Source organism: Bos indicus x Bos taurus, chromosome 22, assembly GCF_003369695.1.
Source record: "Bos indicus x Bos taurus breed Angus x Brahman F1 hybrid chromosome 22, Bos_hybrid_MaternalHap_v2.0, whole genome shotgun sequence".
In the NCBI taxonomy this organism is placed as follows: domain Eukaryota; kingdom Metazoa; phylum Chordata; class Mammalia; order Artiodactyla; family Bovidae; genus Bos; species Bos indicus x Bos taurus.
In genome coordinates this window covers 51,014,977-51,303,334 of record NC_040097.1, presented here as the reverse complement: position 1 = coordinate 51,303,334, position 288,358 = coordinate 51,014,977, and the positions used below count along the sequence as shown (strand labels likewise).

The following is a 288,358-nucleotide window of genomic DNA, read 5'->3' as shown; positions in this document are numbered from 1 at the left end:
ATCACATTGACAGTGAGGAGGAGCAATATTTAGGAGGCCTCTTGTCTCAGATTTGGAGAAAGATGATGATGGAAGAAAGTTCTTCTTAAAATAATATGGAAAGGTCTCAAAGGCATATTGTAGATTTTTTTTTTAAAGCAAAACATTTCTAACGTGTGGTCTTAGTTATGTAAAAATAGCAAAATTAGTACTTTCAGACCCCACCAATATAAGCTGTGTATGTGTGACAATGCGTAAATGCTTATTTAGAAAGCTCTCAGAAGAATCTTAGAAGGCAACACAGCAGACAGGAGAAATAATTCTGGGAACAGAGTGGGTTTGGCTGTGGGTGGGGATGAACCACTTTTGAATGATTTATTTTTATTTTTTGCAACAATAATGTATTCATTTGTTGATTGCCTATCTCATATACAAATTATAAGAATGATATAGCTGAATCAAGTGCTTGGGATATGGCTAAAATAAAAATTATAAAGATTTTTAACAGCTGCCTTCAAAAAGATAAATACTTTAGAGAATTGGTGATTCTGGAAGCATGAGCTAAATCTCATAATTTTACATTTACAAATTTGCTGTCAAATTATTTTCCCACAACATTAATTTCAGAAAAGATTAGATATACATTTACATGAAAGATGAGTAGGATGTTGAGAAAGTGTGAGAACAGGTACAGATTTATGACAGTTCATGCAAAAATTTTGATCTCGAAACTGCTGATGGAGGATAAACAGAAAGGAAAGCTAGTTTTAAGAGCACTGGATTTGGAAATTTTTGTTATAAAAATAGACAATTTAAACCTTTATTTTCTGAGCATGGAGTTAATGGGAATACTTTGAGAACAAGAGATGGAGAGAAAGATTCCGTTCATAGAAGGGCAAGTCACTTAACCTTTCTGAACTTCCATCTCTTCTCTGCTTAAAGGTAGCTGTTCCTACCTGATCAGTTTACAAAAAGCATAGCTGAAGGAAGAAAGAAGCAGAGGGAGAGAGAAAGAGAAAGACTGTTACTGAAAATCACAGGTGATGGCAGCTTCTACCCCCTACAGGGGTGTCATTTCTCTTTAGGGCAGGTAACCTTTTGTTGAGCAAAACGAGATGCTGGGACATTTGGCTGTGACAGTATCATCCTCAAGGCATGCTAAGAAAGAAAGCTTTTGAAAGAAAGAGGATGAAACTGCCCTACACAATAAATAAGAATTTCCAAGTTTCTAGAACTGGAGAGAAGCCCACTAGGATGAGGAGGGTGGGGGCCTGGGACTCTCACCTGGAAAGAGTCACTCGGGGCCTTCTTAAGATACCATCTGCCTAACAGTGACCCGTTGTGATCTGTGTTCGGCTTGTATGGCAATGTGACACCCTCATGTCCATCAGCCACCAGGCTCAGTAAATGACTACCCCAGAAAAAGGCTTCTCCGCTTGGGACTCTGAATGAGTGAGGGGAAGGTGTCTGTCTGGGGAGATTAAATAGTTACCAACATGTAGGATCCCAGAAGAAACTTCAGAAGAGTTAGGAGTTTCCTATCACAAGGAAGGTGAAAGTATTAGTCCAACTCTTTGCAACCGCATGGACTGTAACCCACCAGGTTCCTCTGTCCATGGGATCCTCCAGGTAAGAATACTGGGTTACCATTCCCTTCTCCAGGGGATCTTCCCAACCCAGGGGTCAAACCCAGGTCTCCTGCATTGCAGGTGGATTCTTTACTGTCTGAGCCACCAGGGAAGCCCCTTCCCATCACAGGTGCATTAGAATTTGTCACCAGTGACAGTGTGTCTCCAGGTGACATTCGGGTTGATTAAAATAGTGCAGAGAAAGAGTGGTTCACAACATACTTTATAAAATAAATGCTCTTTATTTAAGTCTTTAATTTCAGTTTATTTTTGTGTATGGTGTAAGAGAATGTTAATTTTCAAAATAGACAATGAGCTTCAGGCAGCTCAATAACAACAATAGCAACAAAAAATAACTCAATTATAATCCTAGTTTAAATAAGTGTCGATGCTGGGTCTTACCATTAAGCAATATATGGAACTCTCTAGGCCTTGATTTCCTTATCTCAGGGCTTCCCAGGATGCTCAGTGGTAAAGAACCTGCCTGCCAATGCAGGAGATGTAAGTTCGATCCCTAGGTCAGGAAGATCTGCTTGAGAAGGGAATGGCAACCCGCTCCAGTATTCTTGCCTGGAGAATCCCATGGACAGAGGAGCCTGGTGGGCTACAGTCCATGGATGACAAAGAGTCAGGCATGACTGAGCGTGCATTCACACGCACACACAATCTGGAAAGTAATTTTAACTTAGATATTTTGGGTTTTTTGGCAAGAATTTAAAAGTTAACGTAAATAAAGTGCCTAGAACTATGCCTTGAATGTTGATGGAAACAATCAATATTTTTACTAAATATTTATTTCCTTTACCTACTATACTACAAAGTAATCTCATAATGTTACTTGCAATGGAGGCAGCAAGACATTCTGGAAAGAGCAGTAACCCCAGTAGTCCCTCCATCCCTACCATCCCATTTATTCACTGTGGGACTCTGAGTCCTTAGTCCCTGAGTTAAGTTGTTTCATTTCTAAATCATGACCTTTGAACCAGATGATCACAAAGATGGATTTCCATTCAAACTAGCAAACTGTGAATCTCAAATCCTATATGAATGCATCTGTGGCACAGTTCCCATGCATCATCCGACATACAGAAGTGGTTAAGCTTGTTTACCATCTCCTTTATTCCCTTGAAAAGGTTCATAAAAGTAAAAAGTAACTTCCTCTCCAAGCCATATAGTTTCATGGAGATGACTTTGTCTTTCTGAAATCTTGAGTTGCCCAGGTATAAAAATGTTTTTGTTTTTGTTTTTAAGAATGAAATCAGTTCAGTTCAGTCACTCAGTCATATCTGACTCTTTGTGACCTCATGGACTTCTGCACACCAGGCTTCCCTGTCCATCACCAACTCCCAGAGCCTGCTCAAACTCATGTCCATAGAGTTAGTGATGCCATCCAACCATCTCTTCCTCTGTCATCCCCTTTTCCTCCTGCCTTCAATCTTTCTCAGCATCAGTGTCTTTTCCAGTGAGTCATTTCTTCATATCAGGTGGCCAAAATATTGAAGCTTCAGCTTCAGCTTCATCATCAGTCCTTCCAATGAATATTTGGGACTGAATATTTAGGACTGATTTGACCCCCTTGCAGTCCAAAGGACTCTCAAGAGTCTTCTCCAGCACTACAGTTCAAAAGCATCAGTTCTTCAGCACTCAGGTTTCTTTATGGTCCAACTCTCACATCCATACATGACTACTGGAAAAGCTATAGCTTTCACTAGACAGACCCTTATTGGCAAGCAAAGTAACCTCTCTGCTTTTTAATATGCTTTCTATATTGGCCATAGCTTTTCTTCTAAGGAGCAAGTGTCTTTTAATTTCATGGCTGCAGTCACTATCTGTAGTGATTTTGGAGCCCAAGAAAATAAAGTCTGTCACTGTTTCCATTATTTCCCCATCTATTTGCCATGAGGTTATGGGACCGGATGCCATGATCTTTGTTTTTTGAATGTTGAGTTTTAAGCCAGCTTTTTCACTCTCCTCTTTCACTTTCATCAAGAGGCTCTTTAGTTCCTCTTTGCTTTCTGCCATAAGGGAGGGAGGGAACACAGCCCCGCCCATCTGCCATGAGTCAGACTTGCCTATGAGTGTCTAGGAGTCTCTGGTGGAGATATGGCTTGACAGTTTGACCTCAGGCCAAATAACAGGGAGGGAACACAGCCCTGCCCATCAACAGAAAATTGGATTAAAGAATGAAATAGTCCTTTTCAATGTGGGATTTGACTCAACATTAGAAGATGAGTATGGCCAAAAATAAATAAGAAAATAGCCCATTTCCAAGCTCTCTTAAAAAAAAATTTTTTTTTCAAAGAAGAAAACTAGTAGAAAAGTGACTAGTAAGAGACTAGTAGTAAGTGACTAGGTAAGAGAAAAATTGTCCTCTTCACACTTCATGACCAGGAAAGAGATGAGTATGTCTTGGACTAATATAATGGAATTAAAAGTGAAGAGAAATTGATATATTTGAGATAGTTTTGCAAGTAAAATTGATATCGATAGGATTTCCTGATGCAATAGACTGGGGAGTTGGAAAAAGGAAGAATCAGATTGATGCTATTTCTGATTTAAGCAAATGACTTGATTGATGCCATTTAATTAGGTGGGAAAGGTTAGAAAACTAGCATGAGGAAGAAAGGAAGATTCAGATTTCCATCTTGTGCCAGGTTGTTTGAGATGTACCTCTGACTTCCAAATGGAAAAGTCACCTATCTATTTGATGAATAACGCTGGCATACAGAGAACAGGTTTGAGGCAGAAACAGCCCTCTTGTTGTGGTCCACGCACACACATGACCTTTAAAAGCGCCAGAAATGGATGAAATCACTAAAGCTACAAGGACCTAGCATCAAACCCTGGGGGGCAGATGCAGAGTGGGAAAGGAAAGGGAACCTATTAAGGTCAGGGCTACCCTGGTGGCTCAGTCAGTAAAGAATCCACCTGCAACGTAGGAGACCTGGGTTCGATCCGTGAATTTGGAAGATCCCTTGGAGGAGGGCATGGCAACCCACTCCAGTATTCTTGCATGGAGAATCCCCAAGGACAATGGAGCCTGGCAGGCCACAGTGCTTAGGGTCACAAAGAGGCGGACATGACTGAGCATGAGGGAGGAAGAGGGACTAAAGTAAGAGGCTGACCACTTCAAAAAAGTGGAGCATTCATCTCTGAATTGCAACTAAGAAGAGAATGAAGAAGAACCAATTGGATTTTGAACACGGAAGTTATTGTTTGTCTTTTTTTTTTAATTTTTATTTTATTTAACTTTACAATATTGTACTGGTTTTGCCATATATCAAAATGAATCTGCCACAGGTATACATGTGTTCCCCATCCTGAACCCTCCTCCCTCCTCCCTCCCCATACCCTCCCTCTGGGTCGTCCCAGTACACCAGCACCAAGCATCCAGTATCGTGCATCGAACCTGGACTGGTGACTCGTTTCATACATGATATTATACATGCTTCAATGCCCTTCTCCCAAATCTTCCCACCCTCTCCCTCTCCAACAGAGTCCATAAGACTGTTCTATACATCAGTGTCTCTTTTGCTATCTCGTACACAGGGTTATTGTTACCATCTTTCTAAATTCCACATATATGCGTTAGTATACTGTATTGGTGTTTTTCTTTCTGGCTTACTTCACTCTGTATAATAGGCTCCAGTTTCATCCGCCTCATTAGAATCGATTCAAATGTATTCTTTTTAATGGCTGAGTAATACTCCATTGTGTATATGTACCACAGCTTTCTTATCCATTCATCTGCTGATGGACATCTAGGTTGCTCCCATGTCCTGGCTATTATAAACAGTGCTGCGATGAACATTGGGGTACACGTGTCTCTTTCCCTTCTGGTTTCCTCAGTGTGTATGCCCAGCAGTGGGATTGCTGGGTCATAAGGCAGTTCTATTTCCAGTTTTTGAAGGAATCTCCACACTGTTCTCCATAGTGGCCGTACTAACTTGCATTCCCACCAACAGTGTAAGAGGGTTCCCTTTTCTCCACACCCTCTCCAGCATTTATTGCTTGTAGACTTTTGGATCGCAGCCATTCTGACTGGCGTGAAATGGTACCTCATAGTGGTTTTGATTTGCATTTCTCTGATAATGAGTGATGTTGAGCATCTTTTCATGTGTTTGTTAGCCATCTGTATGTCTTCTTTGGAGAAATGTCTGTTTAGTTCTTTGGCCCATTTTTTGATTGGGTCATTTATTTTTCTGGAATTGAGCTGTAGGAGTTGCTTGTATATTTTTAAGATTAGTTGTTTGTCTGTTGCTTCATTTGCTAAATAAAAGCAAAAATAAACAAATGGGACCTAATTAAATGTAAAAGCTTCTGCACAACAAAGGAAACTATAAGCAAGGTGAAAAGACAGCCTTCAGAAAGGGAGAAAATATTGTTTGTCTTATAAGAGCAGCTTTGGTGGCACCTTAGGAGCGGAACTCCAATTGAACATTTTCAAAAATGAATTTGAGGTCTGACTGAGAGGAAGCTACACATAGTAAATTGTTTTTTCGAAAATTTGTCTTTAAGAAAAGCAGAAACTGTATTTTGTTACACCAAAAAAAAGAAAAAGAACTACAGAAGGGAGTTTGATCAGCTTGAATTTAAGAATGTCTCCAGCGTTTTCAGGTGTTTCTGTCTCATTGCGTGATGTCTCAGTACTTTTTTAAAATTTTAGTTTGTTTTTGGCTGTGCTGAGTCTTTGTTGCAGTGTGCAGGCTTCTCATTAGTGGAGCACGGGCTCTAAGGCGTGTGGGCCTTAGTATTTGTGGCATGCAAGCTTAGCCTCTCCATGGCAAGTGGGATCTTCCAGGATCAGGGATCGAACCTGTGTTGCCTGCATTGGGAGGTGGATTCCTAACCCCTGGACCACCAGAAATCCTCTCATCCCAACACTAACACAGTCTGACTAAAGCAGGTTTAGTTAGTAGTGGTGGACTCTGGACTCACCATGCCTTGAAAGTGAAAGTGAAAGTGAAGTCGCTCAGTCATGTCTGACTCTGTGCCACCCCGTGGACTGTAGCCCACCAGGCTCCTCCGTCCATGGGATTCTCCAGGCAAGAGTACTGGAGTGGGTTGCCGTTTCCTTCTCCAGGGGATCTTCCCGACCCAGGGATTGAACCCAGGTCTCCTGCATTGCAGGCAGGCACTTTAACCTCTGAGCCACCAGGCTTAGTACAACCATGCCTTAGCTTTTATATAATGTTGATTTAGCTGAAAGTGGTGGAGACTTCTAATCCATCATGGGTTTACGGACTTCCCTCTGGAGCCCAAAGACTAAGAAGATATGAGGGCATCCTAGTAGAAATACCTCATTCAGGTTAGGAATGTGGTGGGGCTCCTCAGGTGGTGCTAGTGGTAAAGAATCCGCCTGCCAGTGCAGGAAATATAAGAGATGCCAGTTTGATCCCTGGGTCAGGAAGATCCCCTAGAGGAGGAAATGGCAACCTACTCCAGTATTCTTGCCTGGAGGATCTTGGATAGAGGAGCCTGGAGGGCTATAGTCCATGGGGTCATAAAGAGTCAGACACAACTGAAGTAACAGCACACATGCAGGGCTAAGTTACTGGAGAAGGGACATGGCTCATTCACACAGGGCAGTGTAGGTGAAGGGGAAGAACCAAGAACCAAGAACCCCCAAGTGCCAACCCTTAGGGGAAGTTGACTGTGGAAGTAGTTGAATATGCGGTCATCAACTCAAACTATTCACCAGTCTTTCCAATGCCTGACCTATATGCAGTCAACTTTTTTCTAAACATCAGCTCCTGAATATTCTGGCCTTGGCACAGCCTCACAGACCCCAGGGACAGTGTACCTTTATACTTGACTCAGACACAAGTGTCCTTGTCCCAAAGAGAGACCGTAGGGTGGATATCTAGTGAGCTGGAATCTGAGAGGTGGAGAAAACCGTGGGGCCCGTAGAGAGTGAAGATTTCCCTACTCCAGTGCACTACCTCCACCAGAGGCTACACAGAACTTTCTCACACAATTCAGAACCTAGAAGGTTCCAAGAAAAGATGGCATTCAAGTGAATTGAGATAGCATTAATATTTAGTGTATTATTTCAGGATAATACTTATAAATATATAAACATATTTAGTGTATATTTATATAATATAATTAGATATATAATTTATAATTATTTCATAATTATACCGTGTTATGTCTTTTGCCTGCGTTGTCTAGCTTTATTATTTTAACAGTCTTGGGCTTCCCTGGTATCTCAGTTGGTAAAGAATCCGACTGTAATGTAGGAGACCCCGGTTTGATTCCTGGGTCAGGAAGATCACCTGGAGAAGGGATAGGCTACCCACTCCAATATTCTTGGGCTTCCCTTGTGCCTCAGCTGGTAAACAATCTGCCTGTGATGCAGAAGACCTGGATTTGATCCCTGGGTTGGGAAGATCCCCTGGAGAAGGGAAAGGCCACCCACTCCAGTGTTCTGCCCTGGAGAATTCCATGGACTGTACAGTCCATGGGGTCAGAAGGAGTCAGACATGACTGAGCGACTTTCACTTTCACTTTTTCAGGATACAGAACATTGAACATGATGAGAAGAGTACGTAACTCTGAGATTATGCCACGTCTAGAGGATAGGAAGAGAAGAGCAGTGAAACCGACATGTGGTGGTGGACAGCAGGCCTGGTGGGGGGTGGGGATGGACAGTGTAGGAAGACTGGTAGCCGGCAGTGAAGCAAAGCCACGGAGATGCCCTGCAGAGGTCTTCTCTTTAACTCAATTCAGTTCAGTCGTTCAGTCGTGTCCGATTCTTTGTGACCCCGTGAATCGCAGCACGCCAGGCCTCCCTGTCCATCACCATCTCCTGGATTTCACTGAAACTCACGTCCATTGAGTCGGTGATGCCATCCAGCCATCTCATCCTCTGTCGTCCCCTTCTCCTCCTGCCCCCAACCCCTCCCAGCATCAGAGTCTTTTCCAGTGTGTCAACTCTTTGCATGAGGTGGCCAAAGTATTGAAGCTTCAGCTTCAGCATCAGTCCTTCCAATGGACACCCAGGACTGGTCTCCTTCAGGATGGACTGCTTGGATCTCCTCACAGTCCAAGGGACTCTCAAGAGTCTTCTCCAACACCACAGTTCAAAAGCATCAATTCTTTGGTGCTCAGCCTTCTTCACAGTCCAACTCTCACATCCATACATGACCACTGGAAAAACCATAGCCTTGATTAGATTTCTCTTTCCAAACAACACCCTGACTTCAATTTGAAGAAATATTTCTAATGTACTAGAATCAGCCTGGAAGCCTCATCATAGCTAAAACGTGATCATTTCACTCAAGTTAGGCCACTTGGGGGGTTCTTCTCTGGGATTTGAAACTTAGAGGAACAAAAAGACTGAAATGCCCAGTATAGACTTTGTCTCTGTGAATGAGCCCTGAACATTTGGGACCATCTTTCTGCTTCTTACTTCTGCAGCTGCCTTGCTTCCTGTCTCACTTCTCTCACCCCTTATCAATTCACTGAGCCCCTGGCATCCTTTGTGTTGGGAGGTTATTTTGCTTAAATGCATCTGGGTTGAATTTCTGTTGCGGGCAATCCGGGAGCCCTGACTGGGTCAGCAGACAAAGTCCACCAAAAGCTAGATGAGCACTATTAGAAACTGCAAGGATTTTCAAAGATGAACAAAGAAGAGTGACTGGAAGAGGTTTCCTTTATCCAAACCCCAAGTGCAAGAGAAATCAATGTCTCTCTTTTTTTCCTTCCAGTCATACATAACGTGCTCAGAAGCCCCCTTCTATCTGAAGGACAGATTAATTAATCTAGTTATCAGGGAACCTTCCCACTCCAACCATGAGGTATACAAGAGACTGCAGCTGATTTGTTGGCAGGAAAAGCCATGCTCCTGGCCTCGTGTGGTCTCCACCATCTGTCCCTCGGGCACCTCTCATCGGTCTACAACGCTGACCACAGATGCCACATCACAGCTACCCTTCTGTCATCCTATCACCTAAGGCACTCAAGGCCAGAGGCACCCTTGTCTGCACTTCCTTCCTTAGTGCCCAAGGCCTGTAAGAAGCTCAGATTTGGTGTCCAGCCTTTTTTACGTTTCCCATTCAAAAATGTGGCTCCATTTCATCCCTCTTCCTGGTCAGTCCAAATCTAGCGTTATTGTTGTTCAGTTGCTCACTCGTTTCCAATTCTCTCCGACCCCATGGACTACAGCATATCAGACGTCCCTGTCCTTCACTATCTCCCGGAGCTTGCTCAAACTCATGTCCATTGAGTCAGTGATGCCATCCAATGATCTCATCCTCTGTTACCCGCTTCTCCTGCCTTCAATCTTTCCCAGCATCAAGCTCTTTTTGAATCAGTTGGCTCTTCGTATCAGGTGGCCAAAGTATTGGAGCTTCAGCTTCAGCATCATTCCTTCCAATGAATATTCAGGGTTGATTTCCTTTAGGACAGACTGGTTGGATGTCCTTTTCCAAGGGACTCTCAAGATTCTTCTCTTTCACTACAATTTGAAAGCATCAACTCTTTGGCCCTCAGCATGAATCCCCTTCAATTCACCTTTGAGACCCACAACAATGACTTCTTTCTTGTAGGACAGGAAATGCTAACACCAGGGTTGGTTTTCTTTTTTCCTTAATATCATCCTCTGTTGAATAACTAATGTAGTACATACCTGATTGTGTCATAATTATTTTGTTTGTTGCTGTGTGAAACAAGTTAATCAAAAAGATTCATCTCTGTATTTCCCGTTCCCAGTTCCTGGACCTACTGAACACTCAATGAATGTTTGTAAAATAGAACACCACAAAAACCTACTGTGTAGACTCATCTTACGTCTTTGCACAGTTCCTGAGAATAGCTTTTGTGGAAAGTCATAAAAATGCATCGATGGGTAGATAGCATCCCCCAAACCAAGATTTTCAAGTGCTTTTCAATAATTAAATTCTGAGGAACAATTTAAAGCTTGCATAGTTTTCTCTCAAATGCTCTCTAGAGACAGCTGGTGCGCGCTGGGGTTCATGGACTTCATTACGAGTTCATTTTCCTCTTTTCTGCATTGGGTATACTGACTGAAATGAGAAGGCGGGAACCAGGAACACAAATTAAACAGGTGGAATCTGGAAGGTGGCAGAGCCTGCACACAGATTATTAAACAGTCGGCTTTGCACTTGATCTTGACAAAGCCAGGCTTCACCATTCTGAATGAACTCAAACAAATAGTTGCATGAGCATAACATGATATTCAGTGTCTAAGGGTCTAAGATCATTGAACAAGAATCTGCCCACAACGTGGGAGATTCCGCTTCTATCCTTAAGTCGGGAAGATCCCCTGGAGAAGGGAATGGCAACCCACCCCAGTATTCTTGCCTGGAGAATTCCATGGGCAGAGGAATTTGACGGGCAAGCCACAGACAAGACAGGTCACAGAGTCAGACACGACTCAATGACTTTCAGTTTCCAGGGTCTGAGATCAGTTAATGAGGGGCCTTCAACAAGTCTACTGTATAGTTTGCACACCATGTCTCTCTTTGGATAACAGGATTTATAAGCTGCTGTCTCAGTGAGAAAGGGTGAGAAACATCTTCTGACTTCCCATGTGCTTCAGAGTATAGAGACCATGCTAGAAGTTTAATACAAAGGAGCATGTGACTTGCCCAAGTTAGAGTTTTAATAAAAGTCATCCTGGAGGCTTTTCAGGTTTTATCCACTCAGATCCCTGAGGTTTTGTCAGCCTGTTAGAGCTGTTCAGAACTAACTCTCCACCCCTGTCTGCAACCCATCACAGGAACTCTGTTCAATCCTTAACTCTCCAGGCACATCTTCTTTCTCCTCCTCTAAGAAATCTTTCCTTTCTTAAATTACTTCCCCCCAACCACCCACCAAACCCTCTTTAGGGTTTAGCTGGCAATACCTATCACAGTTGCAATAGCAGTGATGATGCTGACTGTAGAATAAAATTGGTGCGCTTCTCTGATGATAGCTTCTAAACTCTAAGAGTGATCCCTGATGTAAATTTCAGCCTATGCATCACGGGTGATGGAGCAAGCACACGGGACCAGAATGGACATTTGGGAGACAGTAGCAAGAAGGGTTATTGTCTAACTCTAGAAAGCATTTCCATGTCCTACTGCTTGAGTTGGAAATGTTTAAAACCATACTTTGATTTGAATAAAAGGCACTGCATACTTATGGAAATGTAAAAGATTGACTCTCCCACAGATTACTTTTCAGAAGACATTGTAGGGACTTCCCTGGTGGATCAGTGGTTAAGACTTTACCTTTCAATGCAGAGAGTGTGGGTTCAATCCCTGGTCAGGGAGCTAAGATCACACATGCTTCATGGCCAAAAAAACCATAAAACAGAAGCAGTATTGTAACAAATTCAATAAAGACTTTAAAAATGGTCTACATCAAGAAAATGGTCTATCAAGTTTTAAAGTGGATTTTCACTAAAAAAACAGTTTATAAATTAGACAGGACTTCAAAGTGTCGGACACGACTGAGTGACTGAACTGAACTGAATCATTAAATAGGATTTTATAAGCTAAGAAAACCACATCATAGACAGAAAAAAGAGGTATTACGTTCCATTCTGTCATTGCCTTATTTGGGGATTTTTGCTTTTGTGCTCAGATGCTCAATCATGTCCAACTCTTTGTGACCCCATGGGCTGTAGCCCACCAGGCTTCTCTGTTGTTGGGATTCTCCCGGCACAAATACTGGAGTGAGTTGCCATTTCTTCCTCCAGGAGATCTTCCTGACCCAGGGATTGAACCCAGGTCTCCTGCTTGCAGGTAAATTCTTTACCACTAGCTCCACCTGGAAAGCCCATTATGGGGTTTAAAACCTACCTAATGCATGTGAAGGCCACAGACTGGAAAGTGAAAGTGAAAGTTGCTCAGTCATGTCTGACTCTTTGTGACCCCACAGACTATACAGGCCTTGGAATTCTTCAGGCCGGAATACTGGAGTGGGTAACCCTTCCCTTCTCCAGGGGATCTTCCCAACTCAGGGACTGAACCCAGGTTTCCCACGTTGCAGATGATTCTTTACCAGCAGACAGGAAGATTAGCATAATCACTGTACCCACCCCACCATGGGACTCTGTGCTAAACCTAAATATGAATAGTTTGAGATTTAGGGTGTATCTCATATAAATGCTTAGAAAAATGGTTAGTATCATGTTATAACATAGGATTCTTAACTTTGTTAAAGTCTTTATCCCAGATGAACTCAGGCAGTAAGTCAAAAACAGAAACTCCATGGTCATCAAACTTACCTTTGCAGTTACATACTTCCTTTCAATGCAATTGATCCATGAGATCGACTCGAGTGTCCCTGAGGACAGGCTTACAATTATGTCCCCTAGGATGACTCTCCTCAACCCTCATAATAGTGCCCAGGATTGAAATCCAGACCCAGTTGCCATGGTCATGCTGTTGAACCTGTAGAAGCAGCATTTATATTTGCATTTCAGATAAATGACTTTTTGAAATTCAGGTCTCAACAAAGTACCGGACCTGCTGCAAAGGGCTAGATGATTTGGGGTCAGAGTAATCCTGTTCACTGTCCACTCCAGTCATTGCAAGGTTCCAAATATTTAGTGCTGCAGTGAGCACAGACACACATGATTATTTTGTATTAACCTGGGTAAACAATTTGAGATTTATGTTTACACACTGTTAATGCTGGATTTTTAAACAGGAAAGCAGTATACTAATAAATGTCCTCTGCTTCTGCTGATCTGTGCAGCCCATGAATATGGAATCCCCTCCCCTTCACTGTCCGCTTGGCCTTACCATGTTGCTGCTTTGAGAGGCTGAAGGACATCAGATTAAAATATGTGTGGGGGAATCCAAGAGACAGCTGATGGAGTTGGCAGCAGTTTAGAATGGCTTCATTGAGTATGACATTTTTTAGCAATGCCTTGTGAAAGCTGGACCTAACAGAAGCAGTAGGCATTAAGAAGAGGTGGCAGGAATACACAGAAGAACTGTACAAAAAAGATCTTCACGACCCAGATAATCACGATGGTGTGATCACTCACCTAGAGCCAGACATCCTGGAATGTGAAGTCAAGTGGGCCTTAGAAAGCATCACTACGAACAAAGCTAGTGGAGGTGATGGAATTCCAGTTGAGCTATTTCAAATCCTGAAAGATGATGCTATGAAAGTGCTGCACTCAATATGCCAGCAAATTTGGAAAACTCAACAGTGGCCACAGGATTGGAAAAGGTCAGTTTTCATTCCAATCCCAAAGAAAGGCAATGCCAAAGAATGCTCAAACTACCACACAATTTCACTCATCTCACACACTAGGAAAGTAATGCTCAAAATTCTCCAAGCCAGGCTTCAGCAATACGTGAACCGTGAACTTCCAGATGTTTAAGCTGGTTTTAGGAAAGGCAGAGGAACCAGAGATCAAATTGCCAACATCTGCTGGATCATGGAAAAAGCAAGAGAGTTCCAGAAAAACATGTATTTCTGCTTTATTGACTATGCCAAAGCCTTTGACTGTGTGGATCACAATAAACTATGGAAAATTCTGAAAGAGGTGGGAATACCAGACCACCTGACCTGCCTCTGAGAAACCTATGTGCAGGACAGGGAGCCACAGTTAGAACTGGACACGGAACAACAGACTGGTTCCAAATAGGAAAAGGAGTACATCAAGGCTGTATATTGTCACCCTGTTTATTTAACTTCTATGCAGAGTACATCATGAGAAACGCTGGGCTGGAAGAAACACGAGCTGGAATCAAGATTGCTGGGAGAAATATCAATAACCTCAGATATGCAGATGACACCACCTTTATGGCAGAAAGTGAAGAGGAACTGAAAAGCCTCAAGTGAAAGTGTAGAGTGAAAAAGTTGGCTTAAAGCTCAACATTCAGAAAACGAAGATCATGGCATCTGGTCCCATCACTTCATGGGAAATAGATGGAAACAGTGGAAACAGTGTCAGACTTTATTTTTCTGGGCTCCAAAATCACTGCAGATGGTGATTGCAGCCATGAAATTAAAAGACGCTTACTCCTTGGAAGGAAAGTTATGACCAACCTAGATAGCATATTCAAAAGCAGAGACATTACTTTGCCAACAAAGGTTCGTCTAGTCAAGGCTATGGTTTTTCCAGTGCTCATGTATGGATGTGAGAGTTGGACTGTGAAGAAGGCTGAGCACCGAAGAATGGATGCTTTTGAACTGTGGTGTTGGAGAAGACTCTTGAGAGTCCCTTGGACTGCAAGGACATCCAACCAGTCCATTCTGAAGGAGATCAGCCCTGGGATTTCTTTGGAAGGAATGATGCTAAAGCTGAAACTCCAGTACTTTGGCCACCTCATGCGAAGAGTTGACTCATTGGAAAAGACTCTAATGCTGGGAGGGGTTGGGGGCAGGAGGAGAAGGGGATGACAGAGGATGAGATGGCTGGATGGCATCACCGACTCAATGGACGTGAGTTTGAGTGAACTCCGGGAGTTAGTGATGGACAGGGAGGCCTGGCGTGCTGCGATTCATGGGGTTGCAAAGAGTCGGACACGACTGAGCGACTGAACTGAACTGAACTGAACTGTGAAAGCTGTAATGTAATTAGGGTAGATACACAGGCCATTCATCAATATCTCCCTGAAACCTGTATATATAGCTTCACATTAATGATTTGATGTGTTGGGCAGAGTTTTTGCCTGCTTGGATATATCAGTTAGATTTTGTGCTGTAAGATTTTCATCTGCTCACTTAGAAGCATAATGGCATCGCTCAGTCCAGACTGAAGTCAATGTTTCATGGGGTATTCAGGAACTTATTCTGTTTTATTATTTATTACAGGCAGATGTGCTTATAGAGTGTCCTTGAACATGGTAGAAATAAGTCCTGAGTTCTGAAGTCTTGCGTCACAACTGCTAAGGTGTGAGGAGGGTGAGGTACAAAAGCCAAAACAAACAAGATGAACACTTGTCTTCACTGAGTGGGTCAGGAGGAGTTCATTCACTGTTAGACTTTCTTCTTGGTCATGTGGGAGAGCTTTCTAGATTAAAAGACCTGCCACCTTGCCAAATTGTTTTTTTGTTTGTTCGTTTGTTTTCATTAGTTCAGCAAAATCAAGTCACAGATGGGCAATAAACTGAAAACTATATAAACTTTTTTTTTAACACACCACATTTGTAAAAGCAATTGTCTTCAGGGACGCTAAACAACAGGTTTTAAATAATTTTTTTATTTCACATGGTTCCCCAGAGAAAACAAAACAAAACACAATACCAGCCATCTTTAATACAAAGACCCTGTGTTAATATGATCAGAGAAGTTTAGATGATTCTGTGGGACAATTTTTTTCTTCAGCTTAGTCTTGTTAAGGGCCTTCCCTGTGTTCTTTTTCTGTTGTGGCTGTTCAGTCACTAAGTAATCTCTGACCCTGTGACTCCATGAACTGCAGCACACCAGGCTTCCCTATCCTTCAGTGTCTCCTGGAGTGTACTCAGACTCATGTCTATTGAGTCAGTATGACGCCATCCCTGACATCTAACCTGGCATATTCTAATTTCAGAGCCAGGTTGTTTTGTGCTCCTTCTTTTCATAGTTCTTCTGTTTTATGGTCCTTCAGAGCCAACATTCTTTATGGTCCTTCTTTATGGACCTTGGGGAGAGCTCAACAGACAGCCTTGAAATCAGATTATCACAGTCATGTCATCTCATCCTCTGTCACCCCCTTCTCCTCTTGCCCTCAGTCTTTCCCAGCTCCTCACATCAGGTGACCAAAGTATTGGAGCCTAAGCATCAGTCCTTCCAATGAATGTCCAGGGTTGATTTCCTCTAGGATTGACTGGTTTGATCCCCTTGCTGTCTAAGGGACTCTCAGGAGTCTTCTCCAGCATCACAGTTCAAATGCATCAATTCTTTGGTGCTCAACCTTCTTTATGGCCCACCTCTCACATCCATACATGACTACTGGAGAAACCATAGCTTTGACTATACAGACCTTTGTCAGCAAAGTAATGTCTCTGCTTTTTAATATGCTCTCTAAGTTTGTCATAGCTTTTCTTCCAAGGAGCAAGCATCTTTTAATTTCATGGCTGCAGTCACCATCGACAGTGATTTTGGAGCCCAATAAAATAAAATCTGTCACTATTTCCACTTTCTCCTCATCTATTTTCCATGAAATGATGAGACTGAATGCCATGATCTTTGTTTTTTGAATGCTGAGTTTTAAGCCAGCTTTTACATGCTTCTGTTTCACCCTCATCAGAAGGCTCTTTAGTTCCTCTTTCTTCTGTTATCATGTTGCAATACCCTTCTAAACTGGGATCAATCTTCCCACTTAATTTCTGTGTAATAAGGGCAAGGCCTCTTTTTGGGTTGCCTGAGCCTTGCAGAGGGAGAGCTTTGCCTCAAAGGGTAACTGAAAACAAAGTATATTTGGTTCAACTGAAATATTTAGTCAGGGCTTACCTGGTAGTCCAGTGGCTAAGACTCCAAGCTCCCAATGCAAAGGGCCGGGGTTCAATCCCTGGTCAGGAAACTAGATCCTGTGTGCCAGAACTAAGACCTGGTGCAGCCAGATAAGTTTTAAAAAGAAAGGAAAGACATATTCATTTCACTCAACTGATGAAAGTGATGATTCTTTTATGAACAAGGTCCCAGTAGTTGGTACGAAGGACAGAAAGCCATTAAGAATATCCAAGGCCAAAGGCTCTGAAATTAGAAGGTGGCACGTTAGATGCCAAGAATGAGCCCTGGTTGGAGGGAAGGAAACTGGATATTTGAAGCTCTCTGTTCACCCTTCCAGTTTGCACTCAGTTTCCTGTTTGTTAGAATTTTAAGGTCATTTATTTTTAGACTTGACAAAGACCTAAGAAAGTCACTGGCCTTGGGGAGAGCTTAACAAGATAGCCTTAAAATCAGGTTGTTAGAGTCATGTCACACTTCCCAGTATAGAGCGACTGTACATACACAGAAACATACTAGTCATGTAACTCTTACTAAGAAATAGATCATAAATATCAGAAATAGTTTAGGTAATATTAATCATGCAGCTTGGGAATCAGGTCTGGATTACTTTAAACAAGAATTTGCAGTTATGTAGGTTAAATAAGTATAGAGATCTAATGTACAGCATGATGGCTATACTTAATAATACTGTAATGGGGTGGGATGAAGAGTGGAAGAGAGGTTCAAGAAGGAGGGGATATATGTATACTTATGGCTGATTCACTTTATAGTACGGCAGAAACCAACACAACGTTGTAAAGCAATTATCCTCCAATTAAAATTAAAAATAAAATGAAAAAAACAAAATAATAATGCTGCAGTGAATACTGGACATTTGCTAAAAGAGTAGATTTCAATTGTTCTCAAATCATATATACATACATACACACACACACATACACACATGAAATGTTACTTAATCTGACTGTAGTCATCATTTCCCTAGGAATATGTATATCAAATAATCTTGTTATAAACCTTAAATACATAAAAATCATATTTAAAATGATTAAAATAAATAAAATTTTTAAATACCAAGAATTTGTGATTCATGTTGATAGAATGACATTATAAAAGAAGCACCTCTCATAATCAACAAATTTAGATTATTTTCTTGAAAAGAGGAATGTATGAGGAAACCAGAAGGGAAAGAGACACGTGTACCCCAATGTTCATCGCAGCACTGTTTATAATAGCCAGGACATGGAAGCAACCTAGATGTCCATCAGCAGATGAATGGATAAGAAAACTATGGTACATATACACAATGGAGTATTACTCAGCCATTAAACAGAATACATTTGAATCAGTTCTAATGAGGTGGATGAAACTGGAGCCTATTATACAAAGTGAAGTAAGCCAGAAAGAAAAACACCAATACAGTATACTAACGCATATATATGGAATTTAGAAAGATGGTAACAATAACCCTGTGTACGAGATAGCAAAAGAGACACTGATGTATAGAACAGTCTTATGGACTCTGTTGGAGAGGGAGAGGGTGGGAAGATTTGGGAGAAGGGCATTGAAACATGTATAATATCATGTATGAAACGAGTTGCCAGTCCAGGTTCGATGCACGATACTGGATGCTTGGGGCTGGTGCACTGGGACGACCCAGAGGGATGGTATGGGGAGGGAGGAGGGAGGAGGGTTCAGGATGGGGAACACATGTATACCTGTGGCGGATTCATTTTGATATTTGGCAAAACTAATACAATTTTGTAAAGTTTAAAAATAAAATAAAATTTAAAATAAAAAAAAGAAAAATGTGAAACTATAAATAATTCACAAAGCATAAATGTCTTAGCCCTTGGTGTCTATTAAACTCAAATTTACTATTTTTTAGGAAAAAGAAGGCACATAATGTGGATAGTGAGTGAGTGAAGTCTCTCAGTCGTGTCTGACTCTTTGCGACCCCATGGAGTGTAGCCTACCAGGCTCCTCTGTCCATGGGATTTTCCAGGCAATAGTCCTGGAGTGGATTGCCATTTCCTTCTCCAGGGGATCTTCCCAACCCAGGGATCAAACCCGGGTCTCCTGCATTGTAGACAGACGCTTTACCGTCTGAGCCACCAGGGAAGTCTAGGTAAGTAGGAGTGGATAGTAGGAGTCAGTAATTTTGACTTTTTCTCTAACTTTTCCATATTTCCAGAGTTATTGACAATATCCATTAATTTCTGATCTAATTAGGAAAAAATCCATCAAAATCTTCTTTGGTGAGATTTCTTGAAAGCTGTCTCTTCTCACAGAGATCTTCCCTGTGATTCTACTGTAAATCATTCCAGTTGCCTAAGTGTCTTTATGCTCATGTAATAACAAAAAGATTTTTATTTTTAACATTCAGCTGTACATTCCTGACTTGTACAGTTAATATTTTGATGGGATTGGCTCTCTAGGTAGCCAATCCCAGGTAGATTCTGGGAGCCTCAGATAGATTCTTTTGTTGAATCAGGAGGTTTGAATAAATTGCCATGAATCTGAAAATCCCTCTTCATAGCATGATTGATTTGATCTCTTTGATTAAGTCAAAAATAACCCATAATTCCAGACATGACTTTTTGAAAACTTTTCTAGTGTATTTTTAAAATTATTATTTTATTAACTCTGTTAATCCCATCACAAGTGACATCTCTGAAAACAACATGCATTGGAAAACTTTATGTCTTGAAAGCACAGCTGTAAAAATCAAGGCAAGATAGGATCAGAGAAAGTAGTTAAGCTACCATCTGCTTGCTTCCACCGGCCTTACGTATTTGTATCATCAGCCTGCTCAAGGCCAAGTTGTAAAGCAGTTTAGCCTGAAGATTAGTGGCCCTCCGCCTTTCCACTCAGTAATGCCAGTGTGTCTCCGGAAGCCCAGAACTCCCTGAGCAAGTCGGCACCTTTCACCTTTATTCCCTGCGCAGTGCCTCAAAATCTGTATCTTACTTCCTCTAACTTCCATTTATAAAGTCACTTCTGAAATCTCAGGGGAACCCCGTTCCCTACATTCCCTGTTGGCTGCCAGGTATGTATCTAGTCCCATAGTGCAAGCCACCTGCATCATCGTCATGGCAGCTGGACCCACGGTGGCAGGGACAGGCTGGTGTGGCCTCCCGCACATTCTTGGTGCTTCCGGTGTGTTCTTCTCACAGCCACTTCATGTCTATCTCCCAGTGGAGTGCTGGTGCCCACTCACCGATGATTTAACAAAATTCCTGAGTATTTAACAATTAGTGTTACCAGCCCAGCTCACTTGAGACCCTGCACCTATAACAAATCTCCTATTTTGGAGGTTAGACAGAAGATAAACATAGATATAGACCCTACTAGTTCTGCTTTTCTGGTAAAGCCCTAATTGTTATACTACTCAAAGAGAACAAATGTAGGGGTACCAAGTGGGGAAAGATAGGGGTGGGATGGACTGGGAGATTGGGATTGGTGTACATGCACTGCTATGTATGAAATGGATAACTAGAAGAACCTACTAGATAACATAGGGAACTCTACCCAGTGCTCTGTGGTGACTAATGGGAAGGAAATCCAAGAAAAAGGGGATATGCGTATACATATGGCTGATTCACTTTGCCATACAGCAGAAACAGACAACATTGTAAAGCAACTATACTCTAATAAAAATAATTTTTAATAAAAATAAAAATTTTAAAGGATTAAAGACCACAGTCCTTAAAAGTTGAGGTCAAGTTTCTCAAGGAAATTCAGCAAATTAAGAAATCTCTAATTTGATAAAATTTTTGAGATAAAATTCACTTGGGTCCATGGGGCTTCCCAGGTGGCGCTAGTGGTAAAGAACCCACCTGCTGGTGCAGGAGACTTAAGAGATGTGGGTTTGATCCCTGGGTCCAGAAGATCCCCCGGAGAAGGAAATCTAACCCACTCCAGTGTTCTTGTCTGAAGAATCCCATGGACAGAGGAGCCTGGCCAGCTATAGTCCACAGGTTCGCAAAGAGTCAGACACTACTGAGCAACTAACACTTTGACGTTCAGAGATGGTCATTACAAGATAGTGGTTAGCAAAGGCTGACAGTTACACATGGATAACTTCTGGAGAACGTTTCAATTTTAACTAATTCATTGGAAATAGTATAATGAATGGTGTTAACAATTCAAGATGGCGAATGTTCTAAATTCTGAAAAACCCATGTCAGTCACAGGCCCACACAAGGTGAAATTATCCTCCTTATTGCTGAGATTTGTTTGTACTTCTGTGGTCTCTTAGCTGATCATGCCAAACCTGCCCCTGCGGTTCACCTTGAGCAACAAATGTAAGGTGTACCTGGAAGACACACAAAACTAACAAACCGAAAGTCCCTGCACTCTCGGCCCCCAAGCATGTTTCACTGGAGATATATGCCCCACCCTGGCTGGACCGCTGCCGCATGGCCCTGTCGTTGGGCCACCTGGGTGTGTGTCCACCGCAGCAACCACAGAGTACTCAGATGACCTAGCTATTCTCAACTGGAATGGATTTTTGGTTTGTGGATCAGACTTCGAGGTTCTGGTTTTGATAGAGTCTAGAAAATCCAATTTGGGTCTCTTGACCTTGGAATAAATTCTGTTCAGATGATGCTTTCCTATATAAATGTTGTTACTCTCAACTCCTCTTCCTGCATAGTGCTTAGCATGCCTCGCCGAGGGCTTTGGCATAACTAGGTGGTGTTTATTCTGACAAAATATTACTGGGTAAATAAATATTTCAGAACATATTTGTATACCATGTTAGTGATACCCTAAATTGTAGACCCAGCTAAGATAATGGGCATACTCTAACTGCATAGTTGTGTTTATTTGTTTCAACTAATTTAGCATGGGCCTAGACAGATGCTGTCTTAATTACTCCAAAAGAGTTTTTTCGCAGTTTGAATGTTTACTGGAAATATCTCTGAGTGCTTAAGCTGCTGTCTCTGGTGAGATAAATGTCTATAACGGAAAGCGCTGGTGTTTTTTGATAACCCCCAAGCCAGCGTCTCTTGGCTTCTGTGGATGTGTGGACAGCATGCCATGTAATCTGTGGGCTTCAAGCACTGGCCCGTCACCACTTTGTGGTTGAGTATAAACATAATATAAAAGACTGCTGGACAGGAGCTGCACGAGGGCACTGATGGGGCCAGCCCACACACACTCAGTGACTGCTGAGGAAGATGGATGGTCAAATAAGCTACCCGGTGCTCGGACAAGCTACCTTGGCATGATAATCTTGTTTAAGATCTTGCTACATTATTCATTGCTTTTCTCCACTACTAATCTTTGCAACATGCTTCTGTAATGTTTCTGCGTGCATTCTCAGAGCTATAGAGACTATTGTTTTATGATAGAGATAAAGCTTTTCATTAATTTGCCCATGCTTTGCAGGGAGAGCAGGGAAGACAATGATCTCTGGTACTGCTGTTCACAGACCACTTCCTACAACTCATAATTTCCACTGGCTAGAGGAGAATTAATCGTACATGCATAGAGATGATGGCAGGCTTAGGCACGGTCTCTGTCAAATATCCATGGAAAAGGGGATTAATTAAAAGACTTTGGAACAGTCACTTCCTTATTATAGCACCAACCTGGTTCTACCATTAATATGTTTGTTTATGAACATTTGGATATATGGGCATAGATGTGAATACTGCTCCCTTGCAAGCATCCATATTCCATTGCCTGGGTTTTTTGTCTTTTTGTTTTGGGCACCCTGGTTCTTGGTTGCTGTGTGCGGGCTTTGAGTAGTCACAGTGAGCAGGGGCTCCTCTCTAGTTGTGGTGCGCAGGCTTCTCAGTGCAGTGGCTCCTTTTGCTGTGGAGCACAGGCTCTAGGGCTTGACACAGCAGTTGTGGCGCATGGGCTTACTTTCCCTGAAGCATGTGGGATCTTAGGTTCCTGGACCAGGCATCAAACTTGTGTCCCCTGCATTGTAAAGCATACTCCTAACCACCGGACCACCACAGAAATCCCTCCATTGCCTCTTAATGTTGACAGCATTGCAGGGATAAGGTGAGTTAGCACATAGATGTGCTTACAGAATCACAAAACAAAAGCTAAGGAGTTTCACAAGAATTTATTAGAATACTGAAGGCCGTGGTGGAAGCTGAGCAGTTGGTTGCTGACAAGCTCAGAAAAAGACACGAACATCGAGCACGGGAGGCTCATGTGGTGAAAGTGTCAGGAGCTGGTCCCCAGGATGGGCCACAGTCGGGACGCCTGTAGTGCCTGCTCCTCCTCCAGAGGGCAGGTTGGGGAGGGGAGTGGTGAACACTGAGGCCAGCAAAAGGCCTTCGGGGAAGAGAGAAGCCAGGCCCTGCCTCCGGTAACATAAGAAGCTTAATTTTTGTCCCTAAACTGTTCCTTTGTAAAAAAAAAAAAAAAAAAAAAAACAACAGTAATGACAAAATCCTATGAAAAACAAAATATCTTTGGATTTTGAACAAATTAAAGAATTTATCAGAATAAATCCTGGAAAATAAGACACTAACTCAAAATAATAGTGACCAAATTACTGACGGAATTAACATGCTATAGTCGGATAATTCACTCGTCCAGAAGAAAACAGTAACAGAAGAATAGAGAAATTTAAAGGATAGGAGATACAAAGAAAACAAATAGTAAAATGGTAGACATAAATCCAATTTTATTGATAATAATGTTGAGTGTGACCAGATTAATCAATCCAACCAAAAGGCAGAGATTATCAGACTTGATTAAAAAGGAAAAATCCAACTATTTGATATCTATAGAGCATACACTTCAGGTTCAAAGATACAAATAGGTTGAAAGTAAATGAGTGGAAAAAATACATAAGGCAAATAGAAGCGATAAGAAAGCTGGAGTGATTATAGTAATATCAGACAAAATAGACTCTACAATAAAATTAAAATGTTGCTAGGGGTCGCACAGAGTCAGACATGACTGAAGCAACTTAGCAGCAGCAGCAGCAGCAGGAATAATAAAGAGCATTTTATCATGATAAAAGGGTCAATTCATCAGTAACAGTAATAATTATAAATATGTATGCATATAATATGCATGCACCAGGGCTTCCCTTGTGGCTCAAACAGTAAAGAATCTGCCTGCAGTGCGGAAGACCTGGGTTCGATCCCTGAGTTGGAAAGATCCCCTGGAGAAGGGAACAGCTACCCATTCCAATATTCTGGCCTGGAGAATCCCATAGACAGAGGAGCCTGGGGGGCTACAGTCCACAGGGTCGCAAAGAATCAGACACAACTGAGTGACTTTCACTTTCATGCATCTAATAACAGATCCCCCAAAACACGTGAAGTGAAAATAGGCAATTTAACAGTTATGGTTTGATACTTCAATACTCTACTTTTAATAATGGCTAGAACAACTTTACAGAAGATCAGCACAGAAATAGAAAACTTGAACAACACTAGAAATCAACCTGACCTAAAAGACTCTTGAGAATCTTTGACTCATCAGCAACAAGATACACAGTCTTGTTAAGTGCACATAGAACATTCTCCAGATTATGTCACATACTCCAAAACAAACCTCAGTAAATTAGAGATTGAAAACATGCACAGTAAATTCTTCCACTGCAGTGGGAGGGAGAAACAGAAAATGAGAAGCTCAATAACAGAAACCAAGTTGGAAATTAAAAGTGAAATAATATCCTCTAAATAACCAATGACTCAAAGAAGAATCTCAAGGGAGTTAGAAAATACTTCGAGATGAATGACAATAAAAATGCACTCTAGCAAAATGTATGGGAGACAGCAATGCTTAGAGGAAAACTTGTGGCTCTAAACACTTCTGTGAAAAGAAGAAGAAAGATCACAATGCAGTAACCTAGCATTCCATCTTACTATGTTGGATAAAGAGATTGAGGTGCATCTAATGAAAGAAGAAGAAAGAAAACGATAAAGATTCAAGTAGAAATTATTAAAACAGATAATGAAGAAAAGAACAACCAGTAGCTGATACCTTTAAAAAGCCAACAAAATTGACAACTTTGAAGAGTCAACAAAACCTGACTGGACTGGCCAAGAGAAAACCAGGTGGTTCAAATTACTGACATCAAAAATTAAAGAGGAGGCATTAATACTGACCATACAGAAAGTTAAAGCATCATAAGGAAAGTAATTGTATGCCAACAAATCAGACGGCATGAGTAAAACGCACACACTTCTAGAAAGACACAAGCTGCAAAGTGAATCAGTTAGAAGCAGGAATCTGAAGAGACTTATAACAAGTAAAGAGATTTATAAGGCTTATTGTTATATGTTTTAATAAGGTATTCAACTTTAAAATATTTGTAACCAGGAGCTGAAAGACTTCCAGAACTCTGTCTCTCCTTTACACCAAGAGCAATCTTAGCTTTAAACTTTGTAGCTGTTAAGACCTCAGAATCCTCTACTGCATTTTAAAAAAGAAGCTGTCATTGAATTGTGTATCTCTCTGAAATACTAATAGAAAAATCAGAATTACTTTATACTAGTATGCTATCTGATGAGCCAGAATGAAAGCTGGTAAGTATTCTGGTAAGTTAGGAAGCAGGTAATTATATATTTTAACCAAAGGAGTAATGATATTACAGGTGGGACTTAAAAGCATCAGTTCTCGCTTTGGGTAAGATAATTAAAAAACAAAAAGAGTGGTGTTGGGAATTCCCTGGTGGTCCAATTGTTGGGACTCTGCACTCTCACTGCTAAGGGCCCAGGTTCAATACCTGGTCAAGGAACTAATATTCCACAACCCATGCAGCATGGCCAAAAAATAAAATAGAAAACATTTTTTTTAAATGGTGTCTGAAAACAAGCAGGGAAAATGGGAGTGGCTGGTCCATGACATGGCACCTACCTACCTTTCTTTAGTTAGCGAGTAGCAAATTGATCACACTGCAAACTCTAATGGGCCAGACTCCGCATGTTAAAGGAAGTTAGCTTTGCTTGAACATTTGAGCCCAATCAATATAGGAGGAAGCAGAGTGGAAAGGCCCTGGGTGGGAATTGTGGTGTCATGACAGGGGTGACAACTTTAATATACTGAGCCCCAGACTGCCTCTAATTATAGCAGTAGCCGAAGCAAGGTATAGTAATAGCTACTTGACGTTTACTCTATGCCAGGCACTGTGCTGAGAACTTCACACACAGTAACTCAGAAGAGATACATCATTCTATTTGGAAGATGGGAAAGCAGGTTACATAACACATATAACTTACCCAAGGTCACAGATAGCCAGTCCTCTATTGCATGTACACCACTCTAAAGCTTAGGTTCTTTAATGCTACCCTTCACTCAGAAATGAGAAACTCAGGACTTCCCTGGTAGCCCAGCGGATAACAGTCCACCTGCCACTGCCCAGGACATGGGTTCCATCCCTGACCCGGGATGTTCCACAGGCTTCAGAGCAACTAAGCCTGTGCATCACAACTGCTGATCTCTAGAGCCCGTGCTCCCCATCAAGAGAAGCCACCCCAATGAGAAGCCCACTCACTGCCATGAAGAGTAGCCCCTGCTCACCACAGCTAGAGAAAGCCCGCACACAGCAACAAAGAGTCAGTGCAGCCAAAAAAATAAAAGAAAGAAATGAGAGACTCAGATGTTCGGTGGAGCCAGGAAATGATGTGAGTGAGCGATGACAGTGGGTGCGAAGCACCAGGAGGATGGGGCCAGCAGAGGAGAGACCATCTCGCGCATGTTCCTTAGAAAGGCTTTGTTCTAATTTGCTTTGTTTTATTCTTTTTTCACTTTAAAAACATGTACTCATCAAGGACCAATTCAGCAGTCTGCCAGTTGACAGCCTCCCAGTGAGTAGATGAACGTCGAGGGCTTTGTGAAAAGTCTGACCCAGAAAACCAGCCTTTTTAATTTTTTTTTTTCTTCTGAGGAATAAGTGGATCCTTTCCAATTAGCACTTTGCATCATCTGTGGACAAGGAAGTGGGTGATAAAGCTCACAGAGCACACAGTCCTCTGCTCACACTTTTCCATTTCCACATGCCTCCTACAAAAAACAAATAACCAAATTCAAGAATCCACTTTAATTGGTGGGATGTCAGCCTTCCAAGCCTATGCATTAAGACTGTAAAATTCAAGAATACAGAGGTGGTCCCCTCAGTTTCCCCTTTTAACCTGCCAGGAGCTTCTGAAGCAGCTGGTCCCTTAATCAAGCCTCACTGAATGTAACAGAATGAGCAGAGCAGGAGAGGCTGAAGGGACTATGTTTCCTCATAAGCACACACTAATACGTGAAACATTGCTTCCCCCAACTGTGCTCTGTACTTACCTTCACAAGCAACTCCGTGCCTACTCTTCCCCTTGGGGACCTGTCCTCACAGGGGACAGCGAGGAGGACTAGCTATAAACCTAAGCTTTACGAACCAAGGTTTCATTTCCGACTCTCCTTTTGAAGGCTACCTGTGTACAAGTCATTCCATTTGTGAGAACTTTGGCTTCCTTAACTGCAAAATGAATGGTGCCCCTTCAAGATTTGCTGTAAAGTTTAAATGAGTTGATGCCTGGGACATGTTCATTGTTCAGTAAATGATTCTTGTTATGACTTTCTCCAGCTTTCAACCTGTCCAGCATTGGACACCCAGCTCCACTGTTATATTCCCCATCAAGTCTTTTCTATTCTTTTCATTTATTTCATTGAGTATAGTTGGTTTACAATGTTGTGTTAATTTCTGCTATACACTGATGCAGATATATATGTGTATATGTATATATATTCTTTTCCATATTCTTTTCCATTATGGTTTATTACAGGATAGCAAATATAGTTCCATGTGCTATACAATAGGACCTTGTTCTTTATCCTCCTCCATCAAATCTTAAATGATCTCAATAGACAGAAGACTTCTTTGATTTTCCTGTGTCTATAAGTCCCATATTTTTCTTGTTATGACATGTATTTCAATAGGTGAGATAGTTATATAACTTCTATCTAATGAAAATAGTTGTACAATTTCTTTTTTTCTAAGTTTTGATGTTCTAAAGGTAAAAGCCATGTCTTGTTCACCACTTATACCTGCTGATAATATAGTATAGTATCTTGCTGATAGAAATCACTCAGAAACATTTATTGAATAAATTCAACACTCTTTCTAGCCTTTGACTGAAGTATACCTTATAAAACATTAAATTGCATGAATTGAAATTGTACATGATGATGACTAGGTGCAAAATGAACATATCAGTGTAAACCACCACTAAGGCTTAATAACAGATGTTACTAGCAGATCGCTGGCATGCTGGAGGCTACCTGTTGAACCCTGCCAGTCACAGCTGCCACCTCCCACACTGACGACCACTCGCCTGGCAATTAACACCCTATAGTATTTTATCATTGTCTGTGATTTAAATGTGTGCATCTATTTATGTATAATCCATATGCATAGATAACAGTGTTTTTTTGTTTTATTTGTTTTCTGATCAACAGCACTAGCATAACAGGGACTAAAGCACTGCTTATTAGTTTTAAAATCCCTTTTAATTCGAAAGCACAAGTCCCTCAGTGATGACAGGCACCACTCGAGTAAAACGGTGTCTCTACATTTTCACAGTCTCTCTCTTCCCACTGACAGTTTATAACCTTCAAGAAGCAACTTTTATTTTCCAGTGACGATGACTGAGGCTCACTTTGCAAGGTGCTTTATGGAACAAGGGTGAGAAGTCCATGTCCTCAGAGAGCTGAAAGCCTTCAAAGTCTTTTTTTTTTTTTTTTAATTTTATTTTATTTTTAAACTTTACATAATTGTATTAGTTTTGCCAAATATCAAAATGAATCCATCACAGGTATACATGTGCTCCCCATCCTGAAAATTCCTTGCGAACAAAAACACCTAGAAAATTTAATAAAGGACAAGAATGAGGCTTGTACCGTGGGTTTTAGAGGAGACAAGATCTTACAGTGGATGCAGGAAGCAAGAAAGTTTGTCTCTAAAACATTTCATCTGTGCTTGCACCAGTTAGAGATTAGGGAACCTACCCTGTCTATCTTTGGGGAAGTAAGTATCTGATGAGTTAGCCCACTGGTCTGGCATATTTCCCATGCCTTTTGTTTTGATTATCTGTCAAGTCTGCCCCTCCTACCCATCTTGTTGTGGTTGCTTCATTTTGTTTTTAGTTGTAGAAGACCTGTTCTGATAAGTTTCAGTCTTCTTCATAGGTGGTTGTTCTGCATGTACTGTGGTTTGGGTGTGCTCATGAGAGGGAATGAGTTTGGGGGCGGAGGGGTCTTTCTATTCCACCATCTGGTTATCCTTCAGTGCCTTTGGTTTTCATTGAGAATAGCCTAGCTGAGTACCTGAGTCAGAACTTGCAGTCTTGAGTTGGAGCCAAGAGAGTTTGTGAGGATGGGAAGAATAAGAATGTAGAAGATATAAAGAAAGCATCCTTTCATTTACTTATTTATTCATCAACTCAGAAGATTCCCAAACTCCACTCAGCACACAGTCTAGTGGTTTGGAAGGACAGATTAAAATGACAACGATTATGTACTAGATTTTTATTTGGGTAAAACATAGGTAGTTCTTGAGATTAAAAAGAAGAAGAAAGAAGAAGGTAAGAGATTATTTTCGTTATTTTAGTTTTAATTTACCGTTCACATTAGATGCTGAGAAAACTCAGGTTTATGAATCTTCCGTCCTTTCCTGAGTGGCAATATGGTTTCCTTGGGAAGATGGCATTTGAGCAGGATCTTGAAGAATGAGTTGGGGTGTAGCAAAGACTCTAGGCTCCTTCTCTGAATGCTGAGGATGTGCTGTGAGGTGTTATGATGTAGAAGTCATTGCTAGTGCTCCACCATGTGTAACAAGCATGAAAACTAAAAGGATCACCGTTATTCAGCTCTAATCGTGATTGCCAGACATGGTACTTTAGAGAGCTAGTTCTAATAGCTACAGAAATCAATGGGAGACCATGCTTTGCTGTAAGTCTTTCAGACAGAGCTGCTACTAATTGCTCTGTAACTATGGGTCTGACTGTGTTATCAACCTTACTTCACAAGTGATCCTGTTCTGGTGTAATTCTCCTTTTAATAGCTGTTTGTACAGAACAGCAGAGTCACAATGGCCCTTGGAGACATCTTGTCCAGACTTTTATCATTGGAGCCCTTTCTCCAGACACAATTCTCTTTAACGTTGTAAATAAATCAAAGAGGAGTGTTCAACTTAAGGAGCCCTTGTGTGTGGCCTGGTCTGTTTAACCCCTGCTCAGACTAAGAGCTCCACTGACCCTGCAGGAGGCTTCAGGGTGCCCTGTCACCTGAGAGAGATTGGTCACTGTCTTTTCTAACACCTTGTTCTTACAGGTGAGGTAATTGATATCCAGAGAAGTTAAGTGATGACTCAAAGTTATACAGCAAGGAGATGTCATAGCAACTACAAATTCTTGGTGCCTTTCACTCTAACATAGTTAATCTACCAAGTCTCTTTAGTAACAAATAGCCAGAGCTGGGTACAAAGTGTAGAGTAAGATTTTGGCCACATAGACTAAAACTCATTGAATCTCTTCATTTTGGAAACTTCTCTGGAAGTCCACTGGTTCAGAATCTGCTTTCTCATGTAAGGGGTGCAGGTTTGATCATGCCTCGTGGCCAAAAAACCAAAACATAAAACAGAAATAATATTGTAACAGATGCAATACAGACTTTAAAAATGGTTCACATCACTAAAAACACTTATTTTTTTTAAAAAAAACCCTCAATTTTCTCACATTAGTTTGCAGTACAGTGGATCTCAAAACCTCAAGGACTCATGAACAACACAGAATTCTTGACCCCATTCCAGAATTAATAAAGTCTCCTGGATCAGAATGAGAGAACAGGTATGTTATAAGACCATCCAGATGATTCTGAGGTAGCCTGTCAGTCAGTGGGATTAAGATTTGTCACTGGACTTACTGTTCTAGGGGAGTTGGGACTCATTAAACTTTGGAACTCAGAACTTCATGTGTAGAATATGTGACTGGTATTTCACTTTCTATGATGGCAAAATGACATCAGCTGGGGAAGAAGTACATGGAGTTCATGAACAACTGTAGTTTGGGTGAGTAGTGGGCCTTCCCATTCTGTCTTGTGAGACTTGTGCGTAAAACTGATGGGCCCAAAACCATCCCTCCAAGTCCACTGGGAAAGACTATGGAGCCTCATCAATTGTCTCCTTCAGTTTTCTCTCTGGATGTGACCATCTGATGGTAAGAATCGGTTCCAGTAAGATTTTGGCCTCCAAAGTTAAGACTACTAAAGATCTCTTGGAAAAATTCAATGTAAAAATGTTTGAATTAGAAAATCCAAATTCATCCTAAGTGGGTAGAGGTAGCTTTCTTTATAAAAAGGATGAGTTTTTCAGACTTCAGAAGGATCTCAGAAATCACACAGTTTATCTCCATTTTTTTTTTTAATAGAGATTGCTTAAGGCTGAGGGCTACCATGCCTAGATAGAGGCAGGGCTGGGCCTTGAGTTAAAGCCAGGGAAGTCAGTAAATTTTTTTTAAGTGAGTAAATATTTTGAATAATTTATTGCATGGTATACAAACTAAAGTTTCCTCCACAATTTTATATACTGAGTTGGCCACAAAGTTCATTCAAGTTTTTCCGACTTATGGAAAAAACCAAATAAACTTTCATGGTCAGTTCAATACATGAAATTTTAAATAGGGAAACCCGGCATGATGCAGTTCATGGGGCCCGCAAAGAGTTGGACTCTGAACTGAACGGCAGAGTAAGGAGAAACAAAATGGGCCAAGGAGGACATTTAATTCAAATTAGGTTACAGATTACTTGAGCACTTTGCTAAATCATCACTGTTATTTTTCAGCTTTGTCTATTGTAAATCAAGATTGGCACACAGTGGTTTAGGAAAAAGGATTCAGCCTCATTAGTTTCTCAGCAAAGGAGGGAAAAAGCAACGAGATAGAACTTGGTTTTTAAGACACTGTGATTTTAGATGGAAAATTTCCTACAAAGAAAGAGCAAAGGTCCAGCATACTAATGGCAATGAATATCTAGGGGCTGTTCTGAAAACTGCTTGGTCCTTTAAGCAGACATGCAGACTTTCCAAGCATAACTCACACTTCGCAGCAAATTCATTTTACACACTGAAATGCAGCTTTTGACAAAATTCATGATTCTGCCTGCATGTGCCTTTGGCGGTGGCTTAAGGAGCTGCCTCTGACTCCTCTCAAGTCCATCAGCTTATGAAAGAGATTTAAAGGGGCCAACTCTGCCTTCCAGTGAGGACAGAATTGAGAGACTTTGCTGTCCTCCCTGCCCCAGCTACCTCTTTATCTTTTCTTAGGGTTTTTGTGATATTTTTATTTCTTCGTTTTTTATGTTTGGCTGTGCTGGGTCTTCATTACTGCACACGGGCTTTCTCTTGTTGCAACTATTTTCTAGTTGCGGCATGCAGGCTTCTCACTGCAGTGGCTTCTCTTATCGCAGAGCATGGGCTCCAAGGCATGAGGCTTCAGTAGTTACAACGCCTGGGCTCAGTACCTGCAGTTCACCGGCTCTAAAACCTGGGCTCAGTAGTGGTGGCACACAGGCTTAGTTGCTCCACAGCAAGTGAGATCTTCCTGGACCAGGGTTCAAACCCATGTACCTGCGTTGACAGGCAGATTCTTAACCACTGGGCCAGCAGGGAAGTCACCCAGAAGCCTCTTCCTGCAAGTTCGCACTGGGAAAGGCAAAGACGGTGCAGGAAAGGTTGCTTCCAGTGATGAGGTAGTTTCAGCATGTGTCAGCAGGTGTGGCACATGGCCACGTATTGACTTTGGAGCCAGACAGGACTAGCTTTGGTCCTTGCTTGCTTTTCTGAGATCTTGTGCAAATTATTTCCTCAATCTGATCTTGTTCCATCTCTGGGCCTCAGTTTTCTCATTCAGAAAGTGAGAAAGATAAGAATGCTAGTTCCCACTCAGATTGGTTGTGTTCATTTTTTTTTTTTTGTACCCAGAGCAAAAATGAGTTCTCCTTCAGTTCAGTTCAGTCGCTCAGTTGTGTCCAACTCTTTGTGACCCCATGAATTGCAGCACGCCAGGCCTCCCTGTCCATCACCAACTCCTGGAGTTCATTCAAACTCATGTCCATAGAGTTGGTGATGCCATCCAGCCATCTCACCCTCTGTCGTCCCCTTCTCCTTCTGCTCCCAATCCCTCCCAGCATCAGAGTCTTTTCCAATGAGTCAACTCTTCGCATGAGGTGGCCAAAGTACTGGAGTTTCAACTTTAGCATCAGTCCTTCCAAAGAACACCCAGGACTGATCTGCTTTAGGATGGACTGGTTGGACCTCTTGCACTCCAAGGGACTCTCAAGAGTCTTCTCCAACACCACAGTTCAAAAGCATCAATTCTTCGGCACTCAGCTTTCTTCACAGTCCAACTCTTACATCCATACATGACCACTGGAAAAACCATAGCCTTGACTAGACAGACCTTTGTTGGCAAAGTAATATCTCTGCTTTTGAATATGCTATCTAGGTTGGTCATAACTTTCTTTCCAAGGAGTAAGCATCTTTTAATTTCATGGCTGTAGTCACCATCTGCAGTGATTTTGGAGCCCCCCAAAAAATAGTCTGACACAGTTTCCACTGTTTCCCCATCTATTTCCCATGAAGTGATGGGACCAGATGCCATGATCTTCGTTTTCTGAATGTTGAGCTTTAAGCCAACTTTTTCACTCTCCTCTTTCACTTTTATCAAGAGGCTTTTGAGTTCCTCTTTACTTTCTGCCATAAGGGTGGTGTCATCTGCATATCTGAGGTTATCGATATTTCTCCCCGAAATCTTGATTCCAGCTTGTGCTTCTTCCAGCCCAGCATTTCTCATGATGTACCCTGCATAGAAGTTAAATAAGCAGGGTGACAATATGCAGCCTTGACGTACTCCTTTCCCAATTTAGAACCAGTCTGTTGTTCCATGTCCAGTTCTAACTGTTGCTTCCTGACCTGCATACAAATTTCTCAAGAGGCAGATCAGGTGGTCTGGTATTCCCATCTCTTTCAGAATTTTCCACAGTTTCTTGTGATCCACACAGTCAAAGCTTTTGGCATAGTCAATAAAGCAGAAGTAGATGTTTTTCTGGAACTCTCTTGCTTTTTCCATGATCCAGCAGATGTTGGCAATTTGATCTCTGGTTCCTCTGCCTTTCCTAAAACCAGCTTGAACATCTGGAAGTTCATCATGGTTCACGTTTTGCTGAAGCCCGGCTTGGAGAATTTTGAGCATTACTTTGCCAGTGTGTGAGATGAGTGCAATTGTGCGGTAGTTTGAGCATTCTTTGGCATTGCCTTTCTTTGGGATTGGAATGAAAACTGACCTTTTCCAATCCTGTGGCCACTGCTGAGTTTTCCAAATTTGCTGGCATATTGAGTGCAGCACTTTCATGACATCATCTTTCAGGATTTGAAATAGCTCAACTGGAATTCCATCACCTCCACTAGCTTTGTTCGTAGTGATGCTTTCTAAGGCCCACTTGACTTCACATTCCAGGATGTCTGGCTCTAGGTCAGTGATCACACCATCATGATTATCTGGGTCATGAAGCTCTTTTTTGCACAGTTCTCCTGTGTATTCTTGCCACCTCTTCTTAATATCTTCTACTTCTGTTAGGTCCATACCATTTCTGTCCTTTTTCAAGCCCATCTTTACATGAAATGTTCCCTTGGTATCTCTAATTTTCTTGAAGAGATCTCTAGTCTTTCCCATTCTGTTGTTTTCCTCTATTTCTTTTCATTGATCGCTGAGGAAGGCTTTCTTATCTCTCCTTGCTATTCTTTAGAACTCTGCATTCACATGCTTATATCTTTCCTTTTCTCCTTTGCTTTTCGCTTCTCTTCTTTTCACAGCTATTTGTAAGGCCTCCCCAGACAGCCATTTTGCTTTTTTGCATTTCTTTTCCATGGGGATTCAACCTCCATCATAGATTCCATTCCAGATGTCCTTCTTTTGACAGGTATACTAGTTAGCTTATGCTGACTAATGGACTACCCTAAACCATTTTAAACAAGACCATTTCGTGAGCTCAGGGTTCCCCCAATTGGCAATTTGAACTGGATTTAGCTGGATGGTGTGTTACGGATTTGGCTGATCTTGGCTGGGCTTGCTCTTGTAACTGCACTTAGCTGGTAAGGCACCCAAGGCTGCCTGTGACAGGGCCCGGGGGGCACCTTTTCGAAGAGGCTAGGTTTGTTCCCATGGAAGTAGCAAAGGTACCAGGAGAGCAAAGTGGAAGCTCTAAGACCTCTTGTGTCCCAGGTGTGAAATAAACACATTTCCTCTGCCACATTCTTTTGGCTCATCAACTCATAAACCCAGCCCAGATTTAAGAAGCATAAAATACATTCCTTTTCTCAATGGAGGAGCTGAAAGAATTGACACAATGTTTGCTGTCTGCCAGGTAAGCTCCTTCTAGATGTAATTTTAATTGACAGAAGGAACACTGTACCGCATGGCAGGATGCTCAACTCTTAGTCATTTCACTGAGTCTATCATCATCTGCAAGAGGGCATTCATAGCAAAAACTTTGTTGTTTTAATTTATAATTATATCTCCTTGTGATTCATCCCAGAGCTAAGACAAGTATGGATGCTGTGCATTTATTTATTGGAGGGTTGGGGACACTTCCTCCTTTTTTTATTTTTCTCTTTCTGACAGGTGTCCTGGGAAATCCTTCTGGAGTAGCAATCTGGCCCTTCGTCTCATTTTGCCAATCCGATCACCCTAGGGTAGGGCGATTTAACAGGAGTAATTAATCATTGTGTTTTCTGAAATTGGAAGCCAAGGCACATTAGCCTCATACCAGAGAGCATGTATGCGAGTGAGGGGGTTATGAAGGAGTGTGTGTAATGAGAGAGGTGAGAGTCTTATAATTAAGGAGGAGCATAAATAATAATGAAAGTCATTAGTGCCACTCGGTTGAAAGAATGTCATCAATGTAATTGGGGCATTAAAGTGAAATCCATTATGACAAACATTAACACATACAAAGGAGGGGAAAATGTGGTTATCTTGAGTTTGACAGATAGTGTCAGCTTCCAGTGGGGCCCAGATGGCATTCAGGAAAATGTTATGAGCAGTTTTATTTTAATATTTTTGGTTATGTGATATTTGGGAATCGAATGACATAAACACATAAGGAATTCTCACATGCCTGGCCTTGAAGCGGCTGGCAAAGAGGGGAGGTCACCAGAGGCAGCAGAAGCTGGAGGACTTCCATCTCCATGCACGACGTTTTTTCTTAGGTGTTGCAATGTAACTCAAGGCGTATGATGCAGCCTGGCATTTTTCCCTCTGTGAAATTCCCCGTTGAACCACACATGCAGTTTGGATGCTTTCTGTAAAAAATAGCAAAGTGTGGGGAGAGCGACAGGGATGAGAATGAGGACATTTAAACAATTATGCAGGAAATTATATGATGCTAAAATTGAACACGGACAGACTGTGCAATGGCAGGATTCCCACTCGTGCTGAGCTTTGCAAAGGAGAGGGTGTTTGGTTTTTTTTTTTCCCCTTTCTCTCTGGGACTGTAATTTTTGAGCATAAAATAATTCAGAATATAAAACAAAAGGGAAAAATTTAAATATGTCTAGAGATGGAGGCAAAGAGAAATAAAGAAGAAGGCAATTGTGAAAAATAAAGAGAGAGAATTGAGATGAAGTATATGTGTGTGTGTGTGTGTGTTCAAAAGGAGGAAATGATAAATGATGGCAGTGGCTTGCAAAGAGATATGTTCTCTGGGGTTTCTTTCCAGGGTAGGAAAGGCTCAAGGGGATGGAGTCTCTGCCAGCAGGGGTATCATGAGGATTCAATGAGTCTATGTATGTAAAAGACTTAGCACATGACTAATGGTAAACCCTCGATAAGTGGGAGCTATAATTACTATTATTATAATGTTATTGTTTGTCAAGGCTGGTAGAGCAGTCCATATACAGGGGGTCTAGATTATTCATGCATGATGGGGAAGAGGAGGAATACACTGACATCCATGTCAAACCCACTGTATGCAAAGAGATTTAGATAATATGTTAGCTCATTTAATCCACATAGCAAGTCTGCTCAGCAGGTATTATTGCCTATAATCAAGGAGACAAAGGCTCAGATAGTTTAACGCATGTAAAGCAGTTAAAACAGTGACTGGCACATAATAAAGGCTCAATAAATGTTAGCTCTTATGATTGCCATAAAAGCTGTGTGACTCGAAGTCACACAGTCAGCCACTGGAAGAGTCAAGATTGAAATCCTTCTCTCTTTTATTCCAGTCACACTGAACTGTCTCTCACTTGACTCACCTGGAACAAACTGCACCCCCACAGATGAACATTCTAGTGTGAGAAGGCCACGGAGACAGCTGGGATGTGATGGAAAGTCCTTGAAGCTTGGAGCCAGATATTTAAGTTGAGATCCCTGCTACTGCGCCCGAGATGCATGGTTCATGTAGACTACATGCAGTCATGGTGCCCAGTTACTGGGAAAACTGTTAGTGGACCTCATACAAAGTCATGGCCCTTTGTGAGACAGTCCATACTTGATCCTGATGACTGATGGCTGTGGGAATGTAAAGGTATAGACATCCCAACTTGGAACAACTCAGAGGAGCCATTATAGCTCTAGGGCTCCTTGCGTGCAGGGGTGTCTATGTGTGTGTGGAATGAATGTTGGCTGAAGCTGTCAAATGTCCTGCAAGACATCTCTGCTCCTCCTTTATTCCCCTGTCTTTTCCATCCCTTCCACAAGAACAGATCCCAAGCACTCTTTTTAATCAACATTTTGCAGATCAAACTCTAGTTCAGAATCTGCTTCCTGGGGAACCTGAGTGGAGACAGTTTTGAATCTGCAAAGGGAGGTGGTATGGTAGCTACCAAAGATATTTCTGTGAGGAGCTGAGGGGAACTAGTCAGCCTATTCAGGCAAGAACACAGTGGTGAGAGCATAAGAGAGTTTCAGAAAATACTGATTAAAGAAAAGATGGTGAGCACTCATCCTAACATAAGCTCTGAGCAGGATCATTCGGAAGACTGAAGAATTTCAGTCAGCATCTCCATCCTACCTTGAGAAGATGCCGTCATGCATTTAGTTCATCCCTAGGGGGTCTTGCCAGGAGGCAAAAGATATTGTTTGGGTGACAATGTCTTGTTGAACTTCCCCCACTTATGTGCTCCAATGTGGGGGGAAAACTGTTTAAAATGAATATCATAGGTATTAGAGAAGAACAAAAGAAAGTCATAAAACAGCAGTGTTTAACCCTAGGAGGAAATGTAGAGAATAGGCTTGTGTCTTCATTTAGGAAGCCTGACTTAAGAGGCTAAATAGTAAGTAATAATAATAAATAATAGTGAGTGGATCTAAGGGGGAATAATAGAAGCTAGTTTGAGAGACTGGGTTAATTTTGTCTGTTTCCTCATTTGTTTTTAAATTCCATTATTTACTTTAAAATAGATGAATAACATATAAATATGACCTCATTCTTTGGCATTGCCTTTCTTTGGGATTGGAATGAAAACTGACCTTTTCCAGTCCTGTGGCCACTGCTGAGTTTTCCAAATTTGCTGGCATATTGAGTGCAGCTTTTTAACAGCATCATCTTTTAGGACTTGAAATAGCTCAACTGGAATTTCATCACTTCCACTAGCTTTATTCAGAGTGATGTTTCTTAAGGCCCACTTGACTTCGCATTCCAGGATGTCTGGCTCTAGGTGAGTGAATACAGCATCGTGGTTATCTGGGTCATGAAGATCTTTTTTGTATAGTTCTTCTGTGTATTCTTGCCACCTCTTCTTAATCTGAGAAATCAGTATGCAGGTCAAGAAGGAACAGTTAGAATTAGACATGGAACAACAGACTGATTCCAAATTGGGAAAGGAAAGGAGTACATCAAGGCTGTATATTGTCACCCGCTTATTTAACTTATATGCAGAGTACATCATGAGAAACGCTGGGCTGGAGGAAGCACAAGCTGGAATCAAGATTGCCAGGAGAAATATCAATAACCTCAGATATGCAGATGACACCACCCTTATGGCAGAAAGTGAAGAACTAAAGAGCCTCTTGATGAAAGAGGAGAGTGAAAAAGTTGGCTTAAAGCTCAACATTCAGAAAACTAAGATCATGGCAACTGGTCCCATCACTTCATGGCAAATAGATGGGGAAACAGTGGAAACAGTGTCAGACTTTATTTTGGGGGGGCTCCAAAATCATTGCAGATGGTAACTGCAGCCATGAAATTAAAAGACGCTTGCTCCTTGGAAGAAAAGCTATGACAAACCTAGACAACATATTAAAAAGCAGACATTACTTTGCCAACTAAGGTCCACCGACTCTGTGCGACCCCTTAGACGGCAGCCCACCAGGATCCTCCGTCCCTGGGATTCTCCAGGCAAGAACACTGGAGCGGGTTGCCATGTCCTTCTCCAATGCATGAAAGTGAAGAGTGAAAGTGAAGTCACTAAGTCATGTCTGACTCTTAGCGACCCCATGGACTGCAGCCTACCAGGCTCCTCCGCCCATGGGATTTTCCAGGCAAGAGTACTGGAATGGGTCGCCATTGCCTTCTCCACCATCTAGTCAAGGCTACGGTTTTTCCAGTGGTCATGTATAGATGTGAGACTATAAAGAAAGCTGAGTGCCAAAGAATTGATGCTTTTGAACTGTGGTGTTGGAGAAGACTCTTGAGAGTTCCTTGAACTGCAAGGAGATCCATCCAGTCCATCTAAAGGAAATCAGTCCTGAATATTCATTGGAAGGACTGATGCTAAAGCTGAAACTCCGATACTTTGGCCGCCTGATCCGAAGAACTGACTCATTTGAAAAACCCTGATGCTGGGAAAGATTGAAGGCAGGAGGAGAAGGGGATGATAGAGGAGGAGATGGTTGGATAGCATCACCAACTCGATGGACATGAGTTTGAGTAAGCTCTGGGAGTTGGTGATGGACAGGGAAGCCTGGTGTGCTGCAGTCTTTGGAGTTGAAAAGAGTCAGATATGACTGAGTGACTGAACTGAACTGAATGATTACCTCATAGTCAAAAATAAGCAAGTTAGTGGCTTAAGGATCTAATCCTAAAGGATTTGATCCTGCTCACCATAGAGGTTTCCTTTTGGGAATAGGAAAATTTGGGGGTTAGAGATTCTGTTAGTGAATATAATATTTGCTTTTTTATTTTTAAAAATAATTTTCAGTAGCTTTTTATGTCTCTTTTTAACTTACACTATTCTTTGATATATCATTTTTTTCAAGCTTTTAAAAATTTTTTGTAGAAAAATGTTTCTAGCTTATTTTGGAATCAAAAGAAGTCTCTCATTTGTAGCAATATTACTCTTATATGTCCTGTAAGTGTGTTTATTTCTATATTTTTTTCTTTATTTTCTTAGAGAATTACCTGATTTTCAAGGAATGAACTATTTTTGGAAAAATGATCTTTCTTATAATTAAAATAAAAAATAATTTTATCATTATCCTTTTATATTGCTTTCATTTCTGGTTGAACTATACTTGTCTTTCTTTTTCAGTTGGGTATTTAGGTAATCACATCAATTATTTTTCCATTTATCTATCTCTTTGCCTACCTAACTATCTCTATCCATTATTTGTAGGGATACGAAATCCCCTCTAACCACAGCTTTAGCTACTTCCCAATGGCTTGAAAAACAGGTCATTTATTTTAAATAGTTTTATTGGTATTTTATCTAGTTTATTATTTCAAAGTAGAAAATGTAATTTCTCAACATGTTTCGGAGTGCATTCAGTTCAGTTCAGTTCCGTCACTCAGTTGTGTCTGACTCTTTGCAACCCCATGAATCGCAGCACGCCAGGCCTCCCTGTCCATCACCAACTCCCGGAGTTCACCCAGACTCACATCCATCGAGTCAGTGATGCCATCCAGCCATCTCATCCTCTGTCGTCCCCTTCTCCTCCTGCCCCCAATCCCTCCCAGCATCAGAGTCTTTTCCAATGAGTCAACTCTTCGCATGAGGTGGCCAAAGTACTGGAGTTTCAGCTTTAGCATCATTCCTTCCATAGAAATCCCAGGGCTGATCTCCTTCAGAATGAACTGGTTGGATCTCCTTGCAGTCCAAGGGACTCGAAAGAGTCTTCTCCAACACCACAGTTCAAAAGCACCAATTCTTCGGCACTCAGCCTTCTTCACAGTCCAACTCTCACATCCATACATGACCACAGGAAAAACCATAGCCTTGACTAGATGAACCTTTGTTGGCAAAGTAATGTCTCTGCTTTTGAATATGCTATCCAGGTTGGTCATAACTTTCCTTCCAAGGAGTAAGCGTCTTTTAATTTCATGGCTGCAGTCACCATCTGCAGTGATTTTGGAGGCCAAAAATATGAAGTCTGACACTGTTTCCCCATCTATTTCCCATGAAGTGATGGGACCAGATGCCATGATCTTCATTTTCTGAATGTTGAACTTTAAGCCAACTTTTTCACTCTCCACTTTCACTTTCATCAAGAGGCTTTTGAGTTCCTCTTCACTTTTTGCCATAAGGGTGGTGTCATCTGCATATCTGAGGTTATTGATATTTCTCCCAGCAATCTTGATTCCAGCTTGTGCTTCTTCCAGCCCAATGTTTCTCATAATGTACTCTGAATAGAAGTTAAATAAGCAGGGTGATAATATATAGCCTTAACGAACTCCTTTTCCTATTTGGAACCAGTCTGTCGTTCCATGTCCAGTTTTAACTGTTGCTTCCTGGCCCGCTTACAAATTTCTCAAGAGGCAGATCAGGTGGTCTGGTATTCCCATCTCTTTCAGAATTTTCCACAGTTTATTGTGATCCACACAGTCAAAGGTTTTGGCATAGTCAATAAAGCAAAAATAGATGTTTTTCTGGAACTCTCTTGCTTTTTCCCATTAATATATCATTGATTTATGCTTTGATTTCATCAGGGTCAGAAAATATGTTCTCCACATTTTTAAAAATTAGAGATAATTGCCTGTTGCCTAGCATACAATCTGTTTTTATAATGTTTCGTTGGTTTGGGTTTGTAAAAAAAAGTCTAATTTTTTCTTTGAAAGGTATGAGCTGCTTTTGAGAGTTTTTTGATCCTACTTATTAATAGTACAATCATATCTTTACTATTTTTCCCTTTTTTTAGGAAAAAAGTTCCAAAGTCTCTCCTATGGATCCTCCCACTTTAGCTTTACATATTTGTAAAGCTACTGCAAAATCTCTGTTTACATTTTCAAAATTCCATAATGAGAAATGGATTCCTTCCCATCCAGATGGATTTTTATTTTCAAAAATTTTGAAAGAAATGCCACCAGCCCTAGAAAAGGTGATACTTCCAGCTGGCCTGGCAATCGCCAGGTATTGATGGCATCTCTCTTCCCTCCTGGGCCTTTGCCAGACTTGGCTAATTGATCAAGGTCTTCCTTCCTGCAGAGTCCAGATGCTACCTTGGAATATGGTGCTCTAGTCAGTTCCTACCAACCAGTCACCGTCTGCCCTTCATTTAAAACCTATTTGCCTTCTCTGTTCAAAACATTATTAGTCAAGGTAAGAAAATAAAGTTGACCAATGCCTGCTAGGTTTGGAGAGATGCCTCAGATTAATATTACCTGTCAAGCTATTATTCAAAGCAGTTGGCCAACACTGTTTAACATGGGAAATCTCAAGGTAAAAAAGTATCCTTGAGACCTTCTCAAAATACTTATTTGACTAGATCCAGACACACACAAGATGAATTAAAATAAACATTAAAAAACTATGGTCATGGAATCCATCAAAATAAGGTGAAACAATTATAGTTACAGGACAGAATATACATAGTTTATTCTCTGACCATGGAAATAAAGACTGTTACTGGCTGAAAATAAGTTAAAATAGCTAATCTGTAATTATTGGGAGAATATTGTTGGGGAAGGAAAAAAAGCTGTTGATCTCACCTAATCTTTTTTAAAATGGTAACTAATGATGACATTTGGTAGGAGGCAGGGTTCTTATCTATAGAAATACCTTAACAGAACACTCATGGGTTAGAATTGCCTGTGATGAACAAGACCAGTACAAATGGATGCATGAAACCTGTGTGTGTGTGTGTGTGTGTGTCTGTTCAGCTGTGTCCGACTCTGCAACCCCATGGACTATAGCCCCACCCCCCACCCCAGGCTCCTCTGTCCATGAGATTTTCTCCAGGCAAGAATACTGGAGTGGGTTGCTATTCCTACTCCAGGGATCTTCCCAACCCAGGGATCAAACCTACATCTCCTGCATTTTCTGCAGTGGCAGGCGGATTCTGGCAAGCCCCATTATAAAACATAACCCAAGAGATATTATATAAGACATATGACTGTCTGGAATATCAAATGAAAATGTTTCATGACCAAAATGTTTTCCGCTGTGTAAGACTGGCAGATTTCAATTAGAGGCCTCATTTATTGCTCTGGTCCAAAGACCTCTCACCTTGGCAAAGGAATGAAGAACCTGAGGAATCATGAATGGTCTTTGGAACCTCTGTTTGCTTTGGTTGAGCTTCTCAATTCTTGCATATTAAATTATTATTAATAGTAAAGCTTGATTGGTAAGAATATTCATTTGCTTGACTCGTATTTTACAATCAGCTCTTCATATTTGTTGAGAAATTGGGGAGACATATAGATAGAAGTGGCACGTCCCAGGTGACTCAGTGGTAAAGAATCCACCTGCCAATGTAGGAGACATGGGTTCAATCCCTGGGTTGGGAAGATCCCTTGGAGAAAGGAATGGTAACCCACTCCAGTATTTTTGCCTGGGAAATCTCAGACAGAGGAGCCTGGCAGGCTACAGTCCTTAGGATCGCAAAGACTTGAATACAACCGACTGACCAAGCATGCACAGAGACAGAGTGCAAAACTGCATATTTCTTCTTCTTTCTAAGCATGAGATCCACCGAAACTGAAACACTGGACTCACAAAATGTTTTACGCTCAACCTGTTACTGTTTTTCATAGTATTTTTTACATACTTACAGGACTTTGGGGCAATCCCACCACTTAAAGTGTAAAATGTTTGCCTATTATTTAACAAACCATTTTGTTTTGCTTCTGTTTCTCCTTACTCTATACCCAAGTAAGTTATTATTATTAAAAGTAGCATGTACTATAAAATTCCTCTGAAAGGTTTTGTTTATATCTACCTACTTACCTACTGGCTACCTACCTATATATATTTTTTTGTTTAAGGAGAACACACACATTATAAAGATTATTTAACCTTGAATTCTTTATAATGTATGTAACTAATTTTCAAATGATAAATTGTTATTTAGTTAAGAACTACTTGCAAGATACTTAGGATTGATTTGACAAGCATCAGAGCCTCTGGTATGCTAGAGGATGGGAAAGAAAATGAATAAAATGTGGTACACAGCATTCCCAATCCTAACATTTTTGTCTCCAGTATGGTACTTTATGCAAACTTCTAAAATGTTCATTCTGCTTTATATTTTCTACATGCAAAGCTAATTACAGTGTCCTAAGCTAATGGAGGTGACGGAATTCCAGTTGAGCTATTTCAAACCCTGGAAGATGATGCTGTGAAAGTGCTACACTCAATATGCCAGCAAATTTGGAAAACTCAGCAGTGGCCACAGGACTGGAAAAGGTCAGTGTTCATTCCAATCCCAAAGAAAGGCAATGCCAAAGAATGCTCAAACTACCGCACAATTGCACTCATGTCACATGCTAGTAAAGTAATGCTCAAAATTCTCCAAGCCAGGCTTCAGCAATATGTGAACCGTGAACTTCCTGATGTTCAAGCTGGTTTTAGAAAAGGGAGAGGAACCAGAGATCAAATTGCCAACATCCGCTGGATCATGGAAAAAGTAAGAGAGTACCAGAAAAACATCTATTTCTGCTTTATTGACTATGCCAAAGCGTTTGACTGTGTGGATCACAGTAAACTGTGGAAAATTCTGAAAGAGAAGGGAATACCAGACCACCTGACCTGCCTCTTGAGAAACCTGTAGGCAGGTCAGGAAGCAACAGTTAGAACTGGACATGGAGCAACAGCCTGGTTCCAAATAGGAAAAGGCGTACGTCAAGTCTGTATATTGTCACCCTGCTTATTTAACTTCTATGCAGAGTACATCGTGAGAAACGCTGGGCTGGAAGAAGCACAGGCTGGAAGAAGTACAAGCTGGAATCAAGCTTACTGGGAGAAATATCAATAACCTCAGATATGCAGATGACACCACCCTTATGGCAGAAAGTGAAGAGGAACTAAAAAGCCTCTTGATGAAAGTGAAAGTGGAGAGTGAAAAAGTTGGCTTAAAGCTCAACATTCAGAAAACGAAGATCATGGCATCTGGTCCCATGACTTCATGGGAAATAGATGGAGAAACAGTGGAAGCAGTGTCAGACTTTATTTTGGGGGGCTCCAAAATCACTTTATTTTTTGGGGTGATTGCAGTCATGAAATTAAAAGACACTTACTTCTTGGAAGGAAAGTTATGATCAACCTAGATAGCATATTCAAAAGCAGAGACATTACTTTGCCAAGAAAGGTCCGTCTAGTCAAGGCTATGGTTTTTCCAGTGGTCATGTATGGATGTGAGAGTTGGACTGTGAAGAAAGCTGAGCGCCGAAGAATTGGTGCTTTTGAACTGTCGTGTTGGAGAAGACTCTTGAGAGTCCCATGGACTGCAAGGAGATCCAACCTCCATTCTAAAGGAGATCAGTCCTGGGTGTTCTTTGGAAGGAATGATGCTAAAGCTGAAACTCCAATACTTCGGCCACCTCATGCGAAGAGTTGACTCATTGGAGAAGACTCTGATGCTGGGAGGGATTGGGGGCAGGAGGAGAAGGGGACGACAGAGGATGAGATGGCTGGATGGCATCACCGACTCGATGGACATGAGTTTGAGTGAACTCCAGGAGCTGTGATGGACAGGGAGGCCTGGCGTGCTGCAATTCATGGGGATGGACAGAGAGGCCTGGCGTGCTGCAATTCATGGGGTTGCAAAGAGTCGGACACGACTGAGCAACTGAACTGAACTGAACTGAAGCACTCTTTTAAGTGATGATAAGAAGAAAAAGGACAGAAAATCTTACCTCAAAACATCGGAAGTAAAAGTAACAATGTGGGGCATTGTTAAAGGTAACAAACTCTGTATAAATTGCCACTTGGGGACTTGGAAGAGGAGGCAGTAACTCTGCTTAGAGCAGCTAAGGAAGGTCTTGCATGAAGAGGAGACCAATATACAAACAGGGACCTCTAATTCATGGTTTGTAGGGAAGTTTTAGGAGAAGGCAATGGCGACCCACTCCAGTACTCTTGCCTGGAAAATCCCAGGGGCGGAGGAGCCTGGTAGACTGCAGTCCATGGGGTTGCTAAGAGTCGGACACGACTGAGCAACTTCACTTTCACTCTTCACTTTCATGCATTGGAGAAGGAAATGGCAACCCACTCCAGTGTTCTTGCTTGGAGAATCCCAGGGACGTGGGAGCCTGGTGGGCTGCCGTCTATGGGGTCGCACAGAGTCAGACATGACTGAAGCAACTTAGCAGCAGCAGCAGCAGGGAAGTTTTAAGACTTTGACATTTCGTTATTCAAAATAACACCTTGAATGGAGTGCAGAAAACCATATCACACCTGATTGAAACAGTCCTGAAGAAGAACCGCAGTTTCCTAGGTAGTTACACAATAGAATTCAAAGAACACAAAGTACCAAATGGAGATGTGTGGATCACAGTCCTGACCCCAACACTGTAGACCTTAACAGAACACTGTAAATACGTGAATTTGCAGTGACATAAACTCTTTGGGTTTCATTTTCTTCTTCAGATAAGAAGTGGGGTTGAATTGAATTATCCAGTATTTTTTGAAGACAGGAATCTGAAGCATAGTTCAATGTTACCAAGACTAAGAAAAAATTTATACCAAAAGACAGACTGTAACCAAAACCTACCCTAGGAGGTATTGGCTTAGCAATCAGGCAGCAGATGTAGGAAGACTGATATAAGAGGCTGAAAAGAGCAAAATATCTGACAAAATTGTTACCTCCAGTAACTAGGAAGCAAATCACATCCCTTACATACGTGACGGCATAGGGGGAAAGTTATGAAGATAGAACATGTTATTAACGTGTGCAGAATATTATTGGATGCTTTGGCAAAGTGTTTAAAAAGGGGATTAACTCCAGATAGAATGGGCTGGTTTCCAAATAAAGATGAAAGAAAGCAAAAGTTCTGTTAGAAAAGTATACTGCTTCTAAATCCTAGTGAAGTGGCAGAGAAAGAGGCTTTGAATGGAAATATGCTTGTTAAAGCTGATCGACTGATTGAAATGATGTTAAGTAAAAAGCAACATGAGTGTCATTACATACATAAGTTAAAATTTTTCAGTGAATTATTTTGCTTCAGGGGAAAGATTGAAATAAATATGTTGATTAGTTGGTATTTGGGATTGTCCCCCAAATGACAAGTAAGTGAGTCTTGTTTGGCCTTTACATGTGTTACTGCAGATGCCTTGAAAACACCCTAGAGAGAGAATCAGAGGTTTAGGAGTGGCGGGTGGGCAGGGTGTGGAGGAGGGCTAGAAAAGTTTAGAAAACTGCCATACGTACATAGAATTTACTGAAATCATACTATAAGAAGGCAAGTTAAGTTTTGAAAGATAGTTACAAAGAAACCAAGAGCTTGAGACTTAAAGTGACCCTTTGGCTCTCAAATTTCTGCAGGAAAGAGGCAGAATAAAAAAGTTGTACGACCTTCAAGGATGGCCAAAGAGGATGATGGAAAAAGAACCACCTCCCTGAAGGCATTGTCTAGAGACGCGATGAGCAAAAACAAGGTTCTTTCTTCACAAGACCGGAATCAAGTATTCTCAGTATCCGGAGAGTGGAAGACCTTAAGAAGGTCGTCCAGAGGATTTTAAAGTTTGCTCCCAACAGGTGGTATGTATCTCCCGTTCTTTCCACTTCCCAGGGAGGTATGCTTACTGCGGTTACTCTCCCCTGTGTGATCTCTGCATTTAGGGGTGGGTTGAGAGGGTAACAGGAAATCCCTTCTAATTCACAAATTTCTGTAACATTCTAGGAAAGTCCTTGTGGACCTGATATAGTAGTTACCACACATCACTAGGAGATCCTAGACTTTGAAATAAATACGTTGATTAGTTGGAATTTGGGATTGTCTCCCATGACAAGTGAGTTTTTATTGTTGTTTGTTTTCTAAATATGCAAGAAGAAGCGAACAAAGACCTACATGGTGATCACTAGGATGAAAACTTATGGTATTTATATATTTATATGTCTGAAATTTAAAAATATCAAGGATATCTGAATTTAATAATTAGTGTTCATGTCTAGGTGTTTGATAGCTCAGCCATGCTTATAAGAGTAATAATATAAAGGTATATACACTATATAAATTAATGTGCACTGATTCTGTAGCATTTGCTTTTCTTGCCTATACTTCAGGTAAAATCAATAATTATATTTTTATATAAAGTTTCTCCCCTTTTGAACTGTCAGGATTGAACCTGGGTTTCCTGCACTGCAGGTGAATTCTTTGCTGTCTGAGCTGCCTGAGAAGCCCAACATTAGTAACAGACAAGATTAAAATATAAGATAGAAATGCATTCCAAGTGCTGACAATTTGAATATGAAACAAGCGCAAAAAATTGAAAACTGTAGAATATAGATTTTCAGGAATGTTATTTTTCTTTTAGAATATTTATTATTTTTATTAAAAATAAAAAAATAAAATCACTAATTTGAACAAAGTATAATAAATTAATTTTCATTTATATTTTTTAAATTATTTAAATCAAATTCATTACTTTTTAGACATAAAACTAATCACAATTCTAGCCTTTAATGTCCATCTAGTTTCCAACATAAACCATCAGTATTGCCCTTTAGGCATGTTATGCAATTTTATCATGTACAAATACAAGACAGCCCATTAAATTTGGATTGCAGATAAATAGCAATGATTTTTCATGCGTGTGTACTCTGATACTGCATTTAGACATACTCGACAAAAGTTACTCATTTTTTCATCTAAAATTTAAATTACACTGATTGTCCTATATTTGATCTGGAAATGTACATGTAAATTTAAGAGTAATAGAATTTGCTTATTGCAACATGTTCCAGAGTCACTAGATACAACTGTTGCAAATAGTGTGGTGATACATAAATGAATATCTGAGGAGGAATTAATTGAAAACCACAAGTAGCAGCAAAACAGACACTTGGCAATACAGAGAACATATTTCAATATATTAAAAAAAATTAAATTCACGCCCAGAGGATAGATATGACATGTTAATTAATTTGTGCTTTCTCTTACCTCAGTGCTTCCACTGCTCAAATTCTGCCTGCATTCTGAGGCCGCATCCGTCTCCATACTTAGCAATGTCAGGTATTTTCAAGGTAGTCAAACATAGGTGTCTTCTGTCTCTAGGCCATAAGGCAGAAGTCTTAGAGACGGGTTCCCCTAATACCTGGGACCTAAAATGGGGTTAGTCATGGGAGTGGAAGTTCAGTGGTATGACTTAATACTCTACTGTGCCAAGTCTTTCATCTTCAACGGCTCTGAGGCACATGTATCCCTTAATATGTGAGTGTGTTCTCATAAAATCCTGGGCTCTTGAATGCCCAGGACCCAAAGTAGACATCCTATATGCTGCTGCTGCTAAGTCACTTCAGTCGTGTCCGACTCTGTGTGACCCCAGAGACGGCAGCCCACCAGGCTCCCCTGTCCCTGGGATTCTCCAGGCAAGAACACTGGAGTGGGTTGCCATTTCCTTTTCCAATGCAAGACATCCCATATAGCCAGGTGTAAAATGAATAAATTTAGATAAATTAAATTTCTTTCCAACTATCCATGCTCTGACAGTTTTCCGGTCCTCCTGTTGGCCCCCTTGAATCCATGTGTGATGGACTGTGGGCAGAAGTATATACCATGTGTCATGTCTGTGCCATCTCAGAGCTGGTGTGATGTCCTTCAGCTCTCTCCAATCATAGCTATGTTGAGATGGAGCACCAGACAGAACTAGAGGGCCTCCATTTCTGATCAACTACAAAAGAGCACAGCACCAACACACATTAAATATGTAGACCCCCAAAAAAGTCTTTTAGGAAAAAACAAAAGGATTTTGGAGGTTTATTCCTTTCCTCAAAGCATAGCCTGGCATAATCTGAATAATATCAGTTCTATAATTTAAAAGAGTTTTACACATTCCCAGACTATGCACCCACTTGAGTTTGTTTTTTGTTTTTTGAATTGTAGTTTGTGCTTTTAAAATTTACATTTAGTAGAGCCTGAAGTCAGGTAGGTTGATTCCTCCAGTTCCATTTTTCTTTCTCAAGATTGCTTTGGCTATTCGAGGTTTTTTGTATTTCCATACAAATTGTGAAATTATTTGTTCTAGCTCTGTGAAGAATACTGTTGGTAGCTTGATAGGGATTGCATTGAATCTATAAATTGCTTTGGGTAGTATACTCATTTTCACTATATTGATTCTTCCAATCCATGAACATGGTATATTTCTCCATCTATTAGTGTCCTCTTTGATTTCTTTCACCAGTGTTTTATAGTTTTCTATATATAGGTCTTTAGTTTCTTTAGGTAGATATATTCCTAAGTATTTTATTCTTTTCGTTGCAATGGTGAATGGAATTGTTTCCTTAATTTCTCTTTCTGTTTTCTCATTATTAGTGTATAGGAATGCAAGGGATTTCTGTGTGTTGATTTTATATCCTGCAACTTTACTATAATCATTGATTAGTTCTAGTAATTTTCTGGTGGAGTCTTTAGAGTTTTCTATATAGAGGATCATGTCATCTGCAAATAGTGAGAGTTTTACTTCTTCTTTTCCAATTTGGATTCCTTTTATTTCTTTTTCTGCTCTGATTGCTGTGGCCAAAACTTCCAAAACTATGTTGAATAGTAATGGTGAAAGTGGGCACCCTTGTCTTGTTCCTGACTTTAGAGGAAATGCTTTCAATTTTTCACCATTGAGGATAATGTTTGCTGTGGGTTTGTCATATATAGCTTTTATTATGTTGAGGTATGTTCCTTCTATTCCTGCTTTCTGGAGAGTTTTTATCATAAATGGGTGTTGAATTTTGTCAAAGGCTTTCTCTGCATCTACTGAGATAATCATATGGTTTTTATTTTTCAATTTGTTAATGTGGTGTATTACATTGATTGATTTGTGGATATTGAAGAATCCCTGCATCCCTGGGATAAAGCCCACTTGGTCATGGTGTATGATCTTTTTAATGTGTTGTTGGATTCTGATTGCTAGAATTTTGTTTAGGATTTTTGCATCTATGTTCATCAGTGATATTGGCCTGTAGTTTTCTTTTTTTGTGGGATCTTTGTCAGGTTTTGGTATTAGGGTTATCAAGGTTTGGTATTAGCCACAGTTTGGTATTAGCCACAGTTGTCAGGTTTTGGTATTAGGGTTATCAAGGTTTGGTATTAGCCACAGTTATCAAGACAGTATGGTACTGGCACAAAGACAGAAATATAGATCAATGGAACAAAATAGAAAGCCCAGAGATAAATCCACGCACATATGGACACCTTATCTTTGACAAAGGAGGCAAGAATATACAATGGATTAAAGACAATCTCTTTTAACAAGTGGTGCTGGGAAATCTGGTCAACCACTTGTAAAAGAATGAAACTAGAACACTTTCTAACACCATATACAAAAATAAACTCAAAATGGATTAAAGATCTCAATGTAAGACCAGAAACTATAAAACTCCTAGAGGAGAACATAGGCAAAACACTCTCTGACATACATCACAGCAGGATCCTCTATGACCCACCTCCCAGAATATTGGAAATAAAAGCAAAAATAAACAAATGGGACCTAATTAAACTTAAAAGCTTCTGCACATAAAAGGAAACTATTAGCAAGGTGAAAAGACAGCCTTCAGAATGGGAGAAAATAATAGCAAATGAAGCAACTGACAAACAACTAATCTCAAAAATATACAAGCAACTCCTACAGCTCAACTCCAGAAAAATAAATGACCCAATCAAAAAATGGGCCAAAGATCTAAATAGACATTTCTCCAAAGAAGACATACAGATGGCTAACAAACACATGAAAAGATGCTCAACATCACTCATTATCAGAGAAATGCAAATCGAAACCACTATGAGGTACCATTTCACATCAGTCAGAATGGCTGCAATCCAAAAGTCTACAAATAATAAATGCTGGAGAGGGTGTGGAGAAAAGGGAACCCTCTTACACTGTTGGTGGGAATGCAAACTAGTACAGCCACTATGGAGAACAGTGTGGAGATTCCTTAAAAAACTGGAAATAGAACTGCCTTATGACCCAGCAATCCCACTGCTGGGCATACACACTGAGGAAACCAGAAGGGAAAGAGACACGTGTACCCCAATGTTCATCGCAGCACTGTTTATAATAGCCAGGACATGGAAGCAACCTAGATGTCCATCAGCAGATGAATGGATAAGAAAGCTGTGGTACATATACACAATGGAGTATTACTCAGCCATTAAAAAGAATACATTTGAATCGGTTCTAATGAGGTGGATGAAACTGGAGCCTATTATACAGAGTGAAGTAAGCCAGAAGGAAAAACACCAATACAGTATACTAACGCATATATATGGAATTTAGAAAGATGGTAACGATAACCCTGTATACGAGACAGCAAAAGAGACACTGACGTATAGAACAGTCTTATGGACTTTGTGGGAGAGGGAGAGGGTGGGAAGATTTGGGGGAATGGCATTGAAACATGTAAAATATCATGTATGAAACGAGATGCCAGTCCAGGTTCGATGCACGATACTGGATGCTTGGGGCTAGTGCACTAGGATGACCCAGAGGGATGGTATGGGGAGGGAGGAGGGAGGAGGGTTCAGGATGGGGAACACATGTATACCTGTGGCGGATTCATTTTGATATTTGGCAAAACTAATACAATTATGTAAAGTTTAAAAATAAAATAAAATTTTTAAAAAAATTTACATTTAAATATTTAATCAAACTGAAATTTTATTTTAGTGTTGCATACACTATACTTGGGCTTCCTTGGTAGCTCAGCAGTAAAGAATCTGCCTGCAATGCAGGAGACCTGGGCTCAATTCCTGGGTCAGGAAGATCCCTTGGAAGAAAGTATGGCACTCCACTCCAGTATTCTTGCCTGGAGTATCCTATGGACAGGGGAGCCTGGCAGGCTGCAGTCTATGGGGTTGCAAAGACTCAGACACAACTGAGCCACCGAGCACCCTCACATTCATGAACTATTGGGTCTCTTACATCAATAACACTGTTTCAGGTTAAGCTGGGTGGTGAGTAAAAATACAGGTTAAATGTGGTATAGTTTTTTTTTTTTCCATTATTCTTTTCCTTAACTGTGGTATGTATCATAAACATCTTATAAAAGTCAACACAAAAGAATCCCAAGATCTAGCAACTTGCCGGCCACAGTCAAGTCAAAATGACCGAGGCTCTAATGTGGAAATGACTCACTGAAATCTCATAGTGATTTGATAGCTGATTCAGGACCAAAACTCTGGTCTCCTAAAATCTATTCTTGGTGTTTTTACTCCAGTATATGTTGCTGTCTCACAGAATAACTAGCAGAGGGTTTATAAATCAGAGAATCTAGGTTGTGCTTTGGTAACACAAAATCTGTAAGAGTCAGTGGCTTAGAACAATTTTTCTTGCTCTGTTTATTTGTGTGACATAGGTCAGCGTTGACATCTACTCCACTTCAGGGATGCCGTCTGACGCAGGCTCCATCACCATGGAGCTGGACTGTCTGACCTCTGACCCCCTCTGTGTCTGTGTGGAGGCCAGGAGAACCCAGAGGATTTCACAGAGGCTTCTCACTGCCCTGGCCCAGTAGCAGTATGTACAGTCACATTCCCTTGTCCTTAGTGAGAATTTGTGACATGGTCACTCTTGAATGCAAGAAGGCTAGGGCATGTGCTGTCCTCTAAAGGAAAGAAGAGATGGGTGAGGTGAGCCCTGGGTTACAACTGCATGTGATGAAATGGAAGTAACTGAATTGATAGACTGACAATTTCTTTTTTTATTTTTAATTTTATTGGAGTACAGTTGATTTACAATGTTGTATTAGTTTCAGATGTACAGCAAAGTGATCCAGTTATACTTGTACATATATTCATTCATTGTCAGACTTTTTCCCCACATGAGTTATCACAGAATATTGAGTAGAGTTCCCTGGTGCTATGCAATAGGTCCTTGTTGGTTATCTACCTTACATATAGTAGTGTGTATATGTTAATCGCAAGCTCCTGATTTATCCCTCCTCCCTTTGATAAATTTGTTTTCAATATCTGTAAGTCTGTTTGCATTTTGCAAATAAGTTCATTACATTTAAAAAAAATAGATTCCACATATTAGTGATATCATGTGATATTTATTTTTGTCTGATTTATTTCACTAAGTATGGAAATCTCTAGGCCTATCCAAGTTGCTGCAAATGGCATTATTTTGTTCTTCTTTTATAGCTGAGTAATAGCCTACTGCATGTACCACATCTTCTTTATCCATTCCTCTGTTAAGAGACACTTAGATTGCTTCCATGGTTTGGCTGTTGTAAATAATGCTGCAATGAACATTGGGGTGCATTCTTATCAAAGGATGGTTTTCTGCAGATATATGCCCAGAAGTGGGATTGCTGGATGATATGGTAGATCTATTTTTAGTTTTTTTTTTTAATATAAATTTATTTATTTTACTTGGAAGCTAATTACTTTGCAATATTGTAGTGGTTTTTGCCATACATTGGCATGAATCTGCCATGGGTGTGCATATGTCCCCTATCCTGAACCCCCCTCCCACCACCCTTCCCATCCCGTCTCTCTGGGTCATCCCAGTGCACCAGCCCTGAGCACCCTGTATAATGCATCGAACCTGGACTGGTGATCCGTTTCACATATGATAATATACATGTTTCAATGGCATTCTCCCATATCATCCTGCCCTTGCCCTCTCTCACAGAGTTCAAAAGACTGTTCAATACATCTGTGTCTCTTTTGCTGTCTCACATACAGGGTCATCATTACCAAATTTCTAGATTCCATATATATGCGTTAGTATACTGTATTGGTGTTTTTCTTTCTGGCTTACTTCACTCTGTATAATAGGCTCCAGTTTCATCCACCTCACTAGAACTGATTCAAATGTATTCTTTTAATGGCTGAGTAATACTCCATTGTGTATATGTGCCACAGCTTTCTTATCCGTTCATCTGCTGATGGACATCTGGGTTGCTTCCATGTCCTGGCTATTGTAAACAGTGCTGCGATGAACATTGGGGTACACGTGTCTCTTTCAATTCTGATTTCCTCGGTGTGTATGCCCAGCAGTGGGATTGCTGGGTCATATGGCAGTTCTATTTCCAGTTTTTTGAGGAATCTCCACACTGTTCTCCATAGTGGCTGTACTAGTTTGCATTCCCACCAACAGTGTAAGGAGGTTCCCTTTTTCCCACATTCTCTCCAGCATTAGTTGTTTGTAGACTTACTGATGATGGCCATTCTTACTGGTATGAGGTAATAGCTTATTGTAAGGTATTGTTTTGATCTGCATTTCTCTGATAGTGATTTTGAGAATCTTTCCATGTGCTCTTTGGCCATCTGTATCAGACTGGCAATTTCTTACCTGATGATTTCTCTCCCACAGAAGCTTCTGGTTTCCTAACAAATTTCTGACATCCTGTGTCTGTACCCTTATCCTGAGAATTGAATCAAAGGATAAGTATATGTCAAATCAATGATTTGGGCTCTTTGTGTTTAAAATGGTTAAAATGATAAGAAAAAAAAAGAAGATGCAAAAATGGTTTAGAGGCTTGCTCACGGCTCCTAGGGATCTGCTTTATTTCTGAGTGAAAGAGAGCAGAGTCCACCAAAACAGGGTAATTTCTTGGCCTGAAAGCGTTCACTCAGCTTTCTCAAAAATTTACCATTTTTTTTTTAATAGAAAAAGAAAATGGTGTCTGTGTTAAGGGAAAAATCTGAAGCAAAAATGTAATTGGTAAACTCACAAAATTTTAATTCTCTTTCCAAAAGGAAAATTTTGCCTTAACTTAAAAATACACACATAGCAATGTTTTGTATGTTTTTAATAGTGTATTTATTTTTGTTATTGTATATAATTTCTACCAGGGAGGCAAAGGTCAACCAGCTCTTGAATAAAGATTAGTAATCAAAACAAAAGATATTCTGAGGCTGATGTAGCATCTTTGAATCTAGAATTATGCCAAAATGTAAAATAGAGACATGGTTGATAAGCAATTCAGATTTAAAGACTTACCCTCCCAAGCGGTAACCCTCCAGTTTGGAGACCACACTCCCCAATAGCTTTCACTTGTCTGTAACACAAGTTTTGTCTTCAGCACTCCACTCTGCTGTCATTAATATATTGAAATATCCAGTGTCATGAAAATAATCCCCATGATTTATTATATAGAAAAACAAGGAGCGCTTTATGAAGTGATATGCATTTTTCAATCCATGTATGCAAAATAGACCTATATATTTATGGATATGCACAGAAATTGGCTAAGCATAAAAGTGATGGCTGTTGGTGGTGGTATTTTGGGAGATTTTATTTTGTTCCTTTTTAATTTTGATTCCCACCCTCTTTTTTTTTTTTTTGGTGATAAATCTCTATAGATTTTGCAAGTGCACATTTATTTCCAAAGTTAAAAAATTCTTCAGAGAGTCGCTTTTGAGAACGAATTGTACATCCATGTCACATTATAAATCTGTACATCATGCTTCTTTAGATGCTGGATATTGGCCTACAGCTGGGTTTCCAATAAGATCATAGTACTCTTAAAATAGTAACACTGAATATGTTTTACCTTTTAAACACATATGCGCACACACACACCCACCATTGAAAGCTATGAAGAACAGTTGAAAATGCCAAATGTGCTACATTTTATTAGAGATGAATTGTAGCTATTTTATTCTAGAGGCTAATTCACAGACCTTTAATGTTATGTCATTGTGAGGAAGCCAGATATATTATTTCAGTTCTGAATAACTTGGTAACCTTTTTGTCTTGCTTTGTGTGAAAAAAGGGAACAGTGTCCATTGCAGAAGGAAATGCTGTATCTCAGGACCAGGAATGTAGAACTAGAGACAGGATTACACAGGGCTTTGGCAGATGCTAGGTTATGTTCTGGATCATTCCTTGCATGGCAGGAGGAAACATTTTCCTCTGCCCTTCCCAAATATTCCCTTGATGCTTCTGCTTCATTGCTGCTTTCCGTTCTGGGCCCAGTTTTTAAAAATCGAAAGCATCTTCTGTGAGTTCCATAGGAAGCTGAAAACACTTCATGCTGAAGAGACCCCAGAGGGCAGTGCCCACCTCAGGGAGGTAGAGAGGCCACTGGACATCCTGCCTGAGCACATGCCTGCTCTGCAGTCAGAGTCCCTGCATCTGAGTGCCCTCCTGCCTGGAACACAGGCCTCGGCCATACAGAAGTCACGGGCCCCTCAGGGCACTAGATACAGAGAAGGAAGACGCACAGTACTCTGGAGGTGGGGCGGGGGGAGCAGGAGCCCAAACCCCCAGATATTAAGGTTGTGTCTAAATGCTGGTATTTCTATCCCAAAAGATGCTGAAAAGAAATATGCAGTTGAGCCAACAGCCTTTCTTGTCTTTCGATGCTCAGATGAAAGGTTTCCTAAGCTTCTCTTCAGCTCTTTCTTCTCATTGTCCCTCCTCTGATTCAGATGCATCTCCAAGAAAATACTACACAGGTTCATTTTTGAGGAAATTTCTGAGTTTGCCCTGTCAGCCAAGCATCACTGTTTGTGTGTGCCGGCCAGCATTCATTTCTGGTCTGCCTGTGAGAACACCAAGGGTTCGTGAAGATCATTTTCTTGTACTGTGCACAGCAGACTCCAGAAGGATCTGTGCCATCAGAACATTTGGTTTCTAGGCTCCCAAGTCCTCTTTGTTTTTGATCGTGACATTTCTTCATGCTCAGATGCATACGTGATGTAACATTCTTTGTTGATGTTCTGCAATGTGTTTTAGAGTTATTTTGGCTTAGCACTAATTAAGAATGGGGAACTAAACTTTTCTGGTTAAAATGTTACTCTCCCCCCACTCTCCCTTCTGACTCCCTTGCCTTTCCGTACCAGGCATATCTGTAGGGCGTTAAACCCAAGACTGGTGTTTAATAGACCCTAGACTGTTTTGTTGGAAACAGGGCAAATGAGAATTCTCTCTATGGGGTTTGTGGCTCTTTGTTGCGATGGGGAAGAATGCCCTAAAGGGGAGTTCCTAGAAGCCTAATTGTTGAGAAATGATGGAAGTTCAACAGCATGGAAATTCTACTTCTCGCTTCAGCTGAAAAGGTGCTTATAAAGGTAGCTGGGCTATTTTAGCAATTTGCCTTATTTTGAAAATTCAATTTGAAAGCTTCATTAAAGGGCACTAATTTGGTGTCTTAAGGGAATACGTGTAAAGGGGCTTGTCGACAGTCTAAGATGTTTGCCAGTGTGTAGGTGAGCTCAACCCCCCAAGCTGGGGTTACTTGGTTACCTATATGCCCTTTCATTTCAAATGTGATATGAAATAAATTCAAAAGCGTCCAGACCAAGAGAGTAGCAACACAGCTTTTGCAAACACCTCTGCTTGCTGCACAACAGGTCAGTAAATCAAGAGATGACTTGTTGGGACAAGGAATAGAGGCTTTATTTAGAAAGCCAAAAGACAGAAAAGATGGCAGACTAATGTCCTAGAGAACCATCTTACCCTAGTAAGAATACAGACTTTTTTTTAATACTAAAAAGGGGAGGGATATGGAAAAAGGGGAGGGATATGGTTGGTTGGTGTTACAAATTTCTTGGTGCAGGAATCCTTTGTTCTTGCAGCTGTCCAGATAGGTCAAGTCATGATGTTCCTGTAAACCTCCAACATGACAAATGTTATTTTCTGTACTGCAGAAAATTCCTTGTATCTCTATATGAATGGGAAAGTGTTATACTCTTAAAGGTCAGAGCCTTGAGAATGGGCTATCCTGTATATTTCAAGCTGTAGGCAACATTCTTAACTCAAAGCAAAAGCAACAGAATACAAAGCTTAAAGTAAAAGAAACAGACCTAATATGGAGTCAGATTTGTTCTTCCCTATGACACTTCCTTGTTCCCCCATTTCCACCACTTCTCACCCCTAAAGGTAGGATGCGGATGCTTTCAGTGCAGAAATACCTCTGCATGGACATCAGCATCATAGATATCATTCAGAAGTCCAATAAGGAAGACAAAAGTTCTACTGAGTTTAGTGGTAGTTAATATAGGATAGACCAAGGGCCATAGGTATGGTAACTGTTTCAAATTAAGGAAATACAAATACTTTCTGAATGCCTAGAAGAGTAGGAAGTACGCATGCCTACTGCTCACTGCCTGCCTAATATTCCCAGAAGGATATTTCAGTCCCACTTTGGGATGCAACAGTTAAAATTGGATAGCTGAATGTTAATTACCTAGGTGGCCTCAAATAAACTTGAACCTTCTCTAGTTCCTCCTTTGTTGACAACATATTATGAGAAAAGATAGAAAAAGTTAGCCTAATTAAATGAATGTTATTCTTCTTTGGGAAGTTTTCCTTTTTAAGTAAAGGTTAAACTCTGTGAGAAATTGCATTGTTTCATCAAGCTTGTCTATACACTGATAAGATACTGAAACACTGTGTCTTGTTCTATTACATAATCATTGACATTGTAGTAAGAATGCTGATTGAATTCCCGTTCCCCCTGTTCAGTAGTTATAATTTCTAATTCAGTTTATAGAAAGGAGTTCGTGTGTGTGTGTGTGTGTGTGTGTGTCTGTGTGTCTGTAACTTACAGTGTGAAGGCAGATCTAGAAGACTGTGTTAAGAACAAGCTCTTAAAGGTTTCCTCTTAATAGATTACTCATCCACCCATTCAGAGGATGCTTAGGTGTCATTCTGTCCAAAAGGAAAGTCAAGTACAATGACCTCTTTCCGTGCAGTCCCAACTGTGTAAATGTAATATATAGCAACTTGGCACAACAATTTCCCCCAAGGAAAGGAGATTTTTTTTTTTTCAAACATGAGATGAAAGGAGGAGAATTAGAAATACTTTTTTTTGTGAATTTTCCCTTGAATTCCATATGGCTGGAAGGAGGAGAGAAATGCCTGTCAAAATGCTTTTGGAGAGGAACATTTGAGTTGAAATGCTCAAAAAATAGATCAACATAAGGGTCTTAAATTCTTTAGGTTTCATTTGCTGAAACCTCATACAGCAGATTTATTCTTATTCCAAAACTAGCCAATTCCCAAGGGAAACAATTTCCAATATTTGGGAAATAATTATCTATTCACCAAAGACCAGTACAACTTCATTCTAATTTTTTCCATAGCATTTACTAGCAGTGCACTAATATGGTTTGTATCTTAATCAATATCTTAGCATATATAAACAGGGCTACTGCTGTTGAAATTACTTTTCTATAAAAACTGGAAGGCACATACCTTAATAAATCTGTTTATAATATCTGTTATCAGGAATGGTATCAATAAATGGAACTGAAAGGATGTGGACATCTTCATGACACAGTTTATCCTAGTTATTTATTTGTTGTCTCTTCATTGGGGTTACTAATTGCAGCTGGTAAAAGTTGATTTTCTCTTCTCCAATTTATTGTGGGATGGGGCGTTCATTGCACCAGATCCATAGTTATTCAGTGTCTACATTTCAGAAGCTGAATTGCTGGATACTGTCAGAATAAGCTTTGGCAATTCCATGCAGGCGTGTACAACTATAATTTTGCTTCCCATTAATAACAGCCTAGCAAGGAAGCCCAGAATCAAATGCCTTGCTCTCAGCTGGGGGCAGAACGCCAGAGTGATCTATCTTGGCTGGTGACCTGTGATGTTGGAAAAGTAGGCTCTACATTCACTCAGGAGGGGTGGGCGGTGTTCCGGAAATGTATTCCCATTCCTTCACTATCCCCCCCCCTCTTTTTTTTTTCTTTTGGTAGTGTGTACCTTGAAACAATGGGGGGGGGGGAATGAATTACAGATAATAAAAATAGCACCTCTCCAAACAGGAAATGCAGCCCTTTTATTTCTTGGGATGTCAACTCTGCGCCCTGCCCCACGCCCTAGCCTGCAGGGGTTTCTGGGGCACCTCTGTGATTCTCAATCAGCGCCCGGGTGGGCAGCGGGCTGGGCGGGCGCCCACGGGGAGTGGGCGCCGCACAAGAGGACTTGGGGTCCTGCTCAAAGCCGCGAATGTCTGAGAGCGCTGAGGCTTCGGCGGGATTTGGGTGGAGTGAGGTGTTATTGTTGTGGGATATTCTCTGCAGAGTTGGCCTGGAGAGTGAGCCCCGGAGGAAGGGAGTGAGCACGGCTTGGCCAGGTGTCCGCCGCCAGAGTCGGGAGGCGCCCAGGAGAGGTACTTGGGGCTCTGGCCCGGGGCGGGGAGGGATGCGCGCTGGCCGAGAGCGGGGACGCATGGTGGAGGGGCAGGGGGCAACGTGCCAGTTTTCTCTCTGATGAATGATGTTCACGCGCCGTTCGTGGCTCGGGCGCTTTGTCTCTAGCCCGGGGGCCGGTGGAGTAGACCAGCCAGGGGACGGATGGCACCACCACGCGCTCCGGGCACACCGGGCAGGTGCCCGCGCTCCGGCTCGACCAACTCCGGCTGCGCCTGGTGGCCGAGGCCCGGCCCCCGCAGGCGCCCGACCGCGGCCATCTCCCGGGTGTGGCGGGTCAGAGGCTGGAGTCTGCCGGCTGAGCAGCTGCCACGCCACATGCCACCCGCACTCTGCCGCCAGCCCGGGCGGGGACCGGACACGGCCGGGGCTACGGGGAGGAGCCGGGCGCGTGGGAGGGCAGGGGCGCGCGGAGGCGGGGAGCTGGGCGCGCGGGACCCAGGGACGCCCGAAGCTGGCTGGCTCAGGGAGGGACTGAGAGTGACAGAGCGACGGACAGGTGGGAGCAGTTAGACAACTGGAGGCGCGGAGACCGGCACGCAGAGAGAGGGAGGGAGAGGCAGGGGACGCAGACAGAGGAGGGAGAGGGAGCAGCAGCCTCGCGCGCCCTCCCTGCAGACGCCCTCCTCTGTCCGAGGGAAGCGGCCGGGGGCGCGGAGTGGCAGAACGAGAGAGATGCGGGTGCAGAAGACCGGGAGAAGGTCCCCTCGCTAGTGGGACCAAGAGGCGCGGAGGGACCGCCGCGAGGGGCAGCTCGAAGAGCGGATCGCGGGACGGCGGGAGGCCCGCGGTGGGCTGCCGGACTGAGGGACAGACGGCCAGACAGACAGACGTGCCCGGAACGGACTGGCAGCCAGGAGGCGGGAGCTCGCTCCCTCTCCGCAGCCAGGGCCGAGAAGGCGGCGGCAGCGCCCCCCGAGCGCATCTGAGCAGCGGGGAGCCGCAGGGACCTCGGGGTCACCGGCCGAAGCCGCTGCTGTGGCCGCAGCCCTGGGTGCCGCAGCCCTGCCGGGAGCCCCGCCGACGCCGCAGAAGGCTCCTTTTATTAGCAGTTAAATAAATCGACCCAAAATAATAACAATAATAAGCCAAAGCAAACAAATACAGCCAAGTCATCCGTGAGAAACAATAATACTAATAAAAGCCACAAACCAAAATCAATCAAGGAACAGAGACGCTGGGGGGACGTCCACTTTTCGGTCAAGGTAAAATAATTTTAAGGTCTTCCGACGTGAACATTGCACGCCTTTTGTCGTTTCTTTCTTTTTTTTTTTCTCTTCCTTCCTGCCTTGCATCTGTGCTTTTCTTTCGAGTTGTCTTTAAGTCTAGGTCTCTCCTTCCTGTTTGTAGAAAGCTGTTGTTATGTATGTATTGTGTTTTCATGCTTTGTCGGAGGAGGGGTAGACTCCCCCCTCCCCAGAATGAGGCAAAAATGAAAAGCAGGAAGAGAATGGAAAAGAGCAGGTCTCTTCATCAGAGAAGTATACAGTTGATCTTTAAAGGCTTCTCTGTAGAAAGTTGGGAATGTGCATATTTCTTTTGGAAGAGAGCTATGCAAGGGGCAGAAAGTTGTCATATGTTTGTTGCCCTCAGAGGACTTGAGATCCTGGCTCCCCCAGGGTTTAGAGGAAAGATGTTCAGTCTCATTTTTATGTATCTGAATTCTGTATCATTGCAAACTCCAAATTTAACATCTTCTGCCTCAGGGTTGTAGATGCAGTGGTAGTTGAATGAGACAGGTGTATAGAAAGTTTCCTAGGAAGAGAAATGGATTCTCTGGGTGTTCATGCATGGAAATGGGGCTGGAGTGGATGTGGTTGCTGTCAGTTCAGTATCCTGAAGATACAGGCAAGCACAGAATCTGGGCTGGAAAGACAAAGAAAGAATTGAAAGTTAGAGGGATGGAAGGCTGGTAAGAATCACTTTCACGAGATTGTGTTTGGAGTGCAGATACCCATTTTAATTTGACTTTTTTCAAGTCTGTTGGTATGACACTTCAGCCTCCCCAAATAAAGATGACGATCTCCAAAGTTTAGGCTGAATGTGGACAAGATTTCACTCAAATACTGAAGAAATCCAAATGATCCCCACCTCCTCTTCTTCATCCACTTTGGTGACCAAAATGGCTGTGATTGTTTTGAGAAAACGGAGAAACGGAGCTGACAGGAAATCACTTTTCATTTGGTAAAAGTTAGGAAACCTTTGCCACTTTAAAATAAATGCAGCTACTGCTCGGGTTTTGTCACCACGGGGCTTACATGTCTTCGTAAGGTTTTAGGCAATGTCATTTTCGCAGAGGGCAGTCGTTTGGAAGCCTAGAGCTCTAGCCATGTAGCCGAATAGTCTGGTTATCTTGGCAGTGATTGCCTCTGCTTTTTCCCAATAAGGATCGCATGGGAGATAATAACATTTGCCCTCATCTCAGGTTGACATGGATTTCTAAGGTATGTATGTGTGTTTGATCCTGAATTTCCTTTCTAATAACATTCTTATACTTTGTCTCTTGAACAGAATGTTTTTCAAGGCTCCAGAGAGGGAGTTTAGAATATTCTTTAAGGAATACAGTTCCTCCTTGCAAAAGGCAGTTACTACCCTTGCTTATTAATACTATCACTTGGTCTCAAGTAATCTGCTTTAAATACAGTTTTAAGACATTCAGACTGCTCTACAGAGATGTCTTAACTTATCCTCAGTGCTTGTGATTAATATTGTCCAATAAATTCTTGAAATAAGTTGCTTTGGATGAATGTCTATTCAGCAGAGTACTTTTTCAGAGAGGTGTATTTAAAGAAACTTACACACTCCAGAAATGCACCTTGAGCTTCTCTGTGACTTCATTTCACTACATGCTGATTTCTCTTTTACAGTGTTCAGCTCAGACTGAGATAGGTTTGGGTGCACTGCGCTATTAAATTAGTAAATTGCTGGTCTCCCAGTGACTTTCCTTCTTGGATACCAGCTGAGTGTGGTTACCTTGAGAACTGTGGCACTAGCCCCATTAGAGCATGCTCCACTGGGGAGTTCTGTGCGGTCTATTTTTAATGCTATTTAATGAAGGAGTGAGTGCCTCACTCAGCACTACAAGGAGCAGGATGGAAGGCAGAGCTGGGCATGGTGATGGATCCTGGGGAAGGATGTCTGGAAAGGTACAGACTGGCTACAGGAGATGGTAATTTTCATTAGTCCTAATGAATCGCACTGACAGAGGCCAGTTGATTTTAGTGGGAGAATTACCTGTGAATAGTTTGATATGTGTTTTCATCAACCTCTCCAGTAATTCTTAGAAAGAAGATTCAATAATTTGAGTGCCTTAAAACTTCAGGGAAATAGTAACCAGGGAGTTGCTGTGTATATACTATTTTTAATCCAAACTGTCAGGTACTTGGGTGGTAAGACGTGCAGAAGTAATTTCACCTTCCTAAAATATTGTACTGGGGAACGGTTTGGAGCTTGTAAAATGTTCCGGGCATAAAATAACTAAATCCTTCTAAGATAGGCTGATGACCTGAAGCTCTGCCTTGTGAATTTGCTTTTCGTTTTCTTTTATAAATGTGGAGTCTAGACCAAGTATTGTGACAATGAAGTGAAGTAGGAAGTTTTGGCTGAACTTGGTAGAATATTTAAGCTGTTTTCCCCCCTTACTTTGAGATAAGCACAACAGATGATGTTACCAAAGGTTAACTATTTCTTAAATGTAGATGGCAGAGGCAGCGCTGGTAATTTTCAGGATTTTATAATGAGGGGGGACATGTCTTAATGTTATAGTGCGTAAGATATACAAAGCCATCTGTCTGCAGTTATTTGCATATGTGCAGAACGCCTGTCTTGAGGTAGGAAGTGAGAATGTTCAATCAGAAAGGTCCCTGTCGTTCACTTTCACATTAACAAAGTACTGCAGTCGGGTTATTTCTTTGTGCAGAGTAAAGCTAATTAGAAAAATGCCTAGGTTGTTTCAAAAGTAATAAACACAAGAGAAAGTGAGACGTTTGTATTAAGTGGAGAAATGAGTCATAATTTTTATTAAATGAAGCTGTTAGAACAGTGTCCAAAGTTGTCCTGAATCTTGTCAATTTTTACAAGAAGTAAACCCCCCCCCCCAAAAAAAAGAAAAATACATTGCAGAGAGTTAGTATAATTTGCTGCAGTTGCTTCTGTTTTCCACCTTCTACTTTGAGAGAGAGAAAGTAATCTACATTGATTATAGTATTTCTCTTACCGGAGAAATATTATTTGAACCACAGTGCTGCTACTTTTCTCCAGATTCTCTAGGCAATGGGCATTCTCATCTGAATTCAATGTGGATTATATCTGTGCACAAGATCATGATAAACTGCATGAGTGGAGTGTGGAGTGAGTCAGCCGGTGAAGACACAATATACCATATAGCCAGAAGTGGATAGGACTGAAAATCCTCATTACTATGGGGAGATAGTTTGAAGTCCGTAAGCTTGAAAATCGCAAATGAACCCTTTGTATATACGTTAGTTTAATTCAGATCTGCTTCATGACAAGGTTAGGAAAGAATCTGGGGCTTAAAGGTGATGTGGACACTGAAAGCCATCTCTTCAAATGGTAAGTACTGGCATGGTCCTAACTGGTTCCCCACAGTGGTGCATGTTGAGAAATTTGTGAATCTCTAATCAGGAAAAGAATTGGCTTCCTCAAAAATGCCTTATGTCACCAGCGAAGTTCTGAACATATTTTAAGTCAGTGATGATGAACTTATCTTATCCGTACTTCCTCTCTTTAGGCAAACGACCTTCATTTTTTTTTTTTTTAAATCGGTGCTTCCAGAGTGTTTACATTTCTGACTTTGCTTTCTTTCTTTTATTTTTCATTCTAACATTGAAAGTTAAATATGCTTAATGATTTCAAACAGTTATAGAAGTCACTGCTGAAGGACTGTTGAAGGTAGAAAAAGAACATTAACAAGACTTATCTGTGACTGGATTTGTTTTTCTCAGGCTATCTTTGCTTCCGAGGTTGGTTTCATTTAATATATATTTATGCCAAGTGCTAATAAATTGATTTTTTCAGTAGATCAGAGTCTTATAATCTAAATTAATTTTGCTCATCTTGGATTAAACTTGGGTCTGGATGTTCAAAGTTATGTATTATTTGTATTTACATCACAGCCCTTTCATTTCTATGAGGATGAAATGGGAGCTGAGATACACAGTATTTAAACTGCATACATTAGTATCATCTGCTTGATCAAAAATCAAGTCCTTGAGACAGAGTTTCAAGTTTACTCTGCAGTTTTTAATGTTTGGCAGCAGTGTTAGCTTGTGGTTTCAGAATCCTCTGTAATCTGGTGATATTGTGTTTTTGTAAGTCATGAAATGCCCATCTAGCATTTTGAAGGCACCTTTCTCTAAAATTACTGGGAGGTATCTGTGCCCTGGGAAATAGCTGCGCAGGTAAAACAAAACATGTATTGAAATCATTCCATCGGGACAATGGAGGAGAAATTGAAAAAACAAAAGGAACTGACTTGCAATACACCAAACTGACTCTACCTTCAAACTGAGTCCTTAGCATCATGTTATGCTCTTCCCTTGCCGCCAGCAGCGATCTTCACATCGGCAGGTGGAAGGACTGGTAACCATGGTCTGCAGCCACAGTAGATCAATATTTTAAATTCCTCTACATACTTTTCTTGAGAAAATTTCTCCTGGCAGTTTTTTATAACCCCTACCTAATATACAATGTCCATGCCAAAGGTTATATGAGATTTTTTAAAGTTCTGTGACCAAGTGATATCTATTAGGATAAAATTGCATCTGTGACTTATTTAAAGGCCAAAGAATTCACCCAGAATTATCTCACTCAAGGTACAAGGTCATAATTCTCCCTCAGTCATAAGTTCTTACAACATTTTTAAAGTATTAATATGTTACAATTGTTTCTTTTATCTAGCAGCAGAAAATATTTCATTTTCTTCAGGTAAAGGAAAGAGGGTCCCACTAGTGATTAGCCCTTTAAGAAACAGGCCTTTAATCAATTTATTACATTTCACACCATTTTAAAATGGTGCAATTCTTACATTAAAAATGTGTTGTGGATAACACACAAAATATTAAGATTTTGTTGACAACTTCACTTCTGTGAATAGTAACATTGGTTTTAATATAAGTAAAAATGAAATTCGGTTTCAGTTGAAGGGAAGGATTTAAGATTTTTAACAGGAAAACAACTGCGTCACATTTTATTTCAAATATTTAGGCAAATTTTGTAGAGATTTCTGTGGTTACGCAGCATGTGATTCTATGCAGAATCACTTAATGTAATATACAGTCTTTTTTTTCTGCAAGTTTTTTTCACTGCGACATATTCACAAAGCTAATCTACCTAAATAAACCCAGATCAACCTCCTGATAGGAAGGACCCACACAAGATAGGAAATCAGTGTTTGTGATAAAGACTTCCAAAAGAACTCTGTGACTTTTCAACCTAAGATGGATGGATGTAGTGCTGGAATTTTTAATAATGGATACACATTCTTTTACATTTCCTTTATTGTCAGTTGCTTCTTTATCATGCACTAAACGTGATCAGAGTGAGGATCATCTCTAGGGAAATGCAAACCAGAGGAATGATCTCACATATTTTGCAGATTTTCTTCCAGTTGTCAAGATCCAATACTCACTTTAGGACCATCTAATCCACAGCATCATACCTTAAAGGGAAAACTAAAAATGCATGTTGACATAATTTGATCTGGTTGCAATGGAAAATCAGCACCAATAATTGAGGTAAACTGTTTCCACATCTTCAGAAAACAAAGGAACATCAATTTCTAAAAGTTTTACGATCTTCCAAGTTCAAATATGATATGCCTTGACATGGAAATTAGAAGGCCCAGCTGTCATCTGATTGTTCCGTCGTCTGAGTTGCTTTCAGGTGATTTCATCACCATCACATAGAAAAATCCAGCCATGGGTCGGCAGAGAATGAAGGAGGGGCATGGCAACTCTCTGAAATTCAGGGATTATGCATAACTGTTTGACTTTTTCTTGCTCATAAACTCAATGGGCAAATAAAAAGCTATTGTGTTAATTTTGCAGTTTTTTTATACCTTTCTAAAGCCACCAGCTAAAATCCCCACATGAAGTTCTAATATTTATTGTTAAGAAAATATCCACACTCTTCATTGGCAGGTTTTTCTTAGCATTTTGCTGGTTAATATGTATACCACTCTGATGGAAATCCCAGGGCTGCTGTCATCTGACTTAATTTAATCATCAAAGAGCTGTTAGAAAATAAGTAGATGCCATGTGAATATGTGACAGAATCAAGACTTCAGCATTGTTTACAGGCTTCAAACACTCGATTCTTTAAAATGCAATTTTTAAAAATGAGTGTCAAAAGATCTTTTTGTTATAAATATAGCATTTATTTTTTTAGAGAAAGAAGATTAAGGTTTATACTCAGATGACCACTCTTTTAAGTCAACGAAGCACACAGTTATGTTGAAATTGCTATTGAACTCTGCCAAATTCATTCATGGTCAGGACATTGCAGTCATATCTGTGATCCTATTTCTTTTATCCGGCTTATGGGAATAATGGCACTAACAATTTTAAGTTATACAGCTTTATATTTATTTTAAATTTACTTAGATATACTAGCACTGTAAGAATTTTAGGAAATTATCAAACAAATGGCATGGCACTAAAGACGAATTTAGAAATCCCACTGGAACCAACTAGTTGGTATTAATGGTTTGTCTTTTTATTTTCACTTCGGTGCTTATTTAACTTCGTTCAGCATTTATTTCATATTTCCTTTGTGAAGATTAAAATCTTTCTCTAACCCTGAAATTTCCACATAATCATGGGTAGAGTTTGGGAGAGATGAAATGATACAGCATGCCATCATGATGTGAGTCCATGCTGTTGCTATCTGCTTAAGCTCCGTGAAGCACCCTTAACAACTGGACTCCTTCATTTTTAATTACTATTATAATTATCAACTTCATCTGGAACTACATGTGGCTTTGTTTTTAGTGTTGTTTTTTTTTTTTCAGCATGAAGAGGTGGGAGAGTGTATTTAGTTAAGAGAGTTTATATGTGAAAAATGTATTCATATCGTAAGACATGGATGTAAATATCTGTCCAAGAGGGATATCATTTCACAATGATAATGATCGCAACGTCTGCATGATTTGTCAGATATGATGCAGGAAGCTATAGATAAGGAGACCTTTTGAACTCAGAGGAGCTTTGGATCCCTTATCAGGTTAAAATTAAAGGAGAGGTGTGGGCTAGAGGATGCTGGAACTCATCAGAGAGCAGGCGGGGAATTGCTGTGTGCTCATGATGACGGACTGTACCACTGAGATACGGGCCTCCATGGGATTCTGCAGATCAGAGAAACGTGAAAAATCTGGATTAAAAGAAAAGGTCCGGAAAACAAAGTCTAAATGTGGTGGTGCACCTAAATCTCACTTCTCCAAAGCTTAGCTCTGTAAATACGCAATTTACCACCTGAGCAACCCGTCCTAGGGTTTACCTTCTGGGTCTAAGTAAATAACTGAAAAAATGTGTCCACAGCCAAGACTCTCAACCCCTCTCTGCTTCCTAGTTTCCTCAAGACTGTAGTAACACCAGTTCAGTCACAAACAAATGCCCATCATGTGACCATAGCGATTTCGTTCATTCCTCCTTGCTTCAGTGTTTCATGTAGCATATGGGACACCTGAGGCCTGCTTGGCAAGACTGAAGCAGAAACAAAGTCCCTGGTACCTTGGTATTATTCACTAAAAGGAAATCATCACCTTTTCATATAAAAAATGTTAGAGAGATTTAACCTGATTACATGGAATGAGAAAAACTTCCTTTTAAACATTTTGTGTGTCTGTGTTTTAGTAATTTAGAGTACATCTCTTTTCTGTTTCCAATCTGTAACCATTTTTACTGGTTGAAATTGGAAACTAGCTTACTCTGTCTGTGCCTAGAGAGAGATTTTTCTAGGCGCAATATTTTCTGTGAGTCTAGAAAATATCAACAGCCAAGCAGAGGTAGTAACTAACCTAGGAGGTGGGCCTTGTATGAGGATAGGAATGCTTAGTAAGGTCATTCTCTCCTGTCAGTCTCTAGGGGCAGAGATGGACCCACTGAGAGTTGTCTGGAAAGTGAAAGGAGAAGACTTCTCTAAAACTTTTTAATTGAGTAATTTTCACCATCCAAAAGGGGTGGCCGAAGAGCCAGGTCATTATTGAATGCGAAGGAACTGAAATGGATCCAGGAAGGAGTTACCTTGCATCCTCCGCTGAGGAGTGCGACCAGGAGCAGCAACTCTGGGGTGGCAGGGGAGGTGGAAACATTTCCCAGCATCCTCTCGGAAGTTAAGGCAAGCAGAGCAGTGGGCTTGCTGCTGGGCTCTCTGGCGCCCCCTCTGGCGGCTTTGGTTTCCTGTCTCCAAGCCTTGAGAAAGCTGTTCGGAGTGCGCCGCTGATAATGGCCTCAGACTCTAAAGTATCTTCAGTTAATGTTGCTGAAATGAATCATTTCAGCCCTTACATGAAAATGGTCAGAGGGTGATGTCTGTCATAATTGGGTTTTAATCAGTTGGTCCCCATCAGAAAATGGAGAACCATGAAAGGTGTTCCGTAGAGAGGCTGAGCTGTGCAAAGCAGTTAATTCATCAGACAACCACACTTTTTAAAAATCATAATTAAATATCAGCCATTCTTCTGAGGGGACTTCCCTAGTGGCACAGTGGTAAAGAACCCACCTGCCAATGCAGGAGACACAGAAGATGCAGGTTCTATTCCTGGGTCAGGAAGATCCCCTGGATAAGGAAATGGCAACCCATTCTAGCATTCTTGCCTGGAGAATCCCATGGACAGAGGAGCCTGGTAGACTCTAGTACAAAGGGTCACAGAGTCAGACACAACTGAACACACACACACACACACTGTTCAGAGAAATAGTACCATCAGAAAAATGTTCCAATGAAATTTCTCAGAAGGTACCTGAGAATCCATTTATAAACCTTCAATATTCTAATAAGTGCTAGAACAAAAAATTAGGAAAGGTTAGAGAGTATATCGGAGAAAGCAATGGCAACCCACCCCAGTACTCTTGCCTGGAAAATCCCATGGACAGAGGAGCCTGGTAGGCTACAGTCCATGGGGTCGCGAAAAGTCGGACAGGACTGATCGACTTCACTTTCACTTTTCACTTTCACTCATTGGACAAGGAAATGGCAACCCACTCCAGTGTTCTTGCCTGGAGAATCCCAGGGACAAGGGAGCCTGGTGGGCTGCCGTCTATGGGGTCGCACAGAGTTGGACACGACTGAAGCGACTTAGCAGCAGCAGCAGCAGAGAGTATATCGGAGAAGGCAATGGGAAGCCACTCCAGTATTCTTGCCTAGAAAATCCCATGGATGGAGGAGCCTGGTAGGCTGCAGTCCATGGGGTCGCTACGAAGTCGGACGCAACTGAGCGACCTGACTTTCACTTTTCACTTTCACGCATTGAAGAAGGAAATGGCAACCCACTCCAGTGTTCCTGCCTGGAGGATCCCAGGGATGGGGAAGCCTGGTGGGCTGCCATCTATGTGGTCCCACTGAGTCAGACGCAACTGAAGGGACTTAGCAGCAGCAGCAGAGAGTATATACAGCATTATATATATATATATATATCTATATCTCTATATATATATTGCGTTGGCCAAAAAGTTTGAATTTTTCTGTAAGATATTCCAAATGAAAATTTTGGCCAACCCAATATGTATTATATATACTATATATATATATATATATATATATATATACACACACACACACACACGCACATATATGTATCTACACTAATATAGTATGTAGGTGTGTATATATATATATATATATAGTGTGTATATGTATGTTCTAGAATCAGCATAATATATATGCTTAAATGCTATCCATTTGGCATTAAGCAAAAAATGAATTTATCTCAAAAGTATACAGGTACAGGCAAACCTCAGTGATATTGGGGGTTCATTTCCAGACCACCTCAATAAAGCTACCATTGCAATAAAGCATGTCACATGAAATTTTTTTGGTTCCCAGTGTGCAGTTGTATCCTGTCTTTAAAAAAACCAATGTAAATCTTAAATGTTTTATTACTAAAAGAGACTTAACAACCCTCATCTGAGCCTTCAGCAAGTTGTCAAGCATCTTTTTAGAAGAGTTGCATCAAAGATCACTGATCACAGATCACTTTTATAACAAATATCATGATAAAGAAAATGCTGGAAATATTAGAATTACTAAAATGTGACACAGAGACAGGAAGTGAACGAACGTGCTTGGGGAAAATGGCACCAATAGACCCCCTGGATGAAGTGGTGCCATAAACCTTTAATTTGGAAAAAATAAAAAGACAATAACTACAAACAGCAATCAAGTGCCATGAAACAAGCCCTGTGTGTATCTCCCAGTGTGTTTTTTTTTCACTGTCCTTAGCTGTTCTTGTTTGCACATGTCAGCTATTTAATAGGCTTGTGGAATTAAAAATTGACCTTTATATTGTTGATGGCTTCTATTTTTCAGGATTAAAATCAGCTCTAAGTAAAGTTTTAACTGTGTTTTTCCCGTAAAAGTTTCAGCCTAAGTGGATCTGACATTCATCTTTCTGAAAAAGAGAACAAAGAGATGCCCTTATATGTAGAATTATAACTTCACTAGAAATGATTTTGGCTCTTACAAAGAAGCTTCTCCTTTAGATCTCAAGCAGTGACTCAGGCTTTTATGGAGATAGCAAGGTCCCTAAAACATCAGTCGTTTAAACCGAATACCTAGATCACTTTTCCATCTATGTGAAAGGAAATCATAGTTAACACTCAGTTAATGTGGTCTTGGGAGAGAAGATGAGGCAAGTGCACAAACAATTTCCCAATTGCTGACACACAGAGCTGGAAATAATGCCTGTTTACTGGAGATGTGCCTTTGGAGGGATTAACGTTGGTGAAGGTTATCCAGGGTGTGGGGAAGAAATTCACTCCTCTGAAGAACTGGGCAAGTAGCAGTGATGGACGAAGGCAGGGGAGGACGAATGAAGAGAATACTGAAAAGTTGGGTTTCCTTAACCTTTCTTCCTGCCTTAAGGAGAGTTGCCCTACCCTCCCTATTATATGAAAGCAGGGAACAGATTGATGAGGGTTAACTGGCAAACCGGAGAAGGCGATGGCACCCCACTCCAGTACTCTCGCCTGGAAAATCCCATGGATGGAGGAGCCTGGTAGGCTGCAGTCCATGAGGTCACTAAGAGTTGGACACGACTGAGCGACTTCACTTTCACCTTTCACTTTCATGATTGGAGAAGGAAATGGCAACCCACTCGTGTTCTTGCCTGGAGAATCCCAGGGACGGGGGAGCCTAGTGGGCTGCCGTCTATGGGGTCGCACAGAGTCAGACACGACTGATGTGACTTAGCAGCAGCAGCAGCAACTGGCAAACCAGTTAATCTGCTTGGGACCAGAGAACTGAATTCAGGTCTTACCCCTCTCTTTCCAAACAGTCTAGTCCTAAAGGGTGGGATCTGATTGAGTAAGAGTAGAGTGAATTGCTTTCTTAATTTAACCTCTACGTTTTAGGGTATGCTGAGCGTGGTTCTGATGGAAGAAACGTCTGCATACCTTTCTGACTTGACAAAACAAAGCAAAACCTGGTACCTTAATTTCGAAAGATGAGAACATTCTGTCTTCTTTGAGGCTATGGCAGGCTTTAGGAAGATGTAGAAAGCAAGAGAGTCTGCCACAACCGGCATTTTCAACAGGAAACCAGAAAAATATCTTCTGGACCACACTGTGTCAAAGTAGGGGACTTTCCATGGGAGCTGAATGGAAGAGACGGAGTTCTTGTGTGAGAGTCAGCAAGATCTGTCTGTTGCATCAGATGTCATACTCACTCATTTACTTGTTCATTTTTCGTTTTCAAATATTTATTGAAAATAAATATTTTTTGTCAGGTCTCAAGCTAAATATTTGGGAAATTTGCTCTGTAGCATTTTGTAGGCATTTAGGAGAGAGACATGCACTAGAACCCTTTAAATAATGAATTGAATGAGAGCATAAGGAAACTCCAAAATGGATAAATGGAGAATATCTTGGATGATAAACAATACGAATTAATTTGACAAATCAGAAAAATCAATTTTTAACCCATAAATTTCATTGAGGAAATTGACAAAAAGTACACCTCGAGAGTGGAGACCATATTGTTTCCAGAAAGCAAACAAGGAAGAATTAACAGCGCTAATGGGGGAAAGTTCTGTTGATGGTAATAGAGCACAGACTGAAACCATGAAAGCAGGAATTGGGAAGTTCTCTCACAAGAGAAAGACAAGCTGATTGTGACAAATGTGTATGGAACTGGAATAAGCCATTTGGTTTCCTTTGTTGAATTTATAAAAATCACACATTTACACTGTTCCTAGAGCTGCAAGCAACTCATGCAAATATCATTGTTACGAACTGCAGAGTTCAAATTCATATCAGATCAAGCTAACGTATCTGTTTAGATTTAAGAAGAAAGTTTTTCTGAAAGCAAATGATTTTTTGAATTTGTTGTTATATTCTACATTGTGTGTTTGAAAAAGGAGACTGAAATAGTTTCAGAATATTATAAATATCCTTGGTAGATTAAAAAATAATGCCTGTGATGAGATGGAGATGGGATTACAAACGGTTCTGGGAAACTTTAGGAGGAAAAGCTTTGATCTGTAAGTTACTTGAAGGATAATTTCTCTTAAGAATGTATTTTTTTCCATTGGCTGAGACAGAGTTAAAGATTCAGGTATTTGGAAGCAGAGGGACATCTGGATACATTGTCCTAAGACCTGCACCATGTGAAAAATTCTTGCCCTCAGACACTAAGAAAGAATTTACTTTTAGAAGTCACCCATAAAGCATAAAAATTACACCAGATGATTTCTAAAATCTCTTCCAGTATTCAGTGTCTATTACTGAATGATTTGGGAGAGTATAATATTTGTGAATCAATTTCATATTGAATTGCCCATAAATTTTGGTCATACTTTCTTCTCTTAGCCTTTCAAGGAAGAACTAATGCTACAGAATGGGTGAAATGATTAGAAGGTTGTCATTCTTCTAGCACGTAGCTAACTTATCATGAATAGAATAGTTAAGAGTGACAGCTTTACACTGACGTGTGTAAAATAGCTGGTGGGAAGCTGTTGTACAGCACAAGGAGCTCAGCTCGGTGCTCTGTGAAGACCTAGGGGGTGGAATGGGGGTAGGGTGGCAGGGAGGTCCAAGAGGGAGGGGATGTGTGTGTGTGTGTGAGTGTGTGTATATATATCTGTGTCTCCATCTGTCTATACACACGGCTGATTTACTTCACTGTACAGCAGAAACTAGCACAACATTGTAAAGCAATTAAGAGAATATGTGTTCCCAGAGCTGGGTTCAGATTCCCATCTGCAACTTGCTAGTAAGTCTTTCAAGCTTTCCTAAACCTCAGCTTCTTCATCTCTAAAATGGGCTTGTAGGCATTAAAGATGGTGTCTGTGCTTTTCCAATTCGTAGTATTCATTTATTCCCTGGTGGCTCATATTTTCAGTTTGCTTTGTCCTTGTCACTATCTTTGCTTGATTCCATAGGCCTCACACACACACACAAAAGCACCCCCTTGAGACCCTTCCCAGTCTTGAGCGTGTTTTCTTGACATGGCAGTTACCTCGGGTATCTTGTTCATGCATAAAGGGACTCCAGTTTCAGTCCACTCATACAGTACATGGTATGCACTTTCAAGCCAGTGGTTCGGTGATGAAAGGCCATCTGGGAACCTCTAAAATCCAGATGCTTTCTAGAAGATACTCCTTTGCACAGACAGCAGGGTTTGACATTTTAGAAGCTTAGATGGACGGTAGGCATCTTGAAAAAGAGATGTGGGCATGGGTGGTTTAGAATTCCACATATACACAGAATTTCACACAATATTTCATTCTCTGTTAATGGCATCTCACAGGGGATAAGGTTGTGGCTCGATGCTGCTTTACAAAGAATGTTAACTAGGGGTTTTTCTGTATTTGTCTAAAAGTGACATAGTTTAGTCTTAGCATCCTTCTGGGGCCATTTGGGGCTTTAAGAACCAGGGCTGATTTCAGATAATACTGTGGTTGACTTAGGATTTGTACATTTGTACACTTTGCAGATAATACCAATGGCTATACCCAGCAGAAGGCCATGTGTATAATCAGAGATGCGCCCAATGAGTCTAGCAAGAGAAGAGAGCTCTGAAATGGATTTTTCTAAAATCACTAGAAAACATTACCTCATTGTTTTGATCTGGCTGTGGAAATAGATTGGTTTGGATGTTTTAAGAAAGGATGAGGAGATATCGCTTGTTTCATTGTTTATACATCAGATCCTTGGGCTTAAGCAGGAATCAGAGGGTGTGTACTGTCAGTGATGAATTTCACAGCAGTGAGACAGACCCAGATCTGAGAACTCGAAACGACTGGTAGACGGTACTTCCTAGTAGATTGATAGGTGGTCTTCCCAGTGACCTGACCAGATGTGTTGGGGGAAAGTCAACTTCTGGGGTATTCTTGATGAAGTACATAAATACAGCAAGGAAATTTTAAATGAAAGAGAAACGATTTTTTTTTTTTTTTTTATGTTTTTAGGGAAGCTACTGAATAGCCATTTGTGGAGGAAATCTGTGCTTATTTTTGTATTGATTAGGTCATTAGCGGCATTCGTTCGGCCTTGCAGGAGTTATTTTACGTGGATAGCACCATCTGCTCTCTGTATTACTGTGTTTCTTCAGGCAGAATTTCTTTTTCATATAGAGGTACAAGATTTCCGTGGCCCTGCCTGTGGCATTTGCTGAAGCCACAGTGAGAGTGATGACGAAAAGTCAGTATAATTCTACTGATTCTGAATTTACCTTTGGATCATTTTTTTGAAACGTTTAACTTTATGTTGGAGTTGAGCCTGTAACATTAACAACGCTTTGAAAGTTTCAGGTGCGCAGCAGAAGGATTCATCCATGCATATACATGTATCCATTTCCCCCCAACTCCCCTCCCATCCAGGCTGCCACATAACAGTAAGCTGAGCTCCTGGTGCTATTCAGTAGGACCTTGTTGGTTAACCTTTGGATCATTTTTGATCAGAAGCTATTTGTGGCTTTATTATTTTGGAAAACAGTCCTCTCACGTGGCGCAGTGGTAAAGAATCTGCCTGCCAGTGCAAGAGACACAAGAGATGAGGGTTCGATCCCAGGGTCAGGAAGATCCCCTGGAGGAGAAAACAGCAACCTACTCCAGTACTCTTGCCTGGAAAATTCCATGCACAGAGAAGCCTGGTGGGATACAGTCCATGGGGTCTCAAAGAGTCAGACATTGAGCACACACCTCTACCTTTTTTAACCTTTATTTTGGAGAAAGATTTTGTTTCATTGTTTTTCAGTGTAAATGTTCAGTCAGTTCAGTCACTCGGTCGTGTCTGACTCTTTGTGACCCCACGGACTGCAGCATGCCAGGCTTCCCTGTCCATCACCAACTCCTGGAGCTTGTTCAAACTCACATCCATCAAGTTGGTGATGCCATCCAACCATCATAAATGTTATCATATATTTATGAACTACCTCTCTTGTAAAAGAGAGGGACTTGCACGACCACATGATGTCACACCCATCAGCTCTTGATCACAGCATGGGATACTTCTGTTGTATCATACTTGGGGATTCCTGTTGCAGGGGAAAAGAAAGAGGTATATTTAATTCTTTTATTTTTTTTCTTTTGTGATAAGACTCACACTGTGATATGCAATAGCCATGTGGAACACAGAGAATTCTGTCTAATCTAGGCATCAGGAATTAAGAAACGGGATATAGATGGATAATGGAAAGGTATATATGAAGCCATGACAAAGAAGGGCATAAAAATTAACTTCTGACCTGGTATAGAGTGGGTGGAACTTTATGTATCTCAAATCTGTACTTGTGGCTGCCATCTGGGCAAGAATGAGCACCTAGCTCATAAATTCACCTGTCATTGGGACAGTTTCTCCTGGTGTGATGGATAGGCAATAGGTTTGAAGTCAAGGTGACCTAAGTTTGAATTCTGTCCCCGCCTGTCACTGACCTAATCAAGTCAGTTAACTGTTGTGAACGTTCATTTTCTTAATTGGCAACAAAACTCCCTTCATGAAGGATCACATGCGAAATATTTGCCACAAAAGAGAAATGTTGTCTCTCTCTGACTTCCTCCTGCAAGGTCTGACTATTAATTCATTAAAACGTTGAAACCTCTATGAGCACATGTAATGAAGTGACACATCAATACCTGTTATAAAAATGCTATAAAGTTTGAGTCACAAATATCATCTGTCCACAGATGACTAAAAAAAAGATAAATTTATTTTGGTGGATGGTGGGATTCTTTTGTGTTGGCTTTTATAAGATGTTTACGATACATATCACACAGTTAAGGAAAAGAATAGTGGGGGGAAAAAAAAACGACACCACATCTAGCCTGTATCTTTACTCACCACCCAGCTCAATCTGAAACCATGTTATTGATGTAAGAGATGCAATGGTTCATGTATGTGGGTTGCTCAGTGGCTCAGTCACGTCTTAGTCTTTGCGACCCCACAGACTGTAGCTCACCAGGCTCCTCTGTCCATGGGATTCTCCAGACAAGAATACTGGAGTGGGCTGCCATTTCCTTCTCCAGGGGATCTTCCTGCAGGGTACAAAACCATGTCTCCTGCATCTCCTGCATTGGCAAATGAATTCTTTACCTCTGCGCCACCTGGGAAACCCAATGGTTCATACTTAAATATAAATAGATGCCCAAGGATAATTGGTTAAGGAGCAAAATATTAATTAAAACATTTTAGTAAATAGATCCTGGTTTTGAAGATAGTAAAGTGATAAGTGGAGTTTCAAGAAAAAAAAAATTGCCTTTCCACTTTCTCTTCTCATGGATTCATGAGGTTTGGGCTTTTCTTTCTTTCTTTTTCCGCCATGTGGCATGTGGGATGTTAGTTCCCCGGCCTGAGATTGAACCCATGCCCCCAGCATTGGCAGCATGGAGTCGTAATTCTGTGGACTGCCAGGGAAGTCCTGGTTTGAGCTTTCAAATGCATGTTTGATGCTACACTTGTGATTCTTTATAGTTCAGGTATATTGCCTTGTTCTTCAAATATGTGTTCTGAGCCATCCATCAGTCAGCTTGGGAAAAGGTTTAGTTATCCTCTGTGTTCTGTCCTTTGTTCTGCCTGAAGTGATACCAGGTAGATAAACCTGCTTTAAGTCTGCCGGCCAACACACACTTCTGCAGTTTCCGAATATTGAAGTGATCAGTTCTACTAGTATTTTTCCCCTGAGATTATCTTCTGGAAAACCTGTGTTGGAATGAGCCAGTGTGAGCTTTTTTCATGGATGGTTTGGCCTCAGTTTGTCTTCTAGCAAGCCAGCCCTAGACACCTGGAACACAGGCTCATCCATCCCTTCCTGAGCTTTCATGTGTCTGCGTAAAGGGTGACGGTTGTTTTTGGCAGATGTACAGGATCAAAGGGGTCCCTTTATCCTGTTACCCTTTGGGGGTCGGTTGTTCAGATACAGGAAGTGGTAAGGTTAACAGCAGTTTCAGTCCTCCCCGAAATAAAAGTTAGTGTAGTAGGTCTAATAAACCCTACTTATTAGCTATTTGTTGAAGGTAGTGGGTTTGTTAACATATTTGTACAGATGTATTTAAGGATTATGTTTACTTTTGGGGCTTCCCTGGTGGCTCAGATGGTAAAGAATCTGCCTGCAATGTAGGAGACCAGGGTTCAATCCCCGGGCCAGGAAGATCCTCTGGAGAAGGAAATGGCAACCCACTCGAGTATTTGTGCCTGGCAAGTTCCATGAACAGAGGAGCCTGGAGGCTACAGTACATGGGATTGCAAAGAGCTGGAAACACCTAAGCAACCACCAGTTCACTTTGTTACTTATGCTTTAATTTTAGTAATTAAATGCTATAATTGATTTATATGTTTATATAGATGCATATATATTAAATTTTGTAACATAATAAATTATATATTATATACACATATATATATAAATTTGGAATCCTATTATATTACAGAAACAGTAATCCCTATTTTTGTGAGATCTGTGATGAGGGGACCTAAGTTGGCTGCTTTTCCACTTCATTTCCCTTCTGAATTCATTTATCTCACTGCCGATGAACAATATCCCACTAAGGATAGGGTTACAGAACAGAGCCAGGGAAGAGAGGAAACTTGCATTTGCCCTGCTCTCTACTCATCAGAACTGATAAAATGACAAGACGGAAAGAGAAGGTAAGATGATGTGTTTATTGTTTCAACTGAGGAGTTAGGGATTTCTGCACAACTTAGGTTTTGATTCCAGAGCTCTGCCCCCGGTGACCAAAAATGAACTACACCAGCTGTCTTGTAAATGTCAGTGGGTGATCTAGGACTCATGTTTTTAACACAATGAACCATCTTATCTTTAAGTGGCTCCTGCTACAGAAGGAAGTACTTGTGAGTAAGTGAGTAAGTATGTCATCTCAAGAGGAAGTCTCAGACCGTGGCATTCTTGTCTGTACTGCACAGGCTTGTTGATCACTAAAGCAGTGCCTCTGAAACCTACATGAGCATCAGAAATCACCTGGAGAGATTCTTCAAATAGAGACCTCTGGACCCCAGTGCCAGAGTTTCTGATTCAGCAGATCTGACGTGAGGCCCTGCGTATTTGCATTTCTAACAAGCTTCCAGTTGATGCTCATGCTGCTGGCTCACGGACCACCATTTGAGAACCGCTGATCTGAAACGTAAAACTTTTTATCAGAATGTAGAACTTGTATGACTGATGTTCTCTAATCTGAAATAGTAAAGGAACACTGTAAAATTTCAAAACAAATCTCAGAATTGATTTATCCTGATTTTAAAATTATTTTTAAAACATTAAGCATCTTAAAAGAAGAGATGAGGATGACAAATTCCACTAGACAGAAACAGTTAGGAGCCTTTGTTTCAGATGGTTTTGGGAAGAGGCAGGTTTTCCCATGAGGGTGTGTTCCAAGAGTCTCCAGGATAGGATCTAAACTCCATGGAGATAGAATAATCCCAAATTCACAAGATTGGGTATTCTAAGGAGCCAGAAAAGCTTAAATTTTAAAAATTGGTGAGCACTTGATGTTAAAATTATAAACACAGAAACATGTAGATAAAGGTCTAGAGGAGCTTTATTTATAATTGTCCCAAACCAGAAGTAATCCAAACGTGTTTCAGAAAGTGACTGGATAAAATATGGTGCATCCATACGATGGAATGGAATATCACTCAGCAGTACTGCAAGAAGGAGCAGACTGGCTGGATCTCAAGGGCGTTAAGCTGAGTGGATGAATCGGGTCTCTAAGCATCAGAGACTTTATAACCCCATTTTTGTAACATCTCAACATGATCCAATTATAGTGACAGAGGAGGACAGACCAGTGAATGCAGGAGCTGTATCCATGGGGCGGGGCTGGGGGGTGTGATTGGAAAGAGAAGGCATGAGGCAGTGTTTTGGGTGATCAAACTGTTCTGTAGCCTGGTCGTGGTGGTGATTACACACACATATACAGGTGTTAAGCTTCATGGAACTACACAGCCCTCTGCTCCCAACAAGTCAAATTTATTATAATTTTTAAGTGAAGAAAACTAAAATCGTAATAGTGCTGTCTTTCATTTATACCAAGTAACTGGATTTGTGCCATTATATCAGGTAAAAGTACCAATGTATTTAAAGAAATACAAAAGCTGTATTTCAAGCAAAGCAAAAAAGAAAAGCATGATCTTCATGAAAACGGATCTTCATAAATGGTTAAGGTCATTTGCTGCAGGCAGGGATTCTAGGGAAAATTTGGAAGTAGAAAAAATTCTGCCTGACATAGTCTTGACCTGGGACCCCTCTAAGATCTTTCTCCCATTTGTACTTTTTCTTAGAATCCTTCTCTGTAAGCTGTATTGTTTTCAAAATGAATTTCAAGGGCACTTGAATTTCATCTTTACTCACTGAAAAATACAGACAACTCAGCATTGTCATCCAGGTACTTCCCATATTTATGTGTGAAGCCCCAGTCACCTTGCGCCCACACCTTGCGTAGCCCAGTGACGGCTCCCGGGAGCCTTGGAAGGCTGTCAGTAGTGTCTGGAAACAGCTGTAAGGTTGATAGACACTGAGGTCTCTCTCAGTATCTAGAAGACCTGGGTCTGCAGAAGTGTTGGCAGTTTAATACTAGCCAGGCTCTAAGCCGGTAAGATCAAGAAGGATCTGTTCAATGGGTGCCTGTGTTTGTCTCAGTGGGACATAGACTGCTAACCATGAGTGGCAGACAATGCCCTTGTGCTTCACTTCCCTTAACTGGTTTAATCCTCACAACCTTCTGTGAGGTGGGGGAGGTGTCATTATTCCCATTTTCAGGTAAGAAAAACAGAGCACAGAAACCCGAAAGGAACTTACTTGCTCAGTGAGTGGCGGGGTCAGGCTTCAAGCTCTGGATATCTGGCTTCAGAGTCCGAGCCGTTTCGCAAGTGTACATCTCTGTGATGTCTTCTGTTTTTTTTTTTCCCTACATTTTCTCCTTTCAAGACAGGCTGATCTTTGTGTTATGGTGCATCTCAGTTTCCACGTGACCCCAAAGCCCCGAGGTCATTCATTGACTCTTGTACACACCTGACCTCGTTGCACCAGCTGGGTAGGATGTACAGATTGTCGCATGTAAACCCAGTTACACAGGAAGCCACTGGTTACCTGAACCTCCTGTGTGGGTCGAGTTACAATCGTGGGCCAAGAGAGAGGGTAGCCGAAGTGCCTGCTGATGCCCTGGCACACGCCACAGAGCCATATCTTTGATCCTCAGGATGTACAGTGCTTGGAAACTCTCAGACCTGAGTGTCGCTTGGTGAAATCAGAGGTTTGTCCAGGAAGCCTGCTCCTGGCCTAGGGAATCTGCTTTTCCAACCACCTTGGGTGAGCCAAGGAGAACTTGGCTTTGGAATGGAGAGAAAAGATCCCTTCTCTTCATTAGTTCTCCGATTGAGCTCATGGAGCAGACAGAGGAGAACAAGAATCCAATCCAGACCTTAGAAATTCAGGGCTTTTCCTTAGGCTCAGTGCAAAACAGCTCCTTTTTGTGCTGGGCCCTGAGGATGTCCCCGCAGAAACCCTCCTTATTAGACATAGTCACCTCAGTCCCCAAAGACAGGTGTGGACTGAGGTTGTACCGCCTCGGGGTCGGCTCCATGTCCCAAAGGGATCTCCACTGCTGAATTTTAGCATGGGGGTCACAGGGAGACCTCAGGAACCTGAGAAACAGCCCTTCACCCCAGTGGGGTAACATGGGCATGGACCAGAGGGCACGTATTCATTGTCCAGTAGCAGGGCCTTCTGCTGGTTGTCTGCTTCTCCCTGATACAACTGTATAAAGTCAAACATTCAGTATGCTTGTTTGTATTCTACTGGGACATCCAAGGCAACTCTACTGGAAAAAAAAAGTAATTGCAGGTTTCTGGCTCAGGATAGCAGAAACAAGCCTCTGTTGCAGTAAAAAGTGTGGTTTTGCTATCGTTCTTGAATAAGCTCACATGATGTAGTCGCTCCTCGGCAAACGTGCAGTGAGGGCAGCACCGATTGAACGATGTTGTGGGAGGCGGTGGACAGCGCAGGAGTTTTTGAGACCAACATTTGAAGAATATCAGTGCCTCTGGACCTTGGACCTTCTGAACTTCAGATTTCTCTCCCTCCTCCTCAGCTCCATCCCTCCTCTTCTTCCTCCCTTCCTTCCTCCCACCATCCCACCATCTTTTCTTCCTTCCTTCCTTTTTTAAAAATATGTGTGAATGACGTTAGTAGTGGTGAAGACTAAAAGTACTCACTGTAATCTGTTTTTTGCAGCATCTGGCACATAATATGATATAGGAAGAACTTCCCTGGTGGCTCAGCCCTAAATAATCCACCTACAATGTAGGAGTCACAGGAGACGCACGTTCAGTCCCTGGGTTGAGAATATTAGCGTGAGGAAGGCATGGCAACCCACTCCAGTAGTCTTGCCTGGAGAATCTCATGGACAGAGGAGCCTGGAGGGCTGCACAGTTCATGGGGTTGCAAAGAGTCAGGCACAACTGAAGCGACTTAGCTCTCATGCACACACATGATATAGAAAAATATGGTAGCTATTATTCTTATAGTGTAAGTTCATGCATCTGTGTTCAAGTTGAATGCAGTATCAATATCAATATGAACACCTGTGGAAGTTTGTGACTACCATTGTCTGGATCACAGTTTTGTGATTTACTTTATACCAGTGAGATGGAGGATCAGTTTCCTTTGCTGACAAAGGATGTTCCCAAGACTCTTCTCTTGGTAACTTCCCAGTAAGTCTTGTGAGAAGTAAAGGAATTCAAATAGGAGTTTCATGCCAGCAGAGCCAGAGAAGCAGATATGTCTATTAAATGAAGAGGTTGACATCTTAAGTAGCTCCTTTTAGACAGCTTCTTTCTGAACTGAGCCCTCTTTGGCCCCCAGACTCTGGTGTGTGTGTGTGTCTGTGTGTGTCTGGACGTGTGTGGGGCAAACCTCAAGAGTGAGTATACAAGTGTCACGCACAGTCTGCGTGTGAGCGACGGAGCCCCAGCCAGTCTTCTGCAGCTGGGAACAGCAATTAGCTGCTTCCTGAATTAGGGTCTTGTTTGCACTGTTGTCCAAGATAATCATTTGTTTGTTGTAACTAAGACGCTCTATCTTCCTCCGAGGCATCAATCCTCATATTTAAATGATGAGGTCTTTGAATCTCACAAATCGTGTTTGGGTTTCACAGGAGGAACTCTGCCCCAGCCTGTGTTTTCTCTCTCTGACTTGGGGAATCAAGGCGTAAGTTGCATGTACATTTCAGATTATTCTTCAGACAGTTATGAAAACATTATGCAACCTATTCCAGCAACGGTTTGGACACAGGTCTATTTTTTAAATGCCTTTTACATGAGTTCCCAGCACACGTACATACTTACACGTGCGTAGACACACTCCTCACAGACACCTGCACACACACATGCAAAATATGATTTTATACAACAAGACACAGCCTTCCCCAGGGTATTGTACTCTAATTCTTAGCTAGTCTGTTCTAGTGCATTTCATTTTACTCCATTCATTTCACTCCATTCTACTGCCTTTACAAAGTTCCAAGTTACAACCAGTGATTCAACTTTCTGATTTACAAACAGATCACAACCTAAAGTTTGAAAAACATGAATCTACATATAAATTGACTTCGGATGCTGTCTTCTCTTCCAGTGTTTGCAGAAGAAGGAAGTGCCTCTGGCATTACAGTGCCTTTCTGATCTTCAGCTATGCATGATCATAATACAGTGATCCAAATATGTCTACATTTCCTCTACTGAATAAATGCCAATTTGTACCCCTTTAAAACAATAATGACCTCAGTTCACTCAATCAGGGCTTATTGCTGAGTCATACATTATTCTGGAACTCCTGAGTAGAAATCATTATCAACTATATCTGGTTTTTCCAGAAGAGGGACATCCTGAACAAGGAAGCGGTCCCTGTGTTCCTAGGACATGTTTACTGATCTGAAGTGTGTCCTTCGTATTCCCACCGCACACAGGATCAGGATTTTAAAGACATAAGTCTTAAGGACACATTTAAAATTTTTATACTATGAATATAATATAAACAGTTAATATTTTTAACCACCTGAAAAATTAATACACTTTTACCAGTTAAGATGATTAGGAGATATTCCCAGAAGCTGTTTGTCTATTTTAGAAGCCATCAGTAATGCCCTGTTATATTCCAGATGCCTTGGTGGCTCCTGGAGACTCAGAGACAAGCAAGGTGTAGTCCCCACTCCCGAGGCACTGACAGCCTGGCTCTTGGGTCACTTCAGGACCCTCTGATAAGGGCTGAGATGGAGATGCACCCTCTGATTGATGGAGGTCAGGGTGAGCGCAGAGGAGGGTTAGACCCTGGGGAGTGGACACAGAGCCAGGAGCTCGAGGGGGAAGAGGTGACTTCTGAGTCTCATCTTGTTGGTTAGTATACTGGTTGAAAGCAGTGATCGCTCACATGACATAAAGTGAGTTTCTCCTTTGGAGGATGGAGGAGGCAGGGGCATGGTCCCAACTGATGGAGGGCCTTCCTGCTTTATTTCCAAAGCGCTGTGCCTTTCCGGAGCAGCCTACCAAGAATCACACGGGAACACGGTGACCGTGAGGCTTCAGTGTGTGTGATTCATGTTAGTTCTTGTAATAAAAACATCAGAGAGCTGTTTTGTGACAAGTGTCACAGGTGTGCATTGCACCATCTGCTGGCGCCGGGAGAATATGAGACTCATTGCCAAGGGCCAGATTGAAGTTCTAGCCCCGACAGGCCTTCCTGGCATCCCTCTCGGGGTTCTCAGGTTGTGGACCTTGTCTTCTTTCCCTTTTTGACCGGGTTCAAGGCCAGACATGGTTAAATATATAATATTAAGGTGTCTCTTCTAAATTACTGAAGATGCTTTTAAACGCATACATGTAAATGGTTCTTTTCAGTCTCTCCAGTGGGACACAGCGGGGCTGGTCTGTCCACACCCTGAGAAATGAGCAAGGTGATCTGTGGACTTGCAAAGGATCTTGTGGCCATCAAAGACCACTTCCTCTGTGTCTGTTCTTGACCTCAGCTGCTTATCATAGTCTGATCCTCCTGGGTGGGAGCGGTTGAACTCTGTCCCCGCCCCTGTTCCTGCATACACACCCGAAGGGCGCATCCCACTTTGACCTTGCTCCCCTGCCCCTCTGAGCCATCCTGGCCACCAATTGTTGACCGTGTCCCCCCTTTCTGATCTCTGCTGCCCTATCCTTGGAGAGAGGTCTGGGATCTCACGGAAAATGGAAGGGAGATTGCTCCCAGCTCTTCACTGGGTGGAACCACAGGTTTACCTAGTGATAGACTTCATTCTTAGAGTTCAGAACATGGAAAATAATTGTCAGACTCCAACGGAGAATTATTAACTCTTGACTGAGGACTTGGATAAATTCTTCCTCACTGGGAGGATATTGTATTCTTCACTGTATTGATTGAGAGGGCATTTTCTTCAAATTATAGTCTAGTGCGATTGTTATCCTGGAAGCTTAATGAGAGACCAGTAAGGATTCATTTGAGATTCACTGTTTAGCATACTGCCGAAAAACAGAGAAGGCAAGTCCTTGGAAAGCCAAGTTGAGTGACTCCATGCTTTAGCAGATGGTAAATTTCTTGAAGGCAGGAGCTGGACCATATCAATCTTTGTACATCTCACTGTTCCTAGCAGACTGGCTTGTATTTCGTTGGAGCTGAGTAAATAATTGTTTATTGATTCCACTAGCATTAACAGCCTTGATTTACACACATGATCACACACACCACGGATTGTCTGGGCAATTTAAGTCTGGTCTTCCAGGAGACTGAATGTTTTACTGAGACCAATTTAAATACACATCTTCTCAGCCTTGTAAAAGATCCAATACTGAATACAACTTAATATTCTCTTATTGATTCATTGTCATAGTATGAAAATCCGTTATTGAGCTGTGATCGTGGGAATAATGATTCATGTTGTTGCAGTTTTACCTCCTCCGGCCGAGCCACAAGAGAAGTGGTGAAGGAGGCCACATGAAGAAGAAAGGAGATAAAAGGACTCTGTGGGTTCTCACCCGTAAAGTTTATAGAATGGTGCTCAGCCTATAGGACCACAGTAATACTTATTAGCTGCTATTATAAATGTTTAGGCTGCTCCTTTATCAGAATCTTTGCAGTGCTAAGGCACTCGCTCTGCATAGAGTAGCTTGGGGAAATGAGAACACTTACCAATTTCCTATAGATGGCTATAAAAAATTTTAATTCAACAGTATGCAATTAATGGACATGATGATGCCCTGCCTATTCCTCCAAAGAGTACTTTAGATAGGCAAGAATAAGTAATGTTTCTGGGGTAAAAGTGAGGCATGGTTGATAACGTTCAACTTATATGCATGCATACTCAGTTGCTTCAGGCATGTCTGACTCTTTGAGACCTCATGGGCCATAGCCCACCAGGCTCCTCTGTCCGGAATTCTCCAGGCAAGAATACTGGAGTGGGTTGCCATGCCCTCTCCTCCAGGGGAATCTTCCCAACCCAGGGATGGAAACTGCATCTCCTGCATTGCAGGCGGACTCTTTACCACTGAGCCACCAGGGATGCCCTTTAACTTATATAATCTTGGGCAATTTTCTTGGTCCCACTGAGCCTCAGTTATCCCATCTGTGTAATAGAAGCTGTGACAGCTCATTATTAGCAATTGTGAGGGCTTCCCTGGTGGCTCAGTGGTAAAGAGTCCGCCTGCAATGCAGGAAACACAGATTTGATCTCTGTGTTGGGAAGACCCCCTGGAGAAGGAAATGGCATCTCACTCCAGTCTTCTTGCCTGGAAAATCCCATGGACAGAGGAGCCTAGCGGTTTACAGTCCATGGGGTTGCAAAGCATTGGACATGACTTAGTGACTGAACAAGAAGTGAGAGAGTCACTAAGATCCTGTGTATAAGCTGCTTATGTTATCTAACGTGTTATCATGGTGTCTTTGTGCCTGCAGTGTATCAGGCATGGTATTAGCTGACTGTGGTTTTGAAATGACATCTGGAAATGTCAACTTCAGAGGTGCCTGCAAGTAGACATATATTAGATTTGAGGTCAGAAGACTATGTGGCCTCTGAGAACTAGAAGTAAAAAATAGGATCAGACTTTTGTTTTTAGGTGAGAAGTCACAACTTTGGAGAGAGTCATGGATTTCTTTTCAGTTGACCAGAATTAAATATGGGGTCCCAGAAGAAGTAGTCACCCAGAAGTCCAGGTTGATATACAAATGCACGATTTATGAATGAGTTGTATTACCTGCACAGGATTGTAAGATTTGGATCAGCAATGACGTGTCCAGGGTTAGAGAAGCTGAGTTTTGTTCCCACCACCATGTGACTTCAACCTTCCAGAGGGGAGTCCTGAGATGTGGCAGGCGAAGTCCTGGGAAGCGACCTCTGAGATGGAGTTCAGTGTGCAGGAAGTTTACTTAGGACAGTTCTTGGCACCAACACCGTGAGGGGCAGGGAAGGGCACAGGCATGGACAAAGGGAGAGGTAAGCCACAGTTCAGGCCAGAGAATGCCATCAGCCTTGGCCAACTCTGGTGATGCTCGTCAGTTTATATGACCTTGGGTGTCAGCCTACAGTGGAGATGGTTGTACCAACTTTCCCACATCAATTACTTATCGGATATGGACTTCCCTAGGGAAGGGTGCAGCGGAGAAGGCAATGGCACCCCACTCCAGTATTCTTGCCTGGAAAATCCCATGGATGGAGGAGCCTGGTAGGCTGCAGTCCATGGGATCATGAAGAGTCGGACACGACTGAGCGACTTCACTTTCACTTTTCACTTTCACGCATTGGAGAAGGAAATGGCAATCCACTCCAGTGTTCTTGCCTGGAGAATCTCAGGGATTGGGGAGCCTGGTGGGCTGCCGTCTATGGGGTCGCACAGAGTCGGACACGACGGAAGTGACTTAGCAGCAGCAGCAGCAGGAAAGGGTGTGGCCTCGGGGACTCAGACTGCAGCTGAAATAACCCCTCAAGAGACAGCAAGTCCTCCTTTGAAGAGGATTCTGTCATGACCACCAAGATGCCCTGGAACACATGTATTTTAGTGCCTGTCCCATTGTTGCATAAAAATAGTCTTGCATTACTCCTTGGGAGAAAAGTCTTAACTGGAGGTGGGTCAGTTTTGTTTTGTTTTGTTTTTTCCCAAAGAAGTTGTGGTTCTAAGAGGTTTTCACACCTCTCCCATTCTGCCTAGAGATAATCATCAGTTGTCTCCAAATCAGTCTTTCCCACCAGGACTGAAGCCCATTTTGGGTGCAGAATATTTCTGTCTGATATTATTATATTATTTAATCTCAGGGGACATGTCATACATTCAGATTTCCATTATGGAAATCTTCAAAACACGCACAGAAAATACAGATTATTGACCACCGACCCCCCCCACGGATATATCAGGGAGTGTCAGCATTTCCCCTTCTTCGTCCAGAGTGTTTTCTCACACAGAAGGCACAGCCTCCCGTGTTCATCCAAGACAGATCCGGACGGGCATGTCCTCAGAGCGGGGTGAGATTGCACAACGTTTGAAGTCACGAATGTCTCTTAATAGCACTGACGTGAGCGCACTTGGAGCTCTCAGATCCGTGGTTCCGGGAAGCGGCCCACTCACCCTCTTTGCCCCACCAGATCTTCAAAGCAGCGGCCGGCCAGCCACTCACATTTCCACTGTCCTGCGTCTGCAGCTGGGCCCTGGGCATTAGCTGGGGGCCGGGAATGTGGGCTGAAGCCCGAGGCTATCTAAACAATGTTCGTGGCACCCGAGAGGGCAACAAAGGTTGCCGGTAACTCGTGCGCTCTGTTTCCAGAACTCTGTGGTGCGGAGGGGCTTCCTGGAAACGGATGGATTCAGAAGTGACCTGCCAGCCCACCCCATTCTGGGGCAATATTTCAGCCTGGTGTCGCCTCCGAGTCAAGCTTTCTGTATAGAAAAGGAGCCTTGTAGGCAAATTCTATAGAGAATTTCTAGCGCCTGGTTGGGGATCTGATGAGAACCTGTGACCTGAACACCCAAACCACTTCTGATGCCCCAGCAAGTTTGAGGCCCCTGGGCTGTCCAGGGTGATGTCCCAGCCTTGAGGCTGTGCTGTGCCCCAAGCCGAGGAGTGAGTCAGCACTCTGCTCTGCCCCGTGGATCCAGCAGGAACTGGGCGGTGGTTTGGCCCCCAGAGCAGGTGGTGTGGGGTGGGGGTTGCGGCGGTTGCGCTTCCTCTCCGAGGTGGGGGCTCAGCTGTTTCCTTGGTCACGCGCCCCTCCTCAGTGCTCAGGAGGAGGCAGGAGGCCAAGAATACAGCTGAGACTTGAGCCACAGCCAAGTCGGGGCAGCTGCTTCTCTGTTCTCTGAGCTGGAACCAAGTCCAGGCTGCAGGGTGGCCCGAGCTGGCATCTGGGGAGGGGCCCGAGAGGAGTGTCACTGGCCCATTATGAGCGACTTACCCCACCTGCTATTTGTGTGTGCGTGCATGTGCGTGGGTGTGTACGTGTGTGTATGTGGCTTAAGTGACACCTCCCTGACCTCTGCATTTCGTGAGATAAATGGAGCTCCGTGAAAAAAAGCAGACAACTTTTCACTCCTTTGGGTCAATGGATCTGCAGATCTGAAATGAGTTATTTTAAAAGGTAAAGCTTGAGGGCACCATCCTAACTCGGAATGTACGCATTTGACACAAGCATATTTGGGTTTATCATTTCATCTCTCTACATATGCACAGAAGCAGCTTGGAAAGGATATTGTACTAGGAGCAAGAAGAACTGAATCCTAGGGGTTGTGTGGCCCTTACAAAGATAGGTCTATGATTCCAAACTCCATCACTGTTCTCAGCAGAAGGTTTTTGTTTCTTTGTTTAACTTGCTGCTGCTGCTGCTGCTAAGTCGCTTCAGTCTTGTCCAACTCTGTGCGACCCCATAGACGGCAACCCATCAGGCTCCTCTGTCCCTGGGATTCTCCAGGCAAGAACACTGGAGTGGGTTGCCGTTTCCTTCTCCAATGCATGAAAGTGAAAAGTGAAGTCGCTCAGTTGTGCCCGACTCTTCGCCACCCGATGGACTGCAGCCCACCAGCTGAACACAATTCATTTCTCAGGTCAGATGACAAGAGTTTGTTTTTGGGAGTAGCAAAAGTTAAACTAAGTAGGAAGTTTTGGACGGAATGCTGAAAAACTCCAATTTAACAGTCTGCAGAATCACAATGTGTACTTAGTCAACACACATTCTCCTATGTATCTGTTTTCTTCCCCTTTGTTTTTAATTGAAGTATTGGTTTCCCTAGTGGCTCAGATGGTAAGGAATCCACCTGCAATGCAGACCTGGGTTCAGTCCCTGGGTTGGGAAAATCCCCTGAAGAAGGGCATGGCAACCCATTTCAGTATTTTGCCTGGAGAATCCCATGGACAGAGGAGCCTGGTGGGCTCTAGTCCATGGGGTCACAAAGAGTCAAACAGGGCTGAGCGACTAAGCACATGGTTGATTTACAATGCTGTGTTAATTTCAGGTATACAGCAAAATGATTCAGTTATACATAAATGTTTTTCAGATTCTTTTTTCCCATATAGGTTATTACAAAATACTGAATAGAGTTCCCTGTGCTATACAGTAGGTCCGCGTTGGTTATCTATTTTATATACAATAGTGTGAATTTTTCTATTTCTACACAGCAAGAATTGACAGGTCTTTAAAATGGCTTAGGATAGAGTTGTGTTATATGATATAAACATATCCATTTGGAGGTAAGAGATGCTATCGAGCATTCAGGATTTTTTTATTTCCTGTATTTAAGAAACCAGAAAAAAAAAATCATCCACATAAACACTGCACGAGTTCATGAATCTATCCTACTATTTAAAAGCACTGCTGTTGACAAAGAGCCACTTCTTAAGAACTCTACCCCATTTTTTAAACAATGAATACATCCTCCTCAAGTGTGAGTTCTCCAGAGGGGAGGGCCGGTTTCTAGTCACCTTTGTACCCACTGCTTCTATCCAAGGTACTTGTTAAAAGTATGTGGAAGAAATGAAAATGTATTCAGTTTACCCTGTTTGTTATGCATTTGAAAGGTAATATGATGATGATGACGACGGTGTGGACGTGTGTTGTCATTTCAAAAATACCCAAATCGTTGCTCAGCACGCAACAGCTCCTCTGGTCTTTGCCCTTCTCCCCAGACTCTTAGCTTCAGCCTGCCCTTCCAAGAACAGTGGCTGTAGACAGAAGCCGTTTAAAAGTGTCAAACTTATAGGCGGCTGCTGAATAAAAAATAAAAAACTCCAAGCCCATCTATAGGTGGTATAGATGAAGAACACAAAAAGGTTCACATGTCACCCAGGACCCTTGCAGGAATCCAAACCTAGAAAGCAGAAGGAAAGCACATTTTAAAAAATGAGGGTACAGGGTCACCCCACAAACAGTTAATTTTCATTGAAAACTTTTGGTTGATTCCTTGTAGAAGCAAGTAAACTTAGAACCCAATATTCATATCAATGGCTCCATGCAAAAACATCCTTGAATTCTTTAGACATTTTGGCCCAGTCTGATTGTAATTGTTCTCAACTTTATTTTTAATGCATTTGAGTCATTTTGATTTTAGTGTTTATTCCAAAAACACATTTTATGATAAGTGTTTACCTATCTGGTCTTGAGATTCTTCTGGCATTATTAAAATAGTTCTTAAATTTTTATTATATAATTTGGTTTGTGTGTAGGGTATATTTGAAGTTTCATCTTTGACATTTATTTAAAACATACCTTTTCATGGATTTAATTCCTTTTACTGCACATTGGATTCGATGGACTTACTCTGTACTTTTGGTTTGGTTGACAGTTCTTTGCATCGTCTTTCTTTCCTGCTTTCTAACTGAATGGGTAACTTCATGGCAACCACAAACATACTTCACCATGCAATTAACAATGCCAGTAGCCTGTTTGAACTTATTCCATATTTTGTGGTCTGTTCTCAATCTTCACGTTTACTACTGCTAATTGTAAAACTAAAATAGCTTCATTTGAGAAAATCTAGAAGGACTAGGGTAAGCATGCACCCTCAAATGTCTCATGGTTCCATGCCATGGGTCTCCGTGGCATCAGCTTGGCTGCCTTGGTTACTTATCATCTGGCCTGTGGTCATTGTTAACCTCAGTCGTTTCACAGTATTGTTGAGGTTGAAGTCTTGGGGCCAGCCTGTCAGAATCTGAACTCCAGTCCCGGCTTTTCCTAGAGTGAGGTGTTAGCTCTGATACTCAGTGTCTCTGTGCCTCAGCTCCCTCTATTTTAAAATAGGATATTTGAGGGTGAATCTTTTTATCCTTTTTTTTTTTCATCAAAATAATGCCAGGCACTAATGAGTATCCCCTAGATATATTAAAGCCATTGTCAACTGGCTCTATTTACATTAGCATTAAACTTGCTTGTTATATAAAAGCCTCTTCTTTGTTCACAGTAAAAGTCATTTCCTTTACAATGTGATTTATGGCCAGGATGATGATAATGGGGAAATAATTGCTAGTTTGAAAGCAAGACCTCAGTGGTTTTGCGTTATGACTAGGCACTATAATCTCAAGACTTGTTAAATTGATGTATTCATTCACTAATTCATTAAATAAGTGCTTCATCAAACCCTTACTTACCACTGTATTTCAGTACCAAAAAAAAAAAAAAAGAATAGTCCCATTTTTTAAAAGAATTTACATGAGAGGAGAGAGGGAGGAGTAACTTATAGATTATTCCTGAAGAAGCAACAGTCTTTTCTGCACTGCTCATTGGAAGCTGGGCTCCATTTGGCTTACTTCTTAATAGATTTGGGAGAGGTGCTGAATTAAGAGGCAGAAGCAACGTAAGATTATTTTTAGTAGTTAATTAAAGGAAAATATAATCTGAAATGGGAGCATATAATGCACAAAAATGTAATTCAGAATGAAATTTCTCCAAAGTAATGCACTCTGAAAGCATGTACATTCTTGTGTAGACACTGCTTTTAAAAACGTAGACCTTGGGACTACCCTGGTAGCCCAGTGGTTAGGACTCCATGATTCCACACCGGGGCCTGACTTCGACCCTTGGTCTGGGAGCCATACCAAGAGTGTAGTGACTGTCAGTCATGGTGACTGGAGCATCCTTCTGCTGGTTCTGAACTTGTTTTTATCCATTTGGGGCGAGGAGTAGTCTTAAATATAGAAGTGTTCATTTTTGCCTGAGCATATCTATACTGAAAATAGAAAAGAATAAAAAAAAATGAGAACCTATGAAGCTTTTTAGGAGCAAAGCTACAAACACTGCATCTGATAAATGTTGTTATTGCATTCTTCAGGTATACAGCCCAGGTGTGAGTGAGACTGCGTTTGTGTCTGTGTGTGTATGAATGTGTATCTTTAGAGAGATTGAATTAAGATGGATAAGGACTATACATTGGCCATGGTCAGTATAATATCAATCGTTTGTTTTTGATGGTCAGAAAACGAACTTCTGCTCTAGTGTTTATTTCAAGGAAGGGGCCCAAGTATCTCAAAATCCACTAAGAAACCTACCCCGCAAATTCAGTTGTAATGTTTTAAAGGAAAACGGTGAGCAGAAAAAAAAAAAATTGCTCCTAATTTGCATATATAACTTTTGACAAAATAAAATATATGAAAATGCTGCATGACAATACATGTAAAGAGACAGCTTCCTACTTTCTACCAGTTTTTAAGAATGTTGCCAGGACACAGAATCTGCAGGAAACCCCAGGCCACCCCACTAAGTTGTGTCTAGAGAGAGCCAGGAGACAAGGCAGGTTTTGCTTATAACCAAAGCCTTTTTTTTTTAAACAAAAATCTCCCCAAGTTGACTGACTGAATTTGTGTGTGAACAGTACAGCAAGCCAGGAGTATTTAGACAGGCAGCTTTCTTTTCAGTTTTTGAGAGTCTCCTGAAGTTTGGCGTCTCAGTAAGTCAAGGGATGGCCTTTGGAGGGAACAGTATCTTCCGTCCCTGTGCCACTCTGCCCTTGCTCCTTCTGGAGTCTGTCATGTTGAGAAAGAATATGGGCTGGGCATCGTGGGCATGCCAAGTCCCCCGAAGGAATGGTGTCAGGCCACAGGATTTCCAGCAGAAACACCCCCGCCCCCGGACTGAAGACAACCTGCCAGCTGAGAAGGATACTTTTGGACCAGATGGGATGTCAGATACCTGGGAATGTACACATTACACATGTGTGTTCACTCTCTGTATATACATGTACACACACATGCACAGACACCTATGCACACCTACATGCACACACACATACACACGTATACACACACATATATAGACACATGAATACATATATATACACACATATCACACATATACATATATCTTAAATCTTAATATTTAAATACTAACAATACCTTCTGAGGCTCAAAGTCGTCATTCATGTTAATATACTTAGAATCCTTTGATTAACATACTTAGAATCCTTTGATTCTTACAGATTTAAATTACCTTTCTTGTCATCATGACTTTTGAGGCAACAGGATCCGATCATGTTCTTCACACTTTTTTTCAGTGAAAATGAGTAATCATTTGAAGTGTAAAATACATTTTTGTATATACCATACTTTAACAAACCCAGAAAATGCTTCTCCTGATATACTTTTTATCTGTAATAGTGAACCATCCTGTCTCCACTTAGATGCCAATAATAATGAGTGAATGATTCTTTTTGCCTTCCTAGTTTTAAATCTATTTGTGAAAATTAAAATTTGTCTTGGGCTTCCTCATGAATTTCTCCAAATATCTCATGTTCTACTTTCACATGTTAATTCTGGATGTTTTTTTCTGACAGCTGGCTGGTCTGCCTGCCTCATGGCTTTTGTCCCTTCTTCCCTCTCTCACTCACTTCCTTCCTTCCCTCCAAGAGTTGTTACAAGTAAAAAAAGTTATGATCTTTTCCCCACTGTATAATTTTCCCTAGGCTTACAACTTGGACATTTTATTGAAAGTCTCTGCAACTCAAGTATGCTTCAAGACTATTTTGTTCTAATCATTTGACACATGTGCAAAGCTAATAGCCCCCCATTGACCCTTAGCTTAAGCATCGTAGACCCCATGAATAGAATGACCCCAGATCTTCAACTTTGCCATTAGGAAGCCTTGAATCCTCGCACAGTGTAACTCTTTTCTCTAACAGTTCCTTTGAGCAAGAGTATTTTCTTTAAAAAAAAAAAAAAAAAAAAGAGCTTTGAGGCCTGGCTTAGGACAGGGAGCAGGGAGAGTCTATTGTGTCTAACCAAGATTTTGTAGAGAGCAGTCATGTGATTGCAACTGTGACAGTTCATGAGAGCACACAGCTAACTTTAAACAGCAGCCCCTTGGACGTCCCTGGAGGTCCAATGGCTGAGACTCAGCGCTTCTACTGCAGGGGGCACAGCTTCAATCCCTGGTCAGGGAACTGAGATCCCAGGTGCCACAAGGCATGGGCAAGAAAATAATAATGATGAAATAACATAAACAGCAGCCGCCATCTTTCAGGTGGCCAGCCACAGCTCCCTGCAGGTGTCTTTGCCGACAGGGCATCTGGGGTCTCCTTGGCACGGCCACAGATGGCCCCAGCTCTGGGGTGGTGGGGGGCAGGCAGCACCAGTGGGCACACGCACGTTCCTTTCTTAAGTAGGAAATTACCTGCTGGCCAAGCCCTGGGACACCTGGCAAATCAACCAGATTCTGCTCCACCGATGCATTGTTAAGTTTCCTGAAATTGTTTCCCTCCAGGGAATATATCCTTTTCTCCTTCCAGCAAACTGGTAGGGATTATGTTCTTGGTGTGTGTGAAAGACTGTCAGTGGTCCCGTAGACACCAATTCAAGGGACTTCTGTCCAGGGAATTTAGAGTCAGTCTCCCGCCCATGTTCATCACCTGGAATGCTTTAGATCACGTATATTTAAAGCTGCGTCCAAACCCAAGCCAGACCATTGATGGCTTAGAAAGAAAGACTTCAAGGCACTGCTTTTGCATATTCGCCTTCTTTTTCTAGAGATTTGTCCTCCCTGAGCATCTGTTAAGTCCTGACTCTGAAGCCACAGAGCTCCTCTCACTCCCTGTCTCTTCCAGAAATGGAGACGTTAGGTTTTCCCACCACTTTCTGCAGTGCTTGAGGTCTCTCATGCAGGCTTTTTTCCTCCGTTGCATTCCTGAGCACCCCATGATGGTTTTGTTGTTACTTACTCTCCCACATCTACAGTTTAAATGGTCTTTCTAGAGATTTCACTGTGGGGAGGAAAAACTCCAACACCGTGTTGCTAGCCAATACCCAAAACATGCTGATGTCAAGTGAACTCATGTATCCCGCATTCCAAGTGCATCTGCTCCCAGGAAGTCTGAGGATCAAAGGAGTCATTTATTGAACGCTTGTGTTCTTAGCGTATCTGTTCTTAGAATCTGGTTGTTGACCTCAGGACAGTGGCTTTTTAGTTTTCATGGCTGAGTCCTCAGGGGCGTCAGTGTAATTTTGTGTCCCACTGTACTAGGCAGCATAGAGAAAGAGGAAAAACAAAAAAGGGAAAAGGGTCCCTGCATTCAAGATGGAGCACAGATGGCCAGGAGTCTGTAGGTGTATTATCCTTCTCTTTGTGGGCTGAGCACCACTGCATCTTGAGGGGTGGGGGTATGTCATCTGAGAGACCTGATGACACAGGTCAGGGGCCTGATGACACAGGTCAGGGGCCCAATGAAGTGAGCACTGGATGAGAGTCCATGAAACTCGATATAATGACCAAAAAAGCAGAGTTTCCGACCAAAAAAGCAGTTTCAAAGGAATGGGACACTACTTCTCTATCTGTTTTTAGTCTGGAAATGTGAGCAAGGCCTAACTGTCTGGCCAGTTTAATTGTGATAAATCATATATTTAATGGATGCAGTCACTTTCTCAGGAAAACTCATACTGTCAAGGCCCTGAAAACACTCACCTCCGTGTGGATCTTCAGGTCAGGGGTTCACATTTTCCTTTTATCTTTCTTTTTTTCTTTTGTGGCGTATGGTTGAGCCGCAGTGTTGCGTGAGTTTCAGGTATACAGCAAAGTGATTCAGTCATACATATGTCTACTCTTTTTTAAATGATTTTCCCATAGAGGCTATCACAGAGGATTGAGTAGAGTTCCCTGTGCTATGTAGAACGTAGGTTCTTGTTAGTTATCTCTTTTATGTATGTTGTTTAGTCACTAAGCCATGTCCAACTCTTATGACCCTGACAGGCTACAGTGTATCGTTTGTGTTGTATGCATTAGTCATCTGGAGGGGATGGCTTTGCTCTCAAATCCCTCTGTCTGCTGAGCTCTCTCATTGGGTTGGTAGCTCCCCTGGGACAAGCATCATCTCTTTCCTTTCTCTAGCATCCTATCCAAAAGGCCCCCCAAAGGCAGGTGCTGTCTGTGAATGGCCTGGCCCATTATCACAGACACACACAGCTCGGTCAGACCAAAGCCCTCTTGAGAATCACCCGTCCAAAAGCATGCCATGGTTTTGCCCTTTTAGCCACTGTTGAGTGTTTTCCTTTAACCTTACACGCTGGTTAATAGGTCTCTGAGTGGGTACGTGCCCTGGCTTTTTTAGATGGAAGAAGCAGAAAAACAGTGACCCAGCCATCACTGATCAGAATTCAGGTAGAACTTGGAGCCCTTTTTCATTCACTGAGTCAGCAGGTCCTACTCTGTTTCAGGGGCTGTTCTCAGCACTGGAGTTAGTACAGAAGTAGGCTAGCCAGGCAAAAATCTCAGCCATTGTGTAGTTTATGTAACAGTAGTGGGAGAATGACTCTTACTACTTAGTTAGAACACTGAGCCTTGTTAAAGGGTGACTCATCTGAGATTCTAAGACCTGGGGATTTCAGTGATGGACGGAGCCAACAGCCAGCTGCCCTCTCACTAAAGAGACAGGGTGAGTAGGCAACCGATTGTCTTACTCACTGGAGGCTAGCAATGAATAGTGCAGTTGAGACGAGGATAAAGTGTAATAATCTATGGAAAACGCTCCAGAATCACCCATGTGGAGGTAAATAATAAACGCATTTAATGGTGTGATTGTTGGATCTTGTGGAAAGAGCTTGCTGTCAGTATGCAGTGGTGGTTTAATTGCTAAGTCATGTCTGTCTGTTGGTGACCCCATGAACTGTAGCCTGCCAGGCTCCTCTGTCCATGGGGCTTCCCAGGCAGGAATCCTGGAGTGAGTTGCCATTTGCTGTCAGTATGTTAATACTCAATTTGTAGCCCAGATCCGCCCGACAGAATTAAAACTCTTTTGTTCCTGTGTCTCTTGAAATCTCCCCTGCTCTTCTTGAGATGGCAGCAGCAGATATCCATTTCTAGTAAACCTCTCTCCTGCCTTTCTCCCTGCCTCATGGGTGTAGAAGTCACTTCCTGCACTCACAGACCTTTAGGCCCACCTTTTAGCTTTTTATTTGAGTTGAAGCATCCTTTAATTCCTTTGCTCCGGTGGAGAATCTTTCCATTCTTCTGGCGTCGTGCGGGGGTGGGCGGAGGCAGAGCTGAGGTCATGGGTGGGTAATTTAAACTTCTACGTTGATTGCTTTTGATTAGACCTACTGATGGTATTAGCTAGTAATAATTCTGAAAAAGCAACCTTAAGGCTTGAAGTACTCACAGGCGATGGCACCACACATTATCCACTGACATAAGGGAAAATAAAGACACTGTGGCCATGAAAGCCTCTTACTTTTCCCAAATTATAAATGGACAGAACACGAACCTTATCACCATTTCAAAAATCTAACAGAATAATAATTTATCCACTTATTTTTGCTTTTTCTCATTTTCCCTAAGTGTCTATTCTTTTCTTCTTTTCTGCAAGAAAGGTTTTAGTAGCCTGAACAGCTCACATTCTGGCACCTATAACTGCGTCACATTTGTTCAGTTTCTTTGTTTTTGAAATGACAGATTCTACTTCCGCTTCTTATAGAAATAAAAGACAAAAGTGTTCAGTCAGATGTGCTGAATAAAATTAATATTTATCCCTAGCCTATTTTTGAAGGGCTTTTCCTCTTCATGATGAATTTGTATAACTTTGAATTCTTTAAGCCACAGTTGAAAATCTGCATTTCGTGATATATCCTCGTCCGATTACAAGGTGTCTCCAGTATACATGTGTGTGTGCTTAGCTGCATCCAACTCTTTGCAACTCTGTGGACTGCAGCCCACCAGGCTCCTCTGTCCATGGAATTCTCCAGACAAGAATACTGAAGTGGGTTGCCACTCCAGTATTGGAGATCCTTCTCCAGGGGCTCTTCCCGACCCAGGGATCAAACCTGCATCTCTTACATTGGCAGGCGAATTCTGTACCACTTCACCACCAGTATACATAAATGGACATCAATAATGGATTATATATCTTTGGCATCTAGATCCGCTGAAAGAGGACATTTTAAAATACTTTATTGAACTAAATTGAGAATACAGAAGTTCTAACATCTGTGAGATTAATAACATTCAAGCAAACGTATCATTTCAATTCATCACCCCCCCTCCCTTCCCTAAAATAGTTTTGTTCGTCCCAGGAGATTATGGAGCAGTGATATTGAGGGAAATATTTAGGGTAAGTGTGTAATGTGGTAGAATTCCTGGAAGGTCTATTAAGAAACCAGAGTTACATGGCATTGTTAGCTATAAGATCCCAGCAGTGTCACTTATGTTCCCAGAAAATTTGCTTTAGTTACACTCAGAAGAAAAAAACAACTTCCCAAGTCTAAGATTCCGGTTCTTTGCTTAAAGATTAGGAAGACGTTCATTTCTCAATATTAAACATGTTCTGGCCCCAGTAGATTCAAATACATTATTCCACATTTTAACAAATGTGAGTACACTTTATCTGGGAATCTTGCAGGCATTTGATTCCTGTATGGCCTCTAGAAAGAAGGTACCATGAGCTGTAGAAGTGAAGGAGGAAATTGGGCAGATGGTTAGCCTATAACTTGAGGTCATTCTGATGACTGTGGCTTATAGGCTTTTGGGGGTTTCAAAGAACAATGCCAAGCATGATGTCTAGAGGTCCACGTGTCCATAAAATATTAGGGATAATATCAAGAAAGACACGTGCCATTATCAGGCAGACTATTCATGCAGACTCTTTGCAGTATATGAAGATACACTGGCTAGTGGAAGAAGATAGTGGTTCAGGGGAAGAAATGTATCTCTTGAAATACCCTGGAAATTAATGGAACAGATTAGATTCACCTTGTCTATATTTCTAATAAAGCCCCAGTCACTATAGGAACATGTGGTTTTAAGAAGAGCTCTGATCCTCAGTCTAAATGACAGTGTTTTTGACCCAGCTCTGCCACTATCTGGTTATGGATCTTCTCCAAGACAATGCATTTAGTATCAGCTAGACTGGCTGATTTCAAGGTTCTTGGCAAGGCTGTGGTTTTCTGAGTACTCGCACATTTTCTTTGAGTTTGCACATGACTGGAGGTTGGTGACACCACCTTGTATATAGATAAGTCATGCCTAGACAATTAACAGATTGAGGCAAGAAACATAAGGTGGTGATTACCCTGCATGGTTTATGAAAGTTTGAGACTATTTTAAAATCCTGGGAGTGGTCCCAGGGGTCGCCCAGTCAAACTGAAGTGACCCTCAATGCTTTCTCAGTCTAACGTGGCAGCAGGGCCACTGGCCTTGTGCTCTGTGCTATTTATTTTGGTCAGAAAACTCTCCTTATCTGCCGTTTAAAAAAAAAGTGTGCAAAATACTGAGTCATTGATGTGACAGAGTGGCTAGCTCCAGCCCTCTCATCCAGATGATTGACAGTGGGTGTTTGTATTGCAGTAAGATGCACCGGGGTTGTCTTGCAGTTAGAAGTAGTTTCTGTTGCCTTTTGTGGATGAAGACACATTGGCCAAACACACCTTGATTCTAGTAGAGATGCAGTGGAAGAGTCTGAAGATCGTCACATCCTAACCTTTCATCCCTGCAGCTTCCACTTTGGATGGTTAAATAACAAAGCTTGTCTTGCCAAAGACGAGACTGCTAAGATGACCATGAGGAGAAGGAGGATGGTCCTTATTGGGTACCTTTTTGAATCAGCACACACCAAGCAGGTTACATCCACCACACTTGTCCTTACATATATCAGTGTTATCAGTACCCCAGAAGCAGTTTTGTAAAGTAGAAGGCCACTTCCTCTGTCGTTTTCTGCCTTTGGTCTGTTTGTACGTATATTGATTTGTTTCCTTTTAAATCATATTCTAGAAGAAAAGAGTTTTTTAAGTTCTTTCCTGGTGACATATACATAATATTTTATCATTTTAGTTGCTCCTAAGTGTACAATTCAGTGGCATTAAACAGTGAAGCCATCACATCTATACTCACAACTTCTCCATCATCCCCCACAAAGCTCTGTACCAGTTAAACAGTAACCCCTTCCTTCCTTACCTCCAGCTCCTGATAGTCTCTGCTCTATTTTCTGTCTCCATGAATTTGCCTGTTCTAGGTACCTTGTGTAAGCAGAATCACACCACATTTGTTCTCCGTGTCTGACTCATTTTACTAAGAATAATATTTTCAAAGTCCATCCATATTGCAACGTCAATTTCATTCCTTTTTAAGACAGAGTAATATTCCATCGTCTGTATACCACATTAAGTTTATCCATTCATCCACTGATGGATACCTTTTGGCCATTGTGAATAATGCTGCCATGAACATTGGTGTTCTAGTCCTAGGTTTCTGGGTTGTTTTTTTTTTTTTTTTTGGATATCCATCTAGGAGTTGAATTACTGGGTCATATGGTAGTTCTGTGTTTAAAAAGGTAGGTTGTTCTTTGTGTTGGTTTTTTTTTTTTCTTTTTTTGCCTAGTGCTAACTTTTGAAGCAATACCAAGTAAGACCAATTCCTTGTTTTCTGAATGTTTTAAAATAGCATAAGAAAATAGCTATTTGTCCTCCCTAAGTCTTCTCTTGTCTAAACTAAAAATTCAAAATTATGCAACTATTTTTTTGAACCCAAATGTAGAATCTTATGCCAGTCTCTGCTACATTTTGCTTTATTAATTTTATCAACTAGTTCACTCTGTGGGGATATCCAAATATTTATTATGGGACCCAGTACATTATTTCCTTCTCCCAAGTTTATGCCTTTCTTCTTTTGAAATACACTGAGAAAACATTTAAGAATTATAAAACAGAATACATCTTTATCTTCCAGTTGATGACTAATCAAAAAGAGGATGATGAAAATAAAATTGTTTAAATTTTTTCATGTGGATCCATAAGAATTATTTAACTTTTATTATATTCTTTAAAAAAAAAAGATTTTTCTTTTTGAGATTGTATTAGCACATCCTTGTACATGGTAGAGATTCCATGAACACTTTTTAGGAAAGTAAAGAATTGAAACATTGTTTTTTTTTTCCTTGGAATGTTTTTATTGAGATCCGACCCCTCTTATTTTTAAAGGCACTTATGATTTTTGTGGTACTGTTCTTATGTCCAAAGCTTTGACATCAGTTATTTCCATTATTGGAAGCCTGATAAATGTTGATGAAGGTTATGTTTGTGTCCAGTTTGCTGTAATAAGAAAAAGTGCTGTTCTTCATATGAATTACTGTATATTTATAAACTGCTTAGCTATCCAAGTTGAAATAAGAATATTCATGTAAAATAATTCTACCCTTAAACCCCTAGTATGAAAATTCCTCTTCTTAAATCTCCTCCTAGGTTCTTCCTCCAAAACAGTTGTCTGGTTATTTTGGCATTTGCCTGGGTGGTTCAAGAATCTTACAGAATGCTTGTGCATGGAGTTGACCAAAAGGAGTTTAATGAAAGGATAGAACTCCTGGTTGAGTGTTTCTTATACATGTATATTGAAGGAAAACATTTTCTTTGGGAAAGTAAACTTATGTGAAATTTTCGTATTGACATCTTTCTGTAACCTGGGGGAATATTCAAGCTCACTGAAGGTATTAATCTGTACCTTCTGTTCATGCCTTGATGCCATGGTGGCTCTCATTTCTAAAAGGATTACATTTCAATTACTTTTCTCTCTTTTTAAGTCTTTAAACTTAAACCTTCAAACTATTTTTTTTAAAACTTTAACAGAATAACTGCTTTGAGACTAGGATGTGTCTTTGGTTGCTAAGGGGTTGCATTTAAATACCTTTTGCAGCCAATTGACAGATGACTAATATCACAGTTCGCCAGCAGCTTACATTTGCAGAACTGCGACCAGCTAAAAAAAGAAGGAATGGTGTAGAAGCGAGAACCATCTCAATTGTTCACATAAGGAAATCTTGATTATGTTGTTTCATCATAAAGGACCTATAGTGATTTGGGATGAGTCATCCTCTGCTGATTTTGAGTAGAAGGACTGTGACAAAAGTGACTAGTAACGTGGCCCTCCCAGCTTGCAAATAGAATTTGATGTCCCATTTTAGATATCCTCTGAGAAATAAATCACTGCTAGAATTGGAATCAAACCTCAAGCTTTATTTCTCCACCCAACAGCCCAGCGATTAATATATGTAACATGCACACACACATAGACAATTAGGACACACCTATTTTGTTGGTGATGATGAAAGACAGAATATTTGGTCTTTTGCATTGTACTTCTCTCTCCCTCTCTTTCTCATCCCCACAAACTCAGCTGCTACTCTGCAACCCTGCTGCTACTGCTGCTAAGTCACTTCAGTCGTGTCCGACTCTAAAGTCAGCCAAAAAAATAAGAAACAACATGAATAGAATGTGAAATGGTCACTATTGTCCTCATTGTAAATAGCTGCTAGTGTTATTGATCAGTTTCCTATAGCTTGTTCATTGCCTGCCTTTGCTCAATATCACCTCCTAATCTATGGTTAAAATCTTGTAACTGAAAGAACTGCAGTAACTTTTATTTTGTGCATTTGTTGAGTGTCTCCTCTTTTTCTCCCTCCCCCCATACCACAACCACATAACACTTGACACTTGGCCAGAATATCCATTAACCAAATGTTGGGTAAAATATATTTGTTAGACATGGTTTTGCCTCTCTGTGTAAAATGGGAGAAATCGGAACAAGTGAAGATTAAATGACAGAGGAAGAGTCGGGTTAGTTAGGGGAACAGAAAAGCTGGACTAGGGTTGATTTCCTGGCAACACTTTCTTAGCAAAGAGAACAATTTTAATCAGTTACAAAAATATTTGTGATCCATATGTTCCTCTCTGCTCGTTCCCATATGCCCATACTCCCTTTTATCTTGGTGGATGATGACTTTATGATTCAGGAATGCAAGAATAATACCTCGCTGGCTTTAGAGCACAGTGCTATTTCCAAACGTGTCCTGGTAATTACGCACACACTATATATCCAGGCTGTTCACGCTCTGAGATGGTTACGTGAATATCAGTTTGTTCTTTCTTCGTGGAAAGAATTATATCTTGCATCCACCTACTGGGGCTGGAATAAGGCATCTAAGGCTTAGATCTGAAAACCGCACGAGCACTTCACCGGCTGGATTAACCCCGCTGTGCAAATAGGAGCATCAGAAAAAGGAGATGGGAAGGCTGCAGTGATCATTGATAACTTCATTCTCTTTGACAAAAGGAAAACAGAAGCCAGAAAGCATTTGGTAAATCCATCCATCACAGGTGCCTCTATTTTAAGACATATTAGATATGTGGCCCGTTGTTTAAATATATCCTAATTTTAAGGCATGTTGACTTCTATTTAATATCAAGTGTTTAGGACGCAAAACTGGTCAAAATTGAAAAATTAAAATTACTGTCGATGACCAATGCATTTTGATTCTAACTTCTTATTTCCTTCGCCAATATGTCCTTAAAAAATAGTTATATAATTTTTAACAACACAAGAAACACTTTGTACAGCCATTTTAATAAAGCCGTCAATCAAGCTGGAAAGGATTGACTGTAGAAACGATTGAATTTTCAACAGTTGTTTTCCTCTCACACAACAAATGGAGTCATAACCCAATAGGCTGTTCATCAAGCTGCAGTAAAACCTGATGAGGAGCCAGCTGTGCTCCTGGCGGCTTGGGAGGGGGAGCGAGGGGGGGCCAGGGAGGGTTTCTAAACTTCAGAGTAAATAACTGAGATGTACTGAGCGTTTTCAAAGTCAGGTCTGTGGCGGAACACGTGTGCAGGCTGTTATACTCAGCAGATGTGCGCCAGGGTAGAGTTGCAGCGCTGGGAGAGAGATACAGCTTGGGTTGGGCAAATGGTATTAGGAATCCGTCTCTGTTTGCATTCAGGCTGTCTTCGCTGCTGCTCCTGGAGGAGCTGCGAGAAAAGGAAAGTGCACGTTCTAGCAGGGATTGTTTTCAACAGGTTCAAAAGTTTGCATGTCTGTTGAATCCCTCTGGCAGGATTGCTTCGCTGTCAAACAGAATACCCAGCTGGTGGTGGCAGTCCTCATGGGGAGGGTGGGGGACCGATTGATGGTGTTCACCCAGCGACGAGAATATTAGGAATTCTTCCTGAACTGTCAGTGGAGGAAAAAAAAGAGCACTCTCAACAATATCATTATGAAAGTTTTCTTTTTCCTTTCTTTGTATTTTTTTTTTTCACTTTTACAGCTAATGCCTCATTAAGTCAAAAATCATTCAACGTGCTTTCTTAGGATAGCTTTCCTAAAGAAAAGAGTCACCAAAAAAAAACAGTACTCTGGAGATTATATTGATCTATAATTAAGACAAAGGCTGGGGTTAAAAAAGGGAGGCAAGACTTTTTTGCTCTTAGGTGATCTGGATTGTCATAGAGGCAAACACACAAGCTTGTTGTGTGTTTTTTTTTTTAATATAAAGTGCGAGATTTCACTAAAAAAGGTTAAAAATGAAGTGAGTAATCTTCGGCGCATAATGCGATTGTTAATTTTAGCTCGTTGCGTGGGTGCCGCTCTGACTTGAACAGCCGGCTGGAGCCTTCATTAGAGAAGAAGCAGGCAGCTTGGGACAGGTGGAGTGGATCAAGCCGTGAACGTGGTTTGCTGGAGGCCGGTCATCAGTGTTAGGAACCCAGTCTTGTTTGTTTAGTCCTTTGCCCCTACCATGATTATTGCCATTATCGTTACTGTTGACTTTTCGTCTTTTTTCAGGTGGACGATGTGTCAGACCGTGTAAGGGAATCACATGGAGATGGGCGTTTTGAACTGTTAATGGGGACATGGGACTCTCGTTGTCTCTGATCCCACGTGTGGATTTTCCCAGCGAAGAAGGACAGAAGCCGCTCCTAAGTTGCCAAGACCGGCAGCCGGACTCCTGCACGAAAGGTAAAGAGTTGTCATTGGATGGCTATCACTTCATCTGTATGTTTTCCTCAGTCTGTAAATGTGCATGTTTGCATGGAGCAGTTCCTGAAAGGCCACCCAAACAGACAGCATCTGTATAAGGGATTCAGCTGGCTCAGAGTTTGTAAAATTAGAGCTCAATTTGTGCATTTCATTTTTTTAAAAAAATCTGGTCACGATCTGTTTTTGATTGAAATGCTCCAGGAAAAAAAGTTAGGGCAACAGAAGTCCTGTCTCCTCCCCCGACTCAGTACGTTGAGAAACAAACTGTTTGCTTTGAGAAACAGAACTTTTTATTTGGTTAACTGCATCTCTCCCCTGTGTCACTGAAATATGAGAGATCTGTCGGGTACACTGAAGGGAATATCCTCAAACCTCCTCAAACCTCTGAGCCTTGCTCACTGGCCCCTCGCAAACTCCATCATCCCTGATGAAAACTTTTCCTTTTCCATCCCCACAATCCTTTGCCAAGTGAGCCTGTGTTTTTTTAACAGTATCATTAAATACCATCTGTCCTATCATGGTAGGTCTTAGCATATTTGCAACAGAAATTACTGTGTTATTAGATTTTTCTCATGCTTCCTATGTCCACTTGGAAATAAAGTTACTGAATTAGTATATGGTACTTAAACACTCCCAGATAAACGTATCAAGACACTGATATGTCCATTAATAATTACTGTTGTAATGACTGGGAACAGGGCAGTCATTACTTGGGAATTTTTGTGAAAGAAGTGACTTTCTAGGCTACAAGGTCTTTCTGTCTTTTATTTTTTCTTTTTTCCTTCCTTCCTTTCTTCTTTTTTCCTGTCCTTTTTTTTTATTTCCTTCTTTCTTTCCTCTTTTTTTTCCCTTTCCTTCCTTTTTCTCCTTTTTTCTTTCTTAAAAAAAAAAACTGAGGAGGAAGTAAAAGCTGAATTATTCATGAGCCTCATTTGACAGCACATCAGAAGGGGAAGTGTCAGGGGCTTTATGGAGGTAGGGAGAAAAAAATACTAATAACAGGCTTATACTTAGAAAAGTCATTTCTAGCATCTGTGTAGTCATCTCTTATGAGCCTGGAGCATCAGAGTTCAGTTGTGATAACTTCATTGGAGCTCCCTACCTGAGAGTTACTTCCGAAGGATCTCCACAGCACCAGCCACTGACAGGGGCTGGGGGAGAGCTTCTGCTTTTAATAGTATCTCTGTCAGTTTGAAGTCTGAAGTCCCTGATGGTTTATTGCCATATTGGGATCCTGTATGTATTCTGCATTATTACCTCTTACGTTGGTTTCTCTCCCTGTAGAGTGTACTGAATCCCTTAGACCCAGGAAGGTATGTCTATGGTTGAAACTTGCAAATCATTTGTGAGTCATCTTAGAGATGCTGTAGAACAGGTACCACCTCCCAACTCGGAAGCGGAGGAAGAGTTGGGGAAATACTCTCTTTTTCTTCTGCTTCCATTTTGGAGTGGAGCATAGGAACCGGGAGGTGTGTGGGACTTGGGTGTCTCAGTTTAAGATGTATTGATCCACCCTGACAGCAAGGTGTATTGATAGGAGCGTGTGTATGTGTGTGTCAAGGGTCGTGGATTGAGTGACCAAATCTGCCTCTTGGTGTTTGTCTGGGGTCCTTGATTTGGTCTTGTTTTATTCTCTTTCGGTGCAATTGGCAGGGAGGCTGGAGTTGCTCATTTGATTTTGAGAACAAAGGGAAGAATCCAGTATCTCAACCATGATGGTCAAGACTTCACCCTGCGCTGACTTTACTTTCTGATGTCTTCACCTTATAGGGTGTCAAACCTTGTGATTTTAATTTGCATCTGGGAGAATGTCTGAGCCAGGAGACCTGAGTCAGACCATAGTGGAGGAAGGTGGGCCTGAGCAGGAGACGGCCACTCCGGAGAATGGTGTGATTAAATCTGAAAGTCTGGACGAGGAGGAGAAACTGGAATTACAGGTAAGCCTGGAGAAATCCCATTTGTCATACTGCTGTGTGCACCCCTTTCTTTCATTTTGAAGATACTCTGAAGGTTTGTTTGTCTTGCTTGTAAAGAGTTTGACTAGTAAAATGAACATGTGTAATCATGTCCAACTCTTTGAGACCCCATTGACCAGAGCCCCCCAGGTTCCTCTGTCCATGGGATCCTCCAGGCAAGAATACTGGAGTGGGTTGCCATTTCCTCCTCCAGGGGATCTTCCTGACCCAGAGATTGAACCCACATCTCCCCACTGCATTGGCAGGCAGATTCTTTATCACTGAGTCACCTGGGAATCCCAAGTTAAATGAACAGAAAATTCATAAAACAAATCTTCTCTTTTCCCATTTATTAGTCCTTTTTTTCTGACTAAACAGTACATTCTGGTCAAAATGCCCTTTGAAATAGTATGTGTATGTATATATATACATACATATATATATATATATATATATACACAAAGAACATATTTAATGACTGAATTTTCCCACAGCTTCTCCATATTAATTTCCAGACCACCTCAAGGAGTTTGTGGAGGGCTTCTGCTGAGGCAGCTTTATACTAGCTGAGTTTTAAAAATAGATTTGTATTCCATGAAAAGAGGAAGGGTCAGCTCATGACAGACCAAGAAATATCAAAGACATGAGCTCTGTTGACCTTCTTGCGCAGGCTAAGCATCAATTCTTATCAGCAGAAAAGCTTAGAATTCCCAGCCAGGAAGAGAGAATGCCCTGGAAGAGACAGGGGGCAGTTTGGGGGTGATTCAGAGTACTCAACAAGTGATATGTTTAAGTGGTCAGGATTTATGAGAGAAGGAGATTTGGTAGAAGGAAAACAAACTAGACTTGTAAATAACCTGTATTGATTTTCTGTGAACCAAACTACAAAAGTGTTAACTGTTTTTATTTCATAAATGCACAAAGGCAGATAATGGCATAATGGCCAAATGACCTCAGGGCCAGCCTTTGCCTTCCCCAACAAGCTTCTGTGGGGCTTCCCTGGTGGCTCAGATAGTAAAGAACCTGCCTGCCAGTGCAGGAGATGTAAGAGACACTGGTTCAATCCTCGGTTCGGGAAGATCCCCTGGAGAAGGAAATGGCAACCCTTTCCAGTATTCTTGCCTGGAGAATCATGTTAACAGAGGAGCCTGGCGGGCTACAGTCCATAAGGTCACAAAGAGTCAGACACAGTGGAGCGACTAAGCATGCATGAGCTTCTGTAAGGAGGGGAGGAGAAAAGCTAAATGGTCAAAAGTTTTGGGGGAGCAAGGGCAGGAGTCCTCCTCCCCCATGGTTATAATGCCTGATTGCTGTTGTTATTTATTTTTCAACTCTAGTGACATCTTTTTCTCTCTCTGTCCCCCCCACTTCCCTCTCCTGGTTGTTGGTTGACTGTTTGTTTGTCTGTTTGATTTTGTTTCTAACATACAGAGGCGGCTGGTGGCTCAGAACCAAGAGAGAAGAAAATCCAAGGTAGGGTTCTGGAGTTCTGCGTTGACCTGATATCCATATGTCACATAGGGGTAGAGGATTTGCCAAGGAGGCACAGGGTTGTATGTAGATCTTGGCTGCACCCATGCTGCCTGTGTTTAATGTGGTCGTGTTGACACTGCTCTTTCTCTCTTGCTCTGTGTGCTTTTTAATTAGAGCATTTAGGGTTCACATAGCTGCAGTGTACATATATTTGATCCTGGCAAATTTGACAGTGCTTTACAAATGAATTGCTGCTCATTTTTTTCATTTTAAATCAAATTTGGGGGAAATTTTTTTGTATGTCCAATTAGTTTCTGCCTTGAAGTAAACAGGTTCTGATGTTTAGGATACAGTCTTCAACTTTTAACATATTTTCTCAGTCAGATCACTTTCAAATCCAGTTTTAGTAGAATCCATCTGTGTTGTCTTTTCTTCCTTGCTTGTACATTCTTTGTATGTTCCCAGTGCGATGGGCAGTTTGCTAAGAGTTTTCTTTAAATATATTCTTCCATGCTCTCCTCCACCTGCATCGCCGTCAACACAGATCTGATGCTTTGAGCCAAAGTAGACGCTTTGTTCCCATCAGCCTAGGGGTCCAAGACTCAGAACCAGTGTAGACAGCCCTGAGCTATGGATTTGAAGCTAGCTTTTAAAAATTTTGATCTGGGAATGTCCAGAGAAGGTGGAGATGTTTTGACAGCCTGAGTTTATTTCCTGGTTGTTTTTTTTTTTTTTTTTTTTCCCTTTATTTTCCTTTCCTTCCCATTTCTTTCGCCTCCCCAGTCAGGAGCAGGAAAAGGTAAATTGACTCGCAGCCTTGCTGTCTGTGAAGAGTCCTCGGCCAGACCAGGAGGGGAAAGTCTTCAGGACCAGGTATACGCCCTGTCTTTATGGGTCATGGGGGAACGGGACCCACTTTGTGTGCATGAGGATTCATTTGGCATTAAACAGTGTTTTGGGGGGAGCACAAACTAGTTGAAGAAGGACAAAGTCCAGCTTCCTCCCCCGTTTCTGAGACACCCTAAATTAGTTGAACAGTCTCAAAGTATTACATTTGTTTTTTTTCCAGACCCTCTGAATACTGCACATGGAAAGGAATTCAAAAGAATTTAGATTAAAATGTAAGCACGGTCGTGCTGCTATTCCTCAAAGGCTCTCTCTTGATCAGACTGAACCAAATACAGTCCTAAGTACCACGTCTCCTCCCTTAGTGGAGAGTCTTGCACTTGCCTATAAAAACACAAATTTTGGCTCTTAGGAAGTTTCAGAAATAGTGAATAAGGTGCATTGAGCTTTGGACACATACTTTTAGGGCCTTTGGTGGAGATTTCTCACTACCGGAAAAATGGTCCAGAAATAAATCTGAGATGAATGTGAATTTAAGTTAATATTATTAATACTTTGCTGCACATCCTTACACCTAATTTTTGCTCCTTACAGCAAGGCTGTTCAGCTCTAAAAATTCAACTTCCAACAAAACTCTTCACATGGTATTTATTTTTGTTTGCCTTTCAGGCATTATATTCGCTTTTAGAAAAATGGTCTTGCTGTTAAAATTTTTCCTTGTTTTATCAGAGGCTGAGAACAGTCAGGACAAAAGTAAAATGATTGATCTGAACTCAGAGGAGGAAAAATTAAGTTAGCATTATTTTGAGGGGCTGTGTTTTGCCTTTTTCTTTATAATTTCATTAAAATTCTCAAAATTTTCCTCTTGGATACAGAGAGCGTTGAGAGCACTTTCTTTCAAAGGACCAAAAATAAATTCCTCGTAGATTTCATCCTTAGAGTATTTTTTCCCCCAGCCTCATTTCCTCAACCTGCCACCCATGTCGTACGCCAAGGGCGAGCTAGCTTTCAGTAGCCATCACTATGTTTTATACAAGTTTTATTTTCCTTGGGCTCTGAGAAACGTGTGGCTTTTGTTCAGCATTTTATTTGTGCTTCTTTTTTGTTTGGAGATTTAAAAGGGGGAATGAGGCGAATATCACAGCTTATATCATTCAGTGTGGATGGATGGCTTGTGATGTAATGCACACAATACATGTTAATTCTGCAGAATGACAGACTCTGAGAGAAATAATGCCCCAGTGGTCCCCTACTCCGAATGCCAGGCAGAAGAACACAGCCTTTATAGATTTCATCTGATTTTTTTAATCCTATTTGATGAGGTACTGGGAGGAGGTTTTTTTTCAAGTGATCATCTGTATCATTGTACCCACCCTGGACCTAAGACTAGGTTACTCCTTGCAACTGGAGCAGAGAAATAAGAGGCAAATGGTACTTTGCTCCTGCTCGCCCCATGCTGAGTAACTTGAGACTAGCTTTGTAGGAATTAGAACTTGCAAGCCTTCCTTGGGACTGGCTGAGGAGGTGGGAGCAGGGCCCGCCCCCCACACCCCCTCACACACATATAAGCAAGTGGCCATGCTGCTCTTTTAGAGAATAAAGAAGCAGACCTTTGAGCTTGTATCCAATGCCTGCATTAGGTACCACCGGCACTTAACAACATGTGGGAACTGAATCCCCGACAACACTGGCCGAAGTGTACGGCATACGGATTGTGTGGCTCCCCCAATGTGTGTGTATTCACAGTATTTGGAAAACTGCCTTCATTTTCCTGTGTGGGAAAAAACTTTTGCTACCTGTATTACTTGATCTCAGACCCATAGCAGATGGTTCAGTCTGTCCTTAAGTTAAAGGAAGTGTTTTCTTTTCTAATGTTATACTCTTTACCTATCAGTGTATTGCTGCAACTTGAATCATTCTTTTCCTGTTGTTGGAGATAACGTTATCCTGTACTGATGTATTTAACACTTGTATTTTATTATTGAGCATATCAATAAAAATATTAAAAAAGAACAGATTGTTTTTTACCAACTCTATAGCACTTCGTGTGTTCTTTCAACACCATAACGTGTAGAAAAGGCACGTGGCAGGAATTTGTACATTTTTAAAAAAAAAATAATATCCTTTAGCCTCTGCTGTCGCATTCATATTTCCAAGCCTCTTTGATTTTAGATTTAAACTTGCCGAGGCTGGATGGATCAATCAGTTTTGAAGAAGTAATGAGACCACTTCCTGACCTGGGACCCTCGCTTTCCTCTCCTGACCCACTGTCAAATCGATTCTTCCCCACTCGAAACAAAAATGTTCCAGCTTTTTCCTTAGCAAGTGGAAGCAAACTGTAACACCAAAGTCTGCCTGAATCTTTGCAGACTAAGACATTTCTGTCCCAAGTGCTGTGATAAAAGACCTTATTATCAGATTACACTCAGTTTTGTATATGGCCATCCCCGGGATAAACATGTGGATATCAGAAAACCCGGCTAAGATAACTATTTACCGTGAGAATGTGTTTTAATGCATCCTCTATATCATACAGCTTTCCACCCATGGTGACTTTTTATTCCAGCCCAGAATACACAATAGAGCCCCTCCCCAAAAAGAAACTTACCATTGGAGGACTTTGGTTTTCTGTTTGTCAGATCAGCTAGGTTTACCAAGAATCATTAAGAATCCCAGTTTGGCCATAATTTGAGGATGTAGAGACATCAGTTTAGTCACATGTAGAAAAGTCTTAGTTTAGTTTTCAGTGGGAAACACTATTAGTCATTGGGAATATTTTTTCCCCTACATCATAAATGTTAATGTCGCCAGTGGAAGAAAGTTTTCCCATTAGATGATCTCTTACATAAGAACCAGTGGGCTTAATGTTGGCTCATTTGTCATAGTTTTAATCATAGCATAGTTTTTTCATAAAACTGAAAAACATAATTTGGCTCATTCTTCTTCAAAACAGTGAACATACTATCATCCAAATGGCTGATATATGAGTTCATATGAAATGATCTGTTTCAGTACAAAATCAATAAATACAAAAGTGGATGCAGTCCAAATACTGTAAATGGTCAACCAAGCATTAGTTCAAGAGACTCTTACATCTTGAAAGGATTCACTGATACTAGAATTAAAATAATATTAAATATTTATATTTAATTGATGGAAAATAGAGTCCTATTTTCTACCTTTTCCAAAAGGCAGTGCTTATTGTAAGTTTTAATGCTTTATTAATAGCTTTTGTAAGCAACATAGGGTAACCCATATCTAGGATTCCTTCAATTCTGTATTTTTATTTTTCATAGTGATAGAAATCAGTATTTATGTGGCTCTGAAACAACATTTTAATTGTAAATGGGCTATTATAGCCTGTATTTATGTCTGTTTTTTCCTGTAATTATGATTCATGTAATATCTGTCTGTCTGTGCTTGTGCCAATTTTTTCTGTTCAAGGAATTATATAAAAGGACTTGCAGAAGCCTCTTTTTTATGTTAATTTTTAAGACATGATCGTAGCTGTGATGCAAACTTACTGATAAAGAAATTTTTCCTAAGTGTTTAAAAATAAACCTATAGAGAAAATAAGAGTTGTGATCTACAGGAATTTAGCTTGCTTGCGGTTAATAGTCATAAGGCAAAGTTTTAGTACTAGCTCCTTCTCATGACCTTCCATTGACCTCCAAAGTTAATTCATCTTAAAGAGCAATTATTTTTCTGACAGGTATAATTTTTTTACCATTTAAGAAAAAAAATCTGTACCTGGCTTTCATTTTCCTGTTCTTAATAATCTCTATGCAAAATGGAAACCAGACAGAGATTCTTAAATCTGGCCCTAAATTATTATATTTTTTCCCCAACAGGAATCAATTCATTTACAGCTTTCCAGTTTTCCCAGCCTGCAAGAGGAGGATAAATCTAGGAAAGATGACTCTGAAAGAGAAAAAGAAAAGGATAAAAACAAAGATAAAACCTCTGAAAAACCCAAGATCAGAATGTTATCAAAAGGTGAATGTGAAAAATGTTTCCTTAACTTACTCAGTTTATATATAACTAGTCACAGAATACATTCTAGACTTTACACAAATATCACCTCCCACCAAAATTTGCATAAAATTTTATATGTGTATGTATGTGTGTGTGTGTAAAAGATGATGTGAACTTGATTTTTTTCTGTTCATGGTGTCATTTTTGTGTATCTAAAAAGATTATTTTTAGGATCACATATTTCTTTGGATATTCATTTGGATCTATTTTTGAGAAGTTTGTACAAGGGAGTGAATATAAATCTGTTCCTAATTCAGATTTATTAGTACAGTTAATTTGAATTGATGAACAGTAATGGTACCCAGTTTTATATCTTTTAAGTTTCATGCTTATCTTAAAAGACAGATAGTGGATTGGCAATTCTCAGTTGATAAGTGGTAAGTGGTGTCCCCAGAGCGCAGATGTATATGTCAATGTCAGTGGAACACATATTAACATTTTATCTGAACTAAATGAATTTGGTCTCTGCAACCCATATACTGCCCCGTCATGTTTCATGTAAAATATACACACTTCTACTTCAGGAAAAATTTCTTCCCCAAAAGTCATTCCTTATAAAACCACAAAGCTACAATCCAGACTTTAAAACTTGTTGCCTTACATATAATTATACAAAAGTAAAACAAACAAACAAAAAAGAAAGCAAAAGTAAAAACAAAATTAAGTTGATATGAAGAATTCCATGAATAAACAGATTGGCAATAGACTTAATTTTTTTTAAATACCTGAGACAGTATAAGGCATTTGATCAGCTGAGAGATGACAACTACTTCACATATGCTCCATAACCACAGATCTGCTTAAAATGATTGTCTCAGCTGCTGAACATCTAAAAACCAAGGTGTATCTGAGAGTAAACAAGTACAGCTTCCTAAGATGGCTTTAGAAATTAAGCTTTAGACAGCATCAAAAGACTTGAAAGACTTGGAAATATTTAATGCCCTCCTATATTTTGTATCAGTTAATATTTAGACAGTTTTACAACAGAGCATTCAGTTTTTGCCTTCTCCATTTTAAGAGAAAGAGGGTTCCATGGTATCTCAAGCTCTTGAGAGTTCTCTCTGTGGGTTGGGAGTACCCATCACTGCCATGGAGAGGTCATGCCCTTGCTGATTGACAGCCCAAAATGAACTCATGACATCTGACTCCGCCCACCCACCCACCCAGACCGTGCCCACTTCCTCTCATATGACAGCTAGGTCTTTCCACACTGGAAATCTACTGGGTGTTCTTAATCCCCGAATCTAATTTTCATTCTGATTTAATGTTGCCAGGTTGCTAGTTTCATAACATGTGCCTCTAACACCAGTAGATTCACCTAAAGTTTGCCTGAGCGTAAGGGAAAAGGGAAAGGCTGGGAAAACCCTTTTCAGCCCACCTCCCACTGCCCTTTCTCATAACTCCATCCTGCTGTTTGTTTCAGATTGCAGCCAAGAATATACGGATTCTACAGGCATAGATTTACATGAGTTTCTGATTAACACATTAAAGAATAATTCCAGGTAAATCATTAAGTAAATCTTGTTTTTAGAGGAGTCAAGTAGAACGTTACAATAAAGTCATTCATGCAAACACTTCTAAGAGGGAAGCTGTAGAAGGCTGAGTCCATCTCTGATGTCTTAAACTGTCTCTTGTATTTTCTCTTTTCTGCTAATAGTTTTCATGTTTATGTTTTTAGCTAGTCTTAATTCCTGGGTACTTGTCCAGTGAATAAATTATAGTTTACAAGTTCTGCTTTTCTGGTCACAAAGAGATACTTATTAAGGGGGAAAATATAGAGAATGAGAAGCAATGTCAAATATGCTTCAGGGCAGCTATTGAACCAACTATTTGGGCTTAGCTTTGTTAAAGTTTCCTATTAATTTAAAATATACAATTTACTTGGTGTGTTTTATGGGCCTAATACTTTGCATGTCTTAGTTAACATTAAAAACTACAAAGCTTTCAATGGCAGAACATACTTAACAGATGAGGAATCACCTTAAGGAGAATGGAATTACAGATAGTTTGACATCACATTTCAGAGAACAGTTAGATGCCGATTTGTAGCTACATAGATTTAAACAATTTTTCCATACATGTAAGTGAAACTGTTAAGTCTTTGGGAATGGACAGTCCATAAAGCCTTTTCATTTTAACATTTATTTTGCAGAGACAGGATGATACTCCTGAAAATGGAGCAGGAAATTATTGATTTCATTGGTGACAACAAGTATGTTGAATCGCAGTGCCGGTTAATGAATCTAATGTGTCTTGGTTTGCTGTATGGGTTTAATCACTCATTCTGGAAAGATTTAGGGGTAGATAAAACATTATTTAATATGTTTGCTGACTCATTAAATAGAGATGCTGTTGGAGTTAGGAGCTATGTGCTGATGGGAATTGTTGCTTGGGTCATGTGTAGTCCTGCTTGTTAAATTCCGGACAAAATGGCTATAAACAGGAGACCACTGATTAGCATTGAGTAGCAGTAACAAGAAGCGACCCTTTTCGTTTTTATTATAGTTTTTTAATGGGCTCCAGCTGGCTGTAGTCAGTTATGCCTGGAAATAAATGTGCTGCTTTCAGTGTCAACCGTGTAGTGACATCTCCAGATAGACATCTGCAGTCCCCTATTATGTCGTGTCATTGTGGCTGCGCCTGGCTCTGTGGATAAGGTCTCCTGGACTAAAACAGAATATACTTTCCAGCAAACATTGAGTTCCCTGTGGTCTGAGAAATGCACAACTCTGAAACAAAAACACTTATTGTACTTTAATCAATACATCTATAAGTGGAAAATTGGTCTGGAAATGAGAACATTGAGTGATGCCAGGAATGAAATAAGCTTAATGGTTCGGATGAAAAAGAAACGGTTTTATGTGTGTGTCTCTCAAATGTACTACGGGCCAGAAACGAAGATGCTGATAGTGCTGTTTCTTGTGTTCCGTTCCAGTAATCATTATAAAAAGTTTCCTCAGATGTCATCCTACCAGAGGATGCTTGTCCATCGCGTGGCCGCTTACTTTGGGCTGGATCACAACGTGGACCAAACAGGGAAATCGGTCATCATCAACAAGACCAGCAACACGAGAATGTAAGCCCCTTCTCTGTGTTTATTTAGCATTTTCTCTTTCTCTCGTGGATTCATTTATAAGAACGCAGTATACAGTTCAAAGTACATGGCATTTCAAATGTACAGTGTTATTTATCTCTTGCTCTTCTCAACAATAGTGGCATTTATCTATAGAAGATTGTGGACCAGGAAAGTTGATAAAATTTAGGCTGTAAAGTGTATTTATTCCCTGATCTGTTACGTAGCTCCTGAAACACAATTTTCTTCTTTCCATTAGTAATCCATGTGGTTATATACCAAACATGGAACATGTTATGTCAGCTATAACTCTGATTAAAAATAACAGACATTTAAAAACAATAACATATGTAGGATAATTACTCTTTTCTTTCTTTTTCTGATGTCAAGACATTGATCTTACTGTGGTTTCTAGAATAACAAAACTCCAAACTGGGAGACAGTAGTCCAGCCTCTAAGACCCAATTCTTTTACTTACTACCTGGGTGATTTGAGATAAGTCCTGTAAAATGTGCCCTCTCAGGTTTTTTTCACTTATAAAATCAGAGTTTTTTGAGCCAGATAATATCTAAGTTCTGGCTCTAAAAGCAGGTTGCTTGTTTGGTTTTGCTTCTTTCAATAATTGTTTGCTTCTATCTCACTATGTTTACAATGAGTGGTCATTTGCTTTAGAAACTTCGAACTGTGTCTGTTGAACCCACCTCTCCTTGAAGCGCAGGCCATTTTTATAGCACAGTCACATTAAACTGAAAAGCTGTCCTCATATAAAGCAATTTCTTAAGACATTTGTTTGGTAAATTGTGCACATTGCGTGGTTTGTTAGGAATGCCATGTCACTGAAGGGAACTTTTGTGTCAAGCACAGCAGGGTGGCTCAGACATCAGTTTCTGTTCTCTGGAGGCTGGGGCTTGTTGGGGTGGAGATGATGATGCCCCTTCTCTGCTCAAGGCTCAGTCTGTGTTGAGCAGAATGAGTGCGAAGGTCATAGTCGGGAGAACTCAAGCTGGGAGATCCGGGGCTACTGAGATTGGCTATTATCTCAGGGACACTGAGAGCTTCTCTTCTCTGGACTTCAGATTATTTATTTATCTGCAGGAGAGAGTTTGGAATGGTTATGTTTAAAGGCCCTTGAGCTTCAGAAGTCTTGGGTCCTGGTGGTTGCATTTTATTGTGAGGGCAAAACACATCTTAAAATTTATCAACTTTCCACTTTATCTGATTGTTGGCACATGGACCTCCTATTTTGAACAGGAGTAGGACTGGAAGGTCACTGTCCTTTAATCCTTCCCTCTCTATTAAATATGCCTAGTTGTTGCTGTTGTTGTTTTTCATTCTTCATTCTGGTTTTTCTTATGATTTTCAGATACTATAATGCAGGCACACACTGACTGCAGACTAGGCAAGCATTGCTGTCCTTTTAATTCTTTCTCTATAAGGCCATAAGAGACGTGGGAAAGCCCAGAGATCAAATAGATTGATGTGGTTTCACCTAGGAGAGACGGTGCATTTATGTTTAATTCACCCTGATTTTGCAGTCGCATAGTCATAAATATTAATACACATGTTTGAGACCTGTTTCCTTGTCAAACAGTTTTTGAGAAAATAAAACACTCTTTGTATAAAGGCTCTTGGTGACTCAGCAATGGCTCTAAACTTGCAATCAGTTTGATATAGTAGTCACTAGTTACATATGGCTATTTAAATTAATTATTGAAATATAATTTAAGCTGCAAGATTCAATTCCTCAGTCAGGCTAGCCATATTTCAGGTGCACCTATTAGAGAATATACAGAACATTCCCTTTATTTCAGAAAGTTCTGTAGGTCCAATCTTCTCAGAATCCTTGTGACTCTTGCAAGTTTCCAAATACCACTGGAGAACATAATTTGTCCCTTAAAAACTTTTCTTTTCTGCTAATGAGCATCATATAATCAGACTTCTTCACTTGCAAAAGAACACTACCTTTTTTTTTTTTTTCCTTTAATGACCAATTTCCAATAGATGGCACGTGTTTATGCCTTGAGGAAGAGCAGAAGAACTTGAGCAGGGAACACCTTCAGGTATTGTTCCTGTAACAAAGTGCTGGGCTGCTAGGCATTCTGTCTAGTTCCTGCCTTTGATCATCAACATTTAGTCCCCACTCTGTGACTCCCAAACAAAAAAGATGAATGACTGTATGTCATGGACACTCAGGGTATTTCCTGAAGAGTTGAATTTAATCATCTTTCATCCACAGCTGGGTCAAATCCCACCACTCTATTCCAGACACCTTTCTGGCCATCCTTGATTTGAGTGGCTCTTGCCAGGGATTGAAATGGGGGTGGGGGAAGCTAATATCTTTCAGAACAAGAGAAAAAGATGAATTTAATGTCCTTTTGTAAATAGCATCCAGTCACATTTTCAGGACCTGAATCAATTGGAGCAGTTTTAGCAAAGGAGAAAGGTAGTTCTGTGGGAAATTATATTTGACATTGAAAGTCTGTTGCCATGTTTTCATGGAATTAAAGTTCAAAAGAGAACATCTCTTCAGGTTCTAGGTGTCTTACGTATTTTTGACTCTGATAATTTCGAGAGTTGTGCCATCAGGACAACTGGCCTATGATGGTTGTGGGGACCATATTGGCTTAGGTATATTATTAGATGAAAATGTTTCCATTTCTATAAAGGAAGGAGGCTGAGATGGAAATTCCTCAGATGATTCCTTGTGGGTTTTGTGTTTTGGAGATACTGTTTCAATGTGTACGCTTTAATGGTACCCCAAAATAAATGCATGGAGATGCATAGTTTAAACGTCATTGTGCTGCTGCTAAGTTGCTTCAGTCATGTCCGACTTTGTGCGACCCCATAGATGGCAGCCCACCAGGCTCCCCCGTCCCTGGGATTCTCCAGGCAAGAACGCTGGAGTGGGTTGCCATTTCCTTCTCCAATGCATGTAAGTGAAAAGTGAAAGTGAAGTCACTCAGTCATGTCCAACTCTTAGCCACCCCATGGACTGCATGGAACCCACCAGGCTCCTCCGTCCATGGGATTTTCCAGGCAAGAGTACTGGACTGGGGTGCCATTGCCTTCTCCATAAATGTCATTGTAGATTGGGAGAAATGCAGAAAACCTGGATGGAAAATACAAAAATGAACTGAAGGGCTGAGGAAGGGAAAACACTTCCTTTTTTAATTTTTCGTTTTCAGTGACCATACTGGCCTGTAAGGTGGTCCTCTGAAGTGGATGCCTGTCACCTAGATATTGGCTGGGATTTATTTCCAGAATTCCTGTTTTTCTAGATTGTCTGCAGTTTAGTGCCTATAGAATGTGTCTTGAAAATACTAACTTTTGCATGGAGAGAAAATAGTCCCACCTGAAGTTCAAAATATTTAAGTCATGACAACAGACTGTGGGGATTATATTTACACATGCGTGTGTACTACAGTCACTTCTAGTATTTTCTCTGATATCTTCAAATATAATCCATCCATCCTTTCATGATGGAAAAAAAATCTCAGACTTTTCAGATAGTTATAATCACTTATAATAGCATTACATACTATTTGTTCAATTGTACTGGATACTTTACAACTTATTTAATGTATTTCATTTAATATTAAAAGCAAACATATAACCTAAGTCATTAGAGAAGAACATTAAGTACACAGGTTTGATCCTTGGTACAGGAAGATTCCATGTCCTGCAGGGCTCCAGAACTACTGAAGCTTGCATGCTAGACTCAGTTTTAGACCTCCAGAGAAGCAATGGTCAGCATGGCTGGAATCTCAACCCAGTGTGTCTCATGCCAAGAACAATGTTACTAAGTAATCTAACTCTCTTTAAGGCAAAACAACCCAGACTATGGACATCCTCAAGATCTCCTGGATTGGTTGAGAATTCCCACTCCTAAATCTTTTGTGGTCTGATAAGAAATAATCATTGAGGGAGAAGATTTTTTTGAAGGTTCACTCAGTGGTGTCAGTAAATAACAGATACTTCCTCCCATATGACAGCATTTGCCAGATTTTCTTTATCACAGCTACAAGGTGCAATATTTGGGGAAAAAATATGCAGAATTTAGAGGGAGTGATATCCAGTCAGTGGAAACTTCCTATACTCCGTTTCAATCGGTGTTTTCAAGAATGAAAAAACTATGTTTACGGGTAACGTCAGTGCAGGAGATGAGCCTGTCCTTTGTGTGAACACAAAATTACTCTTCCAAGCAACTCAATTGTCCAAATGCATGTTTTCATGTCATAGCCACAGGAGTGTGGGGTTAAGAGTGTAGTCATCCAGAGAGAGGAAGAAATAAGAATTGTGTTCGTTTGGGATTCATTCCCCAAAGGTGCCTTCTTCCAAGTGAACTGATGCACTATGGAGAGTTAGCGAAGAAAAGTCACCTTCCCCCGGCACCACCGTGTCCTCGTCACTTCTCAGGGCTAAGCAGCGAGAGGACAGGCGAGCACGTGCCACCTCAGCCACTCAGCACAACACTCAGCCCGCAAAGCAGGTCTGAATGATTGGCGATGCCTCTGCTTAGAATGCACTGTCATCTTGGTGAAATAACGAATGGAGTTTTTGAACTGAGGCTCGGTCCTGTTTCTGCTTTAGTTGGGCGCTGTTTCCCCAGCGTATGGCCAGAAGTATGTTTTCATCTCTAGCACTTAATATTTTTTTCTGTTGGAATTCTCTGTTAACTGTCAGATTATTTGGCAACACCAGATGAGCCCCTTGGAAATCTGGGGCAGAGGTATTAGGGTGTGTGCACCTTGGTACTGCAAGTGATAATTAAAATGCATTTACTTTCTATCATGCTACTTTTTAAAGTCTATTTTTATTTTTGGCTGTGCTGGGTCTTTGTTGCTGTGCACAAAGTGAACGTGAAGTCGCTCAGTCGTGCCCGACTCTTTGCGACCCCATGGGCTGTAGCCTATCAGGCTCCTCTGTCCATGGGGTTTTCCAGGCAAGAGCGCTGGAATGGGTTGCCATTTCCTTCTCCAGGGGATCTTCCTGACCCAGGAATCGAACCCGGGTCTCCCGCATTGGGGGCAGACGCTTTACCGTCTGAGCCACAGGCTTTCTCTATTTGTGGAGAGCAGGGGCTACTCTTCACTGTGGGTTTCTCATCGTGGCGGCTTCTCTGGTTGCAGAGCACAGGCTCTAGGCATGTGGGCTCTACTAGCTGTAACTCAGGGGCTCTAGAACTCGGGCTTCAGTAGTTGTGGTGCGTGGGCTTAGTGGCCCTGTGGCACATGGAATGCTTCTGGGCCAGGGATTGAACTCGTGCCCCATGTCCCTTTCATTCTTAACTACTGGATCACCAGGGGAGTCCCATGTTACTTTTGATGTTTAGGATTGAGGTTAAAAGATGAACAGTGTTTTAAAATATATATGTGTAAATGCTGCAAATACATGGCTCTATTTTTTTATGAGAAGCTTTGTTCTTCTCTTTGTGTCTACTTCTAATTTTCACTTTCTCTCTTTTGCTTATTTTTCTACCTGTGTAGCCCAGAGCAGTTCATTGTTCTTTTCTTAGACAATTTCTACACCTCTCTCTCCTTTTGTCCCTCCGAGAGAAAAGATGCATGTTCAAGGTGTATCATTTGAAGACTAGAAACCTTCTACTTTCCCTACTATTTTCCAAAGGGCCAAGATCAGTCATAGGCAGAGAGAATCCCATGTATATCTGAATGCCTTTGCATGTGTCAGAGCACCTGTTTAACTAGTTCTAAAAAAATCTTCATATTAAAACGTTGTCATCTCTTGAACATATTTTTCTTTTGTCTTTCACTTGGTCCCACTGTGTTTGCCTCCAATCCCCTAGTCCAAGAGCACAGAGCAAGGAAAGAAATAGTAGGTCTGCTGGGGAGAGAGGTTACAGGTCCTCGAAAGCAGGAAACAAGAATAGGACTCAAAGGCAGATGCTGAGGGTGACACTTAGGAGTCTAGTGCTCAGGAGCCCAAGTGCCTGATTCCCAGTGTGGACGTGGGTTTTGGCCAAGCATGAGGAGTGGTATATAGTGACCTCCGTGGTTTGCTTGTTTGTTGCCCCAAGGATGATCCACTGAGCTAGCTATTTGATAAATCTCAAGAACCATGAACCTTGTTCTGATTCAGCCAAACAGAGCCTCTCTCTGGGTGAAGCAGTTGAGCCCAGTTGACTTGGTTAAACATCCCTGAGATGAGGCATGCTGACTTCCATGTGAATAGGACCCGGGGACTGCCACCCTCTCGGGGAAGGCTAGTGAGATGTGGCCAGCAACCCAGCAGGGTCAAGGGATGTCCGTTCTGCTTAGTTTCCTGAAGGGGCTCAGGTTGAAGGTGGGAATCTTTAGTGCTTGAGCCTTAACCGCTTCACTCCCGGCTGGTGATAAAGTGCATTTATACCAAGACAAACCAAAAGACCCATGCTCTTCCTCCCACGTCTATTTTTCTTCTTTTCCTTTGGCTGGAATGTGAGCAGCGGTGGGAAAGGACTGAGCAGCGTCCTGAGCCGATGCTTGCTTAGTAACCTTCTGAAGAGGACCTAGTATTGCTGTCTCCAAGCGCCTCTTGGAAACTCTGAGTGGTTGGTTGGTATCCTGTCATTTCTAAACAGGACAAATTTACTCTACACTGTTTATAGGAAGAGTGTTGAAAATCATCTGACTTGAAGCCAAAGGTCAGGAACCTAATGAAGAATTACATTCTTCTCAAGAAAACCATGACAATTTTTTTTTTCCTAAACACACAACCTACTTCTTTAAACAGTACTCCAGCCTGAAGTTAAGACTTATTTATTAACAATGGTCAACCCACATATCACTTCTCTCCAGTGTGTTTTCTCATATCATTTTCCTCAAATACCTCGGACAACACCAGAGTCTGTAGGTGAGACAGACATACATCGTTGAGGAGAGAAAATAAAGTGTGTCATGTTCTTTTCACAATGTGAAATTATTTATGGGCCTCTGAGTACTGAATGTATAATTTACTGTTTAACTTTGGAATGAAACATGCACGTACCTTCTATAATATTAATATCTTGAATGTAACTTTTTTAAAAAGAACTTTTATATGCATTAAAAATAAACTCCAAGTATCTAGCTAACTAACTCACAGCATTCTAGGCAGCTAGAGCTAGGCTGAGATTCATGTCTTGATCTTATTAGATCTATTCACAGAAGATCAAGCCTGAAATCCACCGCTCCAGTCGCTCAGCCACGGCTGAGGTTTGGAGAACAAGAATCAACATGAACAGAATCAATAACCCCAAATGATGATAAAAGCAAGAAACAAACCAAACACTATCCTTTTGAGACCAGACCCATTGTATTTGTTTTTTGGTTGTTCTTTTTTTAAAAACAAAATCCTAATTTACATTTAATTTTTTAAAAAGTAACAGAGAACTCAATTAATGTTAATACAAAAATGAATACTAAAACTGTGATGCAAAACTCCAGAACCACAGAACACACTGGATTATAAACTGTCCTGGCAAAACTTAGAACTGAGATAAGACCCATTTTCTCAATTCTTTCAAGGGCCAAGCATTTCTCAGACATTCAGTACCATACTTTCCATGGGAAGTACAGGCTATACGTCAGATCCATCTTTTTTCTATTCAGAGTTTACTGGAGGAGCCAGGAACATTTTGATCAGGACTCTGTACATGTGTGTGTAAACACATGGAGTGTAAGTGCCAGCCTAGGTGTATAAGTGTGTAAAGATGTTATCTGTATTTTACAGTTTGCAGCAGTTTAGAGGAAGGTTCCAGAGAAGGCAATGGCACCCCACTCCAGTACCCTTGCCTGGAAAATCCCATGGACGGAGGAGCCTGGTAGGCTGCAGTCCATGGGGTCGCGAAGAGTCAGGCACGACTGAGCGACTTCACTTTCACTTTTCACTTTCATGCATTGGAGAAGGAAATGGCAACCCACTCCAGTGTTCTTGCCTGGAGAACCCCAGAGACGAGGAGCCTGGTGGGCTGCTGTCTATGGGGTTGCAGAGTCAGACACGACTGAAGCGACTTAGCAGCAGCAGCAGAGGAAGGTTCACTATACATGAACTATTTATAGTATTTACTATAAATACTACATAGGGTATTTTCCTATACGTACAGTAGTTTTGGAGGGAGACAGATTATGGTGACTTGGTTCATTCCATCTGCAGCTTGGCCTCCTGTAGGCAGCAGAACTAGACCCAGTTTCTGCAGGCTCCCTTCGTTGCTTCTAGATCCACCTTGAGGAGCAGCAGTCATGTTAGCACTTGTAACTTGGAGGAAGTTGAAGGCCAGAGCCTGTTTGCAATGAATCTTCTTGGTGTAGTTCCTGTGTCTGATTAATCTTAAGATTTCTGCTACTGGGGAGGCTGTGAGCGTATCACTATGTCTCTAGGAAAAATGGAATTGAGGTACAGAGTAGAAAGAGAAGTTGTAGTTTGTTGGTTGAAGCTGTTTGGTTTCCAGACTTAAATGCTAGAATACTGAATTTGTAAGGTGGTGTCTCATTTAAAAGAGAATCAAAAGGACAGGATGAAAGTGGAAACTATAAAATATGTAAAGAAGAATGTAGGACTTTTTTTATAAATAAGAAATATCAATTGTCAGTGTGCTTCCCCAGGTGTCTCAGCAGAATCCACTTGCCAATGCAGGAGACGAAAGAGACATGGGTCCAATCCCTGGGTCAGGAAGTGCCTGGAGGGGGTCATGGCAACCTACTCCAGTATTCTTGCCTGGATAATCCCATGGGCAGAGGAGTCTGGCGGGCTACAGTCCATGGGGTTGCAGAGTCGGACGCAACTGAGCACATAAAGCTGTGTCAATGTTGTAACTGAATATTTTCCCATGTGAAGGGAACAGGGCCACTTCGACTTCTCTAATATGTGTGACTATTAAAATATTTTCGACAAATGTTACACATAAAGCATTTCATCCTGTTGTGCACAGCCACATTTCTTTGTTAAGATGTATGCATGTTGATGACCATCTTTCCATTATTCAGGGTGAAATTCAAAGATGTCCCTTGATGCTCCTCTGCATTTAGTAGAACTGAATTCTTCATTTGTGTGTATGTTGGGGGAGGAAGTGGGGAGTGATTAAGCTGAACTGTTTGGAAGAAAAGTATATATTTGGTTTCAAGAAACTGGCAGCGGGAATAAACCACTGAAAATACTTCTAGATCAAAAAGATAAAAAAACGCAATAAAGCACGCTCATCTTTTTTTAAGCTTCAGGTGAGAGAAAAACTAAAATTGGAACCAGTTGAGTAAGACAGTTTGGTAGTCTGATGCAATGGTGTTTCACCCAGCCTTTATTTTTTCATCATTAAGTTGTGTCTGACTCTCTGCGAACCCATGACGGTAGCCCGCCAGGCTCCTCTGTCCATGGGATTCTCCAAGCAAGAACACTGGGGTGGGTTACCATGCCCTCCTCCAGGGCATCTTGTAGGGATCAAACTCACGTCTCCTGCCTGCATTGGCAGGCAGATTCTTTACCACCTGAGCCACCAGGGAAGTCCCTGTGCTCAGCCATACTGCCTCTCAATTCATGAGCTTTGTCTAATCAGAAACAGTGAGGAGTTGGTTCAGACTTTTGAAAGGATTGACTAGGGGATCCCAAGACAGACTGGAAATGCCACTGCTGTCCTCCACACGTGAGCAATGAGTGCCACAGTAGATACCTGCTATAAATTGTGGGAAGACACTATTTTTTTTTTAATCAAGAAGAAACATTAGATTTGTTTTCTCTGCTTTTTGGTAATGATAAACAGGTAGAAATAACTCATGGACTAAAATCTTCCAGGAAAAATAATGTAGGCATGTAGCGGTTGCTTCAGCAACACATATGCTAAAAAATGCAGGCAAGTATAATGCGTGGCCATGAGATACATAGTAAACTCTAGTTATCGTTCATTTAATAAATACTGTGACCTTTTGCAGCTTTGAGGAGTTTTTCTTAGAGTTACATCCTCATCTTGATCCACTGAAAGTAATTCATCACCGTTTTAAATGAAGGTCCATACCATATTACTGCAGTTTCATTCATTTTGTGGCTAAGAAATAATATTGCTATGATGTTAAATTAGTGGTTAAAAGGATTTTTAAAAGCTTTAATATAACAGTGCATTACTGGTAATTTTTAGTGCAGTCACATGTAATATTTCAGTCATAAACTACAGTTTGCATGAGTTTAAACTGAAAATTACTTCTTACCTCTAGATAAGTCTCTATAAAGTCAACCTGGAAAAATCTTATTATGTTTATTTTATTCCTTTTATGCAAACTTCAAATGGTTACTTTATAATCTTTCAAAACACTTTTGGTAAGTCAAGAAATGATTAGTTATTTGTACTATTAATTTCTAATGTTCAAATACAAATTTTTTTGAAAACAGTTGTGGATGATACCCTTTGCATAATTTATATCAGAGTAACAAATATCATTGCTCTCAATAATATTTACATTATTGATTCAGACAAGCTCCTTTGACTACCCCTGCTTAAGTGATGGATGTGTTTTTCCTGAATATGTCCTGCTATGAAATAAAAATAAACCAGCACTATGAAGAAATGCAAATGAAGTTTCAAAAATAATGGTTAAATAGCTCTTGTGTAACTGTGATGACACTTTAAACTGAGAAGTTCCCAAACCTAAAAAAGTTAAAATTCCCATTTCCACCTCTTTTTCTCCAGTGTGAATACCTTTTCTTTAATGACACCATTAGTTTTGGTCAGCTTGCAGTCAAACATAAATCTGATTTTTAAAGATGTTCCTAATGTTCTGAATTTGAATTTATGTTCCTACTAACTCAACTCTATTCTGTTCTATTATACAATTTAAACATTTATGAATTTATGACCACAGATCTTAGTGATTCTTTGATCTGTCCCTGAGTTACTGTGACTTATATACAGCTGTGCTAAATTTTCATTCGTTCATACACTGAGTCATTTATTCACCCAACCAAATGCCTCCCAATGCCAGGCATGGTTCTAGGCACCAAGGATACACTATTTAAAAAAGCAAGATCCCTACCCACATGGAACTTGCAGTCCATCTCTGGTTAGTATGCTGAAATCTCACTCTAAATATTTTTATCCTTAAAAAGCACTTTACATGCGTGCTCAGTCGCTTCAGTCATGTCCAACTCTTTGCGACCCTCTGGACTTTAGCCCACCAGGCTCCTCTGTCCATGGGATTCTCCAGGCAAGAATACTGGAGTGGGTTGCCATTTCCTTATCCAAAAGGAGAATTGAGTCTTAAGCAAATTCATCTTATGTTCATGAGTGCCATTTCATTTATAAATGAATATTTACAGAAGATTAGTGTTCTTGCCTGGAGAATCCCAGGGACAGGGGAGCCTGGTGGGCTGCCGTCTATGGGGTCGCACAGAGTTGGACACGACTGAAGCAACTTAGTAGCAGCAGCAGCAACAACAAATACAAGAAATAGATCTGTATGTTTAGCCATTCTCCAATCATTTCACTGACTGGAGTTCATCAGATGTTCAGAGCTCAGAGCTATTCAGATCAGATCAGATCAGTTGCTCAGTCGTGTCCGACTCTTTGCGACCCCGTGAATCGCAGCACGCCAGGCCTCCCTGTCCATCACCCACTCCCAGAGTTCACTCAGACTCAGTCCATCGAGTCAGTGATGCCATCCAGCCATCTCATCCTCTGTCGTCCCCTTCTCCTCTTGCCCCCAATCCCTTCCAGCATCAGAGTCTTTTCCAATGAGTCAACTCTTCGCATGAGGTGGCCAAAGTACTGCAGTTTCAGCTTTAGCATCATTCCTTCCAAAGAAATCCCAGGGCTGATCTCCTTCAGAATGGACTGGTTGGGTCTCAAGAGTCTTCTCCAACACCACAGTTCAAAAGCATCAATTCTTCGGCGCTCAGCCTTCTTCACAATCCAACTCTCACATCCATACATGACCACAGGAAAAACTATGGCGTTTACTAGATGGACCTTTTTTGGCAAAGTAATGTCTCTGCTTTTGAAAATCCTATCTAGGTTGGACATAACTTTCCTTCCAAGGAGTAAACGTCTTTTAATTTCATGGCTGCAGTCACCATCTGCGGTGATTTTGGAGCACAGAAAAATAAAGTCTGACACTGTTTCCACTGTTTCCCCATCTATTTCCCATGAAGTGATGGGACCGGATGCCATGATCTTTGTTTTCTGAATGTTGAGCTTTAAGCCAACTTTTTCACTCTCCACTTGCTATTAGGAGAGGATTAATTAGCGTTGCTACTATTAGCGTTCATGTTCAAGTTAATATCTTAATTTCCCTTGTTACATAAAAATATGTATATAACAATGTCTGAGTGGTTGAAAATGTTGGGAAGCTTTAAAAAAAACTCCTGGAGAATTGTTCTCATTTACAGTGACCTGTAGCTATTCAGGCTATTATAATATTGTCAGACTTTATAGTGTTATAAGTGATTGAAGGGCCCCGTGACTGGGCTCCACCAAAATATATTTAACTTCTTTACTGTCAATGATCTTTTCATTATAAAGTGCAAATTTACTCCGTCTCCTTAGTGCTCTGATCTTAAAATGTCATATCCGCACATCCAGACAGCTGTATCTTATTCCATGTTAATTCTGGTGGATAACATTTACACTAATATTGAAGATGATATGATGCAGGTTTTCTGTGCTTTATCCTGAGGTGTGAGGCCCTCCAGCCGACTGAGTACAATGTAAGCAGAGAGAGACTGTTCACTTCTCTGTAAGGAAGTAAGCAGGCTGTTTGATGCCTGTGGCTTAGTGGGAAAATATATAAACTGGAGTCAAGAGTCACTTGAGGGATAGTTTCTTTATCTGTAAAGAGGCAAAAAAAAAATTTTTTTTGTTTCTCCTACATCAAAGTTTTATTGCAAAGACTGAATAAAAGAATGCAGAAATTATATCTGATTCCAGAAGCTATAACTGGTATTATTTCAGTTTTCTGGTTTTGTCTGCTCCCCAGTATTATAATAATTGATGAATGAGTTTTTAAGGAAACAATATTTCTCAACAAGATTTGAATTATACACTTAAACTGCTCCTTTGTTTTTTAAGTGTTGTTTGCTTATTTTGGAGCTATAAGGAAACAATGAGATTCTCTTATTTACTAGCCATTCATATTAAACAACCGATGCAGTGATTTGGCTTCCTGAACGCATACTGAACCCAGGGGGGCACAGAAAACCCATGTGGCTTCAGAAGTAATACATCAGACCTGAAAGACACCTTTTGAGAGCCATCAATTACAACTGCTTCTATACTAGAAATGGACATTTTAGTCCTCTGTGATTAACCAGCACACAAGCCATTCACCAAGTTCTCTGGTGTGCAGGGACGCTGGTGAGAAATGAACAGGGTACTGGAGCCCTTTCCTGTAATAATACAAGATGATTAAGAGGATCTTTAAAAAGTCAATTGACTAATCAATACCATGTAACTGCTTGCAACATTTTCCCCATGCTAATCAGGAATTAAGTTGTTTAAGCTAAACATCTCCAGTTTCCCCCAGTTACTCAACTGATTTACAAGACATGGTCGAGGATGTCACGCTGCTGGAGCCAGATTCCAGGGCATCTGTCATTAAAGAAAGATGGAAAAAATTCATAGACAGCCCTCTCTCACTGGACATTCAGAAAGCTCTCGAAAGGGAAAACATAATAGGAAGTATTCTCCTAGTTTTAATGTAGTAATCCCAAATTCTAAACATATATAGAGAATAAGGGTAGGGACTTAATGAAATTCAGGACTGACAGAGGTCAAAATAACTATAGAAAATAGAAAATACACACTATATATTTGCAGGCCTTTAAAATTTTGTTTTAACTTCTACCATGGTGAACAAACAAAGCAAAGGTATCCTAACAACACATGTGAAGTGACACAGTATTACCTCCCTATATATTGCCAGCAATTCTAGTCTCAAAACCATGTGTAAACTTTTTCTTGAATGCCACTGTGGGGGAAAAAAAAAAAAACACTAAGAAATAACTTTAAACAGGGGAAAAAACTTTTTTTATTGATATGTTTTACTTTGCTGGCAGACCAGAGCAAAGGTTTTGTGAACATTTAAAAGATGAAAAAGGTGAAGAATCCCAGAAGCGGTTTATCTTGAAGCGAGATAACTCTAGTATTGATAAAGAAGACACTCAGGTTGGTTCTCAAGTTTGAGAGTGGTGACGTTGTCGTTTTGGAAGGTGGGCTGCCTGATGTTCTTGTCGTTCTTCTGTTGTCCCTGCTCCCCCTCCCAAATCTCCCCCGCCTCTGAAAAGAACCCCCTCCCCCAACCTCCTGCCCCCCACCCCTACCTACCCCTTTGGCATTTGGTGGGTAGCAAAAGACCACGTCATGGTTGCTTCAGCGCTGGCTCTGTGTTGGGCTGCATGGGTGGTGCTTGGCGCAGGCTCTGCTGCATGCCTGGGGGGGTCGGGGTGCCGCAGGCTCTGAGCTGATGGGAAGAGCTTTGTCAGTCGCATTTCCAGGTGTCTGTGTAACTCTGGCAGTCGTTCCCCTCCCTACAGCTTTATCCTTCCGCTCTGCACACATTGCGCTGGATTGTCAATACGGACCGCTGATCAACTGATGTAGCTGTAAACAACAATCCTTGTTATGGTGAGGCCAGGTGGATTTTGCAAACTCCCAAAATAAGTCTTCGCAACAAAGAATCAGTTTCTGTTGTAGTCCCCCACCCCTTCCTGTGTTTTAACTTCCATGTCAGTTGTTTGCTTGTTTTGCACGAACTGTAGCGGAACTTCCTCCTTCCCTGTTTTTTGCTTGTAACAAAACATTACATGGTTCTAGAATATCTTTATTCACGGGAACTCGACAAGGCTAGAGAGACTTTTCTCCCTGTGGAGGGGGTGGGTTCCAGGGTGATGAAGAAGAAAACTAAGTAAATGGCAAAAGAAAACACATTTTCAGTGATAAGGAGAACCATAGAAAGTAATACAAATGCCATTACAATTACGCTTCCTGTCCCTGACAATGAAAATAGAGCTTTTATGAAAATGACTTTGCTTTAGAATGCTGAAAGGTAAGACAATCTACATCACACTCAAGTTATTATTTTAATTACCCACAGTGAGTCACTGTGAGCCAGTATGTGCATCACTGACACTTTAAAAAAAAGGCAACAACAAAAAAAACTGTCCATCATCTGTATCTCATTTCCTCCCACCACCACCACCCCTGAACCACACCATGGCTTGAGTTGACTTTGACACATGTGCCCGTGTCGTGTACTTAGTGGATGTCTGTTGAATGGATGGATGGATGTGGTTAGTGCAGGGCGTTTGGGAGAGGAATGGCAGGGATAAGATGCAAAAGCGATAGAAACACAGGGAGTGACTCCAATAGAAGGCGGAGGAAGAGCAGGCCTCATGCTGGGTTCTTTGAATTGTTATTTTCTGGATTTTGACCCTAATCCACAGACAGGCTTTTAGAATTCAGTTCTTCCTTTTATCCCAGCTGCGATTCACAGAATAAGTCACTGAGTGAATAAAAACGCAAATTAGGATGCAGAGAAATGGCATCCACATCTTCCTTTCTGCCCCTTCTTGCCCTGTTTCTCTGACCACAAGTTTTCAAAGCCATTTATTCTCGTGGCCACCTTGGCCTCGCCACTTCCTCTTTTCTTACCACCATTCCGCCTCCTCCTGGGGCGTCACATCTTTGCTAAGGAGACAGAACCCATCACAGAGCAACCGGGCTGAATGCCTGAGGCACATTCAGAGCTTACCTTCCAGAAACACCGAGCTATTTGCGTCCAACAAGGAAACAGCCAGGAGTAGGAGCACCCCTGCCATCACGAGGCACACACCCCACACACATCACCCACCACGACTTCCTCGGGGGCCAGAGGGAGTGAGACTTGTCAAGCCCCATTTATTTAAGCGAACATTTATTACTCTCAGCTGACAGTTTTTCTTGACTGCAGATTTCCAACGGCTCACCTTGGGTAACCCTCCTGATTTCTCTTTTCTGTTCAGCAAAACAGAATGCATCCATTTAGAGATGACAGACGAAGTAAATCAATTGAAGAGAGAGAAGAGGAGTATCAGAGAGTGAGGGAGAGAATATTTGCACATGATGTGAGTAGTTGTTTTCATTGCCTCTTGAGTGCGGTCCCTCCGTCAGCAGTAAGGCAGCCTCGTTCCCCAGACAGGAAGCTGATAGGAATGAGGGAAGCTGGAGGCAGGGAGCTGCCGAAGGGCAGCAGACCAGAGGTGCTTCTGGAAGAGGACCTGACTCAGGGAAGTGATGGAAAAGGAGCCAGAGGTTTGTGTGTGTTCCCAAATATCGAAGTACTATTTGGGGTCAATAAAATAGACCTTAAATACGGAGAGAGGTTGCCAGCTTTGCAGAAAGCTCTTCAGATTTATATTAGCCAACAGATACCACGTGGTTTTCTTCTTCAGACCAACATTGTGCAGAAGAAAGAATTCCAAAACAAGAGAAGAGTCAATTGAGCATACACACACAGAATTTTCTGCATTCTTAGCAAGTATGGACACTTTATTATATCAAAGGTAATAAAGATACTCATCCCCTCCCCCACCCCATTTTCAGATAAAATTTGTTCCATGACCCATTTTCAAGGGAATGATCAGAAAACAATTTCTTTTGTTCATATCCCAACAAAGAAAATGTGGTTGGGATTACTTTTTTTTTATTCTTTTGCTCACTGTGGCCAAAATTAAATGTGATTAAATTCCATACAAATTAAAAGGTGAAAAAAAGCTGAATTTAGATGCAACGGAATGGAAAGGACAAGCTGTTTCCATAGGCTTTCCCTTCTATGGGTGCATTTGGCAGCCTCTGGAAAATGCTGTGGGTTTTTCCCTCTGCAGAGGTATAGCCATGAGCACCTTTGTGTAGATTCTCTATGCCCGACACCTCTGTCTTTCCTAAGTCAGATGGGCATCTGACCTCCTCTGTGATTTGTTCTCATGATTTGTTCCTTAAAAAGCCATCTAGACACCTAGGCATCCATGCTTAACATGCAAGGGGCCTGCTGTCCCCAGAGGTTTTAAGCCCAAGCTAGCCTCCCTGATCTTCCACCTTCTGCTGAATCCTTTAATATGAGCTACAGAGGAAGTGACACTCTGCACTTCTTTCACACACATGTGGGTTTCTGCCATCTGCTCTAGAACCTCTCTGCCTTTCTTAGACACATTAAAATACAATTGTGAATTGAATAGCCTGGTCCAAAGCTTGCAGAGTAGGAGAGTGTGAGAGAAGGAGATGAGGTAGCCATTGTTGAATGATGTCCAGGGGCAATTCTAGCAGATTCTAGAAAATCCTTTTAATTATGGTCAGAATTCTTGATGGTGCAAAGGACAGCCTGACACATGGTAGACTTTTCCTTGTGTTTGCTGGATATAAGAATGCAGTAATGAGAGGCTCTGTTCTAGTCATAATACTGTAATAAACCTATCTTGGACTGGAGATAGAATATTCCTGTCTGATGACCTTCAAGATGAGAAATTTTTCTGAAAGACAGTTTATTCTCTATTCTCTTTTTTTCTCTCTCTTTTATACACACACACATACAACACACACAAACACACATTCTTCCTCTTAGTATAATTCTGGCAAGCCATATAGTTTATGAATGAGTTGTTACATTGTAAAGCAAAGAGTAGTCACCCACATAATGTACAAACAACATTATGCTTTTCTTCTCTGTCACATCGCCAAACACTCAAGTGCCGGTTGACAGCAACTAGCATCACTGATGCATGCCTGTGATGGGGGTGACATTTGCCCTGCTAGCCTTCATTTTTGTATTTTCGTGCCCGTAGGAGGTCATCGAAGGGAGGAGGGGTCAGCCTGACTCCTAGTCCACAGCGCATTTCCTCACATGCCTGTTCAGGAGATTTAGGAGTAAGGAACCTGGGTTCCAGGCTGAAGATTGGAGGCAAGGGTCCCTGTTTAAAGCCTCTGTGGCCACATGCTGTATTATAATTTTTTATCAAGTAAAAGCAGACCTAAATGTGAGATAGCCTAAATGGAAAGCTATTGTCATAGCCCTTTTATTCCATGAAATATTTCTTCAGCCTTCTCTACAATGCTGTAGCTGCTTCTCCTTGTGGGAGAGGAGGAGTAAACACTTTTGATAGACTCTCTGGTGGCCACCACTTCTGGTAAACTAATTCAGGTGGGAGACTGGCATGTTTCTGAAGCTGATTTTCACTTGATCTCCTAGGGCGGTAGGTTTTTTTAATTGGCTTTCTGTACTCAGAGAGCTTCCCAGGTGGCTCAGTGGTAAAGAATCTGCCTACCAATGTAGGAGATGCCAGAGATGTTGGTTTTATCCCTGGGTTGGGAAGATTCCCTGGAGAAGGGCATTGCTACCCCCTCCAGTATTCTTGCCTGGAGAATCCCATGGACAAAGGAACCTGGCGGGCTACAGTCCATGGAGTGGCAGAGTCAGACACGACTGAGTGACTGAGCATGACAAAAACAACCCAGAGTGTGCTCATGAAGGGCTTCAGAGATGACCTAAAATCCTTGATATCACCTGTAAAATATTACGTTCATGAGCATATGTACATTTTTCTAAGGATAAGCTCTCTAGTGTTTATCACATTATTCCATGAGCCACTGTCCTAGCGGAAAATAAAATGCCAAACGTCTTTCTCCCTTGTCGATAGCTGTTGTAGACACAATGCAGTCATACCTTCTACTGGTGGTCCCCAAATTTGGCAGCTTAAAAAAAGAAAACAGAAAGCTTCTCATCTCACAGTCTGCAGGGTTCAGGAATGTGGGAGTGGCTTAGCTGAGTGATTCTGTCTCGTGGTCTTTCATGAGGCTCCAGTCGGGCTATCAGTTTGGGCTGTAGTCATCTGCAGATTTGGTGCAGTGGTCTTCTCCAAGAACCACTCACATATTGCCGGCCCTCAGTTCTCTGCTGGCTATAAGCTAGAGATCTCATAGTGATGGGGAGCTCTCTGTAGGCTGCCAGGTGTCTTCAAACATGGCAACTATCTTTCCCTGGAGCAAGTGATCTGAGTGGGAAAGGAAAAGGGTCCCAAATGGAAGCCCGGTGCTATAAGCTGATCTTGGAAGTGACATATATTCCCTTCTGCTGTATTCTTTTAGACACACAGACCAGCTTTGCTGCACGTGGGTGGTACCACACAAGGCAAGGGTCCCTGGGGGCCACCCTGTATTAACAGGGGATTACCATATTCTCTGTTAAACACAAACTCAAGGGCACAACAGCAATATGAACTTTCTCGAATATGTATGGTAACATAAAGATGGGACCCACTAGGGAGCCTTTATCTGTATAATTCCAGATTCTCAAATGATCATAACTACCCAAATTGTTAAGGTACACGAGATAGTAAGTATATTAACTCATTTATAAAACAAATGCAAGGAATCCAGCATAAGGAAATTAAGTTATAGACATATAATTTTTTTAAGCTGGTCTTTAATTTAGCATCCTCATAGCTTATAAACAGAGGTAATAAAACCAGCTTTCTTTGCCAGTTATTAAGTCGTAGAGTAGTTCAAACAGGTTCAAATGTCAATATACTTAAGTAGGATTATTTTTCTACTTGAAGTTACAATAGGCATTTATAGAAAAATACTTCCTGATGTTTATACTTTAGAAAAACCCCAATTTCTTTTAAAATTAGAAGTGTTCTTGAATATTTTACAAATGTACCTTGATGGCTAAGGGATGCACGTATGTGTGTGTGTGTGTGTGCTTTGTCATAGGTGCACAATCCAAATATGCAGATTTATTTGGGGATTTTCCAAAAAAGGCTTTTCAAATATAGTTTGAGAATTTGGGTATCTTGAAATAAGACCAGTTCATCTGTTATTTGAGAACTGAAATGTTTAATTCAGAGCACACAACAATTTAGTTCTCAAATAATAAATAAGTGTACTTTTGAAGTCAGAAATATTTGAAATATAACTCTTCTTTCCTTTTGGCAAGCATGTCAACTTATTTTATGATTAATCCTATGCAATGTTGCTTCCTTTAGGAAGGTTAAGTAGATAAAGCAATATATTTGAGAAGGACTTGTTTTGCCTAGAGGGTAATTTCTGAAGGATATTTATATGTAAATAGGGATTTGAGGAAGATTTCATCTTTGGTTTTCTTCATGGGGAGCCAATGACGAGGTTGTGAGGTACCACCTGGCTTGGGGGTAGCATGTGGAAGAGAATTCTATAACCCATTAGGCAAAAACATTTTTCTCCTTTTAAACAAAGCCCTTTATGTATATATCTGAGAATGCATATACCTCACAGCTAATTTTATCTTTCTCTGCTATTAAAATTTGTAAGTTATTAATGCTTCTTTTAATACACACACATGTGTGCACATGCACACACATACATTTTAATCAGTTACTGAATCATAACCCATAATTGTCTTTATGAAAAGAGTGGTGGATGGATGATGAGATGCTTTTTTTTAGGACCTTTCCACAAAAATCAGGAAGATGCTCTGGAGATGGGTTTTTGGAGAGCATCATCTTTAATTTGCACGTGCCTTAGTTTTTAGTTCGACGAGTTTGGGCTGCTTCCCTTACCAAATGCTATTAGATGAACAAGTCCAAGGAGGTGAGCATGTCTCTGATAGCTCCTTCAAAGACGTAGTCAAGTCTCAGTTACTCAGAACCAGCCAGAACATCCTAAATGTAATTGGCCTCTTTCCAATCTCAAGAGCTGAAATGTAGCAAAGTATTAAATTCATCGTGGATATCTGGCATAGTATCACTTTGTTCATATACCAAGACTTGGCTTAGACTTGACTCTAATTGGTTGGGAAACCCAACTAAAGGAAGAAGAAGCAATGGGATACTTAGCTTTCTTTAAAGAGATCCTCCTAGGAATAATGTCAGGGGCACATCATTTGTATGTGTTTTCCTTTATAAAATTAAATATCAAATTACTTTTCTGAAAAGCCTGTTGCTTAATTGGCTATGGTTGCCTTTTCTTAAATAAACTTTTTGCACACTTCATCTTCAGGATGCATGTTAAATGCATAGGGGTTAAAACAAAAAGTTTTAGAGATGCCCTCATTAAAAAGCTCAGACCACTGAGAAAAGGACATTATGCCCAAATCTAGCCCTTCAGCTTATGGAAGGAAATGATCTCCCTGGTAAAATGCAGCAAGTAACCAGCATCCTGCCAGCCTCTGTGAGAGGTGGTTACATTAATAGCATTTTTAATTCAAAAATTCTATATTGAAAGGTCATTATTATTTCTTTATTTTTATGTTATTTTCTCTTAAAAATGAGCATGTTCAGTCTCTTTGATCCCTTTAGGAGGAGAACTTACTCATCATTTAGAATATCCACACATATGTTACCTGTGTTTGTGGTTAAAATCTTAGTGCTTTGAAAACGGTTTTATATTAGTTCCTAAGCACAGTATTTTGTATTTTACGACTGTTGTACCATATTTTGTTAAGACTCCTCTTTTTGCTTGTTAAAATTTAATTTGATCCCCCTTTCCCCAGCACCTAATGATAATGGAATTTTATCTTCCTTACGTTGTGTATTAAACTCAAGATAGCAGAGACATGAATACTAGAGAATAGAAGCTAAAAGCAAAGTGACTGGGTTTTTTGTGTGAAACTAAGATGTATTAGATGGGTTTGATATTCTTTCCCGATTAGCTTCGTTTTATTCTCACTTGCTTTCTGAGCCCCTCCCTCCCTCCCTCCTCTGCTAACTCCCTGCCCTGGCATTGGTTGAGGACATCTCTTCAGTTTTGAGAGTCTCGCAGGTCAAGTGTTTGTGTTGTGAGAGTTCATCGGGGCCAGGTCCTAGCTTCAGGATTGTGGTTTCCCAGCGCTCCCATCCTCGGGCGGATCGCGCCAGGCCTGCACGCTCTGCCTTCACCCACACGTGGCCTCTGGTCCAAGGTGGCGGCTGGGTCTCGGCTGCCCGGAGGACCCACTAGCTCAGGGCCTGTGGCTCCCAGGCCTCTGCCGCACTTTCATTCACAGCGCCTCTCTATTCTCCTTCCGACCTTGATGCTGACTGGGCTAAATCTCTCTGAAACCTGGAGACACCATATGGGAAAGTTGACACTTCTAACTCTAACCTTTTTGTTTTTCTTCTTCTTTTTTTTTTCTAAAAATGCTGCACAGTTTCCTTAATTTTTTTCCTCTTGGAGGAAAAAATAGTTTGAAAATCAGGCCAGGATTTGGGCTCCCTCAGCGTATCCTGAACATCTGATCCAATGCCTTTTTTTTGTTTGTTTTTCAGTCAGTTTGCTCCCAGGAAAGCCTCTTTGTGGAAAACAGGTAAAAGGAAATTTGCTTTTTCATCTCTTTAAAGGAACAGAGTCTGTCACGTGTGTGTTGTTTATTCATATATATATGCCATATATAAGTGTGTGCTTGAATATATGTATAAATAAATACATATATCTATGCGTGCACACATATATATGCTCACATGTATGTTATTTAGCATATCCAGAAGCTATTTAATTTGGGACAAAAGTTCTCTCGGTTATTTCCAAACATAGCTTTCAACAGTTTCCGTATTTAAAGTCTCAACTTCCGGTCCTAACAAAGACATAATTCTGTCACCTTTCCCAGGCGTTAAAAAGTATAAATGTTGAGACAGGAACTTGCAGTTTCATTGGCTTATTGAATAGGCTGCTAACATCCTAGTGTATATGGTATTATTGGCCACTTTGTGGGCCCCTTCATTGTATGTAGCTATACAGATAATAATTTGAATAATATTGTTTTATGTTTCTTATTCTAAGTAATCTACTGGTTTTCATAAAAGGCCTAACTTGGAAAACTTATCTAAACCGATCTAGTTTGTAGAGTGTACCTGGCTGGGTGTTAGTAGGGGAAGGGATGGTTATGACATGAATGGGTTAAAACATTTATACAAAGTCTTGTGTATAAGAGCAGAGGTTTTCAAATTTAGCATGTACCTTTTAAAAATAGTTCTAAACTGATACAGATATTAAAATGCTCCATTGATTTAATTGCATATTTTCAAGGGGAATTAAGGAATTCCACATTAGCTATACTGATCACATTAAAATACATCACAATGGGCAGTTTGGATTGGAAATATGGTTTCCATTTAAAAAGGGGTGGTTAATTTCATTTCAGGTGTTGGCTTAATAGGCACCCCTATAAAATTGATTAAAACGGAGGCTATTTGATTAAATTCCTGTACTTAGAAAACTTGAACATTAGAGAGGATTGGTTTAAAAAATGCCATCATTCATATTAGCAGTTAGAAATCTTCAAGTAACTTCCCTCAACTGAACAAGCTCTTATAGAAAAAGGGATGCGAGTAGTGAGCAAGTCTTTACAAGACATCTAAAAACATCCTCGAAAATCCATACAGATTTCAACAAATATTCTGTATTTACAGTAAATTAAGAACCCCTGAGTTTTAACATCTTAGGTATGATTCTGAGGCCAAAATTCTCTGTCCTTACCCAGAAGATGAAATGAGCATTTAGAATTCCGTTTAGTAGGACGCTCATTCCCTAGTTTTATGGCCAGTCGTTTTCCCTGCTTACTCCCTAATCTTAGTCATTTATTTGTGTTTTGTATAAAAAGACTTCTTGTGCACTTGTGTCCCTAATATTCAAATTGGAGTTTATTCATATAATTGGTCACTAATACTCATTGCATATGTTAAGTCTTGACAGTCCCCAGAAGCAAAAATCTGAGTAGATTCTCTACAAAAATAAATATATTTCTTGGGTACCTGCCTTTGAAAGGTCGTATTTCGTGATGCCCCAAAAATAAAGAATAATTTTAACATTATCCAAAGAGAAAAATCACAACTGATACATGCAGTTACTTAAATATCTCTTATATCTGTGTCAGTTTCTTTGATTCTCCTCTCCTCTCCCTTTTCTTCCCTTCTTTCTCCCTTGTCTAGTATCAGTGCCTTAATCCTAGGATACGGACAAATCAGGCTGCCATTCATTTATGAGGGCAAAATTCAAATAAACTGTAGCATATGGGGTTGATCCGCAAGACAGGTGTGCTGTAGTGGGCTCACATCCATTTGACCTAGGGCTCTTAGCACCCTTAGATTTCATATCATAAAAATCATGTTTTTCATTTCCAGTAGGCTCTTGGAAGACAGTAACATATGCAGTGAGACCTATAAGAAAAGACAGCTCTTTCGGTTGGTATGGTTTCCTTTTTTAAAACTGTGTTTTCAGATTATGTGCCGGAATCAATGTTAACTATAAGTGTATCAGTGTAAACTATCTCTGTTCACGAAGGAAAATATGTTTGGTTATTTCTTTGTAAAGCTTGTTTCCGAGCTAGTGTTGAAGCTTTATTGGGGCCTGTAAGACACAGGACTGGCAAACCATGGCTTGGTCTACAGTCTTTTAGGGTTCTTCCTCTGATTCTCTGGGTTTTTCTCCAGGGTTGACTTTGGGAATACACTGACTTCACATTCCCAAATCAACTTTGCTAAATTACACTGAATGAATATTTCTCTGGCAGGTTGCAATTGTGTATATGTTCCCAATACTAGAATACAAATCCATGATAATGCTATTTGAGTAGTTGATTTTTCGCCACTACTATCCATCATAATATTTCAAACAACATTTTTTCAAGCACAGATTTTATTTCTAAAGAAAGATATGGGATTGTCTCCAATTATAATGAATTACATAAAATCTAGATCTGTGTGGGGTAAGGGAAATGTGTGTGTGTGTATGTATATATATATATATATATAAAGTTTTATACGAGGCTAGAGAGTGCCAGAGAACTAAAGGGTCTATAGCCATTCTCTCATCACTTTATTAAATGTATCTCTAGCATCCATTGTAGGGCAGTGGATATACTGTGCTATATGTGTGTGTGTGTGTGTGTATATTGAATACCTCACACATATATTTAATATGCTAGTGTTTTTATGACTATTAGGATTCATCTCTATTGTAGGAAAGGCAAAACAAACAAAACAATAAAAGTTACTGACCACTTAGAAGGAAGAAAATACCAAAAAAAAAAAAAAAAATGGATTCTGGGCTTTGAACATATCTTTTTTCTATAAATCTGAGCTTATGACCCCAACATCAAAAAAGTTCATTTCTTCTCTTTACACTCTGGCAGAAACAAAAAACAGGATCTGTTTTTTTTTAAGCTTTTATTTTTCTAGGTTGAACAACATTTCTAATACCTTCCTCTTGTATCATTAGACAGTTTATTTTCATACTTGAAGATTAAGAAAATAACCTTGACATTTTCCCTTGAAAGCCCAGGAAAATACTATGATTCACCAGTGCTCATACAGTCACACACCATGGCTTGGTTTGTTGAGACCAGTAGAGATACAATTCTTGACCCCTAGAGGCATTTAGTTTTGGGGCTTCCCTTGTGGCTCAGCTGGTAAAGAATCCGCCTGCAATGCGGGAGACCTGGGTTCTATCCCTGGGTTGGGAAGATCCCCTGGAGAAGGGAAGGGCTACCCACTCCAGTATTCTGGCCTGGAGAATTCCATGGACAGTACATGGGGTCGCAAAGATAGCCCCAAATCTGGATCCCTAGCCAGAACTACCTTCTACTAAGGTCAACCATCGCAAATATAAAATTACCAAGCACAGACTCAGGAGTGTGACTTAGTATAAAGCAATCCACATGCTGATAAAAGTAATTCAAAGTCTACATCATACCTAACTTTGTTAAAAAAAAAAAAAAAGCCATATTCAGACATGAAAGAAAATAAAAATTATCAGTTACATTACTCAGCACAGAAGCAGAACTTGGAGTACCTGCTCTCTGACTACTCTGGGGTCAAATTCTATATAGTTACATACAAGAGGGTCAGTGCCTCTTGATGACCAGATAACTCATTATCATCATCTTCCTGATTCCCAGTTAGAAGGGAATCAGGCCTGGGCTTAGGAGTGATGGGAAGGCACTTGTGGATGTAATCCCTATGATCCCACACCCAAGTGGATACGCAGTTCAACTCTGGACCTCACCCTGCCAGTATTAAAGTGAATGATGAATACAGCAATAAAAAAAGATAATTTCTGGGTATCGGTATCTAGAGACCATAAATTAAATGCATCATTTTAAATCTCATTAAAGCTAACTCTCTAAAGCAAAAGCTTAAATTCTGCTTTTAAAATGAATGGACAGATCTTGACTTGGGTTGAAGATTTGAGCCAGTGGAGTGAAGGTAGGAGTGAAGGAAATCTTAGGTTGCCTTATTGGCCAGGGGATGAAATGAGTCTTAGAAGAGCTACCCAGTGTTTTTGAAACATGCCAAAATGCTCTGAGGAACGGTGGCCGACACCTCCTTTGCAGAGAAAGGCTCCGCCACACTGGCATTTAAAGGAAGTTTGAATTCCTCCTCCCATGGAGGTGAAGAGTTGATGCGGAGAGGATAATTGAAGCAGAATTGGTGATGATCACCCCCGTATGGAGAGTTGCCTTCTGACACATCCTGAATGCTAAGGACCACCCCAAATCTCTTCCTATAATAAATATTCCATATTAGCAACAAGTGAGATTATTGTCACATCCCTGGTACATTCACCGTTGCTAAATAATACTTTAGTTGGGCTTTGTCAAGGGTGGGTCAAATTAATCAGAATTATATGAGCAAAGATTGAAGCTGAATTTAGAGATTGAAAGGGAAATAATCATATTTTCTCTACTCAGTCTCCTCTGGGCCGCTTGAATTTCACAGGTGTTTAGGGACTAAAGTTACCTGGCCCTTGGTGAGTGTCTGATACGTCCTGCTCATAAAACAGTCTTCTTAAACAGTCCTTGTTTCTAAAACTAGCCCATCCCTGAGGTACTGAACACAGAGAGGATGTTTGTAAGAAAACACTGAGAGAAGAGAGCAGGGTGCTGAGTGCTTTTTGTTTTGTGAGTTTTCTGTTGCATTTCCTCCCTTCACTGTGCAAAATCTTATGACAAACTAGCTGTTTCATTTTTATTATCTCTTGGATTCATTGACCTTCTTAAGTTTTCACGAAATGAAAGAAAAAGTTAAAGCAAAATCTGAAATTTTCTGTATGCCTTCTGTCCAATGTGGCGGGTGAGTGTTTCAGTCAGATCTGTGTTCTTTTAGCATCTCAACAGTCCATGATTGTCTTTAGAAGAATATTAATAAAGCCACTGTTCACATCTTAGAGGTTTGGATGAAGATTTATGTCACATCACACAGTGATATGAAATTAGGGGTTATATGTATTGCCTATGGTTTTTGTCCTCTTTATTTATAGTCCATGAGCATCTTAGGATATTTTGATGATCCATAATTTCCAACTGCAGAAAAGGCTTTGAAAACGGTAACCAAGTTATTCTTTCAGCAATTGGAAACCAATGAAAATGCAAATTTCATCAACTTCCTCTGTGAAATACATGCAGTTTTGCACACTGCTTAGAAAGGCTCTCAAGTCTTCAAAATTGACTTCTGGCTATTGGATCTCTTCCAGTAAATTCAGTGTTTTTCTATTTGAATTTTGAACAAATGTGTCATTTCACCTATGGAGCGATTTTGTTATTTCCATTGATCTCGTTGGAAAGTCTCATGTCAGTGTGGTGTTTGCACTGTTGTTGTTGTTATCACAAGTTTTTCTGCGGGAAAGGGATAAAGGGCTCTTTCCTCTGCCCATGAAGGTTAAACTCACCGGGCAGAATTCTCACCATAGGTTAATAGAGGAATTCCTGTGATTTCTGTGCCATCTGCCAAAGCCTTAATACATTCAGATCTATATCTCTCATGAAGTTTGAAACTAAATTAGTAAATGGCTTCTTTGGAACTGTGCGTTCCATTTTTCCATGGTCCAGTTACTTAATGCTAAAAAGAAAGAAGTCTTTTTCAGTGGGAGTTGCTTTTAGGTTCATTCAGCATCATAATTGCTCTCAAACATCGATTCACTATTGTTTTGGGTCCAGAGAATGTACCCCCGTCTCTTCTCTGCATGGGAGAAGTTACCAATTATATTTTATATCCTATTGTTCTCGGTGCTCCTTCACTGGCAGAGGGATTTTGTGACCTTTCTCAGTTTGGTTTTTCTGTGTGCAACATGAGCGTTCTGTGTGATGTGTGACCTGTGTGTACATCAGTGAGGTGTCCGTGATGTCCCTGGTGAGGCAGCTGGTCCCCTGGGAAGGGTTGACAAGAAGGGTCTTGCCTAGATGATTCTTACAAGAAAGGCCCCGCTTGGTGTCCATTCTGCTCACGGAATCTAACGTTGTCCCATGCATCTTTCTGGTGGCCATGCTCCAGGGGCAACCGAGATGGCTCAGGGAGAACTTCGGGAAGCAGGCAGAGCAGCTCCGAGAATGAACTCAAGTGGTCTGACCACCAGCGGGCCTGGAGCAGCACAGACTCCGACAGCTCCAACCGCAATCTCAAGCCGGCCATGACCAAGACGGCGAGTTTCGGGGGCATCACGGTGCTGAGCAGGGCTGAGAGCACGTCCAGTAGCAGAAGTACCGGGAAGCTGTCCAAAGCAGGTAGTTAGTACTGAATGGGTTTATGTGCCATGAGAGTTTCTGGCTTCCATTCCAGCTGTGTGGTCAGTGCACTCTCTGAGTTCCCTGAACTAAAGATGATGTGCTGTGCTGTGCTTAGTCACTCAGTCGTGTCCGACTCTGTGACCCCATGGACTGTAGCCCTCCAGGCTCCTCTGTCCATGGGGATTTTCCAGGCAAGAATACTGGAGTGGATTGCCATGCCCTCCTCCAAGGGATCATCCCAACCCAGGGATCAAAGCCAGGTCTCCCACATTGCAGGTAGATGCTTTACTGTCTGAGCCACCAGAGAAGCCCATGATGATGAGCTGAATGTTATTAATCCTTGGGATAGCCCAAAAGTCAGGAGTTGCCACTGAAATAACCGTACTGTTCTCATGAGTCGTGTGCCTGGGGTTCATGATTGAACCCAGTTCTTATCTTCAGTTTCCTTCTCTACAAAATGTAAGTGATAATAGAATGTTATTCTCAGTCCCCTCGGTGAACTATTGTAATTTTAAATTTGATCATTTATATAAAATCAGTTACTGAGGCACCTGCACAAGCCAAGTATTTAACCAAGGTTAGCTATTTTTTACATTTAATATTATGCTTTATTCTTTAAAACTACATTGTCAGATAATTACAATATTAATTGTTTCAGTTCTTGCTCTGGTTAACTCTTAGTAAATGGCTCAGGCAGTAAAGAATCTGTCCCAGATTTCATTCTTGGGTTGGAAAGATCCCCTGGAGGTGGAAATGGCAACCCACTTCAGGATTCTTTCATGGGAAATCCCATGGACAGAGAGCCTGGTGGGCTACAGTCCATGGGGCTGCAAAGAGTCAGACATGACTGAGCAACTAACACTTCACACTTTACTTAGTATGATCTGGGGTAAGTTACTTAACTTATTTGTTTCCTCATTCTTAAATAGGTCTAATCATAGTACCTATATTGCAAGTTATTGCAAAGACTAAGAATTAATATACACAAAGAAATTCCAATCATGCTAGCAAGTTATAAGCCTTCAATAAACACTAATTCTTGCTTATTTTTATTATTTCTTTTTAATGTTTTGCTGTTCAGGAAAAAGAGCCTCAGAAAGTTTTCATTTACAAGTAGCTGCTGCTGCTACTGCTGCTGCTAAGTCGCTTCAGTTGTGTCTGACTCTGTGCGATCCCATAGACGGCAGCCCACCAGGCTTCCCCGTCCCTGGGATTCTCCAGGCAAGAACACTGGAGTGGGTTGCCATTTTATTCTCCAATGCATGAAAGTGAAAAGTGAAAGTGAAGTTGCTCAGTCGTGCCCAACTCTAGCGACCCCATGGACTGCAGCCTACCAGGCTCCTCCATCCATGGGATTTTCCAGGCAAAAGTACTGATGTGGGGTGCCATTGCCTTCTCCATCCAAGTAGCTAGGTGCATGTATCTCTTTAACGTTTACCTATTTTTTTTTTTTCTTACAAGTGAATAGTGATCTTCTGACATAGTTGGTTCAGGTTTGCATGAACAGTCTTTGAGACATGCACAATGATGAAAAATCTAGGAGAACCATTAACCTGAAACAACTTAACACTGATGGACACATAACACCATGGGATTCATAGCAGTCTACAAAATATCCCTCATGGTCTGCCCTTTCTAGCTCTTCTGTCTCACAAGTATCCCTCACCATCAGTTTCAAATTATTTTCAAATGGCCACAATCAAAAAACTTGGAAAAAAAATCCCTGGAAGCTGACTGAGTGACCATTCAGTAGCTCTCCATGAACTTTAAGTTTGCCATGTTAGCATGGAATTGTTTTCCTTTGGTTTTGATTTTGCCTTGGAAGTTTGGAGGCCCTGACTCCCAGCTAAGGTTGAGAGTTGAGAGTTGTGGTCCAGGGATGCGTCTGGAAGTCAGGATACACAGCTCCTGGATTCCTAGCCTGGGTGTGGAGAGTGGGAGGCCAGGACCCCAGGGGAATGGTGAATGGGCAACACCAACCAGAGGTTAAAAAACATGCAACTCTCCACTGTTAATACAGTCCCAACCAAGCTTCTCACAACTGCTCAGAGACTCTTTGTGAAATCTCGGCTCATTATGCTAATGGCTTAACATAATTATGTTGTTGACAAGTGCTTCGTAAGAAATTATCTTGTTTTCCTATATAGGCAGAAAATTAATAGTGTTTAGTCTCAGCCACTACTTTATATATACATACATGCATACACACACACACACACACACATCCTGCTTCTTGGAAAGTCAGGTGGGCCTGCACTGCCTTTTGGCATTTTTATTCACCATTTGGTGGATTCTTGGTTTCTTCCTATAACCAATTGCTCTTATACCCCACTACTGCAGCAACTGGGGTCAAGAAAATCCACCGTGGTGCTTGAGCTCTTGTAAACTAAGCAAGGTTAAATAGTTTTAAATCTCCTTCAAATGCAGAAACCAAGTACCTTAAATGGTGCACTTAAAAATTCCAACACACCCAGAGAGCACTTAAGATTTTCAAATTAATCGTTCTTCTCCACACACCAACCACCAGTCATCTCCAAAGCAGAGCTCTTTGGAAACATTTAAAACACTTCAAGAATGCTAAAATGCCATGTTCTTTGAAGAATGATTAGAAGCTGTAAGTGCTTCAGACATTTTTTTTTTCTTTTCATCTAAGCATCTCCATTTGAAAGCCTGTCAAGGTATAGGAATGGCAGGAAAAAAAAATTACAGGAGGTCAAGATAGGGTGTCAAAACAAACTTACAATCTCCCAGGATGGTTTTATGAAGCAAAGCTGTCAATTTTGCTGTCATGGAGCTTCAGAATCACACCAGGTTTCCAGTTTTGTTTTTGTTTTTTTGTTTTTACTTTATTGTTCACAGTGGAATGGCAAGCTCTTTTGACCTTTTCGAAACTCAGTCTGGAGACATTTAAGTTCTCCTGCTCCTCCTCTAATTACATACGTTCTAGCTTCAAATAGATAGTAATGAGATGCTTTCCAGATGGGAAATACATTTTCCTACATTTGGGGAAAAGCATGTTACTGAAGTCAAAACGTGCAAGCACATCCTCTTGAGATCTGGGCTGCATTTCCTGTCTTCTACACTCTGCCCTACGCATGGCCATGGTCAGTTACCGGGGGCCCAGCGAAGGTCTGTGGAGGCAGCTGATTTCAGCACATCCTCATGGGGAAGAGGACTTGAATGGCTGCAGCCCCATTCTCTCTTGGTAGTGGCAGTGGGGTTGAGAATTAAGAATACCGTGTCATCTGTCTCTCTCCACGCTGGCAACACCATGTTGTGTGTTTTTATTTTTTGGTTGGTTGTTTGGGGGGATTTTTATTTTATATTGGGGTATAGTTTACTTAAAATGTTGTGTTAGTTTCAGATGTTTAATTAAAGTGGTTTAATTACACATACACAATTTATTTTATATTGGGGTATAGTTTACTTAAAATGTTGTGTTAGTTTCAGATGTTTAATTAAGGTGGTTTAATTATACATACACACATATCCTTTCTTTTCAGGCTCTTTTCCCATGTAGATTATTACAGAGTGTTGAGTAGAATTCCCTGTGCTGTACAGTAGGTCTTCGTTGGTTATCTATTTTTATATAGTAGTGTGCATCTGTTAATCCCAGCCTCCTCATTTTTCACCGTCCCCCTTTCCCCCTTTGGGAGCCGTAAGTTTGTTTTCAAAGTCTGTATGTCTGTTTCTGTTTTATAAATAAGTTCATCTGTATCAATGGCACCCCACTCCAGTACTCTTGCCTGGCAAATCCCATGGACGGAGGGGCCTGGTGGGCTGCAGTTCATGGGGTCGCTAAGAGTCAGACACGACTGAGCGACTTCACTTTCACTTTTCACTTTCATGCATTGGAGAAGGAAATGGCAACCCACTCCAGTGTTCTTGCCTGGAGAATCCCAGGGACGCGGGAGCCTGGTGGGCTGCCATCTATGGGGTTGCACAGAGTCGGACACGACTGAAGCGACTTAGCAGCAGCAGCAGCAGCAGCAGTATCAGTTTTTTAGAGTCCACGTATAAGTGATATCATAGGATATTTGCCTTTCTGGCTTATTTTACTTAGTATGATCATCTCTAGGTCCATCCATGTCATTGCAAAATGACTTTGTTTCCTTCTTTTTTTGTAGCTGAGTAATATTCCATTGTAAATGTACCACATCTTCCTTATCCATTCATCCACTGATGGACATTTAGGCTGCATCCATGTCTTAGCTACTGTAGATTGTGCTGCTGTGGACAGGGGGTTGAGAAATAAGTGGGTAACCTCTGTTTCTTTCCACACTGGCCACACCATGTTGTTTGACTACCGTCCTGCCCTCTTGATGTCAGAGCAGGGCTTCTCGACTTTAGCTGCATCGAGATCACAGGAGAAGTTTGTTCAAGCACAGACGGCTTGTCTACAAACCAAACTTGAGAAATAGCTGCTCTGGAAAAGTAAGACCGCCTTCTGCTTGGTTTTCACAAAATTGACATGACCTGGCATCTTATTTTCTGCTTGCAAGGGTGTCCTTGCTCTTGTCATCTTGCTGGTCTGTGCCCCAGGATATCTCTGGAACCAATGCAAGACACATCATCTTTCCATCACTTCCTTTTCTTTGTGTTAATATTCATCACTCTGCTAATGCATCCTGGATATCCTTTCCCTTGTTATTTCAGAAGTTTTAGTTCAGAGTTCCACTGAACTCTGATCCCTGGTTCTGGAGACATTTTCCTGGATTCAGGAGGAAAAAGTTCTTTTTCCTGTTCAGGGTCCCTGTAAAAGAAAAATTATCCCTGATGAGTTAAACAGGCAAGAAAGACTTTACCCATATCTAATCCAGTGAGGTCAAGACTCTTGGAGTAGGAGAGAGAAACTAAACTCAGAAACAAAGACGGGAGAGTCTGTAAGTGCGCTACAGAAAGATGCTAGAGGAGCTTACATAGATGATGGGTCAATTTAATTAGACCCCTTGTGTTAACTGATTGGTGCAGAGACTAGCAGAGAAAGACACCATTTTTTTCTTGAGGATTATACTTCAAAGGCATGGCTCCCACATCCTTAAGAAAGACCTTTCCTGGTTGTAAAACTGGTAAGAGACTGGGAGAAGATTTGCATCTTAAAGGAACAAAGATGCTCTATGGAAAGGGAGGAAGGGGGCCTATAATCAGGAAGAAATCTATCTAAAGCATGTTAAACTAAGGGAAACTTCAAGGGCATCGTCCTCATCTCTACTCATCCTTTAGTCTGGTGACTTGTATTTTACAAAAGAAGACATTGAGATCTAAAAAAAAGAAGTCACTTCCGGAGGAAAATACAAGGAATTCTGGCAGAGCTAGAGCCAAAACTCCCTCCCTGGGGAATGAATGGTGCACTCCCTTCTCCAAGGGAGTCTGCCCCTACCCTTCCCTTTCTGCCCCAGCCTTTCCCTGGATTTCCTTTTGTCTGCCTTGTTATCTCTTCCCCGGTCTCTTTCCATCTTTCCCTTTTCGTGTGTCCCTCTTGCGTGTTCACCTATGGCAGTCACCCTGGAATCTTCTCTCCTCACCTCCCACCAGCTGCCCTCCAGGTCCAACTTCCGACTTCTGAGCAACCCATTGTGAATAGTGTTGCGTTTCTGGGCAGCATCTCCTGGAACTTGATCAGGCCTGGTGAGGGCCCTGGTCCCACAGGTTCTTGCTGGAATGACCCTAGTGTAAACACGTCACCTGTAGGCTTCAAGCGTGGTCCCTGGAATTGTGTTGCCTCTGTTTGAACTCAGACTTCTCCACTGCACTTGGGAAATTTACCTAGTATCTCTGAGGATCAGCTCTCATCTGCAAAGCACTGTTGCTGTGCAAAGTAGATTAGATAATTCATACAGAATTATCAGTGTGGCACTTGGCCACACTGACATACTGGTTAAATATTTGCTGTTGCTATCATTAAGTCCCTGAAAAAAGAAAACACAAACCCCTCTCAGTGCCCAAAGTAGTAAAGTTCTCAAATATTAATTTTTTATAAAACTGTGATCATTTCTACTCCTGTGCCTTTTTTCACCATTGGTAGCATCCATTTTTAATCAAGAACTGCCATTAATTCTGGCTATATGTAAAATATTGCTTTACCTGATTCTAGATGACTGATATTCAGAAACTGTTCAAAGCTGGTTAGACACCAGCCAGGCTGCACGATCATGGCTGAGCCATCCCTTCAAAGACTCTCGCTGGTTCCATCTTTGCAAGTGTTGAGAGTTTAAGCCGAATTTACTTTTCCTTCTTCTCTTTCTTTTAACCTGTGGCCCCTATATTTACCTCATCTCGTCATTGTTCCTATTGAAGCTGCTGCTTTTTCTCAGCCAGTAGAAGGAAATGATATTGCCTGTCAATGATCAGTGGCCATCTTCCAAAAGCCAAGGTGAAATCATCTTTTGGATTTTATAGAGGCACATCCATCTATGTGTATCCATCTCCAGCACCAACACACATGCCCAGGCTGGGCCTACATTCTTTCTTGGGCCCCAGTTTTTCTCACTGTCTAACCCATCTGCCTGGACGCAGGCTGAATCAATTGTGTGTGACCTTCAATGCCTGGAGGCAGAAAGTGTTCCTGTATTATTACTGCTGTTGTTGTTGTTGACTCTTAAGTGTCAGACTTGGACTGTAGCCTCACATCATAGACACAAGTCCACAGACACACACTACAGCTTGCAGTGAGCAGCGACTTCAGGATCAGGCATGTTAGCCGTGTGTTCCCACAGCTACCCTTACCATTCCCACATTTTCCTTTAGATCCTTTCTTTTTCTGCCTATATGTTTTTTAAACTAATTTTTATTGGAGTATATTACTTGACCATGTGTTCGTTTCTACTGTACAGAGAACAGAATCAGCCATACATGTATATATATCCCCTCTCTTTTGGATTCCCTTTCCATTTAGATCACCACAGAGCATTGATTAGAGCTCCTTGTAGATTCCCAATTAGTTATCTGTTCCATGCATAGTATCGGTAGTGCACATACTTCAGTCTCAGTGTCCCGATTCATCCCTCCTCCTTTGCACCCATATATTATTCAGAGCCGTATCACCATTAGTTAGAGGGACCATCTTGAATTCACCTGCAACTTGATCATTCTGAATAATCAAAAAAGCACTAGAGATTCCCACCGAGAACCCTGGTGTCGGTCAGTACTGGGTCATGGTCAAATCTAGATCAGTCTGCCTAGACCACATCCCAGCTGGGTCATTATCTGGCTGTATGAGTTGGCTTGAGTTAGCTGCCTTCTCTGTTCTTCCATTTCCCTCCCTGTGTGCGCAGTCATAGTCCTTCAAATTACAGGTTTTATCAAGATGTTCACACATACTACGCACCCAGTAAATATCACTATCCTTCTAATTCAGGATAACTTGACTTTTATTTTTATATACTCTTATGTGTCCCTTGAAAGAGTCAATGAGAAAATAATTTAATTACACTCCAACATTGATAATACTCTACTTTGAAGGACAAGAAATGGTCTCTCTGAGAAGGAATGCGGCAACATAGTCATGACTATTTTTGCCCAATTCTGAATGTGTTCAATTCAGATAACTTAGTTTAAGATTTTAAGCCACTCTACCATGTTTGATTCGAATTTGAAAATAAATTCACACCTTGTATTCAAAAATAAAAACAAAAATATTACCGCACTCTCTAGTGGTCCCTTTTCTCTGCAGTCACATTATATTCCTCTCACTTATTTTAAACGTTCTCCAGTTTAAGGGCATGTTTTAGAATCCTCAAAACAATCTTAAATATTCTTTATATATATATTAACCTCTAGTGACACAGAACAATGAATTTTTAATGATATAAATCAATAGTGTGGGCTAATAGATTTTAAAGTTTCTTATACTCCACTCTTACAAGCCGTGATGTCACTCAATCCATTAGTCTGAATCCACAGATGTAGAAATTTGGCTTGGTGCAGTTTCTCTCTGAGGCTCTGATTTAATATTCAGGGCCCCAAAACAATCACGGTCAAGGGCGCTGGAGCTGCCTGGCTCTGGTTGTTGGTGTCTCATGGACTTGGAATGTAGCTTTTCTTGTCCACATTGGAGGGAAAGGGAGATGATTAGCATTTAATTCCATCTCGGTGACTTCTGTACACTGACCCAGTTACCTGCGTATGTGAAAAATCGTCAGTCCACAAGTCCCCGCCGTGGTCTTGTGTCATCTGAAGAATAATCAGTCATTATCATAATGGCCAAGACCTCCTTGATTTACCACTTGATCATATTAATAATGTGAATATGAAAGATCTGGTGCAGATCTTAAGTACTTCCTAGATCTTAATTAAAAGGAATGAGCCAGTTCTTCTCACATTTGAAGGAAAAGATCACTTCTGATTATGACCTTTTCAAAATTCAGGTTTATGGATGTTGAAGAACCAGTACTTTAGAACCATCTACATGACCGTGGACTCCTCCTTAAACTGCAGTCATTTTAACCTCCGTCCCAGTCATTTTAACTTTTATATATTTATTTATTTGGCTTCAGTGGACAGGAATTTGAGCAAAGTCTGGGAGACAGTGGAGGACAGAGGAGCCTGGCATGCTGTAGTCCATGGGGTTACAAAGAGTCAGACACCAGACAGGACTTAGTGACTGAATAACAACATTTATTTGGCTTCATCGGGTCTTAGTTAACAGCATGTAGGATCTTCTTTGAATCAGGAGAGATGTTTCATTACAGTGCATGGACTCTCTAGTAGTGGTATGTGAGCTTATTTGCTGCACATCATGTGAGATCTCTGTTCCCCCAACAGGGATGGAACCCATGTCCCCTGCATTGCAAGGTGGATTCTTAACCACTGGACCACCAGGGAAGTCCCCAGTTATTTTAGTGTTGTACTCAAGCTCAGTGAGACCTTTCCACATCATTCTTTACTTGAGGAGACAGGAATTTTCAGGCACTGAGTTCCGAGCTTTATGGTACCGTTTACCAGCTCATCACCCTAGCAGTGTGCGAGATGCCAGGAACTGAGGGCTCATTCTTCATCTCTCTTTTCCTGGGAATCTGATACATCTGAAAAATATGTGACAAATATTTCAATAAAATGTGGGAGAGGCATTAGTTAGTCTCATACTGCAGCAGACACCTCAGATTCTTTAGTGATGGACTGTTCACAGTAAGGAGTGGTTTCTCTCCCCTTCTCCATGTGGAATGACTCATTGATATATGTCTCTCTGGTAGGTTCCGAGTCCTCCAGCAGTGCAGGCTCCTCAGGATCGCTGTCACGCACGTATCCGCCTCTCCAGAGCACTCCGCTGGTCTCGGGCATGGCAGCCACTTCTCCTGGCTGTGTGACCTACCCAGAGAATGGGATGGGGGGCCAGGTCGCTCCCAGCAGCACCAGCTACATCCTTCTTCCGCTCGAAGCTGCCACAGGCATCCCACCCGGAAGCATCCTCCTTAATCCACACACAGGTTTGTTCATCACCTCTCTTTGACTGAGACACAAGATCAGAGGTCTTGAATTTGAATTTGAGCTTTTGAATTTTCTATCCAGTGGTCTGAAAATTCCTGGGGCCTAAATGGTGGTGGAGGGTCTTGTTTTAGGAAGAGCAGATCTATAGAGAGCTGGAATCTGTATCTCAGTATCAATATCAATATTAATGTGGAAATCAAAATACAGATACTTTCCAGATATATATTTTTCTCTCTGGTCTCTCTTCCCTGGGCATGGTCTCCCTCATGTATTCCTGGGAGCTAAGATCAGAAACTGTTGAGTGATAAACTGTGAGGTACTCATTGAAAATGGATATTTCTCAGGCTAAATCCATGGTTAGCTTGTTGTTGTTCAAAGTGTTTTCACATCCCAGATAATTTCAGGAACTTGAGATCTCAGTTGGACACAGAGCAGATTCTTCATTACATAAACTGTCTTCTCATCTGGTAACCCCACACGTATCCCACTGGGAAATAAGGGACAGCAGTGGCAAGGGAATACAGAGGACAGGGTCTTATGTATTTCGGGAATTTTAGGGTTAGGCTGGTTTTGGTGGGATTTGGAAAATTGCTCATTTCATGACTATTGTTTCTTTCATGATGAATGGGCATTGTTGGCTTTTGTTTTTTACTTATTTAAAATCGAAGTATAGTTCTATAACACTGTATAAGTTACAGGTGCGAAATACAGTGCTTTACAATTTTTAAAGTTTATACTCCATTTATAGTTATTGTAAAACACTGGCTATATTCCCCATGTTGTACAATGTATCCTTGTGGTTTGTTCACCTAATAGTTTGTACATCTTAAATTGCTTAGTACTTATTTAATTTCTCTAGTGGTCAGTTAACTTGCACAATAACTTCAGAGGACCCAGAGCACTGGGCAGATAGACTAATGAACACCTGCTCTGTGAGGGATATTTCTCAACCTGAGGCAGTTTTCGCATGCATCCAAGACCATTTGGCAATATCTGCAGATATTTTGATTATCATGACCTGGGGAGGAGGGGCTCCTACTGGCATCTAAGGAGAGAGACCAGAGATGCTACTACACATCTCCAAATGCACAGGACAGCCCCTGACACCAGAAGATTATCCATCCCCAAGATGTCAGTAGTGCCAGGGCTGGGGAACCCTGGGTTGGGAGGCTTGACATCAGTAAGTCATTTCTCTAGAAACCTTTGAAAGAGATGGAAAAAATTTTTGAGTTTTCTCAAAATTTATCTGTGGTTTGGTTTAGATTATTCCAGAGTATTTCTTTGATGAACTAAAATTTTAAATGCAGCGCTGGTTAAGAATCTCATAAAAGTGCTGTGACTCCATGTTTTCACATGTCTAGTAATTAGAAAATTCAGAGATGTGTAAGCATGATAGTAAAATACTTACTTGAATAATTGCGACATTTTCATGAAAGCATATGGCACATTCTCAAGGCACGGTGTGTGACTGAGACATTTTGAAAATGCCATAAACTTGAGGGGAAAGAAGGCGTAATCATTTTATTGAAAACCATTTGAAAGCTTTCAGATTAGATACTTGTAAGGAGGATATTAGATTGCTTTTATTTTATCTGGATCATTGTAAGCACTATAAAGGAAATGAAAAGAAAACCAAGATCATATCCATTACTCTGGGCATAGATCAAAGTGTGATCCGATGCTGTCAGCTTAAATTCTTTCACTTTTAATTGAGATAGGGAGGGTTTGTAGACAAGAGTATCCACTAGGCGTAGTTTTGAGTGGTATGTTTTAACCAGAATTTCAGAGTGTTTCCAAAAAGCTCAACAGAGTATTTTTTAGGGGACAATGATTTGTAATGATAGCGTGGATGTGCATGTGTATGTGTATATTATCATCTATAATCTTGTTTATAGAAAAGGGAAGACAGTGCTTCCTGGTGCCAAGTCCCAATTTTTATACATTGGCATGAGTAATTTAGAGCTGTTATTGAAATATCTCTTTTGCAAAAGAGTCCTAACTAAAGAAAAGGATCTAATAACACTATTGAACAGAGTCTCCATTCATGACACTCTCCCTAGACCAGGAGGAAAATGTACTGAATTATTCTTGCCATGATGCGTGGTGAGATGTTAAGTTGTGATGTTTCTTTTTTTCCAGAATGTGTTTATTTTTGTCAATTAAAAATATGCACAAAATCCCCTCCTGGTTTGGTGGTTAGGACTTGGGCTTGCCATGGCCCCACACTGCATACCTGGCCAGGACACTAAGATCCTGCAAGCTACGTGATACAGCCAAAAAAGGGAAAGAAAAAAAAGTGTACATATATAGATATATATGTGTCATATATCATATTTATGTGTGTATATGTGTATTTCTGGTGTGTTGTATGTGAGTCTGTCTCAGGCTATTAATCTCTCTTTCTTTAAGATTTTTTTTGATACAGATCACTTTTAAAGTCTTTATTGAATGTTATAATATTGTTTCTGTGAGGCATGTGGGATCTGAGCTCCCCAATCAGGGACTGAACCCACAATCCCTGCATTGGAAGGCAACATTTTAATCACTGGACTGCCAGGGAAGTCCCTATCTAATCTCTTACATGATACTACTATTAAAACTGGAAAGTTGCCTCCTTTGGGCTGAAGTTCATCTTTCTCTGGCATTGCTGCCCCCTCCTAGAATCCACACCTCTTACCCTTTCTTAACCCTTTCCTAACTACCTATCTGCCAATACGTGATAGAAACGCAACCCAGAGCCTGTGACTACTTTGCTTCTTGTGTAAATTGCTTCAGGGTCCATTTCCCAGTTACCAGCACATTCCTGAGCTTGCGGGGAGGAGCCACACTTGGTTATATTTTTTGCCTCCCTGGAGTGGATGATGAAGTAGCCTGAGGCACTGTGCTCAGATGTAGGTCCTCAACAATTACATATTTTTGAAACAGTGTCTACTATTCATCATCCCTGCTGATGTGGAGAGTAGAGCAGTTTTTCATCCAGTGTCATAGATCTGAGAATGTGCCTCATGTGTAAAATGATGATGGATAAAATATCTGTCTTAAGCAGGAAGAAGACAAGCAATGATTTGAAATTCTAAGGTGCCTGTCCATCATTTGTCTGCTAACTGAAACAAAAATGAAACTTCCTTTGTCGGCACAACAGACCGGGCTTTTACTTGACACTGAATATTTGGCAACTGAAACCAACCCATCCATATACATTCTTGTGGTTCCCCAGATACAACCAGGACTTTTTACTTTGTCTGGCTTTAGACTCAGCTCCCACTTGGTCCATTTCTAACTCTGGACCTGCGTTGACCGCTGTTTCTTTGCTTTGTGTGCATCTGGATGAAGGAATCAGAGGCTCTTTGCTCGAGAGTTATCTCTGGACCATGCCTTCATCCTTGCCAGGCAAGCCTGGGTTTGACTCTTAGATGCACCTTCCTCCAGCTGTCTTAGACTCAGCGTCCTTCGGGAAATTTCTAGCCGAAGGCTCATCTTTGGCAGTTTTCTGTCAACGTGGTGCTATCCAGAGATGTCAACAGGCATTGGCATCCCTCACGCCCTTGTTAGTGTCTGGGTATGTTGTTTTGCCACTTTGCTCTGCTTTTGTCTGGCTAAAAGTTCAGGAGCGTGAGATGCAAGAATGCACCATCTGCAAGGACTTTGAGCTGCCTTTGAGGGCTGGTTAGTTCCGAATGCTCCTCGTGGGCTTCCATAATGCTCTGTGTTTTGTTTTTCACAGGACGTCTAGAATCAATTTATCTGAACTGCTCCTGCCTTGAGCTTGAATGCGCCATGAATTTTTTTGTGTGCTGTCTAAAAACATGTCTTTGCAAGACCTGAAGTAATCTTTGCTTATCCATAACCATCAGCTTCTTTGTCATTTGACTGCTCACTTTTTAAGAACTAGGAAGGAAAACATTTTTCCCAACATACCCTCCCTTTCTTTATAAATAAATACCCTTCTGCCAGGTACATAGTGGCCATGCTTTAGTATGGGAAACCAAGAGCTTATAATTACTTTCTTTTTAGTGTGAACTGCCCCTGGATTCATTTCCTTGTTACCAGCCCATTTGTAAGCCCTTTCTGAGGAGAGGTCCTACTGAGTTTTTTGTTTTTGTTTTGCATCCCTGGATAACAGAGCCTCGGTCCCATGCAGGGGCTCAGTCATTATCCATTAGTAACATAATGTCGGCTGCACATTACACATGTCGATGTGAAGAGCGGAGACGTTTTTCACCGCAAGGCACGTGTTTGAGAGTGGTGGGTGCTCTGCATTCAAACCCGGGCTCGGCTCATAGCCCTGGCTTACTGCTGTCACTACGCCCTCTCTACCTGCCAGGACCCGTGCCAGGCCTGCTGGGCACGCTTCTGCAATTCTGACGTGAAAGCCTCTGCTAAGTGGGATAGTCCTAGAGCTCGTGAGCCTTTCTCCTCTGGTTTTCAGCTGCTGTCATTCAAACTAGCTGTCTGTACTCAGTCGTAATTGCACCTGGATTGGTGAATAGGTAGAAAACAGAGAGGCCATCAGAGCCTGATTTGAAAACCAAGAGTCACCTCCCGGCCCTCGTAGGAAATTGTTTTTGGTCTCTTCCCTGGCATCTGTCTTGACTCTTTTTATTTTCCTCAGTTCTCTCCATTGTTCCTTGGTGAGCATAAAAAGCAATCTTTTATACTATGTTCTCTTTCCAGAAGAGCCTGTCCCCTCTCCCTACCCAAGTGAATTCTTCCCATGGATTGTAGCACGCCAGGCTCCTCTGTCTATGGGATTCTCCAGGCACGAATAATGGAGTGGGTTGCCATTTCCTTCTCCCTAAGTATGGTCAATTTTTCACACTTCCTTTTTTCTCACTGGGGTAAATCAAAAGTCTCAGAAATAGTGGGACTTCTCTGGTCCAATAATTAAGACTCTACGTTTCCAATGAAGGGGGCAGGGTTTGATCCCTGGTCAGGAAACTAACATCCCACATGCCACATGGTGTGACCAAAAATCCACAAATAGCAGTTTAAAAAAAAATCCAATTTAAGAAAAAGTCATAGAAATAGTAAAGTTCATTTTCTTTTTGTTTTCCATCTTTGCATGTTTGTGTTTATGTGTGTGTGTGAGCATAGAGTAAGGCTGACTTGAAAGTGATTTCATATGTAGTTGCTATTTTTTTTTTTTTTAATGTTAAGAACCTAAAATGTTCCTCTTACCTAGTAAGATACAAAATAGGAGGAGAGAACAAAGGATTAGAACCCCAAATGGGCCAGTAGATTTTTGTAAACTGAGCTATTTTTTTCATTCTTTCTTGAATTGTTGGGTTTTACAGGCAAAAATGGGTTGCAGATTTTTTTTTAATTCAGAAGAGTTATTTTGGAAAAAAGAACAATAAGACAATAAAACATAGCTAAAATTAAATAACAATGATAGAGAAACAAGTGCTTATGGAGAACATTTTTTAAAAACCCTCTAAATTTAGTCATTGTTCTGTGACTACAATTCTAGCACATTTGCTTTTCTATCACAGCATGTTGTGATTAATTATGAAACTGTTGTTAGAACTTCTGTGATTCTGGCAGGTATGTTCATGAATATGCAGCATATAAAGTTACTTGTTGGATACACACACACACACACATTGAGGGCAGTGCTGAAAATTTGGGAAATGCTAAAGCTTTCATGTCAGTTCCTAATCTTTTTAAAGGAAGGTGTTTTTTTCCAGAGCCATCCGTGTTTATTTGTTCACTTTTAAAAATTTATTTTTAATTGGAGGATGGTTGCTTTACAATGTTGTGTAGGTTTCTGCCTTATAACAGTGTGAATCAGCCATAAATATACATATACTCCTTCAGCCTCCCTCCCACCACCCCCATGCTACCCTCCAGGTCATCACAGAGCACGGGCTTGAGCTCCCTGTGTCATATGGCAGCTTCCCACCAGCCATCTGTTCTACACATGGTAATGCACATGTTTCAGTGCTACTCTGTCAGTTCATCCCACCCTGTCCTTTCCCTGCTGTGTCCGTAAGTCTGCTCTCCACATCTGCATCTCTGTTCCCTGCCCTGCACATAGTTTCATCAGTATTTAAAGGAAGGTGGTTTTTTTTGTTTTCTTTGGCTACACCATGCAGTATTTGGAATCTTAGTTGCCCGACCTGGGATCAGTCCTGAACCTGTGTGCTCTGCAGTGGAAGCACAGAGTCCTAACCATTGGGCGGCCAGGGAAGTCCCATGTCAGCTCCTAAATGAGTTGAAATTAAGTCCGTTGCTCTTTACCTGTAGGCACCTTGCCCATCTCTTCACCCATATTCTGGGTCTTCTTTTTCTACCAATCCTGAGGGTGATTCCACCTTGAAACATGACCCACACCTCTCCTAACTTCTCACGTGTTAATGAACAGTTTTCAGTTATGGTTGGATTTTTTTTTTTCATGGAACCTCATTCATTGTCCCATGTATTCATCATGCAAACTTGGGTAATTCACCAAAGTTGTTTGGTGTGATGGGAGGTGAATGGACCAGAGTCATTGCTTGTCTCACTTACTGCTTCATTTATTTCTGAATAAGTTGCTTGGGCCCTCCGAACCCTGATTATCTTGTCTCTAAAAGTGCAATGAGGGACTTCCCTGGAGGTTAAGTTGTTAGAACTCCCACTGCAGGGGGCACAGGTTCGATCCCTGGTCAGGGAACTAAGATCCCACAAGCCACGTGGCATGGCCAAATGAATAAAAAATAATAGAGTGGAATGAGATTGCACATCTGTGGGATTCTTGGAAGAGAAGACCCTGGGTGTGAGATGCTTGTTGCTGCACCTGCCATATTGGAAACCCATTTCTTCTCTCCCTCACCTCCCTTTTCCTCTTATCCCCTCTCTTTCATTTGCTTCTCCTTACCCTTCTCCTTTCAGCCCCTCATTCCTGTAACCTTCCTAGTGGCCCTGTCTTTCCTCTTCAGAAACACAACACAATGACACCTTTCTTCCTCGGAGGCCCAATGAGGTCCCAGTGATACTATTTTGTAAACTATAAAACACTCCTCAAATGGCAGGAGCAATAACAGTGAACCACGCCAGTATTTCACAGGACAAGACAATGTGTATTTGCTTCCCCGTGACCAGATGGTTCTGTGATGGATTTATTATGCACCGCCTTCAAAATCTCAGTCCCCTCCCCGGCCGCTGTCTACTTAGAGAAGTGAATGAATGCGTGTTGTATATTCCGGTTGTACATATATTTGTGGAACAGATAATGATTCTGAGTTGGTGAGCAGCCCAGTGGAAGCAAAGCAAACGTACTGGTAAATAATGAGTCACTGAATGCCGTGGAGCTGTCAATGCAAAACAGCCCTAATCTCAGTGTAAGTTACCTCGCTGGTGGCTGCGAGGTACAGGATAGCACACCCAGGGCTCCATGGGCCTCCTTCTCCGGGTGCTGCTACGCACAAGTACTCCTAGCTTTGGCGAATCACCCTGAAGGTGGTGGCTTTATTTGCAGTATCTTAAATTGTTCTGGGCTTATTATACCGTTATTTTGCTCAACCAGATGAGTCTTAAACTGTCAAGTCTTCGCCCTGGTGAAGGTTCTGGTATCCCGGGGTTCCACTGGCCCTTGTCTTCAGGTTCCATTTTGAACATCTCTCAGAGGGGTTCTTTGTGTCCAAAGAGGGCTTGAGAAGTTTTCCTTGACCAAGGTATGGTCCCATTGCAGGCCAGCCCTTCGTGAATCCTGATGGGACCCCCGCCATCTACAACCCCCCAGCCAGCCAGCAGCCCCTGCGTAGTGCAATGGTGGGGCAGGCCCAGCCACAGCCCCAGCAGCAGCCCTCCCCGCAGCCCCAACAGCAGGTCCAGCCAGCCCAGCCACAAATGGCCAGCCCCCTGGTCACTCAGGTAAGAGCTGGTGGGAAGACCTGGAGGGGAGGCGCACAGAGATGGAGGTCATGCCAGCCTCAGACATGTGATGTGTCAGGAAGGGGGCTATTTCCCATGGATACCACCCCTGTCCACTCAACTCCATCATAAAAGCTGGCCACTGATAGCCCTGGCTGATAGGCTAATGGGACTTCACCTGGATCCTTAAGTGTAGATAGATCTGAGCACCCACCCCATCCAGTGACTTGCATGCTGAGGCGTGGTGCTTGGAACAGGAATGACAAACGCTGCTTGTATGATCAAGGAGCCTGACTTGGGGATGGAACTCAACCCCATTCAGCCCGTTGTCATCATTCCCAATGCAGAGCAGTGCGCGTGTTTGCAAAGACACAATATGAAATGTCTTACCAACGGGAAGAACAGAAACCAGCTCATTCCAAGGTGGCCTGGCTGTTCACCTGCGCCTTGGACAGACGTAGGGCTCCCCTCCTGTTTTAGGGCAACACGTGGAAATGGCCACAGAAACCTGAGGTGTCCAGGGAAGTTGCCAAGGTGAACCTCAGTTTTCTTTTGTTTTTTTCTTGCTTCTTAGGAAAATTTTTCACCCTGGCAACTCTTAGCCTTTGGACTATATTTTTAGAGCCAGGGAATCTGACCACCAACAGCAACATGAAAAGTCTCACAGTATTTCTTAAAAAAACTAAATGAAATTCTTTAAATTCTGTAGTGCTTTACAGTTTTTCAGACATTTCACGCACATGATTTCTTATCTGGGCAGCAAGCCTTCCCCAAGGCTGGCTGGTGCCAGCCTGCCTGGCTCTGTCTTCCCATCAGTGGCTGGCCCCCTCTCCAGATGCACTGAACCAAGACTGCCTGTGCGGGATGGTGGTGTGCTTCAGAGGCAAGTGGGATTGCAACCCCCAGCACTCACCTGTTAACCTGATCAGCTTTCTCTTTCCTCCAATCTGTCCAGGGGCTGCAGGCTTCCTCCCAGTCCGTGCAATACCCAGCTGTGTCTTTTCCTCCCCAGCATCTCCTGCCTGTGTCGCCAACGCCGCAGTTCCCCCTGGTACTGTATCTTGTGGGGATGATGTTTCTCCTGGGAGAGCGTGTTCTCTGGTTTTACTATTGCTGGGTGGACTGATGCTGGGTGGGGGGCCCTGAGCTGACTGTCAGCGGGAACGTAGTGTGTGAATGTCTCATTCCAGAACATTGCCACTCCTCTCCAGAAAGAATGCTTTCCTTTCTGTCATCTGTCCTATGTTTAATGCTCCTGCAGTCTGATACCCTTTTTAAGAGTTTACCAGCTTGGGACTTTTCCTGGTAGTCTAGCATTTAAGACCTCTGTGCTTCCCCTGCAGGGGTCAGGGTTTCCATCCCTGGTCGAGGAACTAAGATCCCATGTGCCATGATGCACGGCCAAAAAAATATAAAAAGGCATGTACAAGCTAAGCAGGAATTGGATGTCCTCTGAGTTAGAAGTCAGGGGGAGAGAGACACATGAGTTTGGTGTGAGGGTTCGCAAATAACTTAAAGTCAGTATCTAGATGGTAACTGACATCACCTGCTGCTCCTGATAGAGATGTTCCCCTAGTATCCCAGTCCTCCAGAGCCCTCTCATTTCCCCTCAATGTACTAGGTCCTTTTGGACAATGAGAGTGAGCATTCTCTCTTAACTTTAGGCCAGGCAGTGAATAAATACTCCTTTACAAGTGGAATTCCACCCAGCCTGCTGATGACTCTAGCCCTGGTTCCATTTTTGCAGCAGCCAAGGGCAGTACAAGTCCCTCTTGTTTCTCTCCAGTAGGCAGAGCCTGTGGGCTATTGTTGGTAGACCAGATGACCCTCTAGGATAGACCACCAAGTCCTTTTCATTCTACTGTTATTCTGAGGATCTTGAGCCCACAGTGAAAAAATAATCATTTGTTTCCATTGAAAGAAAGAAATACAGGTCAACCTATTGACCATCTCTGAGTTTAAAATCTATTTTCCCTTGTTACGTTCTCTTGTTTTGGACAGAGAGTTCCTTTCATTTATTTTTTCCCAAATCGTGCCCCCTCTGTCTCTGGTAAGGACAAGCCTGTGTCCTGCGTCTGCTTCTGTGTGCCCCTGCCATTCCTCAGCCAGCCTTGCTGATGTCCTGGTTTCTCTCGATGGCTTGCAGAGAGAGGATGTGGCCACGCAGTTCGGCCAGATGACCCTGAGCCGGCAGTCCTCCGGGGAGACTCCTGAGCCCCCTGCCGGTCCCGTCTACCCGCCGTCCCTCCTGCCTCAGCCCACCCAGCAGCCAAGCTACGTCATTGCTTCCACGGGTCAGCAGCTTCCCACAGGGAGCTTCTCTGGCTCCCAGCAAGTCCTCCAACCCCCTGCCTCGCCACAGGGATTCGTGCATCAGCCTCCACCCACACAGGTGAGTGGGACCCAGAGCTGGTAGAGCCAGAACACCTTGAGCTCGGTTTCCATGTAGAATATCGCCAACTCTTCCCACCTCGGGCTTCTGGGGCATACTGATACTCCCAGCCTACAGGTCCTGGTCTGTCCTGTCCACCAGCTGTGCTTATGGGGCTCAGAAAGGAAGTTGGGTGAAGCGGACCTGTGTCCCCAGGACCAGAGGGAATGGCCCACTGTCTAGGCCGCTGGTGCAGAGGCCATGGCAGAGCATCACCTCCTGCAGGATGAGGCTCACTATGGTGATGGCTCCGGGCAGGAAAGCCCTGGGGAAGGAAGTAGGGAAGTCAGCCCCTGGGGGCCTTGCATCTCTCCTGCTGCTGCTCTGGAGACATGTTTCCTTTCTTATCCATTCATAAGCATCTTTCTGGAGCTAATCGGGGGCTCCTCTCAGAATATAAAGGAGGAAGCTAAGCCCCCTCCACTGTACTCTCCTCTCCCCTGGGGGCTACGGCCTCCCACACCCACCCACAGGTAGCCATTAATCATATTTAATTGACTTGAGCATGTAAGACACCACAGATCACTGATTTTTACTGTCTTCTCAAAGACTGATTATGTGTTACTCTTTACCACCAAACATCTCTGGGGCTCTCCTGGGCATCCCTTGCTGAATATTGCAAGTGATTACTGTCAAGATGTAAAATGCACTGAGGCGTTTTCTGGTCCATTTTCAAGGCATGCATAGCCCAAGCAAATTCCATGCTAATTATGAAATATCTCATTGGAGGAGCTGTTTCAAGTACAGTGTTACCTTTGTATCATGTGTGGCATTGCCTTAACATCTTGAATAAATTATTTGCTTTTGCAGCCATGCAGAATCCTCCGCCATGAAGTGATTTTCACCCAGTCATTCATTTTATCTTGAGTGATAATTATAGTCACCTCTAGCTGCCTTCTCTGCAATGTAGTGGTGTCACTGGTGGGGTTTAAAGTGAAAGTGGCTCAGTCGTGTCTGACTCTGTGACCCCATGGACTTTATAGTCCATGGAATTCTCCAGGCCAGAATAATGGAGTGGGTAGCCTTCCCCTTCTCCAGGGGATCTTCCCAACCCAGGGATCAAACCCCGGTCTCTCACCTTGCAGGTAGATTCCCAGCTGAGCCAACAGGGAATACTGGAGTATTCACCCGTAGTCTCCAGAATACTGGAGCCACCCAAGAATACTGGAGTGGGTAGCCTATCCCTTCTCCAGTGGATCTTCCTGACCTAGGAATCAAACCGGGGTCTCCTGCATTGCAGGCAGATTCTTTACCAACTGAGCTATCAGGGTCGGGTTTAAGGAGATGTGGAAAATCATTTTAAGTTACAGGAGAACAGGCCTCACTAATATATTAATGATTTTAAGAATATTTAATTATTGGGAAAGAGAAGACTTGACAGAATATTCAGTTGAAGCCTTTTTTTAAAAAAAGATGTACTTGCTTGATTGAAGGAATTCCAGTTTTAGTGAGCAAAGATACTAGAGCAAATATTAGAGCAAAGACAACCCAGAGCACTGGTGTATCTGCAATGGAAATGCTCTCATTCTCTCTTTAATAGATTTAAAAATAGAGAGAGGGAAGGGGGGAAAAACCAGAAAACACATGTTCATGACCAGTCTGAACATCTCTGAACTTCTTTGTAAAAGAACCACAGGTAAAGGTATAGGATATATCCCACAGTGATTTTCAAGTTATTAAACATTTTAAAACTCAATGACTCGATGATGTATAATAATGAAAAGAACATGCGGTATGGTCTGTGGGCATATATGAAAATATGCTCAATTTATGCAGAAAAATGAACCTGTTTAATAACTATAAAGGTCAGTTTTGTCTGACTTGCCATGAATACCCAACCCACCAGAAGAGTGAAGCAAATATGCATGGACAAGGCAAAGAGGGCAAGCCATAAAACTCTCCATGCTCAAGCAGGTGGCTCCTCACTTTATTCCAAACAGATAAACCTTGTAAGCTGTGAACTGGCATGCCTCTGCTTACATTTTAAAGAAGTTGATAGAAGAAAAGTCAGAGGCCTAGAAATAAAAGGTAATTGATTAATAAGAAAAGAGCCTTCATATAAATGACCTGAGACAGGCAAGAAATCTTTCCAGGTCAGTAGACATTTGATTTGAATCTTACTGGAAGTAATTAGAATATTTTCAGTCATTCCCAGTCAGGAGAAAGTGACAGAAGGTGACATAAACAATAATTTTGACCTATATCCCTTTCTAGACTGAATATTCTTTTTTAACCTATATTCCTTTTTAGATTGAATATTCTTTTTTTTTTTTTTTTTTTTTGGAGGGGAGATACTGGCTATGTGCCACTCTAATAAGTGCTCTGCTGGGCCTGCCCTTATTTCATGATTTCATCCTCTGATCCTTTTAGGCTGGAGATTAGATTTAATGACTTACTTGTGTTTCCATTAGAAAAACGATTCAAGTTAGATGATCGCGTTTACGTGAAGTGAAAATCACTGTCATGTCCGACTCTTTGCGACCCCATGGACTGTAGCCCACCAGGTTCCTTCGACCATGGAATTCTCCAGGCAAAAATACTGGAGTGGGTTGCCATTCCCTTCTCCAAGGGATCTTCCCAACCCAGGGATCGAACCCAGGTCTCTCACTGCAGGCAGATTCTTTACCAGCTGAGCCACCAGGGAAGCCCGATCACATTTAAAACTACCCTAAAAATGTTTTGTCATTGTTGACTGTTTCATTCACTCTTCTTGCATTTAAAAAAATACAAAATTCAGTGCTTTAAGACAACAGGCATTGTCTAGCTCACAGCCAGGTCAGCAATTTGTGGCGGAACTCCGTGGGGATGGCCCACCCCTTCACCACAAGGTGCTGTCCCAGGCAGCTTTACTGGAACTGGAAGGTTGCATGGGGCCTCACTCTTGAGTCAGAGCACTGGGATCTTGGCTGGGCAGCCTCTGGCCTCCACATGGCCTCTTTCTCCAGCTGGGCAGTCTGGACTTCTTCTCCTAGTGGCTAGGTTCTCTCCTGAAAGAGTGAAAGCTGCAAGTCTTCTTAAGGATCAGGCATACAAGCCTCAGAAATCATCATTCCTGTCTCATGGCATTGGTGACACATACATGGGCTTCCCTGGCGGCTCAGCCGGTAAAGAATCCACCTGCAATGCAGGAGACCCCGGTTAGATTTCTGAGTTGGGAAGATCCCCTGAAGAAGGGATTGCCTACCCACTCCAGCATTCTTGGGCTTCTCTGGTGGTTTAGATGGTAAAGAAGCCTCCTGCCATGCAGGAGATCTGAGTTTGATCCCTGGATTGGGACGATCCCCTGGAGAAGGGAACAGCTACCCAGTCCAGTATTCTGGCCTGGAGAATTCCATGGATAGAGGAGTCTGGCAAGCTACAGTCCATAGGCTCACAGAGTTGGACACAACTGAGCTACTTTCACTCACTCCATGCATATGCATGTAGGCAGGGTGGCCACCTTTACAATTTACTGTATTCACATTATGTCATAAGATGACAGTGTATTTTATGTGTAAAAACATTACTCCGTTTGCAGCCCTCATGTCCTGCCATTGTCCCCTTCCTTCCCCAGATGCCTGTGTATTATTATCCGTCTGGTCAGTACCCTACCTCAACCACGCAGCAGTACCGGCCCATGGCCTCGGTTCAGTTCAGTGCTCAGAGGGGCCAGCAGATACCGCCGACGGCGCAGCCAGCAGGTACTTGGAATCTGTTGCCCATTTCCTCCTCCAGATGAGTTATTTTGCACATACATCTCTCAGCTGTCCTCTTTGGATGAGCATCCAAGCTTCACAGTTCAAATCAGCTCATTTCCCTTCCCCGGGAAAGATAACGGAGCATTTGATTAACTCTGTGTGGATAAGTGACAGGTCCCACGAGGTGAAACTCACGTTACCCGGCCTCCCCAGCACGCATGCGAAACACGGTCTATATAACTGACTTGGGGACCCTCTTAGTTTCCTCTGAAAGCTGAGAGCCAACCACCTCCCCATCTTCCTAGTTCATACTCTCCCCCACCCGTCTTCCCCTGTTCCTAAGGCTAGGGGACCATGTTAGGATGTTTCTGTAGCACCATAAAAAAAGGCAGTGTCTTGAGAAGAAGGTCACTGACACCTCAGCCTGTGTCCCCATGGGACTCGGACCTGGGCTCACAGTCTGGAGGGCCATTCACCGCCTGCGGCAGCCGCTGTGCAGTGGGAAGGGGGGCCGAGGCACTGTCCGAGAGTGAGTAGCAGGTCTCACAGTGAACCGGTCTCTTTCCCTACTGTGTCACACTCCTGACGGGACGCCGCCACCCCAACGGCAGCAGGAAGCCGGCAGGCGCGAGGGACCTGCGGTGGGGCGCACGGGTGTCCCTCCCACTGCCCACACAGTAGGGGGGAGCCGCCGATGGTCCTGCTGAAGACCCCCTGGCCGGGGGCCCCTGCCTTCTGTGAGTAGGGCGGTACATTAGAGCATGTGTTCCCATCTGTCTTCCGACTTCCACACTGGATCTGTGTATGTGCCTCTGTAATGTGTGAGGCGTGGGGGTGGGAAATATACAGGAAAAACACAGCTTTTGTACATTGTAACCAAAAGCACCATCTTTTCCAAGGATGAGTGCAAATCCCCACCTGAAGAATACTCATGCTGGTGGGGCTGGCATTTTGTCAGTTGGGAGGGATCATTTATTAACTGTGTTGGGAGTGGCTGTCTGTTCTTTAGTTCATCTCAAGACCTACTTAACGTCTGTGGGAGAAGATAGGACGTGTATAGCAGGCAACCAGACTTTGCCTTGTTTTCAACACTGTGTCAGTTTCTGAAAGAATATATTTCGACCTCTGAATTGACACTTTCGCTGTAATGAGAGCACTAAAGGATTTCTAATTATTAGTTATTTTAAGATAGGTGTTTGGCCATATTTTCTGTCCTTGTTGGAAAATGTTATCTCTTTCAAGCTGGTGGTAACTGTGCTGTCAATTTAGATAACAGTCTCTAGTGTTGTTTGCATTCTGAACCGTCTTTTTTTTTTTCTTTTTTTTTTTTGTCTGCTCATGTTTATCAAAGAATTAATTTATAATCTAGCTCTTGGTCCAGAAACTAGAGCAGTTTCCTTTTTGGTTACTGATGCCCTTAAAAGAAGAAAGATGTCAATATCTAATTATAAGAAGTTTTAAAATTTTAGTTGAGTGCCACTGTTTGAGAGTTTTCTGAAGGATATGTTAGTCCTCTGTTGGCGTATAGTTCACATACAAGAATGCAGATCCAGGGCTGGAGCCAGTTGCACTGGCTCTGGGTCTGTGTGAGGGGCTGAATAAGTTGGATGAATGTATTAACTAGGTAACAGAATAAGATTTTTAGAACAAACTTCAGACTCCCCACAGCCTTCACTGATGCATGTCAGCACAAGGGAGAATCCATCTGGCCTTTGTTTCTTCTTTTTTAAACACTGTGGGAGAATTTGGGGATGCAGAAACCACTCTCCCCATCTCAGGGAGACCTAACTGGTAGCATTTATGACAACCCAGTGGGTCTGACATGTCCCATGGCTCCACGTCACTAGGGAACTGCCGCCCCAAGGCGAGATAATGACACGTAATTAGAAGAAGGCATTCTAAGTCAGATTCTTGCTCAAAATAGCAGCTGGTGCTTCAGGTGTCAAGGAAGTGAGTGGCAGTGTCTGTGGGGGGTGGGGAGATGAGAAACGCCAAAATGATACGTGCACGGCATCATCCTTGGAATTGATAACATAGTGTGCACATGCAGGCCCTAAGCTCCTAGTTCAGGGAGCACGACCCCTGACGTCAGGCCTAACATTCCCCAGCGTTTTCCACCTCTCCTGAATTTACTGAGTGTTTGGGAGGGCAGCTGGTCATCTCCCTGAGAATCACCTCTGCTAATAAAACCCAAGGAACACAGCTCAGCGATGGCTCCGTGATGGTAGAAGGGGCTCTGGGACCCTACAGCTGGGAAGCTTTTAGCCGAGCTTAGCGGCACCAACAGTGACTTCCGAAAGGGACATGGCGAGTTATTTGGGGTAGCCGCTGTGTCGGTGGACTCTCTTAGAGAGAGCCTCCTAAGCCTGCGTGTTAACCAATTTTTATCATAACAGCATAAATATACTTACTAGTTTTGCCTTTACTTCCTGGTGTGGATGATCCTATAGAAATTAACATGCTGGTAACTAAGCCAGCATGTTACCAAGGCAGATAACACATAACTAATTCTCTAAGTACACAAGTTGGCCTAACAGCAGAACAACTTGAAAACCTGGACTCTTGCCTCCCAACTCACGTGGGCTTCCATGTTATTTTGCAGAGCTGGTCAGGAACAAATGGCAGAGAGCAGCTGAGACATCTGCATAGGAATCACACATTGGGAAGGAAAAAAATAAGAGTTCCTTTTAGATCATGTCTCCAATTCCAAATTCCCTTTTTAGTTGACTTAAAAAGCAAAATATATGTATATATAGCTTCATTCTTGGTTCTCCAAGATCTTGGGCATGTCCTAAAAGCAACAAAAATGAGCTTATAAAGCCCCATATACCTTCCTAACTAGGCATTTGGGAATGAATACATCCTAATTTTGGTATTAGAGTGTACTGCTGGTTTCATAAAATAAATTAGAAAGTGTTTCCTGCTCTTCTGTTTTCTGGTCCAAATGTGTCAAGCTGGTGCTAAATCTTTAAATGTTGGTTAGAATCCTCCAGTGAAACTGTCAGAGCCTGGGAATTTGCGGAATCAGAAATATTTTGCTTTCTTTTATTTGAAAATAATGTGTGGAACTTTTTCATTATAAATTCATTATGGTTATAAGACTCTTCCAATTACCATTTTATCTTTGCTGAGCTGTGGTAGTTTGTGGTTGCTGAGGAACTGGCCCATTTCTTCTAAGCTGTAGAATCTATGGCTATAAAGTTGTCAGTAGTTCTTTCCTATTCCTTTGTTTTTCTTTTGTTTTTTGTTTTTTGGCTGCACTGGGTCTTTGTTGCCACTCGGGGGTTCTTTGTGGTGGCATGTGGGCATCTCTAGGTGTCTGTGCCGGTTCCGTGGATGTGGCCCACAGTTGTCCTGTGGCATGTGGGATCTCAGCTTCCAACCAGGGATTGAACCCGCATCCTCTGCATTGCAAGGCAGATTCTTAACCACTGAACCACAGGGGAAGTCCCTCCTTTATTATTTTTATAATAGCTGCAGAATATGTTGTGATGTCTTGTTCCACCTTGATAATGATAATTTTTAAATTCTCTTAATTTTCATAAGAGCTTCCCTGGTGGCTCCACTGAGAAAGAGTCTACATGCAATGCAGAAGACTTGCGTTCAGTTCCTGAGACTGGAAGATCCCCTGGAGGAGGAAATGGCAACCCACTCCAGTATTCTTGCCTGGAAAATTCCATGAACAGAGGAGCCTGGCAGGCAGGCTACCGTCCACGGGGTCTCAAAAATCAGACAGTCTTGCTAAATTTATCGATTTTGTTGATCTTATCAAAGAACTGCCTCTTTGTTTCATTAATTTTCTCTATTTTTTATTTTCAATTTTATTGATTTCTGCTCTTACTTTCTTCCTTTAGCCCTATTTTGCTCTACTTTTTATAGTTTTTTGAGGTAGGAAGTTGGATTATTGATTTAAAACCTTTGCTCTTTTCTAATGTAAGATTTTAATGGTCTAAGTTTCATTGTCAACTCTACTTTGGCTGTGTCCCCCATATTTTTATATGTCATATTTTCATTCATTTATATGTATTTTTTTCTTTTCTTGGAGATTTCCTCTTTGACCCATGGTTTATTTAGAAGTGTGTTGTTTAATGTGCAAGTGTTTGGAGATTTCCCTGTTGTATTTCTGTTATTGATTCTAGACTTATTTCATTATTGCCAAAAACTATAATTGATTTCAGTTTTTATAAAATTGTTGAGGTTGGTTTTATAGCCCAGGATATGGTCTCTCTTGGTGAATGCTCCTTTAAACACTTGAAAAAAATGGGTATTCTGTTGTTGTTAGGTGGAATGTTTTATACATTTCAATCAAATCCTATTTATTTTGTTGTTCAGATCTTCTATAATTTTGCTGCTTTTTTATTTGCTCGTTCTGTCTGTTGCTGAGAGGTGGAGCTTCACAACTCTCAACTATAAGACTTCCTAAAGTCCTGAAATGAATCTCAAGACAAAGGTTGCCCCCACCCCCAACCCCATACCCCTGAAGTCTAAGGATGGAGGAAGGTCTATAGCTATATGGAGCATGTTGGTTCCTTTCCCAAATCAACAAGAAGTGCTTCCTTCCCTAAAAGAAGCTGGAAGCATTCCACAGAAATTCCATTCCATAGTCTGGAAGGGAAAGGCCCTTTGACCACTGGAGTTTGGGTAAGGTCTTCTATAAGCTCCTGCCGTGTCTCTCACACACCAGGCTTTCAGCCCTGTTGCTTAGTGGCAGTAATATGACTTTAGGTCTAGGTATAAAAATCATGAAGCTAACTGCTTTACAAGGGACAGTCCAGTGGTCTGCTTTCCTGATAGAGAAGAAGATTCTGTATTCTTGATTGTCATGAAAATAAACTAACACAATATTGTAAAACAGTTATCCTCTAATTAAAAATTAAAAAAAAAACTTAAAAAAAATAGAATAATAGGAAGAGAACATGGATGGCTTCAGAGAAGAAAGGGGGGAAAAAAACACAAAACTTGCTGGAATCTTACATTAGCCTAGATTCTAACTCCTGTGGGTCATTTGAGGTGGATTCTGACGATTGTGGAGATGCCTCTCACTTCTACTTTTTAAATCCTTTTCCTCTCCCATGTTCTCCTGCTCCCAACCATCTGCTAAATGAGGCATTTTGGATAAAACCTATTTCATAGAGCGTTTTCCGTGACAGTGTTTTACTTTTAAAACTGTAGTTCAAAAGGAAACAATGAAAATCTTAACACGCTTACATCGTATTGCAAAACCCCCTGCAGCTTTTGTGGGGCTTCTGCAGGCTTACCTAATTTACTTCTGCTCTGCTCACATCTATGTGCTGGGCTGGTGAGACTCCACCCTGCCTTGTGATAGGAAAGTTGGGATTTCTTGCAGGAGGAAATGGTGGAGGTCTTTAGAAGTTTTTAAACTTGATTCATTTTTTTTTTTCATTAGTATTTAAGGTAAACCTCACGTGGACTTTATCTTAAACTCAGCTCATCAGTCATCATGAGATTTAAATAGCACTGACAGAAATGAAAGTGGAAGTTAAACACTCAGTTTTGCTAGATGAGGAAACCAAAGATCAATCTCCTGCCCAATGCGGAGTCTGTCTTATCAGGGCCAGGGAGCATGTGCACATGAGTGAGAGAAAAATGTGAAGGTTTAAAATATTAAATGAAAACTGCTCACCCCTCCAGACATGACTGAGTGACTTTCACTTTCCACCCCACCAATTTAATCATCAAAAGATCATAGTAATTCAGTGTTATGAAATCAAGTCAAAGCCTAACCAACCAATCCACTTCAACAAACAAATATACACATGTTTTCAAAGTTTGAATGCCCAAGGACTATGTCGTAGATCCATAGTCAGGGATACCATAAATTTGGATTTTCTTTATATTTGTTTGTTTCTTTTTGGCTGTGCTGCATAGCTTGTGGGGTCTTAGTTCCCTGCCCAGGGATCTAGCCCACGCCCCCTGCAGTGGAAGCATGGAGTCTTAACCACTGGACCCCCAGTGCTGTGCTTAGTTACCCAGTCATGGTCGGACTCTTCGCAACCCCATGGACTGTAGCCCGCTAGGCTCCTCTGTCCACTGGGATTCTCCAGTCAATAATACTAGAGTGGCTTTCCATGTCTTTTTCCAGGGGATCTTCCCAACCCAGGGATCGAATCCAGGTCTCCCACACTGTAGGCAGATTCTTTCCTGGCTGAGCCACCAGGGAAGTCCCCTATTTGGATTTCCATATACTGAGCAATTTGGGAATGTCTGTAAAATAATAATGCTCCCATCATAAGTCATACATTGGACTAGTTTTGATAGTATTCAGATGGCAGGGAATAACCAGGCCCTGGAAACCTACCCACATCACCCTTTGGCTGTGGCAGGGCTTTCCTTTAATCATTTTAGTTGCCTTCTGGATGTTCAACAATGGAATGGGGTTGAATGGCATTCCTGGCAGGAAGATAGAATTATCTGTGACCTATGTGTATCTGAAGATAAACCAAAGCCTGTGCTCCTTTCCTGATAGGAAAAGCAACGTCTTATTTTTTTCTTTCTTTCAGGAGTAATATTTCTTGTTGCAATAGCATATTGTTCCTATTAACAGCTCCTACTGAGAAGGAAGATTATTGCCTCTTTAATGTTGTTCTGAAACGCATTTGGGATGGGGCAAAATGCACCTTAATGGAGTCTATAAATTTATTTAACCAGATCAGTTGCGTGAACTTGACAGTGACTCCTGTCCTTCTAGCCTTACTTATTAAGCAGTCAGTATCAATGTAATTGAGAAGGGTTTTATCTTTAAAAACATTTTCTCCGTCTTTGTTCTTAGGATAATATTCCTCATCTTGACTTCTTTCCCTCTCAGGATTGGCTAAGCTGAGGAGACAGAGCATCAGAGATCAGAGCTAAAGAAAGAATGTGATTGACTGGTGTGACCAATAAGAGATGCTCATTTATTGAAATTGGGACCTTCTCTTTTTATCTTAAATTTATTTCCCAAGTTTGATGATGATTTTTTAAAAGAGAGAACTATTTTCCTAATTACCCTTCATATAATTTCCATACATTTTAATATTTAAAACCTCATTAATCTATTTTTTTTAATTTGAGAAAGAATATATAACCAATAATCACTCAGAGAAGCAATGCAAAAATTTTTGCACTTGACAACTCTAAGGAAGTGATTGCGCTTTGGATGTCTGCATTATTATATTCCTAAGAGCAGAGGGGGTAAATTATAAAAGAGTTACAGGAGAATTTAATTGTCTGATTTCTGTTAACATCAGAGGAAGTCACATGGATAAATCCTTGCGGAACACGCTGTTCTGAAAATATCAGTCTGGAAAAGGTTTCTATGGAAATGTTCATGTGTTTCTTTCATTAATTGGTCTAATTATTCCATTTACAGAAATAGGAATGAGAAGTGTTAAGCTGGGATTCTGGGAAAGGTTAACACTATTAGAAGCAATGATGGGAATCGTGCTGTTTTTAGGTCTGAAAATCTTACAGGTTTGGAAAGCAATACAGATGGCCAGGTCCCTCTGTCCCCCAGGTCACGGTAAAAGAATTTATTCAACATATTTGAAATAGTCACTTTAACACTTTGCATTTTATGTACCTTTGGTGTGAATGTATTCATCCGTTGCGCAGTTAAACATGACTGCGACAGTTAGACTTTCTGCTTTCCTGTAAAGATCCTAAGACAGATCATAACATTATCTCTTTTCTTTATCTTATGCAACAGAAAGTGGAAAACATAGCTTGTTAAAGAAAAAGAGAGTCAGATTAGAGGATGATAAGGAAAGAATTGTGGCCAGAAAAGCACACAAATACTGTTTTTTGAAAACTCGAACATCTTTCATATGTGATGTCCTAAGAGAATATGAACGCAATAGTGAAATCCAGAGAACCCAAACTATTTGTTCCAAGGTGTCAGATCTACCTGATGCTTAAAGCCAAAGTAAATTAAGAGAATTTAAGATGTTTTGTGCTGTACATAGTCTTGACCCTCCCTTTTTGTGTGCTGCATTTTTTTATTTCTTACAAATTGGTTGCCAGCAATTTCTGCTGTCAGCTGTCACCTAGGTCTACGAATGACTTCATTTCTCAGCTGCATTTGTCTTTAGAAAATTTTTTTTTCATTCTTCATGGTCTCCGTTTCCTTCCCATCCCTAAATCCATTTTCTTATTTTATTTTCCATCTTTACTTGTATTAATTTATTTTTAAAATATTTACTTTTTGGCCACACGGCATGTGAGATCTGAGTTCCCTGACCAGGGATTGAACCCATGTCCACTTCAGTGGAAGTGCAGCGTCTTAACCCCTGGGCCACCAGGGCAGTCCCTGTTTTCTATCTTTAATTCTTAACTCTAATAAACAGTCGGTCTCTCTCTCTCCTGTTTGTCATTTGTTTTCCTTGTCATTTTTCCTTGTATTTAATAAGATTTTTCCCTGCAAACTCTGGGTGCTTGCATCTCATGTGTTCACTGTCTGCATTTCCCCCTTTACTTTAGTTTTTCAATCTCATTTCTTTCCACTCTACACATCCCTTGCCATTAAGGGATAGCACACTGCTTTCCCCCAAAGACGTCCACAATCTAACATTCAGATGATTCAGAAAAATGAGCTGGATTTTCCCTACATTTCGAAGCAGAGCATGAAACTTACCGACTGTCTTTTGTTTCCAGTGTTGTCCCTAGAGCCAGCATCAAGTGAGCCTTAGGGTATTGATTTCACTTAGAAATTTGTGGTGATAAAACAGTGAACAGCATCTTGAATTATGTTGTTTACGTCGTGCTTTCCAAATTCCAAGCCAACACGGTACCCAAGAAAAAAGTATTAGCCTAGTCTTTAAATTTGTCATTTCCAAGGAGTTCACTATTGCTTAACATTGTTGATGTTTTTCTAATTTTGAATAGAAAACTGTGCAAATCACTAACATCAAAGGACACTATCTCCAAGGAAGTAGCCCTGAAAAGGCTCCTCTTCCCAGGTAGCTCAGTGGTAAAGAATTTAGCTGCAATGCAGGAGACCCAGGCTCTATCCCTCAGTTGGGAAAATCCCCTGGAGGAGGAAATAGCAACACACTCCAGGATTCTTGCCTGGAGAATTCTATGGACAGAGGAGCCTGGCAGCCTACAGTCCATGGAGTCCCAAAGAGTCGGACACAACTGAGCAACTAATACTAAAATTCTTTCTTCTTTCCTCTGTCTTCAGATGTGACTATTTCTTTAGGGACACCATATATATATATATAAATTCAGCCAAGCCATTCAGCATGGACTTACTGTATTCATGACATCCTAGCTTGCCCCTTCCTCAAACCAGCAGCACAAGCACAAAACTGTGATCACCCCCTTGAGCTTTGAATTGCCACTGGCCCCTCTATCCACATGATGCCTCATGAACCTGATAACTCTAGATCCAGATAGCAGTAACTGTAAGCCAGGAAGGCTGCAGGGTGATAGGAGGCTCGTGAAATTAGTATAATTCTCAAAGACGCACAGTGGCTCACATACCCTCTTTAAAGCAGATGGGGGTTGCCTGCTTTCAAGCAGGATCACTAACTCACTTATAACAGCAAGATTCCACGGCAGAGGCAGTTTTGCACAGCTCTTCATTGCAAGAGCAGCGTGCAACGGGCTTCACACCCATGCTCTTGTTCGGATCCCTGAAACGGCCACAGTCCCCTGTGTGGTTGCTTCCAGGTTCTCTTCCCGATTGTCAGCTCATCTTCCCTGGCTGCAGGGAGGACTGTGATGGCCTTCGAGGACAGCCACCAATCCCTAATCGCCCACTGACATCTTCTCCCTGATTCCCACACCATTTCCTCAAAGGCGCCTAGAGACTCATTAAAATTGCATTTTTAATTTTTTCCCAGATGCTCTTACTCTGTTGCTTTTTTGTTTTTATTTTTGAAGTAGGTCCAGCACCACTGAACTTTTTATGAGCCATTGTGGGTCATAACTGTTTCAAGAACAAAAAATAAATGGCAGAAAGAAGAGTCAGAAGAGAGCTCCCCCCAAAAAAATGCAGGCTACTGCAGTGGAGGACACATTTCAAGGGGTTGTAAGAACACGTAGGAGGGTGCGTCAGACTTAGCTCCAGGTGGGATTGTGCGGATTTCTTTCCCAAGGAAAACAATGCATAGATAGCTATCACTCTGATGATTCATCTCTGTGTGGACCGTATTGACTGGACTGTGTGGTGTTAATTTTATATGATAGAGGTCAAACGGCTTGGGTTACTCTTTGATGAATTTTGATGAACACCTTGGCTTCCTCATGCTAGGTAGTTAGAAGAGGAAAAAGGAGTCCAAAATGGTGGTGGCTAAAAGACAAAGTAGCGAAAAGTCCCTGGCCCAGTTTTGGCTCCTCTTTTTATATGTTTTTTCTCCTCCCCCTGGGCCTCCCTATGTAAAATGGGCTAGCCAGGAGTGCTGTTTGATTTACCTGAGGTCCTCACTCTGGTCCTCGGACCTTCCTTTGTTCTATTTCGTGGGCTTTCCCCTTCTTTGTCTTTTAGCCACGACCCTTTTGAACTCCTTTTTCCTCTTCTAACTACCTAACACTCAGTTGATACCAACTAGGTCTGTCTTGGAGGAAAGGCTCTGTTTTTACTGGGAAGCTAGTCAAAAAAAAAAATCCAAGGACAAAAGATAAATCAAAGCGTTAATCTCCTGTCTAGCTGAAAATTGTGGCAATTTTCAGTCCTAGAGGTAATTTTTGTCATTTTATTTAGAACGTATAACTTTTTATAAACTGTACAAACAGCACAGTACTTATAGGAAAAGAATTTTTTGAAAAACACAAAAACTCCTTGCTAACAGAACAGGGTTTTTTTTTATTTTTGCCTCTTTTTTTCTGCCTTTGAACTTCTGCATACGCTTGTTGTATATAGGCAAATAAGCGTAGATCATGACAGTTTCTTCTTAATACTGCATTTTTATTTATTGGAAACACCTTATTGTTTTACTTGCATGTAGACTGATTATCAGAACAGTTCTGCAACACTATATTTCTATGCAAAACGGTATTTACAGATGAACATGCACATTTGCTATTTTTTTAATGTTTTATTTTTTGGCCGTGTCAGATCTTAGTTATGGTGTGCGGGCTCCATAGTTGTGTTGCTCGGACTTAAGCTCTGTGGCGTGTGGAAAATTCATTCCCTGACCAGGAATCATACCCGAGTCCTCTGCATTGGAAGGTGAATTCTTAATCCCTGGAGCACCAGAGAAGTCCTGGCATGCATGTTTAAATAAAAAATTCAAGACAGTCTACAAACTAGAACTAGTTAGTGAGTTTAACATTGTTGCAAACTATTGGAAAAGACTCTGATGCTGGGAGGGATTGGGGGCAGGAGGAGAAGGGGACGACAGAGGATGAGATGGCTGGATGGCATCACTGACTCGATGGACGTGAGTCTGAGTGAACTCTGGGAGTTGGTGATGGACAGGGAGGCCTGGGGTGCTGCGATTCATGGGGTCGCAAAGAGTCGGACATGACTGAGCGACTGATCTGATCTGATCTGATCTGATGGATACAATACAGGAAGTAATTATAGTTGTACATACTGGCAACAAACAAATGAATATTTAAAATTTAATTACAATAGTGTGGTGTGTGGCATAATTTTGATGGCAATAATGAATCATCCTGCTTCCAGCCTTGTAGGTCCGGCCCTGCCTTAGTCACCTGGGAACACCCAGGAGCACCCCAAACATCCCGAAATACCTTGCATAGTAACAACAGTTACAACATGCACTATTTCCCAGAACAGTTCTTGCACTTCTTGTTTCCTCTTCAATTAAAAAATAATAATAAATGAAATTAAATATAAAAGCATACGTCGTGGGGGAATGAAAGCCTTCAAATGCCTCTCTGATCTATCTATCTTTAAACTTCCACATCCCAGGACTATTTCATAACAGACTGTCGTTATTGGCTTTGCTATTCTCGCCCCAAACAGGGAGGGCTTCACAGAAATTTCAGAGTATTTCTCTACCTTCTGTCAAGCAGTTTTGTCTTTTTAATTTCCCATTGTTAAAATGACACAATTCAAGGAGCTCACACATTCTAGAGTTGGAGTCGACCTCGAGCATCTCTGGGATGTGTCACACAAAGGAGAAGGTTTCCTTGGCAACAAGAACCTGGGGAACAAGCATGGCAGTGTGCGCTCCCTACCTCCTTCCCTGGGGCCCCTTGGCGCCGCTGTTTGTCAGGCACAGAAACTTAAACTGGAGACAAGACTCCTTGCGCTCCTCCACATGTTTACCCATTGACCCCCGCTACCGATCACTTGCTCTCTCATCCCATTAATGAAAATAGTTCATCTGTGAATGGGAATTGTGTCATTATTTCCCTTAGCTGGTATTTTCTAGAAATGCAAGCAGAGAAAAGGAAGTGGGGTTTTAAGGAGTTTGTGTGTATGTTTGTATGTGTGTGTGCCTATGTACATGAATGTGTTCATCCACGTACACTGAATTTAAATGACTGGTAACACTTCCTTTTACATTTATTTTCGATTATGAATTTGCATAATAGGTTTTTTCTAAATTCTGGCAGGATATGATGGCATATTTGGTGACTGGTGTGAAAATTAATGTATTAATTTGGCAGAACTTATGACATACTAAGTATACTTCTAAAAACATTCCATGAGCTCAAAATGCTTTTCTCCCTGTGTTAGAAATGGCAAGACAAATCCTGGCATGTGAATTTATATCAATAGGTAGATGAGTCTAGGAAGTCTGACTCCAGGGACATCATTCAGTAGGTATGGGAACCAGCTGATGCGATTTTCAGTCCTAAGCTCTCCCAGTGTCCCAGGAAGTCAATAATCCCATATCAGCCTACGTTCCAAACTCACCCTCTTCCTAAGGCACTCCATCCCTCTCCTCTGTGTTTTTCCTTCCTCAGAACAATGATAGAGAGTATGCACATGTAACTGTTGATTTCTAAATTCTAGTGCTGCTGAGTTTGTCAGCTGTGGAAGGATATTTAGTGTGTTGTGGGCTTTGGCTTCTTTTTCCAGGTAATTGAACCACCTGTTCAGTTTGGAACTTCAGGAATGTAAGTGTTTGCCAAGAGATTTATTGTCTCTTATTCAGGAACAAGTGTTTGGCACAAGTAGCAAAAAAAATAAGAGAATTAGTATCTGCCGTGTGTGTGTGTGTGTGTGCATGTTGTATGTGTTGAGTGTGTTGTATGTGTGTGTGTGTGTGTCTGTGTACCATAAAGAACTGGAATTTACTTCTCCCCTTTCTAGAGGCTGGAACTGCAAGGTCAGGTTTTTGACAAGTTGGTTTCTTCTGAAGTCTCTCTCCTTGCAGAAATCTACCCGTTCTTTCTAAAGTGAAGGATTGAAAAAAAGATATTAAGTGCAGGGACTTCCCTGGCGATCTAGCGGTTAAGACTCTGTGCTCCCATTGCAAGGGGTGCAGGTTCAATCCCTGGTCCGGGAACTACGATCCTCCGTGCTGTGTGGTGCTGCCAAAATAAAACAAGAACATAGTAAGTGTAGAAAATGAGTGTGTTTTGCCAAGGAGTTCTCATAACATTGTCAACAAGCACTAACACACCGGATCGTTTTCCCCATCACCGGCTAGGATTAACCAGAAAAAAACAGCGATCATGTGTGACTTCCCACTTGGAGCTACTTGATTGTTGCAGGAACTACATTATACCTTCTGGAACTAGATGGCAAGTATTAAACATCACATTGTCCCTGTGCATATTTATAAATAGAGATTAAAAAGCCTGAGAGGATATGCTGGGGTTTATTCAAGAGGCTGTGAAACACAGAGTTAAAAAGACACCAAAAGCTTTCTTCTTCCTTTTCCCTTCTTTGTTGTTCTTGTATTTGTTGTTGGTTTGTAGTGACAGTAACTGACTATAAATGATGTGAATCAATAATGCCAGCTCGCAGCATCCCACGAGCTCTCTTCCTGTCCCAGCTCACACTGGTGGCCCCCAGGGTCCGCAGGACTGTCGGGAAGACCGGCTACTTGAATCCTGTACATTTGCCTGGTGGTGACAGCCAGCACTTGTACAAGACAACCGCCATCTGGCTCTTTCTGCTACGTTTGCAGCAGAAGCCCCTGTTGGGTGGAGGGGATGTGAGAGGCTCCAGGCAAACCAGAACCTCTGTGAAATCACTGCAGATGGCTTTATTTTGGGAGCTAACAGGCATGCAAGTTGAAGCAGGAAGTAGAAAAATAAATCAGCTGGGAATTTGATGTCTCCTTCTCTTCAAGGGGCTTGAGATGAATTTCATTGATTTATTAGGATGCTATTATGTACCTAGAAAGATTCGGAAGCGTTGTGAAAGCAATTTGAAACTTTAAAGATTCTAAAGACCCCATCACGGAACTGGGGCTGTTAGATTCTTCTTCAGGAGAGGTGTTGATATGTTGGAGATTAGCCATTGGAAAAAGGCGCATTCATCATTCCTAAATCACTGTGTCTCAGGAGATGGTCCCTCTGCATTAGGATGGGGAGGGGAGCTTATCAAAAGTACAGATAACTGGTACCACCTCTCCCCCAGGAATACTCTCCTTTTGTAGAGAGGGTATGTTTCTTCAGTCTCTTCAAAAGCTTTTTTTTTTTTTTTAATTTTAACTAAGTGCAACTGATACTAATCAGACAGATCAGCTTTTGCAAAATGCATTCTCAAGCAATTAATAGGCCATTAATCTTTAAGAACAGTTGCCCTAAAGTTAATCTACGTTGAGAATTCCTCTGATGTTTATTTCCTTCTGTACATTCTAAAGAATCCTCATGAACAGGAATACCATCGGGTTCAAGTTGGGGGAGATTTCCATCCATATCTTCCAAGATGTCTGCATTGTCAAGAATCCTGTCAGCTGCAGCAAATGTGGGCTTTCTCTAGATTGAGGGATGTGTTCAGAGATGATTATTAAGATGAAGAGGTTAGAGTAAGCAAGGTGCGTGACAAAAGTGACCAGCGTTTCTTTTTTTTTTTGTTACTTTTTTTAACTGGAGTATAACTGATTCATAATGCTGTGTCAGCGTGTCAGTCTCTGCTGTACGAGGAAGTGAATCAGCCTGTGGATCGTACGTGTATGTTCAAAGTGAAAGTGTTAGTCGCTCAGTTGTGTCCAACCCTTTGCAACCCCATAAACTGTAGCCCACTAGACTCCTTTGTCCATGGAATTCTCCAGGAAAGAATACTGGAGTGGGTAGGCATTTCCTTCTCCAGGGGATCTTCCCCACCTAGGGCTTGAGCCCGGGTCTCCTGCGTTGCAGGCAGATTCTTTACCATCTGAGCCATCAGGAAAGATACATACATATATCCCTTCTCTCCTGACTGCTTATAAGGCAAAGTTACTTATAGACTAGTCACGCGATTTCTGTGCCTTCCTGGGTGTTTTTTTTTTTTTTTTTTTTTAATACAGTAACAGGATACAGTTACACAGTCACTGCTCCCATGAACCCAGGGACTTCCTATTGGAGAACAGCCCTCTGAACCTCCTCCTCCTCCTCTCTGTGCCTTGATGTGCATGGAGGTAGCCCATCAAGATTGTCAATAGAGTTAGTGTTCTAGTCTGTTTATTGGGATCTTTTTTAATTTATTTATTTGGCTGCACTGGGTCTTAATTGTGGCATGCAGGATCTTTAGTTGTGGCATGTGGGATCTAGTCCCCTGACTAGGGATCGAACCCAGGCTCATTGCATTGGGAACTCAGAGTCTTACCCACTGGAGCTTCATGGAAGTCCCTCTAGTATGTCTTTGTGGAGCATATTTTAATCTTCTCTGAGGGAAAACTAAGTAGAATTAAGAACCAGTATGACTTTTCATTATTAAATGATGGAAAGCAAAAACTAAAATACTGTGAATTTCCAGTATGTAGAGCCTGGAAAGATTAGCACTGCAGCCACCAATGATGTGAATGACCAAAACGTTTGTTCGGGTGTATCATGAGTTTTGTTTGTACAGATTTAATTTCCAAGTGGTTTTGTAATCAGGCATTTATTCATTGAGCCCCTAGTAAAACCAGGCAGAAGTTCAGTGATATTTGGAGACACAGGCCTGGTGTCATCCCACAAGTAAGCCACTTGCACCCCCAACCAGGCATCTGCTCAGATCTGTTGTGATTTTATAACATATTTAAGTAACACAGTGTCCTCAACATGCAAATCAAAAACTATAACAGCTACACACACAGACATACTCACCACCCACATGTGCACACATATGGAATACATCATTATTATTCCACATAAATTTTTCCAGTGATTATCTCTTCACCTATTTTAAACTGTAATTACAGAGAATTAACTATATTCCAATATAAAATAAAAATTTAAATAAGTAGATAGATGGATAGATATTGGGTTGTCCAAAAAGTTCATTTGGGTTTTTCCATAAGGTGTTACAGGAAAATCCAAATGAACTTTTTGGTCAACCTGATAGATAGTAGATGATAAAAAAAAAGAAAGAAAGAAAGAAAGAAAATTAGTTAGTTAAAATTACAGAGATATTCTGTCATGGAAAATATTTGTGTTAATAATGATAGACTATACTTTGAACATTGTAAAAGTGATATCTGTGATGCTGTTGAGGAGATGCTGATACCGTTTCTCCGTGTTAACCTATTTGCTTTTCACATTCAATCACTGAGGTTGGCAACAGGCGCCGTGTCCATGTACATATGGAACACTATTCCCGTGACCCACAGGCGTGGTACTCTCCGGCTGTTAAAATATTAGAGCCTTCAGTCTGGGACCTTCAGATCCTCACACATTTTCTCTCACTCTTCGTGCCGTGCTTAGTCAGTCGTCTCCAACTCTTTGCCACCCCATGGACTGTCGCCCGCCAGGCTCCTCTGACCATGGAATTCTCCAGGCAAGAATACTGGAGTGGGTTGCCATGCCTTCCTCCAGAGGATCGTCCCAAGCCAGGTCTCTCGCGTTGCAGGCAGATTTTTTACCGCCTGAGCCTGATCAGCACTGGATTCGTGAAGGCTAAAGGGCTGGAGAAGGAAAGCATCCTTGACCTCTTACTGCCAGTGGAGACCAGCTGTGTCATTGTAAATCTCACGTAGCAGGCACACAATCAATATTTTTGAATGAACAAATGGCAGCATTTCCTAAAATGATAAGACCAAATGTTGGAAAAGATGGTTCTAAATGTCCAATTTAACCCTAATTTAAAGACCCGCATATTGTTTTGTGAAGTCTTAATTTAGTGTTGTATTGATGGCCAGAAGTTCAAAATCAGAATTGACCCCTGGAGCCAAATAAACTCGAAATCATTCCCAGGATTGCTCAGTTCTAGTGGGGAGGGGTCATTTCCCCTGTATCCCTCGAGGACTTTTTTCACTAAATGTTATGGATTCTTAGACCAGGTGCTCTGAAATGTTTTTTTTTTTTTTTTTTAATTTATTGGGGGTTTCTTTGAGTGTGTTTTTGTCTGCACTGGGTCTTCACTGCTGCTCGGACTTTTCTCCTTTGCAGCCAGTGGGGGTTACTGTCTAGTCAGAGAGTGTGGGCTTCTCCTTCCAGCGGCTTCTCTTCCTGCAGAGCATGGGCTCTGGGAGCACCGGCTTCAGCAGTCGCAGCTCCTGAGTGCTAGAGCACAAGCTTAATAGTTGCGACTCGCGGGCTTAGTGACTCCACAGCGTGTGGGATCTTCCTGGATCAGGGAGTGAACCTGTGTGCCCTGCAGTGGCAGGCAGATTCCTAACCAGTGCACCACCAGTGAAGTCCTGAAATCTTTCTGAAATAATCACTCGAGAAGTGAATCAGAGGCCTCAGTAGCTGACACAGAGACCCAAACACTTAGATGTGGGAGAAGAAAAATCTCAGGGCCACAGTTCTAAGATTAGTGGTGCTGTATGTCTTTTTTAAATGATTACACAGTTTGGGGTGAGGAAACCTATCAAAAGTTCTCTCATAGAATAAACTGACATACTTTTGTTGTATTAACCTGCTGGTGACTGTGATTAAGAATTCTTCCGCTTTCATCATTCCCACCCATCCCAACGGGGATCTTAGTGGGAGGTGGTCTGCTTGCCTAGCCTCAGGACAGCCCATCAGGGAGTCACCAACATAATGTGACTTGCAGTCCCGTGGAGGAAATCCTGCCTAGGACTGCATGTTCTGCATCTGATATCAGTGTTTAAAAGGCTTGATGGTGTTTAAAAGGCTTTGTAAGAAAAGCTATGACAGACCTAGATAGCATATTAAAAAGCAGCGATATCCCTTTGCTGACAAAGGTCCGTATTGTCAAAGCTATGGTTTTTCCAGTAATCATGTACAGATATGAGAGTTGGACCATAAAGAAAACTGAGCAACAAAGAATTAATGCTTTTGAACTGTGGTGCTGGAGAAGACTCTTGAGAGTCCCTTGGATAGCACGGAGACCAAACCAGTCCATCCTAAAGGAAATCAACCCTGAATATTCATTGGAAGGACTGGTGCTGAAGGTGAAGCTCCAGTACTTGGGCACCTGATGCAAAGAGCCAACTCATTGGAAAAGACCCTGTTGCTGGGAAAGATTGAGGACAACAGGATGAAATGGTTGGATGGTATCATCAACTCAATGGATATGAGTTTGAGCAAACACCGGGAAATGGTGAAGGACAGGGAAGCCTGGTGTGCCGCTGTCCTTTGGGTCGCAGAGTCGGACAGGACTTAGCAACTGAACAGCAGCTTGTAGCATCCACCTGCCTTTCAGTGGCATGCCTTGTGAAGAGCGAGGAGGCGGGTGTTGACTTTCTCCCCCATGTTTTCCTTCTGCGAAAGAAGAGAACTTTACCAAATGCCATGGAACCACATAGAAATCATCCAATATCAAAATGGCAACCCAGCAATTCTCTTTTGACAACCACAAGTCCTTTAGGGATCACCATAAAATCTAATGCATTTTTAAAAAATGTTATATATTTATTTATTCGGCTGTGTTGGGTCTTAGACGCGGCACTGGGGACATCATTGCATCATGAGGGATCTTGTGTTGCAGTGCACAGATTGAGCAGTTACATCATACGGGCTCAGTAGCTCCATAGCCTGTGAGAGCTTAGTTTCCTGACCAGGGATCGAACCCGTGTCCCCTGCATTGCAGGGCAGATGACTAACCCTTGGACCACCAGGGAAGTCCCTAATACGTTTGATAGAAGTGAATATAGTACATTGACCTTGAGTTTGAAGTTATAACTAACAATGCAGAGGCCTGCTGCTAAGTCGCTCCGGTCGTGTCCGACTCTGCGACCCCACAGATGGCAGCCCACCAGGCTCCCTCGTCCCTGGGATTCTCCAGGCAAGAACACTGGAGTGGGTTGCCATTTCCTTCTCCAGTGCACGAAAGTGAAAAGTGAAAGTGAAGTCGCTCAGTCATGTCCGACTCTTTGCAACCCCATGGACTGCAGCCTACCAGGCTCCTCTGTCCATGGGATTTTCCAGGCAAGAGTACTGGAGTGGGGTGCCATTGCCTTCTCTGATGCAGAGGCCTAGGTAGGGGCAAACCCCCAGTCCCAGTATAGAAATTGTGTACTAAGGGGTATTATTTCAAAATTTTCCATCACTTTCTAATATTCATGGAAGCATTCAGAAATTGTTCTTCCATAGTAAAATTTTGTGAAATTGTTGTTCAGATAGGATCTTCAGAAGGGATTGATTTGCTAAGAATCACTAAAATAAAAAGGTGTATTTTCGGGGCTTCCCTGGTAGCTCAGTGGTAAAGAATCCACCCACCAATGCAGGCAACACAGGTTCGATCCCTAGTCCAGGAACATCCCACTTGCCATGGAGCAACTAAGCCTGTATGCCACAACTACGGAAGCCTGTACGCCCTAGAGCCCGTTCTCCACGAGAGACACTGCAGTGAGAAGCCCTCACACCACAGCACGGAATAGCCCCTGCGTGCCGCAACTAGGGAAAAGCCCAGGAGCCAGGAAGACCCAGTGCTGCCAAAGACAAGTGAATAATTCTTTTTTAAAAAGGTACATTTTTAAAAGAAATTCACTTGCTTTAGGAAATTAAATGTTAGTGTCTATTCTGGTCCCGTGAAAGAATATGGTGAATGCTTTAACTTTTGTGGGTAAGCTAAAAAAAAATATATATATATACTATATCTATACATAGTATAGATATAGTTCAGCTCAGTCGCTTACTTGTGTCTGACTCTTTGCGACCCCATGGACGGCAGCACGCCAGGCCTCCCTGTCCATCACCAACTCCCGGAGTTTGATGAAAAAGAATAGTGTGAGTCCTTCTTAGACATACTTGTCAAGAAAAATTAGAGCTGTCTTATATGCATACTTCTGCATGATAAATAAGAGCATTTTTAGACATGTTTATTTGTGATATGGTGGCTTTGATTTTAAAGGCTGATGGCTTGCACTAGAAATGTCACAGATGTAACCAGCATACAGTGGTGTGGCAACAGATTTAGCAGTTTCTGTCTCCATGGACTCTCATGTGTTGTCTCTCCGAGGGCTGATGCGTGCCCCTTGGGTGTATTTGGATCTTCTCTTGCTTTCCTCCGTGCCCGTGGGGAGATAGCAATGTAGGACACAGTGTATAGAAGTCAGGAATTGATCTCAGAAAGTGTTACACCCTCATCCCGGACTCAGGTGACTCTCTCAAGCACAGTTTTCTTTGGTCACAAAAGAGATCAGGAGAAACTCAGAATTACTGGGCAAAAAAGAGACTTTAGTTTTCTGTTTGCATATAAATATATAATATACATATATATATATATACATATATATATATATATATATACATATATATATGTTGGGAGGGATGGGGCTTTAGTTTTCTGTTTGCATATAAATATATAATATACATATATATATTATATATATGCATTTTTGTTTTCTAAATCTTTGTAGAGAAACAAATGTAAATCTACCACTTTTACAAAAATGTTAATTTCTCTTGTTTGTATATGAAAGATCAGAATCCATATACATGTAAACATAGGTTTACACCATCAAGAGTGGATTTTTTTTAAGTATTTTGAAGTTATGGCAAGGAGTTTTAACACTTGTTATTTCCAAAACTTCTTTGTTTGTCAGAATCTGAAGTGATTCTCTTTCTTCTGTTGGCTAAATACAAAGCCACAACATCAGGATTTAAATAATGAGACATACATTATTGTCTCATGTATGTACTATTGCTGAAGGGCAGGGAAAATTATGCTTAGGTTGGTTTTTTTAAAAAAAGACAGAAAATTATCCTTTTTAGCAGCTGATTTTAAATTCTGGATAGAAATTGTACAAAATAATTTCACTTTCCCACCTGACGAAATAGAATAGATTCACTCAACACAGCATTGTTCTTACCCTATCCCAAGACTGCACTTCTTTTTGCTGAGTTATGTCTGTCAGAATGTCAAATTCTGAGCGGGATTGCTTCTGCCCCTTTTTTTTCCTTCTGCTCTGACTTGGGTTGAGAGAGTGATAACAGAGCTTGTGAGAGACATGTCTAAGACTGATTCTGAGTGATAGCTAAGAAGCTTAGCTAAGAAGAAAAAGCATGAGGTTTAGTACAGAAACATGGTAACAAGTAGTTAACTGGGTTCCCTCTTTTGCCCTGCTTCCTTCCTTTTATTCCCTAAGTGAAGCATCGGTGCACTGAAAATCAATCACCCATCCTTCTTGTCAGCTGGGATGCAATTTTGCATGCTTTCTTGCCAAGGAACAAAGCTCAGCCATTCCAAGAAACAAAGAGGTGACATGAGAATGCAAATGCAAGTAAAGTGCTTTCAGTACTTATTCAATTAATCGAGTGTAAGTAGTTTCCTCCTACTGAGATCAAAAATGAGAAAGATGGCAAAGATAAAAATTAGTCCTTTAAAACAGATCAGCCTCCATAATTATGATGCAGAAGTAATTTGTCCTATATAATGGAATGGTTAGAAATAAGAACTGAGAAGTTAGATGACCTGGCTTCACACAGCCTTTATAGCTGTGTGACCTTAGTGAGGACTTAACCATTCTACCTCTGTGTTCTCATCTGCAAAGTGAAGGGAATCCCAGCACTGGCTCAGCCGTGGTTAATGCAATAATGAGAGGAGATGGCTGAGATTGTGGGGACTAAGTGCCTGATACCCAGATCACAGTGACTGATGAGTCATGTCACTCTGGGGCCCTCACTGAGCCTGTGGAAGAAACGGGCTCTGATTCTGAAGACTTTCTATGCTCAGGTACCTCTTTTCTGTGAAGGGGGACTATCTAAGATCCAGTGCGGTGAAATCTTCTACCAAGTGATCATCCATTAGGGGTTTAACTTTCTAGATTTCAAATGTGGGTCATATATATAGCTGGAGTCATGTTTCTCTTCTTCAAAGAGGAAACTGGGTGTTTGGGTACATGGCTCTGCCAAGTTTCATTCTGGAACCAATTGGTAACCAGTTATAGTTTTAAGGGCACACATGCCTAAGCTAATATTGGATACAGTGTGGGGATCCCAGTCTCTCTACTGATAAAAAACAAGAGAAGCTTTGTTACTAAAAAACCCTGCCATGAAATAAAACAGTGAGGCCCTAATTTGTTTCCTTGCCTACCATGGATGCCACTGCATGTGAGGGATTACCATGGAAAACACATTCTTGCTGTAATTTGGAGCCTTTAGGCATTTGATGTGCCAGTTGCCTTCAGTTGGATCTGGTCTGTAATTCATCACTGGAGTGTCCTACCCAGCTCAAATGTGCCCTTTGTGGGCAGAGGCAAAGCTAATATACTTTCCAAGTGTATGTGAATTGCTTCAATAAATCAAAGCTGCCACTGTAAGCAGCTTTATCATTTGCCAGAACAATAAGTTATCTTCACGCTTTAGAGATGCAATGCTCTCTGAGACTTTTATTTGTGTAAATCGTAATGCATCATAAACCCATTTCCAAAAATGAAATTGGGAAGCACTCTCTCTCTCTCTCTCTATATATATATATATATATATACACACACACACACACTTTTTGTTAAGGTGCAAGGAAATATTACAAGGAACTTGTGGAGGCTTACCAAGAAATAAGATTTTTTTATTCTGCTTATTTTGTAGTAGCATTTCTTTATTATTACTATAATGATGTGAGCATTAAATGCTTGCAGTTGGGGTTAAATGTCATTTAGCTCTTTACTGCTCCAGTGTCTCAGTGAAACCAGTCCACAGAGAAACAGGACTGAGCACACGCAGTTCCGGCTGGGTCTGCCAGGCACAAGTTGGAGAAACCTGATGTTTCATAAATATCCATTTCTGTTGAGGACTCTATTGGCAGCCATTCCAGTAAATCAGGCTCCAGAATCAGATTTTTGGTGATCTCAGGGACTGACTTCTAATTTCCTCTTCATTTCACAAGGACCAAACCCGAATTCAAACCTGACTTGAACCCATTAGACTCCTGAGAGGGAAATGGATTACATAACAATATTGTATCTGAAGTTCCCAATGAGGAAAACATAACCTAATTTTAACACTATTTCAGGACTCTAATCAGCCTGATGGACAATAAAATGTGTTCTTTTTTATTGGCTTGACTGCATAACTGCTAAATATTTATAAACTAATTTGCCATCACTTCTTCCGTGATAAGAAAATACTTTTGTTCGTAATTGCCTCAATAGCTCACTCCAAGCAGAGAAAACAATGTTTGTAAAGAAGCCAGGTTTCATAATTAGAAACTAATTTATTTGTTTCAAAGCCAAGTGTTTTCCCATGCATATTACAATATTTGAATTAGCTTTAGTTCTTCCTGTCTTTATTATCAAGAGGGGGCTTTTATGTCCTGCTATGGAATCTTAGATTTTTCCATCCATCTCTTGAAGTTTACAGTGCTGTTTATTTTTATATCAAACTGCCCAGTAGCTATGGTTAAGAACATCACAAACCCTTCCTTTTTGCCTGATTATAGGATCTTTTAAGTCCATGTTTTCCAAACACTCAGTAGTAGCAGTCACATCCTACCCCTTAAATAAAACTCCATGCCTAGCAGTTTTTTAAATTTATTTATTTGACCACACTGGGTCATAGCTGTGGCATTCAGGATCATTTGTTTTTTTTTTCTATTTGTGGCACTCGAGATCTTTTTAGCTGTGACATGTGAACTCTTAGTTGCGGCACATGGGATCCTAGTTCTCTGACCAGGGGTCGAACCTGGGCCACTTGCATTGGGAGCTCAGGGTCTTAGCCACTGAACTGCCAGGGAAGTCCCTGCTTACCAGTTCTTATACATCAGTGTTCAAGTCAGCATGGGCTCCCCTATCATCTACAGGTTACTCGGGATGCATCCCAAGACTTCTGTCTTCTCATGACTTTTCCATTCACTTACATGGTTTCTGACTCCACCAGCCACCTCCTTGCCTTTCTGATGCCTAACCGAGGCAAACCCAGCCCAGCTCCAGGCTCACACCCTGCTGGGTGCCATTCATTCCTATGAGGAGGGGTGGGGCTGGGCATAAAGGATGGGGAGGATGGAGGTGGAGCTGAGGTTTAGGTACTCCACTGCTTTAAGTAGGTAGAATCTTGCCCCTCTCCTTCGTATTTCTTCTTTTTCCCCAGGCCCTCACCCCATGGCCTTCTCTCTTTGAATCCATGGAAGGAATTGCCTGTTCTAGGGAACAGGCAATTAGCTGGCCAACTCTGCTCCCAACAGTTTAAGTGGAAAGAAAACAGTCATTTTTGGAAGATTTGCTCATTTTCACTGCATATGGGACAGTGCCTAACACTGAGATTTTAATTACTCCTCTTCCAGAAAACCGTATCTTTAAGGGACTATCACTATTTCATAAATACCCATTTAAAAAGGAAAAACCACTGAGAGTTGGTATGTTTAGTATCATTCATTTTATTAGCAGCTTGTCTTTGAAAGAAAAGATCCATCTAGTAAAGAAATAGCCAGCTGTCATGGATGATTGTTGGTAAAAAAAAAAAAAAATTTAATTTTTTTTTTTTATTTGGACCAATTTAAAAATCTATGTTGAATTTGGTACAATACTGCTTCTCTTTTATGTTTTGGGTTTTTGGCCATGAGGCATGTGAGATCTTGGCTCCCCACCCAGGAATCAAACTTGCACCCTCTGCATTGGAAGGCATGTCTTAACCACTGAACCACCATGAAAGTGTGGACTTTGAAAATTTAATTGGCAACATTTCTATATAAAATCCCATTCACAAATTTGCTTTCTAAAAAAATTCCACTTGTGCATGTTGAGTTTCACATTTTTTCAAATGCTTAATTGAGCATGACTCAGTCTCATTTATCTATCTTTCCACTGAAGGGCCACCTGCATCCTTTTCTAAATTATTACAATATTACAGTATTATTACTATAATTATTTTATCATTATGATGCTTACAATTTATTATCATATTGCCATTGTGTTCTTTATGTAGACATGATAATTTTCAGTATCCTGAGTTCACTGCAGAGGCATAGTTTACTAAATTAGGAATGTTATGAAAATGAAAAAGGGCTAGAATAAATGAAATTCTCCTTTGGTGTGTCAGCCTGTGTTAAGCCCGGATGGAAGGTCAAGGGAAAGATTATTGAGAATCCATGAAGAAATAATGCTTTCTTTGTCTTTCTCTCTCTCCCTCCGTCCCCCTTCCTCCTCCTCCATCTCCTCTTGCACACACAGTGAGTTCTATATTATATATCTGTATCTTCAAAGAGTAAAAATTAGCTCAGGCTGAGAAAATAAAAATCTGCACAGTCATTCATCAGGCTGGAATAACAGACACAGAAAACAATAGGGGCCACATTAACTGGAAGTGTGTCTCCTAAGGATAGGGAGCTGTAAAGTCACAGTAACCCCCTTTCTTGAGTGACTGGTACCCGCTTATTCACTGAGAAATCTTGTCCTCTTAGATTACAGACAGTGTGAAGTTACATCAGTGAAGAATAAAACTTGCCACTCCCGCCCAGGACGCTTGAGTCCCTGTGACACAGAAAAGCAGCCTTGATTGACAGCCCACGTGCAGGGGTTCAGACAGATCCTTCCGGACACAACATTCCGTGTCTATCCTAACTCTGTGCTTAAGACAAAGGAAACGGGACCCCGGGTGCGTTGTGCTGTGCGGGCACGGATGTTAACTCCTTGACACAGCCCACTTTGCTTTAAGCCTGTTAAAACTCTGCTTCCCTTTACTGCTATCTAAATTCCCTAGGATACCTGTATTTTCCTCTCTCCATTGTTGCTAAGACACTCTCGAGTTCCTCTGCTCTGTGGCCTCCCTCATTGCCAGTAATAATTTGTCAGATTACAGTTTTTTCCCCTGGTAGTTTTAGGATGATTGTGCTAAGACAGTCTCTATCCATCCACCCAGACCCCTTTGATGATAATTTGGGGCCAACTTTCTTTGCTGCCTGCCTAGAAAATATACATTCCAGTAGCCAGAGCCAGGCTACTTCGTCAAGAAGCAGGAATGGCAGTTGACATGGAGACAGCAGGGGAGTCAGAGGCATTGCTTAGAAAAGCAGGTGGTAATTTGATTTGAAAACTCACAGAAGTTTCCCCCAACCACAAAAATAACAATCCCACAACCCCACTAGAGTGTGGGACTAGGAGCTTTCACAATTCAGGGGACTCGGTCCCTAAATCTGCTGTGTTGTCACAGTTCACGGAACCCATTGCATCATGCAAATATCAAGGCAACTGGTGTGCTTAGTCACTCAGTCATGTCTGACTCTTTGTGACCCTTTGGACAATTGTCCGCCAGGCTTCTCTGTCCATGGGATTTCCCAGGCAAGAATACTAGTTCAGTTTCAGTTCAGTCGCTCAGTCGTGTCCGACTCTTTGCGACCCCATGAATTGCAGCACGCCAGGCCTCCCTGTCCATCACCAACTCCCGGAGTTCACTCAGACTCACGTCCATCGAGTCGGTGATGCCATCCAGCCATCTCATCCTCTGTCGTCCCCTTTTCCTCCTGCCCCCAATCCCTCCCAGCATCAGAGTCTTTTCCAATGAGTCAACTCTTCGCATGAGGTGGCCAAAGTACTGGAGTTTCAGCTTTAGCATCATTCCTTCCAAAGAAATCCCAGGGCTGATCTCCTTCAAAATGGACTGGTTGGATCTCCTTGCAGTCCAAGGGACTCTCAAGAGTCTTCTCGAACACCACAGTTCAAAAGCATCAATTCTTCGGTGCTCAGCTTTCTTCACAGTCCAACTCTCACATCCATACAAGACCACTGGAAAAACCCTAGCCTTGACTAGACGGACCTTTGTTGGCAAAGTAATATCTCTGCTTTTGAATATGCTATCTAGGTTGGTCATAACTTTCCTTCCAAGGAGTAAGCGTCTTTTAATTTCATGGCTGCAGTTACCATCTGCAGTGATTTTGGAGCCCAAAAAACTAAAGTCTGACACTGTTTCCACTGTTTCCTCATCTATTTCCCATGAAGTGATGGGACTGGATGCCATGATCTTCGTTTTCTGAATGTTGAGCTTTAAGCCAACTTTTTCACTCTCCTTTTTCACTTTCATCAAGAGGCTTTTGAGTTCCTCTTCGCTTTCTGCCATAAGGGTGGTGTCATCTGCATATCTGAGGTTATTGATATTTCTCCCGGCAATCTTGATTCCAGCTTGTGTTTCTTCCAGTCCAGCGTTTCTCATGATGTACTCTGCATAGAAGTTAAATAAGCAGGGTGACAATATACAGCCTTGACGTACTCCTTTTCCTATTTGGAACCAATCTGTTGTTCCATGTCCAGTTCTAATTGTTGCTTCCTGACCTGCATACAGATTTCTCAAGAGGCAGGTCAGGTGGTCTGGTATTCCTATCTCTTTCAGAATTTCCCACAGTTTATTGTGGTCCACACAGTCAAAGGTTTTGGCATAGTCAATAAAGCAGAAATAGATGTTACTAGAATGAGTTGCTATTTCCTTCTCTAGGGGATCTTCCTGACCCAGGGATTGAACCTGCGTCTCTTGTGTCTCCTGCATTGCAGGCAGATTCTTTACCCAGTGAGCCATCAGGGAAGCCCTAGAAAGCTGCTCAACTGCAGCATCTGTTGACTGCAAAATGCTCATTGGAAATGATTTCTTTTTTGTTGTCTCTGGGACTAAAACAAACTTGTTTTTATTATTATTATTTATATAATTTGGGGCTGGGCTCCGTCTTCCTTGCTGTGCGTGGGCTTTTCCTCGTTGCAACACATGAGCTTCCGACTGTGCTGGCTTCTCTCGTTACTGAGCACAGGCTCTAGGGCACGTGGCCTCAGTAGCTATGCGCGTGGAGTTAGTCGCCCCATGGCGTCTGGGAGCTTCCTGGACCAGGGATAGAACCCGTGTTCCCTGCATTAGCAGGCGGATTCTTAACCACTGAACCACCTCCAAACCTGGTTTGGGAAGCCCTCCAAACCTGCTTTATGTGATGTTCTTCCCAGCGAGGCCCCCAATTGGGCTTCTAATTTTCTTAAAGAAGGAACATAGTTAGTCCTTTGGATGTCTCCAGGCACTCCTTTTACTTCTTTTCACCCACTTGGTGTAGGAAAGCGGCTGGGTGTTACCAACTGTAGTGTCTTGAAGGTGGACGTGAGTACGGTGAGTAAACCGGTGGAGTGTTCTGAGTCTCGGCTACCTCTACAGCTGGAATGGGAGCCTTCATCTGCATGCTTTGGGACAGAGCATTAGGAAAGAGCTTGTGGGCGTTCTGACCACAAACAGCACTTACTGTTGGTGGTGAAGCGGTTCCTGCCATGCTTTAAGAAGACGCTTGAAGAATGGCCTGGCCTACAGACGGGTGAACATATTTGATTGTGAGTTTTCCCAGGTAGGAAGTGACTTGGCCTAACTTCTCTCGATACCATAACTGCTGAGCATCATTTTCGAGCCTGGGAGATAGCCTACAGGAAAACTAAACAAAATGTTAACTCACCCACAGCAGCCTGCTGTCTTCCCTTGCCATGGTGCTTTACACCCTGATAGTCGGTCTATGTCAGTCACGTGATTTACAGCGCGGAGGTTATTCATTGCTGTAGTGAATCCTTTTGGTCAGCAAACGGTTATTTGGTGTGGCAACCAGAATTAATTAATTGTCAGTAAAGACACTGGATTTTCAAAGGAGAAGGTCAGTCAATGTTGGCAAAACATGAAAGTCCTGGATTGTTGGAGCTGGAGGAATCGTCCAGCTCTCTCATTTGTCACCAAAGACACTGGGGTGTGATGAGTTACGTGCTCAGCCCAGAGCCCCAGACAGCATCCATCTATGTGCGACCTGAGGTTCCACTGGGAGAGAACTTGTGCTGGAAACTGCCTGTTCCTCGGAGCTAGAGGCACACTTAGCCAGACAGGAGGTCAGACGACTAGGACCATAGTCCTTCCCAGCAGGACAAAAAAGTTCAGTCTCCTTGCCCAAGTGCATGTTGGTGTCCATTACCTGTTTTTCTTATTGGCTTCTAGATTCTGCTCTTTAGAAATAAGACATCTGTAATGCTGTTTTATCTATCAAGTTTCATTCAACAATAACAATATATTTATTAAGCCTCTGCTATGTGCAGGAATTGTAACTGCATGGAGGGTATGGGATAAGCACAGCGGGAACCATGTAGCAAAGGTTAGAAATAACATAGAAACAGTCTCTTAAGAGGACTTAGTCAAAAGAAAGAAAAGCGACTCACAATAAGCACGGAGTCACATACATTAGCAAAATAATTTTTTAAGACCTTTTGAACTATTTTCAAGTCAAGAGGGTTTTTTTCATGTTTATTTTTCTCCCCCCAAAATGTTGATATAAACCGACTGAACACACTAACCTCAACAGAGTCTGTGAAAACCCAATTTACATTTGGCAAAAAAAAAATGGGGTCGGGGGACAAATCTAGTATCAGATTTAGTTCAGATTCGATACTGTCTTTTGAAGCAGCAAATGTAGCTGCTCTCTGAAGCCATCACAGAGTTCTAATTTTGGTTGCAGCTGGTTACTGCAGCCAATGAGAGAGGTAACCTTTGATGAATTTGGCAAGTTGAATTTGAAGCATTTGGGAGCATGTGTTGAAGGATCCAGTATCCTTATCAGCTATTCTTGGAAGCGGGATAAAAAGAAAGCATATTTAAATAGGAAACATCAAAGCAACTATACTCCAATCAAATTTTGTTTAAAAACAGGAACTCTTGGTGGTGATGGATATGTTCATGATCGTGGTGATGATTTTCAGCCTTATTTAATAAAATTCTTATAAAGCCTACAATATTTTGTAAATGTCAAATTTCATCTCCTTAAAATATAAATATATGCAGTTTATTGCAATTTATACCATACCTACCTCAATAAAATTTTTAAAAAGTGAAAAATAAAAATAGGAAACATCTTGCTGCTGCTGCTGCTAAGTCGCTTCAGTCGTGTCCGACTCTGTGCGACCCCAGAGATGGCAGCCCACCAGGCTCCCCCGTCCCTGGGATTCTCCAGGCAAGAACACGGGAGTGGGTTGCCATTTCCTAGAGCATGAAAGTGAAAAGTGAAAGTGAAGTCACTCAGTCGTGTCCGACTCCTAGCGACCCCATGGACTGCAGCCCACCAGGCCCCTCCGTCCATGGGATTTTCCAGGCAAGAGTACTGGAGTGAGTTGCCATTGCCTTCTCCAGGAAACATCGTGCAGAGTTTCAAAAGTATGTGACAAAATACCTACTCAGTTGTCCTCCATAAAGCAATCCTGTTTAAATATTTGAATGTTAGAAGAGATCTTAGATCCAGTTTAGCTCTGGACCCTAGCCTGTCAGGCTTTGCTGGTGGCTTAGTTGGTAAAGAGTCAGCCTGCAATGCAGGAGACCCAGGTTCAATCCCTTAATCAGGAAGATCCCCTGAAGAAGGAGATGGCAACCCACTCCAGTATTCTTGCCTGGGAAATCCCATGGACAGAGGAGCCTAGAAGGCTACAGTCCACGGGGTTGCCAAAGAGTCGGACATGACTTAGCCACCAAACCACCACCACCACCATCTAGCTTGTCAGTCATATGGTGAGGAACCCAAGACCAAGGGTGGTTACATCACTTGCTCAGAGCCATACAGTGGAGTAAAAGTCATGAGCTGAAGTTCAGGTTTCCGTACAACGGGTCAGTGATCAGCACAGCCAACCTTGTTTCAGAGATCAGGGTGTTTCCTGCATCCAGATGTGAGGCCATGGCTTCTTGGGTGGACCTCACAGTCTGACTCCTCCTCCCACTTAGATCTTGTCTTTTTCAGAGCCAAGCTGTTTTCTCTCCAGTCCAGTAGATTCACCTCTACAGTACATAATCCTCCTCTCTTTTTATTCCACTTTATTTTGGGCAATCATCTGTGTGGTGATCAGAGATTTCTTAGTTGCAGATAAATTAAAGGGCGTCGGATGTTTGCAAACAGCTACCCAGGCTTCGGCTGGGTTAATGCATTGATTTCAGCCCCGCAGCACAGGGTGTCGGCCAGAGCCTGGCTCAGCTGCTCCACTCTAGAAGGGCGCTTCTGTAATGGAGCCTCGCATTAGATTACAATTATTTTTGCCTATAGCCAGCTGTTCCCCACAGATATTTTACTTTTTATGGAAGTGAGATAAAAGGGATTTTGTATTTTAAAAGATAGCTTTCTGAGGCATATCTTCAGCTTAAGCATTGAGTTTCTTTTTATTCATGGAACTTGAAGCTGTGTCTTGAAAAATGAGTAGAAGATATATCATCTCCAGGATAAATCATGTTATTAGTGTGTGATGCCTTTTGGGGTGAACCCTGGGGGCGGGGTACACTCTTGGCCGCAAGTGAATTTCCAACTTCAAATCATTTTTTGAGTTATAAATTAAAGCAACTTGAGTATTTTCTCTCTATATGCCAGACAGTGTGCTTAGGGGTGTGTTATCAACTTAATCCTCACCTCAATTCTGTAAGATTGATGTTGTCAATTGAATCACCTCCTCCATTTCACAGATGATGGAAATAGAGGCTGGGTAAGTGGAAGTAACTGCCCTAGGAGATGCAAGGAGTCTGAATCCCAGCCCTGGGTCTTTACTGTAATATATACGGCCTCTTGTGATTTGACAGTTGTGCCTACAAAATAGAACGGTAATCATCTTTGCTTTCTCCCAAAGAAGTGTTTTCCGTCGCCTTAGGATGAGGTGTTTGTGTCCGCTGAGACATCATTAGGTGTGTAGGCCCAGGTATTAGATATCAAATAGTGGTTCTTTCACACCTAGGGAAAGCACTTGTAATCATCTATTTTTAAACTGCTCAGCTATGTCCTTCATCATGATCTTGTTAATAATGCCAGGCCGCTTAGGAGTTATCAGTCATGAAATTTCATCATAGAAGCTTTCCAGGGTCTCTCACCTGCTGAAACACCAACTTTGCTTAATTAAAAATTTAGTCTCCAAAGAAACAGCTCTATGTGTTTTTTAGTCAGTTAATAATGAAACTAATTATCATGGTTGGCTGCAGCTTTGGCTCCAGCTATTTAAATATGGGCATTTGTAGGCTTGTGTTCCCTGGCAGCGTCAGGAAGGCACACTGTTAGCTAAGCAGATGTGTTTTGGGGAGGGTCTGCCCACTCCATTTCGGTTTAACCCTTTTGGAGGACAGTATCTGTGTCCAGCGTCTGCTGGGAGACAGAGCATTTGGTCTCCAGAAGCCTATCAGCTCAGCAGGGTGTTTTTATTTTAATGTCGCTGAGGTAGGATGGAGAATGCCCCACCCAAAATGTACTTAGCAATTTAATAACAGGTTAGAAAGGATTTCCCTAAGGGCAAGCAACTTAAAAAAAAAAAAAATACATGGCTGGAAATATTACTAAATGAGAAACATTTTATTTTTTTTAATTTTATTGAAGTATTGTTGATTTTCAGTGTTGTGTTCATTTTTGCTATATAGCAGAGTGATTCAGTTATACATATTCTTTTCCACTGGGGTTTATCCAGGATATTGAAAATATTATAGTTTTTGAATAATTGAATATATTATAATAATATAACTATATATTATAGTTCCCTGTACGACACAGTAGGACCTTACTGTAGTATGCATCCTGTACACTAGTTTGCATCTCCTAATCGCACACTCCCAGTCCACCCCATCCCCACCCCTCTCCCTCCGCAACCACAAGTCTGTTCTGTCTGTGAGTCTGTTTCTGTCTCACAGGTTCATTTGCATCATAGATTCCACATGTATGTGACATCATATGGCAGTTGTCTTTCTGACTTACTTTGCTTAGTATGATATTCTATAGGGCCATCCATGTTGCCACAAACGGCATCATTTCATTCTTTTTCTGGCTGAGTTATATTCTATTGTATATATGTACCACATCTTCTTTATCCACTCACCTGTCGATGGACATTTAGGTTTCCACGTCTTGGCTATTGTGACAGTGCTGCTGTGAATATAGGGGTGCGTGTATCTTTTCAAATTATAGTGTTGTCTGGGTATATGTAAGTGGCATTGCTGGGCCGTATGGCAACTCCATGCTGAGGTTCTGAGGACCCTCCATACTGTTTTCCATAGTGACCGCGCCAATTCACATTCCCACCAACACAGTAGGAGGGAGGAGCATTCTCCTTCTGTTGTAGTCTCTCTTGGATCAGTCAGAGATGCCTGAACTTGTCTTAGTGATGTTAAATTGTTCTTTATCAATGCAGATTTCTTCCTTGTGAATTCCTCAAGCCCTCTCTCCCTCTCTTTTTTAATCTTTAGGGTCTTGCTGGAAGAATGTGATGGGAACTGACTCATTTGAATCTTGTCATATCTGAATGGTAAAGAATGAGGGCTGCTCATCTTTGGCCACTAGATCTGGAGTTAGTCTTTTTATTGCCATGCTCTGAGGCATGCAGGTGGGGTCTTAGTTCCCAGTCCAGGGATCAAACCCACGCCCCCTGCAGTGGAAGCACAGTGTCTTCACCATGGACAGCGAGGGAAGTCCCTAGATCAGGAGTTTTAAATTCTGGACTGGGCTTTTGGAGTTCCTGAAATCAGCTAAATTTTACAGTATTTTTTTCTTTATGTGCCAGGGTAAAACTGACCCGAAGGAAAAAAAAAAAAAAAAAGGGTTCAGAGACATTTCATTAAATTTTCAGTGTGATTCACGATCCTCAGTAACTCTTAAATGTCAGTGTCCTTGATCAATAACGCTTCCGGGGTGCCTATTGTTTCTGCTGCCTCCCTTTCAAAGGTTAGTGAGGAAATGAAGCAGCAGTTCCCAAACTGGACATCAGGGCTTCTGGAAGTTCCTGCTGTTAAAAACAGTAAGTATGTCAATTTGAAAAAGATTAATACATCAAATCATTACAAGCATTCCCCCATCCCCACCCTCTCCACCAAGAAAGGAATTTAGCAGATGCACTCTGAGTGGGAGGCTCATAGGAGAGATTAGATAAGAGAGCTGCCATGACTCAGTCACTCATGCTTCTTGGCACTGTTTTGAACCCAGTTATCTGCCAAATTGATGTAAATAGTTTCAGTCTGAATCTATCCATTGTTTGGCTTATATGCATAACTAGAACAGAGGAAATAGCCAATGTTGCAATCCAAGATATGAGGAGCTCAAAAAGAGTGACATTTCTCTAAATTCACACCAATAAAAATCTTCCTAAAAATGTATACTTATGTGTACAGTTACATATATGCATATACATACATATGCAGACACACATGTATATGTATATATGTGTGTAAATGTCATCTGATACATATACCTATATATAGTAACTGCAAAATTTCTCATCTGAGCCCATGCTCATTTGAGAATGAAAAGGAAGGTTATTAATAATTATACTAGAGTAACTGGCGTTAGTAAACATATGTGGTCACCTTATACATAAATGCAATATTTGCTCAATTATTTTGGAAAAAAAAAGTTTTAGAAATGAGGGAGTTAGATTTTAATCTTAATTTTGTGCCCCTCTGAACAATATGTAATAGATAAAAATAAAGATTAGAAGTAAATAAATACATTCCAAAGTTTAAGAGAGGGAAATAATGATGTTTATATCCAATGCGGTTGTTTATTTCAAAAGAAGAAAGCCTATCTATAATCTACAATGTGTTTTTTTTTGTGGATAAGGGCTCAGTGAGCAGCAGGAATCCTTTTTGTCTTAACTCATCAATTAGAAACAAAACACAAAAATTATCAAAACCGGCCAGTTGATTTATAACGCATAAGGTATAATATTTCTAAACATCAAGTCAAAAAGCATTTAGAAAATCTGTCTTGGCACTTTAAGATGCCTTTAATGCAATGCCTATTTTAGTCTCATTTGTTCCCCAAGTTCAACATTTTGAAAGATATTTATTCACCAATCACTATTTTTTTCTCATATAGTTAAACAGAAAGCAAATGAAACATCATGTGTCATTTGTTAAACAGGAAAAAGTAAAATTGGTCCAGATATATTATGAACATTGTTAAATATTGCATTTGAAAGACTACTGTAGTATAATCAATAATATGTTCAGGGACTTCCTTGGCAGTCCAGTGGTTAAGACTCCACAGTTCACCACAGGGGGCATGGGTTTGATCCCTGGTTGGGGAACTTAAGACCCTGCTGCATGCCAGAGGTATCAGTGAAAAAATAAACTATCTTTTAAAATAATAACATAGGGATTTCCCTGATGATCCAGTGGTTAAAATCTGCCCTGCAAAGCAGGGGACATGGGTTCAACCCCCGGTTGGGGAACTACGATTCCCACATGCAGCAGAAAAACTAAGCCCATGTGTTACAATAGGAGATCCCAAGTTACACAACGAAGACCCCACACAAGTAAATAAATTAGTAAATAAAAAATAATATATTTACTGAAAATATACTTTTCTTCCTAAAAATCACTTGCTTAATCATCTTGCATTAAAAAAAAGCACACAATGCTTAGTTTAGCAATACTCCTAAAGGGGAACATTCTCTGTCTTTCTGCAAGGATTTCAGGGGTTCCAGGTGCTGCGAACAATGATCATAATCTGAGTTAAGAAATGGACCCTGAGTGAGAGCAGGTGGCCAGGGGGAGCAGAGGAGGGAGCTGCCACTTGGTATTAATATCTCATCTTTGATGTGATGAGAATCCCCTAAAAAAAGATGGAAAGGTACCTCCCTGAACCCAGGATTCCCCCTGCCATCTTCTGCTCTGAGACAGCTTTAGATTAGAACACAAGATGCAGGGAAGCCGGATCTGTTTTTTTTTTTTTATTATTATTTTATTTTTTAACTTTACAATATTGTATTGGTTTTGCCATATATCAAAATGAATCCGCCACAGGTGGGAACAAAGGGGAGTCTCAGGTTTCTCTGAGTCGTTGCTGATAAACCTGGAGCACAGCTTCTAGACAAAGGACACAGGCACCCTGGCTGTCTTCAAGTTACAGCCTAGAAATCGGTGCTCCGCCAGTGGGTAGAGTCTGGACCCCCAGGCCTTTGCAAATGACGCCCGCCTGGACCCGGGCTCCCCGGCTGTGATGAGCTCACCTCGCCCACTCGCTGCGCACTGTGTACTGAGTTCTGGGCCTGCCTTCACATTCAGAGCTGCTCCTGTTGCTTTCCATTACACTTTCCACAGAAACCCAGGTCAGAAAGGCAGAGTCATCACAACGCCCGTGGTCACGCCCAGGGGGACTGCACTTAAGGACTGTGTCTTGTCTCCTAGGCAATCTGGGGTACGGAAGCCTGAACACTGTCAGCTAGATGGGGCAGTTCCAGGCATTTTTTTGGCATGTGGAGTCCTCCCTAGTAGTATCAACACCCAGTTGGTTCTTCATGTAAGGGACAGTAGTGGGGGAGTGGAAACACTTTCAATTATACAGCATCATTTGGTGGAGACAGATGCCACCTATCGCAGACACTGCCATGTGTGAGGACGTATGACTTATATCTACTTGGTCTCCATAAAAGCCCTGGGGATTGGAGATTGGTGGTTGTTTTTCAGTTGCTAAGTCATGTCCAACTCTTTGTGACCCCATGTACTACCACACACCAGATTTTCCTGTCTTTCACTATCTCTTGGAGTTTGCTCAAACTCGTATTCATCGAGTCAGTGATGCCATCCAACCATCTCATCTTCTGTTGTCTCCTTCTCCTCCTGCCTTCTATCTTTCCTAGCGTAGATATCTTTTCCAGTGAGCTGGCTCTTTGCATCAGGTGACCAAAGTATTGGAGCTTCAGCTTCAGCATCAGTCCTTCCAATGAATATTCAAGGTTGATTTCCTTTAGGATTGACTGGTTTGATCTCCGTGCTGTCCAAGGGACTCTCAAGTCTTCTCCAACACCACAATCCAAAAGCATCAGTTCTTCATTGCTCAGTCTTCTTTATGGTCCAATTCTCACATCCATACATGACTACTGGAATTAGTAGCACCCAGTTAATAGGCAAGCAAGACACAGCTCAAGAATAATAGAGCCAGTGGGTAGAAGATGCGGCACTCAGCCTCTTGTCTGTCTGATTACGGAGCCTGTGATTTTTCTATTAGGAAACACAAACTCAGATTTAACACCAGAAGGCTAATTTGAAGTCTTATTGAAGTATTCTTTCATACCATTTCATCTTGCTTAATTCCTTTAAATATTTGAGATAATTATGGTGAAATGTATTAAACTGGAGACCAATTTATAGCAGAGCATTTTCTAAGCCAAATGTGCTTGGGAATTCAAGGCTCAGTTAGGGTCACTGTGGAAATAATAAACTAGACCCTCTTTTTTTTTTTTCTTTCATTTTCTCCTAAAATATCCTTCGCCCATAGTTATCCATTTGATCTCAGCCATCTGGTGGTGCAGCCGGCAAAGGAAAATGTCAAATTCAACAGAATGAGTAGTACTGCTGGAGCTGAATCATAATTTAACTTTTTTTTCTCTGCCCTACAGGATATTTAAACAGTAATATTACTCAATAATACTTCCTAAGTTATTATCAATTCCCTACAAAACATTGCCATTTCCTCAAAATGGAAAGGCAGGCACGAGGGCCAAGAGTCAAATATTCTGCCCTAATAGCCAATGACATCTACATTCACGAGTTAACATTTACTTAATTGCTGAGGCAGTCATGCTAAGTGCACAGTCTGACACATTATCAGGTGTAAAAAAAAAAAAAGATAATTTCTGAGGGGGAAAAAAAAACACAGATCTATAAAACCAAGAGACACGACTCTGCTAACATCATTATCCGACTCTCATTTTTAAAATCTTCGTTTGATCAGGTTGGCAGGGTGGTTAGGGGAATACTGCTTGATATGAGGGTGTATTCTGTGTAATTTTTGAAGGGAAGTTGGGGGCTGGATTCTGTTTGCTTCTCCTCTCGTCACATAGCCATTCTCTTCTGACTCCACAAACTGCATCTCTCAGCTTTTTTTGTCCTGTGGCTTCCAGGTGGGTTTTGTCCATGGAAGGCGTCAGCAGCAAGAGGGCAGAGGAAGAGAGGTCAGAATCTCTTCAGCCTGGTCTCCCTCCCTGTGCAGGGAGGCTGCTAGGAACACTGGCTCTACCCCAACACCTGCACGCTGAGGGGAGAACGTTCTTTCTGTGGTTAGGCTCTGGGGGTCTCCCTCTCCTGTCTTTTCTTTTTTTTTTTTGCTGCACCAAATCTTCGTTGCGGCATGTGGGATCTAGTTCCCTAACCAGGGATTGAACCCAGGCCTTCTGCATTGGGAGCGCAGCGTCTTAGCCACTGGACCACCAGGGAAGTCCATCCTGGTGTCTTAACTTGCCTACTAGTTTGGCAATGCTCCTTATTAATATCTCTTCAGGTGAATCACTGCAGTGGAATTCTGTTGCCTGCCAGGATCCTGAGTTGGGGGTGGGGGGTGCTGGGGAGAGATTAGTAGAAGACCCCTGACTTAGTTCTGATCCTTGTCGGCTTTGTGTCCCTAAACAATCTAGGGATTCCTTGTGCTTTACTTTCATCTTCTGTAAAGTGAGTCATAATGGCACCGCTCCTCAAGTGTTTAACTCGTTGATGTACAAGCCAAAAGGTTATTATAAGTAAGCTTGGAGGAAGAAAGGGGAATGAATGCTTGTTCTCCTGGTTTGAGTTCATGCGAACGAGGCCTATACTAACTCAGCATATGACCTCCTGAAAACGTTGCCCTGTTGATAAATAACTGCTCCTTTGTGTGTGTGTGTTTAGGCGCCAAGCTGTGTCCAACTCTTTGCGACCCCATAGACCACAACATGCCAGCCCTCCCTGTCCCTTACCATCTCCCAGAGTTTGTTCCACTGAACCACTCATATCTATGTCTAAACATCAGGATGCAGTCGGGCTGAGAGTTTCCAAAGAGATGGTTTAATTCCTATCTTTGCAAATCATGATATAGTCCTTGAATCTCCAGATTTTGTTCTTCTTTCTCCATAATGCCCTACCTTGGGTTATCATACTGGAAACAAGCTTGGTGAACCCCAGGTCACATGCACAAGGCATATTCTCCAAGTGCTTAGTAATCACATGGTAATAGCAACGAGCCAGCGTTTGTGTATCAAAAATACGCCTACCAGCCCAGTCTGTCATATTTGGAGGAAGCACTATAGCATATATATGCCAGCAAAGGGACTGACAGCAGAATGAGATTTAATCCCCAATTCATGAGAAATTCTGTGTGCAATCCTGTGCCTTCTTAGCCCTTCATCGCCCTGAGCTGGCTGGGCCAGGAGGTCTCCAGGTACATTGTTCCCACTCAAGGTGAACAATTTCAGACTTGCAATGGGGAGGAGGGAGGGCAGGGCAAGAGAGAATTTTTTTTTTTTTCTGTGTACCATTTTTAAAGTCTTGGTTTTTTTTGTTTTACTTTTTTACAGCTTCTTTTGTTTGGGCTGCATCAGGTCTAGCTGCATTGTGCGGGATCTTTGTTTGTGGTGCACTGGCTCTCTGGTTGTGTCACGTCGGCTCCAGAGCACACAGGCTCAGTCGTTGCGGTGCACGGGCTTAGTTTCTCGGAGGCAGGTGGGCTCTCAGTTCCCAGACAAGGGATCGATCCCACGTCCCCTGCAGTGCAAGGTGGATTCTTAACCATGGGGACCAGAGGAGTCCCCGTTTTCAAAGTCCTGATTGAATTTGTTACAATACTGCTTCTGTTTTCTATTTTGGTGGTTTGGCTGCAAGGCATGTGGGATCTTAGGTCCCTAACTAGGGAGGGAACCTGTACCTCCCACACTGGAAAGTGAAGTCTTAACCACTGGAACACCAGGCGAGTCCCTAAGAAGAGATTTAGAAAAGCAAGGAATCCCAGATATGTGCTGTAGGAGGGCAAGTAGGTGAGGGCCAGCGTTCTCGTTGGCTTTTTTTTTTTTTTTTTTTTAAGGCCAAGTGACAATCAAGACATACAAGCAAGCCCACAGTATGTCCCAAAGACACGGGGCTTCAGAAATCTGATTTGTTTTCCCAGATGCCTGGCCAAGTGCTAGCAGACCGGTTTGAGCATACCAGACAGTGTCTGAGGGTTTTTCTTCCCTTCCCACTCCCTTTTTCAGCTCCTTTCCATATCTCCTCCTTATTTAGGCCTCTCCCTGCACCTGTCCCAACACAGGTAAAACTGGAAGCTGCGATGTGCCCACATGACTTGCTGCTGGAAGGAACTTTTTCCAGAGGCAAAAGGGACAAGAAAAAACAGTTGGCATCTGGTCAGCTTTGTCTTTGTTCTGCTGTGATGGTGATCCGTTGCTTTTCTTCGGCCATCCCTCAAGCATGGGCAGGGCTGGGGCATTCTGTTCTGAGTGTATTGCTGCTTTTTTTCCCCCATACTGTGTAACACGCAGAATCCTAATTCATTGATCAGGGATCAAGCCCAGACTCCCTGCTTTGGAAGGTGAAGTCTTAGCTGTTAAGTCTTAATCACTGGGCAGCCAGGGAAGTCCTGCTTCCTCATTCTTTTTCTTCAGGTCTCTGTTTGTGGGCTTATTTTCTGTCAAGTGGCATTGTAAGATTCCTTTAGGGCAAATACAGTGAGGGTGGTTTTTCGTCAACATCACTGATAAATGTTCTTGAGGCACTGAATGCAGAATCCCAGGCCAGACCCAGATGTATAAGAAACGCTTCCTTTTCCAAGGATGAGCAGGGGCAGGGCAGTCACACTTCTTGGTCACAGCTAGGTGCTTGGTCTCTGGGATGTTTCTTACAAGAGGGATCTTGGTCTATACTAAAACCCCTTGAGAAGAGGATGGTCCCAGATTTACAGATAAGGAAAATGAAGTCAGAGAGGAGAGATGTCCCCCTCCGCCCCCCGCACAAGGTGTGATGTGTCAGATCCCATCAGCCACAATATGAAAGGAAAAGTAAGAGGCTTAAACGGTAAGAATTCAAGGCAGAAGTATTCATTGAAAGGGCTTCTCTGGTGGCTCAGTGGTAAAGAATCCACCTGCCGAAGCAGGAGACCTAGGTTTGATCCCTGGCTCGGGAAGATCCCCTGGAGAAGGAAATGGCCACCCACTCCAGTATTCTTGCCTGGGAAATCCCATGGCGGAGGAACGTGGTAGACTACTGTCCATGGAGTCATAAAAGAGCTGGACACGACTTAATGACTGAATTCATTGAAAACCAAGGTCCAGCAGTGATCTTCAAAGTGTGGTCCCCAGACCAGCAGCATCAGCAGCCCCCTGGGAACTTGTCAAGATGGCACATCCCAAGGCCCAACCCAAACCTGCCAAATCAGAACCTCTGGAGGTTGGAGCCCAGCAATCTGTGTTTTAACTTGGTCATTTTAACCAAGTGATTCCAGAGACAGGAGAATGTTGAGAACCATTGTCAGGGGAAGCAGGGCAGGGAAGCAGGCTCTCGGAGATGGAGATGTGATGAGGAGCAGGACTGAGTGGCAGACTTTGAGAATTCAAGGCTTTGAGAAGGGACTGCAAGGTGGACCCAGTTTAGCTCACTCTCAGTGCAACCTGGTGTGCTGCCAAAGATAGAGCGTGAGGCCTCAACTGGTTCTCTTAGACCCGGAGTGTCGGCATCATCTCGTTACAGTGAATTCAGCAGGCAGCAAAGGGTGTGACTGTCAATACAGCTCGTGTTCTATTTGGGTGCTTGTAAGCTTCCCTGGTGGCTCAGACGGTAAAGAATATGCCTGCAATGCAGGAGACCTGGGTTCGATCCCTGAGTTGGGAGGAGCCCCTGGAGGAGAGCATGGCAACCCACTCCAGTATTGTTGCCTGGAGAATCCTGATGGACAGAGGAGCCTGGAAGGCTGCAGTCCATGGGGTTGCAAAGCGTTGGACATGACTGAACAACTAAGCACAGCACAAAGAATCTAACCACGATGAAACTCTAGCAGGCCTTGGGCAAAAGACCATTCATCCTTCATATTTATTTTTACTTTAATTATTGTGAAATGGGAGGTGATTGTGGACCATATCCTGCAGCTCCAGCTAAAAAGATAAGCACATTTGTATTTGCATGGACAAGCCTGTATATTTCTAACTGTTGTCTCAACCGGATAAAAGCAATAATTTTAAATAACAGTTCCCCGCATGGTGCGATTAAAGACTGTTCTTATTGCTGTTAACAAGGATAATCATGGGTTGATTAGGTAGATGAACAGAAACTATCTCATTCTTGTTGCTTGGACTTGTGACATCATCTGTTGCCCAGCAGCTTCACTTAGGGGCCATCTGTTGGAAAACTGATAGAAATTCAAAATTCAAAATCTGATAGGATTCAAAATTAATGTTCCCTGAACCCTATGATGAGCATTTCCTTTCAAATGTTTATCCCCAGATTTTCTCCTTAGAAAATATTAGTTATGGGTAGAAAACCATTTATACCAGGTTCAGTTGTGGGATTTTTGTTTTTGAGTTACCCATTATGTAATTTAGAATCAGTCACTCATTTGTTGTAATAAAATGTAAGCAAGTTGACCTTTAAACTTTTTTGGCATCTTGAAATTGAAATTGGACTGATGTTGTCTACCTAGACCTCAAGGAAAAATCAGGAGAAACTAAATCCCAAATCATTAGAGCTTGGCCTTCTGCCTATATATATGTTCAAAGGATGTGTATCCGCGATGTACCAGAAAACATCATGCTGGTACTTCTTTCAGTTTCTTCAAAGCCAGTGTATATCCCAGTGGACATCCACTGCACACAGCGTACTCCACAGTCCAGTGTATTGTGCAGTCTAGCCCAGGGTCCAGTCCAGTGTATACCATGCAGTCCAGCGTACAGTCTGTGACACATCATAAGGTACATTCCAGTATCCAGTATATGGTACAGTCCAGTGTACAGTCCAGGCCAGTGTACAGTATACTGTACAGTACAGTGTCTAGTCCAGGCCAGTGTACAAGGACACAGCTGGACAATCTGGTACACAGCTGGACAATCTGGTATATGGGCGAATGCACATCTGGCACACAGCTAGACACATCTGGTGCACAGCTGGACACAGCCAGCACACATCTGACACTTTGGTATATGGTCAAATGCACAGCTGGACACATCTGGACAGCTGGCATAGTCAAATGCACATCTGGACACATCCAGTGTACAGTCCAGTGTCTAGGCCAGTCCAGTATACACCAGTGTGTATCTAGTATACAGGCCAATATACAGTCCAGTATACACCAGTGTACATCTAGTACACAGTTTAGTATACACTCCAGTGTACAATCCAGTGTACGTCCAGTATACACTCCAGTGTATATCCAGTGTATGTCCAGTGTCTCTGCGCCTGTCTTCCCCATGTCCATAAAAATCCTATGAATGGCTCTTACAGTCATTCTTTCTTACAAGAAAGAGTAAAGCATAGTCAATAGGTTCAAAGAAGGAAGGATAAAAGAGGCAAAACCTAAGTAAACTGAAAATCAGATTGACACTGGATTCAGGTCAGTGGTGTGCCAGAGCTCTCTTGTTTTGGCCCACATGAGCAACATCCAAAACATCAGGAATTTTGCCAGCTGATTGTTAAGCCCTTTGTAGCCTGAAATTGGTGGGGATAGTTACATCAGGGAAATCAGTGAGCACTACAAATCAGGGCTTTTGTTTATCAGAGTCTGGGTTCCAGTGGACAACCGACATCTGTGGTTAGGGCACAGTAAGTCCAGGCTAGTGACATCCAACAGGTGACCTCGCTAAAACTCTTGGCTGCCAGTATCTGGCTGTTCATGTCCTAAGTATCTCCCTGGTGTGTCCCTTCTCTCTCATCCTGCATGTCTGCCTTAGTATCTGTCTTTATCGTCTCTGGCCTAGATTACTGCTGTTGCCTCCCAGCAGACTCTACCACGGGAACAGTATTACTGCTAAATCTACCACTAGAGGGGCTTCCCTGGTGGTCCAGTGGGTAAGACTCTGCGCTCCCACTGCAGGAGGCATCGGTTCCATCCCTGGTCGAGGAACTGAGATCCCAAATGCTGGGATCTACCACTAGAATAAAGTTTAGGTAAGAACCCTGCCAGTCTGCAACTGAAGAAGGTAGTTATCTTTGACTATTGGGGAAAATAATATATAACGCTTTCTTATATAAACAGGGTACTTTTGATTAACTATAAAGTAGGTGGGGTTTTTCTTTCTGTTTTGATGTAGGGTTCTACAGATTGAATCTATGACCATAGAACTTATATTCAGAATAGTTGACCGGGGCTAGCTTACAACCTGTAGCTATGCGAGAGTGACAGTAATAGAATCACTGTGGGGTTGACCCCACTTCTGACCTCATGATCATCCTGTTCTAGCCAGCTGATCGAAAGCAATTTGTCAATGGGAACACCCCCCCAGAGGGAATGCTCCCATGGGCCATGATTAAACCCACCTTTGTCTTCGCTCTACCCTGAGTTTAGTCTGTGGAGAGAACTCCTCTAAGCTGCTTCAGCACCAATTTGCTTTCACCCAGCCTGGTGTAAGCATGCCCATAATTAACACTGGTAGATGTGCAGAAATGCAAGAATGCCACGTTTTCTAAGCCACGCAGCCTCATTAAGAAAGTAAAACGTTTGTGAATCTCCTGCAGGTTTTCTCCCTCTGGGTTGTGGAGGTTCTCTGGCTGTCAGCACAGCACTCTGGGCCAGGAAAGTTCAGAGAATTACTTCAATAATATGACAGCTTCGTCCATTTAAAATGGAATTCAATGCCAGCTCCCCTCAGAGGCATTCATTGAAATTCTGTGCATGAGCTGTTCCTGTAGTCACTTAACAATGTCTCTTATGTTTGCCCTTATTTGGGGGGAAAAACAAGAGAGAAAGAAAACTAGCTTTGTAGTTGCGATAACATGGATCCGGATGGTCTAATTACAATGAAGAGGCCCCAAGCTTGCAGTAATAGGATGGTTCATCTGATGTGTACGGACAGCCCCGGGAAAATGACCCATGCGTGGACATTCTCGGGGGACACTAAAGAGGCTTCTAAGAATTACACTCTGTGCAGCAAGCAAGCTAATGAGCTAAAGAGAAAGTAGGAAGGAAAACCACTGCTTCAGGAAGTATAGTTCCACTTACGGCTGGTGACAGCGTCCCCCAAGTTCATTAGGATGGACTGGGCTTCCGTGGGATGGGTGTGGCCTCCCTCGCTCATTCTGCATCTTGTTCCTAAGGAATGAAAAGCACTGGATAATAAATGGCGAGGAAGAGAAAGAGGACAGAGACGGAGATGGCTGGTAAATCAGATGAAGGCAGACACTTACACAAAGATGAAAGACGTCAAAATGAACTTCAACAGCAAAAAAAAAGACAGTTTTTTTTATACCCCTCTTTTTTCATTTTTTGGACAGTTTTATGATATTTTACTTCATATATAAGAACAGTATCTTCTTATGATGTCCAGAGAAGATATTTTTATCCTGTATCTTAATCTTTGGACATGTTTGAGAAAAAAAAAGTCTTCGGATCCAGTCTATACTGCTTTTTTCTTTTAAAAGTTCTACATGGGGTTTTAGGGCACATAAATTGGGAAGTTGACATAAAGGCAAAATGCTTCAAAAGATACACGCCTTGCTTTATCAAAGGTGACCCCACTTAACCTTCACTGTCACATCAGGGAGTCATCACCTGGGAGAAGAAGCAAGACAGTGTCTGCAAAGGCCAGGGGAATCAAGAGAACTGTGTGCCCCTGGACCCCGAGGGAGGCCCAGTGCCAGTGGGACTGTCAAGGGCACCTTCCACTCTACCTGAGGTGGGCACCGGGCATCCAGTACCCCAGACCTACTCCTCTGAAGCATAAGGAGGTGGTCCTCTTTCAGGAAACCAGAGAGATATCATGATCCCGTAGGACACATCTGTTCTCTCCACTCATGGCTAGCCTCCTTGAACATCAAGGTGGTTCACATAGATGAAGCCAGAAGGGACCCCTGTCTTAAAAAGTGCCCTTCTAATGAAAGAAAACTTGGGAACAAATCCATAGTGTTCATAGAATTAGAACAATCATGAGAGCAGCCTCTAAACTCCCAAAGTACAGCCACCTCTGAGTGGCTGTAAAACAGGAGACCCAGGTTCAATCCCTGGGCTGGGAAGATCTCCTAGAGAAGGGACAGGCTACCCACTCCAGTATTCTTGCCTAGAGAACTCCATGGACAGAGGAGCCTGGCGGGCTACAGCCCACGGGGTCACAAAGAGTCGGACACGACTGAGCGACTAACACTTTTCATCTGACATCCTAGAGTTTCTGTGTATCTTCTCTTACCAACTTTCAAATACTATAGATACTTTTTATTTCCAAAGGTCACGTGACTTTCTTAGCCACAGCTAGCTGCCTGATACAGTCAAGCAACAGAACTGATGTTATATTTAATGAGCAAATAAGTATTTTTTAATGCTTTTTTTTCTTTTTTTTCTAAAATATTTATTTGGCCGAGCCGGGTCTTAGCTGTGGCATGTGGGACCTAATTCCCTGACCAGGAATTGAACTCTGGCCCCCTGCACTGGGAGTGGGGAGACTTAGCCACTGGACTACCAGGGAAGTCCCAAGTTATTTTATCTTATATTTTGAGAGCATTTTGAGAAAACAATCCAAAGTAAATGTACAGAATCTTCGAAGATTGTGAGGAGAGGCGTTCTTTGAAATGGACCTAGTAAATGAAAACTATAGTTTCCACTGATTAGGAACTAATGAAGTAAATGAAGGGACTAAATCCATTTGACTCACACCCCCCCACCCCAGCTCCAACCTGACCACCTGTCTGGTATCCTGTTGTCTGAGTGACCGATCTTTTAAATCATTATTGAGTGGTCTGAGTTGATTTTGTCAGGCCAATTATGCTTTACCTTTGATTTTTCTTTCTTTGATACCAGCAAGACCATGTTCAACAGACTATGGACCATAACTCTCATCATCTTAATGGTTTTAACTATTGAGAAAACAATGCAGTGAATGGCCATTGAGTAGCCGCCAGGCTAAGGAAGTTATGTTAATATATGAGAGTTGGAAGAATGTGCAATGAATAGTACTACAATTTAGGGAGCAAAAACAGGGATGCTCAAGCCAGAAAACCTCAACCTAAATTCTAGCTTTCCTTCCTACTAGCACTCTGACCCTGACAAATGTGTGGGTCATAGTTGTGTCTTCCGTAAAAGGAGTTTAATAGCACTGACTACCTCCCAGGATTGTTGTGACAATAAAGTGTAAGTGCTTAATTTACTGCCTGGATCAGAGTAAGCGATCAAACCAATATAGCTAATTAGCTAGTTCTGATGGAGAATCTTTAAAGAAGAAGAAAAAGTAAAAGAATCCATAGGAAACCAAGGAACAGAACCAGGCAGATATTATTAATAGAAAGTGGTATGTGGGATGCATGAACTATAAAAATTTAGCAAAGGGAGAAGCCAGTCCTGGATAAACATTTTTCTTTTTCATATTCTTCACCAGCTATGTCACAGCTGAACTACTGTAATTCCATCTCAAAACCATGTACGAAGAACAGAATTGGAATTCAGAACCAGCTACCCTGGTTCCTTAGAAGCCCTGTGTGTGTTGGTTCACCCAAGAGAAGTCAGGTTTTACTTTTACAGATTATTAACTTTAGTCATTTGAAAAGACATTGTACCACATTAAGAATGCTTAAACACAATAGGAAAATTGCACTACTTAGGTGGCTTGGGAAGGTGTTGAGAACTGTGTAGCTTCTTACTTTGCTCTGTAGATGCTGAGTTGGCCAAAAAGTTCATTCTGTAAGACAGTACAGGAAAACTCAAACGAACTTTCTGGCCAACCCAATATTTGCCCAATATTTGTAGTTAAGATACACCCTCCTCACCTTCAACCTTCATAACCAACAACAGCCAGGGAATCAAACACCTAAAAACACAGGTCATGACTTTGTCACTCATTCATTTCCAAAATGTTGGCTCCATAGCAATGTATGTACAAATAAGAGTTAAAATAGCATCTGTATCAATCATGCAAGTTTTAATTCCTAAATTGTAATTTCAATTTACATTCTGATTTTTCATAAATACACTACATCAAGCAAAATGTTTCCTTGACAGAATATTAATGAATTACCCTTGGACTACAAACAGTATTCAAGAACTGCCATATTTTAGTCAAAACAATGTTAAATTTCAGATCTGTAAGATCCAGACATTTTACACGTTATACCTCCTCAATCTTAGCAGAGGGGTATTCTTTTACTGGTCAGGAGGCATTTGTCCATTCCTGACCTTTTTACCTTCAGAAAATAAATGACGCATGTGACATGAAAATTGAATTAACCTCGACTGAAAAAGGAATAATACAAATAGCTAATGTCTTTACGATCGCCTTAGCAAGCCTCCAGGGCAGCTACTGTTGCTGTTTCTGTTTTGTACGATGCATTCTATCTGGCTAATCCTCAATAAATATGAAAAACAGATCATTTCACAGCTAAGAACTGACAAACGGGAACAGGCCTCTCATTTGAGCAGACGAGATAAGCAGGCTGCCACCATCTTCGCCTTCAGGCGAGCTGTGTCCCGGGCAGACCCTGTTAGTTCACTGAGGTCACTGCTATCAGATTTCTGTTTGTCTATTCCTAGACCGGAGCTCAGATTCACATTCCACACAGCCTCCTGTCTCAAGGACCTTTCTGCCGCCTACCTTCTGTAGCATCACTTAGAGCAGTGGGGCCCTCCGATTAAACCATTCCAGGTGTGACTTTCTTGCCTGGAGAGCGAACTGAGAAATGAATGGGGTTCATGAATATAAATTGGACTTTCCTTAACTTTTCATTTAGAAATTGTATGGCGTGATTCGCTCCCCACATAAATCTTTATTTGCCTTAAGTGTGTTGACTCTGGGAATCCTGGTGCAGAGCTGGTAGCCCATTGCTATGCGTGACTGGATGTTGAAGTTTACAAATCAGGCAGAAGTGGCTTGGGGAGGGCGACACCACGGCAGTGTCCCCACACCCATGGGCTCAGTGAAGATGAACTGCATCCCCCTCCCACCACAGCCCGGGCCCGCACCTTTACTGGGATGAGGCCACCCGACCTCCTCATTCCTTTTCTCTCCTTGAATATTATCTGATAGCTACTTCCTCTTCCTACCAAGACATTCTGTTTTCTTTATGTCTTAGCAGCTCTATTATCATCCAACTGATTTTTCCCTTCACCCCAATTTTGGTTTATAGAGCTGATGTAATAAATGAATCTTTCATAGGCCATCTTGATTTATTTTTGAACAGACGCTGTGAAACAGAGTCATTCTGAAGATGACTCGGGACAGGCTGGAAGGATTCAATAAGCAAATGTATCCTCTTTAGACGTGAGGCCACCCGACCTCTCCTGCCCGTTCCCCTCCCCTTCTTCCCTCTCCTTTCTGTTTCCATCATAGCCATGTGTATCCTGCAGTAGTACCCCCGAGACCAACAGGGGTTCACCCTAAGATCCAAGTATAAACCAGATTTTTTCAAAAGACATTTCTCTCATTTTCAACCTGTACTTTGACTGTTCAGCCAGAAATAAGCACCATTACACAGACCTGAAGATGTGCTCACGTTGCTTGCTCTTTGCTATAGAAACAGGACATGGTAAGGAGGCTGTGATCATGAATTTTCTACAGTCATGCCAAGTTTTTTTTTTTTAACATATATAACAACAATCCTTGCTACAGTGAATTTGATATGGCTAGTAGTAATGTCCTAGTAATAATAAAACAGCAACAGAATTTTTTTTTTCAGGGCCAATGGGTATAAGAATAAAAGGGGGAAATCCTAGAGAACAGATTTTTGCAATGAATGTTAAAAGAAATTTCTCCCTGCATATGAGGCATTGTGGGAGGTAGGGAGGACCGTGGTGTGGCCTTAAGTCACATTTCTTGTTCCCAAGTCTGATGATTTCTCCATATTGTATAAATTTCAAACACTTTGCCTTATTTATAAACCCTCTGGGCTGAGGTTATTGAGATCCAGTAGACCTGCAGAGCACATGTAAGGGAGGCTTTGACTGTGTACCCATGAACTCAGAATAACTGGAGGAAAGGTGGCCATGACCCTTAACTACATTCTTAGTATGTGGTGTCTATACTAGAATTTAAAATAACCTAGGAAGTAAAACCACTATTAAAATGGAGTAAGGAGAGTGATGTGAACATTTTTAAAAATGGGGCACAGAAAAGAAGGTCAGAGGATGGTTTCCAGGTTACGCCCTGGCTCCACTCACAGATGGGTGCAGGCACCGTCCCAGCCTCCTGACCCGGCTCGTCCCCAAGTTTGCTCTCTCGAGTGTTTCTGACTTCGCTTCATTTTCATCTCATTTGATGAACAGAGCTGATCTCTTAACTTAGTGGCTGTTTACAAGATACACTTCCACAGTATTTCTAAGGTGAATGAAAACATTTTTGGCCGAACACAGGATTGCCAAGTATTGTCTATTGTAAAGACGCTAATGTAATTTCATCCTTTCTCAATTGAAACTCTCACATACACTCAAAAGAAAGGCTATTTATGAACAATGGGCACTGATTAGGAATTTTTTACCCTTTGTTTCAATTTTTTAAATCTGATTGTAAAACTTAGTGTTCGCATCAAGAAAATGTAAAGCCTGTCTCCCAGAGAACCGTATTAAGACAGCAGTTGGCCTGGTTTCAGTACGATTAATAACAGGAGCTCTGGAAGGACCTTATAGCATGAAGGGAATCTGTTTTATTTCTCTATCACATGTCATCTTCACCAACATCATAACTTTCTTTCCAAAATTTATAAGAATAGTTGACAGCCTTGCTTTAAGAATGCATTTTAAACCACATCTTGTAGTAGGGGTTAAAATAATTAGAATAAATTCTGGTCCCCTTAAAAAAGAAAGAAAAGAAGCCCTACCAACTGGCCCACCCGGAAGGACACCAGCAGATACATTCTTTAAATTTTGTATTCTGTATAATCTATGATATATACCTGGTCTCTTATGGGAGTGTTTTGCCAGAACGTTCTCTCGGGGGCGAGTGGTGGAACAGAATAAAAGTGTGACATACCTGCTGTTGTTGCCTTTCTCTGAGTCAACAAATATTGAATTAGGTCGAGTTGTGAGTCTTCTTGGGCACTAAGGCATGGAAAATAGAACGTGTCCCAAGTTAAGAGGCTGTTTGGTGATCTCTCTGTGAAGTGAGGGAGTGCAGGAAAGTCAGAGGGTGAGAAAATGAGTCAATTTAATAAAGAAAAACTTGATACTTTGTGACTTCTCCAAGAATCATTGAAACCAAAGCCAAAGACAGATCTGAAAGGTATAATTTACAGCAGTCAACCAACATCAGTAGAGGTTCCCATCTTTGTGTCATGAAGAATGTACCACTACCACAACACTAACCCTTGGATGGAAATATCAGTGAAATTTTTGGAGTCATACCCTCATCCACTCTTGAGAAGCAAAACATGCATAGTTAGGAAATAAGCATTCCTAATACAGAGTGAAAGGTCTTCAGGTTGGCTGGTGAAGAAGTTCTCTTACTCCATGCAATTTCATCTTCGTTCTCCTCGGTACAACCAGTTCAAAAGATGTTTCCTCTTTGCAGGTTACCAGCCAGTCTTGTCTGGTCAGCAGGGGTTCCAAGGCCTCATGGGGGTGCAGCAGCCACCTCAGAGTCAGGGCGTGATGAGCAGCCAGCAGGGAACTCCAGTGCAGAGCGTGATGGTCTCCTACCCAACCGTGTCTAATTATCAGGTGCGTGTCTGGAGCTTGGGAAACAGTGCTTTGAAAGCAGAACTTGCCGAAGTACAGGCTGTGGGTGTGTCCCCGTCTCAGGTGGTTGGCTAGGTGGTAGGGGGTGCTAGGTGCCGTCGTGTTGATGATTTTGAGTCAAGATTACACTAGACAAATAGAAAACAGAAAATGTACATTTCTATAACACAAATGGCTTTTGAATGCCCTTCTAAGTCTGGCTCCATATAAACTTTCTATTCATGAAGGAAAATTCTTTCAAGTTCTGTTCATGAAGACCTCTAGACATTCTGTTGAAATGGTACTTAATGAGAGACAGTCCTCGTGACAAATTTTCGTTTGTTTTGATCACAGCCAAAGAAACTTCATTTCACCACAAATTTAACTTATAAAGCTTTTTAAATGGCATCTCAGATTGATCTAAAGGGTATTTATTGGACCTGACAGTTGAATTTTCCAGACTAAACTCACATTGAGTATTTAAAGTGTCACACCCCCTTCTGTAATGTATATTCTGAAATTCACTGAGAGGGAAAGTGAAGGGTTGGTGAAGTATGTTAATCCTTCAGTTTAGCTGCACCAAGGACCTCTGGCCCTAGAGACCCTCTCCTCAGTCTTCCTGCCTTGACCATCCTTGTTCACGTTGCACCGGTCTCTACTGCCAACTCAATATGAAATGTTCTTGAAAGTTGCAAGTTGAGAGTGAGGTAGGTTCCAGGGACAAGAGCCTCTGTTATTATCAGTGGCTCCAGGCCACTTTGCATAAAACCAGAATGGGAGTGTGGCTTTCCAAAACAGAGAGAAATCCAGAGAGGGGGGTGGTCCACACGGCAGTCCCTGGAGAGCCAGGAAAGGGGAAGGAAAGAGGCTCAAATCTAACACTTTCTGAGCATTTACTTCTCACCAGACACGGCCCAAGTGCTGTTGCATCCTCCTGCAGCTCGATTTCAGGGGCCACTTTGAAGGAGGTGTCATTATGCACGTGGAATCAGAAAATCAGGGCGGTTAAATGGTTTGCCCAGTGTGAAACAGCTGATAAAAGGCAGAGCTGGGGCTCCAATCCCAAAGCGTGACTGTTTTTGATGACACGACCGTAGCTTGCGGGACACCCTGGAAGGCTCTCCTCATACAGGGACGTGTCTTGTGTCTCCGCACAGGTGCCAATGACCCAGGGTTCTCAAGGACTGCCCCAGCAGTCGTACCAACAGCCACTCATGCTACCCACCCAGGCCGGCCAAGGCTCCCTCCCAGCCGCCGGGATGCCCGTGTACTGTAACGTCACACCGCCGACCCCTCAGAACAACCTTAGGCTGGTGGGCCCGCCCTGCCCCTCCAGCACTGTCCCCGTGGTGTCGGCCAGCTGCAGGACCAACTGTGCCAGCATGAGCAACGCCGGGTGGCAGGTCAAGTTCTGAGCGCTCCGGCTGTGGCCCGTGTCTTCCGACACTACCGTGGCCCTTTGCGGGAGGAGGAGCCAGGTGGGCAAACTCGCTGAGGACTTAAGTATTCACTCCACACCCAAATGACTGCTGCTGGTATTCTGTAAAAAAAAAAGACTAATCCACACGTTAGCTGGTTAATGGTGCATATTTCCGTCATGTCCGCTAGGTATGCCTTTCTAGCTTAGCTAGTGACATGAATTCATCAAGGTAAGATTTTATCCTACCACTGAATACCACTGTGTAGACGATACTATCCCTAATTTGGATTCTTAGTTTTGTACTTTGTGTTGAGTTTGTGATGCTAAGAAGTATTTAAAAAAAATTATATACTGCAATCACATTGTACCAAAGCTGTAATGGAAAAGAAAAGAATTGATGAATGGAAGGAATAATTTATATACACAATAGAGTTTTCTTTTTTTAATGGATATATACTGTATTGTAGTGTTTAATCGAAATAAAACTATTTGACCTTATGGAGGAAGGTCATGTTTTTACCACCAGTTTCTTTCACTCTCTGTTCCCCTGTGTGTTGGCTTGTGTCCCTTTTATCCCCTTCAAGCACTACTTTATAAATAATGCACAGAAAAGATATTCTGGGTGTTTGTAGATGAACTGGTATCACACTAGTAGGCAAACACGGCACCAACTGCAGTTTCTTGTCGTGAATACCACAGGGCTGGCTCCTGGAAATAAATGGCATGCGGCGTATCCACTCATTGAACACACATTTTTGAAATGCACACACTTGGCCTTTAGTTTTAGGCCCACTGAATGCATGTAGCTGTACTTCACCGGCTGGGAAAATCCGCGAACAGCAGCTCTGTACCAAATCCTGTGCTAAACCCTGTGCCAGCTCCATTCAAATTCCATCCACCACCTGGGAAACAAGGAGTCTTTGCTTAGAGGGAAATTAAAAGAGGCACAATCTAGGACTTCCTGGGTGGCCCAGTGGTTGAGAACCCACCTGCCAATGCAGGGAACACAAGTTCAGTCCCTGGTCCAGGAGGATGCCACATGCCAGGGGGCAACTGAACCCGTGTGCCACAGCTACTGAGCCTGCACGCCCTGGAGCCCGTGTGCCGGAAGAGAAGCCACCACAGTGAGAAACCTGCTCTCCGCAATGAGAGAAAGCCTGTGCTCAGCAATGAAGACCCAACACACTCAGAAAGAAAGAAAGAAAGAAAGAAAAGAAACCGGCCCAGTCTAACTTCACCCATTATGTTGGGTCACATAGTGAAAAGTACCACAGGTATTGACAGTAAGTCAGGAACTCAAAGGTGCTGATGCTTGTCCTAATGATTTAAAACAAGGCAAAATAAAGCAAGCATTTGGTTACCAAGATGCAAAACAGACACACACACACACACACAAAAACATTGAAAAGGCTGTTCCTGTATAATCTCAAAATGTTTACCTCCCTGTGGATTCTGCAGGTAAGACCGATTTATGACAACCTTTGAAAAATAACATCTGAGTATCATCTCTGGCCCTTCCAGGGGGTATTTAATGAGAGAATAAAACCCCACAGCTTTCACTTCGCTATAGACGTACAATGACTAACAGTTCTGTTAACTCTATACCTAAAAAACACTTGCCAGTGAGAAGGATTTGGAAAGTATGTATGGGTAATTCCCATTATTTTTCACATTACCACATTCTGTATATTAGATTTTTTCATGTCCATGTCCTTTAGCTGGAGATGGAGTTAGGCAGCCAGATGCAAACCACCTTCCAGATTGAGTTCAGTCGCTCAGTCGTGTCCGACTCCTTCTGACCCCATGAACCGCAGCACGCCAGGCCTCCCTGTCCATCGCCAACTCCCGGACTCCACCCAAACCCGTGTCCATTGAGTTGGTGATTACTGCTCCTTAATTTTACATTAATTTTCCTTTAAAAGGGAATTTCACACATACCATCATCACCTTCATTCCTCGTGAAGTCTGTTCCATTTCCCCACTTCTCAGTCTACTGACTTCATCATAAGTAAACCAGAACTATGACAAATGTTCTAAGAAAAAGGGATGTTGCATTTTTAAATTGAGCCATTAAACCAATAGGTTGAGTAGCTTTTAAACCAAGAGCTGCTCTGAGAAGAAGCAAAGTGTTCGCCAAATTAGTATTTTCCCCTAATGGAAGGAGGCGGCTGACCAATATGGACTCATTTTTGAAATACATTTTCCATGGAGCCCTGTGACCCTGGCAGTGATCCCAAACCCAAGGATCCAAATATAGGCTGAATGTTTTTTTTTTTTTTTTCCATACTATTCTGAGAAATTTGAAGCACTTATTTAATGAGTCTTAGAATTACTGAGCCTTCTTTCCCATGGATTTGAAGCCTACATCATGCTAAGGGTAAAGACAGATAGATCTTTGTTGTTGTTGGCCATTCTTTTCCAAATGTATTACTCTAATATTTAGACATTTGACTTTTATTGCATAGCAAATCCCTTTACTTACTGTTTATAGCTGAGCCATCTTCCTTCCTTTCACTAAATGTTTGTATCCAGTATTACTTTATTCCTAATATCATGTTAAACTTACTTTACATTTGAATATTCGAGATGGCTGCGTAGGGAGACAGTTTTATTAGTGAAGCACTTCCAGAATTTAATTTACTGTCAGGAGAACATTCAATTGTTTTCACATTGATTAAAATTGTATTACAATCACATTTGGAAATTATATATATGTCTATAAACTTATATAGATACATATGTAAATAAATATACAGTCATCTCTGATGATTCTCCATGTGAAAGTAAAAGAGAACACAACTGACTCATGCATTCATTTATTCAGCAAACTTTTACTGCATACTTGATTATATCCTAATTAGTGACACAATTCCAAGTAAGACTACAAATACATTTCATGCCCACAGATTTACTCTTGTAAGTTTTTTCATACATTTGGTTATCCTGTGATGGTTAGAACTGAATGTTCTAACTAGGATACCAATGAATTTCAGCCATTTTATTGTTTTAATATCATTCCCCAGCACGTGGAGTAGGATAAGACCGTGTGTTACATAACATTATGGAAATGGGATTATGTAATTAATTATAAATATAGCTGGAGGCTAAGTCATAAATCACAAAACAAAACAGCTGGGGTAGGGACGTGCCTGGTGATCCACTGGTTAGGACGCTGCACTTCCACCACAGGGAGCATGGGCTCAGTCCCTGGTGGGGGAAGTAAGATCACCCGTGCCGCGTGCTGCAGCCAAAATACAGGGGGAAAGTGGAGTGCATATGAGCCAGAGCAGCTTCTCGAGAAGAAGGACAAAGCAGGAACAACCGGGAAGGAAAGTGGCAGCAGAAACGGCTTTTGCCGTCAAAGTAAGTGAGTGCTTGGACTCAGCCTCCACTTTTGCCGTCAAAGTAAGTGAGTGCTTGGACTCAGCCTCCACTTTTGCCGGCGGCTGGCACAGGAGGCCGCTTCCATGCGCCTGTCCCCCAGCTGCCTGTATTCTGCATACACGGGCACATCCAGGACAGAGGGGCATGCCCACCCTCACCAGCACCGGGGTGCCCTCATGGGCAAACTCATCATTCCCAGGCCAAAAACAATAAAAGAACTGCACATACCTCACCCTAAAGGTGGAGTCCAACCACATCTTGCACACTTTAAAATCCAAGCAATATCTTACAACAGTTTTTCTAAAACATTTTCTTTCCATAGAAGACTTTTTCCTTGGGATATTTATAGTTGTTAGATTAAACCTGACTGTTCCCAGGACAATTATAATTGGAAGACAAGGTTAATGAAGGCCAAAAATCTTTTAAAAAGCTATCTGATTTCTGGAAACCTTTATGATATAACAGGGAAGCATAATTTGCATATTTTCTCAAACATATTTGAACGAAATATCCTCTTCACAGAATATATCAAGAGACTAATATTATGAGGTACATATATTTTTAATTATATTAAGGCATCTGAAACCAAGAGTACAAACACAGCTATTTTATTTCTATAGATACCATATTAGACTATTATAAAAGGTAAATGTAATAATACTACAACCTCACTTCCAGCTGTGACATCTTTGGGTAACTGCCCCTAGAGTGCATTATTTACTCCTTGAACACATGAGCGGAAAGGTAAGCCTTGGCACCAATATTTCTGGACTTTTCAATTCTTAACATTAAAGGACTTCATATTTCTATTTATGTCTAACATGGTAGTAACAGTCATACAGCTATGTAGATATAGTTATTCCAAATGATCTTTCAGATCTCTATGTGAGTGTAAAAGAGAACAAGACTGATTTATGCATCCAAGCATTGATGCCTTTTTATTCATTTCAAGACCTTGTACCACAGTCTGTGGAGCCTGTGCCTTTAGGAACTTCGTGAGTTTTCAGAATAAATTATACCAAATAACTAACTAAAAATATAGGAAGCTAGTCATAGGTCTTTTATTTTAAATATAAGACACATTAAAATGGGATTCTGGAGAAGGAACGGGTGGCTTCTGGCTGTGGTTTTATGAGGCTTTTGACTGGGGCCCTGTTGAACAGATGGAATTGGAGCCTGCAAACCTTAGTGTGGATGAGCCCCAGCCTAGCCAGGAGAAATGCCTAGGGAGAGAAAAAGGAAGAAAAAGATGAACTACAGTAAGTCCCCTACAGACAAATAAGTTCTGTTCTAAGAGTGCATTCGTAAGTCTAAATTGTTTGTAAGTCCAACAGTTAGCTTAGGTCCCCAACTAACACAATCGGCTATATAGTAGTGTACTGTAATAGGTTTATACTACTTTTCACACAAATGACACACACACACAAAAATAAACAAAAAATAAACATTTTTAATCTTACAGTCCAGTATTTTGAAAAGTACAGCAGTGCAGTACAAAAGCTGGCATACAGGGGCTGGTATCAAGTGAACAGGCAAGAAGTTACCGACGGGAGGAGGGAGAGCAGGTGGGAGATGGCAGAGCTGAAGGACTGTCAGCAGCAGAAGATGGAGAGCAGACTGCAATTTCACTCATGCCTGATGTTGATGGCATGGGTTCTGGCTCCTTGCTAGAACCAGAAGCACATTCACATCTCTGAAAGTTCACAACTTGAAGGTTTGCGTGTTGGGGACTCCCTGTATAGGTTGGCTGGAGAGGGAGGTGAAGCACAGAAGAAAAGCAGAGACTGAATAATGGGAAATTGACAGAGGGCCTGGCTGGGGTGATCTTGAAAGCAGGTCAAGAGTTAACAGGCAACCAGAGGCTCCTGAAGATTTGGGAATGACAAGTCATGTGATCTCAGCCATGGTTCATAAAGAAGCATGGGCCTCAGCAAGTGGTATGGATGAGACTTGAAAAGGATCTTCCTTCAGAAACCAGAGATGAACACAGTAATAGTGATGATCGGGTGCTGAGCAACAGTTAGCATCAGCATTGTTGGGCTCAGTCAGAAATGAATCCTAGATCTTAAGTCTTAGCAATTCTGTTTTTATGGGCAGCAAAGCTTTAGTGCTACGTATTTCCTTCTTCCCTCATGGACAGAAGCTTCTGTACCTAAGCGCACTGTCTTAAGCTGCATCACAAGGCACAGTTCCTACAACCTTTTAAGGTAAATGAGACTGAAGAGAAAACTGAAACAGCACAGCGGGGCTGCCAAGTCTCCATCACGATGTATCTTGTATCAACCCCCAATATGCAGCAACAACAGATATCAACTGCCTAGTCGCTCTTGTTAAAAGACAAAACAGAATAAAACTGGTGAGACATTTATCCATTCTGGCTCACAAAACAGTGTTTGTTTTTTTTTCTGTACTTTGCCGGATGCCACTTCTTCTATACAGGACCAAAAATATTTGCTTCCTCCCCTATTATTCTGTCTAAAACCCTCTTTACTGAGAAAGCTGTTTTCATTAAGGCTTTGACATTATTTTCCAGTAGTCCTCAGCTGTAGTGTCTGTTTTAAGTTCAAGCTGCCTTCTGTGAAGTTTTGCAATCTCCAATCTTCTCCTTCCAAAGTAGATTTACCCCTATTACGTGTCATCAGTGGCAAGAGCTTTTCACTCCTGGAACTGGGCTCCCTGCTGCTCCCAGCATTGTGCACACATTGAGGGGGAGAGGCATCTGATACTATTCTTCCATGGAGAAAAATCACCTCCTGATTGATGTCCTAACAGAGAACCGGGTCATCTACTGGGCACGAGGCTGCTTCTGCTCAGACAATAATAACCAACCCCCTGACTGCAGATGTGCAGTGAGTGCTTTGACATTCAAGTTTATTATTTGATTTGTTTCACTGCTTTATTCCATATTCCTCTCACTGTTGTTACAGGAGGAGAGGAAGTCAGATACTGAGCAAACAGGAGGAGACGTAAATCTGAAGAGGGGTGAGCCTTGAACCCGGGATTTGATGAACAGTCAAGGAGCAAACACATCAGGCATTCATGATAATGTGTATACCGCTGATGCACTGGTCAGACTGATTGGGCTAGATAGCATCCTGTTGGAAAAGAGTTGCTTTTTGAATGTTCAAGACCTCACTTCTTCAGAGTCTGGTGCAAACAGGGGATGGCGGGGGTGGCGGCGGCGGGGGGGGGGGGGGGTGCTCATGTGGGGGTAGAGAAGAAGAGGACACAGAATATAGAGGTCCTGGAATTAAAAATAGGACAGCTTATTGTGAAATTTGACAGGGGAGGTTGGCCATGTTGTGCAGCATGTGGGATCTTAGCTCCCCAACTAGGGATCAAACCCACACCCCTTGCACTGGAAGCAAAGAGTTTAAACCACTGGGAAACCAGGGAAGTCCCTATTGTGAGGTTTTGAATCATGTTTCTTGTTAAGAGATCCAACATCCCCATAGGAATGGTCCAATAAGACAGATCTGGTTAAATGTGGGGATGACATAGGGCCTTATTGCTCCCTCTATACCCCAAAGGATTTTATTGTGTTAACAGCTTGGAAACCACTGCTGTTTGTGTTGCCATAATGCTATCATAAGACTCCCACCTTCTTGTAATTGGATTTCTTTGCATACAGAGTTTGCAGCTGCTTCTCCTGGGTTCTCCAGCAAGTAAGTCAGTAGGCACTGCTGTCTGTGCACAGATGTCATCTCCCTTTTACATCAAATACCTCAGCTCACTGGAGAAGCAAATGGCAACCCGCTCCAGTATTCTTGGCTGGAGAATCCCATGGACGGAGGAGCCTGGCAGGCTACAGTCCATGGGGTCGCAAGAGTCGGACATGACTAAGCACAAACACACCCTTCTATTACAGGGTGATTGGAAGAAACATCAAGTATATAGTGCCATCTGAATCATATATATCTGTCCCATGAATTGTTTCTAAGCTTATTAAAAACAGAAAAAAAATTTTTTTTAAGAAATAAGACAATCACCTATCTTTTTCAAGTGCTTAAAATTTGTCTACAAGGAGGAGGCCACACTTTCCAATGAAACTCAAGAGCCAATTTCACCCTTTTCAAAAGAGAGAGGAGTTACTTAAAGTGCTTAATGGTAATGTAATAGAGAGCAATGGCCTGAGACTGAAAAATGCAGCAATTTGAATTGGACATTAAGAAAAATTTCACTGGAAGCAAGGGCAATTATACAATGAAATAATTTCCTAAGGGAGAAACAGTGAGACGCTGTTAAAAAGAGTTGTTTAAAAGAGTAGATTAAAAAAAAAAAAAAAAAAACACTTGCAGCTGAGGCTGCTGGAAGATGGTTTTATGATTTATTGCTTTACTGTGGCCACACGCCATCCTCTCTGGAGATTTCTCAGGCTCAGCTAGCTTACCTTCCATTAATGTAGGATCTGCACGGTGCCCAAGGACTATGATGTCTGTATTCTGTTTTTTATGCAAAAATGTAGACTTGTAAATGGAATACCCATGAAAGAGGCAAGGAGAACATAGAAGGCTCTAGTTGTTCAAAATCCACTCTGTGTCAGCATCCTAGGGTATTTTACACACACACACACACACACACACACGTGTATAAGTACATACATCTCTCTCTCCCTCTGCCCCTCTGTCCCTCTCTCTCCCCACCCCCAATCTTATTTAAACCTTCTGCAACCAACTGGTTGATCTGTTCAAACTGGTGGCCATTAATCAGTCAGTACTACTGGCCATGAGGATGCATGACATGATTATTCCTTCACACAAACTGCTGCATGTGCAGCATAGGGCAGATAAAAGCATCCTTTACCTGAGGTCAGGAGCCTTGCTTTTGATCCTAGCTCCATGATCAAGCACCCTCAGAAACTAACGTCTGGGTCTTGCTTGTACAGTTTTCTAATCATTGCTATTTCTTTCTTTCATCATCTGTTCCCTCCCTTATCAGGACCAGCGATTTTCCAGCCAGTGTACATAGGGATTTAACACTAGTTATCAGCCTACCAGCAAGGATAGGAAGAGAGGGCATCTGCTGAGGGGGAGAAGGGATCCCATGGAGATTCCCAGCCAAGTGCTGGGGAGGAGCCACTTCCATGCCCTCCAAAGGTTCAGAGGGGCCTGCAGAACCAACATCCCCAGGCCCTTCTATCAGGACACCCCTATGCCACATTCCAGGGTTTCTGGTTTTCTCATCCAGAGACTATAGCATTGCAGACCTATTCAACTGAACATTCAGTATCTCTGGAGCTCTGAAATTATGAGGTTTTATGTTTGCTGCTCAGCTGTGTCCCCTCTCCTACTGCAGAAGTTGGAAGCCTTTTTATGCACTCCCAGAGAGGCCCTCTGGCTCTCATCCTTAAGACTTGTGAATGGTCTTTGGTTCTTTGTTAGCCTCCTTGCAGGGTGAAGATACCACTTAGCAGTACCTCGAGCCACCTCACCTCTCTGCTGCCCTGTAGACATTTTCTCCTAGTGCCTTTCATACGCTTGAACTTTCATCCCCACAAGGGCATCTTCCCCATAATGAGGCTTGACCCCTTCACCACCAATGCAACATTCAGCAAGGCCACCACATGCCAAGGAACTCAGGATGGCATCTTATATCCACTCTTGGCACCATCTGTATTAGTTCAAGTCTCTGAAAAGCATATGCCAAGATGGAATTAGACTTTTTAAAGACGTAGGAGGAAAATTCAATAAGGAGAAATGTACAGGGAGCTGCAGAAAGCCATCAGAGTCATTTGACCTGATGCAAGTCTGACATCTGTGCAGGAGAGAGAAAAAGGCTTAGAATTCAGAGCAACTCAAGAAAGTTGCAGCAAGACCTATAGAGAGTTCTCAAGTCAAAGTCTCTGTCAGAGACCCACACGTCTAGAGAGCGAGCCTACTTTAGCATCTCTGCTGAGCTCATGAAGGTCTTGGGCAGCATGTTGGCCTTGGTGGAAAGGTAGTCATAATTTTTAGAGTCCCCATTGTCAGAGACATGAGAAGTGCATTCCTCTGGCTGCTGTACAGAGGGACCCGGAGTCCTTTTAGCTTGAGAAGTCAACCTTCTGTATGGCTAAGTCCTCTGCATCCAGTCAGTGGATAAGAAGTGTGAGAAGGGACATATCCCTCTGTGCATGTGGATGCACTTCACTGCGTGGAAAGTCTGAGAAACGTGGGCCTGGCTGGGGACCACTTAACAGCAAGAAGTCCACAGTATGGAAAAGGAAATGCAAGCCTTCGATGGACACTGGGTCCTTCCTGCGACTGAGAATAAATAAAAGTGGAATGGAAATGTTGTTACTCTGATGGGATGAATGATGAAAAGAGAAAGAAAAACACTATGAAAAAGGGAAACTTCCCCAGTGGTAAAGTGGCTAAGACTCCATGTTCCCAATGCAAGGGGCCTTGGGTTCGACCCAGGTTGGGGAACTAGATCCCACGTGCCACAACTCAAGATCCCACATGCCGCAACAGAGGTCAAAGGTCCCACATGTCACAAGTGAGACCTGGCAGAGCCAAATAAACACAAACAATAACAACAACAATAATATTAGAAAGGAAAAATGGGGCCTAATTATAAACAAAAAAAAATAGTATGGATGCTATGAACAACTTTATGCCAATAAATTTGAAAAATGGATACCATATTACAAGATATTGATTACCAAGAATGACAAAAAGTAAACTCACAACCTGAATAACCTAACAGATTAAAATAATCTGCAGTAAAGATATTCTAATCCCCAAATACCAGTCTCAGAAATGTTTACAAGGGAGTCCCACTAAGCCACTTTATATGTGTTCTATTAGATTTTTCTTAAGGCTACCCCCACAACAGCAGATAAGTGCTAAAGCCATGAAATCAGAACAAAACAAGGAAAGAATAAAGACAGTCAAATCATAGTTCAAACTCATTCTTGAAAGCAGATGCAAAATATTTGCAATTAAATATTAACAAATGCAGGGCTTTCCTAGTGGCTCAGTGATAAAGAATCCTCCTGCAATGCAGGAGATGTGGGTTTGATGGCTGGGTCAGGAAGATCCCCTGGAGGAGAAAATGGCAACCCAATCCAGTATTCTTGCCTGGAAAACTCCATGGACAGAGGAGTCGGGCATGACTTAGCGACTGAACAACATTAACAAATGCAACCCAGCAACATGTACATGTGCGATCTCATGAGAAGAAACCAAGCCTGCTGACATCTTGATCTTAGGCTGGAAGGCTTCAGAGCTATGAGAAAATAAAATTCTGTGGCTTAAACCACCTCGTAGGTCGTATTTTACTATGGCAGCCTAGCAGACTCACTACATCAATTCTCCACATATTAAACAACTCAAACTTATTATAAACAATGTTCAACCTATTTTAAAGGAATTTCAAAAGTCTATCCTAAAGTTCACATGGAACAGCAAACAGCTAAGACCATCAAATACATGTGGAGGAGCAAGATGAGGATGCTGCCCAAATAAATATCAAGGCATTTTATAAAGATACACAGTTAACATTTCATGGTTTTAACACACCAATAAATTAATATATCCCTCGGAATAAAATAAAGGGCCTAGACCCAAAGACATCCACAAATAAAGATAATGACACACTAACTGTGGGGAAATGATACTTTATTCAATGATAGGAATGAGTTAATATGTAGTCTCTATGAAAAAATAAAATATTTTATCTCACAAAGCATAGAGAAACAACATTAAAGTAGCTGAAAATCCTAAATGAGGGAAGTGATGGATATGTTAATTACCTTGTCAAGGAACCATCTTTCACTACAGATACACATATCAAATCACCATGCTGATACTTTATCTTGTAGTTTTATTATTCAATTATACCTCAGTAAAGCTGAAAAATTCTAAATACAAAATACAAAGCTGTAAGATATTAGGAGAAGCTACAGAAGAACATCTCATGTCCTCAGGTTATATATTGATTTTTTAAACGAAGATACAAAAATCACAATAAATAAAAAGTACTAGTAAATTTCATCACCATAAAATTCAAGATGACTCCAAAGAAATGTGACCATGACAAGGTGAAAGGAGAAGCTACTGACTAAAAGATACTGTACACATTCAAAATGCATAAAGAACGCTTATAAAGCTACAAAAAAAGACATACAGCCCAATGTAAAAACAAAGAACTGAACTGAACAATCAATTCACAGAAGAGTAAACCTAAATGGTTCGATACACATATTGAAATAAAGGCTCAATATAACTAGTGTTTAGGAAATAAATTTAAAATTCCATATACTATTTTACTTTCCACCACATAAGCAACAGTATGTGAACCAATAACTTCAGGATGTTCAAGCTGGATTTAGAAAAGGCAGAGGAACCAGAGATCAAATCGTCAACATCTGTTGGATAATAGAAAAAGCAAGAGAGTTCTGGACATCTACTTCTGCTTCACTGACTATGCTAAAAGCATGGACTGTGTGGATCAAAGCAAACTCTGAAAATTCTTCAAGAAATGGGAATACCAACCAAATTACCTGTCTTCTGAGAAATCTGTATGCGGGTCAAGAAGAAACAGTTAGAAAGGGATATGGAACAATGGACTAGTTCCAAATTGGGAAAGGAGTACGTCAAGGCTGTATATTGTCACCCTGCTTATTTAACTTATATGCAGAGTACATCATGAGAAACGCTAGGCTGGAGGAAGCACAAGCTGGAATCAAGATTGCCGGGAGAAATATCAATAACCTCAGATAAGCAGATGACACCACTAAGGTAGAAAGTGAAGAGGAATTAAAGAACCTCTTGATGAAAGTGAAAGAGGGGAGTGAAAAAGTTGGCTTAAAATACAACATTCAGAAAACTAAGATCATAGCACCCAGTCCCATCACTTCAATGCAAATAGATGGGGAAACAATGACAGACTTTATTTTCCTGGGCTCCAAAATCACTGCAGATGGTAACTGCAGCCATGAAATGAAAAGCTGCTTACTCCTTGGAAGAAAGGCTATGACCAACTTAGACAGCATATTGAAAAACAGAGACATTACTTTGCCTACAAAGGTCCATCTAGTCAAAGCTATGGTAATTCCAGTAGTAATGTACAGATGTGAAAGTTGGACCATAAAGAAAGCTGAGCACCAAAGAATAGATGCTTTTGAACTATGGTGTTGGAAAAGACTCTTGAGAGTCCCTTGGACTGCAAGGAGATCAAACCAGTCCATCCTAAAGGAAACCAACCCTGAATATTCATTGGAAGGACTGATGCTGAAGCTGAAGCCCCAGTACTTTGGCCACTAGATGTGAAGAACTGACTCACTGGAAAAGACCCTGATGCTGGGAAAAATTGAAGACAGGAGGAGAAGGGGACAACAGAAGATGAGATGGTTGGATGGCATCACCGACTCAATGGACATGAGTTTGAGCAACCTCTGGGAGTTGGTGATGGACAGGGAAGCCTGGCGTGCTGCAGTCTATGGGGTCACAAAGAGTCGGAATGACTGAACAACTGAACTGAACTGAACTGACGAGCAACTGAAGTGAATTGATACAAGCAACAGTGAACAAATGGAGCAGCAGTTAAATATTAGGTGAGAATGAGAAGCTCTTTTCCACAACTGGGGGTGGAGGGTGGGACTGCTATGTAAGCCAGAACAATCACTTTGATAAAAAAAAGGAACATTATGTAGTAAAGTTGGAAATAAGTCTATCTAGCATACAAAAATACCACTTGTAGAAAAATGGCCCAGAGTACCCTGTGCATAGGTAAACAAGAACACACAAGAATGACTAATGTCAGTTTTTTAAAAAAAGAGAAAAATTGGGATCAGCCTGAATGCCTACTAGAATGGATGGATGCATTCATACAAAGGGGTCAGGGACAATGGTAATGATGAATGAACTAAAGCCACACATCTCAGCATGAGAAAATCTCAGAGAAAAATCACAGACAAACATGAAAGGAGAAAAGAAATGCTTAAAATATAATACTTAAATAAACACAAAAACATTCACAATAATACTGTGTATGGTTAATGAATATGGATAAAGCATAATTTTTAGATGTGCGATAAAATATGCATGTGAATAATATTAAATTTAGACTAGGCTTCATAATGGGAGGAAGAGGGTGAAGAATGGAAAGGGTATATTTATAATAAGAAGCTTCAAATTGATCTGAAATATGAAATAGGAAAGCAATGTAAAAACAACACAAAAAAATAGATGGTTAAAGACCTGTTTGCAAAACAGACTCTCTGTATTTTCCTGAAAGGATGAGATTTCAAGGTAAACATTATTTGAAGACACACAGGAAAAGGTGTTTTTTTGTTGTCATTTTATCACTTTAGCTCTAAGTTTGGTGAGTCTTAGTAACTGAGAAATAGCCTACATTTCTTTTCTTATAGACATTACAGTGTAGTAAAGGATAAATGTTTGGAAGCTTTGATAGTTCATCCATGAGCATTGCTAACTTTCTTTTTCCCTCTCAGGAGAAATGTTAATGGGTTCATCTGAATACAGCTATTTGGGTGTATGACTTTCCTGGCAGAGAAAGCAGAACTAAAGCTATATTAATCAAAGAAGTGTGTGTGTGTGAGAGAGAGAGAGAGAGATAGGAGGAGAGAGAGTGGGAAAAGGGCAGTGAGGGAGAAGGAGGGAGAGAGATCTCAAGTTGTGGATTATTTGCCAAGATAAGTCAAATCAAATTTCTCAGAATGTTTTGGACATTTGGGTAATTTTGGTACTTTGGTGTTTGTGAAAAGTGAAATCAAAGTGGTAGTCACTCAGTCGTGTCCAACTCTGCAACCTCATGGACTGAAGTCCAGCAGGCTCCTCTGTCCATAGAATTCTCCAGGCAAAAATACTAGAGTAGGCATCTATTCCGTTCTCCAGCAGATCTCCCAGGTTTGATCTCTGTGTCTCTTGCATTGCAGGCTGATTTATTACTATCTGAGTCACCAGGGAAGCTTAGTTAGGTTCAAGTAACATTTCATCCACAAGAGACTGTTTCAAAATTGGGAAAAAGAGTATATCAAGGCTATATATTGTCACCCTACCTATTTAACTTAAATGCAGAGTACATCATGCAAAATGCCAGGCTGGATGAAGCACAAGCTGGAATCAAGATTTCCAGGAGAAATATCAATAACCTCAGACATGCAGATGACACCACACTAATGGCAGAAAGCGAAGAGGAACTAAAGAGCCTCTTGATGAAGGTGAAAGAGGAGCATGAAAAACTAGCTTAAAACTCAACATTCAAACAAGTATGATCATGGTATCTGGTCCCATCACTCCATGGCAAATAGGTCGGGATAAAATGGAAACAGTGACAGATTTTATTTTCTTGGGCTCCAAGATCACTGTGGATAGTGACTGCAGCCATGAAATTAAAAGACACTTGATCCTTGAAAGAAAAGCTATGACCAACCTAGACAGCATATTAAAAAGCAGACACATTACTTGACAACAAAGGTCTGTCTAGTCAAAGCTATGGTTTGTCCAGTAGTCATGTATGAATGTGAGAGTTGGACCATAAAGAAGGCTGAGCGCCCAAGAATTGATGCTTTCAAACTGTGACGCTGGAAAAGACTCTTGAGAGTCCCTTGGACTGCAAGGAGATCAAACCAGTCAATCCTAAAAGAAATCAACCCTGAATATTCATTGGAAGGACGGATGCTGAAGCTGAAGCTCCAATACTTTGACTACCTAAGGTGAAGAGTAGACCCATTAGAAAAGACCCTGATGCTGGGAAAGACTGAAGGCAGGAGGAAAAGAGCGCAATAGAGGATGAGACTGGTTGGATGGCATCATCGACTCAATGGACATGAGTTTGAGCAAACTTGGGGAGAGAGTGAAGTACAGGGAAGCCTGGTGTGCTGCAGTCCATGGGGTCACACAAAGAGTCAGACACAACTGAGCGAACGAACAACAAAATTTATATGCCAGCTGTAAATAATACTGACTAGACACTCACTGAATGCCAATACTATAGGCTAAGAGAAACAATAGATTAACCATATTTAGGATTTTCTTGAAATATGAGGTCCTGATCGATTTTCCTGACACACCCAAATGTCTACTAGAGAAGCTGAATTGAAGGCCCTGGGTAATTTCTACAACTGCAGGCGAGTTAATAAAAGTTTGTGGCTCGAGTGTTCTCATCTCAGAAAGGTATTATTAAGCTTAAACATTGTTCATTCTTCTCCTTTCCATGAGATTTTATACATCACTGTAACAGGAGGAAATCAGTGAATTGTAATCTCTGGCATCTAACAAGACGGCAGAGAGCATTTAATGTTAGCAGAGGCCCCTGAGGGTGACTTTTGAAAGCTCACAGTGAGAGTGTCAGGAGCAGAATCCAGATGTTCTAGCTTTCATCTTAGTAGTTATTCACTCTAAAATAAATTTACTTCATTATTTTTCCCTTGATGGGAAAAAAAAATAACATCATCATCAGTCTCTACATTTTTTATTCACAGTGCCCAAATTAAATTTTAAAAAGGCATACAAGAATAATTTTTTAAAAAAGAATAATCAGAGGGACTTCCCTGGTGGTCTGGAGGCTGGCTCTGCACTCTCAATGCAGGAGGCCCAGGTTCAATCCCTGGTCAGGAGGCTAGACCCCACACGCCACAACTAAGAGTTTGCAGCCTGCAACTACAGCTCCTGTGTGCCACAACTAAGACCCAGTGCAGCCAAATAAGTAAATAGATTTTAAAAAAGAATCATCAGATATAAGCAAATGCAAAGATAAATAAGATACAGAAGTACATCAGTTAAGTTCAGTCGCTCAGTCGTGTCTGACTCTTTGTGACCCCTTGGACTGCAGCATGCCAGGCTTCCCTGTCCATCACCAACTCACAGAGCTTGCTCAAACTCATGTCCATCGAGTCAGTGATGCCATCCAACCATCTCATCCTCTGTCATCCCTTTCTCCTCCTGCCTTCAATCTTTCCCAGCCATCAGGGTCTTTTCCAATGAGTCAGTTCTTCACATCATGTAGCCAGAGTATTGGGGCTTCAACATCAGTCCTTCCAATGAATACTCAGGACTGATTTCCTTTAGGATGGACTGGTTGGATCTCCTTGCAGTCCAAGGGACTGCCAAGAGTCTTCTCCAATGCCACAGTTCAAAAGCATCAGTTCTTCAGCACTCAGCCTTCTTTATGGTCCAGCTCTCACATCCATACATGACTAATGGAAAAACCACAGCCTTGACTAGATGGACCTTTGTTGGCAAAGTAATGTCTCTGCTTTTTAATATGCTGTCTAGGTTGGTCATAACTTTTCCTCCAAGAAGCAAGGGCTGCAGTCACCATCTGCAATGATTTTAAATAAATAAAGTCTCTCACTGTTTCCATTGTTTCCCCATCTATTTGCCATGAAGTGATGGGACCAGATGCCATGATCTTAGTTTTCTGAATGTTGTGTTTGAAGCCAACTTTTTCACTCTTCTCTTCCACTTTCATCAAGAGGCTCTTTAGTTCTTCTTCACTTTCTGCCATAAGGGTGGTGTCATCTGCTTATCTGAGGTTATTGATATTTCTCCCAGCAATCTTGATTCCAGCTTGTGATTCATCCAGTCCAGCGTTTCTCATGATGTACTCTGCATATAAGTTAAATAAGCAGGGTGACAATATACAGCCTTGATGTACTCCTTTCCCAATTTGGAACCAGTCCATTGTCCATGTCCATTTCTAACTGTTGCTTCTTGAACCGCATACAGATTTCTCAGGAGGTAGGTAAGGTGGTCTGGTATTCCCATCTCTTGAAGAATTTTCTACATTGTGGTGATCCATACAGTCAAAGGCTTTGGCATAGTCAATAAAGCAGAAATAGATATTTTTCTGGAACTCTTTTGCTTTTTCTCTGATCCAACGGATGTTGGCAATTTGATCTCTGGTTCCTCTGCCTTTTCTTAATCCAGCTTGAACATCTGGAAGTTCATGGTTCATGTACTGCTGAAGCCTCACTTGGAGAATTTTGAGCATTACTTTGCTAGTATTGAGATGAGTGCGATTGTTTGGTAGTTTGAACATTCTTTGGCATTGCCTTTCTTTGGGATTGGAATGAAAACTGACCTTTACAGAAGTACATAGGGAAGTTTACAATGGTCACATAAGGAAGTTAGAAAAAAATAGATTTTTTAAGTGCTGAAAAGATGAAGAATTTCAACTGAGATGTGAAATCATAGGAACAAATCAAATGGCATTCTAAAATAAAAGTGGTTATTCTGGAAAATATATACATTGCCTAATAACTGAGACTACTACATGGATGGAAAGATACACTGAGCAGAAGACAGAATTAGTGAACTCATGGACAGATAAGAATATATATTAAAATTAAAGCATACATGCACAAAAAGTATAGAAAGGGCAGGACAGCACAGGAAATGTGTCGGATGCAGATGGCCTGACACAGTAGTCCTAGAAGAAGAGGACTCAGAGATGCAATAATTAAATGGTCAAGATTTTCCCTAACATGCTAAAAATTATAAACCCACAGTTTCAAGAAGTTCAGCAAAACCAAAACAAGATTAATACAAAGAAAATGACACACACACACACACACACACACACACACAAAAGAAAATGACACAATGTTTTGAGTTATTTGGCTGAGCTCATGGATCAGTTTGATCAGCTGCTGGGTTGATGGGGCCAGAAGGCATTAGCTAGGATGGATTTTATCTGCTGCATGTGCTGGCTCAGCCTCCAGTAGGTTATTCTGATTATTCTCCAGGCAGCAAAGAGACGCCAGAAGAGGAAGAAGTTAGGCTCAGAACTGACACCCTTCCACCTCATTCTATTGAATTGGCCAGAAACTGTGTTCGGGTTTTCCCAAAACACTTTATGGAAAAATCTGATTGAACTCTGGCCAACCCAATAATAAGCAAAGCAAAACACAAGGCCCAACCAGATTAAAGAAGGGGAGAAACAGTCTTCAACTCTTGATGAGATGAACTGCAAAGCTGCATCATATGGCATATAGATATAGAGAGGAGCGTGTAACTGCAGACAATTTTGTAACAATCTATTGATACTTCTCCAGGAAACCCAGAACTCTTTGCATACACATACCATTTCTTCTAATCTGAGACTGTAGATTTTATGTAGGTTAGATTTTATGAATGAGAAAAATCGAAGAAAAAGGATGCCATGTAATCTATTTAAGATTACAATGAGTGATGGCAGCTTCACTCTGTCTTTCAAATGCCTGTGCAAAACCAACTATTACAGGGACTTCTCGGTGGTTCACTGGTTAAGACTCTGAGCTCCCAATGCCAGGGGCCTGGGTTCAATCTCCCGTCAGGGAACGAGAGCCCCCTTGCTGCAACTAAGACCTGGACAGTTAACTAAATAAATTAAAAAGAAAAAAAATGTATTATAAAGTTCTGTATGAGCCATTACACTGCCACCCTAAATATGTCTTAAAATGTGCTTTATTTGGCCCTTAAAATGTTTTCAAGGTTTTGTACTAGTTGCTAGCTTTCAAGTAAAGTTCAAACTTGCACCTTCTCTGGAGCATCAGGAGAGCCACAGCACTGGCCCCCTGATGCTTCACTTTAGCAGCAAAGGAAGAGAAGGTGTCCCCCAGCCTGCCTCCCACGCCAACACTCCCTACCACCTCACCCACAGCCAGCTTCCAGCACCTAGTTTACCTTCCTGGCCTTTGGAAGAATCAGCCTCCGTAACTTCTTGCTCTATACCAAAAGCTTGAATCTGTTGTTAATTAATTTATAGCTACCAATATTAGGCTGGATGACTAGCTTGTGCCGGGAGCCAGCATGAGGAACTCTGCCCATGGCAAAGGTCATGAGGAAGGAGGCTCAGCATACGCAAAGGCGGGATCGAGCCTCAGGAGTCCCCCTGGAAATTCTCGAGCATGTACCCCCAAAACCAGAGTCTGCCTACTTTACTGCTTTGTGCTCTCACCTACACCTCTGACTTTAAGGGGGCTGTCCCCCACCACCTCTCTCTGAAAAAGAGTTAACTTACAGCTCCAGTTAATAAAGTTCCTGGGCGTGACAAGAGTGTTTCAACCTACAAACTCCTTTGGAAGTCCTCTAGCCTGCCTGAACAGGTTCTTCTGGCCACATGTGATTGTTCAGAGCCTCCCAACCGTGAGAGGCATGAGATGTTCTAAACTGCCTAAATACAGATTCCTTTGAGCAGTTAAAAGATTGATTAGAAATGGTATTGGTGAAGGGTTTTTCACTTGTTGGGCCAATGTTTGCTGCTAAGTTTCCATATCCCTTACCTACTGTGTCCCTGGGAGTGTATTGATTAATATAATTGGAGTATAGGAATGTAAGTAATAGATTTAATGTTTGTAACCTTGGACCCTTGAGTTAATTCTTTTCTTGTTATAGCCCACCACACCTTTGCCCTATAGGAATGCAACTTTATCTAATGCTTTCGGAGGGTGGTGCCTGACTTTAGAATAATCACCTTTAGAGAAAAATAAGTTTTCTGAAGAAAGGATCATAAAATGTTAACAGGCCTCCTGGCCAGAAGATGATGTAAATCACCTAAACTTTTGCATATGATAAGTTTGCAGGAAGAAAGCCTGGCTTACTGCTGACTCTACCCCTTCCCCCATTATTCCCTATGCACAACTTAAGGTATAAAAACTACTTTGGAAAATAAAGTGCGGGTCTTGCTCACCAAAGCTTGGTCTCCCCATGTCGTTCTTTCTCTCACCTTCTGGCTGAATTCCCATCTGGAGCATGGAGGCTCGTCAAGCCTACTAATTATGCCTGGGCTTCTAAGATCTGACCGGGGAGGCCTTAGTGTCTCCTCTCCTTCGGGAGAACGGGAGGACACCTGCGGCCTACATAGGTGACGCAAATTCCTTGTCTTGGAATTTTATTAGCTTTCCACGTAAACCAAGTTATTCAGCCTCTTTTCTCCACTGAATTTTCTCACTGAGCTATCCTTATTTAACCACTCTTTATATCTTTAATTATATCGTATCCTGATCACTGAAGCCGTCTCCCCTTCGAATTCCCTGGATCCACCGGGGCTGGACCCCGGCAAGCTTGTATGTTTATCTTAATGTAGAAGAACACAAGAACAAATTATCCTTTTGCCCCTCCCTAATGCAAGAAGAATTAGCAATGCTTTGAGCCCTCAAGTTGAGAATCTTATAAAAATGCTTATTCTGATTCAGCAGATCTGGCTGGGGTCTGACATTCTACATGCAATTTTAAAAAACTGAAGTATAGTTGATTTACAATATTGTGTTAGTTTCTAGTATACAGAAAGTGATTCAGTTATACATATATATTCTTTTTCATATTCTTTTCTATATGGCTTATTACAGGATATTGAATATAGTTCCCTGTGCTATGCTGTGGGACCTTGCTGTTTATCCATTGTATACATAGTTTGTATCTGCTAAACCCAAATTCCTAATTGATCCTTCCCCTGCCCCTTCCATCACCATGTTTGTTTCCTATGTCTGAGTCTGTTTTCATTTTGTAAATAACTTCACTTGTGTCATATTTCATATTCCACACATAAGTGATATCATCTGATATTTGTCTATTTCTGACTTACTTCACTTAGTATGACAATGAGATTCTGCATTTCTAATAAGCTTCCTGGTGATGCTGCGGGACCCCACTGAGCTCCACTGTCACAGAACTGCCACTTCCGATGCTCCAGGGCAAGTTTAAGAGGCTTTGCTCTCACAACCTAAAGTTCAAGAAGACAAACAGCTGGATTGTCCAAGGGGAGGGCTGATGGCTGTTGCAAAAATGGGGTGGGGGAAGGGAAGGAAATTTCCCAAAATGAAGGGAAAATGCCTAGGTTTAGAAAAGAGTAGTTGGGTTTTGTGAACCTTGGAATCAACAAGAACCTACTTATTTCCTTAGGGAGCCAGACTCACAGGAACTCTGATCAGGTGACCAGGGATGACCCAGGGTTCTCTTTTTCTTGGGGAGGAGGGCCACACTGTGAGGTATGTGGACCTTCCCCAACCAAGGATCAAACTCATGCCCCCTGCAGTCGAAGCACAGGGTTTCAACCACTGGACCACCAGGGAACTCCCACCCAGAGTTCTGACACAGAGGACAGTGGTAGCAAAGCAGGCTTCATGGAAACACGAGCTGTGCAGTCTCCAAGAAGCCCATCCTTACAAGGACTTGCACTCGCTTTAAAACTCTGCTCTTGGGACTTCCCTGGTGATCCAGTGGTTAAGAATCCACCCGCCACTGCAAGGGACATGGGTTTGATCCCTGGTCTTGGAAGATCCCACATGCCACAAAGCAACTAACCCCAAGAGCTGCAATTACTGAAGCCCATGCAGCAAAAAGAGTAGCCCTCCAACCACTGAAGCCCAGGTGCCTAGAGCCTGTGCTCTACAACTAGAGAAGCCACGCAATGAGCAGCCCGTGTACTGCAACTAAAGAGGGCAGCTCCCGCTTGCTGCAACGCGAGAAAGCCCACACGCAATACTGAAGACCCAGCACAGCCCAAAATAAATATATACATAGTTTTTTTTAACTTAATAAATAAAACTCTGCTCAATCTTGAAATTCTTAATAAATTTAAACAAGAGATCCTGAATTTTCTTTTTCGCAGCGAGCCCTACAAATCATGTAGCTATTACTTAGTAGCACTGAGATTTACCCCAAAAGATGCCCATTTAAGAAGCAGGGGGCAGCTGAGAATTCTATCACTGAATTTGGAATTTGCGAGTAACAGATACCCACTACTACATATAACAAGTGAACAACAAGGTCCTCCTGTATACCACAGGGAACTCTGTTTAATATCTTGTAATAAACCATAATGAAAAAGAATACACATATTTATATTGTTCAGTCACTCAGTCATGTCCGACTCTTTGCAATCCCATGGTCTGCAGCATGCCAGGCTTCCCTGTCTTTCACTATCTCCCAGAGTTTACTCAAACTCATGTCCATTGAGTCACTGATGCCACCCAGTCATCTCGTCCTCTGTTGCCCCCTTCTCCATGTATAACTGAATCACTTTGTTATATACCTGAAAAACCGTAAATCAACTCTTTTTCAACAGTTTTAAAAAAAGAAGAAGAAACAGGGGGAAGCTATCTACCTTAGAGGCCACTCCTGAGTTCAGATAAGGAGCATTTAAGAGACAATTATTTTATCTCTAAACTCATCTACCCCCAAACCCTCATTTCACTCAACAATTTTTGGCAGAAAAAGGGAATCCTCAAACATGACTGAGTTTGAATCTCTTGTCATCCTGGGAAGTATAGGCTCAGACTTCCGTCTGATTTGATGTAGACAAATAATGAGACCTTTTTTAAACCTTGGATGGCAGAACAAGGAACATAACCCCTGCACATGTTTCCAACAAGCCACTGATCTGATTAAGAATTTTACAGACAGCCGTGAACAGTTATAAGTACGTAAACACCTAGCCAAAAGGACGTCGCATCATGTCAGCTCAGTTGATTGACTGTTAAATGGAGGGTAGCTTGTGATTACATCTATTCAACAGACTCTGTTGTAGCCACATCATCATAGTGGTGTTGGCATGGGCCATGAGCCAAGAAGGGGTGTGAGCTGCAATACAGGGTCTGGGCGTGCTGGTGGCGTTCATTCAAATTGGATGCTGTCAGGCATCTTGAGTGATGAACTGAAACAGGAAGCAACTGGCATTTGTTCAGATCTTTCAGGGGAAGCTGGAAGTGTGAATAAGAAGAGTTTGAGGAAGATCTTCATTAGTGATGAAGTGATGCATCAAAGCTTGCAGGGGAGACTTTAATGTCCAGAGGTCCAAGAAAATACATGTGTCAAAGACAGAAGTGAAGCCCACATTGATTTTATTTTTTGTCCCTTTGACATCAATCACCTTGCTCATAGAAAATTAATCTCTCAGGGTCCAGCTATCCTGTATGGTTAGAAATTAAGACACAATGGAGCCTGTCTGTATAATCTAATAGGATCGAACTGCGCTTTTTCCTTTATAAATGGAGCAGATAATCTATTGAATACCCACCATTTGAACAACTCTCTGCTTTGTGCAAGGGGCTGTGAGAGAACAGAAAGATGAATCAGACTTGGGTCCTGCAATCAAGATTATATTTTTCACAGACAGGATAAGACATGGACAAAAATGAGGAAAAAGTCGGGCCATGTGAAAGATACCGTGAAAAATGTTTATAGCTACTGTGAATTCTGGAGCTTGATGACTGCTTGGGAAGACTGGATGGGAGGGTTAGGGGCAAGTGGCTGGACGATGATGCAGCCTTCTTGCTGGGCATTAAGGTATGGGTAGAATTTAACTTCTCACTGTTAATAGGGAAGGCTATTCTTGGTACAAGAAGCAATTTACAGAAAGATGTGGAGACAGTGAAGAGTGAGCATATATGAAGACTTTTAGGGAAAATTCGCAACCTAGCATTCTAGACTGTGTAGTTCTGAAACACAGCATGGAATGAAGGACTGCAATAGTGAGAAAGTCCGAATCACTTGGGTGGTACTAATGATTTCAACTGTCTTTGTTTATTTTTGGATGTCTTCTTATAGCTCTGAATATTCTTATGTCCATATTAATTTCACAAAGGAAGACACTGTAGAGTTTGCCACTTTTAATGAACTTTTATTGGGGAACAGTTTTAGAGTGACTAAATTATTGCAAACATAATGCAGGGTTCTTGCATATGTGTCACACCCAGTGTCTTCCATGATTAACATCCTCTATGGCTATGGCCTACTTATCACAGTTAATGAAGTAGCATCCATGCATTCTTATTCACTGAAGTTTACACTGTATTCCGATCTCCTTAGTTTTCACCTATTTTCTGTTCCAGGATCCCGTCAGGGGTACCACATTAATTTAGGAGTCATGTCTCCTGAGGTTCCTCTTGGTTGTAACAGTCCCTCTGTCTTGTCTTGCTTTTGATGACCTTTGCACATTTGAAAACTGATGCTCGGGCATTTTGAGGAATATGCTTCCAGTGAGATTCTCCTGATGTCTTCCTCATAATGAGACTGGGGTTGTGGGTTTGGGGACGAGGGCACAAGGTAAAGTGTCAATTTCATCAAATCATCAAGCGCACATGCCATCAACATAACTTATGACCGTGGTGTGACCTTTAGGGTCTGGCTGAGCAGCGTGTCAGGTTCATCCACAGTAAAGCTAGTCTCTCCTTTGTGCTGTTTCCATGCTCTTTCCGGAAGTTGCTGTGCTCAGCTATGCTCCCCCTCCTTGGAAGCAGAGCTTCCACAGTCGACCATATTTGTGTGAGTGTGTTTCCAGGCGTGGGGTTTGGTTCCACCGGTCTGTGACTCTGTTCTAGCAGTAATGCCATGCTGCTCTGAGTACTGCAGTCTCACAGTAAGCCTCCTTACCAGTGGCCGTGCTTCCGTCTTTGCTCCTCGCCAGTGTTTTGGTGCTCTGTCAAGGTTTTGTGCCTTTCTGTAAAACTTTACAATCCGTTATCATTATCTACAAAATAGGCAGCATGCAGACAACAGAAGAAATAAGATCATCTAAAAGAGTGGAGGGATAGAAAGCCCAGAGATAAACCCATGCACCTACGGGCACCTTATTTTTGACAAGGGAGCAAAAACATACAATGGAGAAAAGATGATCTCTTCACTAAGTGCTGCTGGGAAAACTCGACAGTTATGGGTAAAAGAATGGAATTAGAACACTTCCTAACACTATACATAAAAATAAACTCAAAATGGATTAAAGACCTAAATGTAAGGCCAGAAACTCTAAAACTCTTCAAGGAAAACATAGGCAGAACACTCTTTGACACAAATCACAGCAAAATGCTCTATGACGCACCTCCTAGAGTAATGGAAATAAAAAACAAAAATAAACAAATGGGACCTAATTAAACTTAAAAGCTTTTTGCACAGCAAAGGAAACTATAAATAAGGTGAAAAGACAACCCTTAGAATGAGAGAAAATAATAGCAAATGAAACAACAAACAGAGCATTAATCTCCAAAATATACAAGCAGCTCATGCAGCTCAGTATCAGAAAAATAAACGACCCAATCAAAAAATGGGCAGAACACCTCAACGGACATTTCTCCAAAGAAGTCATTAGTTAGATAGCTAATAAACACATGAAAAGGTGCTACAGAGTGAAATAAGTCAGAAGGAGAAAAACAAATACCGATACAATGCATAGATTAAGAGAATCTAGAAAGATGATACTTACGAACCTATCTTCAGGGCAGGAATAGAGACACAGATACGCAGAACAGACTTGTGAACACACAGCAGGGGTGAACTGAGAGAGTAACATGGAACCATACACATCACCATACGTAAACCAGACAGCCAGTGGGAATTAGCTGTATGACACAGAGAGTGCAAACCCAGTGCTCTGGGACAACCTAGAGGGTGGGATGGTAGCAGTGGGAGCGGGAGGGAGGTTCAAGAGAGAGGGAACATATGTATACCTATGCCTGATGCATGTTGATGTGTGGCAGGAACCTGAGATGCTTTGGGCTTCCCTGGTGGCTCAGGCAGAAAAGAATCTGCCTGCAATGTGGAAGTTGTTGTTTTTCAGTCGCTAAGTCATGTCTAGCTCTTTGCGACCTCATGGACTGCAGCACACAGCCTTCCCTGTTCTTCACTGTCTCCCGGAGGTTGTTCAAACTCATGTCCACTGAATCAGTGGTGCCATCCAACTATCTCATCCTCTGTCACCCGCTTCTCCTCCTGCTCTCAATCTTTCCCAGCATCAAGGTCTTTCCCCATGAGCTGGCACTCTGCATCAGGTGGCCAAAGTATTGGAGTTTCAGCATCAGTCCTTCCAATGAATATTCAGGGTTGGTTTTCTTTAGGATTGACTAGTTTGATCTCCTTCCAGTCCTAGGGACTATCAAGAAGGCATATTCTCCAGCACCACAGTTCAAAAGCATCAATTCTTTGGTGCTCAGCTTTCTTTATAGTCCAACTCTCACATCCATGACTACTGGAAAAAACATACTTTGGACAATACACACTTTTGTCAGCAAAGTAATATCTCTGCTTTTTAATATACTGTCTAGGTTTGTCATGGCTTTTCTTCCAAGGAGCCTCTTTTAATTTGATGGGTGCAGTCACCATTGGCAGTGATTTTGGAGCCCAAGTAAATAAAATCTATTACTTTTTCCACTTTTTCCTTGTCTGCTTGCCATGAAGTGATGGAACCAGATGCCATGACCTTAGTTTTTCGAAGGTTGAGTTTTAGGCCATTTTTTTCACTTTCCCCTTTCATCTTCATCAAGAGGCTCTTTAGTTCCTCTGGACTTTCTGCCATTAGAGTGATATCATTTGCATATCTGAGGTTCCTGGTATTTCTCCTGGCAATCTTGATTCCAGCTTGTGATTCATCCAGCCCAGTATTTTGCATGGTGTAGTCTGTATGTAAGTTAGATAATCAGTGTGATGATGAGACTCAGGTTCAATCCCTGGGTTGGGAAGATCCCCCAGAGAAGGGAATGGCGACCCACTGCAGTATTCTTGCCTGGAGAATTCCATGGACAGAGGAGCCTGGCGGGCTACAGTCCATAGGGGTTGCAAAGAGTCAGACATGACTGAGTGACTAACCCATGGCAGAAAACCAACACAATAGTGTAAAGTGATTATCCTCCAATTAAAAATAAACTAAAAGAAAATAATGGAGGCATCTGATAGTGATTTATGTTAGTGACTGGGGTTGGTGGGGGGGCTTGTTTTGCCAGTGTGATTAGGGCAGGTCTCCCTAGGAGAGGTCATTTGAGAGAACTGCATTAAGAGAAAGAGCAAGTCCTGTCGAGTTCAAGGAAACAGAAATGCAACGAAGAAACGGAGGTGTGAAGGGCTCTGAATCAGGTCCAGTTTGCTTTGTTTCAGCAACTCCAAGGAGTCCAGTGTGGTCACTGTTAAGCTAGTTGGGGGAGAGTTTTAAGAGATGAAGTTGAATGAATTTAAGCATGGATTGATGAAGTGAGGATTTGAACATGTAGGTGATGATGGGCAACTGGGGAAAAAATGAGATGGGTGGGGTCAGAGGGACCCCAGGCAGGTGTTTGACAGAACCTGGGCAGAGACTCTAATACTGGACTGAAATTCATATGCAACAGATAATTTTTTGCATTGAGTTCAAAATTTTTCCCATTCTTTTTAACATCTGCAGCAGTTGTATAAAGGTAGGCTAGAAAAGTAAAAGAAAATAATTCAGAGAATTTTGTACTTTCCAATATGAACCAAAGTTTCCAAAAACTGTAAATACCTGTCTCAGATTAAAGTCAGATTAAAAGGCAAAGCAGTGAGTGTCCATGGAATCACAGGCATTTCTCACGATCTTGGATTTGCTTGTGGACAGTCCTCGTCTTAAATTTCTTACCCTTATTTTATCTCTCCCCCACCTTCTGTCTCTTTCTCTTTTCCTCTGTCTTCCCTCTCTATTCCCCCATTTCTCTTTAAATCTAGTTCTTCCATCTATCTGTCTATCATCTATCTGTATCTAATGTGATCTAATTTAAGGACCTCGAAAGATAAATTTGTTAGCACTGCAGCATTATTTTGACCCGAGAAACTGTACATCAACAATGTAGTTATCTGCTATTCCCCAAATTCCTTCTGCCTCCTCTGTTTGTTCATGCTGCTGTATTTCCCCTAGATCATTTGCATCGTGGCCCCACCCTACAGAACACCTACCCACACCGCCGCAGCCAGTTCAAATGCCATCTTCTGGACAATCACTTCTTGACAGTCAAAATGCTAGACAGGACTTCTGACCAGGGTAGTGCTGGATCTGAACTGGGCTTTGAGGAAATTACTGTGATGTGGGTATAGAATAATTTCAAGATAAAGAAGTACAAAAGGAACAGTTCAGGTTCATAAAGCTCAGAAACCATTATTTTTGAAAGCCTCTGTGCCATTTCTCCCAACTCTCTGCCATTTTACACCTTTTCCCTAGTCATGTATGCCAGAGGCACAGGTGGTCAGTCATTTTATTTCTTAATGAGAACAAATGAGTCCTGGATGTTTGACGGGGGCTAGTTGAGTCCCCATGATGATGACAAAATCACTAGCTCGGTCTCTGGAGCTGAAAGAATACTATGTAAACAGGGCTGTGAGTCACACGTATTCAATTTAAGCAATTGGACATGTGATGATTCTATCTGGAAATGAGATCAGTCAGGAAGAAAAATAGACTTTGTGAGGCTGAACAAATAAGGTGCTCACCAAAAATTGAAATTTCTAGTTTCTCCCTGAGTTCTTAGATGAAGTTGTCCATGTCTTTAAAACTCTGGAGAGTTCTTCTCTTGTTTCTTCCCCTTGTGTCAATAAGATGTACTGTGTGTGTGTGTGTGTGTGTGTGTGTGTGTGTGTGTGTTTTCACCAAATGCCTACAGTGATCCTGGTGTATTTGCTACAGAGCAAGATGCATGGCAATGTGGCTGTTGCTGCATTTATAAATCTGTCCTGCAAGGCACAGGCTGCAAGACTCTCTCAGTCACTCACTCCTTTCTTCCTCCTTCCTCCCTCGATTTCTCAGTCTAAATCACAATGAACAATGATAATGAAATCTTCCTTGGCAAGCTAATTGCATTTCCTGAACCAAACAAGATAACACTAGGGCTCCTTGGAACCACGAGTTAACTTACTTTATATCTTTATGTTTGTAAAAATATGATTTCTTCTTCCCCTGTTCCTCAATCACAGCTAATTGGAAATGTGCACTGTCACGACTGTTTCTAAGGGCATGCAGCCTTTGTTTCTGACCCAGACCATCGTCTAAGGCACTTTGTTGCTAAGGCAGTGATTGGAGGGTGAGTCTCTGTCTTTAGAATTGTATTCAGTAATGGCACAACCCACTCCAGTACTCTTGCCTGGAGAACCCCATGGATGGAGGAGCCTGGCAGGCTACAGTCCATGGGGTCAGAAAGAGTCAGACACGACTGAGTGACTTCACTTTCACTTTTCACTTTGATGCATTGGAGAAGGAAATGGCAACCCACTCCAGTGTTCTTGCCTGGAGAATCCCAGGGACGGGGGAGCCTGGTGGGCTGCCGTCTCTGGGGTCGCACAGAGTCGGACACGACTGACGCGACTTAGCAGCAGCAGCAGCAGCAGCAGCAGTAGTAGCAGCCCTTATCACTGTAGTAGTAGATGTAGCTGGAGTGGTAGTTATCACAGTAACATATATGACTGTGCTCATGCCTGATCAGTTGCTTCAGTCGTGTCTGACTCTTTGCGGCCCCATGGACTATAGCCCTCCAGGCTCCTCTGTCCATAGGATTTCCCAGGCAAGAATACTGGAGTGGGTTGCCATGCCCTCTTCCAAGAGATCTTCCCGACTCAGAATCGAACTTGAGCCTCCTGCACTGGCAGGCAGATTCTTTACCATTGAGCCACCTGGGAGCCCTAAGCACTCGATATAAAGTATCTAATCTAATCATTCTTGTCATCTCACACAATTGACATTATTATCCCCATTTTGGCAATGAGGGAGTTCAGAGTCTATAGGAGAAATGACTCATAAATATTAGAGCCTGGATTCAACCCTAAGTCTATTCAAATTGTCATCTTTACCCCCCTGCCATATTGCCACTCAGAACCTTTTGAAGGAGAAGCTCTTACTTCTAATATATATTCATATATTATTTTTTTCAGACAATATGATACTGAGAATGAGGATTGCTTTAGAATTTGATCACATCAATGACACTGTCTGCACTGAACCATGGAGCATGAAAACTTGCCACATGGTGAGGAAAGAAAAACACTGAAGTTGCTAAATGGAATTTAATGAATGTGTATCGATTTCTACTAAATCCAAGGTATGCACTAAACAAAGGGTGATGAATTGGACCCAACCTTTGACTTCAAGCAGAGTTGGAGAAGAGGTTCAGGCAAATAACCATAAGGTCACATTGTTAAACAGTGTTGTAATAAAGAGACATTAAAATGAATGAGGTTTGGCAGAAACCAACACAATAATAAAAGTAATTATCCTTCAATTAAAGGTAAATAAATTTTTTTAAAAAAAATAAATGAGGTGATCAGGGAGCCACAGACCATTTGCCAAAGTTGGAACACTGAATTTTGAACTGCAAGGTTCTAGAAAATTGTAGGTTGACACTTGCTTGGAATCACGTCACCCTCTGTTTACTACCACAATGATTTCTGTTGATGACATTAATATTGACTCAACAGATACACACGGGGTGCCACTTCAATGCCTACAAACCATGGCCTCCAGAGAGAACAAAGACAGGAGAACCACACTGACTAGAGCAGAATCAGCAGTTTACCACATGTTCCAGTTGATGGTCATGACCCATGACCATGAGTGCTTGAGGAACCCTGTTTGTGTTTGAGTAAATTTGACATCTCAATAGCCTGGTATTTAGAAATCTAAACTATTCATCTGCCAGGAAGATAGGTAAGAGCTTGCACTATAAAAAACTGTGCCGCTTGAAACAATGTGTCTGTTTCCCAGCAGTCTCCATAAAATCATTTCCCTCCAATACAACATATTGAATAAACCTGAAGCCAACCTCCTACTGGGACACACAGCTATACTCAGAGCAGACATTTGCTCACTTTTGAACTTAGAGCTCGTAACTGCTCTTTGTCAGACAATTTCAACTGTTCAGGACTTCTTATGTGTGAATTTACGAATTTATGCAGCTGTTATGGGAATGATCCCATTCTTCTTTGTTATGCATGATCTTAGGAGGTCATGTAATCCAACTAACTATATTAACGAGTGTTTATAATTTTTTTAGCACCAAGTTAGGTGCTATGAAACGTAAAATAAGACCACTATCAAGATTCTCAAGAGTAAGTTAAGAAAAATTTTGGTAGCAGGTGGTATTAAATAGTTCCAGTTGCTGCCAACGTGAGTCCTGGTGCCACTCCTCCTGGTAAAGTATGTGACGGGTTCATTATGTCCCCCCAAAGATATGCTGAAGTCCAAACTCCCAGTGCCTAAGAATGTGACCTTGTTTGGAAATAGAGTCTTTGCAAATATAAACAAATGAAGATGAGGTCATTGGGAATACACCGTAACCCAACAGGACTAGTATCCTTATAAGAAGAGGGAGGGACTTCCCTAGTGAGCCACTGGTTAAGACTTTGCCTTTAAATGCAGGGTCTGTGGGTTCTATCCCTGGTCAAGGAACTAGACCCCACACTCCTCATGGCCAAAAAACCAAAACATAAAAAAACAGAAGTAACTATAACAGATGCAATAAAGACTTAAAAAAAAAAATAATCCACATCAAAAAGAAAAGAGAGAGAGAGAGAAATCTTGGGATTTCCCTGGCGGTCCAGTGGCTAAGATTCCATGTTCCCAAAGCAGGGGGCCTGGGTTCAATCTCTGGTCAGGGAATTAGATCCTGCATGCCACAACTAAGACCCAGCACAGCCTAAATAAATACATAAATAAATATTTTTAAAAAAGAAAGAAAGAAAAAGAAGAGGGAGATATGGACACAGATGTGGGGGAAATATGTGAAGACAGAAGCATAGACTGGAGTGATGCATCTGCCAGTCAAGCTATGCCAAGGACTGCTGGCCTCCACCAGACACTGACAAAGAGGCTCATAATCCATTCTCCCTCCAAGCCCTCAGAAGGAACCAATTCTACCAACACCTAGATTTTGGACTTCTGGCTTCCAGACCTATGAGAGAATGAGTTTATGTTGTTTTAAGCCACCCAGTAAAGTGGTGGCTTGTTATGGCATCCCTAGAAAACCAATTAAATTAAAAAAAAACTCGGATACAATCTGAGAAAAGATGTTCATAATTGGTTTGGAAGCATGCCACTTGTGATCCCTGGGAGCAATCAAATTTGAGTATATGTCTTTAGTAGATAGTCTCCATACAGCTGCCAACAGTTCCTCCCATCCTTGTAAACAAATGCCACTCTGCACATCAAGGGGTAGAGACTACAGTTTTACCTTTCTTTGATCAACAGAATGCAGTGGAAGTAACATTCTGGGATTTCCAAACCCAGGCCTTACAAGAACAGGCAGCTTGTGCTTCTTCCCTTAAAGAAATCCAAACTATAGAACTGAATGATTAGAATACCTGAAAAGAGACCTGAAAACAGGAATATTCCAGTTCTGCCTGAATTCTTAGCTGATTGGAGCCACTGAAGTAACCTCAGTCAGCATCACCAGGAACAAAAAACCACCTAGCTGAGCCCTCCCTGAATTACTGACCTACAGCCTTGCCATAGATAACAAATTGTGTTTGTTTCATTCTACCAAGTTTGGGTGGTTTGTTAAGTGACAATGGATAACTGATACAATGTGTATGAGTGTTGGGGGCTGGAGCACAAACAGAGGTGGCCAGCTGGCTAGATTACAGAGAATTAAGATGAAAATAAGTGGAGGAAGAAGGTGAACACTAAGAAAGTGAGATTAGAAATATAGCGCTGAATGTGCAGAAGTTAATTTGCTAAGAACAAGAAACTGATTCGAGTTGATCATTTCTAGGCCAGAGCAAGTTGGGTGTAAAGAGTCCATGACTAAGGACTAATTGGTCATCTTCAATTTTTCTTTTAAACTGTTCAAAGGACTTTCTCATGCAGTTTTGTCTAAAGAGCAGAAGCCAAACATGGGCCATCACTAGATGCTCTACTTCTGTGCTCCCTCAGCATAGATTTTTCTTGATTAATTTTTCTCTTCTTGGTCAAGACATGTTTTATAGCAAAAAGTTCATTATGTCTTTTATAGATGACATAACCATTTTTAATAAATTGTCATAATTATTTAGTGCTCTCTTCTCTAGATATGATAAGAGGACTCCAGTCTCACCCATGTGGTTCAGAAAATGCAAATTATAACAAGGATATTGTCCAGCTACATGGCCCATTTTTTGGTACAAAGAATGTTCAGACAAGAGCAAGAGCAATGTCACATTCCTAGGCACTTTTTGTACAACGCTTTCTACACATCCTCAACTGATTCTTCCTCTCCCTTAGTCTCATACAGAAAGAATGAAGAGGCTGAGCCAACATGGAGATGATGCCGAGTTGAGGATATGTCTTATGGTAAAAGTAAAGCCCGATGCTGTATAGAACAATACTGCACAGGAACCTGCAATGAGAGGCCCAATGAAGCAAGGTAAACCAGACACGGTCAAACAGGAGATGGCAAGAGTGAACAAGAACATTTTAGGAATCAGTGAACTAAACAGACGGAACTAGGCAATTAAATCACAGACGACCATTATATCAACTACTGCGGGCAAGAATCCTTTAGAAGAAATGGAATAGCCTTCCATTATTCAACAAAACAGCCTGAAATGTAGTACTTGAGTGCAACCTGAAAAATGACAGAATGATCTCAGTTTGTTTCCAAGGCAAAGCATTCAACATCACAGTAATCCAAGTCTATGTCCCAACCACTAAGCTGAAGTTGAACAATTCCATGAAGGCTTCTAGAACTAACTTCAAAAAATAGACGTCCTTTTCATCAAAGGGGATTGGATGCAAAAGCAGGAAGTCAAGAGACACCTAAAGTAACAGGCAAGTTTTGCCTTGGAGTACAAAATGCAGAAGGGCAAAGGCTAACAGAGTTTGCCAAGAGAACACACTGGACATAGCAAACACCCTCTTCCAACAACACAAGAGACAACTCTACACATGAACATCACCAGATGGTCAATATCGAAATCAGATTGATTACATTCTTTGCAGTTGAAGATGGAGAAGCTCTATACAATCTACAAAAACAAGATCAGGAGCTGACTATGACTCAGGTCATGAGCTCCTTATTGAAAATTCAGGCTTAAATTGAAGAAAGTACCGAAAACCTTTTCATACCATTCATGGGTTCTCAATATTCTCAATATTCAGTATTCTCAAGAATACTGAAGTGGTTTGCCCTTCCCTTTTCCAGTGGACCACGTTTTGTCAGAACTCTCCACCATGACCCGTCCATCTTGGGTGGCCCTACATGGCATGGCTCAGAGTTTCACTGAGTTAGACAAGGCTGTGATCCAAGTGATCAGTTTGATTAGTTTTCTGTAATTGTGGTTTCCATTCTGTCTACCCTCTGATGGATAAGGATAAGAGGCTTGTGGAAGCTTCCTGATGGGAGGGATTGTCTCTGGGTGAATCTGGGTCTTGGTCTTTTGGGCAGGGCCATGCTCAGTAAATATTTAATCCAATTTTCTATTGATGAGTGGGGCTGTGTTCCTTCCCTGTAGTTTGGCCTCAGGCCTCCATGGTAGGGGTAATGGAAGTAACTGCGACCTCCTTCAAAAGGACTTATGCCAGGACTGTTGTATTCAGTGCTCCTGACCCCATGGCAGGCCACTGTCAACCCACGCCTCTGCTGGAGATTCCTGGACACTCACAGGCAACTCTGGCTCAGTCTCTTGTGGGATGACTCCTCCTTTTTCCTGGGTCCTGGTGCATATAAGGTTTTGTCTGTGCCCTCCAAGAGTCTGTTTCTCTAGTCCTATGGAAGTTATGTAATCAATCTTGGGCTCCAAAATTCCTGCAAATGGTGACTGCAGCCATGAAATTAAAAGATGCTTGCTCTTTGGAATAAAAGCTATGACAAACCTAAACAGCATATTAAAAAAGCAGAGACATTACTTTACCAACAAGGATTTATATAATCAAAACTATGGTTTTTCCGGTAGTCATGTATAAATGTGAGAGTTGACCATAGAGAAGGCTGAGCACCGAAGAATTAATGCTTTTGAACTGTGGTGTTGGAGACGGCTCTTGAGAGTCCCTGGACAGCAAGGAGATCAAGCCAGTCAATTTCTAAAGGAAATCAGCCTTGAATACTCATTGGAAGAAGTGGTGCAGAAGCTGAAGCTCCAACACTTTGGCCACATGATGGAAAGAACTGACTCACTGGAAAAGACCCTGATGCTGGGAAAGATTGAAGGCAGGAGAAGGGGACGACAGAGGATGAGATGGTTGGATGGCATCACCAAGTCAATGGACATGAGTGTGAGCAAGCTCCAAGAGTTGATGATGGACAGGAAAGCCTGGCGTGCTGCAGTCCATGGGGTCACAAAGGGTTGGACACGACTGAGTGACTGAACTGAACTAGGGAAAACCACTAGGCCATTAAGGTATGATCTAAATCAAATCCTTTATGAATATAAAGTAGAAGTGACAATTAGATTCAAGGGATTAGATACATTAGACAGAGTATTTGAAGAACTATGGATGGAGATTTGTAACACTGGACAGGAGGCAGCGGCCAAAACCATCCCTGAGAAAAAGAAATGCAGGAAGGAAAAGTGGTTATCTGAGGACACCTCGCAAATAGTCAAGGAAAGAAGAGAGGAAAAAGTCAAAGGAGAACGGGAAAAATATAGCCAACTGAATGCAGAGTTCCAAGGAATAGCAAGAGAGATAAGAAAGCCTTCTTAAGTAAACAATGCAAAGAAATAGAGGAAAACAATAGAATGGGAAAGACTAGAGATCGCTTCAAGAAAATCAGAGATACCAAGGGAACATTTCATGCAAAGATGGGCACAATAAAGGACAGAAACAGCAAGGACCTAATAGAAGCAGAAGATATTAAGAAGCAGTGGCAAGAATACACCGAAGAACCGTATGAAAAAGGTCTTAATGACCAAGATAACCATGATAATATGGTAACTCACCTCACCTAGAGCCATACATCCCAGAGTGTGAAGTCATGTGGGCCTTAGGAAGCATTACTATGAACTAAGTTAGTGGAGGTGATTCCAGCTGAGCTATTTCAAATCTAAAAAGATGCTGTGAACGTGCACTCAATATGCCAGCATATCTGGAAAACTCAACAGTGGCCCCAGAACTGGAGAAGGTCAGTTCTCATTCCAATTCCAAAGAAGGGCAATGTCAAAGAATGTTCAAATTACCAAATAATTGCACTCATCTCACATGCTAGCAAGGTAATGCTCAAAATCCTTCAAGCTAGGCTTCAACAGTATGTGAATTGAGAACTTCCAGATGTACAAGTTGGATGTAGAATAGGCAGAGGAACCAGAAATCAAACTGCCAACATCCGTTGGATCACAGAAAAAGCAAGAGAATTCCAGAAAAACATCTACTTCTGCTTCATTGACTAAAGTCTTTGGCTGTGTGAATCACAACAATCTGTGGAAAATTCTTACATAGATGGGAATACCAGACCACCTGACCCACCTCCTGAGAAATCTGTATGCATGACAAGAAGCAACAGTTAGAACTGGACATGGTACAATGAACTGGTTCAAAATTGGGAAGGGGATACATCAAGGATGTATATTGTCATCCTGCTTATTGAACTTATATACAGAGTACATCACGTGAAATCCTAGGCTACGTGAATCACAAGCTGGAATCAAGATTGCCAGGAGAAATATCAACAACTTCAGATATGCAGATAACAGCACTCTAATGGCAGAAAGCAAAAAGGAACTAGAGAGTCTCTTGATGAAAGTGAAAGAGGAGAGGGGAAAAGCTGGCTTAAAACTCAACATTTAAAAACTAAAATCATGGCATCTGGTCCTATCACTTCATGGCAAATAGATGGGGAAAAAAATGGAAAGAGTGGCAGATTTTAATTCCTTGGGCTCCAAAATCACTGTGGACAGTGACTGCAGCCATAAAATTAAAGACATTTTCTCCTTGGAACAAAAGCTATGACAAACTTAGCATATTAAAAAGCAGAGCCATCATTCTGCTGACAAAGGTCCTTATAGTCAAAACTATGGTTTTTCCAGTAGTCATGAACAGATGTGAGCATTGGACCATAAAGAAGGTTGAGCACCAAAGAATTGACGCATTTGAACTGTGGTCCTGGAGTAGACTCTTGAGTGTCCCTTGGATAGCAAGAAAATCCAACCAGTCAATCCTAAAAGAAACCAACCCTGAATATTCACTAGAAGGACTGATGCTGAAGCTGAAGCTCCAAAATTTTGGCCACCTGATGCGAAGAACTGACTCCTTGGAAAAGACTTTGATGCTGGGAAAGACTGAGGGCAGGAGGAGAAGTGGGCAACAGCAGATGAGATGGTTGGATCACATCACTGACTCAAAGGATATAAGTTTGAGCAAGCTCTGGGAGATGCTGAAGGACAGGGAAGCCTAGAGTTCTGCAGTCCATGGGATTGCAAAGTGTTGGACAAGACTTAGCAACTGAACAACAAATCTCAAACAAACATACATGACCACCTTAAGGGCAAATTCACACTGGATCTGACAACTAAAGACAGATGCTGCCTTCTTGAGTCCTGCCTTGCAAGCTCCCATGTGCTTTCACTGTGCTTGTTACATGCCTCTCTCCTCCAACACATCAAGTGTATATATTTTTCACTGTAAATCTGGGAGCTCCACAAGGGCAGTCTTTCATCTTATTCATTCCTCTAAGTTCAGTATTTAACTTGGGCCCCAGCCCTTACAGTTGTTCAATAATATGCAATAAGAAATGAACATATCATCTGCTATCAGAATCTAGGACACTGTGATCTTGTTTGAGTCATCTAACTCCCCAGTGCTTGAGTATTTCCACCTTTGACTGAAAGGGAGTGATTGCAACTGCTCCTGTCTACTCCATGCTGGCTTTCTGGAGAGTAATCAGTTAATCATCATAAAACACTCAGAAGATAAGGGACATGAACAATGCCAGATGGCAACAAAATCCCAAGGCATATGGAAAAGACCTGTCAATCACTGAAAAGCCATGGAATGCAGCTTCAAGCACCAGCTATTCTGACAGCTGCAGAACCTCGTCTGTGTCATGCTGGTGTCAGGGATCCTAGGGGCTCTGCTATGATTCCTGCTGATTGATGTTCATAGCCTCAGCTCTGCTAGCACCTGTTTAGACGTATCACTGAACAGTGAACATGTAACACCACTGCATTTGGCTCTGATATTCAATTTCACATGTGTTCTTTATTTATCTGCAACAGTTGCAAACCTTTTATAGTTGTGAATCCTAACATCACAGGAATTCAAGGCTGGGACTTTCTAAGACAGGCTGACATTAGCCCTGGAATGTGGTGCTCAGTTCTTATCATGCTACTTTGGATAATCAGATGTTGGATGAAAAGCAAATACTGCTGGATGCAAACACACACACACACACACACACACACACACACAAATGCACTTTCCAAAATTTTCCTCACTTTCCAATACTTCCATTTTCCAGTATTTTCTCAAATTTTCTAGAACTGTGGATCCTCCAACCCCATGAAAGCTCCTCCCAGCTGATCCTACAAGGAACAGAGCTGTTCCTGCCAAGCCCTGCCCAAACTGAAGATCCAACAGAAAAAGGTTCAGTTGTATTTTAAGCTTTTATATGGTAGTTTGTTATACAGCAAGTAATTATTGATACACTTCCTTCTCCATTCCTATTTTCTACTCTTAAAGGCAGATATTTTGAACTTGTTTTGGTATTTCTTCTGGAAAATGCTTCCATATTTTTAGCTAGCATCATCACAACACCAATTAAAGGAAACTATGCACACTTTCTGAGGCTCATTCTTATCATCTGTAAAATGAAGTAGTAATAATAGTTTTGTCACTAGTTGTCCTAAGGATTAACTGAGACCATAAACTTAGACACATAGTAGAGAAAATGGTACACAGTAAATACTCTATGTTATACTTTTTTTTAATTAGAAGAAAATCACATTTTTATGTCAGTGCAGGACAATCAAGAGTGGAGATCCATATCAGGGATAAAAATGATCAGGATCTACTTAGATTTAAAACTAGAATGATCTTGAAAACAAAGAATTATGTGCTAGGCATGGTTGAGTCAGTTCATATATGCTCTAATAGATATTTCTTGAATTTTAAAACAGTGGACACTGTCTGGAAACTTCATACTACAGAAGATGACCACTAATTTCTCTTATAGTGATTATAAACACATTTCTTTCTCCACTTCCCTGCTATGGTAATACTATAACAGGGAACAGCAAAATGTGACTCCATATTGAATCTGTTTCTTTTATTGTAGCCTTTGCTTTTCTTTGCTTTTGTTACTGTAATCACAAAAGGATGCTGTCTGCAGCCATAAGCATACATAATAGCCTGCCTGGGGAACCCTGCCCCTCGGCCTGAATATTCAACTAAAGTGGCCTTATTCAGCTCACGGGGAGACATTCTGACCCTGCTCACCTGTAAATGGCTGCAGAAAAAAAATTAACACATCCCCTCCCCAGTGCTAGCCAAGCCGGGAGATATTTTCCAAGACGTATGGCCTTTTTACTTAACCTTCTCACCTCCTCTCCCCTCTGTTCTATAAAAGAAACCTGCATCCAGACCCTTATAAGATGGTTTTCTAGGACTCCCGTCCACCATCTCTTGGATGCCCAGCTTTTCGAACAGAGCTGCTATTCCTTGGATCAACATCTTGCCTCCAGATTACTGGCCTCTCATGTAGCAAGCAGATCAAGCTTGAATTTGGTAACAATAACACAAATTTTGGTTTAATTAAAGTATTTACATTATTATAACTATTTAAAAATTTTATATCTGAGCCATATTCTACTGTTAAACAATGTCCTTTTTTCATTTTCTGAAGATGATTTTTATAGCTTTATTGTGCTGCTTAATTTTCTATCATTGTTGTTTAGTCACCCAGTTGTGTCCGACTCTTTGCAACCCCATGGACTGTAGCCCACCAGGCTCCTCTGCCCATGGGATTTTCCAGGCAAGGATACTGGAGTGAGTTGCCATTTTCTTCTCCAAGAGATCTTCCTGATCCAGGGCTCAAATCTGTGTCCCCTGCATTGCAGGAGGATTCTTTACCGCTAAGCCAACAGAGAAGCCCCTAATTTTCTATTACTTTGCATTAATTTGTAAACAAATGCTCTGCTTTAAGCTTTTCTCTGCTTCTTGGCTGTCCAAGTTTGCAAGTGAGTCACTAAAAATATTCCTCAACCTGATAGCCCATACAGAAGGCAAAGTGACGGGTGGTTCTGAATGCTCCTGAGTAATAAGGAGTTAAATGGATTTTTTAAATTAAGATACCCCAATGTCCTTCTCTGTAGCTATGGTTTCTGGGGCTGAGGAAGCATCCCATCTACCCGAAATGGATAAGCCTGGTGGCCTCAGGACTTCCCTGGCAGTCCAGTGGTTAAGACTCTGTGCTTCCAATACAGGGGGTGTGGGTCTGATCCCTGGTCTGGGAACTAAGATGCCACATGCTGTGTGGCACAGCCAAAATAAAAAGCCTCATGGCTTCAGAAGGGGAAGAAGGCAGAGGTTCTCATCATTCACGTGTTTTCAGTTGGAAATTTCAATCACACTAGCCATGTCATGACGACATGATCCATAATTGAGCTTCTCCAGAAAGTAAACCTAATTCATCATGAGGTTACAGAAGGGCTGTTACCTGGGCGTATGAATTTGGAGAATGAAGTGATGGGTCTAACTGACCTTTAAACAAATTTTCCATTCTCTTTTCTGTCCCTCCAGGCAGCACTCCAGCCTGGGAACCCAGCTTCAGAGGTGGGTGGAACTTCCAATCATTGAGCCTTTCTAGGGCTCTGTGGCATGAATAACTTTTTCCTTCAAGGCTCCCCTACTGTACACTTTGAGCTCCATCAGGTATGCTGAGTCAGCATCATTCGTCCACATTCTTTCCCACTTCTGAAATCAATTGACTTAATAGCTGTATCAAGTTATGAATAGAGTAATGTTATTATTAAGCTGTAATAAGATAATAGTGTATCTTCACTAATTCTCGTATCATGTACTTTTCTTTTTCCTTTACCTACCCACATTTTTGTTCCTTCTGTTTTATTGGCACTTAAGAGGAAGTGAAGTAAATGCATTTGTTTACAAGTTTAAGAATTTTTCTATATCTTCTACTGATACTCTCAAACATTCTCCCAGAAGCCAAAAATGAACCCAAGAGAAGCTGGATTTGGGGGGAAACAGTTTCTTTTGCTTTGGACCCTGGGACTGGCTTATTTGAGGGGATGTTTTAAGTTCATTGGTTAGTAAAGCTCTAAAGACTGTGGTAGAGACATCTGGGACACCCCTTGGGAATCAGGGAGGGAGGGACTCCTAGTAAAATTTCACATTGGAATCAGGCTGAGTCAGAGAAGCAAAGTAACCAAGCCTTTGTTGGAGTAAAGGTCATTATCTCTTCCAGGACTTGGAGTAAGCAGGTGGGAGATCTTTTATCCTTGCCTCTATACTCCAACCAGGAAAACTTGTTTCCCAAGAAGGATGAAACCTCAGTGGGCTTTCGTGAAGCTGAAGTGCAAACATAATCTTTATATAAATCTCTGAGAGATGAGAGAAGACATGCAGAAGCCTCTGTCACTGTCCATGGGACACTTTCAAGGCTTCCACAGAGGCAAGAGATAGATGGGCCCTAGGCTGAACATCTGGAGTCTGTCCCCTGTGGAAACATATTCCAAGATGAAGAGGAGGAGGAGCTATGCCCTGCCCAGATAAGAGACTACAGATTTCTCATTCTTGAGGTCAAGGAAAACATTCCAACTATAGCTCAACATTCAGAAAATGAAGATCATGGCATCTGGTCCCATCACTTCATGGGAAATAGATGGGGAAACAGTGGAAACAGTGTCAGACTTTATTTTTTGGGGCTCCAAAATCACTGCAGATGGTGACTGCAGCCATGAAATTAAAAGACACTTACTGCTTGGAAGGAAAGTTATGACCAACCTAGACGGCATATTCAAAAGCAGAGACATTACTTTGCCAACAAAGGTCCGTCTAGTCAAGGCTATGGTTTTTCCTGTGGTCATGTATGGATGTGAGAGTTGGACTGTGAAGAAGGCTGAGCGCTGAAGAATTGATGCTTTTGCACTGTGGTGTTGGAGAATACTCTCGAGAGTCCCTTGGACTGCAAGGAGATCCAACCGGTCCATTCTGAAGGAGATCAGCCCTGGGATTTCTTTGGAAGGAATGATGCTAAAGCTGAAACTCCAGTACTTTGGCCACCTCACTCAAAGAGTTGACTCATTGGAAAAGACTCTGATGCTGGGAGGGATTGGGGGCAGGAGGAGAAGGGGATAACAGAGGATGAGATGGCTGGATGGCATCACTGACTCGATGGACGTGAGTCTGAGTGAACTCCGGGAGTTGGTGATGGACAGGGAGGCCTGGCGTGCTGCGATTCATGGGGTCGCAAAGAGTCGGACGCTACTGAGCGACTGATCTGATCTGATCTGCATTCTTATAGTAGTACTAGATACTCAGTGTCCTTTTGCTAAAAAGGATGACAATTCCCAGGTAGTATTTCCAACAGAAAAATCAACCTGGACACCTTATAAAAACAAGTTCTCCGAGTTCTCCCCTTCCCCTTCCTTCCCCTTCTCCTCTTTATACTACTACTACTGTACTGGTGGCTGGGTTATAACTAAAATAAAGTTGTCCAAAAAAGATATCTGTCTATGTAAGAGCTTACAAAAGACAGGTGGGATAGTCTTAACTGTTGTAGCCTTGGTGATAAAAATCAAGTATAGTTTTAAGACTCGACTCCTCTCTCATCCATATCCACTTCTCTGTTTGAGAAATCTCAAACTGATTTGTAAAGACAGATCAAAGAGAAGGAAATTTTTTTCCATTAGGATTATTGCTTTTGAGGGCAAACAAAAGACAAACAATGAGTTAGAGGAAAAAGAAAAAAGTGGAAAAAGTAAGTATGGCATCACAGCTTCATTACTTTTTTTTTTTTTAACTATTTATTTATTAGGCTGCATAGGGTCTTAGTTGCAGCATGTGGGATCTTTAATTGTGGCTCATGGACTCTCTAGTTGTGGTGCAAGGGCTCAGTAGTTGTGAAACAGGAGGGAAGGGGACAGGGCACAGCCTTTCAAAGAATGACATAGCCCAAGGACACAACATCAACTAATTAGAATCAAATGGGTCCAAGATGGCAGACAAGTCAACTTCAACCAGACCTTTGGTCCTCAGCATATGCTCATTGTAACACATCAGCAAGCCAAATGACACACCCAGAGGCGCCATGACAGTTCCAAGGCCAACCGTCAAAGACTAAAAAGCGTCAGGGGGCAAATTCCTGGAAATCTCCATCCTTCCCCCCAAATAGTTGATAATCCTCCTACTCATTAGCTTATGATATTAACCAGCCCATAAAAGCTAACCACACCACATTTCGAGGCCACACTTGCCCTCTGCAACAGCCCACACCCTGTCTGTGGAGTGCATTTCTCTTTAAATAAGTCCATTTATCTATCACTTTGTTTCTCATTGAATTCTTTATGCCATGAGACATCAAGAACCTGAGCTTCGTTGGGTTCTGAAACCAGGTGTGTGATCTCAGTTGGAAAACCATGGGTTTTGGCAGGATTTCAGTCTCAGCCGTGGGGTTTCAAGTCCCAGGCAGGATTTTGGCCAGGTCTGAGTCTCTGCACATGGGTTCAAGTCCCAATCTGAGGTGAACAATTTCAATTACAGTGCAGCATGTGGGATCTTAGTTCCCCAACCAGGGACTGAACCCACATCCTTTGCATTGCAAGGCAGATTCTCAACCACTGGACCACCAAGGAAGTCCCTTCATTACTTTTTATAAGGCCAAGTAGTAATAATGACTTTCACCATCATCCTGATAAAAAGAAGCAACAGTATTTCCACTTTGTCCGAATCTAAGAGAGAAACCCTAATTACTGCAGAACTAAAATAAATTTAAAACTTGTGACTTTTGGTGCATGCATGTTGGATCAGTTTCTTGCTTTGAATGAAGCAGATGGGAGAAATTCCACACATGGGGAAAGCATACCTGAAAATCAAAACCCAGTGAATTTCAATCAACTGCAGTGATACAGGACACCTAAGGGGATTATCACAAAGCCTCTTGGGGATGAGAGAGGCAGGCACAAGTAGTTTTTAAAAGCTCATTTAATGCAGCCATTGTTTCAATAATGAAGCCTACAGAATTTTAAGCTGGACAGAAGTCTCTTGGCTTAAAGTTGGTGCAGGGAAGAGAAAGGCAGAAAATTAGTCTAAAGGAACAGGCAAGACCAGATTGTAAGTGGCCCTGAATGCCAGTTTTTAAAAGTCTACAATTTGCTTTGTAGGAAATAGATGGTGGAGGGCAGCTTGAAGATGCAGACAAAAGAGGAGCACAGTGGGAACAGAATTCAGGAAGACAACTGCCTTAGCCTGCATAGTATTTTGAGGGGTTAACTTGGGTTTGACAATGGGGAGAGCTGGCAAAGAGAGAAGCACAAGAATGAATTCTAGATTTCTGACTTTCAACATTGGGTGGATGTTTGTACCGATAAAGAGAGGGGAGATCCTGTTTGTATTTTTGTGTTTTTTTTTGTTTGTTTTTTGTTTTTTTAAATTTTATTTTATTTTTAAACTTTACATAATTGTATTAGTTTTGCCAAATATCAAAATGAATCCGCCACAGGTATACACGTGTTCCCCATCCTGAACCCTCCTCCCTCCTCCCTCCCCATACCATCCCTCTGGGTCGTCCCAGTGCACTAGCCCCAAGCATCCAGTATCGTGCATCGAACCTAGACTGGCATCTCGTAGCAGGCAACATTAAAGCCTTTTATGTACTTCTATTTAATTCTCACAAACACGTTGTAGGGTGTAGACCAATTTTATAGAAACAAGTAAAGAAACTAAGGTTTATTAAGACTGATGACTTCCCTAAAGCCATCCAGTTCATAAACCCTAGATACAGAATTCAAACTCAGATTTGCCTGACTTCAAAGCAACTCTGATTTTTGCTATTCCACCAGAGACAGTGAGTCATTTTGATGGCTATGTGGCAGAGCTACTTTTCCTGCTTTGTTAATTCTTCCTTCCTCCCTTCCCTCATCCTTCCCTTCCTTCCTTTCTGCAGCAACAATTACTAAAACCATATTGCACACGGGCAAGGTCTTTGGTCTAGACCATTTCAATAAGAAAAACAGATTTTGTTAAGTTATCATATTTTGCCTGTAGTGTCCATGTATTATGTACTTTCCACTCTGGCTTTTTAAAAAGCAGAGACATTACTTTGTCAACAAAGGTCCATCTAGTCAAGGCTATGGTTTCTCTAGTAGTCATGTATGGATGTGAGTTGGACTGTAAAGAAAGCTGAGAGCCAAAGAATTGATGCTTTTGAACTGTGATGTTGGAGGAGACTCTCGAGAGTCCCTTGGACTGCAAGGAGATCCAACCAGTCCATCCTAAAGGAGGTCAGTCCTGGGTGTTCATTGGAAGGACTGATGTTGAAGCTGAAATTCCAATACTTTGGCCACCTGATGTGAAAAGCTGACTCTTTTGAAAAGACCCTGATGCTAGGAAAGATTGAGGGCAGGAGGAGAAGGGGACGAGAGAGGATGAGATGGTTGGATGCCATCACTGACTCGATGGACATGAATTTGGGTAAACTCTGGGAGTTGGTGATAGACAGGGAGGCCTGGTGTGCTGCAGTTAATGGGGTTGCAAAGAGTTGGACGTGACTGAGTGACTGAACTGAACTGAACTGAACTCTGGCTTTGAGGCAGGAGATAGATAGGTCCCAGGCTGAAGAGCTGGAGACTGTCCTCTGTGGACTGATACTCCACGATGAAGAGGAGGAGCTAAGCCCTGCCCAGATAAGAGCCACATATTTCTCATTCTCAAGGTCAAGGAGACCTTCCCAACTACACATGTGTGAAGAGGTTCCTTGGAGGTCAAAAAGGGAATGACATCTATCTACCCATAGACGTCTTACTAGATTCCATCCTGGCTACGAGATTTCAGGCACACACGAGAGGACCCTGAGATGAACCAATACGGACTCTGAACCAGGCAAAGCAAGATGACTGATCAAAAAAAACCCAGGAAAAGAGGCCCCATAAAAGTGACTCAAACCAAAAGGAGGCGACTCTCTCTCTGAGCCCACCCATGCATCTATCCACATGTACCCTTTTCCTCCTCATAACACTTTACTTGTTTTACTACTTTCCATCTTTGTGAAAATGCTTTTCTGCAAAGCTGAAAGGTCACATTCAGCTCGGATTCAGTGCTCTCTCTCATGCGGCCTGACTTCATCTGTGGCGGGAAACCAAAATCCCACTTCAAGTCACGACAGGCCAAGGCCACCCATGATCAGCTTGAGCGATGACTACAAAAAATAACAAATAAATAAATAATTGTTAGCCATTATTTTTAGAAGTCAGAGTAGTATCTGTATTAATAGTAAACATCCAAACACAACTGTGTTAAAGTTCATGTTTAAAATTCTACTATTTATAGCAAAAATTATGAATCTTTCTGAAGTGTAATCTTCTAGCCCATAATTGGACCTCAAAATAAGGCTTCATAACAACAAAGATAAATGACTTTGCCAGAGCCATGTGCCAGGGAAGTTACATGCCCAACTCCTAAAATTTATATAAGATTGCTTCTAGGGACATTCCAGACATAATTCACTTCCCAAGGATATCTGGCTGAGGGGATGAGGAGCAGCTGAAAGCTAGTCGAAACTCCCCTCACCAAGCATCCGTCCATACTTTTTTCTAATTCACACACATCTACCGTCACACGGGAGACAGTGTGATTTCAATTTCTCACAAAAGGGCCCTGAGGGTTAGTGGTGACCACGGCCAGTCTGGATGCCCACGTACAGACCCTGGCTCTGCAGAATGCCACAGTTACTAGAGTAAGTCACCTACATATGAACCTTCGAGTTGCTAACTTTCACAGATGCAAATGCCCCATCACATAAAATTAGTATTAATTAATACTTGTTATGTTTAATATTATTTAATTTTAATTATTTAATTTTAAAATGATAATTTAACATTAATTTATTACTTAATACTTAATTGATAAATTGTATTAATGCTAATATTATTAGTATTCGTATTTGCATGCCCCATCACATAAATCAGTTCATGTGTCGGGCAGATACTGTCACAAGCATGCCTCCTCTACAAGTGGCTGTGCTTTTGAGTACTTTACCATAGGACAGTGTATAGACTGCAGCAGTACATTATCTTTATAGATAGAGCTGAATCCAGCAAGGAACCAGAACCTGTGCCATCAACATCAGGCGTGAGTGAAACTGCAGCCTGCCCTCCATCCCCTGTTGCTGACGACCCTTCAGCTCTGCCATTTCCCACAACTTTCCCCTCCTCTCATCAGTAACTCTTCTTGCCTGCTCACTCGATGCCCGCTGCCATACTATCCTACTATACTTTTCAGGGTAATGTCCTGTAAAAGTGTTTAATTTTTTGTTTTTTTTTAATGTAGTATTTATGTGAAAAGTAGTATAAACCTATTACAGGAGAGTACTATATAGCCTATTGTCTTAGTTGGGCATCTGGGCTCACTTTGTTGGACTTAGGAGTGTGCAATCGGAACAGAACTCGTTCGTATACAGGGAACTTATTGTACTACGGTTTACCTGAGGCTGGCCTTTTAAAGATAACATTCTAAGTCTATGGGAAAATGCATTTTTAAGTTGTGTGAAATTGAGACTATACAATTAAGGGGACAGGACTGAACAAGTCTCAGGGGAGGCAGAGTGAAGCTTAATACTGGAGATGCCATCACAGTCCTCCTAATTATTGATATTGTTATTAATAAAAGTAATGTCACACTGTTAGGTCTGGTGTCTATCTGTAATATCTTTGCTACTATTTTCAAACTCTAAATGAATCCTGGATTGGGACTTCCCAGTGGGGGAATTTTGAGGGCTTTATCACATGTCCTGAATGGAAAATGCTTTCATCTCATTGTTAAAAAAAAAAAAAAAATCAAAGTCTGTCTGAATTCAGGTTCTCATGGCAACACATTCTCAGACTAAAGACTACACTACAATACTGCAAAACATCTAGAGGTGCCATTACAAAAGGGTCAGTGTTTGACCACCAGCCAAGGGAAAACAAAAAATAAATAGAGCAAACAAACTCTATGCACCTGGACTGGATCCCTGCGCTTCTTTACTCAGGTCTCTCTGCTGGACTTATATATGTGTTCCTGAATTTCTCACCACTGCCCTCATGACCATGAGACCTCTACTCACCCACCCAGTCAGCAGGCTCCCCATCTCTTTCAAGTGCCTCTTTGAAGCTTATCAAAGCCACTTCTCTCACTGTCCCTTAAATTTTCCCTTTAAATAGCTTCTAAAGCATAAAGTCCCTCACCTGGCTCTTTCTGGTTACTCTACAGTGGTACCTATGGATAATGGACATTTCAATTACTATTTCTGGCTTAATGATTCCCAAACGATTCACGCGGCCAATCTCATGAATTCCCAAAGGACTCATCATGAAGATGATAAGAACCCTAAGAAAACGGTGAACATCCTAACTTGAATATTTAGGATGGAGATGACCTAAATGCTCTGACCTTGAGAAGTCATGCTTGTACATTTAATAGAGAAGTTCCACCCTGAAAAGGGGCTCTGAACACTGTCGCTGGGGTATCAGGGACTTCCACTTCTGGTAATGGCAGCCTGGGCAAATTAGACCACCTCTCTTGCTGAGAATGATTAGAACCACTAGAAATAAAGCCGGAAAGTGACTGGAGTGATAACAAACCTGTGACAAACTGCCAGAACAAGAGAGCTAGAAAGAAACAAAAACTCAGATGGGAAAGAGTGTCCTTTGTAGTTCCTTTTCCCTCAAAGACTTTTGTTGAATTTAGAAGAAAGAGCGGGACTTAGAAGCCAGCCAGGACATCTGACAGCGTCTTGGGTTTAGAAGGGAGAACAACTGGATTCTTTTTATTGTTCCAAGCCCACCTGCTGGGATGAAAAAGCCCTCCTGACTGAGTTTGGTGGAGGAAGGAGGCGGCTCCATGCAAGCATGCCACACACTCATACTCTTTGTACTTAAGTTCAGCAATTTTTCATAAACACATAATGCTTTGCTGCATGCCTTTAGTTGAATTTCTGAGCGTTACTGTGGCTGTTTGGGACCAAGTTTTCCAACTTTTCAGATGCATTCGGGGCAAGTGGCTTTTCAATATTCTCACTCCGTTGTGCCAGAAGTAAGAAGTCCCCACAGCTTTTTAAATCATTCTATGATGGCTTGTCCAAATTCCTTAGGCTATTAACATCTCTATACATATTTTTTCTTTCTCTATGACTCTCTTTGTCCTTCTGTTTTATATAATATACATCTCTAAACATGCATATAGCTATATTTTTTGTTAGCTTATCTGACAATCTGTATCTTTGGATAGGACATTTTAATGCATTTTTATTACTGTGACAACAGCAACATTTGCATGTTTCTTCTTTCCTTTGACCTTCAGTTTTTCAAAATTTCCCCTTTCCTTTACTATATTGAAGTTTTAAATATTTTTCCACTTTTTTCTTCTTCACTGGTTTGGAAATTTTCAATTCACTTTATATTTCTTTAATGATTACTTTTGATTTCCATGCTGCTGCTGCTGCTGCTAAGTCACTTCGGTCGTGTCTGACTCTGTGAGACCCCATAGACGGCAGCCTATCAGGTTCCACCGTCCCTGGGATTCTCCAGGCAAGAACACTGGAGCGGGTTGCCATTTCCTTCTCCAATGCATGAAAGTGAAAAGTGAAAGTGAAGTCGCTCATACGTAATTTAAAAATCAATCATTTTTCATGTGTTTGTTAGCCATCTGTATGTCTTCTTTGGAGAAATGTCTATTTAGTTCTTTGGCCCATTTTTTGATTGGGTCATTTATTTTTCTGGAGTTGAGCTGTAGGAGTTGCTTGTATATTTTTGAGATTAGTTGTTTGTCAGTTGCTTCATTTGCTATTATTTTCTCCCATTCTGAAGGCTGCCTTTTCACTTTGCTAATAGTTTCCTTTGTTGTGCAGAAGCTTTTAATTAGGTCCATTTGTTTATTTTTGCTTTTATTTCCAATATTCTGGGAGGTGGGTCATAGAGGATCCTGCTGTGATGTATGTCGGAGAGTGTTTTGCCTATGTTCTCCTCTAGGAGTTTTATAGTTTCTGGTCTTACGTTTAGATCTTTAATCCATTTTGAGTTTATTTTTGTGTATGGTGTTAGAAAGTGTTCTAGTTTCATTCTTTTAGAAGTGGGTTTCCCAGCACCACTTGTTAAAGAGATTGTCTTTAATCCATTGTATATTCTTGCCTCCTTTGTCAAAGATAAGGTGTCCATATGTGCGTGGATTTATCCCTGGGCTTTCTATTTTGTTCCATTGATCTATATTTCTGTCTTTGTGCCAGTACCATACTGTCTTGATAACTGTGGCTTTGTAGTAGAGCCTGAATTTCACGCCAGTCAGAATGGCTGCAATCCAAAAGTCTTCAAGCAATAAATGCTGGAGAGGGTGTGGAGAAAAGGGAACCCTCTTACACTGTTAGTGGGAATGCAAACTAGTACAGCCACTATGGGGAACAGTGTGGAGATTCCTTAAAAAACTGGAAATAAAACTGCCTTATGATCCAGCAATCCCACTGCTGGGCATACACACTGAGGAAACCAGAAGGGAAAGAGACACGTGTACCCCAATGTTCATCGCAGCACTGTTTATAATAGCCAGGACATGGAAGCAACCTAGATGCCCATCAGCAGACGAATGGATAAGAAAGCTGTGGTACATATACACAATGGAGTATTACTCAGCCATTCAAAAGAATACATTTGAATCAGTTCTAATGAGGTGGATGAAACTAGGGCCTATTATACAGAGTGAAGTAAGCCAGAAAGAAAAACACCAATACAGTATACTAACGCATATATATGGAATTTAGAAAGATGGTAACAATAACCCTGTGTACGAGACAGCAAAAGAGACACTGATGTATAGAACAGTCTTATGGACTCTGTGGGAGAGGAAGAGGGTGGGAAGATTTGGGAGAATGGCATTGAAGCATGTATAATATCATGTATGAAACGAGTTGCCAGTCCAGGTTGGATGCACGATACTGGATGCTTGGGGCTGGTGCACTGGGATGACCCAGAGGGATGGTATGGGGAGGGAGGAGGGAGGAGGGTTCAGGATGGGGAACACATGTATACCTGTGGCAGATTCATTTTGATATTTGGCAAAACTAACACAATATTGTAAAGTTTAAAAATAAAATAAAATTTTTAAAAAATGAAATAAAATTTTAAAAAAATGAAATACAGTCAAAAAAAATCAATCAAATCAATATACTTATACTCCTCCTAAACAAATAAGAGCTTTAGTCAGTTTTAACTCCAAACACCACCTTTCATTTTTAACTTTGTGTTAATTCTGGTTATCAAGGAATCGGGCATTAAAAATGGGTATATTGTGTATTTCTGTAACCCTGTAAATTAGACATTAAAAAACATTCTTCTATACTGTCAGTGCTTGTAACCCATGGATTCTTTGCCTCACCATTTCTTTTGCATCGTAAAATACTTTTATGATTATTTTCTTCTTTTCTGGAATCCCTTCCATGAAATTCATTGGGTAAAAAACTTATTTCTGTTTCTCTGACATTTCTTTATTTTGTCCTCTTTGAACAACTTTTGGTTTCCTTCAGCACTTCTTTGATATATCGCTGACTTATCTTTTACATTCTGTTTTGCTCCTGAGAAAGCAGCTGTCTTATTTCTCTTTAGATGATTTTTTTAATGGTTGCTGTGATCATCTTTTTCTTTGGTTGTGTGCAGTCTTGCTACTATGCATCTAAGTGTGGATTTTTTTTTTTCCTCTTTATCGTGGTTGAGATTTCTTGTGCTTTCTTAATATGAAGCTTTGTGACTTCAATTTCTGAACCGTCTTTGCTACTCTCCCTTTACACGTCGCCTGTCCCATTACCAACATGTATTTCCTCTTGTCACAATAATAAAGATGCATTAAAATAGCCCTTTAAAATACAGAGAGCTTACTCAAAGTTCATCACTCATAAATGCTCTCATGCATGTGTGTATCCCTACACAACTGTTTCATGCACTGTTTCTTATAACCACCACTGCAAACAAATCCCTCTGTGTACCATTACTAGGAGGCTTCTTCGCTACCGTCTTATAGCTACCTGGGTCCCCTTCTTCCCCATCCATAATTCCTAAATGAGTTTTGAATCGTGAGCCAGCCTCACATATCTGGCCCAAGTCCTACTTGGTCTTGAAGCATATTTTACATATTTTTGGATTTAATTTGCTAAATTTTTCAAGAATTTGTATATCTAAGGACATTAGAAATATTCATGTGTAGTTTGCATTGTTTTAAGCTGTCTTTGGTTTTGATATAAGGAAAATTCTGGTTTCATAAAATCAGTTAGGTTCTGAAGTAATTATGTAGAATTAAGTGTTAATTCTTCCTTAAATGTTTGGTAAAATTCTCCAATGAAACTGTCCGGGCATGGATATTTCATTGTGGGGAGATTTTTAAGTGAAAATTCAGCTTCTTTAATTGTTGTTGTTGTTCAGAGACTAAGTCGTGTCCAACTCTTTGCGACCCCATGGACTATAGCAGGCCAGGCTCCTCTGTCCTCCACTATCTCCTGGAGTTTGCTCAAATTCAAGTCCAATGAATCGGTGATGCTTTCTAACCATCTCATCCTCTGTTGTCCCCTTCTTCTTTTCCCTTTAATAGTTGTATAATAATCTGAGCTATCTATTTCATTTGGTTGACTTTTAGTCAACCAGACTACTGTCCGTAGTTTTTAAGAATAGGTCTATTTTTTCTAAGTTGTAAAATCAGGAATTAAAATAGTTTGTGCATGCTCAATCACTCAAGTTGTATCCCCGACTCTCTGTGACCCCGAGGACTGCAACCCACCAGGTTCCTCTGTCCATGATATATCTCAGCAAAAATAATGGAATGGGCTGCCATTTCCTCCTTCAAGGGATCTTCCCAGCCCAGGGATCAAACCCCCATCTCCTTCAGCTCCTGCACTGGCAGATGGATTCTTTACTACTGAGCTACCTGGGAAGCCCCCAGATAGTTCCTAGTATTCACTTACTATCTTTTGATAACTTCAGGATTTGTTGTGATACCATCTGTTTTATTCCTGATGTTGGTGATTATTGTCTTTTGCTCTTTTTCTTTGTCCGTCATGTCACAGGTTTCTCAATTTTATTTTAAAGATGTTTTTTGATGTGGACCATTTTTAAAGCCTTTATTGAATTTGTTACAATATCATTTCTGTTTTATGTTTTGGGTTTGTTTTTTGGCCATGAGGCATGTGGAATCCTAGCTCCCTGACCAGGTATTAAACCTGCACTCCCGACACTGAAAGGTGAAGTTGTAACCACTGGACCGCCATAGAAGTCCCCCAATTTTATTATTTGTTTTCCAAGAGACAGCTTTTTGTCGTATGCGTTGTCTCTACTGTTTTCAATTTCACTGAATTCTGTGTGGAATATAAAAACATCAAACCTGGAGTATCATAGTGGTTGTCAGGGGCTGAGAGGTGGGGGAAATGAGGAGATGTTAGTCAAAAGATATAAATTTTCAGTTACAAAATGGATAAGTTCCAGGGATCCAAAATACCGCATGTTGACTACAGTTAATATTACTGTATCATATACCTGGAAGTTGCTATGAGAGTAGAGTTCTAATGTTCTCACCGTGACAAAGAAACAAAGATAATTATGTGAGGTGAAGATGTGTTAATTAACCATACTGTGGAATCTTCATACAACTTTAACTTACACAGTGTTGTATGTCAATTATATCTCAACAGAGCTTGAAAAAAAGAAATCCCTCAGCAGATCCAGACTCTACATGAACAAATCTCTAGCTACTCCTCTGAAATTCTCCTGAAACTCTTTATTCTCCAAATCCTAACTTCCATAGCTTCTTTCTGTTCCGCAAATATGCCAAGCTAGTTTACTCTTCAGATTCTAGCAACTCGGACTTCCTCAGACACTCTTTCCCAACAGCTTTGTGTAAGTGATTTTTTCCAATCTTTCAAGTCAAAACCCAAACATCTTCTCAAAGGAACTTCCTGACCACCTACTTAGCAGCCTCACCTCTATCTACCCAGTCATTCTATTTTTAAATTTCTGCTTTAGCATTTGCCACTAATTTGCAACCATCTCCTGTGGGATTTTGCTTGATTCTATGTTTATCTTTTTCTTTGTCCTTAGAATGTAACCCCTTGTAGGCAGAAAAACCTATTGTTTTTATAATCCCTGATACAACCGCCCTTCTTAAAAACTCTTCTGCTGCTGCTGCTGCTGCTGCTGCTGCTGCTAAGTCGCTTCAGTTGTGTCCAACTCTGTGCAACCCCATAGACGGCAGCCCACTAGGCTCCTCTGTCTCTGGGATTCTCCAGGCAAGGACACTGGAGTGGGTTGCCATTTCCTTCTCCAATGCATGAAAGTGAAAAGTGAAAGTGAAGTCGCTCAGTCGTGCCCGACTCTTAGCGACCCCATGGACTGCAGCCCACCAGGCTCCTCCGTCCATGGGATTTTCCAGGCAAGAGTACTGGAGTGGGAAAAAGTCTTCTAGGCGTAATAAATATTAAGTGCATGGAGGAGTGAGGGTCTCTCTGACTTTCTATTCAGCTGTCAGCCTACAGGACCTGCTTTGTTCACCTGTTACATAAGCAGATTCTCTGTACTGAATGATTAATCATTTTAAAATGCTGAGTTTTTGCTTGATAAATATACTGATACTTGTCATTCTTGAATACTGTGAAAAACCATGCTGATAATTTCAGTGGGAAAAAAAGTGAACTTAGGCTTTAAAAAAGGCTTGCTAATGAGCTGGTTCCATTCTGTCTTGTCAATTCAACTGTACTAAAATGCTATGATTCTTTCCCCAGGTATAATTTTGCAAAGTGCCTGCTAAGCTTTTCTGTTTTTGGGCCTCAGTTTCGAACTGTTTGGCCTTTCTTGTCACTTCCTCCCTCATTTCCTTTCCCAAGTAATTTATAAACGGGGGTGTCAGGGACAGCTGGGTCCCTGCATAGCGCACTGGGCATACTTTCTGTGACTAGAGCAGTTATATTTATCATTTCCACACAAAAGCAACTTCGGTGCCATTTTTAGCCTCGGAGGGGACTTCGAGTGATCAAAGCTTTCTTCCTTGGACCAGGAAGCTTTATTTACTGAAATAAAATGCACAGAAAGGTGACAGCAAAGGGAGTCACGCAGTCTCCAGTTGGCACATGGTCTTCACCTTCCTCAGGAGGAGCCGCCTGGTTGCAGGATCACAGTCTCTAAACAGAGACCCCAAGGAGCAGGGAAACATGAATGAGAGTTGGCAGTTCACGCACGCAGGCAGACAGCTACAAAATGTTACTTGACATTAAAAGCGGTTTAGAAGTCAGTTTCTCCTTCACTGGAGACAGAATGTTCCAGTCTATTTCTGTGAGTCAAGCACTGCTTGAAATACTTATCTATGGCGAGAAACATATTCTTATAAAAAAAAAAAAATCCTTATTCTAGGCATTCACTTTCTATCGTTCAGTAGAATTTCATGTAATTCCTCAGAAAATGTGGGGCTGGCCCCCATGATCTTACCAGCCTCCTTTTGTCCCTTCCCTAGGAAATGTTCACATGGAAAATCTTCCCTTTACTGAATGCACTATACTCTTTCATTCTCTCAGTTCAAATGATACCTCCTCTGTGAAATCTTACTTGGCCCATCCTAAGCTGGAAAGGACTTCCCTTGTATTACACAATGGTCTGTTCAGATATTTACCTCTCCAGTTGACTCTGGGACCATGACTGGATGGACCTCCATTGTATTTTCAAAACCTAGAATTGGGGCTAGCTAGGTTTATTTACTGAAGAAGATTTAAAACAATTTTAGAGGCATGCTAAGTTCAGTGTCTCATAAGCTGGGTATTGTTTTCTATATTTTCCCTCACAAATCCAAGTCTAAATACCTAAGGACTCAATGTTGAATGGTTCTTCTTAGACTGTATCTTTTTAAGAGTAGAACAATGTCTCAATTTTCTCTCTACCTGGAATCTGCAAAAGTGCCTGATACAGAAGAGGCACTCTATAAATACTTGCTGAAAATAACAGAAATACAACATTAAAAAAGAGACCAGTAATACAAAGTTGAGTCAGAACATCTGACTTCCAGAAATCACAGTCTAAGTTCCCACTGCATTAGAAGAGCAGAAAGAGAAAAAGGAATTCCTTCTGGTTTAGAGTCCCCTCTCCAAAACTGCTGAGCTATGCGAAAAGGGGGAAAATCACTGTTCTAAGATGAACTGAAGCTACCAAAATAAGTTTAAAATTTTCAACCTGATGTTAAGCTGTCCTTGGAAATAATATCACCTTTAATTCCTGAAGACCCTGAATATTTGCAGAACATTCTTATACTACTTCTCCTCAACTGAATTTCTGCAGCAGAAACTTAGATTGGTTTTAGGTTTTTGATGTGTTGTTACTATTAGTTCTCTAGTACTCAACTTAGCATCAGAAAAACCAAGGCTACAAGTAATAAATTGAGCTTCATTTGTGAGCAGGAGCCAGTCTTAGAGAAGTGGTACATCTCCCCAGGATTCCTAGGGGAGGCTCCTTAAATTTAAGCAAATCATACATAATCATATTTTTATTCCCCATTTAAAGTTTTCTTCTTAAGCTCTTGCTGAGAAGGATCCACAACATCAAATGGACTTAGATGTTTCAGCCATAAATTTCAGTAATTTAAGATCAAACGCAGCTATTTCAGGAAGGAGCCAAGACAGGGTCAGCTGAGAACATCTACTTGGAGAAAAATCGAAAGTGCTGAGCAAGAAGACTAGTGTTTGTGAATGCCTGGGTACGTGGAAGGATCAGGGGCTGGAGACAGGAAAGGAAAGCAGGATGACAAAGTAGGCCAAGATGCAACCTGGAATCCCTGTGTGCTAAGTCACTTGAGTTGTGGCCGACTCTTTGAGACCCCATGGACCACCAGGCTCCTTTGTCCATGGGATTCTCCAGGCAAGAATACTGGAGTGGGTTGCCATTTCCTCCTCCAGGGCATCTTCCCAGTCCAGAGATTGAACCCAGGTCTCTTATATCTGCTGCGCTGGCAGGTGGGTTCTTTATCACTAGCACCACCTAGGAAGCCCATGGAATCCCTGGTGCACCATTTACTTTTATTTTGTATTTTAAAATAAGAATGAAGAAACGTGTGCCAAAACACTGAGAACCTTGCATCCTCTCCTTGAAATTTCTGAATTTTGAAAACTGCTAGAAGAAACTGCAAAATGGCCTGGCTCTGCATCCTGAGGTCCAGAGGTAGCAACTTCACACAACAAAAAGAAAAGCAGGCCACATAACAATGTGGATAGTTGGTCCTGGGCTTCATTTTATGCTTTCTGTTACTGGGTAGGCAAGCTATGGGTGATCTGATGAAGTAACCTAAGACAGAAAGATGGTGAGCCTTCTGGGTATGTGTCTTCATTCCGGGTTTAGAATTTTTTCAGTTAAAAATCTCATACCCAGGCTTCTCCTAACTAGTATACCTATGTCGATACATGCATCCTATTTTAGTCTTTTCCCATATAGGTCATTACAGAGTACTGAGTAGAGCTCCCTGTGCTATACAGTAAGTAGGTCCTTATGTGAAAGAAAGGGAAAGTGAAAGTCACTCAGTCATGTCTGATTCTTTGCGACCCCATGGACTTTATAGTCCATGGAATTCTCCAGGCCAGAATACTGGAGTGGGTAGCCTATCCCTTCTCCAGGGGATCTTCCCAACCCAGAGATTGAACCCAGGTCTCCTGCATTGCAGGCAGATTCTTTACCAGCGGAGCCACAGGGCAAGTCCAAGAATACTGGAGTATGTAGCCTACCCCTTCTCCCGGGGATCTTCCCGACCCAGAGATTGAACCCAGGTCTCCAGCACTGTGGGCAGATTCTTTACCAACTGAGCTATCAGGGAAGCCCAAGGTCCGTATGTAGTTACCTGTTTATATATAATAATGCATATATGTCAATTCCAATCTCCCAACTTAGTCCTCCTTCCCTCTATTTTTGTAACTAGAGATTGTCATATAAGGACTAATTTTTAAACATCACTGAAGGAGAGGTGTTCAAGTTAGTTATACTATAGGCCCCTACTGTCCTACTGTTCAACCACCTTTTTATTCCTTGGTTATGTAAGTTATTATAGTAGTATGCTTTTAATTATTAATGTTTTATAGAAAAACGCCTGACTCTTGGAGGGAAAAAAAAATATCAAATTTTTAGAGACTAAAATCTCACAAATTTTTAATCAGGTATAATGAAAACAAAGCTATCAACAAATTGACAGGTAAGAAGGAGAGGAACAAAGCTGTATTTTAATTAGCAGAAACAAAACATGTTTCAAACATCAGGCAACACATGACGATATCTATGCATAAAACACATGATGTATCATCCTTTGTGAGATAAAATTATGTTTTTGAAAACCAGTAAAGTAGACCTAAATAAAAGGAGAAACATACTATGCTCATGGACTGGAAGACAAAGTAGAGATGTCAGTGTGCTGACAATCAACCTAAGATTCAATCTATTTCAACAGAAGAGTTAACAGATGACTAACAAAACTTGACAAGTTGAGTTTAAAATTTAGGAGAAAGCCAAAGTCAAAAAATATAAAGACAAATACTAAAGAAAAATGACTAGATAGAGAACAAGACAAAGATCTATTATCAAAAAATATTTATTAACAGAGCACTTTTAAAGGCCATTGATGAAATCAGCAAGATTTTGACTTAGTAACAAACAAACAGACCAATGGAACAGAGTAAAATTCCAGGGACAACCTGATGGCAATATAGAAACTTAGCATAACACTTGTCAACTCTGGTATTTCAGATAAATGGGGAAAGGATGTATTACTCAATGAACAGTACTAAATAAATACATTAGCTACATATATGGGGAAAAATAACATTGCAATTCCTACTTTTTACAAACATTTTTGTGAATAAAATGCTTAAATGTGCAGGGCAAAATTATAAAATTTTATAATTTTAAAATATGAATTATCTTTATAACATAACTGTAAAGAAGCAATCCTTAAACAAAATGAAGAAATACTCAAATTTGACTATTAAATGAATAACCTCCATTACTGAAAAAATACTGTAAGGGAAATTAAGGCAAGTCACATACTAAGAAAAAAATAGCAGTGCTGTATTCAAAAAAATATTATTCTTATCTTAAATAGTTGGGTCTCTATATGAAAGACACAAGAAATTCAGTAGAAAAAAATTGATAAATAATTTAAGCAGGTACTTCAGAGAAGAGGAAAAGGGATGTTTATAGCATTACAATTTTACTTCCAGAAACATGAAGAATCTCAAGGAAACAACCTAACCTTACACCTAAAACAACTAGAGAAAGAAAAACAAAACCCAAAGTTAGTAAAAGGAAGGAAATCACAAGATCAGAGCAGAAATGAATGAAATAGAGATGAAGAAAACAATAGAAAGATCAATGAAACTAAAATCTGGTTCTTTGAGAAGATTAACAAAATTGATAAACCTTTAGCCAAACTCATCATCCAAAAAAAGGTGGGGGGGTGGGTAATGACTCAAATCAATAAAATCAGAAATAAAAAAGGAGATGTTACAGTGGACACCACAAAAATACAAAGAATTTATAGAGGCTACTATAAGAAACTATCGGAGAAGGCCATGGCACCCCACTCCAGTACTCTTGCCTGGAAAATCCCATGGACGGAGAAGCCTGGTAGGCTGCAGTCCATGGGGTCGCTAAGAGTCGGACACGACTGAGCGACTTCACTTTCACTTTTCACTTTCATGCATTGGAGAAGGAAACGGCAACCCACTCCAGTGTTCTTGCCTAGAGAATCCCAGACAGGGGAGCCTGGTGGGCTGCTGTCTATGGGGTCGCACAGAGTCAGACACAACTGAAGCGACTTAGCAGCAGCAGCGTGAGAAACTATACACCAATAAAACGGACAACCTAGGAGAAAAGGTCAAATTCTTAGAAAGGCACAACTTTCAAGACTGAACCAGGAAGAAAGAGAAAATATGAATAGACTCATCAAAACTGCTTAAATTGAAGCTGTGATTTTAAAACTTCCAACAAACAGAAGTCCAGAATCGGATGGCTTCACAGGTGAATTCTATCAAACACCCAGAGAGGAGTTAACACCTATTCCTCTCAAACTCTTCCAAAAAACTGCAGAGCACAGAACACTCCCAAGCTCACTCTACAAGGCCCCCATCACTCTGATACCAGACACAGATATCACAAAAAAAAGAAAATTACAGACCAATACCACTGATGAACAAAGATGCAAAATTCCTCAAGAAAATACTAACAAGCTGAACCCAACAATACATTAAAAGGATCATACACCATGATCAAGTGGGGTTTATCCCAGGGACACGAGGACTCTTTAATATACATAAATCAATGCGATACACCATATAAACAAAATTGAAAGACAAAAACCACATGATAATCCTAATAGATGTAGACAAAATTCAACACCCATTTGTGATTAAAAAAAAAAAAAACTCTAGAAAGTCGGCATAGAGGGAATATACTTCAACATAATAAAGGCCATATATGACAAACCCACAGGTAACATCATTCTCAACAGTGAAAAACTGAAAGCATTTTCTCTAAGATCAGAAACAAGACAAGGGTGCCCACTCTTAACCATTATTATTCAACATAGTTTTGGAAGCCCTAGCCATGGCAATCAGAGAAGAAAAAAGAAAGAAAGCAGTCCAAATAGGAAAGATATAAAACTGTCAGTGTCTGCAGATGACTTGATTCTATACACAGAAAATCCTAAAGATGCTACCAAAACCACTTGAGGTCATCAATGAATTTGGTAAAGTTGCAGGATAGAGAAGAGGAAACTCAAATAAATTACCTGAGCAGTCCAAAGTAATTAAAACAGCCCAGCATAATTAAACTATTTAATTTACAGTCATTTCTTATGTGTAGTGTCTCAAGGCACTTTATAGGAGCAGATGAAAGTTCTCTATTGAAAACCACACATCACTCCAGTCCTCAAAGAATTCTCATGCTTATAGTGGCAGCTCACAGTGGAGAGGGCGTGGGGAGGAGTACAAAACACAAATAAGATCAAGGCACATAAGATACTCATCAGAAACAACAGACACAATCAGAGCCTAAAAATGATAGGTACTAGCATTACCCAACTCAAAATGTTTAGTCTTTTTCAAGACTTGAAAATATGAGTGAGTATAGACATATCGTTCATAAAATTTTTTAAATACAGCATTTCTAGAAATAAAATGAATTGTCTCAATTCCCCTCACTTCTTGGAGCTGGCACTTGTTGCTGGCACTTTTTAAAGGCAGGTGTGTGAGCCTGTATCAGTGTGTTTGGGAGGAATGGAAGCCCAGCTAAATAAAGGAACTCCACAGACCTTAGGACAGAAACTGTGCTTACTCCCTAGTGATTTCAGCATGTGCTGGCTCCCTGGTGCAGTCTGCATTTACGCCTAGCAGCCTCCCATTTGTGGATGAGAGATGCTCTTGAACTCTTCAAACACTACTTGTTAGATCTTGGGCAAGGCAGCTCTCCCTTCAGAGCTCGCCTAGTAGTTTTAGGCTGCTGACACCATTCCTCGGACATGGGTACCACTTTCCAGTGGGAGCACCAAAGTCAAAGTTGCTCTGGGATCCAAGGGGTCTGTCCTTGCTCAGTTTCCAATTAAACGTTGCCTTTTTCTTCTATATTCTACAAATCTGACTGATGGTTTGGTTTCAAAAAAGAAAGTAAATTAAACCCAGTAGACTATCTGACATGTGTGTAACTTTAAGACAGCTGAGGAACAGGTGATCTGAAATCCACAGCCCTTTCAATTAATTTAGTGGACTCACTTGGATCTAATTCTAAGAAAACCCATTTAGTGGCCATCAAGCTGTCAATCAGAGACCCCTGAGTGAAGAGATGGGAGAGAAATAGGATTAAAGTAAAGCAATTACATTTTCCAAGGAGAAGACTTAATTTCATGAGAAGGAAGAGCAACAGGTGTTACACTGAATCAGCTAAAGTTTAGGTTTGTGTCAATTTTTTTCCTCTATACTTTTTCTGGAAAAATCCATAAGGATGGTCTTTTTTTAAACTTTATAACCAAAACTGGGAAAAGAGTACGACAAAGCTGTATATAGTCACCCTGCTTATTTAACTTATATGTCGAGTTGTCATTGTTGTTTATTTGCTGTTGTATCCACCTCTTTGTGACTGCATGGACTGTAAGCCCACCAGGCTCCTCGGTCCATGGAATTGTCCAGGCAAGAATAATGGAGTACAGAATACATGTACAGATGTAAGAGTTGGATCATAAAGAAGGCTGAACACCAAAGGATTGACACTTTCAACTGTGGTGCTGGAGAAGACCCTTGAGGGTCCCTTTCAAGGGACAGCAAGGAGAACAAACCAGTCCATCCTAAAGGAAATCAACCCTGAATATTCATTGGAAGGACTGATGCTGAAGCTGGAGCTCCAATGCTTTGGCCACCTGATGCAAAGAGCCGACTTATTGGAAAAGACCCTGATGCTGGGAAAAACTGAAAGCAAAAGAAGGGGATGACAGAGAGTGAGATGATAAGATAGTATCTATGGACTCTATGGACCTGAATTTGAGCAAATTCTAGGAGACAGTGGAGGAAAGAGGAGCCTGGCATGCTTTAGTCCATGGGGTTGTAAAGAGTCAGACATGACTAAATGACTGAACAATCATGACCAAATAAGTCACTATATAATTTGTCTGCTACTCAGAGTTTGCTCAGTTTTCATTATGAGAGGTTTTTCACTTTAAAGATTAGGCCCCTGACTTTTTATGAGTGCACACTAGTTTTTGAAACGCAAATCTCTCCCGTTCTCCATCTAATAGAGTACTTACACATTAAAAACACCTAAAGACCCAAGGAGGCCATCAACAGACATTTGTAACATGCAAAACAAACAACTAGCTTCTGGAATATAAAAGAAATCTTGCACAGCAGAAAGAGAAAAAGAAGGAATTCAACAGACACTGAGCTAAGGATACGAAATAAGGCTCCAAATAGGTAATGAATATAAGGAAATTCAATGGTGGCAATAATCAGAGAAACGTAAATTAAAAATAAGACTTTGTTGTTCAAGGTTAGTTACACAAGTGTGTTGTGTCCTAAAATTTTACTTTGCTGTGTACTTAGGACATTTTATCTTTTTCTTAGGTTTATCATATTTCACCAAGAAGTTAAAGAGGGCTGAGAAGTAAAAGCAGTAGAATAATATTTGAAAAGACAGATACTAATGTATATCCTTACAAATTAATAGGTTAGTCACTCAGTTGTGTCTGACTCTTTGTGACCCCACAGGCTGTAGCCTGCCAGGCTCCTCTGTCCATGGGATTCTCCAGCCAAGAATA

At 41.5% G+C, this 288,358-nt stretch overlaps 1 protein-coding gene across 22 annotated transcripts; it reads left to right on the top strand.

Annotated features, from left to right (window-relative positions):
* The first annotated feature begins 61,169 nt into the window (after positions 1–61,169).
* Positions 61,170–225,409, top strand: ARPP21 (cAMP regulated phosphoprotein 21). 22 transcript variants are annotated; one of them, XM_027523893.1, is made up of 21 exons: positions 61,170–61,414; positions 108,184–108,357; positions 110,149–110,315; positions 111,765–111,806; positions 112,590–112,679; positions 116,504–116,648; positions 118,111–118,189; positions 118,840–118,899; positions 119,623–119,763; positions 133,768–133,876; positions 135,712–135,813; positions 141,964–142,001; positions 143,815–143,874; positions 147,961–148,193; positions 157,385–157,618; positions 165,289–165,470; positions 166,426–166,521; positions 167,617–167,862; positions 171,455–171,581; positions 223,325–223,473; positions 224,628–225,409. In XM_027523893.1, exons 3-21 carry the CDS (start codon positions 110,187–110,189, stop codon positions 224,883–224,885), a joined length of 2,520 nt encoding a protein of 839 aa, XP_027379694.1. In that variant the 5' UTR covers positions 61,170–61,414; positions 108,184–108,357; positions 110,149–110,186; the 3' UTR covers positions 224,886–225,409. The 22 variants fall into 22 exon arrangements, with proteins under 22 accessions (XP_027379694.1, XP_027379710.1, XP_027379700.1 ...); XM_027523899.1 differs by lacking the exon at positions 61,170–61,414 and adding an exon at positions 61,930–61,953; XM_027523904.1 differs by lacking the exon at positions 61,170–61,414 and adding an exon at positions 61,984–62,659 and having other exon boundaries at positions 147,961–148,190.
* The last annotated feature ends 62,949 nt before the right edge of the window (positions 225,410–288,358 follow it).

Bases quoted from the DNA above. Each gene is read 5' to 3' on its own strand.
- ARPP21 (XM_027523893.1), top strand. From the start codon at position 110,187: ATGTCTGAGCCAGGAGACCTGAGTCAGACCATAGTGGAGGAAGGTGGG. The intron at 111,807-112,589 runs GTAGGGTTCTGG...TCGCCTCCCCAG, and splicing joins AAGAGAGAAGAAAATCCAAG to TCAGGAGCAGGAAAAGGTAA. The intron at 118,190-118,839 runs GTAAATCATTAA...TTTATTTTGCAG, and splicing joins ACATTAAAGAATAATTCCAG to AGACAGGATGATACTCCTGA.